We start from the raw sequence: 288358 nt of genomic DNA on the forward strand, positions 1-288358 counted from the left end.
CCACAATTAGATCTATATGGATTCAAGAGTCTACCTCCATAGACAATGGCAGGACCAAGGCCTATGTTTTTAAGGCTAGACTGTTTAGCTTTTTTAATAGCTCATCTTCTCCCATGTTTTTTCTTTGCATAAATATCCTGATGACTTACTGCAGCTGACCCTCTCTTTATCTATCAGCTCTTCCATTCTCTCTCTGTATCTCACACGCATTACCTATGAAGAGGTAACCTTTAGATATGGATAGGAATTCTTCCATCATCCTGAGCTGCTGAGACTCAGGCAAAATAACTGGCTAATAGCTTCTTTGCAGCCTCTTCACCCTCTTTAACTGCCCCTTCACTCAATATCCACCCAGCAGAGGCTCCATAATCCCTCCAGCACGGGAAAGGGAAGATGGGTCACAGGGGAACCAGGGCTCAGGAGTGAGCCAGAAGCTGCATGGGAGCAGCCTTGGAGTTGGCTGTGGAAAGCCAGCAGGGAAGGGCTGAGAGCCATTCTCGAAGGTGCTTGTTGCTAGGAGAGTGGTAGCGACAGCTGGTGAAGGGGATTGTGTGAACAGAGCTGACTGAGACCACAGTTACAGACAAAAGGATTGGACTCTGGCTAGTACATCTGCAGGCAATTGACTCCTGGAGGGACTAGCCTACACAGAGTCTCCCTGGGACTCAGGCCTGAGGAGCCCCAACTTTATATCCCTGGACTGCCCCTAGTAGCTGGACTGGGACCTGTTCTGTTTGTGCTCATCACCCTTATAATCCACTTGGCTGAGTTATTATAGGAACCTACCAAAGGGTGGAGTTTGAAGGGTGAAGACTTGGAACATCTACAGCACTTGCCTCCAATGGTGGGGTACATCAAGCACACTACTAACCCTCCTGGGAACAGGTGCACCACAGCACACGCAGTGACTCCTTACAGAGGGTTTGGTTATAATACTATACGTGTTAGCTGCCTCCAAGACTCACAGAAGCTAGGCACAGTTTATCTGAGACTGCTGCCCACCCCAGGAATCAACATTGTTTTGACACTGGTTTGAGAGTACTGATCATGCACAGGATATTGTTGGGGGGGATTGTAATGCATAAACAACATTTATACATCTGCCTAGGAAAATTATCATGTACTAGCCCAGGCAGAAAATCTACATGGCCTCTTGGCATGCTGACAGATATTAGTTCATGGGTGGGGGGGAGGGGGAGGAAGGAAGGAAGGAATGAGTGGAATTCTGCCAGTTTTTTATACTTGTCTGTGAGTTTTTCCTTTAAGTGTCACTCAGCCAACACCATAAATTAACATAGACCATTCATTCTTTGCTATTTGTCATCATAATGGGGATGCCAGGCTTCTACATGTTGCAACCTGCAATGCTGCGATTTTCCCTTTGACTCAATATTTCAGCTCCATGCACACACTGGTTGAGTTTCCTTTTCCTGACTTTATTCTCTCATTTCAGGTCTGATCTGGATTCCTTCAATTGCAATTAGTGATTTTCCTACAGTTGTAGAATGCATAGTGCAACGGCTTTCCTGTCTTTGTCTTTCTTCTGGCCAAAGGATATTTCACACCCACTGATTTACACATAGTCATTCCAAAAAAGGACAAAATCTTCCACTCTCCTCAGCACTTAGGCTTCAAATGGTGTACTGTGTCCAGTTCTAGGCACCACACTTTGGGAAAGATGTAGACAAACTGGAGAAAGTCCAGAAGAGAGCAACAAAAATGATTAAAGGGTCTAGAAAACATGACTTACAAGGAAAGATTGAAAAATATGTGTTCATTTAGTCTGGAAAAGACTAAGTGGGAGCATGATAACTGTCTTCAAATACTTAAGATTGTTATAAAAGAGGAGGGTGTTAAATTGTTCTCATCCACTGGGAACGGGACAAGAAGCAATGGGCTCCAGGCTTCAGCCACAGGGGAGGGGGGCTTCTGACCTGGAGGCCTGGAGGGGGGGCAGGAGCCCTGCAAGATAGCGGGGTTGGGGCTTCTGCCCCATGGTGTAGCTTCTATGAGGGCTCAGGGCTTCAGCTCCAAGGGCGCCTTCTGTTGGGTCTTGGAGCACCAGGGCTCTGGGCTTCAGGCCTGCAGAGCTGGGGGACTCTGGGTTTCAGCTCCATGGGGTTCCTGGGCTCAGGGCTTCTGTCCCAGGGGTGTCGGGGTTTGGGACTCTGAGCTTCAGCTGCCTGGTGCCAGGACTTGAGGCGCTGAGCAGTGCTGCTTGTTGGACCCCCTGAAATGGTTCATGGGCCCCCAATTGAGAACTGCTGGTGTAGATAACACTTGATCCTGCCTCTTTAGAGGGGACTGGACTAGATGGCCTAACAAGTTCCCTACCAGTCCTACTTTTCTATTGCTAGGGTTCTATGACGGCAAAAGACAGCAAGCTTGAGGATAGGCTTGGGGTCTGTGTTTGTTAAGGCCACATCCCACTGGTGGCAAAGCACATTAGCAGGACACACCTTCTAGAGCAGTCTGGTGTATCAAGTAGGTGTTCTGCCTGGCTCCTTGTCCTGAGAGGAGAGGCTCTGCACAACTTCTCTCCCTTCCTCCTTCTCAACCCAGTGCAGCAAATGGCAGGATTGAGCCCTAAATCCTTTATCTAAATACAAATTCTCACTGGCAAGATGGTTCTTAGAAATCATCTGAACACCATAATACTGTACTCACAATCTATACTGCAGGCTCTACTTTAGACAACAAGTAAGCTGGGGAAATAATCTACCTTGAAAAATGCTACAAACCCAGTGGGCTTCCCACCAGGATTCTCTGCTGCACATTTGCAGCTGTTTTCCAGCCTTTTTACACGAGCCAAATGGTGAAAGGCGCCATGACGCAGTTACAAAATCTGTTCTATTATCTCTAAAACCACCCTTCAAGCGCCAACACTGGGCCTCTCCCGTATGTCAGCGTTCATCTGAGACCTGCTCGTTCCTTTGTTTAGTGGTCATTTCTCCAGCCAGACTTTCACAATGCCCTTAAGTACTCCCAGCATAATAACCAGCCATTGTTAGGCAAACTCTATAAAAGCTATTCAGCAACAGTAACCAATTTATTACAACCCAGTGTTAAAGCCTTGCGACAAACAAGAACAAGAATGAGCTAGAAGAACTAGAGCTGGTTGGAACATGGAATTGCCATTCTATGGAAAATTCCAAATTTTCAACATTTGTTTTCATTACGAATCTAATCTGGAAACATCAGACCATTTCACTAAGGTAATGCTGAAATGTAAATTCTAAAGACACATGCAATACAGTACTATAAAATAAATTATTTTATATGTCTAAACAAAATGAATCAAGATGATAAAATTGAAACTACGTATTTTACCCTACCAAAATGTTTTGACATTATCAAAATGAAACATTGTCTTTCTCCTGTTGAACATTTAATAAAAACTGACACATTCCTACAAAACATTTTGATCCCAGTGAAACTGCATTTTCTCAGAGAAAACTATTCTATCAAAAATATTTCAACTAGTTCTAATGAGGACTATAATAGACAATACCACAGCCTACACCTCATTGCTAATGCATTATTCACTTGGAGAACTGTGTTCCCATACTCTGTCCAGATACTAATACTGATCTTAAACAGCAACTACTATTATAGATGGGTGAAATATTTGTAACAGAAATGTTGTTGAGAATGACATATAGTCAAACCCATAAAATGTTCACAAAATGGAAATAATTTTAATACAATGTCTAGATTTTTCTGAAAAATTTACCCTTGCTGATGCTGGGACAACGTGAGAATAGGGCACTGTAATTAGCTTTCTGAGAACACTTGCTTTATTCCATATAGAGAGTATTTTGATACGGAAGAGAATATGGCTCTCAGAGGTCTGATGATGAACCGCAAGCAATAAAATATACAAGAGAAAAACTAATATTACTGAGAGTCACAAGAAGCAACCATTATAAACAATGTTACGAGTTTTGTTTAACTTTACATATAGGTAGGGCCACAGCAAATTCACAGTCCATTTTGGTCAATTTCATGGTCATAGGATTTTTTAAACCATGAATTTCATTATTTTAGCTATTTAAATCTGAAATTTCATGGTTTTGTAATTGTAGGGGTCCTAACCCAAAAAGGAGTTGTGGGGGTTGCAAGATTATTGTAGGGGTGGTTGTGGTACTGCTACTCTTGCTTATGCGCTGCTGCTGCCAGGGGCGGCTCTAGCAATTTCGCTGCCCCAAGCACGGCGGCACGCCGCGGGGGGCACTCTGGTGGTCGCCGGTCCCGCGGCTCCGGTGGACCTCCTGCAGACGTGCCTGCGGAGGGTCCGCTGGTCCCGCGGCTCCGGTGGAGCATCCGCAGGCACGCCTGTGGGAGGTCCACCGGAGCCACCTGCCACCCTCCCGGCAACCAGCGGAGCGCCTCCCACGGCATGCCACCCCAAGCACGCGCTTGGCGTGCTGGGGCCTGGAGCCGGCCCTGGCTGCTGCTCAGGTACACATTCTGCCAATCCAAATTCCTCCTATGCGTGCAACTGATTACAGTTTCCTCTCAATACAATATTAAATAACTGCACATTCTACCCAAGCGGCTGAAGCACTTAATTGGCTAGACTGGAGACAAACTAAGATTCATAGTCTTAATGTTTTGTAGCTAGGAAATAGCCTTTTGATTCTGGATACCCTGTTGATTAGTTAATTAATGGCCCAGATCAATTTGTGAACCAAGTAATTTAAAAATATTCTGGAAAGGAAAGCATTTAGACCATCTAAATCCAGCCACAGACCCAGCTGATTAAGGAAGTGTAGTAGTGACAACTTCATCAGTGTGCAGATTTGTTATAAACTAACCCCTGGATTTAATGTAGAAATCAGAGACTACATCTCACAGGCTGTGGGTCAGAGGCAACAACTGTGATACAGCACCTCTGAGTACTGTTGCTTTCTTTGGAAGATTCAGCCTTTGTGAGTAGGTTCAAGGGAGACAGAGCTGAAGAGGCTTGCCTGAACAGTGTCATGCCCTTGTCAGCCTGCACTGATCAAACAGGATGGTGTGTTGACCAAAACAATCCATACCATCAGCCTCAAGACCAGAGCTGAAGAGGCTTCATTTCACAGCAGGCTAAGAATGGACAGCATGCTATGCTCTTGTGTTTATCTAGTATCCCCCTTGCCACAAAGACGCACAACCAATCCTATCATCTCCCTGATCTCCTCCTGACTGAGGAAAGCGGGCCTTTTTATATCCAACATGTTTTTGTTAGTAACCTATCGTTCCTATGGTTGCTGTACTACACGTCCCAGAATCCCTCTGTTTTGGCAGAAACTCCTTCACAGGAGCAAGCTAACCTGGACTCTCTTAAAGGTCCTAACCTACTCTGTGTCATGCACATTACTGGATGCACAATGAAGCATTTACAGCACCGAGGGATTTCACCCATCCAAGTGTTGTGGTAACATCCTCTTGTTGTGTCTATGAAATTAAATTATGAAATTAAAACCATTTGTTGTAACAATACTTTGCTCTTCGACAGCCCCTAACATCTATTTGGGGATCTCAAAGAGATTTCCAAACATTAATCCTTGTGTGTCAGGTAAGTATAACTATCCTCATTTCAAAGACCGGGAACGGTACAGAACATAATACTGAAAATATTATAATGCTATTATACAAACCTGTGGAACATGCTGGCTTGGAACATTGTGTTCGAATCTGATCACCTTATCTCAAACAAATAAAATAACAGTAATAGAATGTGCTCCAGAGACAGGCCACAAAAAAATGATGATAGGGATAAAGAGATTGAAATTATTGGGATTGTTTAGTTTAGAAAGGAGATAACAAAAAGAGGGGAACATGAACAGGGTTACACAATATAATGAACAGTATACAGAAGGTTTACTCCTCATATAATAGAAGAGCAAGGGGACATTCAATTAAACTGAAAAAAATTAACTTTAAAACTGATAAAAGGATTTTGAAGATATCCAGCACATAATTAATATGTAAAATGGTTTGCCATAACATAGCATTGAGGTCAAAAGCTTAGTTGGATTCAAACAATATTAGACATTTCTATGGATAATGAGAACTTTCACAGTTACATTGGTTGGGATTTTTAAAAGTTGTAAGGAACACAAATCTGCATACTTTGGGGAACAAGCCAACCACTGATTGGGAAAGAGGTGTGACTTTGTGGCAAAGGTCTTGTTTTCAAGCAGCCAGCACTCTGCTCAAAATGGCTTCCCTCCTGTGAGGACATCTCTGTAAGAAACAATGCAGAGTGAAGATTTTGCTGTGCAAGCAGGTACAGAGGGTTCTGCAGTGAGAAACAATACAGATGACAGCAGCAGAGCTGCAGGTCCTGCCTACCCAGCACCTTAATAAAGCTGAACCGCTACACTGGGCTAGGTGGTGGTGCCTTCAGGTGGGACCAGCAAGCAGCTCCCTGGCCACTGGAGATAGCCCTGCAAAGAGACACTTGGACTACTGCTACTCACTGATCCAAACAATAAGTGGAATTTGATGGATGGGTGAGATGGTGCAGTCAAACAGTCTCACCAGCAAGTGGAAAGGGAGTGAGACAGATGACTGTCAAAGTAACAGGAGGCAAAGGGTGACAGTTATTTTACCATTTATTTGTGTATTATTCTGTTGCTGTGTTCCCCTTTTCCTAATAAAGACTTACCTGTTTGTACATCGTCTCGGTGTGCCTGAAAGTGAGGAAGTTCTGCTTGTTAAGGGAGTTTTCCCAGTTTCTGGATTGGGGCTCGAGCCATTTTAGTTATTTGTCAAGAGGGACTCCAGATATATTGAACCCAATCCTTATTGTTGCCATTAATCACCTGGCAGAAGGCTTACCTGGGATTCTTATATCTGATATTCACCGTGGTTAAAGACAGGATACCAAATTAGATGGACCAGGCGTAAAATTCTATGCTCCAATGAAAAACTGAAGCAAATTGAGGTTAAATGATTTGCCCAAAGTCACATGGGAAGTCTATTGCGGAGACAGCAATAGAACCCAGATTTCTGTTTCATGAAGCAATGGCTTGACAATGCTCTTGAAAGGGTGTGTATACTTGGGTATGAGGAGGAGATGATTGACATGGCATCACTGACAGTCAGACATTTGCATCCATACACTTGACCCCAAAGAATGGAGAGGTGAGAACTTAAAGGAAAACTATCCTTTTTCACATTTTTGCTAGATAACAGGAGAAAATTATGCAATAACAAATTATGATTATTTATTATTATTTGTATTGTGGTAGCACATATGAGCCCTCGTCATGGACTCACTGTGCTAGGCACTGTACAAAGACAGAACAAAAAGACCAGCCCTGCCCCCAAAAAGCTTGCAATCTGTGTAAATGATTGTAAATGTCCAAATGATGTCCGTTAATTTCATAGACACAAGTGGGTGAGGTAATATCTTTTATTTTAATAATTTTAATAAAAGATATTACCTCACCCACCGTGTCTCTCTAATATCCTGGGATCGGCATGGCTACAACACTGCATACAGTTAATTTCATGACTGTTTTGCAAAATACAATCAAATTTGCTCCAACTAGAATACATGTCAATGCCCTTCAATGCATACAGTAGAAATCTGTGAAATGTTTTGATTGTGGCACCCGCTTTTGAGATGGTTATATCCAAATGGTCATCATATGCATGACCATGAAATAGTGAACTTTCCAAGACATGGGCATGAAATCCAAATCTCCACCTTGTAAGGAAAGAATGAGTTCTAGTAGGCACTGCAGCATCACATATGACATTCTCTACCTTTAACCAAGGCATGAAATGATTGCTTGCCATTGAAAGCAATACAGAATTTTGTTGTGCCTGGGGTTAAACCTTGCTGTAATGCATTGGGTATAATCGCTATACATTCGGGATGAATGTAAAGAAATGATTGAAGTAATAGCAATCTCCAAATCCAAAACACAGGCACATGTCTCTGCCCAAAACCAAAGCAAATGAATGGTTGTACGGAAATTTAACTACCTGGGTGGACGGTTTTGCTGGGGTGTGTGTGTGTGTGAGAGAGACAGAGAGAGGGAGAGAGAGAGAGGGAGCCCGGACAAACATGATGTTTGATCCTGAGAGGAGCTTAAAGTGTGCTGCTGGCTAAAGAGTCTTGGGGCTGTAAACAAAGAAGCTTGGTTGTTTGGTTCCTCTGGTGTCAGGGAAGCAGGACTTGGTATATTCTTTGTAAATAAACAAGACTGCACCAAAGAAAAAACATGAATTTATTATCAGTTTCTCCTCCTAACAAACAACCCACACACGCTGAATTTGGCTAGCCGTTTAGGTCAAAAGGGGGTAACAATATCAAAGAAGTTGCTTCCACTTTGATCCTTTCAACTGATACCCCTCAAAATCAGTTTAAACAAGTGGCAAACATATCAGCACACCTGGGAAATGGTTTTTGGAATATAAACTTTGATCCATAGAACTGAGTTATCATTACAAGCAGTAATCAGCAAAATCAAGTTCTTCTTACAATACTACAGCTTGCCACTGCAACCCAAATTTTTACAGAAGCTCCATTTCCTGTTGGTAAATCTAGCAGAATTTACAGGAATACATACAGATCTGGAATTGCTAGTGTACATACCCACTGACTGTATCACGGAGTGAAACCACAAAATATAAAAAAAAATGGCTGAGAATCATAAAAGCATTTGATAGTTATTGGAAAATGAGTTGGGTAATCTGTAGGAGTAACTTCCACCCACTTTCTAGTAAAAGCGGACTCTCCAGCCAGAGGGGGAAATCATTTTGGGCTACCCTAGCCAGGAAAACGAAAGTGAAGGAAATAAACATCACTGCACACGTTCCCAAGCCATGCAATGAGGCAAACTGTCCAAGTGCTGTTTTAACAACTTAAAGTAGTAAGAAGTTAACACATTCCACTTATGTAACAGAACATAATTTAGCTGTATGTAAATTAGGAGATATTTATGTATAATTTATAGCAGACGGTGGCCAAAATTAACAACTCAATTTTAGAGTAGGTTGATCATTTTTGAAATTGTCAACATTTTTCACCAACATTTTTATTTTTTATTTTTAAAAAGAGTCACAATTAATATGATTTTTAACTGTTTTTGGCCAGCTCTAGGCAACATTTCCCATCAAGTGACCACACAGCAGTATCTGAGACACAAGTTGTCCCCTGTGCTTAGAAAAAGATGTGTATGTGATGGTGCCTGGGGCAAATGTTGATTTTTAAAGTGGTGGTTGCTGTAAATGTCATACTTAGTCTTCTTATGAAAAAACATTATTGTATGATACATCAATAATGCAACTGTAACCCACACACTTCCTGGGTGTGATGTTCTGTTCCCTCCAATTGCACTGAGTCCACTTAGAGATTAATGAGTCTGATACAGCTTTAGCTAACAGCTAAATGGCTTTTAGTTTATGCAGTAGAGGCTCATGCATTTAGCTCCTGAAGTTCCCAGGTTAAATCCCACACACCGCCAATTGGGATTTGTCAGTATTACACAACTACTGTGTGGTAAAAGTATACGGTAATATTCATTTGCATAACTCCTATTAATATTAGCATCTATAAATATAAAGTGCCATGTACTATGAGCACAATTTATATAGTTATTTCAGGCTTCAGAGGTATTACGGATTCCAGCATTGTTCCCTATACTTAAACTGGGGAATTCCACTAGAACTGCTAATATCTCTAGACCTGGAATAAATGCTTGCGTTGGGATGACAGTATAGATATCAAAGTATATATTTTAATTTAAGTATCAGAAGCAGCAAAGAATCCTGTGGCACCTTATAGACTAACAGATGTTTTGCAGCATGAGCTTTCGTGGGTGAATACCCACTTCTTCAGATGCAAGCAGTGGAAATTTCCAGGGGCAGGTGTGTATATATAAGCAAGCAAGAAGCAGCTTATATATATTAATTTATACTTTTGGAGAGTGTTTTATCAAAGACTGTTGATTGCATCTCATGTTTTGGAGTGACGATATCTAGTCAGAATGAAAACAATCCAATGCACAGATACCAAATTCATCATCCTGGTGCACAGCCCAGATAAATGGAATATGTGCTGGAAAGAGAATCTTCTACTCCTACCCCCTCTTCAGATGGCTGTAACCAGTAGCTCAGCATGGATCTTCTTTTCTTGCCCCTAGTTCCTGAAATCTCTCTGCATGCTGCACCATACGTGTGCTGCTTGGTGTCCACAGCTCCCCGCCTGCTGCTGGCCACACAGGAGCAGAACTTTTGCACTGTGTTCAGCGCTTTCTGAAGCCATGGAGAATGGGGAGAAGTATTTGCAATGTATTTGCCTTTAAGTGAGACATTGTGATTAGTATCTTCTAAAACTGTGCAGAGAAAGATGGAGGATTTCGAAATTTCAAAATCCGGTGTCATTTTGATTAGAAACAAAAAATTCAAAATTCTCCACACAAAAAAAAGAATGGAGTGCTGGCTCCAAGCCATTACCCTGGTGGACTGCACTGGAAGCCTTGTGGTCATTGGTCCCAGGGCAATCTGTGTAGCTGACTCTTCTAGAGCCACAGATCATGTGGTTGCCGAGGAGCCAGGTGGACAAGGTGTCAGGAAACTGGGTAACCAAAGGAATCCTGCCTGACAGACAAGATTCTGTCAGGACTTTGGTGAAATCTGTCCATTGGCCCCAAAAATATTCCAATTTTGATGAATCTGCAAATTCAAATGAAAATGTTTTTGACCAGTTTTGTAATTTCCCCCCATTTTATCTCCATCAGTTTAGGTCATGCTGAACTTGCTCATAATCAAAACAGTGTACTGCAGGGTAGCAGAGATATCTCCACCATTGTCTGCTTCTTGTACTTTTGCCAGTAAACAATATGTAATATTTTCTTTTCCCTGTGTGCTTTTTCAGTAGGGTTATTACATAATGGGGTTGGATGAAACAATTTAAATACTAGTAAGAATGAAACTATATTTTCATCCCAAACTCAAAATTAACTAAAAAATCAGCAATTACTGCATATATTGTGAGATTCACAAATTTTCTGGTCACCCAATATTTTAGTACATTCAGGAATTTCAAATAACAGTTAAATAAACATTTTGGTTGATTATTGAACCTGAACTGAACCTCCAAACTTTTTCAGACTTTCTCATCACAAATGCAAGAGAAAGATTATTTGTGGCCTTACTCATTTAAGAGACAAGGACAGTGTTAGTAGCTTTAGCTATACATCCAGGAACAAAGAATGTAAGGCCATATTTACAAAATGGGGGACTCTATCCTGGAAACCAGTGACTCTGGGGGGGTCATGGTGGATAATCAGCTATAATCATGTGATCCTTGGATGTATCAAAGGGAATATTGAGTAGGAGTAGGGAAGTTATATACTACCTCTGTGTCTGGCACTGGTCAAACTGCCCCTGGAATAGGGTATCCAGTTCTAGTGTCCACAGTTCAAGAAGGATGTTGATAAATTGGAGGCTGTTCACAGAAGAACCACAAGAATGATTAAAGGATTGGAAAATGCACTTCATGGTGTAACAATAAAGAGCGTAATCTATTTATCTTAACAAGGAGAAAGTTAAGGGGTGACTTGATCGCAGTCTATAAATACCTACCTGGGGAACAAAAATTTAATAACGGGCTCTTCAACCTCGCAGACAAAGGTATAACAAGAGTCAATAGCTGGAAGCTGAAGCTAGACAAATTCAGACAGGAAATGAGGTGCATTTTTTAACTAATGGGAGTAGTTAACCCTTGGAACAATTTACCGAGGGTCATCGTGGATTCTCCATCAATGGCAATTTTCGGATCAGCACTGGATGTTTTTCTAAAAGATCTGCTCTAGTTCTAATAGGAACTAAAAGAAGTTTATGGTCTCTGTAATACAAGGTGTCAGATTAGATTATCACATTTTAGCCTTGTAATCTGTGATACCTTGTAATGAGTTCATTGATTTTATTTAAAAAAAAGTATTGAACTCTGAAAACAGAGTAGAAATAAAAAATGAATTAAGTCTTCCTTGAGGTAATGTTACATGTATGTTAATCTATTTTGTTTTATGACTTTTTCTGGAATGTTTTCAAGTTTATTTGAGAAAAAAATATTTTTAATAAAATATCAGAAAAACATCAGAGTATTATAATAATTATATTAGCAATTAGAGATGTTTCAGATCTTTTGCTTTCAAGGTTCTTTATAAAAAAGTTATGAATTACCACCTACTTCAATTAGTGTTGCATTATTATTTTCTCATGCTATTCAGAATTTTAAGTTTCTAATTCTAAAGTTTCGTGTTCATGTAAATGTTTGGCATAGGTTTTCGAAATCAGGTTTTGCAAAATCCCTTTGTAACTGTGGAATATTGATTAGGTTTCATTTTAACTATGATTAGGTTTCATTTTATCTTAAATAAAAAAAAATCAACCTGCTGATTGCTATTGCATGTCTAGACAGATCTCATTAGCTCAGGGATTTTTCTGCAAGATTGGGTAAAGAATGTGTCTTTCATAAACAGCTATCAAGTTCTAGGAATCCAGAAATATGCTTGTCCTTTTCCCTCACATCTGCCATCTCCTGCTTTCCATTCCTTTTGGATCTAACAGCAATGCCTAAGATAAACCTCACTATGCAATACCAAATGCAAGAGTGTACCATGTATAAAAACTGGAAAGTGTTGTTCAAATCAGTGTTCCAAACTGAATATAATCTTCTACAATTTCCAGGGTCTAGGGACCAAATTCTGCACTCAACGTACATTATCATTCACTCAACTTTCATTGAAATTAGCCAGAGTTTTATTAAGTAATCAATAGCTGAATTTAGCCCTAAACCTTAATGTATATCTTCAATCTTCCTATTCTGTTGAAATGCTACACTATCTATCTTTGGAGTTTGTTCTTTTATTTTTCATAATTCCATGGAGAATTTGATCTTACGGTTGTATACAGAACCTAGCTTTAATGTCAGAATCTTGAGATATGACCCTTTCCAAGTTCTTATAGAGTGAGCCTCTTGAAAACTGTCCAACCTCTGGTTAAAATTTTACTAATTATTTGTGTGTCCTAAAGTAAAGGGGGAACCTATCCAAAGCTGTCAGCGTCCCTGCCACTATGCACATAAGTAAATAAAATTTAAAAGACAGCAGAGCAGAAAACTCCCCCACCCCACAGATCTGACTGCCATCAAAACCCATCCTCCGCAGCAGCCCATGCAAATAGATGCTCCTTTCAGAGTGCCCTGACAATCAAAAGACTATGGAGAGAGAAGCTTGCTCCAAAGCTGAGGCCCACTCACAGAGAATGTGGGACTATCAATCCCTTCCCTTTTAAATCAAGAAAGATATGTTGGTTACGCTGAATAATAAGATCATACCTTTTCTTACCACTTTCATCCAGTCGAGACCCAGAGGGCGGATTCTGTGTAGTGGTTATGACTGATGTCTTAGGGCTAGATTCACAAAAGAATTTAGGCACTTAAAGTGTCAGTTAGGCAACTAAAATCCAACATCAGGCCACAATGGGATCCATAAAAGCCCTACTGAGCTGCTACCAAAACTGTAGGCACCTACATTTGCTCAGCACTTAATTTTTTGCAGTAAAATTTCCCTGTGCACCTATGGTTTTGCCTGTGCAACACATGTATTGCAGCCCTACTCCAAATGTCCTGATGCCTAAGCCCCATAGCAGGGCACGAAGCATGATGATAGCTGTACCTCTGCCTAATTCACTTATGAGGTCCATCCCTATGCATTCTCAGACCATCACCATACCTAAATTTCTTTGGGAATCCGGCTTTGGTGCTTAGAAACCAAATGTTGCTTTTATAGGGATATTATAAAAAGCCAACAGTGTATCACGTATTTTCACCACATACAAAATGATGACTCTCCTAAGGCACAAAAGACAGCTGGAACCAAAATATACTGTCCTTGAAACAGAACATTCGCCAGATGCATCTGCTTTGCTAACCCTCCCAGTGAAGTATATTTTTTATAGAATCTGAAGACCTAGTTCTGTAGTATGGACTCCAGGATTTGGAGCATTAAATTTTAATATGGAAAAGACTTATTTTATGTTATCTTGTCTACCACCTGCCAACACAGGATTTTTCTTGAAAGTAGTTAATAGCTACTCATATAGAGTGACCAGACAGCAAATGTGAAAAATCGGGACAGTGGGTGCAGGATAATAGGAGTCTATATAAGAAAAAGACCCCAAAATCGGGACTGTCCTATAAAATCAGGATATCTGGTCACCCTATACTCATATGCTAAATTGTATTAGTCATTTGCCTTGAACTTGTATGTTACCAATCCATGTATAAACATATTACTAGCATAATGCATAAAGTGAGCCAAATTCTGCTCTTGGCTGCACTAGTGTAACTGAGATCAGAATTAGACTCAGTTTTGTTTTGGACTTGATATTTGCTAAGATCGTTGTATCAGAATGGTGGCTAAGACTATTATCTCATGCTGGGAAGCTGTGTGGTTAGAACATTTATAGACAGATACCTGTTTGTTTCAAGTAAGGATAACCCAGCTAATTGCCAATTTCTGGTGTGACACCATGCTGAATTTTCTACATAAAGGAACAGACTGGATTAACTAAACTGAGATAATGACTCTGGCCCAGATCAGGGCCAAATTTTCTGCAGTAGCATATGGGGAGTAAGGCTTTCACCCCAACTTTTGCATGGACTCTCCAGAAAGCTGCTCTGGGTACTGGGGACAGAGCAGGCTCCATGGTCCATTTCTTGGGGATGGATCAAGATTCTGCCCTGTGACCGCATGAGCAAGTTGACAAGGATGGGCAGAATCTTGACCACACGCACACAGACCAAATGCACTGCACAATGAAGCTGAGTCAGTGTGGGAGACGTAATCTAAAACTGATAAGGGGCAACGGGATATTTATTTCCTTCTGGAGAAAGTGGGGAACAGGAAGGATTTAGAACTACACCAGGCTTTGCCTAAACACACAATCTGATTCTCAATGACCATAACAAGACACCACAGCAGGGAAAGAGTACCACAACTGGGTACACATCTGGCTCTGTTGATTTGTTTCCTTACTTCCTTGGGAGGTATTGTAGTTTTGAGAATGCTTGGGAATGCTTGAGAATCTTCACCAAGCATTCTCAAAACTACGATACCCACACGAGGAAATAAGGAAACAAATCATCACCTACAGTTCTCAGCTAAAACCTCTCCAACGCATCATCAGTGATCTACAACCCACCCTGGACAACAATCCCTCATTTTCACAGGCCTTGGGAGGCAGGCCAGTGTTTGCCCACAGACAACCCAGCAACCATAAGCATATTCTCGCCAGCACCCACACACCGCACCATAGTAACTCTAACTCAGGAACCAACCCATGCAACAAACCTCGATGCCAACTCTGCCCACATATTTACACCAGCGACACCATCACAGGACCTAACCAGATCAGCCACAACATCACCGGTTCATTCACCTGCACGTCCACCAATGTAATATAAGCCATCATGTGCCAGCAATGCCCCTCTGCACATCGGCCAAACTGGACAATCCCTACGTAAAAGGATAAATGGACAAAAGTCAGATATTAGGAACGGCAATATACAAAAACCTGTAGGAGAACACTTCAGTCTCCCTGGCCACACAATAGCAGATCTTAAGGTGGCCATCCTCCAGCAAAAAAACTTTAGGACCAGACTTCAAAGAGAAACTGCTGAGCTTCAGTTCATTTGCAAATTTGACACCATCAGCTCAGGATTAAACAAAGACTGTGGATGGCTTGCCAACTACAGAACCAGTTTCTCCTCCTTTGGTGTCCACACCTTAACTGCTAGAAGAGGGCCTCATCCTCCCTGATTGAACTAACCTCATCATCTCTAGACTCATTCTTGCCTGCATAGTTATACCCGCCTCTGGAAATTTCCACTACATGCGTCTGACGAAGTAGGTATTCACCCACAAAAGCTTATGCTCCAATACGTCTGTTAGTCTATAAGGTGCCACAGGATTCTTTGTTGCTTTTTACAGATCCAGACTAACATGGCTACCCCTGTGATACTTGAAAACAAATGAATGCTAATAGGGTTTACATTCATAAGTGTTGAAGATAAGTGTTAAGAAAAATTGTGAATAAATTTAATATAGTGGCCAAAACATTCAAAAGTGACTAGTAATTTTGGATGTCTCAATCTTTTGGTTGTATAAATTGAAACACCTCAAAAGGGCCTAATTTTTGGAGGCTGGATGCTCAGCATTTTCAAAAAATGTGTCTCTGCTTGGGCACCTAAAATCACTAGTCACTTTTGAAACTTTAGGCCAACATAAATAATTTGGTTTATATTTTCTGAACAGAGTGTGAAATTTCCACTTGAATCTGTAGGTGAAAATGTATTGCACAGGCTTCTGCTCTTGGCCAATTTCAGGTGTCCTTTTTGAGATTTCATTATCATTAAATTTACACATCAAGATCCCTTTGCTGCAAAGATTTCTGCTTATCTTTAAGCAAGTGAGTAGTCTGAATGTCCTCGGTAGGACTGCTCCTGTTTCTAAAGTTAAGTCTGTGCGTAGTTTTTGCAAGATTGAGGTCTAACCAAGAATATGACAATTCTTATAACCTGACACATTTTTTAATGTATTTAGGTTTGTAGTTTATGAATTCTTTCACAGTTGTTTTTGTAAGTAGAAAAAATTAGCAGCTTTAAAGATTTATGTGTGGGACTATTAAAATAATTAAAATAATTTAAAAATACCCTTAGAGCACTAGATTGTTAAAAAGGTGATGTAATCTAGAAAGTTTTTTAAACTAAATATGTGAAGTTGGATGTTTGCCTTACTGAGAGAGGTGTGCAGCTATGTAGGTGGGTAGAGGTATCCTGGGAAAGAGGCTCCAGTTTGAAGAACAGAAAGTAGTGAGTACAGAAAGACAATTTAAGGAAATGATACCAAAAGAAATAAGGGTTAAACATCTTCATACCTGCTTCAAATCCAGATTCAGGCATCTAGAGGCCCTGATTTTCAGAAGAATTGAGCACTCACAAATCTTATTTCAGTCAATGGGAGCTACATGTGCTCAACACCTTTGAAAAACAGACAACTTTTATTCAAGTGCCTACATGAGCACTTTATTCAAGTGTATTTATGAGCCTGACTTTAGGTTACCAGGTTTAAATATTTTGTCCTGGCCTAGTCCCATTTTCACTTAAGTCAAGAGAGAGATTTCCATTGATTTCACCAAGAGTTGGTGAAAATTTATGCTGTAGGAATTATTTTGGGGAAGTTCTGTCTGTGTTGTACAGAAGGTCAGACTAGATGATCACAATGATCCCTTTAGGCCTTGGAATCTATGAATCTATGAGTGGATTAGACCCTAAAATGGAATTTTAGGCCTAATTTTCAAATTAGTTGTGCCCACAACAGCCTAAATTTGTGCATGCAAATGGAATTATGACAAGGCTCCTGTTGAAATCAATGGCAAAACTCCCACTGACCCCTGGTGGACTAGGAATAGGCCCTTTGTACTTAAATGTCCATTTCCATGTACAAATGCTCAGGGGCGGCTCTACCTATTTGGCCGCCCCAAGCAGTCATGCGCGGGAGGTGCCCCAGAGCCCCGGGAGCAGCGGACCTCCCGCGGGCATGACTGCGGAGGGTCCGCTGGTCGCGCGGCTCAGCTGGACCTCCCGCAGCTGCGGATGGTTCACAGGTCCGGCGGCTCCGCTTGAGCTGCCACAGGCGTGCCTGCGGGAGGTCCAGCCGAGCCGTGCGACCAGCGAACCGTCCGCAGTCATGCCTGTGTGAGGTCCATTGGAGCCGCAGGACGAGCGCCCCCTCCGCAGTCATGCCCACGGCAGGTCCGGTCGTCCCGGGGCTCCGGTGGACCTCCCTCAGGCATGACTGCGGCAGGTCCGCCGGCCCAGCCTGCCACCCCCCCGGGAAAGGGCCGCCCCACGCGCGTGCTTGCCGCGCTGGGGTCTGGAGCCAGCCCTGCAAATGCTCGATTGCACATGCAAATGTGGATTTTGTAGATGACTAGTTACAACCTCTTCTGAAAATGCCAGACAGCCCTTTGAGCATTTTAATCAACTTCTAGTCTGTTTTTTTTTAAATGATTACTCACAAATATTATTAATCAAATATTTAATGCAAAGAAAAGCATCTGCACTTTATACAGTGAATGGTCTGATCTTGGTCTATGTAAAAATCTGATCTTGGTCTATGTAAAAATACACAGTGCTATTTGCTGCCAATTCATGTAATTTGGTATCCTATCTATTCCTTAAAAATTAAAAATCTGTTCAGTATACATAAGATTGAATCTTCTACTAACTTTCTACCTATCTCCAGTGTTCCTGAAGGAAGATAGGAGAACTAAAGCCCAGTTGTATGCAATGGGAAATCATTTGCAACAGTAACAGCTACAATATAACGCTTGTAAATATCAGCCCTATTTTTTATTCACTCAAATTGTGATGAACTACTAACAACATTCTCCTAATGAATCACCAGTATCACTTCCTGGATCATCTAAATGGTCCTTGAAAATCTTCCATCCAAGTATTCGACCATCCTGCCATGACCCTGAATACCTTATGAGTAAGGCTATGAGTTGGTCACAGAGGTCACGGATTCTGTGATTTTACATGACCCTGTGACTTCAGCTCCAGAAGGCAGGCCTCAAGCTGTCAGCCAGGTTCAGACTGTCAGCTCCAGCCCCACACTGCAGGGTTTGGGCTTCCCTGATTTATTGTTTATTGCCACAACCTGTCTGTGACTTTTATTAAAAATGGCCGTGACAAAATCTTAGCCTTAGCGATGAGATCTGATGAGGTAAGGCTGCAGGCCACATTACCACTGCATGAGTCACTGGCAAGGAACTAGTTATGCTGATGCTGCCAATTGGTGAGGCACCATATTCAAGACTTTGATGCATTCCCTAATGCTCTCTCTATTCCTTGGAACACAACCCAAAATTAACTGAGTCTGCTTGTTCATCTACAGTGAAATGTACCATATTTGATCAAGATAACCTCACTTACAACTGTGTCTGCAGGCAAAATAAGACATATGGAGCTAAAAATTCATCTTAATGACAGATCATTATTCATCATTAGCATCTTTTCCATTCACCTACTGTCTCCTTATATGCTTAACTTCTTGACTGAAGTAAAAATGTTAAACGAAGGATTATAACACAGATTTGAATCAAATGTCGCCAATTTAATAGCTATGTCTAAACAAACTATCTGAATTTCTCTCCCTAGCAGCATCAGTTGCTTACAGCTGTTCCAGACTAAAACATAAATATTCTTCTCATTCCCTAATAAATGTCACCAGGAGCTATGACTTATTGACAGGCCAAGCTAACCAGTGGAGACAGCAGGTATCAAGACAGCAATTTTTTTTATCATGCTGAGACTGTCTCTCTAGGGATGATTCAATTGGCCCAGCTAGGATAGGGATTGCTCCATTCTGAACCATCTCCAAGCTCTTGACTCAAACTATCTTGGAGTTTCTAAATCATTTGGTGAAGAAACCACTTGCCATACATGAGGGATGTTACAACAAGCTGCCTGTGACTTCCCACCATTTCCCTTGCCACCTTTCTTTGTGGCAGGTTTTATTGCAGGACAAGCGGGGGAAGCAGTCGTCATAAGATTACAGAAGTAGAATGCCCCTCTGCTGTAGCCCTTTATGCCTGGTATTCGTATTGGCTGCACTATTCACACATTCAGCAGCCCTGTCATGCATTTCACAGCCCTGAAAGAATGGAGGCAGGGAAACTGTCTTTTTTCCCCAGGTCTCATGCCCCCTGCTGGTTCGGAGTCAGGTGGCGCTGTTGGCAGTAAGGAGGAGAAAGCAGCAGCAGCAAGTCACTCGTGGGAGATCTCAGGGACTCGGACTCTAAGGGAGAGAGAGGGATGGGGCAGAGAAGTGCAGGCCACCCCAGGTTCCCTCACTCCATAGCTATACCTCAATAATTTTCCAAGTCTTCAGGCATCCACTGGCCCTCAGTAACCTCTCAGAGTGCCCAAAGATCTTCCCCCAGGTTCTCCTGCCTCTCTCTATAACATACCCTTAGGCCTCACACTCCTTCCTTCCATAAAAAAAACCCCTCTGTCAGGCTCCTTCAGGCTGCCCCAACTCTTTCCAATACCCTGGATCCCACTGGCTTTCCCTTCAGTCACCACTGGCTTACCTAGTCCACAACCCTATTATAGCTTTTCTTGACTCCTCCTTCTGAGGGGCAGAAGATGGGTAGAAACCTTCCCCACACACATTGCAAAGGGGCAGCTTGTTTCACATCAAGAAATATCACACATATTGCTGCACAAAATTTGGCAGCAGTGGGTAATTCCTTCTTAAAGTGTCATCGGGTACACTGGTGCTCTGAGGACTTTAAATGGATGTGGATGTACAGTTATGGGAAACACACACTCTCCAGTCCAGCCCTGAAGTTTTCCTGCTGAGCCTCATGGGAGAATACCATTAATATAAACCCAACCAGTCCCAGGACATCTCTAATCTTATTATTCTTTATTTGCAATATTGTAGTGCCTAGAGGCCTGAAAAGAGATCAGAAGTCCAATGTGTTAGGCACTCTACAGACACATAGAATAGATAGTCCTTTCCCCCAAAGATATTTAGATATTCCTATCTAAATAGACAAGTCAGACAAAGAGAGGAGAAAGGAAACATTTTTAACTCCCTCCCCTTTTACAGATGGGGAACTGAGGCACAGAGATATTAAGTGATCTATCCAAGACCGCACAAAAAGATTTGTGTTTGTTGATACCATTTTTTCCAAGATTCCCTTAAATATTTCTAGGACCTAATATATGACCTTGTGAGAATCCTCGGTACATCCAAAGTAGGAGTATCACATAAATATTTAGGATTTATAGCAATAGCAGCAGGTAATAGCTTTGTGACAATAAATCTTTTTTGGAGAAGTGAAAGTACTTTTTGGCAGCTGCAATGGCTAAGTCATTTACGTGAACAGGACTCCACCCATCAGCTGTTCTCAGCAGTGAGGTTTATACCTATGAATTCCAAAATCACCTATATGATGCTATATCCTGAGTAGCGAGGAGATTAGTTTCTTTCAGGTGTGGTTTGGGTTGGGTGAGTCAAGTACTACTCCCACCTTGTGGAAATGCTCCTGGTAAAAATACAATGCTTAGTATTTTGGGGAGGTATATTACAAAAAGAGAAAGGGAAACATTCTAGAATGAGAATAAAAATGACTTGAAGAAGTATGAAGTAATAAGCAAGAGCAACACAGCTACTTTGTGGGGTTGTTTTGAGGCATAAGTCATTAATATTCATATAGAATTTGAGAGCCTCAGTGTTGTGGATCTGTAGTTATTATTCAATAAGGCTGTGATTTCTTTCAAATTTGTTGGGAGTTGGACATATAACTCCTTTAAAACACCTTTGAAAATCCCAAAAGACAACCAAAAACCTGAAGTAATATTTTTTTGTAAATCTCTCTCTATATATACCCACATGTGAATATTTATATATGTTTGTGGTTGTATATAAAACACATACATATATACCAGTACCTATAAGAGGGTGTGTGTTTGTATATATATATCTATATGCGTGTGTGTGTATATTGTACATTATATGTGTCTATGTGCATTCATCTAACTGATAATTATATAGATATATATGTGTGTGTGTGTGTGTACGCAATGGACATATATAAAAAAAATTCCCTTTTTATTGGTAGAGACACTATTACCAGAGCAAATAGTGTTCCCCATTACAAATATAGAGAATACAGTGTCTGTTCAAACTGGTAAAAAACATATGTTTTAAGCTATGTCCTTTGTATATGGATATTTAAAAATCATTAATAGTTTACTTATTCAATTCCTGATGTAAAACCCAGTAGAAATGCACACTAATATATTTCAGTCCTATTGACTTTAGTAGTATACTTCTTTATATCTGTATTTAAATTAAAACTTACAACTCTAGCCTCTATCCCACCCACATATAAAATTTTTCTAGTACCTGGAAATAAGTGTACCTGAAAGAATGGGATATTGAAAGAAGGAACTGTTTCACTTTGCATCAGCAGATGAAAGAGGGCATGTCAGTGGTTTCCTAAGGTGAGCAAAGAACAGTTAAAAGGGACTCGGGATAGCTGGCAGAATGGTACTGCAGAAGCTGTCCAGAAGTGTCCTATCAGGAGCTGAATCTTATCCCCAAGGTAGGATGCTTTGATTATAATACTGGAGGATTTTTTGTTAAGGAGAAGAATTTATGTATACTTTTTCCTTTACTATAGTGATGCCTATTGATTACTATGGAAAATAATTCATATAAAATATATTCTTATATTGAAAGGGTCACCATCAACTTAAAATTCAATACTTTCTGACTTTTTTAAACACACTGATGTTACAAGTAGCAACTAGGATTACTGTAAAACAGATTAGGGAATAATATTCTCCATTTTCAGTTTGTTTACTTTGTTCAACTGTTGTTTCACTGTTTTCTCTGTCTAATCAGTTTCCTATATTATTTGTATGGGTCTTACACAGAAGGGCAGGGAGAGAGGTATGAACATTACTTTTAACTTTTTTTTTAACTGATAGTGTGTCTTTATACATATTTTTTCCAGTTTATATTTAGGGTAATGTAATTCAATATAACATTGGCTCTTATTACAAGTTTTCCCTTGTTCATTGCTGTAAATGTTTGTAATGAAACCTTGCAAATGCACCAGAATGACTATGAACATATTATAGCCTCATAACATTAAAAACATATACCAATATAACCTCAACAATCAACACCTCGCCATCCTGTTTTCATTTTACCTCGGGTAGCACAGATTCTATCTGGTATAACATACTAGGCCAGATCTTTAGCTTGTTTAAGCGAGTGCAGATACACTGACTTCATTGAAGCTGTGCTTATTTATACCCGAGGACATTGCTCACTGTCTTTACAGAGAGTAATACAGAATATGTAAGAGCAGGTGAGTTGAACAATAACTGTACACATTTTACAGAATTTTAAAACCATCTGAATTAGTTTTGCTCAGGAACATCCCATAAAAGTTGCGCCGAGTCTGAGGATTGAATCTTTGCTTTCCCCCATCCCCTCAGAACATGTACTACTTCAGGATCCTCCTATTCCTGATAACTGGCTGCCTGATTGCCAAGTCCCTTGGTGTTCATAGAAGTAGCAGTCAACGCTGCATGGAAAGCATCCAGTGGAATGAGATTTTGAAGGAGATTGAGAAACTGGTATGTGGCTTCAATTTTACCATTCAGATGTGTCTTTATATTTTGTTTCACAAGTTTATGGAATAAAGAACCTCTCAAAAGTGTGTCATGGTTGGGTAGTCAGTAGTTTTAGTGACACCCAAAAAAATGGATCATATTGCCCTTCTCACAAGAAAATGCCTTGGGAGGAGGGGCTAAAAAGTGGGGAAACAGCAGAAGGTTCACTTCCAGAACCCTTCTGCTGGACAGCTGGAGTTTGTGTGTCTCCCCCACCCCACAACCCATATGAGCAGTAGTCCAGCTTCAAGCTCTCCTCATAGCGATTGCATGGGGATTGGACAAGATGACCTTCTGAGGTCTCTTCCAACCCTAATCTTCTATGATTCTATGCCTTGGGGACCAACCATGGTGCTCAGTGGCCAATGCCAGGTGCTTCAGAAGGAATGAACAGAACAGGGCAATTATCGAGTGGTCCATCCCCTGTTGTTTAGTCCCAGGTTCAAGCAGTCAGAGACTAGGGACACTGTGAGAAGACAGGATACTGGACTAGATGGGCGATTAGTCTGACCCATTATGGCCTGCCCACTGCCCATCCTCACACCCACAGGGATTTACAAGCCTGATGGAGCATTCAGGGAGACAAGCAGAGGAGGCTGGGAAAATGTTGCTGTAGAAGCAGCTCTCTCCCCAATTCTGTGTAGGCATGGGGAAGTTTGTGCAGAATAGGTCCTGTACACATGCAATCAGGGGACATGTTCAAGCTCTACATTAACACAGTTGTTAGTATGCTCCAATGCACTCACATGGTCAATGGCATCACTAATAACTGATTTTCTAATGGATTGTTTTTGTGATAAACCTTTTTTAAAATGTGCATAATGTATTTACGCTTCATTTTCATTAAAGAACATGAGAAGCTTTCCTCTGGACTGCAAGGATATGGATAACAACGATTTGTGTGACCCAGAAAAGATGTTAAAAGCAGTAAGTTGCAAAAATATTTGCTAAGTTGTTATCATTGTTGCATTGTAACTCAGCTGCTTTGCATATTCTGTACATTTTGCAATAAGCATTTTATATCATAAGCGATAATATACTAAGCTACATATTTAATCAGAAAAATCAATTAAATATTGAATAATTAACCTTGTTACTGGAACTTTTAAAATTTTGGGCCTGCTTCCACTGAAGTCAATGGCAAAAGTTCAATTGATTTCAAAAGGAGTAGGATTTGGGGCAAAATTCACCCCTGTGCATAGGAGCTGCACAAGGCCTAAAAATTTTACTCCTGCTTTACATCACATTCAGTGTGATCTGACTGTGTAGCCCTAAAATTGCCTTAGGACAATTTTTTGCATGTAATATGCTTCTTTAAAAAAAAAAAGAGAGAGAGAGAGAGAGAAAGAGAATAAAGTTGCTAGTCCTTAATATTAGACTCCAACTGGTCTGTGCAATTCCTACCTCGCAAGGCAAGAGGGGCTGTGGAGGTAGAAAGGTGGAGAGAAAGGAAAGAGTTGACATCTGGCCTTTGCTTTTGTCATTGTTTGACTACAGATAATTTTGCTTCTGCCATTGTTTGATGGGAGATAGTTTGACTGGAGACCCTTATCAGTTTAAGTAAGGTGTTATGCCTGCACTTTCAGAATCGAAAATTTAAGTGCTTCTTTTTTAAAATGGAAGTTTAAAATTTCTTAAAAGTTGGTGAATTAGGCAATGACTTTGGAAAGAGCCTCCCTGCCTCAAAAAAAATAAAAAAATAGTAAAAATCACAACAAAGGCTATGTTTTCTCACAGCTGTGACTGTCTTTTTTTTCCTGATGTTGGGAGGCTATTTTTTAAGAGTTTTTGTGACATTTTGGGTTAATTTTTTTTTTTTAAATAAGGGTCTAGATTATGCAAGTAAAAACGTGTAATGGCAAATTGTGCATGTAATTCCTGAGGTGTGCACACAAATGCACATCCTGGTGCATAACTTCTGTATTTAATTTTAGTGGTTAGAAAAACAGAGGGCAATCATGAAGATGAGACAAAACTTTTATGTTGAATCTGGCAGCTTCAAAGTGCCCTGCTAATTCAGAAATCTAAAATCCAACATTTGAAAAAAATACCTAGGATTTCTTTTTTTCTGCTCCTTATAGGTTAAGCATGATAAAGCAGCCATTGTCCAAATAGTCCGTGAAATTATTGAGCTTTTTAAAACAGCCAAAGTTCCTGTTCCCCGTACAAACATTTTTCTAAAGGAAATGTATGCAACTCAGGAGCAGCTCAAGACTTGTGTAAGTATGGAAATTCATGCTCCAAGGTGTTCTTCAAGCTAAAGGCATGGACATTAGAGGAAAATGAAACTCATAATGTATAATAATGAAAATACACTAGAAAGCTTTAAAGATATAGAACTAAAATTTTAAACAATGGCACATATGATGCATCCATAACATGTGAATATGTAGAATGGGTAATGGTACAAACATATTAACATTAAAATACCCATTTTTGCACATGTATTTCCAAGTTTTAAACATACATTTTTAAGGCTTGATTCAGATGCAATGCCTTAAAATTCAGCCCAAACAGTTTTTAATTTTTGTTTGTTTACTAAGATACTGCTGAGTACACAATCAATTCTTTACTGCTCTTTCTCGCTCTCTGAACAGTGAAGTCTTTCTTTTTATTTTGATTCATTACACATTCTTCTTAAGCCTAAACAGTACTAACCACAGTAACTGCCAAATCCCAAACCCTGCACTAAGCAATATAGAATTTAAGCAAGTGATTAAATCTATCCCTAATCAGCAAAGCGCTTAAACACATGCTTAATTGTTTTGTTTAAATGGGATTGAAAGCTCAGGTCATCAGTAGCCTCTCTGGCAACTGCACCCTCCACCCCATGGGTGGGGTGGGCTGAAGTACCTTTGAAATTGCAGGCAGCCCAATGCACACATCTGTCCCAGCAATTCCCTCTTCATGCTGCGGTAGAGGGAAACCACAGAGCACAGCTCTTTACCGTCAAGAGATTGGGAATTCAATGGACCCTCATAACCTGTTCCAGCCCTATGCAGCAGAAACCCGGGGCATCTGATGGTTATCAGGTTTTCTGTACCGGCAAAGGCCGGGACAAGATTTGCCTCTAAGTGAACAATAATATCCAGTGCTCATCCAAGCATACTAAGTATTTCCATGGTTTTACTACGGTAACAATGTACCGCCATGATAGGTAGAATAATATACCTACTGAACCAAATGGTCTAAAAATGAAATAAAAAACCAAGCATTGTAAAACCATGTCACCTTGCTTGGATTCAAATTCTAGTGCACTTAATTTCCAAATCTCCATAGTTAACTAGAGACTCTTTGTATGTCTTATAAAAGCTATCAGTATAGTTTTGATTATTTAATATAGAAATTGTGATTTCATAGTGTACACATTTTCCAAAACTAACTCCCTCAGTGCAGTACTGCAATGTCCAGACCTGCATATGAGAAAGATGTTGCTATTAGTAGCCAGTTATGCTCTATAGTAGACTATCATAGAGCTAGAGGAGGGTATCATTTTCGTAGCATATATTCCAAGCCAAATGTATTTTTATTTCCAGGTGCTCAAGCTCATAATGATCATTTGCTTTTCCTTTTATTTTTAATTCAACAGCTACAGTCCAGTCTTTCTAATGTTATCCATGAATCCATAGTAAAAGACTGCTTCAAAAAGATGAGTGATTATTTGATCAACGTAAGTACTGTCTTTTCTTCATGCTCATGTTAGCAAATATTTAAGTCAAGGGAGTGCTTCTTTCTTACTCAAGTAGTCCCGGGTGTAATAAAAAAAAATTTAAATTATCTTTAAGAATCTGTGGATTGTGCTATATTACCAAATCCTATGTAAAAGCCCCAAAAAAGCATGTTTGTGTCCAAGGGCATTTTAAGCACAATGCACCATTTTATTCCAACTTCTGGAAATGGTATAACTTTTTTGCTTTAGAGTTGACAGTTGTTTATGGGATTAGTCACTCTCTGCTCAGGAGCACTCAACAGGAATCTGCCAATACCTATGTTTTAGTGAGAGCACTAATGACCACTATAGTTAAGGTTGAAATGCAGCTACTGCAGTTACTCAGGGCTTGTCTACACTTAAGATACTACAGCAGCACAGCTGCATCTGCACCACTGTAGTGCTTCAGTGTACAACTGCCTATGCTGACTGGAGGGGTTCTCCCATCGGTGTGGGTAATCTGCCTCCCCCCCCCAAGAGCCTGTAGCTCGGTTGACAGAAGAATTCTTCCATTGACCTAGCACCGTCTACCCTGGGATTTAGGTCAGCTAACAAGGCCACTCAGGGGCATGGATTTTTGACCCCCCGGGCTGATGTAGTTAAACTGACCTGATTTTCCAGTGTAGACCACGTCTCATACCTTTCTTAAACAAATTCCATTTTGATGGAAATTTTCCAAGCTTGCTGTCAGTTTGAGGACAGTTTCAGCAAAATCTCTTCAGCTATTTTTGAATTTCACATGCCTAAAAATTAAATTAAAAACATACAAGCCCAGGTCCTCAGCTGATGTAAACCGAAGTAGCTGATTTAATTTATTGAAATGGAGGTCTGGTAATTTACAGCAGCTGATGATATGGTCTGTACTACCTTCAGTCCTGACTTGTCATAATCTTGAATCTCGTTCTTTCAGTGCCAAGTACAATATCTAATAAACATTTCTTCGGTATTGCTTTCTTAAACAGTCAAACAGTCACTGCGCTTGGCAAGAGGTCCATGCACAATCAAGAGAGATTCTTCAACGAATTGAAAATTACACATTCAGGAGAAAAGGAGCACATTAGAGAACTCACATTTTACCTTAACTACTTTAAATAATTAGTGCCACATTGAGCTAAAGTAAAGAATTGTATTTGTACATAAATTAATAGCATAGCCTTTGAATAGATTTTTTAAAATGTTTTTACTACTTAATTTATTCATGTCATGATCTTTGTTTCTAAAACTAGTTGTAATAACGTTATTCTTAATAAAAAATATAAAGAGGCAAGTAACAGTGTTCCTACATATTTATTTCTTGTGTAAAGAAACAGAAATAGTCTTTAGAAAATAATTTACTGTGGCCCTGGTCCTGCAAACCCTTAAGCTCATGCTAAACATTAAGCATGTCAGCTGTCCCATTGTCGTCATAGAAAATTGTTGCTTTACACCAGGGGTTGGCAACCTTTCAGCAGTGCTGTGTCGAGTCTTCATTTATTCATTCTAATTTAAGGTTTCGCATGCCAGTAATACATTTTAATGTTTTTAGAAGGTCTCTTTCTATAAGTCTATAATATATAACTAAACTATTGTTGTATGTAAAGTAAATAAGGTTTTTAAAATGTTTAAGAAGCTTAATTTAAAACTAAATTAAAATGCAGAGCCCCCCGGACCAGTGGCCAGGACCCGGGCAGTGTGAGTGCCACTGAAAATCAGCTCGCGTGCTGCCTTCGGCACCCATGCTATAGGTTGCCTACCCCTGCTTTACACTGTGGTAATCTTCACCTGTACAAGTCAGGGTTTTCCTCCCATACACAGTGTCTATACTAGGGGGTTTGCACTGATGCATCTACATCAGTATAGTTACAGCAGTGGCTAAAAACCCTAGAGTAAAAAAGCCCGGTTTCCATAACACCTTCCAACCAGGTTTCTGGAAACACTTCCTACAACCTGCACAGATCATCTTCAGATTTCTTTGGGGTTTGATCATCCACATTCAATACTTACAGTCTGTACGCCACTGTTCTATTTATTACCTATAGACCTGATTCTATGAAGGGCTGAGTACCCTCAATCTCCCCCATCTTCCCCCAGACAAACATTGACTTCATTGGTGGCTGAGGGCACCCAGCATCTGGCAGGATCAGCCCTATATCTTTAAGCAGAATTTGAAGGCAAGTAAAATTGATAGGGTCTATGAAATGACTAAATAGCCCTGGGGGTGCTGTAAATGAATGATATTCCATAACATCATCTGAGTAACAATTTTTCTAAAACAAAATGTTCTTGAGCAATCCTTTAAGCTAGAGAGACAGTCAATGATGCTGATTTACATTCACTGACAGTCTGGCTCTGAAATCGGAGTTTGGCTCTGGATCCAAACCACTGCAATTCAACCTCAGGGTCCAGGGTGTTTGAAGTCATTTCCTAGGCTACATCTACACTGGCATCCACACTCAATACTTACCCATGTTTATGTGCTGGACCTGGGTTCAAGCTGTATACACATGTCCATTCTGCTGCTTTTTGGTATGCGCTTTTGGCAATAGGATTTCAAGGGTAGTATCCCAGGATTCTGTGTGTCACAGCAGACACTCCAGGAACTGCCTTGCAGTGTTTGTTGGTACTGTCTGCTGTCTTTGCACATTTGTTGATGGCAGTTCCTGGTTACCCCCTTTTCCTGCTCAATGTGGTGAAAGACATGGAGCAAATGACCAATGATATACTTCTGCTCCTGCTCCTACTTGCAAGACTAGTGTGTGTGTGTGTGTGTGTGTTACTATATGTGACTGGTGAGAATATTGGGTGAATGGACTCACACCTTTCTCATAAGTGAGAAACAGATGTCTAGGGTGGTGACTGATGCACTGTCACTCCATAACACAGAGATGCAGGAGACTGCCAGAGTTCTGACTAAATGTCCATGAGTGTACTGCTGCTTCTGGACCAGGAGAACCAGCATGGTGTGGGGTGATCAGATCATCCTGAAATCTTGAGATGACTAGTGGCTGCAGAAGTTCAGAATGAGGAAGTAGATATTCCTGGAACTCTGTGAAGAGCTGACCTCAACCCTACGGGATAGAACACTTCATTCCATAGACCCATACCAGTGCAGAAGTGGGTGGCTATTGTCCTCTGGAAGTTGGCAATGCTAGCTAAAGTTGGCTATCATCAATCAATTGCAAGCTACTTTGGGGGTGGAGAAGTCTATTGTTGGGTTTGTCGTGGCGCAAGTTTGCGAAGCTATCAATACTTTCATCTACCCATGGGTGTTTGCCCTCACCAAAGTTCTGGAAATGATAGCGGGGTTTCAGAGCATGGGGTTTCTGAAGTGCCTGTGGGACCTAAAGAACCAGCTGAATTTTCTGCTGGGCCAGAAACTTGTGGACATGCATTTATGAGACTAGAAGGCAGGTCGAAAGGCAATAGACAATATTCTGAAATAGCAAATGGTGCCTGCATGGAGGGGAAAAGTGAACCACTGCAAATGACCAGCTGTCCCCCAAGCCCACACCACCAGCATCAGGAAATCCAGCCTCTTCATCCATCAAAGAGCAGAAAAAGGAATGAGGAAAGAAAGAGTCAAACAGCAACTGTGCTTTGTTCCATGAACTTTCTGATCAAGACCACAAGCCACTCGCATTCCCCTCCCTCCCCTGCCCCCCCCAAAGGGATGCCACACTGTGTTTTTTGCAGCTGCTGGATTAGATATCTCACCCACCCACCCCCTTTTTCCTGACTTGTGCGGCATGGCTCTGAGAGGGGAAATCCTGGACACCAGCGACAGGAAATGCTTGAAAATCTTTATACTGTGACAGGTTTCAGAGTGGCAGCCATGTTAGTCTGTATCAGCAAAAAGAACGAGGAGCCCACAAAAGCTTATGCTCAAATAAATTTGTTAGTCTCTAAGGTTCCACAAGTACTCCTCATTCTTTATACTGTGACAGAAGACTGCTGCCACATTCCTTGGAGCAGCACAGGTTTCCCTCCTTCTTCCTGTACTAACTGGCCCTAAATCCACCCACCCCATCTGTGTATCTCCTGTTTGTCAGTGGGGGAAGAGAACTTACTGTAATGAAAGCTTGTAATCTTGAAAGGAACAGAAAACAACTGTTCAGAACCATTAATCTTCTACAAATGTCCTGTCCCCCAGCTGGACCTCCCCCACCACCCCGACCTCGCTGTCAGTCGGTTGGGCAACAAACTCACAGACCCAGAGGCAGTATGATAGTTCACTGAAAATCTGTTCTATGGCCTCTGCCAAAAGCTTTACAGTGGTCTGAGGTAATTGCATGTACAGTTGTGTCTTGGTCAGAGAAGATTTTTGGGGGGAGGGAAGCTTCCAGTCCTGAATGCAGCCCCAGAGAAAGAAGGAGGGGATGTTTGCAAGAAAGGTGGGGGGTTAATTTATCCAACTCAGGCTCCATTTCCAGCTGTGTCTCGGGGTCCTCCTCTGGCTCATCAGGAGGGGCTTGCAGAGCCAACTCCTCTGGGAAGAGGTGCAGAATAACTTGGTCCTCTTCCTTCAGGTCTTCTGGGGCTTCCTCCACCATGGTCCTGTCTCCTCATGCCCTCTTTCCACTGGCCCTCATCGGCACCCTGTTGGATGATGAGACCAGTGGGATTCAGGAGGGGGTCAAGAGCTACCTCAGGCTTGGTACTGGAGCCTGGGCAAGCACGGGGTCCCGCTGCTTGAATAAGGCATATGATGCAGTCTTGAAGTGACTGTTGGAGTCTCTACCCTTCCAGTACCAGAGCCTGAGATGTTTTATCCATTGCCAGCATTGAGCCGGATGAAACTCTGAAACTTCTTGGTAAAGGTCTTGGAGGGAATTCCAACATGCGCTTTGAGGTTCTGATCCACATCCCACTGCTGGCATTGGGAGACATTGACTGCAACGGCCTTTGGCTCAGGCAAAGGGACAGCTTCTTGAGGTAGATAAAGGTCCCCTGGAAATCATCTATTATTTCAAGGTGCATTAGCTTGTATGAGGCCTGGGTGCAGCTCTTTTCATTGTTAAAGGGGAGGAATTGTGTGGGTAAATAAAAATGGCAAACTGATAGCACAATACTATTAAAGACAGACAATAAGGTAAACAGGTGCTGCACTTCCCCCACACATCTCTGCAAATCCACCTCAGTCCTAACCAGCAACTTACATACAAGTGCCATCCTGAGTAGAACTGATTGAGAATTTTCTGACAAAATGTTTTTTTCCCCCCATAGGAAAAAGGCAATTTATCTAAACCAAAACTGTGCACAGGAAAGGGTCAGTTCTGCCTCTCTCTCTCTCGGATATTTTCACAATGAAAAATTCTGTTTTTCTGGTTCAAAAACAATTTTTTCCAAAGTTTGAACTACTTATAGTACAAAAAAGTTAAAAAAAACTAAAAAAACCCTGTTGAAATTAAAATAGAATCCTTCAATTGACCTCAATTGAGTTTTTTTTCCTTCAGATTCTCAGTTCACAAAAATATTTGAGATTTTGACATTTCATCCCAATTTAGGATGGGAATTTTTTTAGAAAATATTTTGGATGTTATTGTGGGACTGGAAAAAAAAAGTTTTCTGCCTAGCTGTAGTCCTGAGGCCACTTGAGCAAAAGCTATAAATAGTGCCTACATGGATAGTCACTGGGAAACAGATTGAGATTCCCTTCATTTCAACTGTGATCTAAACACTGAAAGGCTAGAATAGTCCAACAATAATACATTGCTGAGGGTAGCCCTCTAGGAATACAAAGTGATGTTTTCATTCGGTACCCCTGGAAACACAAATGTGAAGTCAGAAATCCCTTTTGTTTTCCCTGTTACAATCTCTTCCAGTGAAACTAGCCATGCATCTTCTACACAGCTGCCACAACCACTTTGATGTGCTGGCCTTAGACTTTAATAGAGCTAAAAGATGCAATTGTGGGCCCTAAACGTGTTTCTGATAAGAAGCTACGAGAGGCTAGCATATCAACTGATTCCTTGCTATGTTCAATCCTAAAAACCCCTTTCTACAAAAGAAATGCGTATACAAGCAGGCTACATGATTGTTCAGCTTACACTGAACTTTACAGTTCTACAATTACTGTAGAGTGTACTTCCATAGCACCTTCCATCTGAGAATCCCAATACACTATACAGATAAGTTAACGAGTTCAGCTGCACAATTGAGGTGAAGGGTTAATATCCCCTTTCTACACATGGGGGAACTGATGCACACAGAACGAGTGATTTGTCCAAAGTCATAAGGGAAAGATGTGTCAAAACTGGAAATAGAATGGTGGTATCCAGGCTCCCCATCCTGTGCTTTAACCACAACATCAGCTGCTTCCCCAGTGAGTGGAGAGTATGAGCGTCAATCCCACTGACCAATGTATATGGTCCATTTGAAAAATAATCCCAACAAAATACAAGCACACAATACGTAAATGCACTAGTAGGTATATTTGAATCTGCAAGTGGAAAGTGTGATTAGAATGTCCAGGTCTCTTCTTTTTTAGCAGGACATTGCGCATCTGCAGGTCTTATGAAGGAGGGCAGGAGAGGAAAGGAACTAATAGGAGGAGAGGGGAATCAGTGTTATAGGGTGAGAAGCTATATTAAAAAATAGGCTGTGCAATAACAAAATTATTAAAATAAAACTTCATGTATCATTTAGAATATGTGACAAAGTTCCTCCTCTACCTTGGTGGGTCCTGTGCTTATTGGCAGATTTGCTCACCTCAGTGATCTTCCCCTCTGGTGGAACGCACAGTCTGGGTCAACTCCTCCTGTGTCTGATCAGGAGTTGGGAGGTTTGGGGGGGACCCGGGCCCACCCTCTACTCCGGGTTCCAGCCCAGGGCCCTGTGGATTGCAGCTGTCTATAGTGCCTCCTGCAACAGTTGTATGTCAGCTACAACTCCCTGGGCTACACAGACTGTGCCTCCTCCAAACACCTTCTTTATTCTCACCAAGGACCTTCCTCCTGGTGTCTGATAATGCTTGTAGTCCTCAGTCCTCCAGCAGCACTCCTGCTCCTTGCACCTCTTCCTCCCAGCTCCTCACACACACACACACCTCACTGACTAACTGAGAGGCTTTTAACTAGTTCCAGCCAGCCCTTGATTGGCTTCAGGTATCCCAATCAATGTCGCTATCTCCATTGCCTTCTAGAAGGATCTTAATTGGCCCCAGGTATCTTGATTAACCTGGAGCAACTGCCATTTGATTACCATGGTACCAGGGATTTGTTTAGCCTGGGGCTAACATACCCGTTCCTCACTACTTTACTGTCGCCATCTGGCCTTGCCCCATCACAAATACTATCTTCCCTACAAACTGTATCTTGAAATGCTTTTGAGTATGAAATGAAATTATACAGAATGTCAGACAGTGTGTATTATAAAGCAGTATTTGTATTATATTAAATATTTATGGTATAAAACATGGCATTTTTAAACAAATACATATACTAGTGGCATTGAGTGAAGGAGAAAGTCTGGCATATTCCACTGTAATAGCTAACAGGAACTGACATGACAATAGGATTGCTTTTAGATTAATTATTTAGGATTCATTTGGGAGGATTACATAATACATACGAAGTGGTTTCACCTAAAACATTTTGTACAAAACCTTGTTCCTGCTTGGTGGCCTTGCACAATGAGACTGGAGGACAGCATGGATGTCTCCAGATCCAGTAAATGCTATATTTTAAGTGATTGATATTTTTCAAGTTACAAATACTGAGCCAGACGCTACAAGCTTCACTTACATTACATAGTATTTCCTTGTGGGAGAAGTCCTGCTAATGGGTCCTCCATTCCTACTGGAGTCTGGGGCACTAATAATAAGAGGCTCTGGAGGATAAATAGTGAAAGGTGAGCTATACTCTCTGTAGGTTGGGTCTATGATCATGGGTACTTTATAGTCATATCACTCAGCTCTGTTTTTTTGTTTTTTTGTTCCATGCTGACATTTCATTTGAATATGTGCAACATGATTTTAAGTTCTTGTTCATTCTGCATCATATAGAGTGTGGCCCCATTCTTCCATCCTTCTCTCTGAGCTGAATAATATAGCACATCACATCAGAGGGTTTTGTCACCCAGTTTCACAGAGTACTGAAGATCCACTTTATATGCAAAGAGATCTTATGGTGTCCTTGAACTAGTTATTTCCTAGGAGGAAGAGTACCTGGAGGCATATGAGACATATAAAAATAGAAGATTTCTGTGTAAAGGGAAAGGAGACTGAGGTCAACAGCACATGCAAAATAAAAAAAAATCCACTTATGCTCTACTTTTGGGACTCTCAAACATTTCTATTGTGTGGGCCATGTCTTAATAGAGATACTGTCTCATATCTCCCCTCCCAGTCATGTTTTCACAGGCTGCCTGTCCCCCATTTACTATTGTGGCAAGCTACAGTAATTGGTTAAATGGCTTCAGGAAAATATTAATGTATTGTCAACTTCTTTTAAGGGGATATTGCACCTGCCAACAAGGAGGAGGAGCCAGTGACAGCCAGTTCTCTGTAGAACACTAGAGATCTAATGATGATAGTTTTGGCACCATACTGGTAATAGCAGGTGCCTGGACTCGATAGCCCAGGAGCTCCCTTCCAGTCCTATGTTCCTATGTCCAAGAAGTATGGTCTGCACACAGGACTGGGTGACCGGAACTCCTGAGTGCTAGTCCTGACAGACCCTGACTTTTTAAGAGACCTCGGAAAATCACTTAGCCTACCTGTAAACTGGGGATAGAAATACCTGCCTAAGTTGCAGGGGTGTTGTGAGGCCAGGTTGTTTGCAAAGCCCTCTGGTGGGTTGAACAGATAGGGGGAGGGCCTATCAAGCCTAACAGTGGTGTTGGTTATATTTTCTCTTAACAGGTTCACTCAGTCTTATATATTACATGATCTTGTTGCTTCTGTTCAAACCTGGAGAACAGTGATAGTCTCGGTTTTCATCCCTGTTGTATATGCAAGCATAAAGAGAGAGAACCATGACAGTGTTACATTCAGGCTTTATTCCTCCCTCATGTACTCTGTGCTCTCATCAAGCACTTCCTGAAACAAAAGTTCTCTAAGTGCCCATACACAATATACCATAGCTTCCCTGTAGCCAGAACTATTTATCGTAGCCTCCCATATGTCACATTTGAAATAGCGAAATTAAACATGAATACTATATTCTTATATACTTACTCTATTATACTCTATATATGATAATATAGAGTTTATCATCAACTTTTTGTTTTAATTAACTAACTCAATTTGTTTCATGTCTAAGGCACTGGTTCTCAACCTTTTTTCATTTGCAGACCCCTAAAAAATTTCATATGGAGGTGCGGACCCCTTTGAAAAACTTTTGTCTGTTGATATAGTTGAATTCTGTTCATCCTGTTTTGTCTAAGTCTTTCATGGACCTCTTAGACATAGTTTGCAGACCCCCGGGGGTCCATGAACCACAGGTTGAGAACCACTGGTCTATTATCCTTTGTGTTTGGAAGAGTTGTTCTTTCATACCCTAGAATTGTATAAAGTCTTGTATATGCCTTGAGGGTGGTTTGATGTTGGAGCGTGAGTCTCTCTTGTGATGACAGAAGACTGCTATGAACTTGGTGGTGTGGTATTTTGACAGTCTGTTCCAATATCTATCAGTCAGTGCTCCTGTGAACCTTCTGTGTCCTGCTGAGCAAGTCTCAGTGGAGTGCATATTTCACTGTCTTCCCCATCTGCATTTTTGTCTTTTGTTTGTACTGTGTGAATGTATTTGTGGTTTCAGTGAAATATGTGCCCATCCACTGCCACATTATCTGAAAGAAAGTTTATCTGTTTGACACATGTACCTTCAAGAGTATGATTTGTCTTAAGGAAATAATTTGATCCTGACGGGATCTCCTGTTTGTAGTTCTGGGTGGTCTTTTGCTTATTGATTGTAGTAGGCTTTGGGTTTTGTGTATCCGCTTCCTTTTTGTCTGTTACTCCTTCCACTGCTCCTGGTTGTAGTAATGCTGAGGCTGTAACACCAAGATGTGTGGGTGATGGTTCCTGGGGTACCCAGGACTGTGAATCACCTTGTTAACCCCAGCCTCCCGCATGCAGGATACTTGTTTGTGCTTAACTGGATGTCAGCTCCCTGGCACCACCAGCCTGTTTCCCACACACAGGGCTTTGCCAGCCCTTACTTTGCCTTGCAGGATAACTGTAAGTGCACCCCAGTCTCCAAGCCCCTTTGAAGTGTTCCCGTTAGTGTCCAGCCCCCTATCCACTGAACACTCACATAAATACCAGCTCTGCTGTTCCCAAGGGAACAGTGCACATACCAGTTGGTATGATTCAACTCAGGATCATCCTCTTGCTTAATATAACAGCACTGAGCTGTATTTATAGTGAAAACAAGGATAAGTATATTACTGAAGATTTAAGATTAAGAGATGGTGAGTAAGGGTAATGAAAACAAAAGGTTACATCATGTAAAACAAAATCATAACACACTTTGTAGTAATTAAACTTAACTATTAGGTTAAACTTCATTAGGAGGTTATCTCACCCAACGCTTTACAATGTTTTCAACCACAGCTGGTTGTGATCCCATTTTTCATGAATGTAAACACACTTCCCATTTACTTCCTTGGTGCACGATAAGGGGATACCATCTTTTCCTTCTGCTTATTTCCTCAAAGTTCACTGTCTGTACTCAGACACACTACAACCACGTTATTTGTTTTTCCTGTTTGCTCATACCTGTTGACTTCATATGTCTCTGTTGACTTTGTACATAATTGTGCATCCATTGTCTTAGCTTATAATGTTTCATTTACCTGCTGACAGAGAGATGGGTGAATAAACATCTTGTGTCTGACAGGAAACTTGTTTCTGCCCGTGCTGTGATACAGAAGCTACAAACATATTTTCAGTCTACATACATAACTCTTCGTATAGTATTTCTCAACAATAACAGCAACCTGTATGACCCTGGCTTTCATTTGAGACCTCACATGACATTCTTTGGTGAATCAGAATGTACATACCATAATCAGGATACTCTTGCAATGCCCTTGCCAGTTGGCATTGAAGAGTTCTTGGGTCAAAAAATGTTCATCTTGACATCAAATATTGTACTGGACTGCTATTAATGCCTTCTGTGGGAGTGTTTCTCCATTCAAGAATGTCTTGCCATATAATCCCTTTGCTTTTTGCCACTTTCTTTAACAGAATCTTAGCAACTTTAACTTTCTATTCAGCTTTGTCAGTGACTAGCTGTGGTATGGCAACGATGTGATAGGACTGAATTCCCATTTCTGGATAAACTGCACAAACTTACTGTCAGAAGCCCAACAAGCCAGGGCCTAGGGCCAGAGCAGGAGCAAACCTGAGGCTAGGAGTAGCAGAGGAGTTCATAGTCAGGTCCAGGCTAGAGTCCATACCAAGGGTCAGAGTCCAAGTCAGGTTTCAGAGTCCAAGTCAGGAGGTGAAGTCCAAATCAAACCAAAGTCAAGCCAGGAATTCAAGAGCAAGGAGCAGAAATAGCCATGGCAGCTACGCTCTTACCTGAACACTTCCTAGAATGCCCCTTGAGTTTATATAGGGCAGGGAGCCAATCAGGAGCCATGGGATGCTGTCTGTCAAACTCTTGAGGCAGAACTTCCAGGGGTCTGTATCTAGAGTGTGTCAGGGGGAGTGATGTGCAAGCCAGTTACAGCCGCTGCTGGGGAGCAGCCTGGAGGGGCCAGCTGCCTGGTAGCTCTACTAGGCCTGGGTTCATCTAGACCCATGGGGCCTTACATTTGCTGCAAATCAGCTGGGGTCTATTGTCTGAAACTATACAGTATGGGATGCCATGCCTGCTGAAATGCTTCATTACTTTGTCTATAAGGATAACGGTCACTTCAATAGTGCTCGACAGTTCAGCTAGTTCCTAAGAGTCTAGCTAGTAATCTACAGTAATAAGGTAGTTTGTGATCAAAGAGTCCATTATCACTTTGCTCTGTTGGGAATGCTGTGCATTTCCATTGTCCTTTTTTTTTTTTTTTTTTTGCTGCTTGGCCTGCTTTTCCCCCACTTGCTTCATAATTGCTCACAGGTCTCAGTTGTCCTTGATCATGTTTGGCCAGTATATGGCATCTCTGTCTTTCTGGGTACATCATTCCACAATGGCAATAATGTATTCTTGAGAGAGTTTCAGTTCTCAATGATCTGAGTATTAGGATTCATCTGCTTTTCTATATCATGCTATTTTGTACATTCAGCTTGTCTTGATAACTCCTGTATTTATGAGCGGTATTGTCTTCCTTCCTGTCTTTTAAATGCTTCTTGGATGAAGCTGTTAAAAATAAAAGCATTTCATAATCACTAAACGAGACTAAAAATACATGGCTTTGCGCATATCTCCCAGTATTTTAACCACTTGCCAGCAGACTTTCTTTTGGGGTCTAGGCTCCATTTTGAGTAACTCTATGGATTTTCCAGTTGAGAGTGTTCAATGAATGCGAATGCTATGGCTACATTTTTCAGCTCCATTGATGAAAATGAGAACTTGCTCCAGATTTCTAGTAGATTTAAATTAAAATGGCTCAATTCTCACTGCTCCATTTACATTATTGGCAAAGTGCATAGGAACTTGTTTTAACCATCACTTCTTATTCTCAAGATTCCTTTTAAAATTTTAAAGACAGGCATTAATGGGGCTTAATGTGTTTCTTCCTGTTGAATCAGTATTCTGATCTCCAATGCACTGACATTGGGATTAATAATGAGGATACAGTTAGCACCACTTGGGCAGTATAATAAGAATTATATGGCTTCTGGCTCATATTTTTGGAGTTCTTGATTTCTGAAAGAGATCCCCCCAAATTCCAAGATTCCTCAGAAAATTTTGTCTCAAGCAATCCAAAGCCAATCTATATTTTTTGTTGTTTCCTGTTATTATTTATAGAAATCCACCTATTAAGTCTATTAAGTCCATTTACAGATGACTCCTCCAGTCTGTTCAAATTTAAAATATTCTTGCATAATTCATTTTATAGTACACAAACACATTGTAGAATAATAAATTATTACAGTAAACTTTGAGAGACATCACAAACCAAAAGCTTCCAAATAAAATAAGGGCAACTCTGGCAATACAGCATATTTAACATACTTTCTTTTCCCATTTCCATAGTTGCATACATGCTTCTAACAGAATAAGTATGCATTTATATTTTGGTAGCCTAATATTTCAATGCATTAAGTCCTTTAGTTGATGAGGAACTGGAGAAGGATAGGTTTCAGGAGGGAACTAGTTTGATGAGAGAGCAAAGGCTCAAGAATACAAGCTGGAGCCAGGCTGCCAATACATACGCATCAGCATGTAACACTGGCCTCTCATCATGCTCAATAAAGATCTCTTTCCTAAAACTCTGCTGGCCAGCTGCATCACGTGTTGCTAATGAAGCAAATCACACACGGGCTATTTGGAATAATCTTTAAACATGCATGTAAACAACTTATTTTCCAAGAATATTAAGATTGAACAGATAGCTGAATCATTTAAAAAATGTTTCTACGTTACACTTTATTTTTACTGAATTTTGGATGCAAAAGCAAACTTAAAATAAGTATGTTTTATTTAAAAAAAACCCCACCTACTCATCAGTTATAAAAAAAAATCCATACTCTAGTTACTGACCACTTTTTTTTAAAAAAGCATTTTATCCAGAACTCCATGACAGCAACAGTTCTGTAAAACCAAGCAGTCTTAGTTTTTTTCTGCCTGCAGAGGGAGCACTGGCCCCTGAAAACAGACTAGGATTTTGTAAAAAAGAAAACATATTTCTATTCATGAGACAAGGTGAGTGAAGTACTATCTTTTATTGCAGTGATTTTCAACCAGGGATCTGGAGCCCCCTGGGGGGCCGTTAACAGGTTTCAGGGGGTCCACCAAGCAGGGCCAGAACTATACTCACTGAGGCCCAAGGCAGAAAGCTGAAGCCTCACCACATGGGACTGAAGTCCAGGGCCCTGAGCCCTGTCACCTGGGGGTAAATCCGAAGCCTGAGCAATGTAGCTTTGCGGGGGGCCCTGGGGCATGGAGCCCAAAGCAACTGCCCTGCTTCACGGTGCTGCTGGTTTTTATATGCAGAAAACCAGTTATTGTGGCACAGGTGGGCTGTGGAGTTTTTATAGCATGTTGCGGGGAGGCCTCAGAAAGAAAAAGGTTGAGAACCCCTGTTTTATTGGACCAGATTCTGTTGGTGAAAGAGACAAGCTTTCAAGCTTACACAGAGCTCTTCCTCAGGTCTGGGAAAGGTACTCTGTGTGTCACAGCTAAATACAAGGTGGAACAGATCTTTCAGCATAAGGAGTTAACAGGTTGTAAGAGAGTATTCAAGGTGAAGTGGGCAGTTCACACCTCTGCAGTCATAGGACAGAGGAGGATGAGTGGGTTATACATTGTTATATTTCTAATACAATATGTAGTAAATGTTCCTTAATATGTATTCCAAATGAATTATGTTGAGTAGGTTTTGTTTTTGTTTTTTTGCATGGCTAATATACCATCTTTTACTGCAAAGGGCATTTTACGTTTACAAACATAGATACATTTGTGTGTGTGTCAGGCAGCGAACCAGTATAAGTTGTACTCCTTTTTAGCACCCACTAACGCATAATTTGAAAGCTGCACTGTCTGTAGGATACAAGACAGTGGTTGCAACTGTGGTTTGCAGAATGAGACTATGTGGGGAAGTTGACCAAAGAAAGATGATTGTGGTGACCAGTGAAATGTGGGACAACAGTGGGAGGACTACTTGTGCTAGCTTTGTTAAATCAGGAGAATGGAGAACCTATCTAACAAGAACCTACTAGACAAGGTTCGCTCGTTTAGCCTAGCAAAACAAAGGCTGAGAGGAGATATGATTGTTACCATGGAAGAAGAACAGCTTGAGAACTCAAATCATTAATAGAATATCTGCACCACTTATAGTGTGGGTAATAACATATACGAAAAAGCATACATACCATCAAATGTGATAATCAAGGAAAATCCATCACTGTAACTTCATTTCAACTCAGTACATTAGCACACTGTGGCGCTGCCTGCTTCACTCAAGTGCAGAACACAACATCAGGGTAAGTTTCCAGTCACACACAGTAGCAAGTTCTTGTCCCTATGACAGAAAACAGTTAGAGAGCTATTATTGTGAGCATTGAAAATTCTGCATCATTTCAGTTCATATATAAAGAACCTGTTTGTGATACATAACTGGAATACTCAAACTGGGGTAAAACCCTCTGTGACAGCAGAAGAACTGGTTTCCTCAGTGGGCTACTTGAGTGTAAATGACAGATGAATTTAGCCCTGCAATCGAAATTTAACTTATAATTCTGTTGATGGTATATCAGTCAGAGTGAAAACATATTTTTGCCACTAAAATAAGCAGATACTACTTTAAATAGCTACAGCAAGCAGATCTGTTCAGGTAGAAGTTGCCATTTTTGGATGCACACTTTCCAAACTAGAATTACTCTTTTATTCTGTTATTATGAAATATGAATGAATATATAAAACTTCCTTTCTCCCCCAGACTTTCAGCTATGCAGCTATGTTCTGAACAACAGAGAGAAGAGGGAATTGTTAAATGCAGCTTGGTTTGCAGTGAACTTTTCATCCATGGAATGCTGCAAATTACAAATTACAGGAGCATACATGCTTTCTCTGACTCATTATGTTTTTATTAGACATCTGGCTAGAGATTTTATCCCTCCTCAAACTAATTCAACATGGATTCTTGTTTCTACTGTTATTAATGTTAATTCTGTTTATGACTCAGTGAGGAAAATCACAGAAAAGGCTGGGTCTCCAGAGCTCCCACAGATGGCACTTCAAACTTAGTAAAGCAAAGCAACAATACATGCATATGATTCTGCAGACCTCAATGCTGCTTTTGTTTGAGCAAAGACTGCAGAAACACACTTCAGATTTCAATGTATGAGAGAGCAGGTAACACAAAGTTAAGATAAACACAATATAAATTGTTAAAATAAGCATGCATTAATATGTATATATATTTAAGGGTTAAATTTGACAGCAAAGTGTTAGAAAATACACTGTAGAAAGTGATCCTGTACTGTCAAGGGATAGACTGGATGGCCTAACAGATTTCATCTCTAACTTTTATGGCTTTAAGAATTTGACCTTTTTTTCTTTTTTTTTCAATACACCTTATCCTACATCAGCAACAAAAGTGTCTGCTTTCTTCAGCATTCAAATGAGGACTGAGTACTTAGCTTAGGTCAGTATAATTTATGTTACTCAGGAGTGTGAATAAGCCACCCCCACCCCCCAAGCAACATAAGTTATAACGACCTAGCACCAGTGTGGACAAAAATGTGTTGGTGGGAGAGCTTCTGCTGATATAGCTACTGCCGCTTGCGGAGGCTGGAGTAATTAAGTCAACAGCAGAGCTCTCTCCTACCAGCTTACAGCCTCTGCAGTGGCAGCACAGTCTGCATCAACCTGGAGTTTGTGCTTTGAATTATTAATACCCTGGCAGCTCTGACTGAAAGCTAATGTCCTCCATTCACACGACAGACTGTGCCATCCTATGATAAAATCCACAGGAGGCAGCCCAGAGAGAGAAACTCTTCAAGGTTCCTTCTTATAAAGTTTGCCCTGAATCCTTCTGTGAAGGGGATGGTTTTGCTGCCTTCAGACACTGCAGATCCTACAATTAGGGTTGCCAAGTATCTGGTTTTCGACTGGACTGCCCAATCAAAAAGGCACTTGGTGCTGACTGGTCTGTTAAAAGTCTGGTCAGCAGCACAGCTGGTCTAAGGCAGGCTCCCTGCCTGCCCTGCCTGCACGCAGCTCCTGGAACAGCTGGCATGTCCAGCTCCTAGATGCAGGGGTGGCCAAGGAGGCTCCGCGTGCTGCCCCCGCCCCAAGCACCAGCTGCGCAGCTCCCATTGGCCAAGAACCGCAGCCAATGAATGGGAGCTGTGGGGGTAGCACCTGTGGGCGAGGGCAGCGTGTGGAGCCCCATGGCCGCCCCTTCCCCTAGTGGCTGCGGGGACATACCAGACACCTCTGGGAGGTGACTGAGGTAAGTGCCGCCTGCAGTCTGCACCCCGAATGCCCTCCCACACCCCAACTCCCTGCCCCAGCCCTGAGCCCCGTCCTGCACCAAAACTCCCTCTCAGAGGCTGGAGCCTGCACCCCTCATCCCCTCCCATACCCCAAACCCCCTCCCCCATCCCTGAGCCCCCTCCCACACCCCAACTCCCTCCTGGAGCCTGCACCCCATACCCCTTCCTGCACCCCTACTCCTCCCAGAGCCTGCACCCCACACCCTCACCCTCTGCCACAGCCCTGACCCCCCTCCCACACCCAAACTCCCTTCCAGAGCCCACACCCCCTCCCACACTCTGAACCCCTCAGCTCCAGCTTGGAGCCCCCTCCTGCACCCTAAACCCTCAGCCCCACCCGAGCCTGCACTCCCAGCTGAAGCCTTCACTCCCCCCACACCACAACCTCCTGCCCCAGTCCTGAGCTCCTTCCCACACCCAAAACCTCTCATCCCCGGCCCCACCCCACAGCCCCCACCCGAAGTCAGACCCTCACCTCCTCCCGCACTGCAAAACCCTGCCCCAGCCTGGTGAAAATGAGCGACTGAGTGATGGTGGGGGAGTGTGATGGAGAGAGGGTGGATGTAGTGAGCGAGGGGTAAGGCTTCATAGAAGGGGCAGGGGTGGGGTCTCAGGAAAGGGGCCGGGCAGGGGTTTTCTGCAGTCAGAAAGTTGGCAGCCAAACCTACAATATCCAGGTCTCTGTACAGAGACTCCATGATTGCACAAGCTGTCACCCCATGCATGGTTTTCCCTGACTCCCCAGCAGTGCCATTGGGGCAGCACTGCACGATTCTTCCACCACATGGTACCTTCTCTCTGGATCGCCCCAAAATGGAACCCACTGTGCAGAGAGTGGGCTAGTACTTCTCCTGAGTTCTGGGTGGGGGGAGGGTTGAAACCTCTCTGCATGTGGAGCTAAAGGGGATAATGCAGCCATAGTGATGGAGAGAGCGGAAGAATGGCAGGTATTTCTATACATTGATTCTAAAGTTAATTTCCAATTACATTTTATATACATGGGCTCTGTTTCATGTACTGCACACCAAGTAATAACATAAAAGGGTTCTTTGCTTGTAAAACTAAACTGGTTCTTTATTAAGAGAACTATTTACAGAGCCATTGCTACTGCAGCTACTATGCTAGGCGTGTGCACACAGACTGATTTCCTGATGCCTCCTCCAAACACTTCCCTCCTGAAAGCTGTGCTCTTTCCTCCAAGTTTAATTCAGATTGTTATAGGTTTGATTACATCCCAAAGATCACTGCATGTGAGTCTCCCTGTTTACATGGAAAGAAGTAGGCCAATTGCCTTCCCAGCAGCATCCTGTCCTTCCCCTGGAACTCTGCGGGGACACACACACACACTCACACACACACTTCCTCCACTGGTCTACAGGAGATTTCCAAGGAAAGATAATACAACCGTAGGGCCATAACCCCCTCCATGGTGGAGGCTTCCAGGAAAAGAAGGTTGGCACAGAGGAACAGGCCATTCCACTGGATGGTTTCGGGTTATGGCCAGTGGGGAAAATCTTCCTCTCTATGGCAAAGAAAAAAAAATTGAGCCAATTTCCAAAGGTGCTGAGTATCCACAGTACTCATTGAAGTTAATGGGAGCCAAGGGTACTGAGTAGCTCTGAAAATCAAGCCCTGGGTAAATAATTCAGATATGATAAATAATCATTGCAATTTTTATTTAGACTTGTAAATTACTTTCTGGGACATCATTCTATAAAGCTGCTTTCTGTGCTAGCACTCAGCTACATCAGGGTTTTGTTCTTGTTCCAAAAAAGCAATTTCTGGGTGCTTTTAGTTACCAAAACAATCAATGGGAAAAAAATAATGCAAAAGGAAAGTTGCTCAGAAGCTTTAATCAACTGTATTTTTTTCAAAGACTATTAATAAAAGATTTGAGAAAACCTTCAACTTATAATGTGTGCTGGAGAAGCAATTATAGGACATTGCTACATCTTAAATGTTTAACAGAAACTTTGAGTGTAGCTCTTTAATTTCTGGAATCGTGATGGAATGCAAACTACAACCAGGATGAATTCTGTTTTCTTTTGGGAACATGTACAAGTTATCATATCACAGTCAATACATTTTACCTAGCAAGTATGTCTCTGTTCAGACATCCATACCTCTGTTTATCTTCTTTCCTACTCAGTCTTCCTCTTTCTGCTTTTTTTTACTCTTTCTTCCTACTGCTCTCTTACTTAACTCTCTGTAACACCCAAAGCAGGTCAGAATAGAGTCAATAATGTATCGTGTTAATTAAATAAAATATAATATAGGCACCAGATTCTTATGCAGCAGTTGTGCAGCAGCAGCTTTACTTCACTGAAGAAGAAGAAAGAGAGAAGAAGGGAAGAATCCAAAGCAAAGCTCATGCTGCAGAACGTCTGTTAGTCTATAAGGTGCCACAGGATTCTTTATTGCTTTTACAGATCCAGACTAACACGGCTACCCCTCTGATACTATTGTGTTAATGTCAGTTATTTTTTGAAAATATGTATAATATTCTTTATCCTACTTGTTACGAGAGGGATTTTTTTATGCTTACAATCAGCTATTATTAGTGCACCTGTTGTGTTAACTGGTTAGAATTAGGTTTTAAAAATAATGAAGAGCAAATTGCCACAGATCCACAGGATCAGTGCTACACCCCCCGCTTTGGCACAGTCTCTAGGAGAAACTCCTTTAGTGTGCCAGACCCCCAAGGGGTCTCACTCTTCCTATTCAGGGTAGGCCACACAGCCTCACCGCTTCCTTAGGCCTTGGCTACACTGGCACTATACAGCGCTGCAAGTTTCTCGCTCAGGGGTGTGAAAAAACACCCCCCTGAGCACAGCAAGTTACAGCGCTGTAAAGCATCAGTGTAAACAGTGTCCCAGCGCTGGAAGCGCGGCTCCCAGCGCTGTAAGCTAATCCCCACGGGGAGGTGGAGTACCTGCAGTGCTGGGAGAGCTCTCTCCCAGCGCTGGCGCGGCGACCACACTCGCACTTCAAAGCGCTGCTGCGGGAGCGCTCCCGCGGCAGCGCTGTACAGCTGCAAGTGTAGCCGTACCCTTAGATTAAACCTCTCGGGCTCCAGCAGTCCTGCTTCACATTATGAGCTCTGTTCAGCAAGTCCAACTGAGACAGACCCCTAGGAGAGACTTGTACACGCTTCAGGGATTAATGCACCTTCCCAAGCATTTGCAGTGACACTCAATCAGCATTGTGAAAACAGTAGTGTTTATTAGTCAACTGGAACACAGGATAGTAAGTCCATAGGTTAACATAGAGAATGAAAGGTTAAAGCATAGCCCAAGTCCATTCCGGTTAGCCACAGCCCAGCTAAGTTGTAGTGAATGCCGTTTTTCAAACTCTGTCTCCTTCATCAGATTCCAGGTCACAGCCCTAACTCCTTCCCAGCAGCCAATTCTTATTCCCCGCACCACACACCACCCCCAGTCTGTTTTTCTCGAGTTGGAAAATGTTGCTCAGTTTCCCTGCTGAGAGTTGGGGAAATGCATCTCCCTCTGGATCACTGGTTGCTAGGTATCAATGTCCCGGTGATTGGCTTTGTCATTGTCTTCACAGATCCTCCATTGATATGGGGTCAGCCTTAGCCGGTCTGTGACACTCCTACTGGCCGTCTTGGGGTTTAGCTCTGCCAGTGGGTGCACCCTCTTCTGATGGTGCCTCTCCTGCTGTTGTGTCCACTTGCAGACTCGTATCACTCCAAGAACTGTAGCATCCTCTTCATGACTCAGCCCTCTGGCTGGGTCACCATTTGTGTTTCCCCCTTCTGGAGGGTGGTCATCACTGTTCAATAATTAGGCCATTTCCCCGGTGCCGAATGCGGGGGAACCTGGGCCTGCCTGCTATGCCAGGCCCCAACCCAGGGACCCTGTAGATAGCAGACTCTTGCTGTGCCTCTTTAACTTCTGGCAATGCTGCTACAATTCCCTGGGCCACTTATTCATGACCCCAGCACCTTTTTCACCCTCATCTCACTCCCAGCAACTATCCATGAGCACCCCTTGCTCCTCCAGTCCCTGCCAGCAGCTAGCCTGTCCAAGGTACTCCAGCTCTCTCAGTCTGCCAGGGACATGATCCTCACTCCCTGAGCTCCCAGCCACCCAGTGACTGACTGGCCCTGCAGCTCCTTTTATGTGAGCCCGCTGGGCCCTGATTGGCTGCTCCTTGCAGCCTCTCTCCCATTGACTGTTTCCCTTGTAGCCTCCCTAGGCCTCGTGGAGGACTCACCTCCACTGCTCCACTCTAGGACAGGACATGGCCAATCCCCTGTACCACCTCTACTCAGTCCTTTTTTCAATAACCAATCCCAGCTCAGACAGTGAGGCAACAGTCATATCAATGTCTCTTAGCCTGCCCTGAAAGCAAATGTCCTCCCCCCAAGCCCGACTGAGTAACCATGCAAAACATAGGGGAAACGGAGGAACACCTAAGGGTCATAAAAATATTACAGAAAATTCCCACTTCATCACAGAAGTGTCTAGTATTTGCTTTCCTTTTCCAAAGACAGGAAAGAGTTTTGAATTTTTGTGTGATATGAGGCTGCAGTAGATCTTGGCATTAAATTAAAGAACTCATGCTGACCTTCAAAGGAGGAATTGTTGATTTCCTAGCACAATGAAGCCCTCCTGTGGTCCAGGCCTCTAGCTGCTACAACAATGTAAATGTTTATTGCAAATGTCTCATTAGGCATTGTCATAACTATAAAGGGAAGGGTAACAACCCTCCTGTATACAATACTATAAAATCCCTCCTGGCCAGAGGCACCAAAATCCTTTTACCTGTAAAGGATCAAGAAGCTCAGGTAACCTGGCTGACACCTGACCCAAAGGACCAATAAGGGGACAAGATACTTTCAAATCTGGGGGTGGGGTGGGGAGGGAGAAAGGCTTTTGTTTGTGCTCTTTGTTTTGGTGGTGTTCGCTCTTGGGACTAAGAGGGACCAGACATCAATCCATGTTCTCCAAATCTTTCTGAACAAGTCTCTCATATTTCAAACTTGTAAGTAACAGCCAGGCAAAGCGTATTAGTTTATCTTTGTTTTCTCAACTTGTGAATTTTACCTTTGCTAGAGGGAGGTTATCCCTGTTTTGTTGTAACTTTGAACTAAGGCAAGAGGGGGTTCCTCTGGGCTCTTTGAATCTGATTACCCTGTAAAGTTAGCTTCCATCCTGATTTTACAGAGATGATTTTTACATTTTCTTTTTAATAAAATCCTTCTTTTAAGAACCTGACTGATTTTTCCATAGTCCAAAGACCCAGGGGTTTGGGTCTTTGATCACTTTGTAACCAATTGGTTAGGAGATTATTTTCAAGCCTCCCCAGGAAAGGGGGTGTAAGGGCTTGGAGGGATATTTTGGGGGAAGAGGAACTCCAAGTGGTCCTTTCCCTGTTTCTTGTTAAATCACTTGGTGGTGGCAGCATACCAGGTTTTAACCTAAGCTGGCAGAAATAAGCTTACGGGGCTTTCATGCAGGTCCCCACATCTGTACCCTAGAGTTCAGAGTGAGGAAAGAACACTGACAGGGTTTGAAGTTCCACATATATTGGTCATTTGGATAGAATGATCAAAACGGGATTCCTCAAAGCTATCCTTTTAATAGGATTCCACTTGTCAGTATAAACACAGACTCTAGATTAAGTAAACATATTTGCACTGTAATTTTTGCACTTATGTCTATAAGGGTATGTCTACACTACTAGAGTAGTTCAATTTTACTTAACTCGAATTTGTGGAACCGACCTTACAAAGTCGAACGTGTGTATCCACACTAAGGACAGTAATTCGACTTTGAGAGTCCACACTAACGGGGCAAGCGTCGACATTGGAAGCGGTGCACTGTGGGCAGCTATCCCACAGTTCCCGCAGTCCCCACTGCCCATTGGAATTCTGGGTTGAGCCCCCAATGCCTGCTGGGGGAAAATATGTGTTGACTGTCATCATTCAACCGTCACTCCCACCCTCCCTCCATGAAAGCGCCGGCGGGAAATCTGTTCACGCACTTTTCTGGTCAGTGACAGCGCGGACGCCACAGCACTGCGAGCATGGAGCCCGCTGCAATCATCACTGCAGTTATGGCCGTTGTCAACTCCTCACACATTATCGTCCACCTTTTTCACAGTCAGATGCTGAGAAATCGGGCGAGGAGGCTCCGGCAGCACGGTGAGGACATGAAGTGTGAGAGTAGCACAGCCCTCTCACAAAGCATCGGACCCCGCGCCGTGGACATCATGGTGGCAATGGGTCATGTTCATGCTGTGGAACGGCGATTCTGGGCCCGGCAAACAAGCACGGACTGGTGGGACCGCATAGTGCTGCAGGTCTGGGATGAATCACAGTGGCTGCGAAACTTTAGGATGCGTAAGGGAACTTTCCTTGAACTGTGTGAGTTGCTGTCCCCTGCCCTGAAGCGCAAGGACACCTGGATGCGAGCAGCCCTGAGTGTGCAGAAGCGAGTGGCCATAGCCCTCTGGAAACTTGCAACGCCAGACAGCTACCGGTCAGTAGCGAACCACTTTGGCATGGGCAAATCTACCGTAGGGGTTGCTGTGATGCAAGTAGCCAACGCAATCGTTGAGCTACCGCTCTCAAAGGTAGTGACCCTGGGAAACGTTCAGGTCATCATAGATGGCTTCGCCGCGATGGGATTCCCAAACTGCGGTGGGGCTATAGATGGAACTCACATCCCTATCCTGGGACCGGACCACCAGGCCAGCCAGTATATTAACTGAAAGGGCTACTTTTCAATGGTGCTGCAAGCACTGGTGGACCATAGGGGACGTTTTACTAACATCAACGTCGGATGGCCGGGCAAGGTTCATGACGCACGTGTTTTCAGGAACTCTGGTCTGTTTAGACGCCTGCAGGAAGGTATTTTCTTCCCGGACCACAAAATAACTGTTGGGGATGTGGAGATGCCTACAGTGATCCTTGGGGACCCAGCCTACCCGCTAATGCCCTGGCTCATGAAGCCCTATACAGGCGCCCTGGATAGTGACAAAGAACTCTTCAACTACCGGCTGAGCAAGTGCAGAATGGTGGTGGAGTGTGCTTTCGGACGTCTCAAGGGGAGATGGAGAAGCTTACTGACTCGCTCTGATCTCAGCGAAACCAATATCCCCATTTTTATTGCAGCTTGCTGTGTGCTCCACAATCTCTGTGAGAGCAAGGGGGAGACCTTTATGGCGGGATGAGAGGTTGAGGCACATAGCCTGGCTGCTGATTACCCCCAGCCAGACAGCCATGCGATTAGAAGAGCCCAGAGGGAAGCGCTGTGCATCCGGGAGGCTTTGAAAGCTAGGTTCCTCAGGGAGCACGGTAACCTGTGACTATTAAGTTTGTTTACAGAGAAGCTGAACCTGCCCCCATTTCTTTACCCAGCTAATGTTGACTATCCTCTGCAGTTACATACCCCGTTCCCCCCGTTCCCCCCTTCCAACGCACGCTTAAAAATAAAATACATGGAACTTTGTTAATGAACACCGTTTTCTTTACTACTGATTTCGCGGTACAGGGTTGAAACTGGGACGCAGACTGTGCTGGGTAGGGTGTGGAGTGATGTAAAGACCGCTTCTAAACTCGAGGAATGACAGGCTCCTGCTCCTAGAGCGGTCCACAGTGGCGGACTGGTTGTTTCAACGGAGCCTGCCACCCCTCCTTTTCGGGACTCTGTGTGCGGGGGATATGTGACTTTGTGGTGGGGGAGGACGGTTACAGATCCCCTGCTGCATGGCTCTGTGATCCACGATAAGGACCGCTGCATAAGATCTCTAACCGCCCTCCCCCGCCACAAAGTCACATACCACCCCCCACCACAGAACATGAAAACTACCTCCCAGACTGACCAGGGTGCCTAGTGACTGCACTGTGTGTGTGACCTGCTGCCGAACCTGCCCCCGTGTCTGTACCCTGGTAAAGGTGACTGACCTGTCCAATTACCAACTCCCTTCCCCCCTTGAAACACAGTCTCCTCTAAAAGAACATGACAGAAACAGTAATTAACAGAAAAGTCTTTTTTATTATCACCTAGACAGTTAGGGCATGAAACTGGGATGGGGGCTTGGGTGAGGCAGGAAGGAAAGGACTTCTCAAAATTTAGGGAATGACAGCTTTTTGTTAATTGAGCACTCTGCAGGGGTGGAGTGACAGTTTTCACGGCCCCTGGCGCCCCTCCTTCTTGTTATTTTGGGTGAGTGGGGTATGGGACTTTGTGGCGGGGGAGGGCGGTTGCAGATACACTGCAGGGGGGCTCTGTTCTCCTGCCTGCGGTCCTGCAGAACATCCACAAGGCGCCGGAGCGTGTCCGTTTGCTCCCTCATTAGTCCAAGCAGCGTTTGAGTCGCCTGCTGGTCTTCCTGCCGCCACCTGTCCTCCCGTTCGCTGTGTGAACGCTGGTACTGAGACATGTTCTCCCTCCACTGGCTCTGCTGGGCCGCCTCAGCTCGGGAGCAGCCCATAAGTTCAGAGAACATCTCGTCCCGTGTCCTTTTCTTTCGCCGCCTAATCTGCGCCAGCCTCTGTGAGGGGGATGCCGGGGCAGGTTGGGAAACAGTCGCAGCTGTGTGATGGGAAAAAGGGAATGAATTCCTTACAAAGATACATTTTTGCGAACAATGAACATAGTCTAGTCTGTCTCTGTGAACAAGACCATGCACAGCACCTATCTCATGCGCACTCAGGACAAGTTCGAATTTTCGGCCTTCGCATTCATTGCCTGGGGTCTTGCACTGGAGATCAGACAAGCGGGGCAGGACAGCAGAATTCGTGGAGCAGGCACACATGGTAAGCCGTAGACTTTTGGCTGCTTAAAACTTAATGTATAGCAGTGCCCTCCTTTCACGCCCAAAGCAATGGTCATAGCGTTTGCAAGTTCCTGCTGCCGGCAATCCGGAAAGCATGAACTCTGCCCCTGTTCTACCCCCTCGCGGCTGTCCCCGGGAAAGATCCCTGTATGCTGCCCCCCTACCGCCTCCACCACGTGGCTGTAAACCGACGCTTATTGTTATGTAAAGGAACAGTCAAGCGTTCCCAAGACTAACATTCCCCTAATTCAAAGCAGGACGCCCTGAGCGAGATCACCCTGAGGAGGATCACTGACAGAGATAGAGACCGCATGCTGCGTGAAAGCCAGCACAAACCAGGGGCCTATGCCGCCATGCTCGTCTAGGCAATGCTCCCAGAGTACCTGCTGATAGCCTGGCGCGGAAAAGTGTCCTACCACAGAGGACCCAATAAGGCCGCTCTCCCCAGGAACCTCCTGCGGAGGCTTTTCAATTACCTCCAGGAGAGCTTCGTGGAGATCTCCCAAGAGGATTTCTGTTCTATCCCCATATACCTTCTTTTCACATAGTTAATATTCCTGCTCTGTTAAAAATAAATGTTTACATGTTTAAATCACGTACCGACTGATCCTTCCCCTGATTCAGGGTCCAGGTTAACGGCTGGGGAGGGTTGGTAGGGGATCTCAGTGAGGGTGATGAAGAGATCCTGGCTGTCAGGGAAATCAGCGTTGTAAGCACTGTTGACTGCCTCGTCCTCCTCATCTGCTTCCTCATCTGCCCCGTCCGCGAACATCTCCGAGGAACTGGCCGTTGACACTATCCCATCGTCAGAGTCCACGGTCAGTGGTGGGGTAGTGGTGGCGGCCGCACCGAGAATGGCATGCAGTACCTCGTAGAAGCGGCATGTCTGGGGCTGGGATCCGGAGCATCCGTTTGCCGCTTTGATCTTTTGGTAGCCTTGTCTCAGGTCCTTGATTTTCACGCGGCACTGCGTTGTATCCCGACTGTATCCTCTGTCTCTCATGGCTTTGGAGACCTTCTCGTAGGTCTTTGCATTCCGTTTTTTGGAGCGCAGCTCCGAAAGCACAGACTCATTGCCCCACACAGCGATCAGATCCAAGACTTCCCAGTCAGTCCATGCTGGGGCCCTCTTTCTATTCTGAGATTGCATGGACACCTCTGCTGGAGAGCTCTGCATCGCTGCCAGTGCTGCTGAGCTCACCACGATGTCCAAACAGGAAATGAGATTCAAACTGGCCAGACAGGAAAAGGAATTCAAATTTTCCCGGGGCATTTCCTGTGTGGCTGGTCAGAGCATCTGAGCTTGGACTGCTGTCCAGAGCGTCAACAGAGTGGTGCACTGTGGGATAGCTCCCGGAGCTATTAGCGTCAAATTCCATCCACACCTACCCTAATTCGACATGGCCATGTCGAATTTAGCGCTACTCCCCTCGTCGGGGAGGAGTACAGAAATCGAACTAAAGAGACCTGTATGTCGAACTAAATAGCTTCGTTGTGTGGATGGGTGCAGGGTTAATTCGATTTAATGCTGCTAAATTCGACATAACCTCCTAGTGTAGACCAGGCCTAAGATAAGAAAACATCAATTAAAATTAGGGCTGTCGATTAATCACAGTTAACTCACGTGATTAACTCAAAAAAATAATTCCAATTAAAAAAATCACAATTAATCACAGATTTAATTGCACTGCTAAACAATAGAATACCAATTTAAATTTATAAAATATTTTGGATGTTTTTCTACATTTTCAAATATATTGATTTCAGTTACAACACAGAATACAAAGTGTACAATGCTCACTTTATATTATTATTTTTTATTCCAAATATTTGCACTTTAAAAGTAATAAACTAAGGAAATGGTATTTTTCAATTTACCTCATACAAGTACTGTAGTGTGATCTCTTTATCGTGAAAGTGCAATTTACAAATATAGAATTTTTTTTTATTACATAACTGCACTCAAAAACAAAACCGTGCAAAACTTTAAAACCTACAATTACACTCAGTCCTACTTCTTGTTCAGCCAATCACTCAGACAAACAAATTTGTTTACATTTACGGGAGATAATGCTGCCCTCCTCTTGTTTAGTAGCAAGCATTGCAAGGTATTTACGTGCCAGATGTGCTAAACATTCATATGCCCCTTCATGCTTCAAACACCATTCCAGAGGACATGCTTCCATGCTGATGATGCTCGTTAACAAAATCATGCATTAATTAAATTTGTGATTGAACTCCTTGGGGGAGAATTGTATGTCTCCTGCTCTGTGTTTCCTGCATTTTGCCGTATATTACATGTTATAGCAGTCTCAGATGATGACTCGGCACATGTTGTTCATTTCAAGAACACTGTCACTGGTATCTTCTTTGCGTTTTGTCAAATCTGCAATGTGAGATTTCTAAAGATAGCTACAGCACTTGACCCAAGGTTTAAGAATCTGAAATGCCTTCCAAAATCTGAGGGACAAAATGTGGAGCATGCTTTCAGAAGCCTTAAAAGAGCAAAACTCTGATGCGGAAGCTACAAACCACCCAAAAAAAAAAAAAGTCAACCTTCTGTTGGTGGCATCTGACTCAGATGATGAAAATGAACATGTGCTGGTCCATCCTATCTTGGATCGTTGTTGAGCAGAACCCGTCACCAGTGTGGATGCATGTCCTCTGGAATGCAGTTGAAGCATGAAGGGGCATACGAATGTTTAGTGTAACTGGCACATAAATACTCTGCAATGCCTGCTAGAAAAGTGCCATGTGAACACCTGTTCTCACTTTCAGGTGACATTGTAAACAAGAAGAGGGCAGCATTATCTCCCGTAAATGTAAACAAATTTGTTTTTCTGAGTGACTGGCTGAACAAGAAGTAGGAGTGAGTGGACTTGTAGGCTCTAAAGTTTTGCATTGTTTTATTTTTGAGTGCAGTTATTTTTTGTACATAATTCTACATTTGTAAGTTCAACTTTTGTGACAAAGAGATTGTACTACAGTACTTGTATTGGGTGAATTGAAAAATACTATTTCTTTTGTTTTTTACAAAGCAAATATTTGTAATAAAAATAAATATAAAGTAAGCATTGTACACTTTGTATTCTGTGTTGTAATTGAAATCAATATATTTGAAAATGTAGAAAACATCCAAAAATATTTAAATAAATGGTATTCTATTATTATTTAACAGCACGATTAATTGCACGATTAATCACAATTAATTTTTTAATCATGTGATTAATCGCAATTAATGTTTTTAATCGCTTGACAGCCCTAATTAAAATTAAACATTCAAAACAAAAATGTGAGGAAACCAATCCTGAATGAATCTACTCTCACACACTGCATCCCATTAAGATGTATTTGCCAAATATCTTGACAAATCTGCCATTACCCTCACACACATAAGTACAATTTTTATTTACAGACAGTTGATAATTCTTTTTTGACATGATTCCTCTGTCAGGAAGTTACTTTTACTTCACTTTTCAATTGTGTCTGCCAAAATATTTTCTTAATGTAGGCCTTTTGGCATTTGGCCATCTTATTTTATTTATACTTCTCAGAGTTAGCTTAACGTGGGAGTCTGGACTATTTTTATGGGAAGACCTTGGATAAGACAGATGCAAAATATGATCAACTGTATGTGAGTACAAGCATCACCATCAGAAACCACTTTTTTAAAAAATGATTTAGCTTAGGTTTGAATTTCTTTACTTGAACATAGACCCACTGTGGAGTTTTCTTTGTTTTTCACAATCATGTGTCAAAATACATTTTGTGCTGCTTCCCTCAACAAGAGTGAAACCGACAATGTCATCCATGTTGGTATTCAACCTGGTTTCCTGCAAATGATGAACTGTATTGGCCATTAAACTCCAGTGCTCATTGCCAGAACTGAAAGCCCTCCTTGACTTTCTGTCACCAGTTACACTCTGATGCTTATGGTTCTATAGCACTGACCCTTGGAGCGGCCAAATAAGCAAGGGAAGCAGGCTGATGCCCATTTACAAAACATCTCTGGCTTCCACTTTCAACTTTCCTGCTCACAGTGATTTCACTAAAGTGAAAGACGGTGAACTTCTCCCTGACATTCAGGAAGGAGAGGCTAAGGAATGTTACCTCAGTGCTAGGCAGCTGAGGAAGAGGAAGAAGGTGGAGAAGAGAGACAGAAGTTGGACGGAAGTGGCAGACATGAAGGAGCTAGGGAAGAAAGGAGGGGGAAAGAAAAATAGCTGGGATAGCCCAGGGAGAAGAACAAGATTTGTTAAAAAGGACATAAAACAAATACTAACTTGCTCTGGGACAACAATAAAAGATGTGCGCTTTTCTTGGGGGAAGAGTCCTTGTTTCTATAGATTACCCATGACATACTACAATCTTGGGACCTATTTTTTGAGGAATCTCTTACTATTATTGCCCGTTATCACTGTTTTGAATAATACATAACATGAATATTATATATACTAATCCATTATATATACTAATAATCAATTGATTTTTTAAAAATAGTCTTGTAGTCTCTCTCTTCCCCTCTCTCTCTCTGTGTTCTTACCCTAGTTGCTAAAACACAAACACCAACCCTGTTTAACACCCACTCAGTTATTTTACTGCCAAACAGTCCTTTCCTAGACTCATGCATCATGTAAAAGGACAACTCTCTTTTGCTCTTAGTGCTCCTCCATAAATTATTTGCAGACTACAAAGACTTCCCATTTGTTAATTCTGAACATCATGCTCGGTAATTATTTTTTCCAACATTGGGTTATTTGTTTCCCTTCTGTTCAGAGCCGTGGGAAACTGAATCCTGCTACAATCCAGCAAATTGAGGTGTTTTCTATTTAACATATAGCATTAACATAGCCATCAAACATGTTCTGTATACTTTTTAAAACATTTAAATCATTTCTCTAAAGACGTGAGTATAGAAGGAGTATCAGAAACTCATGCCATATATTGCAGGTCTTCCATTTTACAAGCAGAGAGACAGATCCTGCAATTATTTATGTATTTGCTTAACTGCATTCAATATTTTCATGAATAAAATGGGGTGATCCATATGAGTAAAAATAAATACATGCTTAAATGTTTGCAGTGTGCTACCACAATATAAATGTTAAATAATATTTAAGGGTAGATAATGGTACACTCTTATGCCCCCACGTGTATAAGGATAATGATAAAATCCTTCAATGGATTAGGGCCATGGGGATTACAAGTAAAGGAATAATGTATTTTACACCATTGAATCTAGCCAAGGATTCCATGTTTTTAAGGTCTTACTGTTTCCTCAGTCTACAAACAGTTCTTCACTGATGGCACACTTTGAAACTTCTAAAATCCCTTAGTTGACCATTGAAACATCTTTGAGTTTCTATTGCCATATGATACTTAAAATTACCAAAGAAAAAAAGAATGCGCAGAATTGTTCGTGAAAAGATGTAAGATCCATATTCGGGGGATCCAGTGGTGAATTTTTATAATGTGTCAACCGTTCATTCACAGATTTTCCCACAACTTCATAACATGTATTAAGTCAGCATTTTCTTCATTACACTTTAAGATTTGTTTAACTCTGTTTCATCTTTTTAAAATCCATTACATCTATAATTGTATTCTAAGTCTAAGTAATAACTTCACCTGCATCAGGTACTTTTAGCTTAAGGAATATGATCCCATTAGTTAAGGGTGCATTGTTCAGATCTCTATGAGAAATGACCAATGCCAGATTTGTAGGTAATGATAAAAGCTTGTATGAGTAAGAGAAAATTGAGTCTACAGTTACTAAAAGGCTTTTAATCAGGGCCGGATTTAGGGGGCAGGCGACCCAGGAGAATGCCTGGGGTGCTGGGCTCAGGGAATGCCGAGATCAGGGTGCTGTTTTTCTTGTTAGCAACAAAAGGGAAAATAAAATGTTTGAAGTAAAATGTTTCAGGAATTCCATATATGGATTCATTTTTCACTAACCTCCTAGAATGTTCTGGACCTCTGTAGAATCTCTTGGACTCTTCCAGACTTTCTGAGAAATACATTTTCCTGGAACCTCCTAGAATATTTTCAGCCAGGCCCTCATGAGAATATAAGGGGCAGGGTGTTGCCCGTCAGCCAGTGAGATATAAGAACAAAGTGAAGTGAGAGCCCAGCTGCGATATTGTGAACCTTGTTTTATTGTGTAATTGTGAAAGTTGACTTGTGTTTTAAGACTTGAAGAGTGTAAGTAGTGACTAATAAAGGACATATTTAATGGTGTCATGCGTGAGGACCTATGTCAAGTAGTTCGTAAAGAAGCTATGGACAATTACTGCAGTAAAACAATTCAAAACAAATTGATTGACCTTATGGCAAGGAAAGTGCTTGATAACTTATTGAGGTAGGTCAGCAAACCGAAGTACTACACCATAATAATGAACTGTACTCCTGATGTTAGTCACAGTGAAAAGATGTAATTTACAGTAAGATTTGTTAACAATGAGGATGGCTGTATCCAAGTAAAGGAACACTTTATCCGTTTCTGGTCTATGGACAACTCTACTGGAAAAGGCCTAACAGAACTGTTTATGAATGTTTTGAATGAGAATAAAATAAAGCTTCAGGACTGCTATGACCAAGGCTATGACAACAGTGTGAACATGAAGGAAAGAAACAGTGGCATCCAGGCAAGATTTCTTGGTGCCTTGTGGTTGCCATTTCCTCAGCCTGGTTGTGCCAGATGCAGCAGAATCTTCTTTAGATTCATTATCTCTCTCCCAAGTACTGCAGCCTCAACTATCAGGTGGATGATTCTCATAGACAACTTTACAAATCTGACTGTGAAGTTGTTAAGTGACACTTTCTGGGAAAGCCACATTGACAGTGTAAGGCCAGTGAGGTACCAAGTGACTGAAATTTACGACGCCCTGATGGAACTGGCGCAGTCGAGTAAAGCCAAGGCCAGAATCCGATACGAGACACAAAGCCTGACAAACCAGATCACTGACTTGAAATTTCTGGTCTCATTTGTGGTTTGGCATGATATCTTTTTCCAAGGAAATGTTGTAAGGAAGGCATTACAAACTCAGTCAATGGACATTGCGACTGCTACTACTTTGATGAGAAGCTGCCTTGATTTCATTGTGGCCTACAGAGACAACTGATTTGAAGATGGCATCACTGCTACCAAAGAAATGGCAGAAAACTTAGGAGTTGAGCCTGTCTTCAAGGAAACTCATATTCATCAGAAGAAGAGACAGTTTGGTTATGAGGGCAGAGATGAGGTGTTAGGAAGCTTGGAAGAAAAATTCAAGAGGGAGCTTTTTTGCTCACTCGTTGACACTGCTTGAGTGTCCCCAAAGAAAGATTTGGACAAATGAAGCACCACAAAAAGTCCTGGAGGGGAGATTGTATGACCTTAGTAAGCTGCTGTTGGACAGGAAAACACTCTTGAACAATTGTATGGACCTTCACTGGATGCTGATACATGAAGAATGTTCAGATGTCAATGATAAATTGGACAACATAAGTCACATTTTGCAACACGGGATGCACTCTCCATGCCAAGTTCTCCAATTCATTCATGATGCAGAGCTGAAGGACACTTTTCCTAATGTGTGGATAGCTTTGAGGATTCTGCTCATGCTGCCAGTCACAGTCATGAGTGGTAAGTGCAGCTTTTCAAACCTCAGGCTCATTAAAACATATTTTTGATCAACGATGGCTGACGAGAGACTGACATCACTTGCTATTTTATCGCTAGAGAATGCCATTGGCCAGTCTTTGGATCTCTCTGACACTGTCCTTCAGTTTGTGATGGTAAAGGCCAGAAAAGCAACCTTTTGAACTAAAGAACTAGGGTTAACAATCTAAGGCTGTCACCTACTGTAACACTATTTAATACTGGTCCACTCAATGTTGGTGCACAGTTCAATTTTTGGTGTTAGTATATTTCAGTTATTCTTAAAATTAAAGTTTCTATAAGCTTGGAGGAGGAAACAATTTTTTTATTTGTTTATATAGTCATTTTGTATGACAGGGATAAATCATGCATGCAAATCGTGCATCAAAGTTGTGAAATGGGCTACAAATGCAATAAAAAATAAGATATTCAAGTTTAACAAATGGAGAGGGGGGCACCGAAGACACTTCTTGCCTGGGGCGCCATTTGGTCTAGGGTCAGCCCTGGATTTAATTATATTTGACCAGATTATTTTATCTCCAATACCTTCCATTTATTCAAATCTGAATTACAGGGCACATATTTTTAAGGTGAAGAATTTTTCTATAACTACAAGGCTCATAAATGTGGAAAGGGAGCTGCTTTCCTTTTAAGATGAGACTCAGAATACCAAAAATTAGCTCAAAGGAAGACTAAGATTTTGTAACTCTAAGAAAACAAAACAACTTTTTCTTTTAAATTAAATATCTCTCAAGAAACAAAAATTAAAGGGCCCTTTCTTTTAAAAAGCTCACCCCTCCACTCCTAGCTAATGCTGCTATACTGCCTTTTTATAGGAAAATTTTTTGAGCATGCCCTCTGAGTGGATGAGCTGAGCTCTTAAATTTGGCAAAGATCGTCAACTACAGACTAAGAACATCTATTTTATGACTACTGAATCTTCCTCTTTTCTAGTAGGTAAGTTTTTCTAACTTCTGTTATATTTTTCTTTAGGCTGCTTTGTTCTCTCTTCTTGCTTGGCTCTAAGGAAATGGGGCATAACTCCTAACTTGGTAGAAGAATGAGCTTGATATATGGGCATGATATGGAGAGGGGCAACAATGTATTTTCTTTCCATCCCTCATCCCATGCTTTTGACTGGCTAAGGTGGTAAGGAGCAGGCTAAGGCTGCTGCTTTGAGCAGCTGAGCTCAGTCAACTATCCTTCTCCCAAAGCTGGCCTCACAAGTTGTCTCACTTCAACCTCCTACTAATAGGGCATAGGAGGTGTGTGAGTCCTCTGCCTGGGGAGGCTCACACGCAAGCATCGGAAGGAACCTAGAGTGTGTGTAGTGGGGTACAGGTATGTGCATCTAGGGCATTTTCCCCCTGCATGGCCAGACTTTTCTGGGGAGGCTTAGCCTCCGCTCTGCTTATATGTGCTGCCATGCAATAGGGGCTACTCTACCCCTATGCTAGACAAGCAGGATGCTACTGTTCGACTCCCCTCACCACCACTTTGGATGGGAGAACTGAGCCACCTGACTAGAAGTTCCAGCTACCTGCCTCCCACCCAACCCCACTCCCTTCAGAGAAAGGTAGGGGGAATAAGAACCTTAGGGGAGGCATTTTTTGGTGTGAATGGACAGTAAAGGGAGACTTGAGTAAAACTGCGGCGGCGATGTGTGTGTGAGAGAGAAAGGGGCTAGGCAGGGAAGAAGAACAGGAGGAAGGACCCTTGGGGGGCATTGAGGGCTAGAGGGAAGGAATCTGATAGGAGAGAGGGGAATCTTGGAGAGGCAGGCACAGTGGCCAGCTTGGATTTTGAGGAGAATAGGGATGGGAAAGTTGCAGGGGGAGATGAGAGAGGGCTCATAAATGCAGGCAGAGACACAGGTAAAGAGGGGCCTTTGGGGAAGGAAGATCACACACAGGAAGAAATATTGTGTTGAGAGGCATCTCTGAGAGCTGGCGTAAATGCAAAAGGAGACCTTAGGGATGGGGACCCAGGATACGGATACAGAATCCAGAGGAGGGGGAATTAGGTACTCTGGGGAGATGATGTAGAGGGAGATGCTGAGACTTAGGCAATTTGGAGAGGGGGAGGCAGAGATGATGGAGATCTATAAGAAAGAGGCAGACAAGAGGGTTGAAGAAACGGGGATGGAGAATGGGAGCTGGATCTAAAAGAAGCAGAGAGAAGAGGGGTGAAGATGGGGGAATATTGGGGCTTGTGGAGAAGGAACATATATTGCTGGGAACGGCATGGAGATGAGGACCTATGATATTGCAGGGGAGGAGATTTGTCTTCTCTCCCTAATTCTGTAGGCAAAATTACTCCACCGGTTCACAACATGTTTATTTCAATGAGCACAAGATACATTCATTATCTGTTCCATGAGCATGAATCAGATATACTTGCAGTCTATACTGCTCTCACAGGCATTGGTCACCCAAACTCTATGGTATCCCAAGGTAAAAGCCTCCTAATATGGCCACATATTAGCAGGTCACATGAGGGGTCAAAGTTCTCTTGGAGATCTAAGACTCACTTATGTCTCTTGAGAGACCAAGTTGTGTGGGGAAGTGGAAGGAAATGCAGCACTCCAGCAGGACACTGAAAGGCATAATGTATATGAGGAAGTATACCTTGCACACCCTGTGTAATAGGTGTGGCCTGCCCGGCACTCCCTTTAGGGCAGGCTGTGGATGTAAAGCCCTGCTCATGTCCCACCCAGACATACATGTCTTGGGGCTGCTACTGATTCCAGCAGTGGAAGTTGACCTGTTAACACCCACTAATGGCTCACTATGGAAGTTCACTGGAAGAGGAAATAAAGGCTCCTTGTGTACTCCACCCCTAGTGCACTCAAACTAATTAGTGTCATTCATTAACTATATGATAAATGCAACATTTCCTCTTGTAAACTAGCTTGGGCAGCCTTATCTGTTCTAAAGCCTCTATGTAACTTGGTGCAATTGATGATAAATGTATGACTGTGATGGCTCTTTAATTCTAAGCCCTGTGTATCCAGCGGCTTATCTCTTTCTGCAAAAAAAAATACTCCTTGGTCTGGGATTTCTCTTGGCGGTTCTCAGCATAGTTATGAATTTGGGGGGAGGGGGGACATTTAGCCACTACTGGGCTATATAAGCTCGACAAGACTGTACTTTTCTATTTAAAAAAAAGTTTATTCCCTCCTGTGTTTTGTTTGTTTTGTGAGTGGTTGTCCCCAAAACAGTCAAATGACTCAGGTATGTTTTCCTTAATGTGATGTGTGCCCTGTGCTTAGAAATGTCATTTGTTAAGGTTAACAAAAGCTGACAAATAAACACATGAAATTAACATATTGTGTGCGTGCTGCATGTTTTTCTCACTGATTTGACAGTATTGAATACAGGTATCCAAATATACACATGAAAGTGTGCATATGAGTATGTCCAAATTAAAAGAAGTATAAGCCATAGATTCTCAAACGCTTTCATAATGTAAACAATTCTCTCAATGCAGAGATTGTCTCAGGGATCCCTGGTCTTCCCATTTAAGTTTGCATGGACCATCTATCCTCCCATTCATGCTTATATAACATCCCTGTAACAATTATAGTAGTTGTTCACATGAAAAACAAAGCTAGGAAAACATGTCTTGTATTTGTAAATGTCTCAGTGCAATTTAGCCCCTCAAAACAGCGGAAAGGAGACAGCACCATATAATAAGCCAGATGACCACAGTTAAGAAAACACTGGTAAGTCTTTTAAGATAAGACAGATACTCCTCTGCAATAGTAAGTTGACATACCTCTCAATCATACAAGCAGCATTAGGAGTTTTTTGCATTTAACTATTTATAGATTTCTTTATGCTAGATAAGTACTGTGTCAGGGTGTGAACCAGGCAAGAGCTGAAACAATCTTCCTGCTTATAAAATTACACAGTTTTCCTGCTAAGCCTACAGTGGCTGGGAATTCATTTACCAATTCCTTATTTTGGCTCAAGTTCAAACTTTTTTTAGAGGAAAAAAAAGCTTTTGGGGGGGGGGGGAAATAATGCATAGAACAAATATTGACCCATCCAGTGTTTTCTTCTTTTTATGTAAAATAATAGAAGTCAAGTAAACTTAAAGATTAAGTTCATTAAACAAATTATTTTTGGTTTTGGTGTCATATAAAACCTGATTCAACTCACATTGAAGTCTTTCCATTGACCTTAATGGGAATTGGGTTAAGTCCATAGAGAAGAGTTGGATAAATCCCCAAATAATGAACATGAACAAACAAATAGTAACTTAATGGGAATAAATTCATTATTGCTACAATCAGGATTCAAGAAGGAGTAATGACTGATGTTCAGTATCTGATTTTCCTTTTGTGGGGAATGAGCCTTCAGGGTGACCTTTTTACATCATCTTCTCTAGCTGAAAATAATATACTTTCTCATCTCTTTATAGTAGGCATTTATCCACCCTGACCACCATGCTGCTGACTGGGCAAGTATTTTAACCTTCTTATGCTATTAAGTACTATTGTCATCCATCTTTAAAATGAGGATATACTGGCCCAATGACATACTGGATACACTGAGTGATGATGCAAGTTCTGCTTCTATTTGTTAAAGACAGAAATGTCATTGCCATTGGAAATTAATTAAATCTTAATAGGGAAAAAATGACTTCTCTATGTCTGATATGAATATGGGGGAAGAATGTAGACTAATAGTTTGATTATTTAAAATAAAACTCTCTCTTCTTTTGCCTGTTTGGTTATGTATGCCTCTGTTGGGGGGTGGCAGGAAAATTTCTGTTCAAGGCTGTATTCATTGCTGGTCTCCTCTTAATAATGAGAACAAATACATTAGGAAATATTGTTTGGGTAATTAGTAAAAAGCTCTTCACTATTCTGAGCACAGGTCTGCCTTACTTCAGTCTCAGTATCAACTTCCTATCTTTTTCCACATAAAAATCAAGACTCTACTCCTCATTTTCACAGCATGCCATTCTTCTGGCTTTGCCTGCATCTCATCTCCTACAGCAAATTCCTCACCCTTATCTTATACACCCAGCAACACTCCTGGGCCCTGCACAAGCTTCTATCCATATTACATACTTGTATTAAGGTAATGCCTAGGAAGCCCAAGAAAATAGAGGTGCCATTGTGTTAGGTGACCTGCATGCCTGAGCAATATTTTTATACTCCTCCCTGGTCATTTGTCCAAGCTTCCAATTCTTGTAAGCTTCTTTTTTGTGTTTAAGATCAGCAAGGATTTCACTGTTAAGCCAAGGTGGTCACCTACCATATTTACTATTCTTTCTACACATTGGGATGGTTTGTTTCTGCAACCTCAATAAGGATTCTTTAAAATACAGCCAGATCTCCTGGACTCCTCTCCCTTCCTATTCTCCCAGGGATCCTGCACATCAGTTCCCTGAGGGAGTCAAAGTCTGCTTTTCTGACGTCCAGGATCCATATTCTGCTGCTCTACTTTCTTCCTTGTGTCAGGATCCTGAACTCAACCATCTCATGGTCACGGCCTCCCAGGTTCCCATTCACTTTTGCTTCCCCTACTAATTCTTCCCTGTTTGTGAGCGGCAGGTTAAGAAGAACTCTGCCCCTAGTTGGTTCCTCCAGCACTTGCACCAAGAAATTGTCCCCTACACTTTCCAAAAACTTCCTGAATTTTCTGTGAACTGCAATATTGCTCTCCCAGCAGATATCGGGGTGATTGTCATCCCTCATGAGAACCAGGGCCTGTGCTCTAGTAACTTCTGTTAGTTGCCTGAAGGAAGCCTCATCCACCTCATCCCCCTGGTCTGGTGGTCGATAGCAGACTCCCACCATGACATCACCCTTGTTGTCACACTTCTAAATTTAATCCACAGACTCTCAGGTTTTTCTGCAGTTTCATACTGGAGCTCTGAGCAGTCATACTGCACTCTTACATACAATGCAACTCCCCCACCTTTTCTTCCCTGCCTGTCCTTCCTGAACAGTTTATACCCATCCATGACAGTACTCCAGTCATATGAGTTATCCCACCAAGTCTCTGTTATTCCAATCACATCATAATGCCTTGACTGTGCCAGGACTTCCAGTTCTCCCTGCTTGTTTCCCAGGCTTCTTGCATTTGTGTATAGGCACTTAAGATAACTCGCTGCAACTCATTAGTTTGACAAACAGATTTATTTCAGTAACAGCACTGAACGGGTTTATAGAAAAAGTAGAACAAGTTTATTAAACAAAAAGTCATAGGTTTAAGTGATACCAAGTATAAGGAATAAGGATAGAAAGGGTTACAAGTAAACAAAAGTGAAAATATGCTTCTAAGACTAAAACTTAATTTCAACAAATTACATTCTTTGCCTAAGAAAGTTTCTTGCCTAAATTATTCTCAGAGACTTCAGTCCCTTGGTTGGAGGACCCAACATTCTGTAATTTCAAGAGTTACAGTCCCTTGAATCTCCCAAGTGATGGACCACTGTGGGGTCCTCTCCTCTTTCTTTTTTATAGTCCAATAAACCTTTAAAATATGTTCTTTGAAAGGTAAGCCCAGACACAGAGCTTCTCTCTCCTGCGGGGATATAGATGCCATGCTGTATTTCCCAAGTTCATCAACCCTGCTTCAAGATGCAGGTAGTCTTCCTGGGGGTGCAGTCTTCATCCTCATGCTGATTTGTATGTAAATGGCGTTTCCATTGTTTTGATTCTACACTGGTTAATTTACATTGGAGACTGGTAGATAGCTGCCTTCCCTCCTATCTGGGAGAAAACCTGTTTCTCCCTTTGCTTGGTCACAGACATTAAAGCATAGTATCTGTGAGTATCCACAATTCATCATGGTGTTAACGCATACAATTCACAATGATATTAGTCACCAGGGTGTCCCAGACTTTCCTAAAAGACCTTACTCAATACACTTTTGTAATACAGTAATATTGCATACAATCCATTGATTCAATTGCATATCATTTGAGGTTCAGGCCCTCTGTCTTTTTAGTTAAGAGGCTATCTCCCCCACTTCCTAGTTTGATGTTGTTATTTACCTTTTATGTAAATGTCCCTTCATTGTCGCTGCTTGCTGACTAGGCTGGTCAGACAAGCAAACACACATTCCTCTGTGCAAGGCAGACTGTACTGATGCAGCACTTGCCAAACACATTTTAATAACATAATTCTAGCACATTTATAACTCTTGATACACACCCTGTACATACATCACACAAGCATATTAATGGTCAGTGAGTTACTAGTTTTCCATTTATATATTACATGCCATCTTTTGGGTATATATCCTTACAACAGTATTTTAGGTGTAGTGAGTATGTCAGGCCTGACAAGAGTTGCTGACACAGCGGAGTGAATCACCAATAGTCTCCAAACCGTAGTGGTTTTTGTTTGTTAATGGAAATAGATAAGGAGATCTCCAAGGGTAGTCTTGTTTCACCAGCTGCCTTGCAATTATATCCAGATTGCTCCTTTTCTTGCCTGTGCTCATGCCCTCTTTCATGCTGATCCATACACCTGAACAGCCTCATAACTACCCTCTCATCATTTTTTTAAACCCCTCTCTTCTGTGATTCAGTCCATCTCATACACCATTCTCTGCTTGTCCTGGTTTCTTATTGCACTGTACTTCAGTGGCTTTTTCTTTCCATAGCAGAAACTTTGTTTTGGTAGAGAACTTCATATTGTAAAGTACTGTGGATATCTATGGCACAATACACATAATAATGAACTACTGTTCCTGTAGTTGGAGGAGAGCGTGTTTAAGTGTGAGTTGTACAGTAAACTGAGGATTGGCCAGGATACAAAACATTTTCTATTACAGTAAGGATCAGTTTAGAATCCTTAAGTACTGCAAGTACTTTGATGAGGAACAATTGTAAGACCTAGTGAATTAGCTGATTTAAGAGCCATGTGAGAGAGTTCCTTTTTTGCTTCACGGAATCCCTTTACAGTTATGAGCTTACAGATCACAAAAAGGGTATCTTTTCTCAGTGTGAACGTATGAATATTACGTATTATGCATGTGTATCCCGATCCACTGAGATAATATCCCTTAAAGTTAAACAAGATAGCCATCTTCAATATTATGTCAGGAATAAAGAGAGATTACTGGTGACTGAGTTTCTTGAAAGTCTGAAAGTGTGTCAAGGCAGCCTCGGGCACAAACAGTACCACATCCTTAATTTACTTATTATCACTAGTCAACTTTGTTTTAATGTCCTGATACTAACAACCAAGTAAAATGCTTCCCTAATGAGAAGTTAAAGACAAAGAATAACAATAACAAATAATGAAACCAATGAGATGAGCAGCTGTTTCTGAATTTAAGAGAAGACAAAAAAATCCTACCACCTGTTAGGAGATAAATTCTATTATGTACCTTACAGGACAATCTGAAAAACCACTGCTTTCTGGGAAACAACCACCTCTGATTACTAAGTGTATACAGGATTTATGATGAAGGTAGACAGAAATCTATTTTCAGCCTCATAGTTTGCAAGACTTACCTAAAAATGCCCTAAATAAAACAGGAAACACAAACAAACATTAGGCACCTAATCCAAAGGCACTGGAGTCAGTGGAAAGATTCATAGGGGAAGCTCCCCAGCTGGTGTAAACTGTCATAATGCCACTAATTTCAATGGAACTATGACGGTTTATACCAGCTGAGGATACTGGGTGTTGGATCAGGCCCATTAGGACAATATACACAAAATATCTGGATTGCAAGCCTTTGAATTACTTAACTCCAAGGCCCTCAATCCAATTATTTGTAAACAGAATTAATTATTGTGTAACTACTTACATAGGTAAGGGTTTGTGGAACTGGGCCTGTTAGCTCTTTGGTGCAGAGAAGTGTATTCACTTTCACACATGATTAATTTTGCACAAGTTTCCTAGTTAAAGTGCATCAGTATTTCTAGGATTAGAATACTTACAAACACTAGTAATTCTACTCATGTGAATAGTTTCATTGAATTTATTGGGACTACCTACTTGAGTATAGCTACTCATATATGTAAAAGTCTGTAGGATCAGGGCCTGTGTTTATAAAGCACCAAATTTAGGATGTGTCTAAATGTTGAATAAAAACAATAATTCTAATAGTGATTAAAGCATAGGATTGAGAGTTAGCATTTGAATTCTGTTTCTGACATGCTGCATAATTTTGTTGAGTCACTCAGGCCCTCATCCTGCAAACACTCTCACAGAGAGAGCTTGAACAAAAAAACCAACCAACCAACAAAAAAAAAAAAAAAAAAAGATACAAAACTGAAGCCTCTAAAGAGGGAGATTGCCCCTCATTACCCATCTCTAATGGAATGACAGGCAATGATTGCTTGCTTATAGAGATCAGCAGCTTTTAGGATTGCAGGGAATGGCTTGGGTGTAACCAGAGCAGGACAGAGCTAGGTCGAAGAGGGACAATGGTATTATGTGCCACCTAGCTGCTAGCCTGCTTTCAGGGGTACTGCCCCTGGGTGCTGGAACTAGGGGTGCTGGGGTGCTGCCACATCCTCTGGCTTGAAGTGGTTTCCATCGTACACAGGGTTTGGTTCAATGGCTCTCACCACCCCCACTATACAAATTGTTCCTGTATTGCCCACCCTTTTATTGCCAGACCATGCAGGGCGACGACAGGGAGCAGCTACCCCAGTCTACTTTCCTCCAGCACCTGCAGGCAGAGATCTGAGTGCCGCTCAGGGCTGGTCTCCAGCAGGGAGAGCTGGGAGGGAGGAACCTCACTGCGCGGGGGGGAGGAACCTCCTCCTGCGGCTCTGCCAGGAAAAACAGCCGCTTCCTCTAGGAAAGGAGGGGGCCGCCTTTGCACCCCTTCCCCCTTTTCCCACCCATTCGAGCCTCTCCCACCCTCCCCACCTGCCGCCGTCCTCGCCCCTTACCCAGGCTGCAGCATCCCAGCGCGCTCCCCCGCCCGCGGCCGGCAGCCGAGCGCCCTGGGCGGCGCACTTGCTCTCATTGGCTTCTCGCCCTGCCCCTCAGAGGGTGGAGCCGCCGCAGCCGCGCCGCGGAGAGAGGGGCCGCTGGGTTGCTGTGGGCAGAGCCGCGCCGGGTGGGGAAGGCCGGAGCGGAGGAAGCTGGAGCTGCAGTAGTAGCAGCAGCAGCGGCGGCGGGTGGGGTGGGGTGTGCGGGCTGCGCGTCTCGTGCTTCCCCCCCGGGTTTTATGCCGTAGCGTTTCTGTTCCGGGTTCCGTCCCCAGCGCTGCCAGGGACTCCCTCCGGCGCCGCCCAGGGACCTCGCTCGCTGCCTCCACCCCGCAGCCGGGCAGGGGAGCCGCGCAGCCGGCCGGCAGCTCGCTCCCTCCCCTCCCAGCACCATGGCGGAGCAGCCGGCGGATAAGAAGTTCTTCGAGAATCTCTCGGGCGCCGGGAAAGCCATCGGGGTGCTGACCAGCGGCGGGGATGCGCAAGGTGATGCAGCTGTGGGGGAGGAAGGGGGCTGTGGGATGTATTGGGCACCATGGCTATGTGGGAGGGCGTGCACATTGGGGGGGTGGAAGGGGGGAATACGGATGAGGGGTGCAGCGGGCAGGGGTAGTTTGGAGACGGGCAGGAGGCTCGTGTGGCGGTGCAGTGGGCATGGGCGGGAGGTGCATGGACACTGGGGGCAGTGGGTGGCTGGTGGCTGGGCAGGCAGCATGCACACTAGGGCAGGGGCAGGGACACGCTGGGTCGGGGCACAGCGGGCATTGAGGTAGGGGCAGATGGGGCACTGGACGTGGGCTAAAGGGGGCTGGCTTGCGATCAGGGTGGGCCGGCAGAACTGTTTCCCTGCAGTTCCACGGATCTCGGACTGCTTTGACATCAGCGTAAAAAAAATCTTCCTTTTGCCTCATCTCCGTGTCTGGGCTGCAAACGTGCCTAGACAGGCAGGGCGGCAACAAGCAGCCTCCATTCATCCTCCCTCCCTTCTTCATCACATTTTCAAACGTGTGACGACTTCTGAGCCTGCCTTCTGGAGGGCAGGAAACCGAAAGCTCCAGTAACTTTATCCCCGAGACGTCTTTCCCTTTCAGGGGATGGCAGGGAGAAGGGGGGATGGAGAAAGGGCTAGTTAGTGCCCAGAATGTGAGGCGTGGTGGTGGGCTTGCTGCATTGCACATGGGAGCAGGGGAACTGTCTGCCGCTGGGGCAGTGGCAGCCCTCACCCCATCCGCCTTTCACTTCGTTCTTTGGCACGACTCACGAGGAGTAGTTTCGCATTCGTGACAACGGTTTAGGTAGCTCACACCGGCGCAAGATTAATAAATTGCAGACCTCCTTAGCCCCCTTCGATCGCTAGACCTACACGGAATCCTTCCAAAGGAAGAGTAGCAGGGGTTTAATGTTGGGGCTTAGAGACCAAGGACCTACAGAAATGGAATCAAAGGGCGACCAGGGAACAGGAGAATTGATTGAAATTTACTAACCTGGTCATGAGATCCCTTCTCAGGCCCCCTCCCCCTTGTCTCCCCGAATTAATTTGAGCCTGTTATGAACAGTTCTATCTTGGGCTGCTCAAGGCGCAGATTCTAGATGGGTAATGCGGGGCAGTATTTAACAACAAAGGCTCTCGATCCCCTTAGCCAGAGGGAGAAGTATCTTGTTAATATATGCAGCGCTGCCATCATTCCCCGTAGCCTTCTCCTCGGCGGTGACATTAGTTTTCCCGCAGCTCCGGGAGTGCGTTGGGAAGAAGGGTAATGCAGTAGCTGCCAGTTTCGCTGCAGATTGGGAGTATTTCAGCAGCGTGGGGCGCGGGGCAGGGATGATCTGTGTTGTTTTTTGCATTGGGGATGGGGACCGGGCCTCCCCGCCAGTCTTTCACGTGCGTGGGGGTGAAGAGAGAAGTATGGCTCCTGCAAATGTGCTTGTGGGTGGAGGGAGTTGTGAGAAGAGAGACCCCTCTGAGTGCGTCAGGGTTTGGAGGAGCGAGGACTAGTTCCCCCCCCCCCACTTCCCTCAATGAATGTGTCAGGAGAAAGCCTCACTCCCCTTCCCCTTGATAGGTGTGTGTTTGGGATGCGGGGGACCTGTCTCCCCCTCCACCCGTCTCTGCCCCCTCCTTTCCCTAGTGCGCATGAGAATGCTACTTTGCATGGACCACTTTCTCCTCGCTCGGTGCCCGCCTCCAGTGTGTACGTGATCCGCGGCCAGTCGTTGCGAATTTCTCTGTGCGTCATATCTCTGCTGAAGAAGCATCCTTCCTCCCTCCCCCAGGAGTAGTGGGGTGCCCTGGGGTTTTACCTGGGATTAGCTAAACCCCTCCCCATGGGGACAGAAGGGATCTGCCACTGCAGAGAACGAGGCAAGCAAGCTGCTTCCCTTGACAATCAGCGGCTGGCTTGGCTCCTCTTGCAGTCGTCCGCCCCATGACGGTGTTACCAGTTGTGCTGAAATCGTTCCAGGAGAGCTCGGGATCCGGGCACCTGAGCCCTTACATCGCCATTTTCCTTTGAAACAGTGACAGCGTATTGCCCGGAGCAGCAGAGCAGCAAACCCAGGCTGAGCGCTGCCGCTCGCTTCCGCATGGCTGCGGATTACATAACGCTGGAGCAGCGGTTCTAGCTCCTTTTCTTAAAAAAAAAAAAAAAGTATTACATCGACGTCGCCACCGGGCGCTATAGTGCAACATTTAAACATCGTCCCAAAGTCAATCGATCGGCCCTAGATTTGATTATCTGCAAAGTGTAGCAAAAAAAAAAAAAAAGGGAGGAGCGTTTGGGGAGCGCTGCCCAAGCGCCGTGACTGTTTTGCGGACTATGAGCGGAGGACACGATGTTGTCCAGGATGTTTTGTAGGCAACATCGTTTCATTTCTTTCATGAGAAAACAGACTAAACCCAACCTTAGGGCTCGAGTGTCTCCACGGAGTCATTTACATAACTGGGTTGGGATTTGGGAACAGTAAGAAGACTGAAGTATGCAACCTCCATTCTGCATCACATCCTGGGAGGGGAACAGAATACGGAGGACTCTGAGTCATGACCTTTCAAGGTCATTTGTACTGCATGGGGCGAGAGTAATTTAAAGAGGATATTGAGGTCTGTAGTTGAGAGTTTATATAAAAACAAGCCGATTAGCAGTTTTGGAAGAACTATGTTGTGCAAAGTAATCCTGTTCTAAATTGGGAGGGTTTTCTATTCTTTAACTGATTTTCCATCCCCCATTTGCTTTAACTTCTTGAATATTTACAACAGAAATCTGTTTCTACAGGAATAGATATCATTACAGTGGCACCTGTTAGTGCTGCACTATATGATGGCTTCTAAGCTTTTCCCCACTCTTAACCTGTATGTTCACTGACGCAGCAGGCACATGCCTGCACTGTTCCAGGCAGATGCTTGACATATAAAATCTCAGCCCAAGAGTTTACTATGTGGGGTGTTTTTCTTACTTTTTAATCATTTACAAGTGGCCTTTTTTAAAATAAAAATTACATGTCTTTTCTACTTAAAGTGGCTGTTACTGTTCAAAATGTGGCATCTTCAGATTTACAGTTGTTAATCTCCTTAAAGGTTTTTTAGTGTGTATATAGTATTATGGATCCAAGATGTTTAAATCTGTATTAATATGCATTCACAGCACATACTATAGCAGCTCCCTTGAAACAATCAGGAGTTAATCACTGTATTTACAGTGTAGACGTACTTTCCACCATTTTGTGTGGTGGATTTAAGCAGTGTATTGGGGATTTAGTGAAGTGAAAATGTTACAAATAATATGTGCTTGTAAAGTGTAGTCTATACTTGCTGTGTCAGCACTACAATTTTGGCCACCCAGCTGTTAAATTGGGAAACAAATCCAGTATCTGGTATTCAGTTTCTTGATGTATATTCTGATTGAACATTGACAGCTGATTCTCAAGAATCTATCAGCATGATGTGCCAGAGTCTGGACTGCATCCAAGTGCTGTTGGAGCAGTTTTGGAGGGAGCGGCATGAGAAGGGGGGTCTTTAAGCAGCTCTTATGCCCTCAGATCCTGGGGTTTGTCCTGTCATGGGTTGGTCCTTGGCACAATGTAGAACAGCCTCAGGGCTACTTTATGTCGGCTGTCAATGACCTCCAAGGCCATTCTGGCAGGAACAGATCACTGAGGGATGAAGAGTGTCCCCTAGGAAAATTGCCGATGCTGGAACCATGATGAGGGTGGTAGAGGAGCAGCAATTACAGTGGTCCAGGATCCCTTATATAGAGGGAATTCTGTACCATCTAGGGCTGACAGATTGGTGGGCCAATGTAAAGTGGCCAGGGAATGGCTGAGACTCTGGACTGGTGTTCTTTAAAACTCCAGTGTAACCTTAACCACAAAACAGAATGTTCAGGTAACTTCAAGGCTTGAATGCTGTGGAAGATAATCTGAGTGAGGGGCCTGAGATTGTGAATTGCATGTGCAGGTGCATTGGGCTGTTGGTCCTGCTGTGTTGGGCCTGGACGTGTTAATGTTGACACTGGTGGGTGAATTTATACACCAGCCACTGGCTCCTGAGATGTGGATCCTCTTTCAATAGAATGTCATCCTCCCCTTATTCTCTGTAACACACAGGAAGCGAGTTGTTCTATGTATTTTAGAACATAAATTTATGGAACCCTCACAATGAGCAAAAATCTAAATGACAGTCATGTAAACTTATTTACTTGCCTCAGCTCTTCCTCACCCCATCCCTTCATTTGCTTGTTACTCTTACTCTTTGGTTTTGAGCTCTTCAAATTAAGAGTTATGTCATGTTTTTTTATTTGCATGGCAAAACACTTTTGGGCATTAATGAAATAGTCATAGCCTTCTGGGTTACACAGCCCAGAGCGCAGATCATGGCTCTGTAATAGGCAGACCTGTGCAACAGTTTCATCACCTACTGGTTAAGAGTCTTATATTGTCCCAGTCCATTACATGTCCCCCCCGCCCCAAAAAAACAAACCCCTTTCTGTCTCCAAAAGTGTAGAATTTATATGTATATTGCATAATGGTTGCTATGTGTGTTATGTATATACATAATTTGAAGACAGCTCCATGGATTTGTTTTAAATTTTGTAAATAAAATTTGAAGAATAATTTATTTGCTAAAAAAGTTAACATGTCATGTTTCAACATACATTTTACAGATAGGAAATGAACATTCTATAGTTAATGGTAATTTGTACAGACTTTTTCAGCATTCATTGTATCTGGTGTTTTGGAGACGTTACTTCTAAAATTAAAAAAGTGACTTGTGTCACAAATTAATTCCTAAGTGACTGGTGCTAATTTTCTTTTTTTTCTTTTTTTTTTTTTTTGGAAGAGGCAAAGAAGGCATTTTGAATGGAAACAAGCCTAAAATGCCCAAGATATATGTGTGTGTGTGTGTGTGTGTGTGTGTATTGTTCTTGTTTTGCAAATATAATTGAACAGACAGTATCCAGATATAGGATACTAGCTTCTCCTTGATGCATCTGTTTCAGCCATCATCTCAGGGCTTCCCAGAGGATTCAGGGGGCCTGGGGCAAAGCAATTTCAGGGGCCCCTTCCATAAAAAAAAGTTACAACAGTATAAAATACTATATTCTTCCCACTTGCCGCTCCCTCCCCCCACTCCCCCCAACCTACCCCCCCCCCACAACCTACCCCCGGCAGCCCTGGGAAAAATAAACATTTTAAAACCTTCCTCATCTCGGCACAAACCCAGTTTTTAGACAACTTCTTTTCAAGTCACCTTTACAAGGTATCACTGGTTCTCAGCATCAGCTAGTGCTAAAAGGCACTAAAGCTCATTAAAAGGGTTGGACAAATATTTTCTGTCAAAACTTTTTTTGGATTGAAAACTAGGGGGTTTTAAAAAGCAGAAAAAATCACGGACAGTGTCTGCTTTCCTTCAAAATTTGTTGGTTTTTGTAATTGAAAAGCTGAAATTAGTCTGCCAAAACCTGAACATGGTTTGGGGTTTCAGAAGTGTGTGGCCAAATATTTGCTGCTTGCTGTGTTTGATTGTTTAAAGAAACAATAAAAAATTCTGCTTAAAAAAAATTCAAAACTTTGAACCACCTCAGCTTGTGACCAAACGCCTGAGCCCATCCAGTCAGAGATTTTTCCAGGTTTCTGATACTCTGCTGGCTTCCTTGACTTATATCTGTCTCCATAACTTTAGGTTCATTTAGGTTAGAACATAAGAACATAAGAATGGCCATACTGGGTCAGACCAAAGGTCCATCCAGCCCAGTATCCTGTCTACCGACAGTGGCCAATGCCAAGTGCCCCAGAGGGAGTGAACCTAACAGGTAATGATCAAGTGATCTCTGTCCTGCCATCCATCTCCACCCTCTGACAAACAGAGGCTAGGGACACCATTCTTACCCATCCTGGCTAATAGCCATTAATGGACTTAACCTCCATGAATTTATCTAGTATCAGAGGGGTAGCCGTGCTAGTCTGGATCTATAAAAAGCAACAAAGAGTCCTGCAGCACCTTATAGACTAACGGACGTATTGGAGCATGAGCTTTCGTGGGTGAATACCCACTTCGTCACCCACGAAAGCTTATGCTCCAATACGTCTGTTAGTCTATAAGGTGCCACAGGACTCTTTGTTGCTTTTTACATGAATTTATCTGTTTCCTAGAGACTGACTCCAATGGTGTCCCTCACAAACTGGAGACGGTTACTGTGGGTTTGTCTTTAGTATAGCTTATGTACATACTCCACGAACTGAGCATTTGAGCTTATTCCAGAATGTGGAATGAACCTATGTTGTGAAAACTGAAATGCTCAAAATAGCACATGCCTGTGAATGGACACAGGGTGCTAAAATTAAACTAACTCAGGGGATCTCAGACTGGGGGTCAGGACCTCTCAGGAGGTCACGAGGTTACTGGGGGTCGCGAGCTGTCAGCCTCCACCTCAAACCCTGCTTTGCCTCCAGCATTTATAATAGTGTTAAATATATAAACAAGTGTTTTTAATTTGTGGGGCGGGGGTCACACTCAGAGGTTTGCTATGTGAAAGGGGTCACCAGTACAAAAGTTTGTGAACCACTGAATTAACCCCTCTGAAGCCTCGGGGAATGCAGGGGAGAGGGGTCTCCCTTGGTAGGGTTGGGAAGGATGTAGGTGATGTAGGATATTGCTCTTCTCATGTGATCCCTCCCCCCTGGCTCTCTTGGCTCTATCACTGTTAATCTAAAGTGGCTAATTTTAAATGAAGCTACCCTCCCCTGACATGAATCTCCCTATGGCACTGAAATTAAATATAGACTATAATTTGGCATTTGAGAAGTGAAAGGGATGGTAGCCCTAAGGGAAAAGATAACAGCTTGGCTCTTTGTGTTAAATAACTGTCTGCAAGCCTCAAACTGCTGAATGAGCTTTAGGGTAGGGAAGGCTGTGCCTCCCCAAACAGCCTGGCCCTGCCCCCTATCTGACCCCCACCCAATTCCTGCCCCCCGACTGCTCCCTCAGAATCCCTGACCCATCCTGCTACTTGTCCCTTGCCTGCCCCCCTAAGACCTTTCCAACCACCACCCCGGGACCCCACCCCCAACAAACTCCCCCTGTTCCCTGTCCCCTGACTTCCCCCATCCCTATACACACACCCCCGAGTCCTGACAGACCCCCAGAACGCCCACAATCCAACTCCCTGTTCCCTGACTGCCCCCCTCCGAACCTCTGCCCCCTTCCTGTCCCCTGACTGTCCCTGGGACTCCCTGCCCCTTATCCAACGCCCCTGCCCCCCTTACCATACCGCTTACCCCTGTCTCTCCACTCTCCCAGAGCCTCAGCACACCACGTCCAGGAGCAGCCCTGAAGAGCGCTGCAGTGGCATGGCTCCGTCAGGGCCTGAGCTCCCGCTGGTCAGCCTGGAACTTGCAGCCCCGCCCCCTTACCACGCAGCTCTGAACGGGAGGAGCTCAGGCCCCGCCCAAGCCACACCGCTGCAGCGCTGTCCAGGGCCGCTGCTGGACGTGGTGCGCTGAGGCGCCGGGGGATAGGGGAGGCGGGGTGGAGAGCCTCCAACATTCTCGTGGGGGCCCCTGCAGGGCCCGGGACCTGGGACAAATTGCCCCACTTGCTCCCTCCTCTGGGCGGCCCTGCATCATCTAATGCCATCCAGCTAGGTTATTCAATCTTCAGTTGGGCCAAAAAGTGCCAGATAAATCTTAGCACCTATCAAAGGTCTGATGAAAAAGAAAATGGTAATTCAGAAGAATTTTAGATTATGTTGCCATATTTTAAATGGCTATTTTAGCCACAGTTTAGTCTCTAAGCCACTGTTCAAATCCTCTGTGTGTATCAACGCTGTACTGAGTATCGAGGACCAAGTCTCATGACTACTGAGTACATCCATTTTCCAGTAGTAATTATATAATTACATTTCATAGATACTCTCATGGAAATGCTGGTTGTAAGAAGCCAAAGATAATTAAATAAGACATTGTTTGCCAGTGTTTTATTAGTCAAGTTCATGCTCTCCTCTGTAGATACCTTTATATATTTGAATATACTCTGGTCAAAATATTCAGATGTAAGTACCCAATGGTAGGTATTTAAAGTCAAATTTAGGTTTATTGGGACATTGCTAGATTATTCAGTACTGAACAGCAACAGATTCTTCAGTGTGAGCTCTTAAGTATTCAGCACTTCTGAAAATTGGCTAGGTGCTTGCCTTTAAGCGCCCAAGTCTGAAAATATTGCTGTCTCTGCACAGAGGCAAACAGATTCCAAGGCGTGAAGGGACCATTGTGATCATCTTGTCTAACCTGCATAACACGGGCCACAGAAGTTGTCCAAAAAAATTCCTACAGCAGATCTGTTAGAAAAAAATAAACATTCAGTCTTGATTTTAAAATTGAGAGTGATGGAGTACAAAATAGTCACACAGTGTCAAGCAGTGATAACACGTGTATATTAAATAGCCAAGTTATAAACTTTCAGTGAGGGTATACAGAATGGCCTGAGGCAAGGGTTCTCTTCTTTTCCAGACTGACAACCCATGTTGCAATAGACACAAGTTTTGGGATCCATCCACCTCCTATTTAGGCTACATATACAGTATGAGCTAAGGGTGTGACTCACATGAGCTGTCATCAAGCTATTGGGTGTATAAATAGCAGCGTAACTGCTGTAGCACGAGTAGCAGTAGCAGAGGCATGGTTTAGCTGTGCCACATACAGCTTGCCTGAAGCTCATGGGTATGTACTCGGCATGGCTCAACCATGCCTCCACTGCTGCTACCCATGCTACTGTGGCTACATACTATTTATACTCACTCTACTCAATGCGAGCTAGCCTGAGTATGTGTACAAGAATAGGAGAATCACAGTCCTACCTCATAGTGTAGACGTAGCTTTAGACAGAAGGGAGTGAGTAATTGTAGCCTCTTGAAATCTGGTTACAACCTCCATGTGGGGAATCTCTAGCCTAAGTGTTACTCACATATCAGCCTTTTGAGCCATTTCCTCCGACATGGCTTTCATACGTTGAGACTTACATAATTGTATCAATAGGAAAACACACATGAGTTTGGGGTCATCTTCCTAAAATGTTGTGTAGAAGTAATTTAAGTGATTAGATGGATACACAGGTTGTTTATTCAAGAAAACTGTATGCATAGAGTACTCTGTGGGACAATTGCACTGTAAATCTTCTGAGGAACTGAACTGGAACTGTTGCTTTATGAATAATAATGATCAATCTCTGAACTGGAACTGTTGCTTTACAAATAATAATGATCAGTCTAAGTGCTTGGTAAAAGTTGTGAAATTCTCACTGGTGACTGGAGGTTGTGTGAATGCCTTATTATTTATATTAACCCAAGCTGATATTCCTGGACTAGAAACCTTCCCATCTTTATCAAATAGACATGGAAAATGTAAATGTGTGGAAACAACCCTGGATTTTCATGTACGTTTTTAGCTTTGCATAGGCATCCTGTTTCAAAAGTAAAATTCTCAATATACTAAAAGCACCAGTAAGTTCTTAAAATAGAAACAGAAAAGAGAAGTTGGTTTAAAATTAATAAGTATGGAACCAGCGGAATAATGCTGCTTAAACTGAGAAGGAAATGAATAATTTAACATTAGGAAAAGTTTAGTACTAAAGCAAATGACATTTTCTGAGCCTTTTAGTCATGTAACTTTTTTAGTGAATTTGTTACTCGTCTTCTGAAATGGTACATCTATTGTAACTCTGATTTTTTTGGTGGAGTTGAGTTCCTCAACATTAGTGAAACCGCTCAAAATGAATATATGTAAAATCATATAAAGAGACAAGAAAAAAATATGTTTGAACTGAAAAAAAAAGTCTTACATACAAATAGGGTTAAAACACACATGTAAGAAACCAAACAGTAACTAAAGTGTACTGCATCAGTAAAGACCCTCTACCTTATTAAAAAGATGAGCAAAATATTGTGTTCAAAAACATTTTCCTTTCCCTCACACTTTTAATGAAGAAACAGTTATAAAGGTTAATAGTCCAAGGGAAAAAAAATCCTATGTAATATGAGGATACCTGAATCAATGGGATTTAGGAGCCTCTTAGCAAATCATTGGGTATGAGATGGCTATAGCTGTCAACTCTAAAGGGTCAGAGAAATCAGTATTTTATGCTTAATTTATTTTTTATTGATTTATAAGTTGTCTTTCACCAAAGCAATTAGGTGCTTACTTGCATCGAGCAGCCAGCAATGGGTACTAATAATGAATCACCGCTGCCATCTCCTGAAATGTTAACATATACACTGGCACCAAGTCAGAAAGTTGGGAAAAAAACAACAATTCAGACAAAGGTTAAACAAGTTTCTAATAACATGTTCTAATAGTGACCACATTTGGATTTTGTTCAATCATCAACAATGAGGGAAAGAAGATGAGAAGTCACCTTACCATTATTATTTGTATTCCCAATCATGCCACTATTGAGCTAGGTGTTGTACAAAGACAAAACAAAAAGATGGCCCCTCCTCCAAAGAGTTGACAATCAAAGTCACTGTCAGGTTCAGCCCCAGATAGCTGACAAGAAAGTGCTTCCCTCCCCGGCCTTAAATGATGTGATGCAGTTAATGTGTCCTTGACATTTCAGGGTTTTAAAGATTATCACCAGCACCTTGAATTGATCCCAGGAGTTGGACAGAGAAACAATACAAAGACTTGAACATGAGTGTTGTGTTCACAGGTCTGTTCTGGTTGGGCAGAAGACAGTTATATTTTGCTCTAGCTGAAGCTTCAAGGTGGGCTTAGAGGTTAGGCCTAAGTACGGGTTATTACCATAGTGTGGTCTGGAGGCAAAGGTGTTACTGGCGGGGAAGAATTCTGCATTAGAAGGGGGTGATCAGACTCCTCACAAGTCACAGATGATTAAAATAAATATGTGCTGCAGCTGTAACCTGAAAAACCAGGATCAGTGACTGATCCATTAGGATCTTAATTTAGAAAACATTGACAAAAAGCAGGCATGCATCATTGACAAAAGGCAGACATGCGTCATCAGCAGATGATGCAGGTGATGCCTTTGCCCAGTCCATTAAATGCTTCTTCATGCTCACAAGAATCTCTTCTGTTTTAGCTGGTCCAAGTCACATCCATTCTGAATCTTAGCCTGTCCATTTTCCTTCCAGTCAATCGCACATTTGGGCTAATGAGACCGTTAGTCGGTGAAAGACAGACACAGAACTTTGTTTTGGTCAGTATTTATTATATCCGCAAAACATCTTGCAGTCACCTCATACATGTTGAACAGGAAAGGTGATAAGGTGGAACCCTGAAGGATGCAGCAGGTGAGAGCTTTCCGGAAGGATGAAAGTGGGGAAGGAGAAAACCCAATGAATGGCCATTCTGAACATTGTCTGTAAGACCCTATAGACAAAACAATGGTACCAGCCGATCTATAGGGATGTAATTAACCATCAGTATCTATAGAGACTTGGTTTAGAGAAACAGTATTCTGCATAAAAATATTAGTATGCTAAGCAACACTTGCATCTCTTCTTGCTTTTGGGTTGGCAGAGACTGCAAATGCCATAGAGAACACGGACAGATTTTGGAGGTGAAAAGTGCCTTGTGCCACACTCTACAGCAATTACTGCACCCTCCCTGGCCCTAGTCGATACTTGAAAGGCCAGATCTTCAGCCAGTGGAAATTGATGTAGCTGCATTGACTTAAAAAACCTGACTCAAAGTGTGTGTGGTTTCTGGAAGGAGAATTGAATGGATATTTGCTACTACCTTGCTCTCCCTAGCTGACAGAATTGTTTTCCTGACTGGGTATGTCTACACTTGGAGCTGGGGGTGTGATTCCCAGCCCATGTAGTCATACTTGCACTGGCTTTCATCAAACTGGCATGCTAAAAATAGTAGTATAGCTTCTCCCGTTGACATAGCTACTGCCGTTCGCTGGGGGTGGTTTAATATCAACAGGGGAGCGCTCTCTCATCAGCATAGAGTGGCTACACGAGAGATCTTACAGCAGCACAGCTGCATTGGTACAGGTCTCTGGTGTAGAATAGCCTTAATGTTCAGTTCTTGCACAATGAAAGACTTCTGTTTAATAACAGTGACTTGTCTTGTGTTCCTAAGTAATAGGCACTTGAGGTAACCTCAGGGTCACTGAGACCTTCACACTAATCAATTTCAACATTCACAGAGAGGTTAGTTCAGTGGGTCTTTAAATACTTCCCTGGAAGTGATAGTATCTAGGCTCCCTGCATACAGGCCATATGCATGACTTTGTTTGTGGATATGGAGATTCAGGTCGACTCCATTGTGTGGTTTAATCACCTTATGTGTTTCAAATCAGGGATTATTTTGCACCTATATCATCAGCAGAGCTGATCTATTTCTTTGCTATTTCCAGTAACTAATGAATCCTATTGATCTGGGTGACTGTAGATACTATACTATATTTTGTGCTGTGGCATATCTATAAGTCCAACGAGAGTGCTGATCCGCTATTAGAGAAGTCTCTCAGCTTCCTTGCCCCTCTCTTGTAGCTCTGTTTTTGCTTCTTGTGCCTGGAGTCTGTTGGTAATTCTCCATGTCTTTTGTCATTAGTAATATTTCCCATGGTAGATGGAGAGCGCCATTACAATAGACACCACTTTCTTTTTGACTCTTTGGATTTACACCCATTGCGTTTGCTATAAAATGGTTCTGTGAAACATATTTGCTGCTTAATAAATTGAAGTATTAATACTGATATATACAAGTGTGACATCCTTCAGCCAAGTGTTTCAATTTGTCAAGCTTCTATGAAAAGAGTACTAAGGGCTCCATTGTGAGCTGCAGGACATGCCTGCACAGGGTAGTAAGATACCATAAGGCACTCCCTTACCCATGCTATCCACATCACAAGTGTGTACTCAAGGGGAGAGTAGCTGGCACTGGCTTGCTTCCCCCCCCCCTTCCCCTTCAAGTGGCTCTGCTCTTCCACAGCACACCATCTGTGCAGCTGAGCTGGTTTGGAAGAAAGTAAGCTGGACCAGGAAAAAATGCTGGCACAGCTTACTTTCCCCTCTAGCGTAAGGGGAGGCAGGCACTGAATTGTGCCTGCAAGTCTTGCAAATTGCAAGGTGCCAAATTACTAGCCTTATGTCAGTTAGCAGTCACCACTTTCTAATTACTGTTTATTCTAATAATATTTTGATAATTTCATCAAGTTCCCCTGTTTAATGTCCATATAATTATGGTGCTAAAACAAATAACTCCGCCTCCTTCAACTTCTAGAGTTGGCTGCGTTGTCAGTATGTACATTTCTGTTATAGTAAAAGCTTTTTTTCCTGTTTAGAAACAAATTATAGCTTCCAATTAATTCCTTCATTATTGTTGTTGTTGGATTTTGTTTTTGACAAAGGTATTTCAAGTTAATATTAGAAAATTGAGATAACCTTGCATAATTTTGTAATAAATGAATTCACTTTCTCTTCTCAGGTATGAATGCTGCAGTACGTGCAGTAGTGCGTATGGGAATCTACGTAGAAGCTAAAGTGTATTTTATCTATGAGGTTAGTTTTCCTGTTGTATTCATTCTGTATTTGATTTTTGAATGCGTTTGGACCTTATTCTTGTGGAAATTTCACATGGACTTTAATGGTGTAAGACTCAAAATATTACATATGGTGTTCCTTGTGATCACACCAAAAGCCTTTTTTACCCATGAAAGGTAATTTACCTGGTAATGACCAAGAGATGATATTCTAATTAAAACAGAAGTTTGATTTCTGGTTCCAGACCTTTTCTCCATACAACAGCAAGGGGTTGGGAATATTGAGAAGACTTAGCTGTGGTAGTTGATGGAATCAGGCCTTGCATTACGCAGCAGTGACCTGTCTGTCTATACCTGAATACCTTCTGCAAGGTATTCATCTAGCGCTCCCCTACTCTCGCTTACTATAGTATGAGCACTTACAACTTTTGAGGTATTTATTCTGACAGCACCCCTGTGAGGCAGGAAAGTAGTATTATTCCCAGTTTACAGATGGGGAACTGAGGCACAGAAAGATTACATGACAAGAGTAGTCTGCAGCTGGTTCTATAGCCACTGGACAATTTTTCCCTTTCTACAAACTAAGGGGAGCAGTTGACAGGCTGGCTACAAGATGAAGTCCTATCCACTTCTTTCCAAACATCAGAAATATTGTGTCTGGGATTGATGTATATGTATGTGAAGTTATATTCAAACTGCATGGGATATGGAAATTTGAAAGACATATACATGTACATCAGAAGGAGAAAACTATTTATGTAAATGTTACAGGGAAAATGTCAATATTGTACTTCAATTTAATAAAGAGATATATTTTACCTTTAAAATATGTGAATATTGGAATACAGTAAACATTTTAAACAAACAAATGGCCCATTTGTATTGAATGTTGGAATTATATCAGTTCTCCTTTAGAAGCCTTTAGTTTTTAAAAGTAAAGCAATCATGGCATAACATGGAAGGTCCTTTCATGGATCAGTAACTGGTTAAAAGACAGAAAACAAAGGGTAGAAAGAAATGGTCAGTTTTCAGAATGGAGGCAGGTAAACAGTTGTGTGTCTCAGGGATCTATACTGGGATCAGTGTTGTTTAACTTATTCATAAGTGATCTGGAAAAAAGAGTAAACAGTGAGGTAGCAAAATTTGCAGATGTACAAAATTATTTAAGATAGTTAAGTCCAAAGCAGACTACGAAGAGTCACAGACTCACAGAACTGGGTGACTGGGCAACAAAATAGCAGATGAAATTCAGTGTTGATAAATGCAAAGTAATGAACACTGGAAAGCATAATCCTAACTATATATACAACATGATGGGGTTTAAATTAGTTGTTACCACTCAGGAAAGGGATCTAGGAGTCATTGTGGATAGTTATCTGAAAACATCTACTGAATGTGCTGCAAGAGTTAAAAAAGCGAACAGAATGTTAAAAACTGTTAGGAAAAGGATAGATCAGTGGTTTTCAACCTTTTTCATTTGTGGACCCCTAAAAAATTTCAAATGCAGGTGTGGAAATCTAGTGTCTGTATATATAGTTGAATTCTGTTCAGTCTAAGTCTTCCACGGACCCCTTAGACATAGTCCATGAACCCCCTAGGGAGGTCCATGAACCACAGGTTGAAAACCACTGGGGTAGATAAAAAGACAGACAATATCATAACACTTCCATATAAATCCATGGTTTGCCCATACCTTGAATACTGCGTGCAGTTCTGGTCACTCTGTCTCAAAAACACATATATTAGAATTGGAAAAGGTACAGAGAAGGACAACAAAATGAATAAGGGTATGGAACAGCTGCCATATGATGAGAGGTTAAAAAAGACTGGGACTTTTCAGCTGGGAAAAGAGACGACTAAGAGGGGATATGATAGAGGTCTATAAAATGGTGACTGGTGTGGAGAAAGTAAATAAGCATCTGTTATTTACTCCTTCACATAAAACAAGAACCAGGGGTCACCCAATGAAATGAATAGATAGCAGATTTAAAACAAACAAAAGAAAGTACTTACTCACACAACAAACAACCCGTGGAACTCATTGGTAAGGGGAGTTGTGAAGGCCCAAACTATAACAGGGTTAAAAAACAAACTAGATAAATTCATGGAGATTAGGTCCATCAATGGCTATTAGCTAAGATGGTCAGGTATGCAGTCCTATGCACTGGCTGTTCCAAGCCTCTGAGTGCCAGAAACTGGGAGTGGATGATAGGGAATAGATCACTCAATGATTGCCTGTTATGGTCATTCTCTCCGGAGCACCTGGCACTGGCCACTGTCAGAAGACAAGATACTGGGCTAGATGGATCATTGGTCTGACCTAGAATGGCCGTTCTTATGTTTTAGAAGTTTATATGCCAAAATAAACATTTTATCTAGGCTAAAATGTGGGATGCAATTTTGCTAATTAAAGGTGATTTTAATATGTCATATAAACCAAATTTAATTATAGAAGTGCTAGAAAATACAGCATTTGCTAGTTTGTATTTACTTAACACACTGTTTATATTTTTAAACTTGATTATTTATTCATTTTTGTCCATATCTGTTTATACTCAGAGTGCAGCCACTAGAGCTATAAAACACATTTGTAAAGGAGGCTTTTTGTTTGTTTTTTAATTAAGCTATTCCTAATGCTGGGCACGTTAAGCTGTAAAAGTTACTTGGCATAACAAGTATCAGAGGGGTAGCCGTGTTAGTCTGGTTCTGTAGAAGCAGCAAAGAATCCTGTGGCACTGTGGCAAAATACCTGCCCCTCTGCTTGTTAGCTCAGTCCGTCCTAGCTTCAGAGGCACAGGCTAGGCACAAGGGAAAAAAAACCCTTCTCAATCTCCCAAGGCCGGGCTGATTCCTTCTCAGCCAGCCTCCTAGTTCTAGTTTCTTTTCCTCCCCTGGGGAGAATGCCCTCCGTCCTGCAGCGAGTCTCAGAGTTCAGCTGTCCCTCCTTGCTGGCAGCTGCCCTGCTTCTCTCGTCCTCCTTCCCCCCCTGGCTTCCTTGTCAGGGAGGGTTTAAAAAGGTCTCTAGCAACTGGGGCCAGCTGAACCTGATTAGTTTCTTTCCAACCCCTGCCCCAGCTGAACCTTATTTTGCTGGCTAAGCCTTCCTGGCTAATTGTTACCCCTCTCCAGGTAGTTAATTGGCCTGAATTTGCCACATATCCCCTGCTCAACACTTGGGTCGGAAAACAATGTACTGTCCTTGTTCTGGTGCATCCATTGCAACGGGCATGGTCCGTGACTAGGCAAATCTCCGCCCCAGTAAATAATGCCCACTTTACCGCCAGACATTCCTTCTCCACGATGGCAGGCAGGAGCTACTGAGGTAGAGGACGGGGTGTTCGTCATCTCTCCCATTTGGGAAAGCACTGCCCCAGGCCTACTTCTGAGGCGTCCGTCTGTAGGATGAACTCCTGCCCCAGTCTGGGGCTAGACAGGGTCCGTGCAGAGGCATGCCCTGGTGGCAAAGTGGGACCCCGCAACGACGGACTCTGCTTTTCGCCGCAGTCCGTGGCACTTTCGCTTCAATATAGCGCTTTGGGAGAGGGGGGGCCTCGCCACGCCCCGCCCCCTACCCCCCCAGGTATTTGGCTTCAGCTAACCCGATCGAATGGAGGAGGTTCGCGGGTCGCGCCAGCCCTTCTCAGGGTATCTAACTGCCCTCTACCCTACCGAGATGTCCTCCCAGTCGGGCTATATATGAATGACATCATCAAGATAGGCAGCATCCATCAGCCGCTGGAAGGCGGGGGGGCCCATGTAATCCAAAGGAAGAACGGTGTATTGATATAGTCCTTCCGCCAGGGGGATCTGCCAAGCCCCTTGGTAAGGTCAGGGTAGACATGAACGGGCCTTTCCTAATCTGTCGATCAGTCGAAAATCATACTGCCCTGCTGGGGCTTTGGCACCAGAACCGGACTGGACCACTGGCTATGAGACTCTTCAATAAACCCTAGGGCCAGCATCTTCCTGACCTCTCTCTGTGAAGATGTGATGGTGAACTACCAGGCTGACCGCCTCGGATCGTTGTTCTGGGATCCTGCCAGGGTTTCAGCAGATTTATGTGATAGATCTGCTCCAGCCCATCTGGCCAGGAGCTTGCTCTCGCGTGGGTAGGAGCACCATCACCCGGTCCCCACCTGGAACTTCGGGCCTTTGCTTGACGGTTGTAGTAGGTCGGGGTGACCTGGCGATCCGGTCTCTCATTTGTAGCACATGTTCCACAATGTTTCTCCCGGGTTTGGCTGCTCTTCCCAGTCTTCTTTAGCCAGGTCCAGTATGCAGGCCTGAGGTACTTCGGGACGGCAAACAGCACGTATGGTAGCAGGGTGTCCCAGTCTTTTCCATCGCAGCTGATCACCTTCGCAACATGTTTTTTTTCGCCTTGTTAAAAAAGCAAACGAGCCCATCGGTCTGGGGGTGGTAGACCCGACAAGTCCTTCATCAGCTTGGAAACAAAGGGGGTCCCTTGGTCTGTCAGGATCTCCTAGGTATCCCTACTCTGGAGAATATCGGCTATGGACTTGGACAAGGTATCATAATCCAATACTACTAGGATGTACCGATGGCCCCGGCTGACTTTTCTAGTGGCCCCACTATGTCCACAGCTATATCTCAATGATTGGTAGAGCATGGTCGGGGCATGTTGTTGGCACGGACAGGAGGGAACAATACTGCCGAACCAACGGCTGCATAAATGCCAGGCCAAAATCTTATCCATCGATGCTTCGGGGACCAGAGTGTTTCGATGACTCGCCCTTGGACCCGGACTACTCTATACAGCAAATCCTTTTAATCATGTAATACGGTCCTGGTCTAGCTCTTCCTCTCCTCACGGACCCCGTTCACCTCTACTACTTCTTTAAAAGGCCCCCATTTCGGAGGGTCCTCTTTCCCTCTCCCTCAGAAACAAATGGGCTGGGCGGCGGGCCTGGCCAGCCTGTCAGCTGCGCCCCTCTCCCCCCTCCCCCCCAGGCCAGTAGGGGTCCAGGGATCTCCTCCCCCCCTCCTCCGGCCCTCCCTCTCCTCTCTCCTCTCCGAGGTTTCTTGGGGGGTGGGAGCACACCTCCTGGCCCTCATGGAAAGGAGGGGAGCCCCCCATCTGGGCCGCCCCTGCCCCCCAGGGTTCTCCACCCCCCTCCTCCTTTCCCGGGAGAGGCCCATCAATCCGGGAAGTCCGTCCGATAAGGATGGGATTGGCCCGGCTTGACCAGCTTCCCAGAGACCAGCGCGCACGCTGCCTGAGAGTAATGCGGTGGTCCCTATCCCGCTCAGCTTAACGGGGGCCGAATGTATCTATGAGGGGACCACCATCGTCCAGACACTGATTAGCCCACCACGGTCCCCCCCCCCCCCCCTTTCGCACTGCATAGGGCCCCCAAGGTTAGGGCATTGGGCAGCAATGTGCCTAGTTCACCACAGGCATAACACATATCCCCCCCCTTGGGCCCCCCCCATTTTTCGGGCTGCCGGACGCATTCCCGAGCCCTCTTCCCCAGTCCTCCAGTCTTTCCGGGCCTGCGGTGGTTCCTTCACCTCCTGCCTCAGGCTGGCCTCTGATATTGGCGCCTCCTCCCGGGGTCTGAGATAGTTCTAATACCAGTAGTTCTAATACCTTCTCCGACATGCCCGGGGGGAGAGCCACCCGAGCAAGGTGTATCAGATCGAATAACTGGGACCTCGGGTTTTGTCTCCCGGTACTTCCACTCGATCTCCGCTCAGCCGAGAGTATCCCATGCTGCTGCCGCGGGCATGTCAAAGCAGGCTTTCTGGGCCTCCCGCATAGAAATGGATCATCTTCTGCAAGTAGTTGCTTGGCGGTCGCGCGGTCCCCCCCCCCCCCGTCGTCGTGTGGTCAGGGGCCTTCAACTGATCACTACCTCGGTCAGGTTTGCTCGATCTTGGGCTGCCTGGCTCATCAACAGCTGGTTGGTCTCGCTGGGCAGCCACCTGCACTCGGGTGGCCTCTTGTTGGGCCGCAGTGGCCTGCATCAGTGCCTTCAGCACATCCTCCATTTTAGAAGAAGAAAATTTTTTTTTTTTTTGCCCAGTTACGGCTTGCCATGAGCCTCACTCACTGGGGGCGATCACCTCCACACCACACCACAAAAAAAAACCTGCCCCTCTGCTGCTAGCTCAGTCAGTCCTAGCTTCAGAGGCACAGGCTAGGCACAAGGGAAAAAAACCCTTCTCAATCTCCCAAGGCCGGGCTGATTCCTTCTCAGCCAGCCTCCTAGTTCTTTCTTTTTTTCCCCTGGGGGAGAATGCCCTCCGTCCTGCAGCGAGTCTCAGAGTTCAGCTGTCCCTCCTGCTGGCAGCTGCCCCTGCTTCTCTCCTCTCCTTCCCCTGGCTTCCCTGTCAGGGAGGTTTAAAAAGGTCTCTATGCCCCAGCTGAACCTTATTTTGCTGGCTAAGCCTTCCTGGCTAATTGTTACCCCTCTCCAGGTAGTTAATTGGCCTGAATTTGCCACAGGCACCTTATAGACTAACAGACGTTTTGCAGCATGAGCTTTCGTGGGTGAATACCCACTTCTTCGGATGGCATAACAAGGCATTCACTGAAGTTTGTATGGTAAAATAAGCAACATATACATTTATATGTGCTTCAGAATAATGTGTACATATGGTTAATCCAATAGTCTGTGGCAGTTTGAAAATGGACATGAGTTTGGACTCAAAAGAAAAATAGTAACAGCTATTTGAAAAATAACCATCAAGCAAATTTTGTTATATTGGACACTTTAAAGTTTTGTTTCAAAATGCTGAAATTAATTCAACTATGTTATGAAATATGATGAAGGTTATTCTGAGGCTAAATATGGTAAAAGCTTTCCACAATTTTAGCTTGCAAGAAAGACAGCCAAATAACTTCTTACCCTGCACCCTTCTCCTTCCCCCTGCCCCTCCATCTCATCCCTTGTAAGAAGGGATACAAATTGGCTGTGAGTTGAAAGGAAATTCTAGGAATTGGCAAGCTAACGAGCACACCAAATATTCAGAAGCTGGTTGTTGTGGCAGCACAGCACAAAAGATTTCTGGAGCACAGTGCTCTGCTTATTTGCATACCAATTCTGTTTTTGTAGTAGGAAAATATTAATTCTACCCTTCATTCCCTGTCCCTCCCATGGTTCGAAATTAATATGTCTGCAATCTGCATGGTTTGCTACCCCTATTGTATGACTTAATGGACGATTGGCAGTGAAGTACTGGACTGGGTCCTGCATCATGATGATGGGGGAGCCGAGAGTGGACAGATCCCTGGGTGCAGCCAAAATACACAGAGTGCAAGTCAAGAAGCAGTATGCAAAGATAGCTTAACGCTCCCGTGTTACTGTCCTGCCCTGGTGCGTCTGTGTACATGGACTATATGGCTGTTCTCTTTACCCTGTGGTAGAGCAGTGTGAAGGGTTCTCTTATTCAAGCTAGGCTACAGTGGTCATAAGAGGTCCAAAATACATCTGAGGATCAGTGTGAAGTATGGATGTTGAGCTGCACACTCTTTTCCTTGCTGCAGGGAGTATAACAGTAAGGGCCTGTCACGTAAGACCCCCCCATAATGTGTCTGTGCTGCTGGAGGATCATCCTCACGCTGGGAAGTAAAAAATTTACCCTATTCCTGACTTTATGTACCTCAAAATTAATAAGATAAGTGCTCAGTTCAAGCCTTCTCAGTCTTGGCTCTTCTGGGGTTATTAGGAGACTGCTCACATTCATTCCCTTTCCATGCCTTTCCAAGGCTGACCTGTTCTCAGGGCCGGTGCAAGGAAGTTTCGCACCCTAGGTGAAACTTCCACCTTGTGCCCCCACCCTGCTAACCCCGCCCCCCGTGGCAGCTAACCAAGCCCCCCACTGGGGAGCCCGCCACTCCCCTGCCCAGGGAGCCCCCCCCACATCAGTTACCCCCCTCTGCAGCTAACCCTGCCCGGGGAGACCCCCCCGCCATGACAGCTAACCTCATCTGGGGAGCCCCACACCGCGGTAGCTAACCCCGCCTAGAGACCCCGCCCCCGCGGCAGCTAACCCCGCCTGGGGAGACTCCCCCCTAGCTCCCCACGGAAGCTAACCCCGCCCGAGGAGCCCCCCCGCAGCAGCTAACCCCGCCTGGGGAGACTCCCCCCGCCCCCACCGCGGCAGCTAACCCTGCCTGGGAGCCCGTCGCAGCTCTCCTCCGCTGAGCACGCCGGCGCCGCTCTAATTCTCCTCCCGCCGCCTAGTTTGCCTAAATGGTTGCACCGGCCCTGCCTGTTCTTAAATTTACCAAAAATGTAGAAATATTTCTTTATATGACATTCTGGGGTGCAATCCAGACCAGTGAGGGGTTATGTCACCCTTGCCCTGCAGCTTGGGGTGCCTCACAGTGCTTTGCTGCTGTAGCTCCCAACCTGGACATCTCACAAACAGTATGCAGGTTACACAGCCCTGGTCCAGCAACCCTGGCCCCAGCAGCTTGTCAGCAAACACCAGCTACTCTCGGTCTTCCAGCAGCCTGGGGTTCCACTTGCAGGTGACCCCAACACATGCCCAGTCCCAAATTTCCCCCAAAAAACATGTATTCTGAACTGTCCAGCCCTCTTCCGGACAGTCCAGGTATATTAGGTCCATTGCCCATCTAAAGGGAATAGTAAACAACAGTTTGCTACCCTAAATGGCGTTACCCACACAATTCAGTTTATACCCAACACTGGATTAGTTTGGATTAATGAATAAAACAAGCTTATTTAACTTCAAGGAGATATGTTTTAAGCGAGTACAAGTATAATGCATTAAAGTTAGAAATGTTTACAGGAGAAATTAAGATCAAACGCTTCCTAAACTTAACAAACAAGACTTGGTTCAAGGTGAAGTTCTTACCATATGCTTCCAGCAACAGGGCTGACCAAACTTCAGGCCAGAATCTCACCCCAAAGTCAAATGGGCGGGTTTCTTGTGCCTTCTTCCATGAAAGAGTGAGAGATGGATAGGAAGAGATAACTTGGAGCGGTTTTGCCCCTTACTTTTATAGTTTAGTCACCCTTTGAAATGCATTTTTCTGATGGCAACCCCTAATTAAAATTCATTCAAACAGTAAAGGAGGGCGGTGAAAGATTTCCCTCTGTTTGCTGAAATGCAGATTTTTCTTGTCTCCTGTCTTCCCCTCTTGCTGTCTGAGGACACTGTTTACAACGTATATGTAAATTGAGGTAACCGCTCATTTCTTTGTTTAAGACCTGTTTGACCAGTTCTGCCTAATCACCTGGGTTTGAACATGTGCTACTAACATTAGTTAGGGGGAATTCATAACTTTACGTATAATGTTGCTACCCACATTTCATTATGGTATTATTGACGAGCGAGTTAATAGTTTTCCAATTTTACCTCACAAGGCGTATTTTATACAAAAATTATTACAGTGGCATGTAGGGTGTGAATGCCGGAATGCATTCTGTCATACTTTAGTAGACCACTTAATACACTCAAATGTGTAACTGCTGATATTCTGCAATTTTTAGCTTTCTTAATGCCTTCCAGGATAAGGCAAATTGGGGATAATCGCAGATTAATTACTGTAGTTTGAAGACATGAATCTGTAGAAGTTATGTGAGGTGAATATTGATGTACAGTGTAGTTACTGTAGCAGAGCAGGGATTCCAACAGAGAGTAACATTCCATCTTGTTTACACTTGTGTAGGTCTGGAATACAGGAGCATATGATTTGTTGTGAGTAGGGGACATGCCTATGAGAGAGGACTCTGCTTGTAGTTCAACTCTTTCAACATTACACTGTAGGGGTGGGCAAACTTTTTGGCCCGAGGGCCACAGTGGGGTTGCAAAACTGTATGAGGCTGTGCCTCTCCACACAGCCTGGCCCTCACCCCGTATCCGCCCCCTCCCACTTCCCACCCTCCTCAGAACCCCCAACCCATTCAACCCCCCTTCTCCTTGTCCCCTGACCACTGCCTCCTGGGAACCCCGCCCCTAACTGCCCCCCTGGGATTCCACCCCCTATCCAACCCCCCCTGCTCCCTGTCCCCTGACTGCCTTGACCCCTATCCACACATCCGCCCCCTGACGGGCCCCCCAGGACTCCCACGCTTATCCAAGCCCCCCTGGCCCCTGACTGCCCCCCCGGATCCTCCACCCCATCCAACCACCCCCTGCTCCCTGGCCCCTGACTGATCCCCCGGGACCTCCCGCCCCTTATCCAGGCCCCTGGTCCTGGCCCTTTACCATGCCACTCAAAGCAGCATGTCTGGCAGCCGCGCCTCCTGGCCAGAGCTAGACACGCTGCCGCTCTGCTCGGCAGGAGCGCACCTCCTAGAGCGCTCCCCGCATGATGTCGTGGCTGCGGGGGAGCAGGGACAGCAGGAGAGGAGCCGGGGGCTAGCCTCCCTGGCCAGGAGTTCAAGGGCCGGACTGGATGGTCCCGTGGGCCGTAGTTTGCCCACCTCTGCTGTAGGCAGTCACCAGGATGTTGATTCTTATTCTTCTTTGATTGTGTGTTGATTAATCATGCAGTCATTTTTCTTTCATGGGTGAATACAAATGCCTTAGAAGTATGCTGTTTGGAAAAGATTTCTTTCAGGGTATGATCCATATCAAGTAAGGGTTATAATTGCTTGATGATACCCTGTGTGGATTCCAGTTTGAGGAGTGTGATCAGTGGTTTTTTGTTTGTTTGTTTTTGTATTGAACAGGGTGGATAAAAATGATTTAAAAAATGATTATTTTATTTAAATCAGTTTTTTTTATAAAATGCTTTTTGAGGAAAAAACCTATCTAAAGATAGTTTTAATTAAGATACATTATAGCTCAAAGATATCTCATCATGTGCATGCCATTCATCTTAGTGGAGGGTTAACTCAGCAATCCAGTGATGAACATTTAATTGTCAGTATTATTAACTTTTTCATCCTTTATGTACAAAAATGAGAGGGAGGATCACAGATCTGCACAGTTTATTGAGAGCAGTGACTCATGTCAGTGCCACAAATAGTGGCTTGTGGGAGATGCCGTCGTTTACCTTCAAATCAAGAAGAAGCCAAGCCTCATGAGCCAACAGGTCCCATAGGTGCATTCAAGTACCTTAAGAAGCCCATTAGAGCCAAGTGGCACATATCATCATATTGTGAACATCAACACAATTTACTGTGAATAATAGTGTATAATTTTTGTTGTTCATGTAAATGGGGCTAAAGTTGTGGGTGGAGTTTGGAAGAGTACTACTGTCTAAAATATATGCATATATAGACAGATATAGATATAAATGTACAACATGACCATCACCCAGTAGTAATATTATGTAGAATGACATGTCAGGTTTCTAAAATATGTTTCTCTTGTCTCAGGGTTACCAAGGTATGGTTGATGGAGGTGACAACATTGTTGAAGTGTCATGGGAAAGTGTTTCAAGCATCTTGCAAGTGGTAAGTACTGTAAACAACAGAAAACAAAGCAAAGCCCAGAATTTTTAACCTTGAAGATCAAGGCCAAGAATTTCAAAAGTAGTCAGTGATGTTGACTGGCTCCATTTTTGGGCATCCAAGTTCAAACACCTGTTGATAGGGCCTGATTTCCAGATAACTGATGCACAGCACCTTCCAAAAATCAGACCTCTATGTGGTACTGTATATCATGCCGGGCACCTAGAAATAGTAACCCCTTTTGAAAATGTAGGTCTTAGATTTTCAAAATTGGGTGCCCAAAGTTAGGCTCCTAAATGCATGTTTAGGCATACACATTAATCAGGAGTGGCAGAATTGTGCCCCAGAAGTTTAAAACAATGTCATATTAGTACTGTATTAGGGAAATGCTGTGTTTTATGTGATGCCAGGAAGCTGTTCATCAATAAAAGTAAACATTTACATTTTTTAAATTTATATGCAAAACAATTGCTAAAAAATGAAACCATTATATGTGGAGGCTAGTGCACATACCTGGTGGGCTTCTTTAACCAGATCATTGTGCAAAACAAAATTGTGCTGTAGTGACCTCTCTGCAGTATTTCTTCTTCATAAAATAGCTCTCATTTTCACTAACACATAAAAGAAAGAAAGATGTTGCTTGCTGGCCTTTCTGTTCTTTTCTATCCTATTCTAATTTTATTTTGCAAAAATAAGTATTTTGAGGGAGTGGATAATTTTTTTTCTACTTGGTTCATAATTTTGTTTCTGAATAGAGGCACCCACTGTTAGCAGCAAATGGGTCACATACTTCTTTCACTTAGCACAGACTCTTGTCTATTATCATTTCTGATGTTTCTGATGTGAGTCATTTTACTCATTGTTTCCATCATGACTGGTTACTTTTAGAACCACTTCAAGTCTGTGTTTGTGCTGCACTCTCATTCATGGAGACAGGTTTCCCAGCTATCTTCTTCCTCACTTTCATCTTACCATTATCAGCTTGTTATGACTTTCAACACGTATGGGCAATGCCAAGAAATGGTTTGGAACAGGAAGTACTCGGTGGTGAGGCAGTCTGTTTCAGATGACAATACAAACTGTACAAATTCCAAGCTCAAATTTGGGTTGGGCCTGGCTCAGATTTCTTGTTTTTACTCCACGTAGGAAATGATTATGAAACACTGAGGTAATAATCTTCACATCTTCTGCTAGGAAAAAAGAAAATCTTCTGCATTATGTTAATGTTACTTTCTAGAATGCATTAGAAATGCAGCAAAACTATAATCAAGGACAATAAGCTTGTATAAATGACAAAAAAGATATACTGATGATTATATATTTTCTGTAAAGCTTGCTGACAGATTCTAAACAGATTTTAGACAGCTAACAAAATCATCCAAAAGACAGGACTTGATGTTCAACTACCCAGACATCTGTTGGGAAAATAATACAGCAGGGCACAGATTATCCAATAAGTTCTTGGAATGCATTGGAGACACATTTTATTACAGAAGGTGGAGAAAATGACTAGGGGAGAGTCTATTCTAGATTTGATTCAGACGAACAGGGAGGAACTGATTTAGAATTTGAAGGTGGAAGGCAGCTTGAGTAAAAGTGTCCATGAAATGATAGCATTCGTGATTCTAAAGAATAGTAAGAGGGAAAATAGCACAATAAAGATAATGGAATTTCAAGAAGGCAGATGTTAGCAAACTTAGAGAATTGGTAGGTAATATCCCATGGGAATGAAGTCTAAGGGAAAAAAGAATTCTGGAGAGTTGGCAGTTTTTTAAAGAGACATTATTAAGGCTACAAGAGCAAATTATCCCAATGCATACGAAAGAGGAAGTATGGTAAGAGACCACCCTGGCTTAACCAGTAGATCTTTAATGACCTGATCCTCCAAAAAGAGTCATATAAAAAGTAGAAGTGTGGAGGATGAGAGAGATTCCAGAGGACTAGGAAAGGGCAAGTATAGTACCTATTTATTAAAACGGGAATAAGGACAACCCAGGGAATTATAGATCAGTTATCTTAATAAAATAAAGTGATAAGTAACAGACAATACAGATTTGTCAAGAATAAATCATGTCAGACCAACCTAATAGTCTTTTTTGACAGGGTAACAAGCCTTGTGGATTGAGGGGAAGCAATAGATATGATATAACTCGACTTTAGTAAGGCTTTTGATACAGATGCATATGCCTTCTCATAAACACAGTAGAGAAATATAGCCTAGATGAACCTACTGTAAGGTGGGCACACAGTAGGTTGGAAAAGTGTACTCAGAGAGTAGTTATTAATGCTTCACAATCAGACTGGAAGGGCATATCAAGTGGGTCCCTCAGGGATCTGTCCTGGGTCCAGTTCTATTCAAAATGATATGGCTAATACACTTATGAAGTTTGTGGATGATACCATGCTGAGAGGGATTGCAAGCACTGTAAAGGACAAATCTTGACAAACTGGATAAATTGTCTGAAATACATAGGATGTTATTCAATAAGGACACATTCACTTTGGAAGTCACAATCACTTGCACCAATACAAAATGGGAAAGGACTGCCTAGTAGGGAGTACTGCAGAAAAGGATCTGGGGGTCATAATGGCTTACAAACTAAATATGAGTCAACAATGTAACACTGTTGTAAAACAAAGCAAACATTCTGGAATGTATTAGCAGGAGTGTTGTAAGCAAGACATGAGAAGTAATTCTTTCACTGCTCTCAGCACTGATTAGACGGAGTATTGTGTCTAGTTCTGGGCACCGCATTTCAGGAAAGATGTGGACGAATTGGAGAAAGTCCAGAGGAGAGCAACAAAAAATGATTAAGGGTCTAGAAAACATGACCTGCAAGGAAAGATTGAAAAAAAAGGGTTTGTTTAGTCTGGAGAAGAGAAGACTGAAGGGAGACAGGATAACAGTCTTCAAGTATATAAAAGGTTTTCTTATCTACCATGCTTGTTTCCTGCCTCATTGCCTGATATGCATGTACCATAGTTTTTAGAATGTAATTTTCCTAGAGATTTGGATAACTCTGTTATTTTCTAGTGTACTCCCATACTCTTTTTTGTTAATATTTTCTTAATTAACAAATCAACATAAAAATTATTAGCAATTTACATAACATATGACAAAGATAAATTTGAAATGATTTATTTCCTTTTTCCAGGGAGGGACAGTTATTGGTAGTGCACGCTGCAAAGAATTTCGTACCCGGGAAGGCCGTTTGAAGGCAGCTTGCAACTTGATTCAGCGTGGAATCACTAACCTTTGTGTGATTGGTGGTGATGGTAGTTTAACAGGTGCTAATCTCTTTCGTGAAGAATGGAGTGGACTTCTAGAGGAACTGGCACAAAGTGGTAAGTTTGCATCTCTGTGAACATGTAAAGCTCTTAATCCTTCTTCAACTGTTGAAAGAAAATTATATGTTGTTATTATACACAGAAAAGTTACATTCAAAGAATGTTATTTAGGTTGCAAAGTCAACCACGTGAAAATTAGGAAATGCTAGATTTATGATTGTGTGCACATAACTTTCCAGTCCCCTTGTGCATCCATCCTGTGCTCTGAATAAGCCAGAGTTCCTGTGGAGGAAAAATAGCACAGGATCATGTAATTAAAGATTATCATAATGCATACACAAAGGGGACCAAATTAAAGTTGCATAGTGTCACAGTGTGGCTTGCCCCGTGGGCTGGAGAACCTGGGTCTAAGCCATCTCTGCTTGCAGATTGAGCCACACCTTACTCCTGAGGGCGTTCTGTGCCAAAAAATTAAAAACGCTGCACCAAAAAATAAAAAATTCTGTGCAGGGTATTTTAAACTTCTGCAAAATTCTTGAAAATTTTATTTTTCAAATAAATATGGAGGCTCCAGCATGGCACTGGGGAGTATGGGCCACTGGCTGCATGGAGGTGGGAGATCACTGTGCAGCTCCCTTCCCGGACACGGACTCAGCAGTGAGGCTGCACCCAACTCCTGACACAGCGCAAGTCCCAGAAACACCCCAGGGCCCTGCCCCTTCGCGCCAGGTGCACCAGGTCTGGGCAGGCAGGCTCAGCAAGGCAGGATCTAAGTGTGGAGGGGCTTAGTGTGGGGGGATCCATGTCTGGGTTGAGAGGGTTCTGTGTGGAGTCTGGGTGCGGGTGGCTCAGTGGGGAATCTGGATGCACAGGAGCTTGTTGTGGGGTTCTGGGTGCAATAGTAATGGGACTCTTCAGGGGCAGTCCAGGTGAAGGTTGGGGCTCAGTGAGTGGGGTTTGGGTGTGGAGGGGATAGGGCTTTGCAGGGATGTCTGGCTGTGTGGAACTCAGTGGGGGGCTCCAGATGCTGGGGGAGTGGGGCTCAGTGGGGTGGGGAACTAAGTTCAGCTGGTTGGGGCTCGTTAGGGTGGGGATCTGGGTGCGGGTAGCTCGTTGGGGTGGTCCAGGTGCAGGGAGAGTGGCGCTTATCAGGAGAGGTTCTGGGTGCGGAAGGAATGAGGCTCGGCAGGAGGGTCTGTGTATGAGGGGGTCTGGATGCACAGGCGTTGTGTGTATGGAGGAGCAGCTCCCTGTACAGTGATTCCTCCCCCTGCAGCTGAGGAGCAATGGGTGCAGGAAGCACAAAGGGGGCAGTTTGCAGAGCTTCCTACAGCTGGGGGAGAAATCTGGGGGTGGATCTGACAGAGCCCCAGATGCTGTGCAGCTGAGCCTAGTGCAGGGTAGGAGCCACCAGCTGGGTCTTCCCCAGTCCTGTCCCCTGCCCCACAGTGATTTACATCTCTGCCGGCTTCCCTGAGCGACCGAAATATACTGCTGGGGAGGGTCGTATGACCACTCTTGTGGCTTCCTTTTGCTTCCCTGTCAGAAAGTCATTTTTCTGCACAGAAGCAAAGAAATCTGCGAGGGACATACATTCTGCACATGTGTAGTGGCGCAGTATTCCCCCAGGAGAAACACCTGAGGGAATCAGACAATTCACTACAAATAGCAGAAGATGGCTTCAATATGTTGGGAAGCCCAGGGAGTTGCAGCTATGCTCATGGACATTGCAGGGAGAAAAAGGGCTTCTGCTGGACCATGACAGCCGGGAGCTTGGAGGGTAGAGTCCAGTGAGAAGGAGGTTCCTTAGGGTCAAGAGACTCTAACTGCGTTTGGGACTGGACGTCAGAGCCCCAGCAAAGGAGAGATGGGAGGACTGCCTGGGAGAGGTCAGATTGGTATGGAAGAAAAGTTCTTGGAATGAGAGAAAACATCAGATTGAATGAATGGATGCTTTCTTTGTGTTGTTGTAATGGATTTTAGTTTGGGGCTCTGAGTTGCTGTTAACTGATCCTTGTATTAAACTAGCCCCAGCCAGGGATACTGTTAACCAGAGAATGCCTCTGTGAGTTCTTAAAGGGCCCAGTAGAGAGCAAAAAAAGAGGTGGGGAGCTGCAGAGACATCGCTGGCCACAAGGGGTGCTCAATAACACAGCAATCCTGTTACACACAAATAAATGGACACAAATCATAACATTCAAAAACCAGTAGGAGAACACTTTAACCTGTCTGGTCACTCAATAACAGACCTGAGGGTGGCAATTTTGCAACAGAAAAGATTCAAAAACAGACTCCAATGAGATACTGCTGAACTTGAATTGATATGCAAACTAGATACAATCATCTTAGGCTTGATTAGAGACTGGGAATGGCTGAGCCATTACAAACATTCAATCTATCTCCCCATGTAAGTATTCTCACACTTCTTATCAAACTGTCTGTACTGGGCTATCTTGATTATCACTTCAAAAGTTTTTTCTCTTACTTAATTGGCCTCTCAGAATTGGTAAGACAACTCCCACCATTTCATGCTCTCTGTATGTGTATATATATCTCCTCACTATATGTTCCATTCTATGAATCCGAAGAAGTGGGCTGTAGCCCATGGAAGCTTATGCTCAAATACATTTGTTAGTCTCTAAGGTTCCACAAGTCCTCCTGTTCTGTTACACACAGGAAACCATAAATCTGGCATTTCCTAAGTTTTAAGTGCTTGATTTTGCAGCCTAACTTTCTTTAATGTAGTCTTTATGTGTGTAATATTCTAGAGTTTTAATTAAATGAAAAAAAGGTAAAACCAAGTTTTATTATGTACAGCTCTCCATCATGAATCAACAGCAGGGTCTGAACCCTGAACCTCCAGCACTGCTACTTCTTGAAATACCAGATTAACAACAGTGGCTGGCACCCAGAGAAGGCTGTTTTCTCTGAGAAGGTGGTGGGTTTTTGGATCGATGGGCTGGTTGGGGGGAAGCCCAGTCTGGCCTGGAGTTCTCTCCCACTCCCCCGCAGAAGTCAGGGGTGCCCCTGTCCCATGTGTTACCCCAGAGGGATGATTGGCTTCTGGTACCATGTGGTCAATCTGTAGGTGGTTGGCCTCTCTCTCTCTCTCTTCCCCTTGCCCCCAGCCTGGGAATTGGAAGAGCTCCTGCCTCATGTGATTCCCCAGTTGAGGTGGGGAGTGATAAATAGGCAAATGGTTTATAAACAGAGAAGCCTGGTTCAGCTCAGCTCTTTCCTCCCCACCTCCGCTTACACATCTGTCAGCTTATTGGTGCAATGTGTGATGGTGCTGCTGGTTTGGTGCTAGCATGACCTTGGGCCGGGGAATGGTCAGTGAGTTTTTTGGCAGGCTGCCAAAATTTCCTGCAGTTATATCTTTACTGCATGAGTTTGGGTGAGAGGTTTTCATGTGTGGATAGGGTAGGGGGTAGGTGCAACAACCAATAAGAGCCAGAGTTATCTCTGCAGTGAAGACATATCCTGAGGAACATGTAAGAGAGGGCAATGGTGATTTTTAACACTTAATATCTCAGCCAAATCTGAATGGAATTTCATGGGACAAAAAAGGCATGCTGTATCCCAAGGAGAAACCCCTACCCAATATCCAGGCTTGCTACAAACGGTAGAGGTGTGAGAACTTTTCAAAGAAAAGTTTTATAAGAAACCTTTTTAATGGATAGTAGTAAGCAACCTTTATATAGACATTGCTACCACCTTCCTCTGTAATAATAAAAAATGTCCCAACTATTGTATGTTGCTCAGTTGCACCAAAATGGTGCAGTGGACATGGTTGCAGTGAGGTTGTCTCCTTGATGCTATAAATTGCAACTTATGCTTGTGTTGGCTCCAGTTCCCATTGCTTTAATTCACTTCCTCTACTTTATCCTTCTATTTTTCTAAAAATAATTAATCTGAGATTGGAATTTAGTCTTAAACACATATACTAATAATATACTGATGTAAGTCTTCCAACTGAAGTCACCAGGAATACTCATGTGAGTGAAGCTACGTATTTGTTTTCAGACTCAGCCCCCAGTGTATTGGGCTGTCACATCTTTTAATCGCTGAGCAACGTCTCAAAAAGATTCCCAGGAACTGAATGAAATATGCATTGTATAATATATTAGCAATGTCACATTTGTGCCCCCTTTGGGAGCTGTATTTTGGCCCTAAAATATTAGACTCTAAAAAAAACCAAGTTTGGCTCTGGTAAAATTCTGTAGCTTTCCTGCAAGTAGAAATCTAAATGACTGACCCAGTATTTTTTCACTGTAGTTTGAGAGAGACATGCTTAGATTTAGAATGCAGCTTCTCCATTCCCATTCATTCATCAGTCATGAAACATTGTACTGGAGTCTTTCAGTCACACAGAAAGGGTTTCACCCAGCATTTCATGCTGATGACCATATATTTTCCCTTGTTTTAGAATTTTCTGTCCACTGGAACATGCTCCATCACATCCATAATTCAGTTTGCACCCCTCTACTTCTTCACTTCGTCCCATACATTGAGCGTGTAATCTGAATGATGTTTTTTGGTTTTAGAGAGTGACAACCTCAAGACTAGTTCTAAACTCCCTGAACAAATGGCCTAGCAAATCACTCGGTGGGATGAAGTGCTTTTGGTTTGTTCCAAAAGACCCTTGATATTAAAGAAAAGCTGTCCTCTTGCTGCAAGAAGTTTTATTCAGCTTTTTAGCTTTGGCTATCCTTTTCCCCATGGAAATATGTTTTTTTATTTTAGAAATTTTAACTCTTACCAAAAAAAACAAACAAACCCTAAATTGATACATTGCAGCTACAATCTGATTTTGCTTCATCTCATGTGGCTGGCTATTGTTAATAGACAATTTTACGGCTATTTCTCTGCAGGCAAGATTGAAGAAGAAGCTGTGAAGAAATATGTTTACCTCAACATTGTGGGGATGGTTGGATCCATAGATAATGACTTCTGTGGCACGGATATGACCATTGGTACTGACTCAGCCTTGCACAGAATCATTGAAGTTGTGGATGCCATCATGACCACTGCTCAAAGGTAACAGGATGCATGTGGGAATACACAAGAGTTTAAAATATTAAGTTTTTCCCAGTGGTAAAATCAGGCATGTTTATCATTTAGTTGTCATAGAATACTTCATATATATGAACTAATGTGATGTAAGGTTCTTAGACTGCATAGACCCAGAATTACATTGCGAGCAAAAGTTAACCTCTTACCTCTTGAATTGGTTTGTGTGTTGTGGGAGGGAATTGAGGTGAGGATGGTCTGAGAAATGGATCAAACGTGGACGGGGAGCATTTTTATGTGTGTTTTGTGTTTGTAAATTTAATCCATTTATTTTGCTAACCAGATTGAATTGTGCAAATATACTTTCTGTTTTCATTTGTAACTTTCTAATTAAAATATGAATGATGATGAAAAAAGAGGCTTATAACTTTGGGGAGAATACAATGTAATCTGGGCAATGATTGTGCAGTGGGAACCTCCATCCTAAAATGCAGCAATACCTTATTTCAGTCCTGGGTCTTTCATGATCACAGGATACAGTCAGGCTGCACTCTGTTCCAAAATCTGGGGTGCCTTTGAGATATGAACTAACGTCCATAAGGGAAAACAATGAGAGTGCACATCGGAGCAAGAGTTAAACTCAGATCTCCAGAGGCAAAAAGTTGATCTGTTAATCCAATTTCCATTTGTCCATCACCTTACTATATTCAGCATCACAAAACTTTTTAAGAGTGAAATTCACTCCTGTACAGAGCAGCACAAGGCCCTGTGCACTAATTAAATCCCTCTTCGGCACAGAGTCCTGGTGGTGGTTCTCTGCACAGGGATCACCCTAAGGAAACTGGAGCTCTGGAAAAGACTTTTCTGAACTGGTGAGAAAAGATACATAGTTACAGCTCAGCTATGTTGTCACTTTGACTGATATTTCTCACTTTGTCAGACAAGTAGGCAAGAATATACAGAAGGCAAAAGTATACTAACTTTAGCCAAAGGGGCAGGTGCACTAAAGCTTGGCTTTCTTTTTTAGTATCTCCTACTTATGCATTGGTATTCCGTGCTACAGAAATACATTTGAAAAAACATAGATACTTGATTCAGTTTCACTCTTGACAAATAAAGCAATGACCATGCTGGTTTTACAGTTAGCCTGGTAATCAATGGAATTATTAAAAGCCAAATGGTTACAATCCCTGAAGTGACACTACTGTGATCGATGGATTAAATATTCTTTCACCCTTTATTTATTTTTATTTTTTATGCAAAGTTTTGGTCTCTTACAAAAATAAATCAATATATTTTAGAGCAACACTACAATAAAAAAACTGGTTTGCGTGTACAGTGGCTGAAAAATAATTAAAGAAATATTTATTGCATTGCGCTGAAACCTTAGCCCCCTCCCCCTCTCCTGTTGCTCCTTGTAGTCACTAGTCATTCTGTATATTCCTTACTGAGCACAGCTTGTATCTGGATAATATCTGGGTGTGAAAAGTTTTAAAAAGGGTACAGTATTGAGCACTCAAGGACTAATTCCTCCCTCCCCCCATCAGGCAAGTGATTATACTTTTATACTTATACTGTGTTATTCTTGGTGTAAGGGACTGATCCCAGCTCCCATTGACTTCAGTGGGATTTGGATTGGGTCTTTCAATTGCAATGATGTTGTTGATCTCTCTTGTCATTTTATAGCCATCAGAGGACCTTTGTCCTAGAAGTTATGGGAAGACACTGTGGGTATGTACTGTTCTCACAAGTTTGTGTCTAGTAAAATTTAGTTATAAATAAAACCTAAGTTTTGAAGGTTAATTGTCTTTTTAATTGTGTTTTTCTTAATGTGTGCTTACTAGGTATCTAGCTCTTGTTAGTGCATTAGCTTGTGGTGCGGATTGGGTATTTATTCCGGAATACCCCCCAGAAGAAGGATGGGAGGATCAGATGTGTGTTAAACTTTCTGAGGTAATCTGTAACTGCATCATGAACATTGTGTATGCCATGTGACACTCACATCTGAAAAGTGGTGCCTAGCAACACAAATGATATGGACCAAATCCTGTCCAGTAGGATTCAATCAAATTTTTGCTATTGATTTCAGTGGTAGAACTATTTAGTCCTAAATGCCTCTATTCCTGCATTCTCCAGCTGTTTGAAGCACAGTTAGATTCCCTCTAGGGCTGCCATACGTCCCACAAACATAGCCAGGGGCGGCTCTAGACACCAGCGCGCCAAGCAGGCGCTTGGGGCGGCCGTTTCCCGGGGGGCGGCATTTGGCTCCGGTGGAGCTCCCGCCGGCATGCCTGCGGCAGGTCCACCGGAGCCCGGGACGAGCGGACCTGCCGCAGGCATGACTGCGGCGGGTCCCGTCTTCCCGCGGCTCCGGTTGAGCTCCCGCAGGCATGACTGCGGCAGGTCCGCCGCCCCGGGCTCCGTGGACCTGCCGCAGGCATGCCGGCAGGAGCTCAACCGGAGCCGCGGGAAGAGGGGACCCGCCGCGGGACCGGGGAAGGGCGGCGCAGCGCTCCGCGCTGCTTGGGGCAGCCCGATTTCTAGAGCCGCCCCTGAACATAGCCATAGTGGATCTGTTTTCTGGTTTGTCATTTTGCCCCGGAAACTTTTCTACATGTGTATTATTTCAAAGAGCATTGACATAATCTAGTATAAAAGCGGAATTATGTGAGCGCTTTCAGACATATAGTAGAGCATTAGCATATGGACAGCATACACTACAAAACTTAACAAAACTAGGATAGTATTCCTCTCTCTTTGAAATCACCAGTTTAGCCAGTAGAGCATTTTTAAAGGGAAGAAATTTCCAGCAATTAACTGTTTTCTTTGCTGGTATTAGAAGCATATAAAGCAGATTAACTCTGAAATCTTGAAAGGAAAATAAAACCACTTCTTCTACAAGGCTTGTAAAAGTAAGAATGAAAAATACCAGATTAAGTATATTTGTAGTAGTAAGAATCTAAACTGATGCATTCCTCTTGGTCTCCCAGTGTGTTTTCTTTTTGTGTGAGTCTCCGGGAGTGAAAGATCTCCAGGATATGGAGCAGTGTTGAAATGTATGTCCTGTACAGCACAGCACATTTTGACAACACTAAGTTAATAACCAGGCAAATAAAGTAGAACCTCAGAGTTACAAACTGACCAGTCAACCACACACCTCATTTGGAACTGAAGTACACACTCAGGCAGCAGCAGAACAAAAAAACAAAAAGCAAATACAGTACAGTACTGTGTAAAATGTAAACTACTAAAAAATAAAGGGAAAGTTTAACAAAGTTTGACAAGGTAAAGAAACTGTTTCTGTGCTTGTTTCATTTAGATGGTTTAAAAGCAGTATTTTTCTTCTGCATAGTAAAGTTTCAAAGCGGTATTAAGTCAATGTTCAGTTGTAAACTTTTGAAAGAACAATCATAATGTTTTGTTCAGAATTATGAACTTCCATTCCTGAGGTGTTTGTAACTCTGAGGTTCTACTGTATACAAATGTCTCTCTCTCCTTTTCGATTGGTTTAGTTGAGCTACAAATATCTTTGGTAAATTATCCAAAGGAAAAGATTCTAGTCACTGGAGTTTAATATACAGTAGTTTGCTTTCAAAACTCTTTTTTAATGGCATATCTTGTTTCAGGCCTTTTTTCAATATCCAACGTTTTTCTTCTCATAGAACCGTGCACGAAAGAAAAGGCTGAATATCATAATTGTGGCAGAAGGTGCCATTGATTCTCACAACAAACCTATAACTTCGGAAAAGGTTAAGGATGTAAGTATCGAACCTCTTTGTAATGCAGTTTCTGCTGTGGCTATAATTTAGTGTAGTTCCCTTTCCACTGCTAAAACTAGAATTTCCACAGGTGTTCTGGTAAAACAGCCTTTTACAGTACTTGCCAGTTGCATTTTTATGCTTCTGCTTTGTGGACTTAATCCAGAGCTCATTGAGGTAAAGGGGAATCTTTCAATTAGTTTCAATGAATTTTGGATTGGGACCTATTTTTTTGTTAAATTAGAGGGCAGTCAGTGAAGTGATATTTTTAGAGACTTGATCTCTAGGAGATCTGCTTAAATTTGTCTCAGATCATTAATTATTATATGATGGTATCTGGTGGTCCTTGGGGAAATTAAGTGATGGTCTGTCAAGTTCCTGCTGGACTAATGATGTCCTTATCGTCACAATTTACCAGTAAAGGAAACATTTGGGGAAAATCTCACCAAGGCCAAGGATTAAATAGGCACTGAGAGTGGAATTACCCTCTCATGCTTGGAAATGGTCCTTTTTGGAAACGAGTTTTGAAACACATTCATTGACAGAATGGTGCCGGGGAAACTTGAGCTGACACTGCTCGTGCTTCACCTGTTCTGTGATTACAGCACTTTGTTCTCCATAGCTATCAGTCTGGCACTTTTCAGGAGCACTAAAATAATGAAGTAGTCGTTGACTTATCAATATAGAATTGTACTCCATTTAAAAAACTACAAATTAGTTGCACCGATTAAAGTTTTTAAGTAAAAGTGTGCAAAATAGTTGTTACTCATCTTGTCATTTACAGAGGAAAACACTACTTGCTTGTTACACAGACTCCAGTCTGTTAAAATGCCTAGGAAGCTGTAAATAACAGGAATGTAACTCTTTGGGAGAGAGAGTAAGGTGTTTAGACATCTCCTTGCTGGCCTTGTAGGAGAGGGGAAAGTATGCAGTACTTATTTCTGTTTGCTTACATCCTAACCTTGTTCTGTAACAGAGGAGATTTTGATGAATGTTCCTATTTTAGTGATCCTGGACTTGTACTTTACTTATGAATAAATAGACTGAAAAGAAAATGTAGCTGGAGACAGTAAATAACTGCATATGTTTTTCTTTTGTGCCTCTTTGTGCACTTTTTTCAGTATAAAATTATTTCATTCGCTATGATTTTTCCTAATAAAAACATCAGGCTATTAAACTGGACAAATTTTACTGTTACTGAAAGGGATAAAACCAACATTTTTAATTTGGGGGAGCCCAAAATTTCTGGAACAAATCATTACACCTCCTTTTGTTCATGGACATCAGCCAAAGGCAGTGAATCAGAAAATCTGTATAAGGCTAAATGCCTTCACTGGGGCTTTAATTGCACAATTACTCCAAGATATTTAGTATTGTATATTTATAAGATGGTTATAAAGAAACCCTATTGCAGTAGATTATTTTTTCCAGACTCCTAATTGTGATGTTTAAACCTTTTTTATAAGGTTAAGGACTGTTTTCCTAAGTGCTCATTTATTATTAAATAAATGACATCAGTATGTCTCTCTCTACTTAAAGCATTGTAGCCAAAACAACTTCTTTACCATTATAAAACTGAACATTCCTTCCTTCACAGTAGGAGTCTGGAGATTAGTTTTCCTAACCTAGACGCAAAGAGACTTACGTAAATTCCTTAGTTGTGTCACCATTGTTGACGTGTGAACTTTTATATTATATACAGTATAATATTACAGTATTCCCAATATGTGCACACTATATAACTGCCCTAGTAACGCTGGTATTTTATATTTCTCATTTACGCTTTGAAATTCTTTGTAGCTTGTGGTTCAGCAGCTGGGATTTGACACTCGTGTGACTATCCTGGGTCATGTTCAAAGAGGTGGTACTCCTTCAGCTTTTGATAGAATTTTGGTGAGTGAACCTCTGGTGATAACGTGTGTCTGTCTGCAAACCTGGAAGAGTGCACGTTGCAACAGTATTAGCAATGTGCTTCCACTTAGGCATATATTTTCATTCTAGAATTTTGAATCATTTATAAAAATCAATTAATACCCTCAATACTTTCGTGAAGTAGCCAAATATAATTATTGTCCCCAACTCAAGCAACAGAATAGTAATGCGGTTTGCCCCAGGCAACATACAGAGACTGTGGCAGAGCCAGGTTTAGCACTCAGTAACTACTGGCTCCTAACTCCTTGTTGATTCCATTGCTGCCTCTCTATAGGAGGGCAATTTAATCTACAATTGGAGAATCACATCAAATCCAAATCAGTCCACTGAAATCGATACTTATGCGCGTAATTTTTTTCTGGTTAGGGGCCACCTTCTATTCTGCTATTTTAGGCATCGCCCTAAATGGACAAAAGAACTGGGAGTTACACAAAAATATGGATTATGTACAGTAAAACCCTATACACATGCATATTAATCGCCTAGAATTGGGGTGACAAAGTGTAAGACCTTGTCTCCACTAGGGACTGTTTGCTGGTATAGCTATAGCAGTATAGCCATATGGACAAACTCTCCTAGCATAGACACAGCTTATATGGTAAAAAAAAGTGCCCTTGCAAGTATAGTTTATACTAGTTCCCCCAAATGAAATAAGCATTGCTGGTTAAAGAGTATTTTTGCCAGTACAACTACAACTACACTAGGGGTAGTGCTGGTATATAAATGTTATAAAAATAATCACACTACACAGAAGCATTACTATACTGGCAAAAGTTTCTAGTGTACACCTGGCTTTAGACTGCCTTGCACATCCTTGCAGTGCTGCATATCAAATCACCAACTTAAAGTAATGAAAGATATAGTTTGTGGATTTGCGGAGAGCATGTTATACATGCTCAGTTACTACTGATAGGTGCTGTATGTGCTGTATATGGGGGCCATATAAGTAGGTGGGGAGATTTAAAAAAGAATGACCTTGACTATAATGTATTTATTAATAATCATATTTACTAGTAATCCTATTTCCTTTAGAAGAGCTCTGATCAAAACCTGACTGTGCAGTGGGCTTGACAAGCCAGCCATGAGAGCAGTCTTACTTGTCTTGTGGGTCACAGTACACTAAACATAACCAGCTGTGATCACAGTTATCAAAGAGTGATTGTTTTAACGATGTAAAGAGAAATCTCGGGTACTTCCCTGTTTCTGTGGTGGGAGCCAACTAATTTACTCCTTTTAATACTGAGTGCATCCCCAAATACAGAGACATCTCTCTATATATTTTATTTTCAGGCAAGCCGTATGGGCGTGGAAGCTGTCCTGGCCCTTCTAGAGGCTACACCAGATACCCCTGCTTGTGTTGTGTCCCTGTCTGGGAACCAAGCTGTCCGTCTGCCTTTAATGGAGTGTGTGCAGATGGTGAGTTCCGGGAGAAGAGCCAGTTTAAACTTATTCATTAACTATAACAAAGTGCTCTAACAATCAATGGTCTGTTATTAGTTATAACACATGAATGGAACACTTAACTTGGTAATAATGATCTATTCTTCTGTCTTTGCTGTGTGTAATTACTATGCAGTTGTTTTAGGATAATCACTGATAAATGCTGTCCAACAAAGAAACATTGCTGCTTTTTTTCAGATTTGGAAACCGGTATTGTTTTTCAGTTTCATCTGAATCTTTCATTTTGCACCTTGTCTCTTTGATTACAAAATCTCCATCCATTATAGCTCATTTGCATTAATCTGGTTTCCTCCTCCAAAATTATTCAGTGTTCATCCCAATTTAAATTAAAAAATTCTCCTTCTGTGGCTCTTTTAGGTGCCAATCTTCTCTCTCCCACCCTCAAACCTGGTTGTCCTCTATAGAAATGGTAAGAAAAATATAAAAATGCCAGTGTGATGCAGGTCACAACAGACAACAAATCAAACAACAGATTGTCCTTCCAGGATTCCAAATAGCAGTGCTGTTTCAGAACAGATCCATTTACAGTACAGTCCTTAGTTTACTAACCTTTTATTCTATTCTTTTCATTAATTTTTAAGACTCAAGAAGTACAGAAAGCAATGGATGAAAGAAAGTTTTGTGAGGCTGTGAGACTTCGTGGAAGGTACAACACATCAAATCACACCCATCTATCTGCTTTAGTAGATACTGAACTGTTTTGCCTTCCCGTTAATGTTCCGGGGCCTGGGGATGCTCATGCATTATTCTGCATAACTATCCACTCCCCTTCCTCCTGCACCTCAGCTTAATGCTTTGCTGAAATATAGGCAAGAGTTCAGTCTTTACAGGATTTTTCAGAAAGCATTACACAGAGTTAAACCTCAGGACTATTGTATGCAAGACTCTGCTAAATAGATGGTAATATTCCCCAATCAATTTCAAAGAGAGCACCACACTTTCTTAGTTAAGCAAACATTTAATGCGCACAAAACACACTTGAAATAGGATAAAATGTGATAAATAGTATTTGGAATACTATGAATAACTTTTAAGCAAAATCTCTAGGACAGTAAATTTGCTGGCGTTCCTTATACAGACCTTCCCCCTTTTGTTTCTGTTACAAACATTCAAATATAAGGTTTCAGCATAACATTTTCTGTTCGTTCGCACACACATCAAAACACATTCTGCTCTGATCTTCTCTCAGAGATGATTTTCCAGTCTTTATGGTGTGACTATGGTATGTTGTGTGTGTCACCTGGACTCTGCAGAGCATGAGAAATAGCAGCATCTCAGTCCTTTAAAACACTTCTGAACCCTGTCAGCAAACAAACGGTCCGTGGATCTCCACAGCTAGCAGGAGTGCAGCCCTCAGGTTAGCAGCTGACCAGTCCTCTCAGTCGTTGGTGAAACAGTATCTTGTATCCAAAGTGGCACAGGGATTGGGACTCAGTCCACATGGCAGATGCATCACTTGGTCCTGTGTCAATCAGCCACTGAGTCCACAGCGCGTCTTTAACTCCTAAGTCCAGAGGGTGACTAGAGTATGACCTGCCCAGTTGGTTGCCCACAATGAGAACTTCCTACAGAGCCTCAGAACCAGCTACTGAGCATGTTAGTTTAACTCCCACACCCTGGTCTACAGTTTCTATGCCCTTCTAGCTGAATTGCCCTGTCCTGCTCTCTGCATGTGTGCAGAGACAGAATATCCAGCTAAGATCTAGGTCTCTTCTCCACTGCTTTTCTTCCCCTCCTAAGAGAAACAAAGTCAAATGCTGCAGTACCAGGCATGTGGGTTACAATAACACTGGCTATTTTATTTTAAACAATGTAGTTAATTATATTTCCAGTAACAGTGGTAGAGGAGGTTTCAGAGGTTTCCTAGAAAGGACAGTAATAAAAGTTGATATTCCTATAATTTTCAAAGACAGGAAACAATAATTAACTGCAGGTTGCTTTAAGACTTTAACATAGACTTTGATCCTGATGTAAGTCTACAGTTCAAGCAGGAATGAGTCAACAGGATTGTTTGTCTGAGGTGACTGATAATGCTAATGACTGAATGCATAAAATTTGGAACCAAGTACATAGTGTATTAGTGTGGGCAGGCCTACTAAAGGTGGCCGTTTTATAAGCACTGCATTAGATCACTGTGAAAACAGTGAAACTCTATTAAGTATTTGTGAAAGTTAGTATGAGAGAAACAAATCAATTATTGCTTCAAGTTGTTTAATGACAAAACACATTCTTCCCTATCTGTAATACTACTTTGCCTGTTAAATTTTAGAGGGATTTTAGTGAGATTCTCACTGTTATTTTAAATACTTTACATTATTTTCAGAGTTCTAGATTTTTCATCTTTCCAGTTTTTAAAATGTTTTGCATCTGTGATTTAACGTTACAAACAAACAAACAAACAAACAAACAATGTGATTCCTGTTAAGTGTCTGAATTTAGAAACTCACTGTGATTTTGGTTAAAGTGGGTGAATGCTACCTGATCAAAATGTGTTTCCTTATGTAACTCAGTATATTCTCTTGTAAATTTATATATAATGAAGATAAGCACTTTAGAGAGTAAGATATAGTCATTATCATCTTTAATACTTGTTGATAGTTTTTGTAAATAAATAGTATTACCACAGTATACTCCCTAGGCGTTCCCCATATTAAGTCATATTAACTTCTGGTAGTTGCAAAGATAATGTTGTAAAGTTTTTAAGGTCAGCAACTGTAACTTGAGTTGCTGTCTTTGGTATTATTTACTCTTTAGTTTTAATAATGTTGCCCTTTTGATCTGAGCAGCTAGTCAGTTTGGGGCCTGTGGATGTTCCAGCTGGGAATAGAATTCATGGTAGAAAGGTATTACTTTGATGTAGTTTTGGTTATTTACAAAGAACCTACAAGATCCTGTGTCTTTGAATGCAAAAGGAATCAGATAGCCAAAAACAGCTTCTTTTGCTCACAGCACGAAGAGCATGTTAGTCAGCCTGCATCCCTGACCCCAAACCTTCTCCTCAGATTTCTTCCAGGGTTGGGGACAGTGCTTTCAGCTGCTCCGTTAGGCTGTATCTCTCTGAAAGCAATACTCAGAAAAAGCTCTTGGGCAGGTTCAGACACTCCTTTTGTCTTAGTTGGGGCTTATGTTTACAGTTATGTTTACTGAAGGGTGAGTTCATACCTATCAGTCTCAATCCCATAACAAAATTTCACCCAGCTCAGAAGAATAACTTCTGCTGAAGAATGTGCATCTCCTAAACTAAAATCCTTAGTTTCCTTTTCTCTTCCGCAGACTAGAAATGGTCATTGCCTAGTCAATGGCACTTCCTGAACCAGCTTAATTGCTGTAAGTTTGAATCTTGCCATTCAGTTTTTGTGAGGCAACCTTGCACCCTCATTCATGTCAGTTAGGGGTAAAAGTGAAGCTTCCTGTTGCCACTTTCTTGTAGAAAATGTAATAGTGTTTGGGGTTAAATTTTCTCCTCTCTGGTATGACAGTTAAGTCTGGCTATCCTGCTGCTTTCCATACTTGCATATTCAGGGCTAAAAGTGAATAGCAATAGGAGAATGATCCTCCTTCCATCACTAAAAGGATCACTTCTGATTGTAAAAAAATTATGACCCTGTATGTGCTTTTAGCAGGGACCTTGTCCGATACCAGCAGGTAATGAGAACAATATTAACAGCCCCTTTCATCTTTCTAAATCATCTCTGTAAAATCAGAACTCTGGTTTTTGGGGTCTATAATGTGTGTGGCTTCTATTTGGGATGCAAAGTGCCAAATTTAGCAACTTGTCAAACCACATAGGTAAAGAGATCCTTATTAGTTACAAAAACACATATTTTCTTTCAAAACATTTAAAAACTACATAATGAAAACATTATTTTTCCTTCTTTAGGAGCTTTGAAAACAACCTTAACACCTACAAATTATTGTCTCACAGAAAACCAGATACAGAACTTCCAAAGGTAAGTTATACGGAATGAATAATTAAATGAGCCATTCTGTTTTTCTGTCTAGTGCACAGAATAATTTTTGTCTGGAATATTTTAACAAAGAAATCTTAAAACAATATTTTCAGTTTGGAATTTAACAACTGTTTCTCTAAAAATAATCTTGTACTGTATTTGATATAATTAAAATAAAAACTTTAGTGAAAGATAGAGGCTTGGTAGGAGACACTTTGATTCTCATCATAAAATTGGTATAGAGTAATAGTCTTCTAAAGCCAAGTAATATTCTTCCTAGGAAATTCCTTTCTAAGGGTATGTCTACACTATGGGATTATTCCGATTTTACAGAAGCCAGTTTTTTAAAACAGATTGTATAAAGTCGAGTGCACGTGGCCACACTAAGAACATTAATTCGGCGGTGTACGTCCATGTACCGAGGCTAGCGTCGATTTCCGGAGCGTTGCACTGTGGGTAGCTATCCCATAGCTATCCCATAGTTCCCGCAGTCTCCCCCACCCATTGGAATTCTGGGTTGAGATCCCAATGCATGATGGGGCAAAAACAGTGTCGCGGGTGATTCTGGGTAAATGTCGTCACTCAATCCTTCCTCCGTGAAAGCAACGGCAGACAATCATTTTGCGCCCTTTTTCACCTGGATTGCCCTGGCAGACGCCATAGCATGGCAACCATGGAGCTTGTTTTGCCTTTTGTCACTGTCACCGTATGTGTACTGGATGCTGCTGACAGAGGCGGTACTGCAGTGCTACACAGCAGCATTCATTTGCCTTTGCAAGGTAGCAGAGACGATTACCATCCCTATTGCACCGTCTGCCATTGTAAATTGGCGATGAGATGATGGTTATCAGTCATTTTGCACCGTTTGCATTTGGAAATTGGCGATGACGGTTATCAATCCTTTTGTACGTCTGCTGCTGTCATGGGTGCTCCTGGCTGGCCTCGCTGAGGTCGGCCGGGGGCGCATGGACAAAAATGGGAATGACTCCCTGGGTCATTCCCTTCTTTATGTTTTGTCTAAAAATAGAGTCAGTCCTGCCTAGAATATGAGGCAAGTGTACTAGAGAACCAGAGAGCACAGCCGCTCCGTGTCGCAGCCCCAGAGATCCCGCAGAAATGATGAGCTGCATGCCATTCTAGGGGGTGCCCCTGCAACAACCCCACCCGTTGCTTCCCTCCTTCCCCAACCCTCCTGGGCTACCGTGGCAGTGTCCCCCCATTTGTGTGATGAAGTAATAAAGAATGCAGGAATAAGAAACACTGACTTTTAGTGAGATAAAATGTGGGGAAGGCAGCCTCCAGCTGCTATGATAGTCCAGGCAGGACATTAAAGGGTGGGGGGGAGAGGAGCGCAGCCTCCCGCTGCTATGATAGTCCAGGCAGTACAGAATCTTTTCTTTAGACATGAAAGGGAGGGAGCTGATGGAGCTCAGCCTCCAGCTGCTATGATGAGGACAGTTACCAAGCCTTTTGTACCATCTGCCAGGAATGACCGGGAGTCATTCCCATTTTTACCCAGGCGCCCCCGGCCAACCTCACTGAGGCCAGCCAGGAGCACTCACAGGCTGATGATGACAATGGATACCAGTCATTTTGCACCGTCTGCCACCAGGAAGGGGATGCTGGTGTTCAGCGCTGCAGCACCTCATCTACCAGCGGCATGCAGTAGACATAGGGTGACATTGAAAAAAGGCGAGAAACGATTTTTTCCCCTTTTCTTTCGGGGTGGGGGAAGGGTGTAAATTGACGACATACACCCTGAAACACCTGGGAAAATGTTTTTGACCCTTCAGGCATTTGGCGCTCAGCCAAGAATGCAAATGCTTTTTGGAGACTGCGGGGACTGTGGGATAGCTGGAGTCCTCAGTACCCCCTCCCTCCCTCCATGAGCGTCCATTTGATTCTTTGGCTTTCCGTTACGCTTCTCACGCAGCACTGTGCTGAATCCCTGCTGTGGCCTCTGTCTATCATAGCCTGGAGATTTTTCCAAATGCTTTGTCATTTCGTCTTCTGTAATGGAGCTCTGATAGAACAGATTTGTCTCCCCATACAGCGATCAGATCCAGTATCTCCCGTACGGTCCATGCTGGAGCTCTTTTTGGCTTTGGGACTGCATTGCCACCCGTGCTGATCAGAGCTCCATGCTGGGCAAACAGGAAATGAAATTCAGAAGTTCGCGGGGCTTTTCCTGTCTACCTGGCCAGTGCATCCGAGTTCAGATGGCTTTCCAGAGCGGTCACAATGATGCACTGTGGGATACCGCCCGAAAGCCAATACCGTCGATTTGCGGCCACACTAACCCTAATCCGACATGGCAATACCGATTTCAGCGCTACTCCTCTCGTCGGGGAGGAGTACAGAAATCGGTTTAAAGAGCCCTTTATATTGATATAAAGGGCCTCGTGTGGACGGGTGCAGGGTTAAATCGGTTTAACGGTGCTAAATTCGGTTTAAAACGCGTAGTGTAGACCAGGCCTAAGGAACTTATCTATCATGGGTTTATCTATGGTGCCTGTTGCTGTATATCTATGTGATAGTGCTTCGCATTATGCTACCCTATGCGGCATGGCATGGAAGGATGCAAAAGCAAAGTACTCAGACTTGAAAGAGCCTGAAAGTCTTGGTGGAAGGGGAGAGGACACTGGGTAGGAGGATTCCTCACCTCAGCATCCAACGGGCAAAACACTTGGTGAGACCTCAGTGTGGTTAGAAGGTAGAGTTGGGTCAGCAGCTGTGTATGCCACATGGGACTGATCTAACCATTCATTGTGCATAGATTAGTGGCAAAATAACCCTGATTCTCCTCTAGTTTGTGAATTGTTCATAAACCACTGTTGATTCCTACCAGTATATTCATTATTAGGAGGCTTTCACCAAACAGTTTATGTAAACAAATTTCAGCCTGTGGGCTAGTCACAGTTTGTTCATTTTGACTATTCCGTTTTCATTATTCGTGATCTGTGGTGTAGGATAAATCACCTAAATTGCCTGTTGTTTTTCCTTCTTCCTGATTGGATGAGTTATATTTTTTATGGAAGAACAATGTGAATATGACATTTTGAAAAAAAAAATCAGGTTAAACTTAGGGAACGTTCACATGCATACCAGGTGGCCACCCAGAAATGTTGTGAACAGCTAATATCATGACCTCCACATGTAGTGCAAACCAAACATGCCATTTTAGTTTGCAAAAATATTCCCATACCACATTATTGAGTGTGGTGCTCTGTTCCCCTGTAGTGGTAGCAGGGCCAAAGAGGTTGTGTCTTATACAGCCGAAGGTAACAGAAGTGAGACTTTTTGCTCAGGCAGTAGAGGCTCTATGCATTTAGAGCCAGAGGTCCCAGGTTCAAACCCCATTGCTGAGGACCCACCCCCGAGGTGTGGTGTTACAAATGCAGTTGCAGACTGCCAAACAGTGGCATCGCGTCCACAGACCAAGAAAAGTATTCTGCGTAGATGCCTTGAGATCCCCAGAATGTGAGCCAGGATTCTCCATGAATTCTTGAGCTCTGTATCATTAGCTGGCCATGCCTTCTCTGTAATGTTTACTAACCCTTCCTCCACTTAGTTTTTCTGTCATATATGTTCTGCAGTCTCAGAGCTTTGGAAACATTACATCTAGTTTTCTCTCTGCATGAAATGTGTGATTAGGCTCTTGAACCCTTAATGCTGCTAGATTTGTAGTTGTGCTTCCTTTCTTTCCCTCTTCCACTGAATTGGGTTTAGTTAGCCTGTTAGGTTTTTCTTCTGAGAAAGCTATGGATTTTATATTTTTAAGTTTGATCACAGGTCTCTTTATTTTACAAAAGGAAAATTCCAAACTTTCCATAGTCTTTGGAAAAATGGAATTGCTAGAGTATAAACTTTCTGTCTTAGATTTATTGCCATGTTCAACTACTGGCTAAGAGTTTAAACATGAATACAGAAAATATTGATTTTATATACATATATAGCAACTGAGAAAGTATGGCAACATGCAGATAGATAAAACCAGGAAGAAGTTATGCTTTAAAGGAAATCAGGCAATGAAGGAAACAAGAAATATCAAGTAGAGACCATTTTAAAACTAGAAATAAAATTGCAGGGGAAAAAAACAGGGCAGAGGAATCTTTAGGCATAAAGGCCAAGATTGTCAAAAATAGGAGCCTAAATCAGGTTCCAAAATGCATATTTAGATGCCTAAATCAGTGGTCTGATTTTCAGGAGTGCCAAGCACTTAGTAGAATCTGTTGATTATAATGAAAGCTGATGGATGATCAGCACAGCAGCTTTGAAAAAATAGGCCATTTATTTAGTACCTAAACATAGGAGTTTAGCTTTAGGCTAATATATATATATATATATATATATATATAAAATTTGGCTATAGTCTTGCTCTATATGGCATTAGTGGGCATTGTAGGTTGGCCTGTAATTGTTAGTAACTGTTAGGATTTGATCAAACAAATGTTTTTGGTTTTGTTTTGTAAGTGTTAAGAGGTTTTAGATTTAAACTGTTCAGGTGCTTGGCAGTTTAAAAATATCCAGAAAACTGCTTTTCACTAAAGAGAAAACGTGTAAATGAACTGTTGATATACTGTGTCACAGGAGTTTATATAATTATCGTTGTCTAAAAGCAAACACACATAGAAAACTAGTCAAACTTACTGAGGGAAAAAGACAAGAACAGGGTGGAATGGAAGAAGCAAGAGTAGAAAAGCCAAGAATATAATAATGTAGTGACCTATTACAGAAAGAAAAATAACTTAAAAAATCTATGGTAAGATAAAAATCCTCAGCTGGTATAAATCAGCATTGCTCCGTATACTAGGTAAGGGAATCACCCATAGTATTCTAGTGCAAAATAAATAAACAAACATTTTTCAGTGTCTAAGTTTCTTGATGAAGATTTTGTTTCTTGAGTAATTTATCAAGTTTTGAGTATTAATCCATTTGTACGGCGAACTCTTGCACTGTAGGATTGTCATTACTATCTCGTTACAATCGGTAGGTTGTTAATTAGCAGAAAATGTCTGTAGGAGTAGCCTGTTACTTTAAAATCTTTCTGTTCTCTTTTACAGGACGATCTCTCATGTAGTGTACGTAATTACTTGCATAGTGATTAACCTTAGACAGCTCAGTAACCTTTGTAGGTTTTGAGAGTATGTTTTAGTTTTGCATGGTAATGAGATTTTATTTGGCTTTTTTTTTTTTTTTTAATTATTTTACACTTGTGCTCAACAGCTGGATGGTAGAATTTTCAGGACCTGTGCTTCAGTTTTGCCACAGATTTATTTATATCAAGCCTTTTTCACCCAAAACTCCCTGAATTTTAGAATTTGTGTAATAACTCTAAAATGAAACTTAAATTGATTTCTGTAAAATGAAGATTTCATAATGTACTGATAACCATTTTCTCAGTAGAAATTTTTAATGCTTATCCTATTGTGGCATGTTTATCCCAAGCCATACCATGTGTATTGACAGAGGGTTATAAAAGGCAGGGGGCCCAATCCTGCAAACTCAAGTAGACTACTTGCATGAGTTAAGGGCCCAATGCTGAAAATTGTAATATTGGTATAAAATACTAATGAAGAACAAAGAGGTCAATGGAGAATAAAAGCAAAGAGCATGAGATCTGTAGATGTCTGAATTACCATAGTGTTATCATAGTTTAATAACTTAATGACAGTGGACTCTGAGCCCTGGGAGCAAATAAGTGTCCACCATCTAGTTCCATAGTCTAGGGTTGAGTAATGGTAAGATGATTTCTCCAGTCTATTCATTATTAGATGAATATTGAGGTGATGTCCAAGAAAAATGATCTTTTCTTTGCTATCCAAGAAGGTCAGATAATAAATTCCTCTACTAGCTATTCCAGTCTTTATCTATTAGGATGCAAAATTCTGGCAATGGGGCAACAGAAGTATCCAAATGTTACTCACCATCAGCCATATGTAAGCAAAAAGATTTAATGACCACAGCCATTCCATTTTTAGTAGCCACAATATTATGTAAGATTTACCAATACCATGTGTGAAGGCTTAGTCATCAGGCAAATTAAACGTCTCCTTGAAGGCAGAAGAAGAAAATTAATATCAATTTGCAGTACAAAACTTTTCATAAATTACTTAGCATAAAATCCTTTAGGACAGACAGTTGATACTATGTTCTTTTAAATTTGACTTGCATATAAATTAACAGCCCAAACTTAATATTTTGTTATAGATTCTTAATAAATAAAAGCATACACATGCATTCTACATACTGTATATAATAAGGCCCTGATCCAGCAAAGTCATGCCTATTTCTTGCAGAGTAAAAGTCATAGAAAGTCAGCTGTAGTACTTCAGTGCTTTGCTGGCTATGATCCCAAGTGTGCAGCAGCATAGTGTTCCTTCAGATACTGGAAAATTAGGCTCTTCACTACAGGCCAACACAGGCTGACATGCACTGTCACACTCTATGGCACAATGGCCAGGAAATAACACTGCCCAGGCAGTATTTGCATGAATACCATGATTTTTGTTCTCAACTGTTTGATTTTTAAACTCTGTAATCTTTAGAGGAAAAAACAAAAATGTTTGTTCTCTTTTGGGATTGAAAATGGAAGAATTTCCTCCTAAGTTAGGCCATTGCTATGCCAAAATCCGTGCAGAGCATTTTAATGCATGTCATTTTAATGTGGAGATGCTGCTGAATGTGATTAACAAATCGCTTAAAGCTCAATGAGTGCTGCCACACAAGCTCAGACTATTTTGCATTTTGCTTCTGCTGTTCACTAGCACTTGAATGCTTCACTCTTTCTAAATGTAAAATAACATAGTTTAACTTCTCCAGAAGGTAAGCCATGCAAAGTTTTAGTTCTATCATTATTAAGATTTTTTTGGCAGTATTAATTTCAACTGTGGAAATATGAAATCAAATTCTGTGTATTATGAATATAGACTTACTTCTTTCATTTAAAAGTAATGGGTCATATTCTTAACTGATGTAAATCAGCATGGCTTCATAGAAGTCAATGGAGCTGCACTGATTTACACTGTCTGAGGATCTGGCCCAATGTCTAATACACCTCTACCTCAATATAACGCCACCCGATATAACACAAATTTGGATATAACGCGGTAAAGCAGTGCTCCGGGGAGGTGGGGCTGTGCACGCCAGTGGATCAAAGCAAGTTCAATATAACATGGTTTCACCTATAACGCGGTAAGATTTTTTGGTTCCAAGGACAGCGTTATATCGAGGTAGAGGTGTAGTTATAGTTTAAAGATTTATTTTTTTTAGTACAACTTTCAAGGAAAATAACCAGTGATTAATTTGTAAAGAACACTTCTCCATTTCAGGTGTTGCTTGTTGTAGAGAAGGCGTGAGTTTAGTAGAGTTCTATGAACCATGGTTAAAATTAGTCTGAAAGATGTTTTGCTAATTTTTTACTCAATAACTTGACTTTTTTTACCCTCACAAACTCATTTAGACTTGTCATTACCTTTAGCACTTACAATAGAAATCAAAGCATAGAGCTGTTTCTTTAGGAAAGAATCCGTGGTCTCAGTTACACCAGGGTGAAGTAGGAGTAACTCCTTTGCAGAAAAGAATATTTGCTGTTCTAAAACTGATGTGAGGTCAGAATCGGACCCTGTCTATCTGACCTATAAATAAAAGGAACATCTTATGACAAGATTGTGTGTATTTGGTTACCTGAGGAGTACTGAATGTGCTCTCCTGTAAATCCACCTACAAACAATTGTTTTGACATATCCAAGGTAAATTCATAATTAAGCAAAGAGAGACTTTGACACTGATAAAAGCATGTGTACAAAACACAAATTACCTGATAATATTCTGTTTCCCTTCATTATTGCAGATCTTGTTTTATTAAGCACTTTTCTCTTTACAGCCCAGCTTGTTCTCTGCTCTGATCTTTAGTAAAGTCACAAACCTCTATCTGATGTTGTAGCCTTATCTGCAAAATCACTGCAATACACATGTTCATTATCCTGACTTCACTGTAGAATTAAATAGAGAGACATTCTGAATTCTGAAAGAACTCAAAACCTTTACCTAAATACTTTTAATTCCAGTCAATAGCAAACATTACTTACCCCAAAGTAGTTTGTGTTGTCTAAATCTGATCTCTGAACCATAATCCCACAGTGAAAGTCTCTTTAAGTGACTGTTGTTATGGTATCTTGCCCGCATAAGGATTTGGCAGGCATTTTAATTTGAAGCTGATGTCTTTTCTGCTCCATGAGTCAGCTGATGACACATGTTTAGTGGTTATGCCACTGGACCAAAACATGTCCCTTCCCACTCTTTGCCTTGCCTACTTTGGGTGTTTTTTGTTGCAAATTTCTGCACTGATATTCTGACACCAAGTGGATAACTGAGGTTTTTTCTGTCATTTTTTTTTACCCTGTTAGAACGAAAATACAAGATCCTGAGTGATTTGATCTTCAAGTCAAATAGCTCTTGGTCAAAACTGTTTTAAAAAAAATTAGAAAAGCTAGATTTTTTTGTTCCTTTACTGATTGTTTCTATATGGCTTTTTAAAATTTGAAGATAATGTGCTGAAACCTTTTCACCCACTTAAATCTAGAACAGTTTTTTTAAACTTTTGAAAACTGCTGTAGATCTTTTTACTGTACAGTTGCTATGTAAAATTAGAATATCTATCAGTCACTTCACTGTTGTACATTCTGTGTAACAATTGTTTTCTCTTTCTTTTGCAGACTAATTTTAATGTGGCAGTTTTAAATGTAGGTGCCCCTGCTGCTGGTATGAATGCTGCTGTCCGATCTGCAATAAGAGTTGGCATAACTGAAGGTCACAACATGTTCGCTGTCATCGATGGATTTGAAGGATTTGCTAATGGCCAGGTTAGTACAAAATGACTTCATTTAAAGTATTGTCAATTGTTTTTTTATTTTTTTTACCTTTTTGTCATATTTCTAATGGAAATACAGAAATGATTGTGATATCATTCAGTGAACTGACTCCACAAGAGGTTTTAAATTTACCTGCTTATCTATAGAAACACCTAGTTAATTCAGATTGGAGCTGTATACTTTATTACCAACAAAAATTTATAAATACATAGATCATGTCACCTTTCCTATTGCTAAGCACTTGCTATAGAGACTAAGGATGTCTTGATGCAATATAGAGGTGCTAAATACCAGCAGCGGGATTCCCTTACAGCCCAGAACCAGTTAAGCTATGCATTAATACTCAGTTTGAGATTATTTGTTAAATTGTTAAACACCAATAATGTGTGTAGTGCTATACTGAACAGAAAAATAGTCTCTTTCCTGAGCTGGTGCTATTTCAGAAGAGTGGCTCTCTTGTTTGAGGGGGCAAGATTTATGCCAGCCATTGAAATGTGGCACAAATCTGAATAGTTGTACCTCTGTCTCACTGCAGGCACAGTCCAAGTAGGCAGAGGCTCAGCCTACTTAATTTTGTGCCTGCAGTTATTTTTTCACTCAGACACTTTTGCAGATGTAGTACGTGTCTGCAAACAAGCAGCCCTGTATAAAATGTACCTCTAAGAGCATCCTGTCTTAGGTTAACCCGGTCTGAATTCTTTCTCCTCCTGGATATCTTGGATGAGAAATTCTCTGTATAAGAGGTTCATTGCTTCTGCACAGAGGACAGCTTTAATGTGACCTTGGCAGGATGTTGAGTGTTTGGCAGACTGCCTACATTGTAGTGGCCATTGGAGTGTGAAGCATCTGGAGATAAGTGCATAGGCTAGATAACAGTGAGATAACAGACAAATCACTGAATCTGTTGTCATGTTTGTGCCTTATTGTCAGATATACCCCTTCAGTGGAATATGCTACACTATGCAGCAACCAAGTCCTGAGATTTGTGACATGCTGTATTTTTGAAACGCTGAAGGATTTCTCTTTAGGGCAGACACAGGTTGGTTGCTTTTTCAGAAAGTGGGGCTAGGTCTATCATGATACTTCCCTTCCTCCATGTCAAAGGCAACCCATCAGCTAACCTGGTCTCCCAAAAAGAAGATGGATACATAGTTTGTCATATTCCACTTCTTAGATCGGCCAGAGGATTGGGGGTGTGGGTTAGGTCACCGCAGAGTTATTGTTCCTTCTCTTGAATGAGTGAAGGACCAAGCTTGGGACCTGGTTTTGGATTCTTACTTTATACTGTCACTAAAGGTAAGGGGAGGAGATGAGATGGAGAAGGGACAAAAGAGAAGAGTAGAGGAAAAAGTTGGAGGCAGGATTCATAGAGGAAGAAAAAACAAATAGAGGGGAGCTAAGGATGGGGATAGAGAGAAGGGTAAAATTTAAAGGGAGATTAAATTAACCTCTTGAAACTGAGCTGTGGGATTTTTTGCCGGTCTCATTTGTGGCAGCTCCCACAGTGCTAAACATCTGTGCCAAAAGCTTTACATTAAACTGCATCTGTTGCATGACCAAAGAAGTAGCATTTGGAAAATTACTTAAAGGAACTTCCTCTTTTTAACTTTCTTTGTAGATAAAGGAAATCAGCTGGGGAGATGTTGGAGGTTGGACTGGCCAAGGAGGGTCGCTTCTTGGCACAAAACGGTAATATCATAATTTTGGCTGCGGTCACTTTACCCGAGTAGAAGGAACAGTGGCCAAAACATACCTTTTAGTGAGCTCAGAGGTGGATTAGGGGTTTGTGAGGCCCTGGCCCAGAGCAAGTGAAGAGCCCCTCCCCACCCCTTCCGCCTCCAGTCCCCCCACCCTTGGTGCTCCTGCTGAGGAAATGAAATTGGGGCACAGGTTAGGGTTAGGGGTTGCCCTGGCCCCTGCCTGGCACTCCTGCCGGGGAGTGGGGTTGGGGACACAGGGGTTCCCTTGCTCCCCGACAGCAGCGCCGGGCAGATAGATGGAGCAAGCCCTATGCTGCAACCCCACTCCCCGGCAGAAGCATCAGGTAGGTGGGAGGAGCAGGGCAAGCCCCCATGCCCTGAGCCTGCTCCCTGGCAGATGCGCCAGGTAGGCGGAATGGGGAAAGCCCCCATGCCCCGACCCTTCTGCCTGGAAGGAGTGCCCCCATTTTTCTGGGTGCCCCCCAATTGGCTGGGGCCGCTGAGCACATGCCCCATTGTCCCAGTGGCTAATCCACCACTGAGTGAGCTGCATGTGCAGTCTTTACTGTACATTTATGTATTGAAGTATTGATTTTTGAGAATTTACCTGACATCTGTTCTCTTTTACGTTCAGGATGTAAATATTCAGCATTTTGTGGTATTAATGTGTTTCCTTCAATAGAGACAGAATTAAAATAGTCCCTTGTTGTGTATCATTCCTTTAAGACAGTTAAGGCTATTGCTGCAGAGTATTATTGTAGGTAGTTACAAGAAGCATGGTTACTTGGTACACTACAGTCTTGCGATATACAACTTGTGAATGGAATGCTGTGTCCATGCAGAACCATGTTATGTCTATCTGCATGGAGCAACCTGCAGAATCATGGCTTTCTCTTGTGACTAACACATTCTTTCAACCCATTTACCAAAGAACTTAATGTTAGATTTCACAGATCTGATTACCCTATTTAAATTAATCCCCTCAGTAAAGTTTAGGACTGTTGGCAATAGGGAAACCTTAAGTAAAAACTATTTGTTCCTCATGGTTTAAAAGAACAGAGGGAGAAGACCTACTAAAGATATAATAGACTGAGTTTATCTAATTTTTGGAGTGGATTTCCACAAAAGTCCTTTCCTGGCTTCCTTTGTCACTGGCTGCAATTGTATTGTGTAATCATCTCAATATAGGTGATAGCCAGAAAATAAAATCTTTCTATGGATAAGGCTACGTCTATACTACAAGTGAGGGGTGTGATTCCCCTGGTCAAATACACATACTGGGCTAGCTCTCATCGAGCTAGAGTATAAATAGCAGTAATACCAGGGAGGGAGTAGGGCAGGAGAGGCATGGCTTAGGTGTGCCAAATACAAACCTATCTGAAACTGGTGGGTACGTACTTGGCATGGCGAACCTGTGCCTCTACTGCCACTGCTCATACTACCAAGGCTACACTGCTATTTATACTCACACTAGGTTGATGAAAGCAAGTGTGAGTGTGGGTACACGAGCAGGGGAATCACCCTGCCCTGCCAGCTCAGAGTGCAGACATAGCCTAAGTGTGTAAAATATAGAACTTTTCACTGTACTGATAATTTAACAACCCATCCTACCAAAACAAACGGGTATTGTCAGCAATATCCTTAGATATTTGACCTCTGTTCTCCTTTTGATTTAACTATTTTTAGTACCCTCCCTGCAAAGTATTTGGAGAAGATTGCTGACCAGATGCGCATTAATAACATCAACGCCCTTATGGTTATTGGTGGATTTGAGGTACATTACCTAGTTGTTCTGTTAACTTGTTAGCTGGAATGGAATTGAAACATGCTACACTCATTTTTAAGCATCAGAATATTTTCTTTTGTCCATAACTAAAATTTTGCTTATGATGAATTTTGACATATGGAACAAGCAAGAGCTTTTGAGATAAGAAATTTTGGAGATGATCCATGTCTCTTGAGCTTTGGAATCCAGAATAGTTAATAATAAGTTGAAAACAAAATACATTTTTTTCCTCAATCAAAGGTAAGACAGCAGGGTAGAACAGATTTTCAAAAGAGCCAAAGTGACTTAGGAACACAAGTTCCAAGGGGACTTGTGTTCCTGAGAAATGAGAGCATCTTTGAAAATCCCCATAGTAATCTTTAAATTATAATAAAAACTGCACCCTGGCTTCTTGTTTAAGCCACTCCAGTTCACATGTTCATTTCATTCTGATATATTTTAATTTCCGGGTCAATAATCTAGAAATATATTTTTATTTTTGGAGACAAGTTTTTAAGTCTTTTAACCAAAATAACTTTTACTTAATGTAGGCCCTGATTCAGGAAAGCATTCCTTTTCAGGAAAGTGCGTAAGAATATGTTTAAAATTAAGCACTTCCCTAAGTGCCTTCCTGAATGTGGATGGATTTATGTGCCTGCATAAGTATTTTGCTGAATCAGGTCCATAGCAATGAGATTAAGGGAATTTAAATGAAAATAACTATGATATTAAAATGTATGGGAATCAGTAACATTTTTCTATTATATAGAGTAGGGATCAGCAACCTTTGGCATTTGGCCCGTCAGGGAAATCTGCTGGTGAGCTGGGACGGTTTGTTTACCTGCAGAGTCCACAGGTTCGGCCAATCGCAGCTCTCATGGGCAACGGTTCACCGTTCCAGGCCAATGGGGGCTGCGGGAAGTGGTGCGGGTCGAGGGATGTGCTGGCCGCTGCTTCCCACAGCCCCCATTGGCCCGGAATAGCAAACCACAGCCAGTGGGAGCCGCGATCGGCCGAACCTGCGGATGCTGCAGGTAAACAAACCGTCCTGGCCTGCCAGCGGATTTCCCTGACAGGCCGCGTGCCAAAGGTTGCCAATTTCTGATGTAGAGCATTGGGTATGTATAAAGTATATAGCTCATTGAGAGTGAAAGGTGTACTTATTGTTTGTCTTAGATTTTAAATGTATATATATATATATTTAATTTTTATGTATTTTTTATTAGATTTTAGTGGTTCCTTATTAACCCAATGTGTGATGTGTGCTGTGGTAAAAATGGCTCTCCCTGTGGCCTCATCCATGTTATATTTCCACCCTTGTCCTCTTTTTATCCCTTCTGATTGTTCACATCATGCCTGTGCCCAACAGGCCTACCTGGGACTTTTGGAATTATCAGCTGCCCGTGAGAAATATGACGAGTTCTGTGTTCCAATGGTTATGGTTCCTGCAACTGTATCCAACAATGTACCGGGTTCAGATTTCAGCATTGGTGCAGATACTGCTCTGAACACTATAACTGATGTAAGTCTGTTCAAGTGTGCGTGCTTACTAACAGAGCTTTCAAGTTAATGCTGATTGAATTGGCTAGAAGTGGATATTTTATAGACCAGAACATTGGAAACATAATCTGAAAAATGGCTTGGTGACTGCATGCAAGTGATACTTACTGAACTGAAAAATCCTGGTACACTTGGCTTTCTCCTTCTTCCAGAAGTTCCAACCATTTTTCGCATGCACTGTATCGAAATACTCCATTTTTATTTTATATATTTTTTTAACTTTTGGATTTTGGAAAGTAATAGAATGAGGCTGCCACACACACACAAGTGAGAGAGACAAAGCAGGTGAGGTAATATATTTTATTGAACTAGGACTTGAAGAAGAGCTGGTCGCTCACACCAACAGAAGTTGGTGCAATACAAGGTATAGCCTCACCTACCCTTGTCTCTCTAATATCCTGGGCACGACATGGCTACAACAACACTGTATACACACAAATGGTCTTTCCTGCATACATATACAGGGGAGGGGGGAGAAAAAAAGGAAAAAGCACCACCACCAAGCCCAAAGTCAAAAACTAGTGACAATTTATAGCAGTGTAGGAGAGGAAATCCCTTCTCTACATCAAACACTAGAGTACCCAGTTAAAATAAACAGTTACAGGGTGTCCTTATATATTACAAAGATTAGGTTTTATTTCTCAGATGTTTCTTCAATAAGTAGGTATTCTACTAATGCTCTACTTTGCATCGGTTTTCACTGCAAAAGACGAGAGGGAGATTCCCACACCTGAGCAGCTCTTTTTAAGTGACAAATCTGAGGAACTCTAATAAAGAATAGAATTATCAGACACATAGATGAACACAATATTTCAGGTAAGAACCACCAGTCTTTTGGAATTATTTGAGGGGGTCAACAACCATATGGCGAAGAGTGATGCAGGATATAGTGTACTTGGGCTTTCAGAAAGCTTTTGACAAGGTCCATCACCAAAGGCCCTTAGGCAAAGTAAGCAATCATGGGATAAGAGGGAAGGTCTTCTTAATGGATCAGTAACTTGTTGAAAGATAGGAAACACAGGGTAGGAATAAATAGTAAGTTTTCACAGTGGGGAGCGGTAAATAGCAGAAAAAGATCTTGGCGTCATTGTGGATAGTTCTCTGGAAACATCTGCTCAGTGTGCAGCGGCAGTCAAAAAAGCTAACAGGATGTTAGGAACCATTAGGGAAGGGATAGATAATAAGACAGAAAGTATCATAATGCCATTCTATAAATCTATGCTACTCCCATACCTTGAATACTGTGTGCAGTTCTGGTTGCCCCATCTCAAAAAAGATATACACCTCTACCCCAATATAACGCGAATTCGGATATAACGCGGTAAAGCAGTGCACTGGGTGGGTGTGGCTGCACACTCTGGCGGATCAAAGCAAGTTTGATATAACACGGTTAGATTTTTTGGCTCCCCAGGACAGCGTTATAGCGAGGTAGAGGTGTATTAGAATATAGAAAAAGTACAGAGAAGGGCAACACAAATTATTAGGGGTATGGAACAGCTTCTAGAGGAGGAGAGATTAAAAAGAGTAGGACTGTTCAGCTTAGAAAAGAGACAACTAAAGTGGGATATGATAGAGGTCTATAAAATGGTGACTGGTGTGGAGAAAATGAATAAGGAAGTGTTATTTACCCCTTCACATAACACAAGAACAAGGGGTCACCCAATGAAATTAATAGGGAGCAGGTTTAAAACAAAGAAGTACTTCTTCACACAGCGCCAAGTCAACCTGTGGAACTCATGGGTCAGGGGATGTTGTGAAGGCCAAAAGTATAATTGTGTTGAAAACAAGAACTAGATAAGTTTATGGAGGATAGGTCTATGAATGGCTGTTAGCCAAGATGGTCAGGGATGCAACCCCATGCTCTGGGTGTCCCTAAACCTCTGACTGCCAGAAGCTGGGACTGGATGACAGGGATGGATCACTCAATAAATTGCCCTGTTTTGTTCATTCCCCCTGAAGCATCTCATACCGGCCACTTTCAGAAGACAGGATATTGGGCTGGATGGATCATTGGTCTGGCCCAGTATGGCCGTTCTTATGTTCTTAATAAAAAAAAAAGCAACATTTTCACTAAATAATCATTCAGAAATGCATTGCAATAGCTCTTCTTGATCCTGATGGAAGGGGTAGCTACTCAGAATTTAGGAACTTTATTGTATTATCATAAACTAAAAAGATGTACCTGTTACTATCCAAAATAACTAATCTTGACTGGACAGAAAATAGAGACACTTATTAAAACAAAGACTTATTTTGTTGTCAAAAACGTAAATTTACATCTCATCGGAGCCATTTTGGAAATGTCAGGAAAAACAAATCTATCGTTTTTACTCCAAATATAGCTATTTTCTTTTTATACATTCTGAACCAGGATTCTGTTTCTCATTGGATAAAAACTAACAGCGAATTGAAAACTGTTTTGAAAAGAGAAAATCATATTTGGGAAAAAAGCATGTTTAATCTGTACAGACAGTCCACGTTTAAAATCTAAGATTTGCATAAACTGCAGACTACGAAGGAGGATCTTTCTTAAGGCCAAAGTGCCACACCTTTTTTATTCTGGATTTATTTTGAAGGAATTCTAGCTCTCCTTCATAGCATACTTACTTAATTAGTGTACCTTGAAGTGTCACTTTCCAGCTTTTGTTCCCTGTTTTATAAGATTGTGGCCTTAACCTCATCCAAGGCTACAGCTATAGGGAGAAATGTTCAACAGCTCTTTAGGCTCAGTTCCAAAAGTGTAAGTGTAAAGTCACATAAGTCCCACTGACTTTCAGTGACAGATGGTGACTTTCAAATCACTTTTGAAAATGGGACTTCAGCTCCTAAGTCACTTAGGATAGGTCTGTATTATAATAAAACACCTGCGTCTGGCCCACATCACTGACTTGGGCTCAGGGGGCTCTGCCTGAGAGGCTGTAAAATACACATTCAGGCTGGAGCCTGAGCCCGAACATCAAGACGGCAATTTTAGAGCCCCACAGCCTGAGCCCCACAAGCCCAAGTCAGCTGATATAGGCCAGCTGTGGGTGTGTCATTGCAGCATACACATACCCTTAGGTACTGTTGAATATTTTAGTCCTTATCTGACATTTTTGAGAGGTTTGAAGGATTTCTCAAGTTCCTTATTCCAAGAGCATTAACATCATTTTTTTTACATCTATATATTTATTAACTTACCTGTATATAAAAGTCAACTTTTCATTTTATTTACTTTTAGCAAAATTAGACCCTCGTACATTATTAGATGTTTATTTTCCCTTATAATATTGCCCTTGTCCAGACTGTAAACAACTGATCAAAATTTAGTTCTCAATTATTCTTTACACATGGTTCATGTTACATCTAAGTTGGCCTTGTTTCCAGTTCTGGTAAATAAAATTCTCCATTCCAAAAAGATTGACAGCAAATCAAGGTAAGTAAAATAATGCTATAATGCATGATGCCTGCTTTTCTTTTCTTCATAGGCTTTCTGTATTTACCTAACTATCATCTTTATAGAGCTTGTAGACAGTTTCACACAGAGCAGGACACACCACAATATTTTGCAATACACTGGGAAAGATTTTAGATTTCAGGTAACATCACTAGATATCAGACAGAGCGTATTCCCATGATGTTAATATAATCATTTTATCTATCTGGAAGCTGATACATTTTACTAATAAAAGGCTAGAATTTTGTCCAGTTCTTGTGTTTTATTTCTTCCTAGATTGTGTTTTGAGATGTATATAAAATGTAATGGTTCAGGAAGCCATAGATTCAATTCAGCTGTGAAGAAAACTAACCTTTTATTTTAAAAAAAGTCTTTTGTTAAAAAAAAAAAAGGACTTTTTTTCTTTTACAAAAGTTCATAAGCTGTGTAAGCCTTTTGCCCTCTGAGCATCTGAACTGAAGCTATGGTGGGCCACTCAGAGAACTGGTAATGGAACATAGATTGGCCCATCAGGGTAATCCGCTGGCGGGCCGCGAGACAGGGTTTACATTGACCGTCCACAGGTCTGGCTGCCCGCAGCACCCAGTGGCCGGGAACGGTGAATGGTGGCCACTGGGAACTGCGGGTAGCCATGCTTGTGGACAGTCAGTGTAAACACAGCCTTGTGACCTGCCAGCGGATTACCCTGACAGGCTGCATGCAGCCTGCAGGCCACGGGTTGCCCACCACTGACATAGAACCTTTCACTTTAAGGTCATCCAAATCATACTGAGTAGTGACATTACCCTCTGTAATGGCCAATTGGCTTGTTAAATATGAATAGGCAGTCTCCTTCCAGTTTGTGCGAGTGAGAATAGTGAGCAGAGATATTGCACGGGCATGAAGAATGAACTCCTCCTATAGATGATTGCTCTAGCACAGTATTAAAGCACATTAGTAATGAAGTTAATGGTCCTTCTACTCCTGATGTCCCTGTTCTGTGGATAAGTGTATGACATAGTTTCCAATGCTATCAGTCTGGCATCTTTCACGAGCACTAAAGTGACCTGAAACTTAGTTGTAGGGATTCAAAGCAACTGTTTTATTGCTCCTCTTCTCACTTAAATGTCAATCTTTGTCAATTTTCTCAGTTTGCAATGAGGTAAGTATGTGGTCTGCTAGTGGGTAATGAGGCCTCTAGTATCGAAAGCTCATGCTAAAATAAATTTGTTAGTCTTTAAGGTGCCACAAGTACTCCTGTTTTTTTTGCGGATACAGACTAACACGGCTGCTACTCTGAAACCTGAAAAAGTTTAGTGTGGCTGGTTACTTTAGCTGTCTGTGTTAGAATGTCTGAAAAGTACTCAGGCATGTAAGCAATATCTTAAATGCCATTATAGGATACTGACTTCCTATTTTTCATAATCAGATAAATTGTCCTCTGTACATACAAGAAGTGTAATTTTTGGTTAGTTGTTGCATTGTATGCCTTGTGTTGCCCAAGATGTGTTTGTATATAAAATCTGTTCAAGGATGATACTTATTGTTATGAAGCCTGTAAGGAAAAAGTAAAATATCTCTCCTAACCACAACTAAATCCCAAAGTAATCAAACTCCAAAATTAAATTATGGGTACTTCAGGGTATTTCTCGCCATACAACTGATAATCATCCAGTGGTGCTTTGGCATATTTTAAAGTACATAGTTATTTCCCATTCATTGGAATCAGGAAAAGTATTATAGAGTTAATAGGTAGCAACTAATGTACATACAGGAATTCTGAATTAGAGAGGGTTCATGAGAGCACTGAATAGAACAGGGATCGATAACCTTTGGCACACGTCCCATCAGGGAAATCCGCTGGCGTGCCGGGATGGTTTGTTTATTGGCAGCATCCGCAGGTTCGACCGATTGCAGCTCCCACTGGCTGCAGTTCGCCATTCCAGGCCAATGGGGGCTGCAGGAAGTGGCACGGGCTCAGGGATGTGCTGGCCTCCACTACCCACAGCTTCCCATTGGCCTGGAATGGTGAACCACGGCCAGTGTGAGCTGCGATCGGCCGAACCTGCGGATGCTGCAGGTAAACACACTGTCCCGGCCCGCCAGCGGATTTCCCTGATGGGCTGCATGCCAAAGGTTGCCGATCTCCGGAATAGAAGATGAACTATGAAAAAATAGGACTTCTCGCTCTGAAGAATTTACAACCTAAAGAAAAGAGTGGTTAGGTTCCAGTAAAGGCCTGTGCACTCCTTAGCAATGGGACCTAAATTGTGTAGCAAGATTCTTGGATTCTGAGGCTCTTTAGCACAGCACCCTGGAAATTTTGTGACAGTTTCACTTGCATTTTAGAATGCAGGGTTTTTATCAATCACATATTTAAAAAGTGAATCTTATGCTCGGTACAATTTGTCCTGTGTTGTTCATTTTGATACTACATTGAATTAATTTTCTGCTGTCCCTATATTTCATTTTTGATATGCCAAAGATTTTTGTAGTGACATTGTGTAACTGCGTTGCCGAGATAATCTGGGGCAAACTTGTGGAGGTTTGTTTGCTGACTAGGTCGCATTTGGCACTTTTGCACCTAGCTGGGCATAGGAGACATTTGAGGATTGTGAGATAAGCATGTTAGCTGGTAGTTTCTGCAAAAAAAAAAAATCATCAGTTAGATCGTTAACATAGTGATGATATTTAAATTAAAATGTTTAGTGTTAACGATCTATGAAAGTGAATGAGACAGCCCTTTCAAGGCTATTGTTTCAGGCTGTCTGCAAACTTAGGAGGACAGAACTCAGGAAGTGTACACTGGTCAATGTTTTCGAATTGTTTTCTTTATAACACCAAAGGCTAGATTTTTAAATGAAAGCTTAGATTCTGCAGCACAAATCTCTCTAGCCAGGGGAGGATTTCAGAGAAAATTCTGCACCATGATTTTACAGAAGGCAGGGAGCTCTGCATTTGATTGAACAAAGTGAAACTAATTTACAGCCCCCTTCACAGCTAACAGAGCTTGGTAAGAGGATGGGGAAACATAATTGGAAACGACATAAACCACGATGGGCTTTGGAGGGGTTAAGAGAAAGAAATAAAGAGCTGATCAGGAGACAGGAAGACGTCTTGAGTTCACGATACGTCTGCACAGCAAAAGCTGTGCACAGGTTAGCCTACCTGAGCTAGTGTGAGTCCAGCTAGTGCAGGTAACAGTAGCAGTGAAGATAGCACAGTGCAGGCTTCAGAGCGGGCTGGTGAGCCAAGTTCGGACCCAAAAGCTGTACTGTTCTTGAACTGCCCGTGCTGCACTTCCTTTGCTGCTGTGGTTATCCACACTGTCCACAGTTTTGCTGCACAGGCATAGCCCTAGGGAGTCAGAGTAAAAGGGGGAAGGAAAGATGCCAACCACATGGAGAATGGAAAAGCTGGAGAGGAGCAGCCTAGCACCAGCCATGTGTGAGGGAGGAGAAACAGCCTGTCAGGAAAGCAGCACAGGTAAGGGGTGAACCATCTAACCGAGTTGGGGAAGGAACCAGAAACAGCAGCAAACGGGGGCTGGGTAGAGGAGGAATGATGCTGAGTTATTGTATGTTCTTATACAGTATCTTTGGTCACATTTTATGTTAAGGGTATATTTATAAAGGGTTGGAACTGATTCATAGATGTTATAAGCATGTTACAGACATGAGCAATCAGTGTTCTAGGCTAGATGGTTATACAATCTATAACACTTTTAACCATTTATTAAACCATCTGTTAATTATTTAACCCTTTATAGACTGTGTAAAATATACCCTTCGTATAAAGTGACTGTTTGGGGTTTTTTTGCAACAGTGATGCTGGGTTGTTGCATGTCTTCAGACAGTAGCGGTCCTGGGTTACTGCACAGTGTTCGCGCATGTGTTTGCTAAAAACGCATCAAATGAAACGACGCAGTATTTAATGCAAGTAAAATGTATCTTTCATTGCAGACTAACTAAATGGTTGTGCCAGTAATTGTTCCAGTTCTCCCTCTAACTGAACCACTTTCCCAAAGCCTCTGGCTAAAACTGCAGCTGTGCTCGTAAGTGCTTTGCAGATGTCCAAGCTGCTTTGAGGCTTCACTAAACAAAACCAGTTCCCAAATCAGTATATCTTTTTCTGGTGTAAGGAAAAACTCAAAGAAGCCTGGCTGGGCTGGGGTAGTGACTGTTCTGTGAAGTTCCCCCACCAAGGCTTCCCAATGGCTGACCTTGAAAGACAAATGCCATTCCCCTCTTTCCTGCCTGTGGCACTTCTCAGCACTGCAACGATAACTGGGCAACATTTTAGTCCAGAAGTAACACTGGGATCAGTCAAATCCCAGTTTTAGCTGTAAGTGAAAGTAAAATTTCCAAAATACAGAGGGATGGAGCGTTGGAGGTGAGATTTTCACTGCGGTCTCCTGCCACCACGTCATACCTCCAAGTCATGTGGACCCTCCACATGGACTCCAATCCCCCGTCTTCCGTCCTGGAAATGTCCCAGGTAGATCACCTCTTCCCTTCCCATTTCCTACCTACAATCCACCACTACACAGACATCTGATGGATTTTAGTGGGGCAGGCTGATTGGCCTGCAGAGCTCTCCTCTCATGTAGCAATAGGGTGTTTTATACCCATTCCCACCCCACGGTGCACCCCTCTCCCCACTGGGAAAGTGAGACTGGTGAAAAGAAAAAGTACTACAGGATTTGGATTTCCTTTGGAGATTCATTAAATAGGTGGGGATTTTTCACATTCTCTCTACACAATGGGTGTTCAGGATTATTGCACATTGAGGAAGAATGGGACTAGTGCATTCACTAAGTCAGAACAGCTGCACATTCCATAGTCCTTCGCTACAGAGAAGAGTACTAGGAACTCCGGAGCCTGTGAGAACACACAGACTACCTGACACACTATACATTTACCTCCTGACCATATAGGACATGAAATCCCCAAAAGATCGCTCAAAAAGCCTCTAAAATGTTCCTGCAAAATATATGGTCTTGTGCAATATCCCTGTATTTTTATGCACAATTATCCAAGTTGCATGCATAAAAACAGGTATCTCCTGATGTACATGCTTCTTGCAGACACTTGGAAAACACAGGCCATATTTTCATGATTTTTTCTTTCAGTGACAGAGGTGTGTCTTCACCTTCTAGGACAAAGCAGTAGTTAAAAAAAGCAGCATCTATAATAGCAGTGTATCCACAAGCATTTTCTTCTGAGTGTAGGTGTTTTTCTAGTTACCTTTCCTTAAAAGATTTAGTATATAGAATAGTGTTTGTTCATTTCACTTATTTTGAGGTGACATTTCTAGTACACTCATGCTGCCTACGTTTCTGCTTAGCTGCTTCAGATCTCTGCACTATCCACATTTCATTTTCACTCTGTACTAACTCACATTAACCTCCTTCTGCGCTTTCTTCAGAAGAGCATTGTGCCAATGCGACCCCAGTGCACTGTTGTGGTATTCAGAGGAAACTTTTTTTGTCCCTCCTTAATATCACCAATTTTATTTTGTTGTGCCAATGGAAAGCCAAACCGCCCATCACACGCAAGGAGCCACTAGCTGAATGCATAATAATTTGCTATCCATTTGCAAGGGTGTATTGCTAATAATACTTGTACCGCTGCTTCAGGCCTATGAAAGTTGTCTGCAATTAGCTGAGGCACGTGCTCGCTTTGAGGAGTTTTGCATTCCTATCTGTGTGTTGCCAGCTACTATTAGCAACAATGTGCCAGGCACCGACCTTAGCATTGGTGCTGACACTGCCCTGAATGCTATTGTGGAGGTAAGACTGCATATCCTTTGAAAATTAAACTGTACAATGTCTGTCTTTGTTGTGATACAAGCAAGACCTTGAAACATTTAGTTTTCTAAAATATTCTAGTTTAAAATATTAAGCTCCTGTGATCAGAAGGTAATCAATATTTTCCAGATTGATTGAAGATTAATCTAATTAAAATTAAATCAATTATGTTGGCTATTATTTAGATTGTGTTTTGGTGTTTTAGGTAGTGGCATTTGGGTAACTATTTCAATGCATTTTTAGAACCTTTGTATGTTTGCAATAAGAATAAATCAAATTATTTTGTTGTTTAAAATAACTTGCTTAGGACTACTTTGCTGTACTTAAATGAAAGAATAAAAACCCATGCACCTTAAAAAAAAGTGAATGACCCAAGGAATGGATCAATGATGGAATAAGATCCCAGTTCAGCAAACCACATAAGCCCAGGCTTAAAGCATGAAGCACTTCACTGGGACTGGTCGTATGCTAAATGTTAAGCACATGCTTAAGTGCTGTGCTGAATTGAGGCCTAATGACTGCAAGACTTACTTTCTCATTATACAGAACTTTAAATTTTACAAGTTGGATACATCAAAGCTTGGCTTACAGTGATGTCACTTCCTTTTGTAGTCAAACAGCATTGAGATACCACTGCTGATTGCTATTGTGCATGTTTCCATTTAAATTGCCAACAATTTGATTTCAAATGGGCTGTATGACCAAAATAATGCACTTTGCACATTATGGGCCTGCTCCAGCTCCCCTTGAAGTCAGTGGTTCACAGGGATGACTTTGGGTCCTTAGTTGCCTGTAATCCTTGTTCTTATTAGATAAAACACATGTGTGCTCTGCCATTAGACAATGTGCAGAATCCTTTTATTCTCCAATTCTGGCTCCTCAGCATCACTTTAAAAATAGAACATTTTTAGTGTGTCATTTGGTGTCTGAAGATTTTGTCACAAATTTCAATTAGACCAGGATTTGTCCCTTAGTTCTTGCTTACCATGGCATTTGTTGTATTGGCACCAGCGGTGGCAGCACTAACAGAATCTAAATGCATACAGCAGGTAACATGGCTGATATCAGTGGGGTCAAAGTCTTCACTAGTGATTCACCTGGCAAAGACTGAAAACGTGAGAAGTACCAACAATAAAAGTTATAAATGGTAGATGGCCACAGACAAGGTAGAAAATACCGACAGTTGTTGCTTCTATCCCACTGCCTTTTATTGTAGGCCGCACAGCTTTCAGTAATGCTTCATCCGTGTTATTGCTCTCAGTAAAAACTAAATGAGGAATTTTGCGCAGGCTTGCAAAAGTTATTTACTTGTTCCCATAATATAAGAACTAGGGGCCACCAAATGAAATTAATGGGCAGCAGGTTTAAACAAATAAAAGGAAGTTCTTCTTCACACAGCACACAGTCAACTTGGGGAACTCCTTGCCTGAGGAGGTTGTGAAGGCTAGGACTATAACAGCATTTAAAAGAGAACTGGATAAATTCATGGAGGTTAAGTCCATTAATGGCTATTAACCAGGATGGGTAAGGAATGGTGTCCCTAGCCTCTGTTTGTCAGAGGGTGGAGATGGATAGCAGGAGAGAGATCACTTGATCATTACCTGTTAGGTTCACTCCCTCTGGGGCACGTAGCATTGGCCACTGTTGGAAGACAGGATACTAGGCTGGATGGACCTTTGGTCTGACCCAGTACGTCCATTCTTATGCTCACATGTAATCCTCTTGAGTTCCGTGGGTTTGCACCATTGTCTTGGAGCCAGTGTCTTTGGTTGAGATTGACAGTAGCGTACTGTTGCTCTTTGCGTCTTCTTTGAATACCAGAATTCTTAGGAGAGGCAGTGTGCTTCACGCTGTGGTAAAAGATTATCAGAATTTGGTCCCTGAGTTATAACTCTGTTCTAACTCTGCTTCAGACACTGACATTGTATTTGCCTTTGGGCAAGTCACTTACCCTGTCTGATATGTCCCCCTCAGCAATAAACGAGGAATAGTAATATTCTCGTAAAACACTTTGCCAGAGTCTCAGCTGACAATTTATGCCAGCTGAGGATCTGCCTCTCTGAAAATATCATATAAGCATTATTAACTAGTATACTACGATAGAAGTGCTTCTTCCCTAAATAATGTCCTATATACCAAGGGAGAACTCAGTCCTGAAAATACTTATGCTTATCAGTAACTACTTTTACTCACAAGTACAGTTATTAATGTGTGTAAGTGCTTGCAAACTCAGGACTTTTATATGTTGGAAGAAGTCCTGTAATAGGAAAGTAGGAGGAATAAAACCTTTCCCCAGCTTCCCAGATGCATGTGCAATCATGCAGTTAAAAGAGCAGCTTAAGCAAACAGACATTGTTATTCTTTACTTCACATTCTTCAAAAGCTTCATGCGGGAATTTTAACTCCTTAGTGCTGATGGTTCATCACAGCCAGCAGAAATTGTTCTGTGAAACACTGACTCTGGTGTGAAAGGATTAAAAATAGGGTTGTTGAATAGTCGCAGTTAACTCATGCAATTAACTCAAAAAAAATAACCGGGATTTAAAGCATTTATCACGATTAATCGCAGTTTTAATCGTACTGTTAAACAATAGAATACCAATTGAAATTTATTAAACATTTTGGATGTTTTTCTACATTTTCATATATATTATATTCTGTGTTGTAATTAAAATCAAAGTATATATTATTTTTACTACAAATATTTGCATTGTAAAAATGATAAAAGAAATAGTATTTTTCAATTCACCTCATACAAGTACTGTAGTACAATCTCTTTGTCATAAAAGTGCAACTTACAAATGTAGACTTTTTTTGTTACATGACTGCACTCAAAACAACGTAAAACTTCAGAGCCTACAAGTCCACTCAGTCCTACTTCTTGTTCAGCCAATCGCTCAGACAAACCAGTTTGTTTACATTTGCAGGAGATAATGCTGCCCACTTCTTGTTTACAATCTCACCTGAAAGTGAGAACAGGCATTTTCATGGCACTCATGTAGCTGGCATTGCAAGGTTTTTACGTGCCAGATATGCTAAACATTTGAATGCCTCTTCATGCTTTGGCCACCATTCCAGAGGACATGCTTCCATGCTGATGACGCTCATTAAAAAAATAATGCATTATTAAAATTTGTTACTGAACTCCTTGCAGAACTCCTCGAGCAGAACCCGTCATCAGCATGGACACATATCCCCTGGGATGGTGGGACATATGAATCTTTAGCGCATCTGGCATGTAAATATCTTGCAACGCCAGCTACAACAGTGCCATGAGAATGCCTATTCTCACTTTCAGGTGACATTGTAAATAGGATGTGGGTAGCATTATCTCCTACAAATGTAAACAAACTTGTTTGTCTGAGCAATTGGCTGAACAAGACATAGAGCTGAGTGGACTTGCAATTTTACATTGTTTTATTTTTTAATGCAGTTTTTTTGTACATAATTCTACATTTGTATGTTCAACTTTCATGATAAAGAGATTGCAGTACACTACTTGTATTAGGTGAATTGAAAAATACTATTTCTTTTGTTTTTACAGTGCAAATATTTGTAATAAAAATAAATATAAAGTGAGCACTGTACACTTTATGTCCTGTATTGTAATTGAAATCAATATATTTGAAAATGTAGAAAACATCCAAACATATTTAAATAAATGGTATTCTATTACTATTTAACTGCAATTAACTGCAATTAATTTTTTTAATTGCTTGACAGCCCTAATTAAAAACTGACCGATCCAGCCAGTTAATGGGACAAGATAACTTAGTATAAGTACAAGAGACTTAGCGGATGGAAATCCAGACATCAGCACAGTAAAAACATTCAAAATGCTTTGCTACAAGATTTGACCTATTTTTCCATGTTTAGTGCCTCATACTGCAGTTTGCTGTAAAGTTCAGATTAATTATTTTTAGTATTTAGACAGGTAGATACTAGATAACATAGCACCTAAATACTTCTCAGGATGGTATTCTACAACACTCGATAGATCCAAAGTCTATCCCTGCTAGAACCTTGGGAAACTTAATAATTATTTGTGGGGAAAAAAACTATTTGTGGATTGTAAAGCCAGAAAGGACCATCATGACCATCTAATAAGACCTCCTGCATAACACAAGCCATAGAACCTCACCCTTTTGTTTCTTTGTCAAGCTTCTGATTGAATAGTAAGAGTCCCTGTGTTGCAACCACCATCCGACTGGACGAGCCTCCCTTTAGAGTCTGGCAATGGTATTTTGCAGGTGGGCAGTCACCGTTCAGTGACAGATCCAGGATGAAGCAGTTTATCATGCCCTAGTTATCTCAAGAGTGAAAGAATGGGAAATGAGCCCAGAGCATGATCACCAGATCATAGAATCATAGAATATCAGGGTTGGAAGGGACCTCAGGAGGTCATCTAGTCCAACCCCCTGCTCAAAGCAGATCAATCCCCAACTAAATCATCCCAGCCAGGGCTTTGTCAAGCCAGGCCTTAAAAACCTCTAAGGAAGGAGATTCCACCACCTCCCTAGATAACCCATTCCAGTGCTTCACCACCCTCCTAGTGAAAATGTTTTTCCTAATATCCAACCTAAATCTCCCCCACTGCAACTTGAGACCATTACTCCTTGTTCTGTCATCTGGTACCCTATGATAAAAATAAAATAACCAGTGTTTATAAAAATAAGGCCATGATTATCAAACCCAATTAGTGATTTGTGGTCCCTGCAGTATTAGATGTTCAATTTGAGATGCCGAGAGGGGAGGTGGGGGGCAGGGCAGATTTTCAGAAAATGTTCAGCTCCCACCTTCTGAATACCCCTTTTGAGATATCTCAAGTTTGGCGGCCAAGTCATTTTTGGACAGCCTGGCCTATTGTTTACTTCCCCAGCGCCTAAAAGCCAGGATTTCCTTAGTGATGTCATAATGTATACACTTACTCCCTATGAACTCCCAAGCATTGTGTCCAGGGAGTTAGAACTGGTGTGATCATAAGCCTGCCATTGGTGAAAGCAGCAAGGGTTGCTACAAGTATGCTGTTGTTTATTGTACATTGAGAGCTTACACTGAGCTGTACACAGTGAGGAAAGACTGGAGACCACAGTAAGGGCACAGTATGGGAACCAAGATAGATAGAAAGGGGTTGCCAGTGTAACAAACTGATGAAGTGCATGATCTGAACTAATATGTGCTATATTTTGTTCTGGAGCTGCTGCTTGTTTTTTTAAAAGAATATGGGATAGCATGTTTAGATCTATCTGTTAGATCATTTGTGGATATATATATGTTATAGCTCTGGTAGTTGAACTAAGGTTACATAAATATATAATATCGTTATTCGTGCGCTAAATGCTGTAATTTATGATAATGTTAAATGCTTATGACTTTTTAATTTTTTAGGCTTTCCCATTTACCAGTTTATACTTTATTTGTTTTGTGCTCTGGTAAGTAGGTATTTAATGCAAATATCAGGCTCAGAACCTATCTTTAGATATCAAAAAATAAATGATACTAAGGCTGTATTTGGAAAAATTAATCCACAAGCAGAATGGAAGAACATCAGATGTAGAACTGCATCCATAATTACTCACCAGAGGTCTGAGGGCTGTTTTTATGTTTCCTTCTAAATAAGTTGTTAATAAAGGGCAAGAACTTCATGCTCTTGAATTTGCCAGATCCTTGTGCTCATCTGCTTCCTCTTAATTCAGCTGGGCCCACAAACCACATTTGCAAAATTCTGTTTGCACTGAAGGAAAGGTTTTTTGAGTTTAGGGCAATTATTTTTCAAATACTCTTCGACTTGATCTGCTGCTATTTTGGGCTTTTCTCTTTAGTCCTCTGATCAGAGCTGTCAGCTTTTTGAAATTTATTTTTGTGGAGGCTTGTTTAAGCTACTCACAGGCAGCTCTGATAGAATTTGCTGTAAATCATCATCCCCTATGCTTCATGTAAGCCAGCAGATTTCCTCATAGTGAGCAGCTTTTCTTATCTACGAATGGGTAAGATGTGATTTGAGGTCAGTCTCCCATAATCAGCATGTGTTTATGGACATGAAGTAGGAGAAATTGGCTCTGTTGCTGCCAAGTCATGGAAATTTGCATGACTAGCCCTCTGGATAAGCAAATTGTGGATCAGTAGAAACCTAGGACTTCAGCCTCGTAAATTCAAATTGTAAAGAAGGACGTGTACTTAAAACCCCTCAGTATCACAGGTGATTTCTTCAGTCATGTGCACAGTAAAAGTAGAGACTGGCTAAATTTGGATATACGCCCAGATCAGAAAGCAAACTCCATTTTTATATCTCTATAAAAGTCCAATATAACTACTCCAAAGCTTTAAGAATAAGAATGTGCCATGAGATTAATTTATCCTTTAACATTTTCAGAAAGCAGCCAGATGGAAGGATAACACAAGCAAACATGACATTACCAAAACACCTGATTTTGAATATAGGGTCCAAGATGTGACCTGGAAGAAATATTTTCTTCCAGAATTAACAATTGACATGAGAGTGTGTATGTGCATATAATATGTATTACTATTAATATATAGAGAGTAATACAGTTCAGTAATTGTGATAAAGAATCACATAACATATGGTAAATATCACAGTTGAGAGCCTGTTCATGTTTGCGTAAGTCACTAATGTTCTGTGCTTTGGTTAGACATGCGATCGCATCAAACAGTCAGCCAGTGGGACCAAGCGTCGTGTGTTCATCATTGAGACAATGGGTGGCTACTGTGGTTACCTGGCCAATATGGGGGGCCTTGCTGCAGGGGCGGATGCTGCTTATATCTTTGAAGAGAAGTTTGATATTCGAGAACTCCAGGTATGCAGCTCAATCTTACTGAAATAACGTCTATCTCGTTTTTATATAGACTTTCAAAGTGTTGTATGTGTATATAGCGTTTAATATGTACATTGTGTTGGTGTAGTTGGTTGGATACTGTTCCAAAAGAGTATCTTAGCCTGCAGCAATAAGTGGCTACTTTTAAATGCGTACGTGACACCTTCACCCCAGAGAATTGGAATATTATGTCAGTGTTAATATATTTTGTAGTAGAACTTGTAGCCAGACACTCCTCATTCATGGCATCAAGCACTGACTGCTGATGGCCAAAAACTGAAACATCAAGTCACCACAGCACCATTAGGTGTAACAATTACATATTTATTCTTTTACAATCTGATTATTAGTACATAGTAATTGGATGGAACTGGAGCAAAATGAAAAGGCAAATAAAAAAAGGATAAAAGGAAATACTTTTTCACATAATGTGTACTTAAACTGTGGAACTCCTGGCCACGGGGAGTTGTTGACGCCAAGAATTTAATAAGATTTAAAAAAAAATTGGGTATCAAGACTATCCAGCATTGTTAGTATTAATGATGACAGATTTTGGAAGGGATATAAGCCTTCATGCTCCAGTTCCAATCTCTTAACTATCAGAGACCAGGATGAGCCCCAGTGGGAGGGGCAGAGTATCCCACATCTGCCTATTGCTGAGTTCTTACGCATTCTTCTGATGCATCTGGTGCTGGCCTTTGTTACAGGTGGGACACTAGATGGGATGGATCTGGGGCCTGATCCAGTCTGGCAATTCCTGTGTTGCTGTGTAAATAAAGTTCAGTAGGTGCTGTATCAGTGACATGCAAGTGAACTAAACAGCCTGTTGAAATAACACTGTTGTCTAGAGACATGAAGAAGCTAAAAGTTGTTGGTGGGTGTGGGGAAAAGAGGTTAATTTTAAACCAGGACCAGTAACTTTTAACTCACCCATTAGAATTTGTCCTGGAAGCCAAAGAAATTATTGGTCAGTTGGATTTTCACATTACAGAAGGGATTTCTTAAGTATTGCTGTGAACCTGGAATCCTTTATAGAAATTCTCTTGGTGGAGGAGGCAATGATCATCACATTTGTTTTAGGATGCTTTGTGTGACTCTGTTTCTAGGCTAATGTGGAGCATTTGACCGAAAAGATGAAAACCAGCATCCAGCGTGGTCTAGTGCTGAGGTGAGCAAAGGTCATTTAATTAAACTGCACCATCAAAATGAGTAACGTTTTGCAACTCTCACTGCTATTTAAAACCCATGAACAGGCTCTATTTAGTTAGTTATAGAAGAAGGGATTCTCAGTGGAAGAAAAAGCAGCTCTTAGAAGCAGATATAAAATCTGTTAAAATCAGAGGTCCCACATCCATTCCCATTTTAACTCTTCACATCCTGTTAATGATTTGGGTTCTTCCAAGTGCTGCACAAAGTGCTATAAGGAGGCTGCACAAAAGTCTCATCATTTATTTTACTAAGGGTGAAATTCCCCTCTGTGCACAGGGCCAGCACAAGACCTATGCAGCTCTGAAGTGCTATTTAGCCCTCAGAATACATATAAAGTGGAACACAGGTCCCATGATGGGTGAATTCCATCCTCGTTCCTTAGACTACATGTTGTATTGGAGACCATAGCAAGCTAAGCCACGCAACTGAATAAAAGTTTCCTGTGTCAATTACAAGTTGACTAGCATTCGCCCTGCTTTAATCTTAGTGCCCTGTGACAATGTTTTTGAACCGTTTGTTTGCCCCTTAGGGAGGATTCTGGTCTGTCTTTTGCAAAAGTGGCCAACGGGATGTTAGCAGCAGCTCTGTCTGCCTTGTGCTGCCGACAAGCTGGATACTTTAATTTTTTTATGATGCTGCGGCTTGATTTATAGAAAGGTTTCAACATATCTTTACTGGTCCAGACATCATCTCCCTCTGTACCCTCCTATGTGACACCAAAACTTAGTCTCCATTCATTTTATCAATCCATTTTTCAAAACCCTCAACCTCCTCAATCTCAGGCAGAGGCCATGCTCTGTAAGTAGAAGTTCAAGAAGGTTCAGTTACTGTCTTGCAGGTTAACCCTTTGGAACTCTTCCACAAGTGAACACAACCGATCATAGTTCTAAAGTTGCAAGGAAAGCCTGTCTCATGAGACATGTAGTTATCAAGTACTGGACATTTTCCAACAAAAGGGTTCTAGAGTTTCTCAGGCAATTGCTGATCAGCATGGCAGATGATGGGAACAAGTGAGAATTTATAAAATCTACTAATCTGAAATCCAGAGTGTCCATCATTTCTTCTGTAACTATTATTGGTTAAGGTCTGATACTGGAGCAAATGCCCTCTTTAGCCCAGCAGTTTGGCCTTATCTTGCCTAGGAAAAACAGGGTGTTTTAAAACATGTTCACTAATATCACATGTCAAAATCCTAGTGTAGATAAGACTAACAAGCGTTAACATTCAAAATTGCCTTGTCTACACAAGGGATCTCACGTTACTTAACGTGTTTAAAAATCACATCTTTCTTCCTAGTGTGCCCAGCCTTTGTCAGTCTGTGACCTCCACCTCTTTCATGGGCATCGCTTCTCAGCCTCTGTGGTGATAATCAGTTATAAGAGGAAATCACCAAATGCATTCACCTACCCCCTTCACTTAGTTCAGATATGCTCAGACGTTAAAAAGAACAGGTGAAGGGGTGGGGACCTCAAGTTTGCATAGCCTAGGGCATCGGCTGTGTTGGAGAACAGGTTACAGTTCAGAAGCTGCTCAGATCCCTGTAGTAATGCAGGAAGCTCAGACATTCAAAGTATTGGTTTGTGGCAGAGCAAAGACACAACCGTGTGTAAAACAAACCTGTGGGAGAGTTGGAGAGGGAGGAGGAACGTGAAAATACACACGACTTGCCACTCATTGAGGGCAAGAGGATAACAGAGTGTCAGGGGTGCGACATGTCCCCTCCATCAGTGACTGTGCCTCTGTAAAGAGGTCTGGTAGTTAATAATGTGGTTTTTAACTGGCCTGACAGTGTTGTTGTGGGGTTATTTTTGTCTTGTTATAGGAATGAGAACAGCAATGAGAATTACACAACTGACTTTATCTACCAGCTATATTCTGAGGAAGGAAAAGGCGTTTTCGATTGCAGGAAGAACGTATTGGGCCACATGCAGCAGGTAAATAAAGTTACGAACTTCCCTCTGTCTACAGCAGCAGGATTAATCTAGTGTGTGTGAACTGCCGTCACCATTCCAGGATTACACACAAGTTGTCCTTCTTGCATCCACTCTTTCCCCTTTAGACCAGCGGTGAGCAGTCTGCAGCCCATGCGCTGCATGTGGCCCATCAGGGTAAGCTGCTGGCAGATCGCAAGGCTGTTTGTTTCCGTTTGCATGGCCGCCTGCAGCTCCCAGTGGCCGTGGTTCACCGTTCCTGGCCAATTGGAGCCGCATGTTGCCCACCACTGCTTTAGACAAAATGAATGGTACTGAGGGTTTCCTCCATTGTCACTACCAACTCCCAACCCATTTTGGGCGGTTGGAAGGGGGGTAATTTAGTTTTGCAGAAGGAAATTGCAGCAGATTCCCTCTTTTATTGTCACCTTTTTTGTTCCCCCCCCATCCCTATTTTAAAAACAGGTGCTGCTGTTTTCTAGTAGCCCACTCATGGCCTCTTACAAGACCTCCCTGCAGCTGCCAGTTCAGGAGCATCTCACCCCGGAAGAGAAATTTGGTTCCTAGAGAACATTTGTGCTCACTGTTCACTTTTTCCTTTTGGAGGAAAGGGGAAATAGTGAAGATTAATAGGGTGGCTATGATTGGCTCTGCCCTATACAGCACTCCTAGCTAGTGCATCCCATGCACCCAGATAGGGCACCAGTCAGCCAACAGCAGTATGAGAGTGCATAATGGCACAAGGATAAGCGACTAGGGAATTTACAGTGGGAAGCAGGGCAGGTCTAGGGGAAAGGGTGTTTAATGAGAGACCTTGGCTCCCTCTCTAGCAGTGACTGAATATCTACTGGTTCACATGAACCATCAAGTTTTAATTCCAGCTTTAAAGCTTCGTATTTTGTTTGAAGTCCTAACCCAGTGCCAAAATTATACAACAGCTTCCCTGCCTTGTATCTAAGTACGTTATATATCTGATATGCTAACACTGTTCCCACTTGCCTTTAGTGTATTTAGAACTAAATGCTAAGAATTTCAGTAAATGCACCCAAAACAGGTTATACATAGAAATAACAGTAGAATCTGCTTTCACATGAGGAGCATACAGTTAGAGCCAGTTAAGAGCCCTGTTTTGACAGCTGGAATAAAGGCAAATATCTGTACCTTTTGTATTTTGTCAAGTTCTATGTTCCCATAGACCAGGGATCAGCAACCTTTGGCATGTGGCCCGTCAGGGCAATCTGCTGGCCGGCCGGGATGGTTTGTTTACCTGCAGCGTCCGCAGGTTCAGCCAATCACAGCTCCCACTGGCTGCAATTCGCCATTCCAGGCCAATGGGGGCTGCAGAAAGCGGCACAGGCCAAGGGATGTGCTGGCCGACGCTTCTTGCAGCCCCCATTGGCCTGGAACGGCAAACCGTGGCCAGTGGGAGCCGCGATCGGCCGAACCTGCGGATGCAGCAGGTAAACAAACCGTCCCAGCCCACCAGTGGATTTCCCTGACAGGCCGTGGGCCAAAGGCTGCCGATCCCTGCCATAGACGATCTAAAGCCCCTAGTGTCTGCTTGGTAACAGCGTTATAAATGCACCCACGTGGTAGCGGCTGGATGATACAGGCTAGAGGTCTCTTGATTACAGCCTCCGCCCTGTGATGCAACAGTGCCAGCGCCCCTGAAGCAGTGGCCTGACCTGGCCTGTTTGCTCACTCCCTCGCCCGTTCTTTATTCTGCCCTTTATTTGCTTCTCTCCTTGTGTGTATATATTGCTTTTCCAGCTCTCTCTCTACTGGTGGAAGTTGTATTGTGCCATGTTACTCCAATAGTGAACATCCTTCAGGCAGTGCTCTACAGCAGCACCTCACAACAGTGAGGTAGAAAGTACATGCACATAAGTACGCTGCTGAAGGGGAGAAGTGGGGGGTTAACTAAGTCCCATTGACTTTAATGGGAATTAAGCATGTCTTTATGCACGGATTGTGGAATTGGGGCCAGTATCTCAAACTGTCCAGGCAAAGTCCCCTCAAGACTCCCACGTTGGGAATTCAGGGGCTAAGGTAAAGCACTGGTGTGTGTTTAAAAAAATGAGGGGAAGGGAGGAAGGAAAGAGGCACAGTAGCCATAGAACAGAGATGATTGGTGGAATGGAAAAACAAGAATAATGCTTCTGGTTGGTGCAAAATTGCAACTAATCTCTAATTACATTTTAAACTTTGACAGGGTGGAGCACCTTCCCCATTTGACAGGAACTTTGGGACAAAAATCTCTGCAAAAGCTGTACAGTGGATCTCAAAGAAACTGAGAGAAACATACCGAAGAGGTGCAGAAATATTTATGGCTATTTACCATCTTTCTCTTCCTTTTGTGTTAACTCCAGAAAAGCCAGCCTCTCTAGCCCATCAACACGTTTGTGGAGTCTTTAAATACAGTAATGGAATAATGTAGTTCTTCCGGTCTTACCAACTTAGCCAGGCTTTGTCATCAAATATTGTTAATGTTTCTAGGTAGCAGTGACAAGAAAATGGTCCTGAAGAGAGTTTGATACCTTAAGCAAGGGTTGGCCTGTATTTGTCTTTCTATAATTTGCTACCCTAACTAGTTTTTTTTATGCATATAGAAATTGATAGTTTTATAGTTACACATATTCTTCCTTTGTTTTATTTCTTGGTGGCTGCATGGGACACAGATGAAGGTAATATGACTTCTTTAGGATTTATTTCATCAGCTTCATGAAGTAATATTGACTATAATAAATCTAATTGGAAATTAAGGCTGCATCACTTATTTGATTATTAGTTAAGTACATTGCATCTTTACTGCTTAATCATTAAAACTAATAAACCACACCACGTGGAGGTTTCCCTAACACTGTTAAACTAATGCAGATGCTGCTATCATTTATTTTAAGACTTCAATAACTCAACAAAATTAAGACTCTTACCAGAACCTCACTCCTACACCCATTTGTTTATTACAAGAAAAGGGATAATTCTCCCCCAAAGAAAATAACAGTGCATTTTTATTGTTTATAGGAAAAGTGTTTGCCAACACCGAGGACTCCGTTTGCTTGCTAGGTATGCGCAGACGCAATCTTCTTTTCCAACCTGTGGTTGAGCTTAAGGATCAAGCAGATTTTGTGTAAGTGAAGGCGGCTCTGTGGGACCAGATGAGTACAACTTCCAATCCTCCTTTTTCATCCCTCCTGCCCTGCTCCATGTCAGGCACTAACTTCACCAGATAGCCCCAACCTACCTTTCAACATTGCCTCCTGCTGGTGCTAGGTCTATGATCACCCCTCATCTACTTTTCCCACAAGCGACTGCATGCTTTCTCCAGGCTGCCCCTTTTGCTTGAGAAGAGCTCCCCGTGAGAATTCAAAGCTACTTAAATCCCTCCTCACAACCTGTTTTTGCTTCAATGTCTGCAAATCACTGTCTGGTATTGTTTAGGGTGGCAACCCCTTGTGACTAGTGCAACCAGTGTTACAACTAATTTATGCATACTCAGCCACCTGTTGGATTTTGTTTAATTGTTAGCCTGAGTTCTCTGGGACAGGGATTATCTTCGCACAGGGCCTAGTGTAATGAGGTCCTTATGTCTTGCTGCAATAGAAATAATAAGTTGCTTAGAGCTTGCTGAGATAGGAGGGTTAGGTAGCAAAATAGCAAGATGGGGAGGAGATGGAATTCATGCATGTTCTAAGGCTAGCTGGAGATGTACATGGAGGTGAAGATAATCACTTACTATCTGCCACAACCTCTCTCCAAAAAATGGTTAAACTAAAAAGCAAATGCATCCAACTAGTAAATTTTCTACGTTCCCGTCAATGAGCATAGATGGCAGCATTACACACACAAAAATGAACCTAAGAATCATTGAATGCAGCAGAGTTGGTCATTAATATATGCTGATAAGAACTGCCCTTATAAAACTGCTTAGAATTTGAATGAAGCCAGTTTTAATAGTGAATTTGGTTCTTAAGGATAACATTAATGGGATCATTTACACAGACTAGCTTTGACTTTTTTTTTCCCCTCCCCATCTTCTGCACAGGCACAGAATTCCTAAGGAACAGTGGTGGCTGAAACTTCGACCTCTGATGAAAATTCTGGCCAAATACAAGACTAGCTATGATGTTTCCGATTCAGGTCAACTAGAGCATGTAGCTAGGCACAGCCCAAAAGAAGCAGAAACTGTAGCCATCTAAGAAGAGACGATTGTTTTAGATAAAGTTGTAATAGACCTACGTTGTGCGTAACAATGCTTTAGAATACTGATTACAGCTTTGTAACATTTAAATTATTGTACCAGCACTTTATGTGAATTCAGAAATACAAACGTCACACAGGTTCCTTGCCCAGTATTATCCTAGGTTTAAAGCAAACCCTGGCATCTAACTTACAAAATACCAATTACCAGCCTGATCCTTAAGTTTAACACAATTCTATGCACTCAGTGTGATAAGTCATTCATCTAGCGCACTTTATCTCAGAGATAGAGTCTATATTCAGAATATATGTAGAAGGCTAGTTTTGTGTCAAGTTACAGAGTGAATTTATGTATCCAAAGTGGAATAAAAGTATTGTTGCAAACCACCTGTGTGACTTCAAGTTGTCTAAAAACTAACAAATTACAACTGACAGGAGAACACCACTGTAAAAAGTAGGAGCAACTTTTATTTGCATTCTAAAAGGAGGCAAATAACTGCTTTCTCCACTTGTAAAACAGGGGGAGGGATTAAGAGCAGGGCATCTGCAGATTTTTCTGTACCACATCTGCACAATGAAGCTGCATTAATTTGAACTACCCCACACACCTCCCCCAAGAGAGGAAGTAACACTAAAACACTATTAAAGGCAATACTAAAGCTGTTAACCCTGTGAAGATGGCTGTTAACCTAAAGGACACACAGAGGAGGTTATGTCTACATGGCAGATGGGAGATGCAATTCCCAGCTCCTGCTAGCTTGGCTCCAGCTAGTGTGCTAAAAATAGCAGTGTGGCCATTGTGAAATGGCTGGTGGCTCTACCTACCCACCCAAGTAGGATTCTGCCTGACTCTGGGTATGTACTCAGGCAGCTAGCCTGAACCACCATGGCCACACTGCCTTTATTAGGTGCTAGAGCCAACCTAGTGCATGTAAGTTTAACTGAGCTGGGAATTACACCTTTCAAGCTGCTGCATAGATACACCCTTAGGGTAAGACGATACTGCAGCAGGAAGCATGTCTCCCAGCATGGAGAGAGACAGACTCACATTAACTTCACAAGATCTAGCACACTAAAAATAGTGTGGATGTAGCTGTTCTGGCAGAGGCTCAGGCTAGCCACCTGAGTCCAAAACTGGCTGGCTAGGCTGAGCTGCAATGTCCGCGCTCTTATGTTTAGCATGCTAGCTCAAGTGAAACACGCTGAGAGGCTCACTCCAAGCTGCAGTGTAGACATACCCAGAGAGGTCGTGCTAACTAACCTCAGCTTCTCTCAGACAACAGGAAAACCCTCAATCACACCCAGGACCAAGGACTGTTTTCTGTCATCAGCTGAAACATTTGAGACCAGGTTATAACCATGATGGTTGACACAGCAGTTTTTTCTCCACAACACAATCGTGGTTGTCTCACAACATTGAGCTGTGGAACCTTAGCGGAAAGGTAAACAAAGGACAAAAACAGCACCCTGAGAATTCCATTCACTACTGGGAGGAAGAACAACTGGCCCAAGGTCACACAGGTAGGAGCTCCATTAAAATAGCCCTGTTATGAATAAAACCACCTTTTCCCCTTCCTGTAGCTATCAGTTATTAGCCATGAGTTGTAGAGAGGACATGTTTTGATCCAGGGTATAGACAGAATACAACGTAACAAGAATAGTTATGGAGAAGCTGAGCTTTGCACAACTTAATTATGGAAAACTCAACACACTTGGAAAGACTTACGAAGTACCCATCTAGGTGTAACAAATCTGTTTATGCCCAACAGTGGAGGTTTAAAAATACAGATATTTTAAGAAAACATGATTTAAGCTAAACACATTTTAAAATTCAAGTCTTAGCTTGGTTTTTTAAAAATTATTTGTATATTTAGAAGTTATTAAAATCCATATTTTTGTGCCACCGCAGTTAATACTTATGGAGGAACTGAAGAGTTGTGCTTTAGCCATAGATGAACAAATAGTTTTCATTCTTAAATACAATGCAGTTGTAGAGATGAACCTTCTTTGGCAGAGTTAATTTCTTTGAGGAAAGACATCTGAGTGGCTTGCTGCATGTAGAATGCAGAAGTTGTAATGACCTTTCACTAGGACCTTAGCAGGAAAATTAAAAATTCTAATGTGCCTTAGTCACTTATGAATTGGCTTGTTTTATTTCTTTTAAGCCATTTTCAGTAACAAACGTTATCAATGATGATAAATATTATCGTTTGACCCAGGATGGATCTTTGGCAATGTGCGGATTCTCTGGGCCTAGTACAGCCAGTCCTCGGGTGCTCTTCCCACCTGCAAGGTATCTGCAAGAGAGAGACAAATTATGAAAAGCCACCACATAACTGTTGACGTGTAAGTCACATTATACTCAGTCTGAAAGCAGCCTGACACGTTCAGATGAAACCTTTCACCTATACAGACAGTACCTTCACACAACCAATGTCAAATACTCTTATTAGGGCTACCCTGTACCAATATGCTAGTTTTAAAGCTGATCGGTTTGAGCCAGTCAACGTTTGTTTTGAAGTATCTGAAAAAAAAAAATTAGGTGTTTGTTTCTCCTTTCCCCCACAGTTAGTGCAGGTCCTCATACTTTTCAGCTCTGTGCTGAACCTAAGCAACAGAAAAAAGGGCACAAAGATGGGCAAAGTAGGTTTTACTTAACATACTCCACCACCTCTTTTGCCCATGTGAGTGGATCTCGCCATTTCTCCCACACTGAACTCTAGCTCACTTTTCCCAAGACAAAGAATAATCGGTTACTTACTGTAACTGTGGTTCTTCGAGACCCTATGCCCTTTCATCTGTATGTTTCTCCCCAACCTCACTTGGGCAACTAACTTAATATGATGGGACTGGTGAGAACAATACCAAAAAAAAAAAAAAGAGGTGCGCACTTGGTAGCAGAGCAAAGGGCTACTCCAAAGAGCACACAAGGGCAGGATGTCACTTTCTTAAAAGGAAATAACATTCTAGCCCATTAACAGCATGAACACTAGTGAAACTGGTGAAGATGATTTACGCTTCCCTGCGTAAGAGGCACTGGGCACAGCAGTCCCTTGAAATTCAACATCCCTCAGTTGTAAACAAAGAACATTTAACCTTTTAAAGGGACTGTGTTTCTATGAATAAGAATGAGACTGGCAGTTAAACTGCATGGGATAAAAGTTGCAGAGAGGGAGTGAGTAAGACACTAATTACACAATAGTAGGAAGAAAATTCCCTGTGATACACACTTCCCCAGCAGGTATTCAGAGAAAGGTGCAAACATCTGATACCTATTGGAGACAAGATCCCAGTCCAGGTGGCCCATTCACCTGATGTAATATATAGTTCAGTATGGTTTAGTATACAATTTTATACCAGTGATTCTCAACCAGAGGTACATGTAGCCCTTGAGGTACGCAGAGCCCTTCCAGGGGGTACATCAACTCATCTAGATATTTGCCTAGTTTTACAACAGGCTACATAGAAAGCACTAACAAAGTCAGTACAAACTAAAATTTCATACAACTTGTCTAGCTGCTCTATAGGCTATACACTGATATCTAAGTAAAATATTTATATTCCAAATAATTTTATAATTTATATAGTAAAAATTAGAAAGCAATTTTTCAGTAATAGTGCGCTGTGACACACTTGTATTTTTATGTCTGATTTTATAAGCAAGTAGTTGTTAAGTGAGGCATAACTTGGGGGTATGCAAGACAAAGACTCCTGAAAGGGGTGTAGGAGTCTGGAAAGGTTTTGAACCACTGATTTAGACACTTATAAGCAGGCAAAAAATGGTAGAACTGAGTCTAGAAAAGCAAATTCATCTTCATAGAAAAAGGACTAAATCTGGAACTATCTTGTTTGAGCTCAAAAAATAAACGAACCGTTTCTGATCCAGTCAGAAGCAGAACAGCAATCTCAGCAAATTAAGAACTTCAACAGAGTACACAAACAATTCAAATGTTAACTAAAACGCTAACTGGAAAATGGCAATATTCCTTTCATAGGCACAGTGATGATATGAATGCAGGTACAGAAAAAAAATTACTTTACATTGGTCAGAGGCCACGAGAAATGTAATAATTCACACCTTTACCAGCTATTTTACATCACACAGATTTTAATCTGACAAACTCTTACAAGGGATCGGGGTTTACTTGCATTTCTAAAATGAGCACAGACTCACTTGTTTGCCACATCAATAAGGTGATCACTGCTGACAGCAAAAAGCTGCTCCCTGTGTCTCTGCTTCATCTCATCGGAGATGCCATTCAAGAAATGATTCATCCCTTAAAGTAAAAATGTGACTTGGTAAGTCTCAGGCATCGAATGATAAAAATCAGATACATGCACAGAGTACCCCAAAGCAGGATCGGCTGGGAGAGGAATGAATACAGTCTGCAGCCAGTTAATAGCACCACAATTCTAGGCTCATCATAAAAAGTACAGTACAAACTTTCAATTGTTAACCAGTGTCAAGGCTAGAGCTGGGCAGAGAATGGACGTTCCATTTTGTGGAGAATTTAAAAAAAAAAAGTTTTGACAAATTCAAAACGTTTTGTTTTGAACTTATACAATACAAAATGCAAAAAAATTAACCAAAAAGCCATTTGGAAGGAGAAAAAAATCTAAATTTATTCCAAAAGTGTCAAAATGGGACATTTTGACATTGTCAGAACTTTTTCCCTTTTTTCTCCGAATAGACTTTTGGTGAACTCAGAATGATTTCATGAAGGTTTTGATTTTAGCAACCGCGTTATCCAATGGAAAGCTATTCTGTCTAAATTTTGCAGCCATCTTTAGTCAATGCTGCTAAGACAAAGATCTGACCACCTTATTTTCTATATACGATCTACATAATTCTGCAAACAAATGCTTCTATATACTTACAAGAAATATTGTAACAAGAATCACTTCAGTGATCAAAGAGGTTAAAAATAATCACAGATGGACTACTTGACACTGCAACTTATGACCCAATAAGGGGAACATTAAGCAATCACCATACATTTACGGCTCTACAGCTCAATTCAACTGTCTCTTCTCTCCCCTTCTAGCTACTGGGGGGGATTTTAAGGGTGTTCTCTTTCCTCTCCTCTAAACTCCATCTCACTGGAAGAGCTAGGAGGCAGCCTCGTTCATTTCCTCACTCCTTCTGAACACTGCTATTTTCAGTACTTCACTAACTCTGGCTGATACCAGTTAAGAGTGTGAGCAGCTCCAGACTAACCTGTGCATTGCATAGACGTGCCAGGCAGATCAAGCACCAAAGGATGAGAATCATTACCCTTTGACAAGCCACCAGCATGTGACATTAAAGCATTTTGCTCACATATGAGCACCTGAAAATTGACGGTGCCTAGCCTGTTTCATTGTTCACGCTAACAGGAAGCAAAAGCCCACAAATGGTGGAAAAGTAAAAAATGTTTTAAGTTTTTTTTTTAATTCAATAACTTAAGTACACTTGTTTGTGTTAACACTTTATGAATATATATTGATTTTGAATCTTAGTGTTCCTTTATTTATAGTTAAGGGGTGGAGTAGGTGCCTTAACTAAGTTTGGGTTGGATTTAGCAGCAGGGGAGGAGCTGTTCTCTCAAACTACAAACTATTTTGAGCTGTGTTTAAAAAGAGTTCTAAAAAGAAAAGAAGCTATCATCCAAACATGCAGCTAATTTTACTACTTACACGTAGTACTTTTCATTAAATATCTCCAAAGCATCAAACAACTTTATGCTTTCCCCATCTCTAAAAATAGGTAAACTGAAGCAGAGAGGTTAAGCAAATTCAGGATCAGTGTACACATCTGGCTAAAAAGGTATATAATCCATACACTTTTCCAAATATTCCATTTAACCAATAGACCTATATGGTTTTCCTATGTGCTAGAACAGGTGCAATTTGTTTAGGCTGAGAAAGACAGGTTAAAGAGTGAGTTATTTCTTTAAGTTCCCCCTATTCTCCCATGACAATATTATGATCACAAGCTGCAATAAGAACATTTCAGCGGAAAGATATCACACGTGTGATCTTTAAGGTGAGCAGTAGCATCTTGCTGTTTTATAGAAACAAATCTTTATGTTAAATCCACTGAGGCCAAACATGAGTTTATGAAAGGGATCAGATGAGCAGAATAGGAATCATTCACTTCCTTCTAAGCCTAGCTAGAACACTGGATTCCCATGCCAGGGAACGAAGAACATAGAACATACCTTTGTCTGAAGGAGCTATAGGAGCATCTACAGCTGCAAACACCGCAAGCTTGGCTTCGTCAATGTCTTGCTGTGCAAATTCCCCAGACTGAGCCCATTCAGCTGCTTTTTCAAAAGTTGAAAAGGTGGATATAGAATTTGGATCCCTAACAAATTGGAAGGCATTACTTTTGTATTACAGACCACAACCTAAGTCTGTACAACTTGTAATTCGTTTGTTTTTAAACTCACTGCCTTTCATTCAAAGATTGCTAATCACTCACCAAAAATTCTAAAAACTGGACCACACACATGCACACAAATCATACCAAATGAAGGCAGCTGCGGTCATACAGCACGTAGAAACACTATACAATAGTTCGAGATAAGGAGTATTTTATTCAACAGAAGTTATAGCAGAATGTAGGTAGAGACAGTGGGCCAAATTCAGTAGTGATGTAAATAGTTTCTATGCTGATCATGAAAAAGGTACAATTAAATGCAAGTGCTAAATCAGCGTAACTTGCACAGATTTGGCATTCAGCAGGTGTGCAAAACAAAGTCTACAGCGATATATTATTTGGGGACCAAATTTAGTGCCTGGCATAAGCAGGTGCAACTCTCATTAGTATCAACATCAGTTATGCTTGCTTATTCCAAGGATGAATTTGGTCCATGAGTTCTGGAGATGGTGTAGCATAAGGTGGGGTGGGCAGAGGTTACACCTGCCCGTAAAATTGCTTTTCCTGCTATTCCCACTTTCTGTCCCTCAGCCTGTTACACCCATTTTGCAAACCTACTGAGGTACAAATTGGTGAAAATTACTCTATGTCGTAACTCACACCTGCTGTGTGGCTGACACACATGCTTACAACACCACTCAATTTAGCCCAGGGCCTTCTGTGGGAGCTGTGCTTGGCTGCATGCAACCCCTTATAATTATTTAAGTAGGCTAGGACAGTGGGCATATACCCCATCTCTGGTGAAGAGTCATGAAGTTAGTTACCACCTGGTTAGGATCTCGGTTTCAAGTCTAAGATGAACAGCAGAAGCTTCAGTAATAATGTGTCTCTGAAGACCAGACAGGAACAATTGTTCAGGGCTGATTAAATAGATTACACATTTTCCTCATGTCACCAGCACCTCTTTCTGCTGTAATCAAGTCTTCCTTGGAGGTGTACAGCCCAATCACCCCACATGGTGTCATGTCTGGTTCTGCTAGGTAGGGGAGAGGCCAGGGCTTTGGGGAGAAGCCAGTTTAGATCTACATGCCAGGAACCTCACTACCTCCCCCAGCTACTGTTCTTAAAATGCCTAAGTTCCCTCTCTTCTGCCAGGACCCACCCCTACTCCCAGGACAGGAAGAAACATGCTGAAGCTGGCATATAGTTGAGGCTGGTGGTAAAATTGGCACACTAGTCACCATACACTGAGTAAGGAGGCAACAGGGTATAACAGCTACCACCAAGCTTGGATGAAGTGAAGCCTAGGATGTGAGAGGGGTTTTACTGAATCCTGGGAGGAGCAGGGAGAAGGGGAGGAAGCCAGAAGCCTAGTGACATATCTCAGTGGTAAGCCATTCTTTCCTCATCTCTAGCTCAGGCTTCATTTTATTGTCCTATTCAATTCACTTACAGTCCTGGCAGGTAAAGTTAAATTGAGCCTGAAATGATGGCTGCATATACAGAGACAATGGCTACATTTTATAGACAGACTCTACAGAGGACACACAGTGTTACCTGTAAGAATAGAAAGTGAATATGCCACTATGACTGAGTGTAGCACCCCCTCCATAAGCACCTCCTTTCTCTCTGATTTCCCTATGCAAGAATTTAGCTGTCATCAACCGTGCAAGGATCCGAAGGCTGAAACAAAAGATTAAAGTATAGGTGTTAAATCTGCCCTCTGGCGTTTGATATCAAATCTATCACCTCTCCTCTTGACCAGAGTTTTTCAAAGATCTAAGTTATACAAATGAAGTATTCCTAATTGCACCCTACAACAACAATGATGATGGCACCATTTAAAATTCTTCAATTTTGTGCTTACATCTTCAATACAAAGTCTCTTGACTTCTGCATACTAGAATAGCACTACCATGATACTCCCTAACTTTCCTAAATTCTTTAAATTTCATCCCCTTCCATGAAATGTAAAGTTCTCTAAGCCTCTTATTTTGTCACATACCATGTCATCATATACACAAAGAAACAGGATCAGAGTGTTTAGGATCCTCCTTCAATTTGGGAGTTATAATTAAGTTGCCTTTGGTACCCAAATTCTAACAACGGGGCAAATTCTGTCCTTGGAAAAAGACTTCAGCAGGAGTCATGAGCAGAACCAGGGTAGATTTTGACCCAATGACTCCACCCTCCCTTACAGAACTTGTTAGAACACAAGCAAGTGATATTTTTAGGCAATTATTTAAACACAATTAGATCAACAGCTGTGCAAAGACTGCCCTCTAGAGGATTTCTCATGAGTGTGCTTCAAAAATATATAAAGATTACTGACCTATAACTGCAAGTTCTTTGAGATAGGTGATCCCTATGTGTATTCCACAAGTTGGTGTGCATGCAAGCCATGCACCCAACTCTGGAAATTCTAACAAGCAGCGTCCACTGGCCCGCACATGCGCAGTAGCTCATCTCATGCTCCAGACCGAGGACATAATAGGCGGTGCAGGCCAATGGCTCTCCAGTTCTTCTTCTTACGAATCCAAAAAGATCCGAAGGGACATTGAGGGTGGCTACTGGAATATAGATTGGGTCCACATACCTCAAAGAACTTCCAGTTGCAGGTAAGTATCTCCATTTCATCTTCAAGTGCTGGTCCCTGTGTGGTTGACTGACAAGCAGCATTCAGACTGGAGGGGGCGTGCAAGGATGCTGGCAAGAAAGATACTTGAACTACTGCAGTCCCCACTGCTGTGCCTGTGCAGGCTTGAACTAGTGTGCAATGTTTAACTCTGGACATATGCAGGGTAGCTAGCTAGAGATGGTACTCTGTGCAGTGATGCTGCAGAGGCAGCTTGTGCTCTGGTGGAAAGTGCCCTTACCCTGTCAGGTGGAGGGATGTGCGCCAATTGGTAGCACACAATGATGCACACACAAACCCATTTAGAGATCCTTTTAGAAGATATAGTTTGTCCTTGTGAACTCTTTGTAAGAAAGAGCCTGGGAGACTTCCTGATAGATTTGATCCTCTGCAGATAGAATGCTAAGGTGTGTCTGATGTCAAGGGACTGAAGCTTCTTTAACAGAGGTATGGTGTTTTGGGATAGCTTAGTTGCCATGAAATTCCAAAATAACCTTGGGGAGAAATTAAGGATTCAATCAAAGAAAGACCTTTCCCTTGTGAAAAAAAAGTAGTCAGTTGGTCTGCCATGAGGGCTCCCATCTTGCCCACCATCTGAGGTGATAGCCACTAATAAATAATATGACAGGAGGAACATGGTTCCAAAGGTTCAAATGGCAGCCCAGTGAGTGCTGACAGTACAAGATTGAGGGCCCACTGAGTGTAGGTTTGATGATTAGCAGAAAGGTTCTAATTAGACCTTTCATAAGCCTCACTGTTGTAGGATGAATAAAGATAGAATGTCCATCTACTGCAGAAAGACAGACACTGGGTTGTTCAGGTTAACACCCCAACCCATAAGGGAGGAGTCTGTTACAATGGTGACTCTGGTAGAGGTGGGAGTGACAAAGGGGAAGCCCACTCTCACTCAGAGACGACCCGTACCTGCTGATAGTGCAGGGGTTACAATTTAAATGTATGGCCACCCCAGAACCCCGTCCCAGGCAAGTCTCCCGCCTTAACCTGTCTCCCTACCTGGAAAGCAGCAGGCCCCTCCCTGCAGCTCCCAGCTGTTGCTCCTACCTCTCCCGATGGGGCGCGGCTCACAGCTTGCTGGCTCTGGCAGATGCCACACAGAGACCAGGCCTGGCCACATCATGTGACCAAGTGGGACTGAAAGCTTGGGAGAAATCTTGGGGGGCACGTGATCTGCGTACCGTCCCATACGTCGCCTCTGCTCTCACTTGATCTGGGTTCGACCACCAAGTAAGAGAAACGATGACTCCGGTGGGAATAGTTACCCTGGTGTTAATGTGATCCTTTTCTGATGAGTACACTGAACAGAGCCAGGCTTGTAAGCAGCATTATGAAACCTGGGGAATGAGTCACATAACTGCATGAGGCCATGTGGCCTAGGAGAAAAAGGCACATCCTGAGTGTAATTCTTGGTCTGTGAGTAATCTGTGCTATCAAATGACTCATTAGCTGAAATATTTCCATGGGGAGAAAAGCTCTTGCTGTAGTGGAGTCCAGTGTCGCTCTGATAAAGCTTATCGTCTGTGTGGGTGTTAAAATGGACTTTTCTTTGTTTACACAGACTCCTACTGCTGCTAACAGCTGCAGCGGGAACAAAGTTGCCAAACAGACCTCTGGGCCAGATCCACCTACCAGGACCCAGGCACTGAGATACGGGAAAACCCGTATGTAACCCTGTCTCAATTGGGCTGCCACCATAGAGAAGACCTCTATGAATACTTTGGGCACTGTCATCAGTCCAAAGGGGGAGGACTCTGAACTGGAAATGCTCTTGCGCCACTAGAAATGAAGGAACTTTTTGTGGGACAGTTGAATATCTACATGGAAATAAGGATTCTTCATGTCAAGAGCCACGAACAACATTCTCTCCTGTCCTGAACTTTGACTTTTGAATAAAACTGTTCAGCTGTTGAAGGTCCAGAATGGGTCTCCACTTTTTGCCTTTTCTGGGGACTTAGAAGTACCCACTTTCCTTGACAATGAGGTGGTACTGCTCTATATTGTCCCTCATAGGAGGGAGGGATGCCTGGCAAAGAATCACCTTGTAAAAGTGATCCTTGAAGGGAGACTGGGAAGGAGGGTTGCGTGGAGGGAGGAAGGGCAAAACTCTATGGAGTATCCTTGATGTATAATTTCTAGGCCACAACTGTCTGTCATGATGGAATCCTAATTGTGGGAGAAAAGTGTGAAGTGGCCCACAAAGATCATGGGGGTTGAAGTGACTGGCATCAATAATGGTAGATGGATCTCAGCTGTGCATCAAAAGTAGCCCATGGCAAGTGGCTGAGAATGGGCAGGGGTCATGGTAGTAGAGGTGGCTGAAAATCAAAGTCTCTGAATCCTGTCATTTACAGGAAGGCTAAGCATTGACTGTTGAGGGGGTGGCCTTGGTCTTTATCCCTCCCTTTGTTGCATTCTCCACGGGGCTGAGGTGTAAAGCTCCAGGGAGTGTAGAGTCATCCCTGAGTCTTTCAACAAGTGCAGGGACTTGTCCATTTTCTCAATGAACAAACTCAGCTCATCAAAAGGCAGGTCCTGTTTGGTGTTCTGGACCCCCCTGGGAAACTGTGAGTAGTGAAGCTAAGACTCATGCCTTATGACTATGCCAGTGGATAAGTCTCTGGATGCAGTGTCAGCTGCATCTACCGCAGCTTGAAAGGAAGCCTTAGCTACTAATTTGCCCTCCTCTAGAGAGACTGAAACTGGGCTCTGCCATCAGAGGGAAAGTTGTCCTTAAAATCCTATTTCACTAATGAGGCCTGATAGTTAGCGATACAGAATTCTAAGCTCATAGAAGAGAAGCCCGTTTTCCCCCTAAGGTCCAATGTCTTTGAGCCCTTGTCAGCCAGGGTGGTCTTGAGATGCTGTGGCCTTGCTCTCTCCATGGCTGCATTGGAGTTGTGCGCTGGGTGGGAGAAGAAAAATTTAGCCCCTCTGGGAGGGACATAATAGCATCTCTCAGCCCTCTTAGATGCGGTGGTGTATGAGTCTGGAGTGTGCCAGACTATTCTGGCTGGCTCCATGATTGCTTTGTTAATCAGGAGCGCCACCTTGCTTTGACCAGATGCGGAATCCTGGACCTCCTCCAGTGGTGTCTGGAGGTCACCAGCAATTGTATGAAATAGCTCCTGGTATTGCCTATAGTCATTCGGTGAAGATAGTGAGAATTGAGTGACGGCTTCATCTGAAGACAAAAATGAGTTTCCTGTCAATACCAGCAGATCCAGGACAGGGATGCCAGGGCCCTCAATAAGGCCAAAAAGGCAGGATCGACTGAATGTGATGTGCAGCCCATGACACTGTGCACTAGGGATCCCTAGGGAAGTCAGATCTGGGAGGATGATGCTCAAATCTCCTTGACAGCCTATCATGGCTCAGCTCTCTACAAGGAGATGACGGAACAGCAAGAGCATCCTATCCAAGTCTGACAATTGCTCTCACACTTCACTGGTGGGACCAACAATACCGGAGGGTTGGACAAGGGATGGCTCCAGTGACAACAAAACACAGCTTTGTCCTCTACTGTGGCAACGTCCCTCACAAGCACCAGGCCAGAGAAGAAAAAAGACTGAGCATAAGGGAGGAATATATCCTCCAGTGTAGTATAAAAGCATCCATAAGACTCAGTGCTTGAGGCATTCCAACAGTCAGGACTGATGATTCCGACTCATCCCAGGGATCTGTAACCAGGTGGTCCTTAGGAGGATGGGACAGTACTGAGGAAGAATCAGGCCCAGCACTTCTGGATTGAGCCAGTGGGTGTCAGTCCTTGTGTTTTGGAGCCGGAGCTACCAATGGCTCCTTTTTGCATACGTTACCCTCCAACTTGGGGTTCTTTGGTGGTCCAGGACCCATCAGATTTGCACACAAATGCTCACCCAGCTTGGATGGGCTCGGGGAAGGTTCCTTTCCTTCACAGACAGATCCAGAAGGCCATCTTGCCTTACGAGCATCAGAGAGTGTTCCTTAGTCTCATGGGAAACTCAGGAAGAGGAGTTTTTGTACATTCCGCTCCTAAGCTCGTGGTCAGAGGGGTGCTACTCATCTGATGGGGCAAATGTACAGGGGGCGGAGGGAGAGGGTCTCCCTAGCCTTCTCCATAAGATGTTTTCTTAATCGAAGTTCACAAGCTTTGCAAGTTCGCAGCAGAAAAGTGTGACAGATGCTGCACTTTACAGCAATGTGTCTCACCCAAACAATAGAGACAGGGTTGGTGATTGTCCTTCATGGAAAAGGAGCAAGGGCAGGGGAGATGGTTCTTGAAACCTAGGACTTTAAAACACAGTCCCAGACCACAGGAAGGGAGTCCCCAGTATGGGGGGAAATACCTTACCTATGCTAATATAAACTATACCCTATTTAGAAATGTATTTACAAAGTATAAGGATAAAAGCTGGAGAAATATATGGACACAGGGATTCCAACTCAGGCCATGCGGCAGTAAGAAGGAACTGGAGAGGTGTTGACCCACACTACTCTTATGTCCTGGATCTGGTGCACAAGGTGAACTATTGCGCATGTGTGGGCCAACGGACTCGGCCTGTTAGAATTTCTGGACTCGGGAGCTTGGCACACATACACGGAGACCAGCACCTACAGAAGAATTTCTGCATAAATCCTGGTTAATGGTTTTCATTATAAAACTAGGTCCATTTTATTTTTATGTGCTGTGTTACACTGCTGATCCTTTCTATTCCCTACCTTGCATAGTCCGGAGCTGTGTAGGGAACAGTTCGAATGCATTCTCCAACATAATTCACTGGGAAGGGAAGTAGAAAATGGGTCTTCATCTGACATGGTTTGAAGGTAGGCTCCTGAGAGAAAATTGCATCTGGGTTGATTAACTGGGCAGTTAGACATTTTAAGTAGGTACAGCAGTCCATTCATTTGAGAATATTAGTACCATTGCATACTTCTTAATAAGAGCCTGACACACTCAAACACCAGCACCCAAGCATTCAACCTAGCACTGGTTATTTTGTTAAAAAATGATGAAACTCTGCACATGCCCCCTTGTAATACTATCAGACATGCTGAAATTGTCTTGGTCTACTACAGCACAGGGATGTTGTACAAATACTGCCTCATCATCACACTACACATTCTCAGTTATGCAATCCCTGTACCTTACTGGACTAGGAGTTCTGATCTGCATAACCCTCTCCTCTCTGCAATGCCTTCAGAACTAACCATTCATCCCACCTAATATCAGATATTCAAATACCACAAAAACAAAATGAATTATTCTCAGTAAACGGGGGTGGGGTGGGATGTCTGTGTGAAACAAAGCCATCGGGGCCAAGTAGAGCCAAAAGGAGAACTAGTAAGAAGCCTAAGCTGAGGCAGCATGTCAGGGTGAGGCGAGGGTCAGATTTCATGGCCACAGGCCTTGGAAGTTCCAAGGACAGTATCCAATGACAGTGCAGGATGAGAAGGCACCCCATATTTCAGGCAAGCATGAATAACTGGAGAGTACTGTTCACTGCAATAACCATAAAAAGGGCCAATTAGATCAGTAATATGATTAACTAAAGTAAAAAACTGTACTTACAGTAATTAGTTTCCTTGTGATTTGTGAACAATTAAGCCCTTCCCTTCCAACAGGCACAGGCTCTGGAGACTTCTATAAATATAGGACTTTGTATTAGAGTTTTCAAAAGTCAGGATAAGGAATATTACAAAAACTCCCCTGTTTTTCCCTCTAGGGTCATGCATCACCTTTTGCCCTCCTTCCCCTACAAACATCAAGGTACTCCGATTACTTGTTTTTCCTTGCATTTATGAGGAAACATCAAAAAGGACTTCATCTCATGGGTAACCTGGCAAAAAGCTGTGTCATATAACCACCTGAAATTCTTAAGGGCTGTATTGCCAGGCTTTAGACAATGACTGTGGGCTTCTCAATCCCTTCTATCTTGCAGTAGACCAAGAGATTTACACAAGTTACTCCTGTCTTGGACGCAGTCCTTAAAGCTTATTTCAGTTGTCTTATATGGTCCATGATCATAGATTAGAATTTGCTCCACCTGAGTGTGAACACCACTGAGCACGTATAATACTTTGCTAGATGTCCTAGCCCAGGAAGGAGTTATTCTACAGCTGAATGACTGTTTGGAGGAGCTGCATGGCACGAGATATTTCTCTCTGGAATACATCTTAAATGGAGCTCAGCTAGAGAGACGTGACAGGACCCACGTGATGGGAGGGAAAAAAAATCCCTCCTCCCCAACACCTGAAACAGCAATCAGGGTGTGGAGTACAAGTCCCAATAGTTGAAATCAGTTCAATGAAGTTCAACCCCCACCTAATCAATCAAGAGGAGTCCTTCCACTGAAACCACAAAGAGGTTTATACATTCTCCTAGAGATGTGCCCAAAAGAGAAAGCTGTGATGTTCAGGGGCAGAAGGAAGCACATTTTTCATTAGCTGTGTGAGAAGCTACTGTTTTAGATTTTTCCTAAAATGTCCATCCACCCCTTAAATAGATAAATAGTTTGTGGCCCAGCAGATTGATATTCTACCCAGAAAATATTTACACTAGATGGCATTATAAACTGTTTTCATCATCACGGAGTTGAATAACTAAACAGTAAAAAGTGCACATTAGCTAGGCAGTTTGAAGGTCACATTGCATCCCAAAGGAACTGATTTCTTTTTGAGAAGTCACAAGCCTCTTTGTATGGACAGGATGTGTATAAGTTCACCACACCTTTTGCCTTCCATTCGTATGCTACACAGCATTAGTCTGTCTACTATTAATCTTATTCAGTATATTAACTCAAAAATAGTGGCTAACGACAAATTTTACTCACAAATCAGATCTTTCTGCATACCTCAATCACATGGGGGCGGACAGGTTTTCTCTCTTTTTTGCTTCTAGTGATGCCTTTTAAAAAGTTTTCTACTTCTTTAGATGCTTGTGACATCTGTTGAGGTGTAGCATTCACTGAACATCTGTTTAAAAAACAAAACCCTTACACATAGTAACATGTTTCTTGTAGTTTTACAACCTTTTAGATTTCATCTATTTCCTGTCCTTGTACACTTTTTTTTTAAAGCATCATCCAAATCTCAGAAAATCTCTGTGCCAGTGACTCTGATAAAGACAAATTACAGCTGTAAATAAGGAAAGCATTGACAATTCTGACTGCAATATACCACCAGTGCACTGTCATGAGAAACTCCCATTGGATTCTCATTGCTTTTCCCAAGACAGTGAATCAAAACTTTTCCAACAGCATCAGATTTATCACTCTGTTGACAACCTGGCATTCCTGCCCTGAAGAGACAGCTAAACTATGTTTAAGCTTTAAAAGGCAATCTCTCCACACCACTATTACCAATTCTTTCTTTACAACTAAATCTTTACCACAGATTCTTGCATTTAATAAAGAAAAACTACACCTAGGTCATTTCCCTGCCCCCAAATTAAGGTACAATATCCTGCAAATTAACAAATTCAGAACAAGTTTAGTACTTCAATAGTAACTTTTGAAATTACTGTGCCTGAGTGTAAGCATTTTGACTTTAGCATTTCACTCATCTTTCTCAATATTTAAATATGAAGTGGATTCCAAGACCTCAGTATTTCTCCTTAGAAGCAGATATGCCAAAGCCACTAAAAAAACCCCCAAAACACAGAACTTGGGCTTGGTTTTGGCTTAATTGGCTTGTGAGTTGCTTGTTGGCTAGTTTTTGGCTTGTAGCTAGTTTGGCTCATAGCAGCTTGCTTCTTTTTTTTGATCAGCTCCCAGCAAGCAGGGGCTAGAATCAGGGGTGCACAGCAGGTCCACCACAGTCCCAGACTCTCCGCCAGGGGATCTAGTCACAGAGTGTTGGGGTTCTTAGGGATTGGTTTATTTTAGCCTTGTTTTGAAATGGGTTTAGCTTGACTTTCGGCTTATCGTGAAAGTCAGGGTGCTTATTTACGGCATGAAAGTTGGCAATTGTGCTTAGAAGCAGGAACTTCTCCAACCTAATTACATGAGTTTAGGAACATTAAGATTTTTCGTTGACTATTAACAGAAAAGGAACATTAACAGGTTCTCACCTCATGTTATCACTGTTTAATAAATATTTCTTAATGCGTGGTAGTTTGCGTAGTACTGGTTTAATATCAGACATTTCTGCAATTCGCTTAATCAGTTTCACCTGAAAAGGAGGGAAGAAATAATCAGCAAATGTGTAGGTAGTGTATACATCAGCATTAATAAGCACAGCATTATATAAGAGTTTGACATCAGTTAAATGAACCACCTCCCCTTTACCTGATCCATGCCATTAAACATTTCTTGTAACTCTCCGGCAGGTGTAAGGGTTTTGCTAGCTCGAACAGATGCATATAAATGCCCAGAATCAGGAATTCCATTTGACAGTTCTTGCGCAGTCATCTTAACCAGTACTCTAAAATGCTCCTCTTCTTCAAAGTGTGGGCTGTATCGGAAAGGGAGAAAACAACAGTCACTTGCTACAATAGTACAATTTCATTAAAAGAAAAAAAGAAAAACCCAGACAAAGGAACAATGGAGAAAAAACACAAGAATTCTCCAGATCTCATGCAGAAATGTTCTAGTCTGCTTTAAAATATTAAATGGTTCCTTGTGATAAGTTCTAAAACTAGCATTTACCCATTCAGCTGATTAATGCATAATATGGTTTGTATAGAGAGCAGAATATTTTGATTTAGAGCATGTTAAAATTAAGCTATGCAAAAATCAGAATTGCCCCAGAAAAAGAAAGTAGGAATTTTTTTTTGGAGAGAGAGAGGGGAAGGTAGAAGAGGGCCCAAAAACACACAAAAAGCCAATACACTACTTGTTAAAGATTTCACTCCATAAGTGCATCATGTCTGGCAGATTTCTATCCAGGCACAGAGAAGAAAAGAGCACACCCTATAGGAAAAATGAAGATACTTCACACACAGGATAAACCAACAGAAGACAACTGAAATAAAGGCTGGAGAAACATGTGGTAGCATTTTATGAAAGTGATTCCACAGTGTCTACAGTCCTAATGGCCTACATCACAAAACAACCACCAGATTTACACTTAATTCAAGAGAGTCCCGCTGCTAAAACTGCAGAGCAGACAAGAGGTGTAGTTACATAGCTCTACATGAACGGTACCTTCCCTACTATAGGGTAAACCCTCCCCCATGTGACAGTAAGAGCCAGCTTCTGTGCCTCTATGTCAGCCCATCACATCCAGATGGTAGTTAAATGTGGTGTAGAAGAAAGGCAGTGGGACTCTGGATCAAAAAAAAGCTATTCAGGCGATAGAAAGCTCCTACAAATGAGTCCCTAATCTAATCCCCTAAAGAACCTTTCAGGTATACTGGTTCCCCTCTCTCCATACACTGTGGGCAGTAACTACTGCAAAGCAGTTACAGCAGGAGAAGAGGATCACAACAGGTCAACATTAAGAAAAAATAAGAGTCTTAATTGAGTTAAGTGGGGAAGTCCTAAGAAGTCAGACACCATATGAATTTGAATATGAATACTCAATGTTGAATATTTCTTAACTATACATTCCTAGTGCACTACATATGTAGGTTTGGCAGCATTCTATTTTTTTTATTATTTTATAATATCTGTCAATATCAATGTCTATCTTTAAAGCATTTTCAAAATTATATTCATTTAAACTGGGGGAGATCAGACTATTGAGAAGGTCAGACAATTTTTTAATGACAGTAAATGTTGAGAATCAAATTGTTAAAACTTTAACCATCATAACACAAATTATCAACATCACATGTCAAAATATAAAGTAAATAGCCTTACATCAAACTAATAAATTTTCAAGCAACTTTTTTCTTACTTTGCCTATCTGTAAATTTCCATTATCATTGATGGAAATATATTTTGGTCTGTGTGTGTACAGTGAAATCAATGCTTTCTGACAAAAATCTAAACCTTCCAAGTTTATATATATATTAAAAAGTCCTACACTTATTATGCCATGCCCCTTTGTCATGGAAGAATTGAAACAGGAAAACATCTTTTGTTGCTTAGCTTCTTTTATGCTACTTGGATACTGTGGTAAGAAAGGTTATAAAAAAAACCAATGTGAAGATAAATAGTCATGTTAAACGTTACCTTTGGGATAAAGGTAAGTTACTGTGATGGTGAAATGTATATGTTCCCTAAGTCAACAAAAGCCCACTTCTACACCAATTTTCAGCCCAACATGTTTTGAAATCACTGAAGTGTTCAACATTAAGTGCCTACTTTATGGAGAAATTTTGCTCCACCCTTAACTACAGTGCAGTCCGTGTAACACAACCGCATATGTTTTGTTATGATTTACCTGTTCATACGCATCCAGATGTGAATCATCTGGAATGATGTGTGGGCTGACAGACATGCCACCTGTTTTTAGCTCCATTTGCTGGGCTTGCTCTCTGTAACCAAGGGCTCCACAGCCCATTCTGTAAAAAAAAGTAGTGTTTTATTTCCACCAAGTTCAATCATATAGTAAAACCAGCAACAATCCAAGTTGTCCAATACAAATACACAATGTAACTCAGAAGGGTAAGTTTAAGTAATCTGAGGCATTATCAAATACATGGGGGGTTTTCATTAATAAAGACACTAGTTTTTGTTTTCTTTTTAAATGTCAGCAGATACTCAATATATGCTATTAAACAAAGAAAATAATTAAAAAACAAAAGAGTGTATTAAAAATGTATTTGATAAATCAAGTGGTTTACAAACTTACTGGCTAACTGTCTCAGACCCTCCCCCATAATCAAAATTATTTGCACTATTGAAGCATCACTGAAATTACAGACAACAGAGGTAAGATTGTGAACAATTCCTAGAACGATTGCTTTCTATCAATATCATTTCCATGTATTGTAACACATCATAGCATCCTCACAGCTTCAAATATGCTAAATCATCTTACTTAGTAATGACACTGCAGAAGAGTGGCACATATGGTTTGAGTTCCTCTGGAAGTGTGTTCAAGCTGGAAACAGCTCTGAAATAAACCATCCCATTGGTAGGCTGAGCACAGTACTGGACAGGGATTTCATCAGCTATAAACAAGAGAAAAACATTGCAGTCTGCATCCCTCACTTTGAGCACATCATAACTATGACATTTGCCAAAAGGACTTTATACTAGAGTTATTTTTGACACTGCAAAGGTAATAGGAAGCCACTTCTTGTTTTAATTGAAGGTATTGTTATGAGTCCTGGACTGAATCACGAGTTTTCTAGGCCAGTATATAGTTATACTCAGTAGGAATTACCTTCCAAATTATCAGATTGAGAAAGATCATTAAATATTTAAACTTTAGAGTCAGAGAAGGACAAAGTAGGTATGGTAATATATATAATTTTGGACCAATAAACTACTGTTGGTGAGAGACAGCCTTTTGAGTTACACAGAGCTCTTCTTCAGGTCTGTGTAACTTGAAAGCTTGTCTCTCTCACCGAACAGAAGTTGGTCCTATAAAATATATTACCTCACCCACCTTGTCTCTCTAATATCCTGGGACTGACACAGCTAGAACACCACTGCATACAAGAATAAGAGAAAGCAGTCAAACAACTGAAAGACAAACTGTTTTTGAAAACTGCACTAAGGAAACCTTTGCCCCTTTTCCCCTGGACCCCATCATCTCCAAAGAATAGCTGTGATGTTTTCATTGTAAATAAGTGGAAAACCCAAATATATTGTAGTTATTGATGTGGAGACAACAGTCTTGCTGACCTGTGGGAAAGAAAGGAGGGTATTGTTTGGAGTAGTACAGGAGAAGAGGGGGGAGGAGAAAAAGAAGGAAACAATCATTTAAAAAAACCCTAGATAAAGCAATTTTCAGCCCCATTTTCTTTGCTTTATTTTCCTCCTCCCCCATTTTAAGTAAATTGGAGGGAGGGGTTGCTTGTGCTGAAATGAGAGAGAAACTGAGGTGGCACAGAGTTGACAATAGAGAGATTCATAGATTCTAGGACTGGAAGTGACCTCGAGAGGTCACTGAGTCCAGTCCCCTGCTCTCATGGCAGGACCAAATACTGTCTAGACCATCCCTGATAAACATTTATCTAACCTACTCTTAAATATCTCCAGAGATGGAGATTCCACAACCTCCCTAGGCAATTTATTCCAGGTGGTTAACCACCTGGACAGTAGGGAACTTTTTCCTAATGTCTAACCTAAACCTCCCTTGCTGCAGTTTAAGCCCATTGCTTCTTGTTCTATCCTTAGAGGCTAAGGTGAACAAGTTTTCTCCCTCCTCCTTATGACACCCTTTTAGATACCTGAAAACCGCTATCATGTCCCCTCTCACTCTTCTCTTTTCCAAACTAAACAAATCCAATTCTTTCAGCCTTCCTTCATAGGTCATGTTCTCTAGGCCTTTAATCATTCTTGTGGAGAAATTGAAGAGGGTCCAGAGAAGAGCAACATCTTTCTTGAAATTTAGTGCCCAGAACTGGACACAATACTCCAGTTGAGGCCTAACCAGGGCAGAGTAGAGCGGAAGAATGACTTCTCGTGTCTTGCTCACAACACACCTGTTAATGCATCCCAGAATCACGTTTGCTTTTTTTGCAACATGAGTCAACAGTGTGATGCTATTTAGCTTGTGGTCCACTATAACCCCTAGATCCCTTTCTGCCGTACTCCTTCCTAGACAGTCTCTTCCCATTCTGTATGTGTGAAACTGATTTTTCCTTCCTAAGTGGAGCACTTTGCATTTGTCTTTGTTAAACTTCATCCGGTTTACCTCAGACCATATCTCCAATTTGTCCAGATCATTTTGAATTATGACTCTGTCCTCCAAAGCAGTTGCAATCCCTCTGTCATAAACAGTTAGTTAAGGGTTAAGGTTTTTTTCTACCTGTAAAGGGTTAACAAGCAGTACCTGTGGACACCTGACCAGAGGACCAATCAGGGACAAGATATTTTCAAATCCCAGAAGTTTTTTTCTGTTCTTTGTTATACCTCTCTCTCTCTTGGGAGAGCAGAGACATCTTACATCTTAATCAAGTCCTCCCAGGTTCTTCCAATTCTTATTCTTCTTTTCTATCTAGTAGTATTACTAATATACTAGTATTCTTATTTTTTTATTTCTGTATTTGCAATTCTGTGTTTTGCTATTAATTTTTTTTAGTTCTTTACTGTTTTACTTTTACTGAGAAAGAAAGAGAGAGAAAGGAGATTTAGACCCAGTGAGATGTGTCATCTTGGTGTGTATTGTTTAGTTAGTTTCTTTCTTTTCTTTCTTTTTTCTTTCTTTTCTCTTTTAACTTTGATCTTGATCTTTCCTTCTTTCCAGGGAAAGGGGGAGGGAAGGGGAGGAGAGGGAGCTCTGCATGTATCTCTCCTCTCTCTCAGGAGAGGGGGGGGAGGGGGGGGGGGTTTATTTCTTCTAGGTGTACTAACTTACTCCCTGGGATTTGGGGCTTTGGGATCCCCCAGGGATTTGGGGGACTGTGTCCCAATACATATACCATTATTGGGTGGTGGCAGCTTTACAGGATCTAAACTGGATTTTTTTTTTTTTTTAGAAATGCAGGTCCCCATTTGGGAACCAAACCAACTAAAGTGGGGGGGTGGACTGACACACCCTCCAGTCCAGTATCATATCATCTCGTAATAAAGCGTTTTTTCTATGCCAAGATCTAAGTCGTTGATGAAGATATTGAACAGAGCCGGTCCCAAAACAGACCCCTGCAGAACCCCATTTGTTATACCTTTCCAGCAGGATTGGGAACCATTAATAACTACTCTGTGAGTATGGTTATCCAGCCAGTTATGCACCCACCTTATAGTGAATTATATTTGCCTAGTTTATTGATAAGAATATCATGCGAGACCATATCAAATGCCTTACTAAAGTCTAGGTATACCGCTTCTCCCTTATCCACAAGATTCGTGTGCTTACTAAGTATGCTTACTAAGGAACACTGTATAGCATGATTGCATAAGTCAATATCTATCAAAACTCAGGGAACAACATGACTGAGACAAACCCAAACATTTCTGAACTCTGATTGCCTGAAGTAACTCAATTTTTGTATCAAATGACCCTACTGCCTTTAATAGTCAGCAGCTCTCACATGATCCTCTGGGACCAGAATTTGATCCTTCAACATTTCCTTAGAGGCAGAGGTGTTTTAGTTCATTACAATTAATTATGCTGCTCCTGCTATAAAAGTGTTTTCTAATTAGTATAATGTGTTACCACAACAATGTAGGTTGACTAAATTATGCATTGGTCTCAATTATGACATTTAAATTTTGAAAGAAATACCTTTCTATTTCTCACCAGAGAAACAGGTACATTTTGGAATTCTGCCCAGTGGTGATATTTAGTGGATGGCCAATGTAATTTTTCATTCTGTACAGGTTCCTGTAATAACTGGGAGATTATATTCACTTGCTAGCAATTGGCAACAAAAGAACAACTATTCAGTATGCACCTGTTTAAATTGAATAGAGGAAAAAACAATGATTTCAGTCTGATGGATAATGTTTCTTACCACTTTTAGTTGCCAAAGCAGCAGATTCTGTTCTATAGCCTCCGCTAACAGATGACAAAACCAGACAATTTGGGAATCTGAGACACGTACTTCTAGTCCATTTCGACTGCTGCTGTCAAAAGCTGCTGTTTTGCAGAAAGGCTCCCACTGAAAATTTTGTGCAACCCAATATCACTTTCAGGATTTTGCTACAATTAATCTATTTATAATTAATAAAAGTAATCTACAATTACTCATTCTCGTCAATTAACAGAACAGCTCCTGGACCAGATAGGAAGAGTTACGCTATTTATTGTATTTCAAGTGTTGCAACCACCTTAGAGCAACCTGGATTTGGGGATATGCAATAAAAGCCTAAGTCTGAACCAATATATTGCCAAATATATGAAGCCTTTTGATTTCCCATTCATTCTACTTCTCAAAGTAAAATGCAAATTAAACTGTTCCTTCATTTTATAAAAAGATTTAAGTATACTAACCTGCAAATGCCATCTCCAGCTCAGTGAATGGCATTGTAGGCGCAATGTCAGATACTTTTAGAGCCGGGAGACAGGAGGTATCCTGAGGTTTGCTTTGAAGAGCCATTAATTCCAAACCTAATAAAGCAGAATATTAAGATTAATGCTTAAAGGTTGCCAATAAAAGCTATCAAAACCCAGTGAAATTAGGTAGCTAAGGGGGGGAAAAAACATTTCTGTGGCAGATAAGAGTGATATTTCCCATTCCCAACAGCTCTTATAAACTATTATAGTCATTGTATTTTACTGAAATGCAAATCAGAGGGCATCATACAAAATCCATCACCATCCTAACAGAATAAAGTGTTTCTAGCTCCACCCTTTTTTATGATAGCTCATGATCCAGAGCTCGAAATATTTACCAGACACCTACCAGCCAGATGTCAAAGACCTCAAGCTAATAGCAACACAGCTTTCAGGTGAAAAGCTCAGTATCCACCTGGAATTCTCACCAGAATTCTCTCTCTGGACCTTGCTACATGTTGTGTGGCTAAATCTGTTAGTCTGTTTGAAAAACCTCAACCTCTATCTTTTATATCCACCTCTGGCTAGTGGTTGCTTAAAAAACCCTCAAGTTCACCTTATAATGTCGGCAACCTCACGTAGTTGCTAGCAAGCTGCTCTCCCTTTCCCAAGCCCAGAACCTCCAGACTACTCTGAAGCAGCTTCTCTACTCCTCTAGACTTTGTTTCCCTTTTCCTTGGTGAATACTTTATAGCCTGCCCTACTTCTGATGTTTATAGCTTTCCCAAGTACCAAGAGTGTAACTAACATGATGTTTGTATGTTTCACAGTTGCACACAGATTCCAAGTCCTGCTAATTTCACTTGGGAGCTGCTTGAGTAAACTACAATGTTAGAGAGACTACAATCTGGAGCCTGAAAAAGACATCATTGTATCAGTTCACATTCTGAAAGTTATCTTTGTAAGCAAAAGAAGCTGGAAACAATAAAGAAAGCTCAAACTCTTCAGAAGTGTTATACAGGTCTTCTCACTTGCTCATACAAACAACAGTGATGGAACTGATGATATATCTGCTGTCCTGAGAGCAAGTTCATTATATGTTTCTAGTATTAGCAGATTAATATTAAAAAGAACATTGCCTTCCCCCTCTCCAAGGCTCTGATCAATTTCTTCCTTTAAGTGAAGAGTACTCTAGATAGTGGAATATATTGGTGATGTCTTTAACCATACATTTGTCTTTTGCATGCACATTTGAGCACACAGAGATTATTAAAAAAAAATCAATAGTAAAGTCTTCCCCCTCTCCAAGGCTCTGATCAATTTCTTCCTTTAAGTGAAGAGTACTCTAGATAGTGGAATATATTGGTGATGTCTTTAACCATACATTTGTCTTTTGCATGCACATTCGAGCACACAGAGATTATTAAAAAAAAAATCAATAGTAAAGTCTTCCACTTTCAAAACAAATACTGATTGACTTCTGGTATATATCAAAGAATTGTAAATACTCTACAAGTGACAAAATAACTGGTTGTCGTTTTTTTAAACCGTTATCAGAACTAAAAAAGAGTTACAAGATGCTAACCTTTTTCATACGTTTGTTTCTTCTCTTCTTCAGAAAGAGCATTAACCTTTTGTTTCAGTTTTTCTGCTTCCAATTTTGCTTGTTTTTCATAGTAGCTTTCATCTGGACTCATCGACAGAGTCAATCTATGTGGATTATCCTGTACAAATACATTCCCATAACAAAATATTAAGTTTAAGGACTGTTTCTTCCTCCCTTTCATCTTCAGATCCCTAGATTATTGCCATCACCAAGCAGATATTCACTGCATGCATATTATTTTGCTTGCATATCATCTGCAGCCACTTAAGGTCTCATCATTTCTTTCAGGCAAAATCCTGCCCTTTGATGCATTAATAAATAAGGGGTAGAAAAGGATGCACACAGCCACAAAAATGAGCACAAGCAACCTTCTGCAACATTTGAGCAGCCATCATCCCTCAATGACATATTGGTCACTGGTCTAATTAAATCAATATAAAATACACCAGTGTAACTTTCTCATAGACAAGGCCACAGACACGAATGTCCTAGAAAATACACCTAACTAATGTGCTAGGATAGGTAGAACAGACTAATTAGATCCTTTCCCAAGGCACGTCCCACTGTTTACCTAAGAGCAAGAGCTCAGATTCCACATGAAATGGAGCTCCAAGCCACAAAGAGGGTAGACATATCCTATACAGCCACCTGAAATCCAGCTTCAGAGGTGCAATGAATAACGACAGTTCTCCTGCTAGGGAGCCCACCTGTATTGTGCAAATTTCACAATTGCTATTAAATACTTTGTTTTCTACTCTGAAGCAGAGAGCTGATATATTTACTGTGAATTTTAATCATACAACTCAAATAGTTTCCATTTTATATAATATTGGGGAGGCTATTAAAAGGACATAGTGAACATGAAAACTGTCCATTTAAAATATTAGTTTAAAAAAGATCAAGATACACTTGCTTCTGAGACCCACTATCAATACTTGGGGCACTTTCCTATTTTAGGAGTTTCTCTCCCCTCTTGAGTGAAAGGTCCACATGAACAAGGAAACGTGACTGATTATACAGGGCAACAGTGAAACTTACTATTAGGAAAGTGTTTCAGAGAGGTAGCCATGTGAGTCTGTATCAGCAAAAAGAACAAGGAGTACTTGTGGCACCTTAGAGACTAACAAATTTATTTGAGCATAATAAATTTGTTAGTCTTTAAGGTGCCACAAGTACTCGTTCTTTTTATTAAGGAAGCGTTGTCAAATGTATAGAGTGAAAAGACTTCCCTCACCTCTAATTGTTCAGCTATAGTTATATTAGGGTATTTCTTGTAACAACAAATAAAAATCTTCAGATATAAGAACACCTCTGAGTATTACCATCACTTTCTATTTTGAGGGATGGGGCGGGTGGGTTCTCTTTTAAACTTCTCGTCAGAATTTATAGTATAAAGGACATTCTCAGAAACCCCGTACTGCATTCCTTTGCTATGTATGTCAAAACATTAAATCACTAAAACGACTCAAGTATTTTCGAACTGCCCTTCAGAAAGCAGCTTTCAGCTCACACTTTTCTTTCATGCTGTCCAAGACTATAACAGGAACTACTCTCTCCCTCATGAAATTTAGTTGGCAGTGACCTACTATAATTCTACCCTTCAAAAACGGAAGTCATTTGAAAAGAAAGGGAGGAAGACTAAGTTATCATTAATCAACCCACCACTGGATACTATTTGTGGTTAGAGCTGGGTGAACTTATTCAGACAATTCCCCCCCCCCACTGAAAAATGCATTCAAGGCTACCAAAACATTTCATTTCATGAACTGGCTTCAAATTGCCAATTGTGTCAACGGAAAAATATTCTAAAAAGTTGACGCCTTTCTTCTCAACAATGCTGAAACAAAACGTTTTGATTATGATTCAAATTTTACTTCAATTAATTTTTTTTAACAATAGAAAACCTGAAAACAAGATGAAAAACATTTAATCCAACCCAAAATAAGGTCCCCTTCCCCATTTCTATCTTTTGGTACAGCCACCCAACCAAAAAAAAATCAGTTATTCACACAATTCTATTTGTGGTTTACTGGCATCAGAATTTATACAGTGGTTCAAAGTAGCTCAGTGGATTAAAAGGAAAAAGAAAGGCTCAGATGTTTAAGGCTGTTCTTCCCCATCACAGTACTTAATTTAAAAAAATAAAAAATAGAAAAGATTAAACTAAAAGGACAGGAAAATAAAAAGGAAGACATAGAACTAAGTTATAGTGTTTAACCGCCATAGCAAATTCAAACAGAAACTCTGTAAGAACAGCAAGACTCTAAAGGGATCTCATTATCAACCTTATTAGAACATTCAAAAGGGAAGAAAGTCCTTTGATAATTACAAAAAAATTGCTAGCAACAGGAACTGAAAATGCTGATGTGACAGACTGGACCCCTATGTTCACCACTTTTATAAGACTAGGATAAATTTTGTACAAAGTATGCCTCATGAGGTATCATTTCAAAATTCATAATTCACTAATCAGTATTGTCCTAGTAAAATATTATTCATATTCAACTTATTCATAAATGATCTGGAGAAAGGGGTAAACAGTGAGGTGGCAAAGTTTGCAAACGATACTAAACTGCTCAAGATAGTTAAGACCAAAGCAGACCAAAGAACTTCAAAAAGATCTCACAAAACTAAGGGTATGTCTACACTACCCGCCGGATCGGCGGGCAGTGATCGATCCAGCGGGGATCAATTTATCGCATCTAGTTTACACGCGATAAATCGACCCCGGAGTCCTCACCTGTCGATTCCTGTACTCCAGCGCAAGAGCGGCAGGCAGAGTCGACAGGGGAGAGGCAGTAGTCGACTCACCGCAGTGAAGACACCATGGTAAGTCGATCTAAGTACGTTGACTTCAGCTATGTTATTCATGTAGCTGAAGTTACGTAACTTAGATCGATACCCCCCCTCCAGTGTAGACCAGGGCTAAGTGATTGGACAACAAAATGGCAAATGAAATTTCATGTGGATAAATGTAAAGTAATGCACATGGGAAAAAATAACCCCAACTATACATATAATAGGATGGGTGCTAATTTAGCTACAACTAATCAGGAAAGAGATCTTGGAGTCATCATGGATAGTTCTCTGAAGACGTCCATGCAGTGTGCAGTGACAGTCAAAAAAGCAAACAGGATGTTAGGAATCATTAAAAAAGGGACAGAGAATAAGACAGAGAATATCTTATTGCCCTTGTATAAATCCATGGTACACCCACATCTTGAACACTATGTACAGATGTGGTCTCCTCATCTCAAAAAAGATGTACTGGCATTAGAAAAGGTTCAGAGAAGAGCAACTAAAACAATTAGGGGTTTGGAATGGGTCCCATATGAGGAGAGATTAAAAAGGCTAGGACTTTTCAGCTTGGAAAAGAGGAGACTAAGGGGGGATATGATAGAGGTGCATAAAATCATGAGTGGTGTGGAGAAAGTGAATAAGGAAAGGTTATTTACTTGTTCCTATAATATAAGAACTAGGAACCACCAAATGAAATTAATGGGCAGCAGGTTTAAAACAAATAAAAGGAAGTTCTTCTTCACACAGCGCACAGTCTACCTGTGGAACTCCTTGCCTGGGGAGGTTGTGAAGGCTAGGACTAGAATAGGGTTTAAAAAGAGAACTAGATAAATTCATGGAGGTTAAGTCCATTAATGTCTATTAGCCAGGATAGGTAAGGAATGGTGTCCCTAGCCTCTGTTTGTCAGAGGATGGCGATGGATGGCAGGAGAGAGATCACTTGATCATTACCTGTTAGGTTCACTCCCTCTGGGGCACGTAGCATTGGCCACTGTCAGCAGACAGGATACTGGGCTGGATGGACCTTTGGTCTGATCAGTATGGCCATTCTTATGTTCTTAATATGTGTGGCACCATTATATATAACGTTAGATGATTCTACTGTAGGATGTTACTAAGGCATATTCCAAATCTAGGGAAGCAGCCCAAACCATTTCCTCAGAGATAAAAGTCAAACTGACATCTCAGCTAGACATCAACAAAATCAAATGGACTATCACCTTAAGCCTCATCTCTACTCATGGCATCATCAATGTTTGAAAGACAAAAGAACCATCACTGAACTGGGGGAAAATCCAGCCAGACTGCTGTAAACATATGGTGAGAGCCTGATTTTTACCTTTTATTTCTTTGTAACTAATTCTGACTTTTATGCATCATTACTTGTAATCATTTAAAATCTATCTTTCTGTAGTTAATAAACTTGTTTCTTTTATCTAAACCACTGTGTGTTTGGATTGAAGTGTTTGAGAAACTTCATTTGAGACAACAAGATTTGTGCATATCATTTTCTACTAATGAAATGACAGATTTTCTGTGAGCTTGCACTACACAGAAGGAAAGAGCTGGGCAGTACAAGATGCACATTTCTGGGGAGAAGTATGGGTCTGGGAATTTGCTAGTGTCATTCTGCAATACCATTAAGGAGAGGCTGGCTAGGAGCACTCATATAACTCAGCTGGGAATAATTCACATGCTAGAGGCTTTGTGTGAGCAAGGCCAGGAGTGACTGCTCTCACAGTGAAGCAGTGTAAAAGGCACCCCAGGACACAGCTGTTCAGCAGGCTGATTGTACCCTGGGTAATTTCATATTTGCATTTTGCCCAGAATTCATGTACACACTTTAGTTGGACATTTCAAAACGAAGCTAACGCCTATTTTTGCCAAAGGTTTACAGTGTATATGATGAATAGACTCCATCTGTAAATGCTGACATTTAAGCTACTTATAATAATGGGTTCTATAATTATGAAAAAAATCAAGAGGCCTGAAGCTACTACTACTGTCACAGGCTCAAACAGTGTGATACAGAAATTAGTATTAAAAGAGCTTTTCCTTTCTTACCTTAAAATACTGTTTTACTTTTTCTTGAAGAAATGTTGGGTTTTCCTTCAGGTGCTGCCTGAACTGAGTCACTTTGTCTGCAATCTTCAAAAGTTCCACAGGGTCTCCTTCATGAATCCAGCAGGAGGCTATGTACTTGATTGACAAGAAATTAGATAAACATGACATTTAACTGCACACAGAGGCATTTCATGGATTGGCTTGCTTATTCCAGAACACACACATTACTAGTCTTGTTTATATATTTATAGCAGACAAGCAACTTGCAACACTTCAGTTATACTGCCATTTGATATGTACATCAAGACACTATTGTTTATTAAAGGGACATCGGGGTTATTTCCCTCCCTCACACTCCTCAAAAAAAAAAAAAAAAAAGTTACCTTGGCAGGCTCCCAATTTCCCAAGTTTTCACCTTAAGGAGTCTTTTGTCACAGTCTTCCCCCATAGCCTAGATCTCACCCATCCCCTTACTTTTTAGAATAAGCAAATATTCAATCCAACTGAGAGGAAGGGCATGGAAAAAGTAAAATTGAACCAAAACTGCCAAGAGATCAGATTCTACAGTCAACTACACATTTGTAGGAGTTTTTCAGCCTAAAGAGAAGACTGTGTTTTTTACATAACTCAGTTATGCATTTAAATGGGACCACTGTTAAAGTAGATAAGATATTATAAGCAGAAATCTGCTAAGTCTTTTTGTTTTGGAGGTTTTGTTTTCGTTGTTAGGACTTATGTGGGAGGAGTTATTAATTTTAAAATTTGTGAAACTACTATTGAGAGTTGACCACACTATTGAAGAATCAGAACTGAAGAGATTGATAGTTTCTGTTCAGCAGAAGAAACACATGGGGGAGGAGGGGACTTGAAATAAAGTACACTACAAAGAAAATGTTAAATAAATGAAGAAAAATTGTGCTTGAACTTCATTTATCAAAATTACGTTTCCTACAGTTCTCCATTCTCATTTTCTTAAAAAAGAAAAATACTAGTAGGTGTCCTAAGCGTATAAATGACTGCTTCTTGGAGCAGCTGGTACAGGAACCCACAAGGGTACAAGCAATTCTCGATTTAGTCCTGAGTGGAGTGCAGGATCTGGACCAAGAGATAACTATAATAGGACTGCTTGGAAATAGTGACCATAGTATAACAACATTTTAACATTCCTCTGGTGGGAAGAACATCTCAACAGCCCAACACTGTGGCATTTAATTTCAGAAAGGGGAACTATGCAAAAATGAGGAGGTTAGTTAAACAGAAATTAAAAAAAGTACAGTGACTAGAGTGAAATCCCTGCAAGCTGCATGGACACTTTTCAAAGCCACCATAAGAGAGGTCCAACTTAAATGTATACCCCAAATTAAAAGAACACAGTAAAAGAACTAAAAAAGAGCCACCATGGCTTAATGACCATGTAAAAGAAGCAGTGAGAGACAAAAAGGCATCTTTTAAATAGTGGAAGTCAAATCCTAGTGAGGTAAATAGAAAGGAGCATAAACACTGCCAAATTTAGTGTAAACATGTAATAAGAAAAACCTAAAAGGAGTTTGAAGAACAGCTAGCCAAAAACTCAAAAGGTAATAACAAAATGTTTTTTAAATACATCAGAAGCAGGAAGCCTGCTAAATAACCAGTGGGGCCCCTGGACGATCGAGATACAAAAGCAGCACTTAAAGACGATAAAGTCATTGCGGAGAAACTAAATTAATTCTTTGCTTCAGACTTCAGAGATGAGGATGTTAGGGAGATTCCCAAACCTGAGCCGTCCTTTGTAGGTGACAAATCTGAGGAATTATCACAGACTGAAGTGTCATTAGAGGAGGTTTTGGAATTGGTTACTGTTAAATTTATCAACACGTCACCAGGGACTAGATGGCATTCACCCAAGAGTTCTGAAAGAACTCAAATGTGAAATTGCAAAACTATTAACTATGGTTTGTAACCTTTAAATCGGCTTCTGTACCCAATGACTGGAAGATAGCTAATGTAACAACAATATTTAAAAAAGGCTCCAGAGGTGATCCCGGCAATTACAGACCGGTAAGTCTAGCGTCAGTACCGGGCAAATTAGTTGAAACAACAGTAAAGAATAAAATTGTCAGACACATAGAAGAACATAAATTGTTGAGCAAAAGTCAACATGGTTTCTGTAAAGGGAAATCATGTCATACTAATCTATTAGAGTTCTTTGAAGGGGTCAACAATCACGTGGACAAGGGGAACCCAGTGGACATAGTGTACTTAGATTCCCAGAAAGCCTTTGACAAGGTTCCTCACCAAAGGCTCTTACGTAAATTAAGCTGTCATGGGATAAGAGGGAAGATCCTTTCATGGATTGAGAACTGGTTAAAAGACAGGGAACAAAAGGGTAGGAATAAATAGTAAATTCTCAGAATGGAGAGGGGTAACTAGTGGTGTTCCCCAATGGTCAGTCCTAGGACCAATCCTATTCAACTTATTCATAAATGATCTGGAGAAAGGGGTAAACAGTGAAGTGACAAAGTCTGCAGACGATACTAAACTGTTCAAGGTAGCTAAGACTAAAGCAGACTGTGAAGAACTTCAAAAAGATCTCGCAAAACTAAGTGGCAAACAAAATTTAATGTGGATAAATGTAAAGTAATGCACATTGGAAAAAATAACCCCAACTATACATACAATATGGTGGGGGCTAATTTAGCTACAACTAATCAGGAAAGAGATCTTGGAGTCATCATGGATAGTTCTCTGAAGACATCCATGCAGTGTGCAGCGCCAGTCAAAAAAGCAAACAGGATGTTAGGAATCATTAAAAAAAAGGATAGAGAATAAGACAGAGAATATCTTATTGCCCTTATATAAATCCATGGTACGCTCACATCTTGAATGCTGTATACCGATGCGGTCTCCCCATCTCAAAAAAGATATAATGGCCTTAGAAAAGGTTCAGAGAAGGGGTTTTGAATGGGTCCCATATGAGGAGAGATTGAAGAAGCTAAGACTTTTCAGCTTGGAAAAGAGGAGACTAAGGCGGGGATATGATAGAGGTATATAAAATCATGAGTGGGGTGGAGAAAGTGAATAAGGAAAAGTTATTTATTTGTTCCCATAATATGAGAACTAGGGGGCACCAAATGAAATTAATAGGCAGCAGGTTTAAAACAAATAAAAGGAAGTTCTTCTTCACATAGCGCACAGTCAACCTGTGGAGGTTGTGAAGGTTAGGACTATAACAGGGTTTAAAAAGAGAACTAGATAAATTCATGGAGGTTAAGTCCATTAATGGCTATTAGCCAGAATGGGTAAGGAATGGTGTCCCTAGCCTCTGTTTGTCAGAGGGTGGAGATGGATGGCAGGAGAGAGATCACTTGATCGTTGCCTGTTAGTTTCACTCCCTCTGGGGCACCTGGCATTGGCCACTGTCGGCAGACAGGATACTGGGCTGGATGGACCCTTAGTCTGACCCACTATGGCCATTCTTTATCTGTCAAAATTCTAAAAAATATTTAAGAATACCATGGGAACTTTCTGTTTCAAAGAACATTATTCTTTCCCATATACTCACAGTAATTATTGTGGAGTGATGATAAGCACTCCATAGTTAAGGTTGCAACTGGGCTTCCATTATAAGACCAATGCGAGTTCCTCACCAAAATCTTCAAGCAAAAGAAATATCTTTTGAAAAATGGGTAGGTTAGGTCTTCGGCAGAGGTAAATTTTTCTACAAAATTTTACTACAAACTGTTATTGTTCCAAAGAATACTTCAAGATTTGGAAGAATTTAACATTACTCACTCATTAACTTTGATCATTCTAGCAATAATTCATTTGACAGTTTCAATGTGTCTCTACAAATGCTGTAAAAAAAAAAATAGACAAATTCCTGTATGATTTCACTCTAAAATTAAGGTGTTCCAAGTTCAACAAATCTAACTTTTGCTTTTTTGTCACTGTTGAAATTAACAAAAGAAAAGAGAGAACTCAGTTACTGTACTGAACTTCCACAAAGATCTAGTGTTTTTAAACAATCATCCCTAGAAAACTTGAAGTTATTTCCATTTTTATTATTAATAGAAATATGGAGAGATTAAAATGGGATGTTACTGCTGGAGACTTAAGCAGATTCTTTTTCTTTTAAATAAAGTACGTTTCTAGAGTATTTTCTTGCAGAGATAGTCCTCAAACTTCACATTAATTGCTTGCAAGTCTTACCAATTAAAAAGAGGGGGTTTTGCAGCAGAATTTAATCAGACAAGCTGAAGACATTTTAAAAAATGGTGATCACCGTAGTGAGAAATTTATAAAGCTCTTTTTGCCAGATCCTAACTTGAAAAGAACAGGGAGATATTTTCAATTAAGTTTGATTTGATTATTCTATGTAATGCATTCCCTTGCTGCTGTCCCCTCCCCAACTCTCCTAGTAACCCCACTATGCCACTCTAGAAGGCCTCCTAAAATGTTCACTTCCTTTGGATCTTAGTTAGGGAGGTCCACAGGTGGAATTTGCAGGCTGGAGAAAGCATGGAACTTGGATTACATAGTGGACAACAGGATATAGAGAGTCCTAGCAAAGTGGGAGAGGGCACAGTGGTGAAGACAAGAAGGGTGGCAGCAGAGTGAGGGATAGTGGACAAGTGGAACACAGGGTGTAGCAGAATAGGAGACAGCAGAGGAGTTGATCACTGGGAAAGGCAGAATGTGAAATATTCCACCTCTCCTGCAGATCCTCACAGAGCCCCCCACTTTACAAAGCTTAGAAGGCTTCTCAGGGTTCTTCAGAGCCACCCACATTTTCTAGGGGGCTCATCTCTACAATTGCTTCTATGGGGAAATTTTAGGTAAACATTCAAGCCAAGGCATATTTTCATGTTTAGACTATGAATTTTAATTACAGCAGCAAAACTAAGTACAGGGGACCAAGTATTCAGTTATTATTTATATAGCACTATGGGGTGCACGAGGCCTTAGAGTCTCCATGCCCTGAGTTTACAAACCCAGGAGAAATCGCTATCCAAGCAAGCAATTCCAGTGGACCTAATCGTGTAAACATTAGGGGACTGAGCCCTAAATTAGACAATTAATATAGTAACGCCTCGTTAAAGTTGTAGTTATGTTCCTGAAAAATGTGACAAACAATTTAATACTGTACACAGCGATGATGATTGTGAAGCTTGGTTGAGGTGGTGAAGTCAGAGGGTGAGATATTTCCCAGGGTATGCCTTACTGCTAAATAATGAACTAGCTTTTGGCTGAGCCCTCAAGGGTTAACTCATTTTTGTTAATGTAGCCTCACACTCTACAAGGAGGCACGAGTGGAGGGAGGGGAGACTATGGCAGACAGAGACACATACCCTGTGTGAGAGAGAAATGTGCATTGCCCCTTTAAGTAGGCTGACCCCACCCTAATTGATCAGCAACGTAACAACAAAACAATGTTAACCAAAACGACTCTAAGTGAGGAGTTCCTGTACAAAGTTTAATGATGACAGACCTTTGTTAATATTGAGGGGAAGGAAGGAAGGAAGGGAGACAAAAGATATTTCAGTAGAAGGTCTGCATGAGAAAGAATTCTGCGTCAGATTTTGCAAGGCCTAAGACACGTTGAAAACTGACATTTTTCCTACTCAGAAAAAGGAGCACTTACTGATGTCAGGGCAAGTCCAAAACTTGTAGACTGATGCTTCATCTGGATTTCAATTTTGTGAAGTAGAGCTTCAATTCTCTCTTCCTCAAATCCTTTGCTTTGGGGAAAGATGTTTTTTTTATATATAGATGTTTTGTGTGCACGTGCACACGCGCCCCCCCCCAAAAGAAGCACACATGCACCAATATGCTACTAATCATAAATAAAGACATGAAAATGAATTACAGTTTTGACACATTGGTACTTAATATGTACCATACAGAATAAAACTGATATGAAGTAAGATCATAGTGTGTCATTTAACGAAACAGCACTATTAACTCCTAAATATTATGGTGAGGGGCACACTATAGGACAAGTATTTAAGGAAGCAGGGGGGAGAGGCAAGAAATAAGATTAGTTCTTAAAAGTACTGAACCATTGAAAATTGCTACTTTAGTGTAGTTTTCATACATTTTTAAATAATAGATATTTTAAAAATATACTTCTAGAAATAGATTTTGCTAAAAGAATACTTCAAGAATTTTAACATTACTCACTCAATAACTTCATCTATTGTTCTAGCAATAATTTGTTTGACAGTTTCAATGTCTTTCTCAGCAATTCCTTGTAGGCCTACACTGAAGTAAGCCTCTCTCGTGCAGCCATTAAACCTACAATAAAAAACATTTATTCCAGCGGTAGGTACTGAAACTTTTACACAGAACCACAGAAAGGTAATAACTAGTTAATGAATGCAAAAAATAATAATAAAGTTAGAATTTACAAGATCTGGATTAAGGTGGAAAAGAAAAAAAATCTAACAAAAAGGCAAGGACCCAAAATCTTCAGCTATTTATTTTTCAATTACAGAAGGAATGTTACACTGTTTTAAAAATTTTCAGCCATAGTTCAAACTAAAGAATGAAATACAGCTAGAGAACCAAAACTAAATTAGGAAGGACAGCAAAATCTTGGAATTAATTTGTATTAGTGTTTTCAAATATAGAAGATTTTTCTGTATTTATATAATTTTATTTAGATGGCAGACATCAAGAGGAAAGGTCTTTTTAAAGCAACATGTACATTTTACTTATGACAGTAAGTAGACCGCGTCTACAATTTAGTCTTCATATAGCAGTCTTTGAAAATTGAGTACAGAGATGATATTTTGGGGGTTCCATGTTTATGTCTCAGTGACTCAATACATTTAGGGAAACTGAGATAAAGAAATTGTAGTCCAAGTTTTCACAAGTGACTAACTTTAGGGCTCAACTCTAGAAACCTAAGGTCCCATTTTCAGAAGTCCTGAACTTCCTACAATTCCAACAGAAGCCAATGTAATAGGAGCTGTAGGAGATCGGCACTGCTGAAAATCAACTCCCCTGCACTTAATATTCAGCATGCCCTTCCCAGCAGTATGTTTCGGGGCCCAGGGCAGCCAGCAGAGAGGTAAATCACTGTGGTGCAGGAAGCTGGACAGGGAAGACCCAGCTGGTGGCTCCTACCCTACACCGGGCTCAGCTGCTAGTCCCAGCTGGGCTGGGGAGCAGAGCCGGGTCCAGGGGTTTTGCCGCCCCAAGCAGGAAAAAAAAAAAAAAAGCCGCGATCGCAATCTCCGGCAATTCAGCAGGAGGTCTTCGTTCCGAGTGGGAGTGAGGGACCCTCCGCCGAATTGCCACCAAATACTTTAAAGTGCCGCCCCGCTCCGGAGTTGCTGCCCCAAGCACCTGCTTGATAAGCTGGTGCCTGGAGCCGGCCCTGCTGGGGAGGACAGGACTTCCTCTTCCCCTGCACGGCATGCAGGGGCGGGTCAGACACACCTCCAGATTTCTCGCCCGGCTGTGGAAATCTCTGCAAAATCCATCTTCCCACTCCCATCCCACTTCCTGTGCCCATCACTCCTCAGCTGCAGGGGGAGGGATTCCTGTACAGGGAGCTGCTTCCCCCATCTGCCCAACCCCCAAGCATCCAGACCCCCTTATACCCAGACCCTTCCGCTCCGCCTCACTCCCCACACTCAGAATCCCCCCCTGCAGAGCCTCACTCCCCCTGCACCTGGACCAAGCTGACGAGCCATCCGCACCCGGATCCCCACCCCACCGAGCCCCAACCAGCTGCACTTGGATCCTGACCCCACTGAGCCCCACTCCCCTAGCATCTGGACGGACACACACACACACCCCATGAGCTCGCACACACCCAGAACCCCTCCTGCTGAGCCCCCACCTCCTTCATCAGACCCCCACTACAAACCGCTGCGCATCCAGATCCCCCACTGAGCCGCCTGCATCCAGATTGTCGCACACAGAACCCTCTCAACCCACATCTGGTAAGCCCCTCCACATTTGGATCCTGCCTTGCTGAGCCTGCCTGTCCACACCTGGTGCACCTGGCACAGATGGGCAAGGCCCTGTAGTGTTTCTGGGGAAGGCCTGGTCGTTACGCTGTGTCAGGGTTGGGTGCAGCCTCATTGCTGAGTCCGTGTCCCAGGGGGAACTGCACAGTGGCCTGCCGTCTCTGTACAGCCAGTGGCCTCTCTACCCAATGCCATGCTGGAGCCTCCTCATTTATTTGCAGAAGTTTAAAATACTGTGCGCAGAATTTTTAGGCGCAGAATGCTGTCAGGAGTAGACTATGCTGCTTCTTAATGTTGCACTGATAAATACATACAAGATAAACTGAAAGTTACCAATAAATTTCTTGCCAAGAGGTTGCACATTAACCTAGTAGGTACTAAATACTGTCATTTTAATTGGAATGAAGTGTAATTATTTAAAACATTAAGTACTTAGGAAATGATCCTACCAACAGTTATACACATGGGTATCTTTACTCAGAGAGAGTCCCATTCTTCTGTTCAACATATACCTCTACCCTGATAGAACGAGACCCCATGTAACACAAATTCGGATATAACGAGGTAAAGCAGCGGGGGGGCCCCAGTCCTTTAAAGTGCCACCCAAGCTCCGCTCCTTTACCGTGTTATATCCGAATTCGTGTGGAGCCCCAGACCCTTTAAATCACCTCCCGAACCTGGCTGCCAGATTTAAAGGGCCTGGGGCTACCCACAGCAGCTGGAGCACCGGTAAAGAAATTTATTGGTAACTTTCAATTTATCTTGTATGTATTTATTTTAAACAATCGTTTAAACATTGTATGCAAGTAATCGGTAACAGCAAAATAGCAACATGGATTGTGAATTATGGGCCTTATTCTGATCTCCATTACATCAATGTAAGTCAGGAATAGAACTATTTATCTATCTTGCAAGGTCATAATTTACACTTGAAGATACTTCACTGTTCCACTATGGAAAAGAGTAAAATACACCAGAAGATTCTTGTATAAAAATGGCATGAAAATTATAATAAGAGTTAGCTTTCTCCCAACCTATCCTTCGATGTATTTTTCAAAAAAAGAAGTAATTTTATAACAAGAGCAGTATTAATGTTACAGAAGTTATAGTCATTAAAAGGTGATGTAAAGTAAATTGTGACACTTACCCAACATCAGGAGAAAAGTCTGTACCAAGATTGGCCTCAAGTAAGGCTTTGTAGAAGGGGGAATTAGGTCCACCAACCAACAGGGAAGACAACAGGTTAAGCGTGAAAGTTTCAAAAGTATCTGTAATGCTAAGGAAAAAAAGGAAGTTACAGCATGGTGCTCTTTAAAATGGCATTGTGGGGTACTATGTATTATATTTAAGTTATTGTTGGTATCAAACTACAAGGGGTGGGCTGGGAAGTGGGGGGGGAAGGAAAAGGTTTTTGTTTTGTTTTGTTTTGTTTTTTAAAGTCACTGACAGTTGTGCATGTGCAGCTTGGGCTCCTAGAGCCAAACTGGGTTCTTTCCACTTGCTGCATTATTGCCAGTCAAAGGTTTTACTGGTTTAATTAGGCCCTGAGGTACATCTGGGCAACCCCATTACATTTAATACGTTTGCATAGATGTAACCAATTCGAATACAGTGAACCACTGGTCGACAGAATACATGGTATTGGCTCTTTATTTCCACACAGGGCCACGCAGTCATGATGGGATGCGAGGTGACCCATACTTTGAAACAAATTTGAGAGTCCTTGTAGTAAACAATTCTGCTGATTATGCTCATGGTGAAATAAACTCTTAGTAAGATCCTGATTTAAAGGAATAAGCATGATTCTTCTGTTGTAATTTCATTTTCAATACACTTACTCTGTCAACAGGAAGCTGACACTAATAGTTGTCTGCTTTGTAGGGTCTGCAGCAAATGAATCTGAGCCACATTTCACATGATGCTCTCTCTGTCAAGTATAATAAATAAGTAACTAGAGGCAGTAAAATAATTTAAAACATTAAAGTCGAAAAGTTAATAAAGGATAATTTGTGTTTCTATAGCATCTTCCTTCCACGGATTTTAATGCACTTTACACATGTTAATGAGTTAACTTGTAAATTCATGAATACATCATCCTTGCTTGTTATCATCCACCAGAGGTAGGTAGTATCTCCATTACAAGTGGGAAATTGACAAATCCTACCCTAACTTCCATCCCATTTAACTCTGGGTGCAAATTAAAGCAGGAACTAATCCAGAGAACAGAGCAAGCCTCTGGCAGAGCTAGGAATGAAGCCCACATCTCCTATCTCATAGAACTGGAAGGGACCCTGAAAGGTCATTGAGTCCAGCCCCCTGCCTTCACTAGCAGGACCAAGTATTGACTTTTTTTTTTTTTGCCCCAGATTCCTAAGTGGTCCCCTCAAGGATTGAACTCACAACCCTGGGTTCACCAGGCCAATGCTCAAACCACTGAGCTATCCCTCCCTGGTATCCCTGCATTTTCTCCTAACTCCCAACACTCTGTGTCAGTTGCTAGATGGATAATTCTCTAATAAGTGAATACAATGTGGCAATATTCAAACACTGAGAGATCGTTTAGACCCTAACATAACAGTATACAGAACCTAGAAGTCAATCATTTAAAATTTATGATAAGGCCCAAAGACAGTTAACGCTTTTATAACCAAACAAAATGTCTGAGTGTTCTATAAAAACAAACAACAATAAGTTGAATAGCATTGCGGACCAGAATCAATATTTAACGTACTGCAATACAAAGGCAGTTTGTATATTTATCTTTACTTACAGGCTTATCCCAGAGTTGCTGTACTGGGATGGCAGTATTTGGTTCAATTCTATGAAACTTAGTCAGCGCTTCTTCATGAATTTGTTTCAAATGCTGCTCCAATGGAAAGTTACCATAAGTGAAGAACCTGCATTTTAAAATGTAAGATTAGGATTTAATTTTTTTTTAGTCTGCATGCATAATACAGTAGCAATGAAGTCTGAATTTCATGCATCTTTTAGTGAGTTAGTTTTACGCAGAAATGAATGTGTCTTCATGGCCCACAATACTGTCAAAAATGCCACCAAAAATTCTGCTGCAGAAATAAAACTAACACCCACTAATCAGAAAGTTATTCAGAGCTGAAGAGCCCATGCCATTTTCCAGTCAGTTTCATGCACTGAAGTCAAGAGCACTAAAAGCCAGCAGCTAGTTTGTAGGACAATCATATAGTACTCTTGGGGGAAAAAAAGTTGTATGTCCAAAACAACCTAATCCCAACAGCCAAATTCCCAAAACCCTATTTTTCTAGAAGAGAAGCAAGGTTATTTAGCTGCTAGCAATATGGATAAGATCTCACAATCCTTGCCTCAATGAGGTTACAAATTTTGACCTAATCCTGCAATTGGCTCCACTGAAGCGGATCCTTGCTATTGATTTACAGGGGCTCCACACAAGCTCTAGGAGCTGCCCATGAAGAACATATTGGATTATCAAGATCAATATTCAGACATGTTAGAAATAGCAGATTGAAGAGAAAAACAAAAAACAGTGGGCTGGGAGGTCAGCATCGCAATAGCTGAATTAATATCCCAGGAAAGATGCTGGATTGACAGCCCTCTAAACTGAATTTCTATTTATGCACAGAAATGGTTCAGAAAAGGCAGAAGCAATACAAGCTTCCCCACTAATACCCCTCAATTCTATCTGAAGGAATCACCTTTAAGTCTCCATGTCAAGTCAATTATTAGCTTCTATGCAGGCCTTGTCAAATATACCAACAGTTAATGGCTGAGCAATGTCAACACCTACCAGTAGGAATCTGATACCATTACCTCATGTCACACAAGCCACTGAAGAGCCATCAGATTATAACATCTTTCTGTGACTTCCAATATGGGCTTGATTTGAATGAGTGACAAAAATTTAACAAAAACCATACCCATTTATCCATTCTTGGGGCCATAAAATTTTGCCCCACGCCTTACATACTAATATAAAGTAAATACCTGCATTATTGTGAGAGAGACAAGTAAACACACACATGGCTAAACCAGTATATCACCTAAGAAGTCAGCAACAACAATTTAAAGTACCTAGCATTGCTTGGATGATAATGAGTGGCATGGAAATGTTTAAGCTGTTCCCATGTAAGGTCAGGAATACTTAATGGGTCTCCACCAGATATTACAGCATAAGTGTGATCAGGAAGGAGTTTATTCTGTAGGTGTTGTGAGAATAACCTCTCATTGTCTGTCTTAAAAGGGAAAAAAAATAAAATTTTAGCAAGCCATCAGAGGAAATTTTAAGATTAAAAATATTTAAACAGTAAGACCTGATCTTATATGCCTTACTCATAAAAGTAATTCTTACACAAGTATGTAGTCCACCAGTTCCATTGACTTTAATACAACAATTAAAAAGTTGTTGTCACTGTTTAATCAGATGACTAATGACCTATTGCTGCAACATTGTAATTCCAACCTTTGCTCAAAAGATAGGAGAACAGCAAAATTCACTACTTAAATACTACATTTATATAAATAATAAGCTTTTCAACAGACTATCCTTCAAAACAAATCCTATTCAATCTATCTTCAGTATTACTATTGAGTGCAGGAGGTTAATACTGGGGAGAATGGAGCTATTCAAACTCAATGAAACTATGGAATTGTTAATCTGCAATTTAAACTATTTTAAATATTCACAATGTACCTTTATAAATAGTGTTTATAATAAAAGCCAGAACTTACAAATGCCCCTTTCATTTCATTAAAAACAATTCCTTTAAAGACTAGTGGTGTCTGAGGATCAGTCGGATTCTCGTGTTCTAACCTCCAACCTTCTTGCCTGTAAAAGTTTTAAAATTATAAGCAAGTCTTTGATTTTTAATGTTTATACACCCAATTGTACAAGTCTTACCAGAAATCTAGTTGTCGCAAACATGGGAAAAAAGCAGCATCCAAATACACGGACAGGAGATTCTGAAAATCCTTTGGATTTTGTGTTGAAAATGGGTAGAGTGTGTAATCACTGGCTGTTTACAAACAAAGTCAAGTATTAATGACCAAAGTATTTTAGGAAGTTTGCAGTGCATTTCACTCCCTATTTTTATTTTAAGTTCTATTGTCCACGTAATTAACTGGAACAGAGTAGAACCTCACTAATTTGCGCACCCAATAACGTCTATAGATGTGATGGTTTCTCTCCACTCCTCAGCAAAGATCTAATATTGTAGTAAGGATCTCATCGCTAAGATGGCTGTTTTGTAAAAGTGATGCTAACAGAACATTTACTTATATTACTATGATGTATCACCTAACCTATACTTGTCAAATGAACAAAATACATTTTGTAAATCAGCACTGTCTTGCTTGTTTGCTTGCTAGTTTATAAAATTCAATATTTTGCAATGGATCTCCCAGTCAATGTAATTAGAAAGGCTCAACAATACTTACAAATAATTATAGCAAAACAAATACAAATAAACACTGAATTTAGGAAGTAAGTCATAATCATAAAGTAAAGGATAATTAACAATATTATATATACCAGGAGTTCTCAAACTTCATTGCACCGCGACCCCCTTCTGACAACAAAGATTACTACACAACTCCAGGAGGAGGGAGCGAAGCCTGAGCCTGCCAGAGCCCCGCCACCCCAAGTGGGACGGGAAAGGGGGAAGAAAGCCAAACACTGAGCCCCATTGCCCTGGGCAGAGGGGGTGAGGTGCGGGCAAAGCCGAAGCCCTTGGGCTTTGGCCCCAGGTGATGGGACTCAGGCTTCAGCCCCAGCAAGTCTAAACTAGCCCTGGCGACCCCATTAAAATAGAGTCGCGACCCATTTTTGGGGTCCCAACCCACAGATTGAGAACCGCTGAATTATATGCTCTTAGTTATCTTGAACTCACCTGTAAATGCATTCATGAAAGTGGACAGTGATCTGTTTAACATTTTAAAAAAAGGATCTCTGCAAGGGTACTTCTGAGAACCACAAAGCACAGTGTGTTCAAGGATATGTGGAACACCAGTACTGTCCAACGGGGTGGTACGAAATTGTACACTATAAAAGAATGCAACACAATGGTTTGAGAACAAAAGACAGCACATCCATTACTTGTTTTGTAGTTTAGCCTTATGTGAAAGGCAGCATGGTTTAGTAACTAAACTAGTCTTCCAATATTGGTGCAGCTGGGATGCAGGAATATCATTTATTTCAACCACCAAGCTCACAATTAGAGGACTTTTGGGGGTTTGCCAGGAGAATGTATACCTTTTGGATGAGATACAGTGTTTTTCCAGTGCATGATATGCAGTTCAGCAGACAAACTAAGTACAGTAACTAAGGTTGTCGATAAAATAGCTACAGTAGCTAACACCAATATTGTAAATGTACGTCCTCTTTTGACAGTGACTATAGCAATATTTGTTACTAACCTTACAGGTAAATTGTGTGAATTAAGCCCCGACTACATATGAAAGTTGCACCACTTTAAGTTAAAAACAGCACAACCCCCTTGTGTAGAAGCTCTTAAATCCATTTAAGAGGGTATTACACCAACTTAGTTTACAAAGATAAGCAATCAACATAAGAGAAATTTATAACGCATTCTGAAATGGATTTGATAGTATGAATTTTTCCTTACCAAAAAATAAACTCATTTCACTAACTGAAAGGCAGAAGAGAAATTAAGTTTTACAACAGTTTTGGTAAAGTAGGATTTTTTTAAGTCTTGCAACTATGAGCTCCTTAAATGGAAAGTATTAGTAATGTTCGAGTATTATGAAGCTGTATTAGTGTTTGCAGGTCTCAGGTTGAATACCTAAATAGATTATTGGAGTCCTCACGTGCCACATGTAAATATTTGGCTCCTGTGTTCTCATGACTAAGCTTCACTGCAGTTAGGAATAGCTCAGGAACAGCTGTTACCTAAATTGGAAGAAAACCTCCATGTTAGTATTTAGATAAATTCTAGGTAAAATAATTTGTGAACACTATGAAAAGAACCAGCTAGCCTCTGCTGCACATCAAACACAATTAGAACTAAACTAGAAGAAATTAAGGTTATGATGGAAAGCAAAAACAAAGAATTTCATAGGGAAGATTATACCACCATATAATTCATTATATTAAAGTCAGGCACATTCAAAGGATTTACAGTCATCCCACTATATTTTACATGCAAGTATGCTTTACCTTCCTTGTCTTCGTTGTTTTATGTTGCAACTCTTTGATATATTTTTTGCAACTCTTTGCAAAAAAAAGTCACCATTATTTTTAAGAAACAAAGTATTAAGGAGTAATTTTTAAATATTTTTGGTCTATGTAGAACAGCCTAGGATTTTATTGTGTTCCCATTTTCTCAAAGGTGCACTGTTACGTACACTGTCACTGACAGATACTTCCACGTGATATAAATGATTTTGCAAGACCATTTGGTACTTATGTACCATGTTTCGGAGAGCCAGATCAAATACTTATACCCCCATCCTGTGGCTGGACTTATGCATTGATCCTGACCCTCACACCCAAATGGAGTCTGATTAATTTCAGTGGAACCCAAAAGAAGCCACTAAATTGCACCAATTTCAGGATCAGAGCCTTAGGTTGTAAATAAAACTTAGCTGGTGAATAAAACATAAGTGGTGCAAGTCTATTTTTAGCAGATACTGTAGTTTTCATAGCATGTTGAATTAGAGGTGAATAAATACAAGAAAAATAAATTAAATAACACAATTACCTGAAGGGCAGAAATTATAGTTGTATCTGCACTAGAACCAACAATACTTATCTGGTATAGGAAACAATCTTTGAACAATTTGGCCACTTGTATAAATTGTAAGGAGCATGAGATTCAGAAGATAGGGCACTGCACTAAAGATCTGGTTTCTATTACTCGCTTTAGCAGAGCTCACTGATTTTGGCCAACTTACTTCCAAGTCTGTGTGCTAAAGTTTTCCCCTCTATAATATGGAGATAATGATACTGACTTCCTTTAAAAGAATATCAGATGAAAAGAGCTCTATAAATATTGCTAGTTCCACTACAATAAATAGTAGACCTAAGAAGAGCTCATATTTTTGTAATAACTTACAGAAACAAATAAAGAACACGCAGTGAAATACAAGTACTCACAGATGACTGAATGTTTAATATAGTTTTCAATGGCTTGAGTTTCTTCTCCAAAGTTTGCAGACAAGTCACTGTGTTTTGCTCGTCAGAAATTCTAGCAGAATTAGTGTCTTATTTTAAAGCAGGCATTTTGTGTTAGCATTGCCTAAAGATTTTTGTCCACAAGAATATTTTATCTGCTTCTAAGCATGTATGTAAAAATTTACCCTGCAACCCTAACTCTTGGTTTCAACTTCTGCAGGGAAACATCTTACACTAAGTTCTTTGTCCAGTTATAAAGTGCTTTCACAGTGAGAGATGGAGAAAAAGACAATACTGTACCTGGTTTACAGTGAACCCATGGATTCGTTCTCCTATCTTGTATTGTAGTGCTCTTTCATTTACAGACCCACTCTTGAACCTCCATGACTTTTGATTCAAAGTCCTGAAATAAATTTTCTTTTTGAAAAAAGATGCAACCACGCGAGCAAGTTTCTCTTTACCCCATCCCCTTCCCGTGCTTAATTTTGGGGGTGGAGAAAAGGGTGTATTATTATGAATATTGCATCGTATAGACCAGTGATTCTCAACCTATTTGCCGTTGTGGGCCGCATGTGTGTTATGTGGGCTGCATCCAATGCTACCTGCATGGCCCTGAGAATGTCACCTGGGCCACAGCTGAGTGCTGACTGCTTTGCAAGCAGCCCATGGGCCACAGGTTAAGAACCACTGCTATAGACAAATGCCAAGTTCCTACCTAGAAGAGTTTACAAGATAAAGTTGAGCTTATTGCAAGATTGGAGCCTCATATGAACAACACCACCTTCCCCCGCTCACACAAAATTTCACTGACTTCAATGGGCATCTGCCTATATTGAGCTCATTTCAGGATTGGGGCCTAAAACAAAAGAGGCAAACATTGGTTAGGGTAGGTGTCAACTTTGGGGTCTTGTCTGTATTGGGAAAATTACAAAACAAAAACAACATTCCCACTAGTTCAGCAAAGCCCTAGTGCAATCAATACTCCAGAGGCCAGACCTATTTTACCTCTGTGTTAATTATGTCTGTTTTTCTTGCTGAACTGGTAGGAATTTTTGTGGATGTTTTTCCAGTGTAGACATGGCCCAGAATTATGCAATATTTTAAGGGAGCAAGGTGAGGATTGGGGAGAGCAATCAGCATCATTGATCAGAGTTCTAGGAGGTAGAAGACTTCAAGTGAAGTAACAGTTTTGCTGGGATAATATCAGGGAACTGAACAAGTTCTGGATAATAGGATGGGGGAGGTTGTGTGTCAGGGCAATATTAGAAATGTAGCTGGGAAGGACAGTTAGAAGGAGGGACCCTAGAAGGATTAAGATCTATGGAGTGTGAAGGAGGGATTTCTATGAGGCAGCGTCAGATGGATTATGACCTGACATGGGGAGGTGTTTCTGTAGCAGATTAACAGCAGGGGTGAAATTGTGCATGTTGGTATAAGGACCGTGTAACGGCAGGCAGGAGGGAGTGTTATCAGAAGTAGGGACTGTGAGGGGGTCATATTACAGAAGGTCAGGATGATATGTTAGGGTGTGTATGGACAAGGGGGATGTAGAATTTATAGGGGATAACAGGAACTTTGGTACTGTAAGCACACAAACTGAGTGGAGGGGCAATTTCCAGAAGGATTACAGGGAGACAAATACTGTGGGGTGGGGGGGAGGATACTGGGGTGGGAGTGTCTGGGGGAAGGAGAAAAGTCTAGGGAGACGAATGTTGTGGGGTAGGATACAAGGGTGGGAGGGGCTGGGGAAGTCTAGGGAGATGAATGGTGTGGGGGAGGATACAGGGGTGGGAAGGTCTGGGGCGGGGAAGTCTAGGGAGACGAATGCTGTGAGGTGTGGGGGAGGATACAGGGGGATGTCTAGGGACACGAAAGCTGTAGGGTGTAGGGGAGGATACAGGGGATGTCTAGGGAGACGAACAATGGGGTGTGGAGGAGAATACAGGAGGAAGCCTGGAGGAAGGGGGATGTCTAGGGACACGAAAGCTGTGAGGACTGGGGAGGACACATGGGGTGGGGGCTGGGGGATGTCTAGGGACACAAATGCTGTGAGGACTGGGGAGGACACATGGGTGGGGGCTGGGGGAAGGGAGATGTCTAGGGAGACGAATGATGGGGTGCAGGGGAGGATACAGGGGTGGGGATGTGTAGGGACATGAATGCTGTGGGGTGGGGGAGGATATGGGGGCTGGGGGAAGAGGGATGTCTAGGGACATGAATGAAGGGGGTGTGGGGGAGGATGAAGGGGATGTCTAGGGACACAAATGCTGTGGGGTAGGACACAGGGTATGGGGGGCTGGGGGTGTCTAGGCAGACGAATGAAGGGGGTGCGGGGGAGGATGAAGGGGCTGTCTAGGGACACGAATGCTGTGGGGTAGGACACAGGGGGCTGGGGGTGTCTAGGCAGACGAATGAAGGGGTGCGGGGGAGGATACAGGGGGTGGGGGCTGGGGGAAGGGGGATGTCTAGGGACACGAATGCTGTGGGGTAGGACACAGGGGGCTGGGGGGTGTCTAGGCAGACGAATGAAGGGGGTGCGGGGGAGGATACAGGGGGTGGGGGCTGGGGGAAGGGGGCTGTCTAGGGACACGAATGCTGTGGGGTAGGACACAGGGGTCTGGGGGGTGTCTAGGCAGACGAATGAAGGGGTGCGGGGGAGGATACGGGGGGAGCCCGGGGGGTTCTGCGAGGAAGATGCTGGGGGCGGGCGAGGCGGGTGAGCCGGTGGATGGGGTGATCGGGCCCAGGACCGCCGCCGCCCCCGCCGCACAGCGCCCGCCGCTCGGCCCCTCCTCACCGGCTGAGGCTCAGCAGCCGCCGCGCCGCCAGGTAGCGGCCCCACATGGCTCGGCTCGGCCCGTCCCCCGGCGCAGGATCCCGACCGAAGCGCCAGGCCGGGCCGCGTCGGAGCCTGTCGCTGCCTGCGGCCTGCGGCCTGCGCCGGGGGCGGGCCCGAGACTGCCTGCGCCGGGCCCTCATTGGCGCGGCTGCCCCGGGCCGCCCATGGCCCCGCCTCCCGCCGGCGGAGAGCGACGCCTCCGGCCTGGCCTGGCCTGGCGGGCGGGTCCTGGGCCAGCGCTCCACGGCTGATCGTGGCCCGCCCTGCAGCGCCGGCCGCCCCGGGGCGCGGGCTCGGCCTGCTCGGGCTCACCCTTGTGTCAGGCTCGGATCGGGGGACTCCTAACATGGTCGCGTCGCACCCCCTCTGGGGGCCTCCCGGGCATTTCCCCCGCGAGCCTGGGCTCGGGGGAGCCGGGCTGGGCTGGGCTCCTTGTATCATCCAGTTTGAACCGGCCACCCTTTGGGGGCGGTTTGTTCCCCACCTGATACTGGCAGATCTGAACATGGCTTTGCCCAATATCTGATGGGGAGGGAGGAACGCACATTGTAAGAGTAGGGTGACCTGACAGCAAGTGTGAAACATTGGGACAGAGGGTGAGAGGTAATAGGAGCCTGTATTATAAAAAGACCCAAGAATTGGGACTGTCCCTATAAAATCAGGACATCTGGTTACCCTATTTTAAGAGTGCACCACTCAGGCACAGCATAACATGCACTGTGCACATGAGGGTCATGGCAGTCAGTGCAGGTGTGCTCTTAAAAATGGTGTCCTTCCTGCTCCCCTTCTGCAGCATGACTTCAAACGTGTTTTCTACAAAGCTGAAAAATGTAATACCTAACTTGAAAGTATTGGTACCATGGGAAAGTAGGCCAGTTAGTTTTGATCTCTAAATGCAAGTTGGCAAATTTCTGTTTCCAAGGTGGAAAAGTTCAGAAATTTACAAGTGACTCAGAATAGTGGTCCAGAACAAAAAGGGTTATGCTGCCTTAAAGGGAGGAGGGATAGCTTAGTGGTATGAGCATTGGCCTGCTAAACCCAGTGTTGTGAGTTCAAGCTTTGAGGAGGCAATTTGGGGATTGGTCCTGCTTTGAGCAGGGGGTTAGACTAGATGATCACCTGAGGTCCCTTTCAACCCTATGATTCTATGACAAGCAAGCCCAAAAACCTGCTCAGTTTTTAAAAAAAAATAAGTTAAAGTTATTTTCACATCCCACACCTGTTACTGATGGCTCTCAGATCCTCCTAACTTGTGGTTTTACAATCACATCTCCTTAGTTTTTAAATGTTTTTATTTATTTATTTATTTATTTATTTCCTGTTGCGTGAAGGACAGACACAAACAACGGGGGAAACTAATCAAGCCCTGCAATTGGATTCATGTGTGCAAATACTTGTACCAAAGCACAGCCCTATAGATACAGGAGTAACATATTTTGAACAGAGACCTGATAGAAGTGTATGTAGACTGGGCAAGTGCATCTCTGATGTCATTTGGTTGACCTCAGTGGAGATTCACTAGAGATCAGTTTCACTCTGTGTGCCCACTGAAGAATCTATTGCACTTCAATCTTAGATTCTTGTTCCGGTCTTTACTGGCAGATGGCTTGATATTTGATTTAGTTTATAAATTGAAATAATACATTTTTTGGTACTAATACAGGCATTGATGTCTCATCTTCATTGTATGGGCTCTAATACATATACCAAAAGAGACCAAGAATCTGGGGAATTAGGTATGTCCCCAAAATGTTCAAACCCGTGTTTCTAAATGTAGGTTCCTAAATTCATATTTAGACACCTAGATATAAGCGGCTGGATTTTCGGAAGTGCTGAGAAACTTGTGAATCCATTTTAAGTCAACAGGAGAAGCAGGTGCTCAGGTCCTTTGAAAATCTGACCATTTTTATCTATGTACCAACATTTTAGACACCAAAATTTCAAAATTTCGGCTATGGCATTTTCTGAAAGCTTTGAAATCTTATGTGGTCTAGCAATTTCCATTAAAATATTTTACTAAATCAACATATTCTACATCTTTCTGACTCCAAACACAAAGACAGATTTTAAAAAAAGACACACTGCCAACAGTTCAGCCACTTTAATTCCCGCCTCTACACAGCACAGCATCCTCTGATCTTTACTTCCCTTTTCATCACTGTATGGCACAACTCTCCTCTCTCCCCCACTACATTGTGTACCCCCTTTATTCCTTTCTTCTTCGTTACATGATTCAGCTCCCTCATCTCTCTCCTCTCTCTTTTCCTCTACTACAGGGTGCAGCTCCACCAAAACACACTGGAGATATTACTCCCTTATCTCTGTTCACCAGCTACAATATTGCAGCTTATCCTTAGCTTCTTTCGACCTCTCCCACTTTCCCTCTCAGTTTAAGTGTTTTTCACTTGAGTTTTCTGTTATCTTTTGTTTTACTTTTAAATTTAACATCAGGAGCCAAATTCATTCCTGGTGTGACTCTGATGTAGTTAAAGAAGGTTTTGGAAGATGTGCATTAACTAGGGTGACCAGATGTCCCGATTTTATAGGGCGACATTCCTGATATTTGGGGCTTTATCTTATATAGGGTATTACCTCCCACCCCCACCCCAATTTTCACACTTCCTATCTGGTCACCCTAGCATTAACTCACCTACCTGCCTTTCCTCCCCTCTCCCCTACCTTTCCCACATTTCACTTCTTTTGTTTCTTATTTCATTTGTTGAATCCTGGTTCAACTGAGATTGTAAGTTCTTGGGGGCGAGGGCTGTTTTTACTGTGTGTGTACAGGACCTAGCTTTGGGGTGCTACCACAGTGATAGTAGTGGTAGTAGTAATAACAATAAGTAATATAATACCATAATTACACCAGGAATTAATTAGATTGCCTCATAATTTTTAAAATATAATACATTATGTTCTTGAAACAATAGATATATAAAAAGGGGTCGTTTCTGGAACTCCAAAGAAATGAGTTTACTCTTCATAGTGTTATTAAAATTACATTTTGAAATATTTGCTACTTATTTTCTCACACTAACACCGCAATGTTAGCGCTTGACACCAGGGAGCAATTTTTACTTTAAGAACATTACGTTGACCTTCTTCTTTCCTATTTAGTTATGTTACTTATTTTCTAAGGTTTAGTATGAAGCATTTCCCTAATTTGACCATGAACTACCATATCTTATTACATATTTCTTTCTCATTGTTCCTTTGTTTGCCTGCTGTAAGTTGTGACTGTAATTATGGCAGAGTTTTCTATTGCCATCTTTTATTTTTCATTTGGGGTGCTTTTATTGGTATGAAGGCTCATTGTCTGTCTGTATTCATACCAGTGCATTTGGCAAGCAGCATGTATTTTCAAACTCAGACAGTCTGCAGCAGTTTTTTATTCCTAAATGTAGGGATTAATTAAAAAAATAGTTTTTTTCTTATAACACCCTTTTAGATAGCTTTAAATCATTTTTCTCTATTGATCTTACCCTTGACTATATCTCATACATTAATATTTTTTCTCTTTCTGAAAGGGAACTGAAATTCATGTGACTATTTTGCTTCATTTCCTAATTGTGCTAGTTTACCCCTGCAAAAGTAACATAAGAGTGAAAATATAGTTTGTGGATACATATTGTTTAAAATTTCTTTGAAATGGAGTGATGAATTTAAGACAAAAAGGAGAATTCAAAGGAATCTCTACACCAAATTAAAAGAATGTATAATAGGTCTAAAATGAGCATAATCTTAGTTCTGCACAACATCATATAAAGAATTTTGAGTTGTCATGGCCAAAGTCTACTCTCAGTTATTTTAATGTAAATTCAGATTAACTGCACTGACTTCAGTGGACTTTTTCATTGATGAAGAGTAAGAGTGGAATTTGGTCCTTCGTGTTTTACTGAGCCTTTATTTAATAGAAATTATAGATTCATAGATTCCAGGGCCAGAAGGGACTATTGTGGTAATGTAGTTTGACCTCCTGTATAACACTAAAATAATTCCTAAAGCATACTGGTGACACTAAGCACTCCTGTATTCATACCAAACATGCTATTGTAATAATCTTTGTACAAAATATGCTTTGTGAGATACCATTTGAAAGCTAATAACTCATTGATCATTTATATTGTTGCATGATGTATGTATGTTATGTGTATTAAGAGTTATGAATATATTCTGAAATTATGACTGAAGTATATATAAACCAGGTATGTTGGATAGTTGCTAAACAGATTTATCTGAGAAAAAGGACTATTTATTTGATTATCTGACCAGCCCTGTCATAAACATACAGCTAAGGGTAGCATAAAATCCCTCCTTTACCTGTAAAGGGTTAAGAAGCTCAGATAACCTGATTGGCACCTGACCAAAAGGACCAATAAGGGGATAAGATACTTTCAAATCTGTGGGGGAAGGTTTTTGTTTTCTGTTCCTTTGTTCTCTCCGGTCAGTGAGGAATCAGGGCAGGGAAAATACATCTCCTAAAGCCATACCTGAACTAAGCATCTAAGATTACAAATTGTAAGTAATAAGAAGGAAATGTGTTAGATTATCTTTTGTTTTAGCTTGTGAATTTTCCCTGTGCTAAGAGGGAGGGTTATCCCTGTTTTTGTAACTTTAAAGTTTTGCCTAGAGGGGAGAAAGCCTCTGTGTTTTGAATCTGATTACCCTGTAAATTACCTTCCGTCCTGATTTTACAGAGGTGCTTCTTTTACTTTTTCTTTATAATAAAGTTCTGTTTTTAAGAATCTGATTGGGGTTTTTACTGTTCTAGTGGTCTGTGCTCACCTTGGTTACTCTCAAGGCTCCCCAGGAAAGGGGGTGATGGGGCTTGGGGGGTGGGATATTTTGGGGAAACAGGAACTCCAAGTGGTCCTTTTCCTAAATCTTTGTCTAACTCACTTGGTGGTGGCAGCATACCTTCCAAGGGCAAGGAAGAATTTGTGCCTTGGGGAAGTTTTTAACCTAAGCTGGTAGAAATAAGATTAGGGGGTCTTTCATGCGGGTCCCCACATCTGTACCCCAGAGTTCAGAGTTCATTGAACTTTGGAAAATATAAACAAGACAGAAGCTATCTTTGGCATTCATCTGTACCCCAGAGTTCAGAGTGGGGAGGGAACTCAGACAAGCCCCATATTTGGGCAAAGACAATGAAGATCCATATTTACATATCAGCAGAAACAGGACCATCAAGACATCAGGGTGAGGAGATGGCAAGAAACAGAACAATTTCATTTCAGAAGAAAAAGCATGGGGCTTTCTTCACAACCAGACTCCATGTTGTCTTCTTCACAGCTTGAATAAACTTTGAGGGTTAACCCTCAGAAGAATCCATTTCAAAAAAGTTTGCTTGTCTATAAAGAACCTCAGGTGATAAGCATTGAATCAATTCATTGCATGCAATACTACTGTATTATACAAATGTATAGAGTAAGGCCTTTTCTGAAAGCTAATGAGACACTGGTGATTAACATCACTGTAAAATGTATGTATTAAAATTATGTAAGGAATTATGGATTCTCATTGATATTAGGCTGTACAATCTTCCCATACAGCTATCTACCAGTCTCCTGTGTAAATTAAACATCGTGGAATTAGAACCAATGGAGGCCCCATTTTCATAGAAATAATACAGGGGGGTAGGAAGCCCACAGGAGGAGAAGGACAGCATGAGGTTATCCTGTCATTCACTGAACTTTGGAAGATATAAACAAGGACAGAAGCTATCTTTGGCATTCATCACTAGACAGACACAAGAGGCCAGAGCTCTTGCAAGCTGAGAACAATGGGTCTTTCAACCAAGGGGACAGAGAGACTTGAAAGATCTGGAATTGAATATGAGAAGCCTGTGTAAGCAAAGATCTTTCACTTAGGAAGACAAGGGAAACCAGCCGCTTGTGCTTTCTTTGAAGGTCCTGACTGAAAGTCAGCCATGGCTGGGAAGAAGAATGATTGTGAGAGAAACCATCTTGAACAAAGCTGGTATCTTGTTAGATTGAGTTTTAGATTTTTAGATGTGTGTTTTTACTTGTATTTGCTTGTAACCCTTTCTAACTTCATTCCTTTTTATCTAGCATCACATAACCTATGTTTTGTTGTTAATACATTTGTTTTATTTTACTATAAACCAACTTAGTGAGGTGTTTAAAGAAAAGGGTATATTCAGCCCAGTAAACTTAACAAGCTGTGTTGTGTCTTTGTGTCTTTAGAGGAACAAACAACTCATTATTTCTCTGAACTGTTCAGGAGAGGGCTAGACTTACAGAGCACATGGTTTTGTGGAAATTCAGGAGTGGGAGCATGTTTGTTCACCCTGCAAGTAGTAATCAAGGCTGTTGGAAGCTGCTGTGGGGCTGTAGACAGGCTGCTGGGGTCAGAGCTGCTGAACCAGGGCTGTTTAGCACACAGATGCTCAGGGTGTGACCTGCATGCTGGTAGGCTGGTTGGGAGCAGCCCAGGTTGGGAGCTACAGCAGCAAAGCTTTGTGAGGTGCCCAAGGTTACAGGGCAGGTAGCATTACCAGAGGTTTTCACTTGTTTGAATCCTGTATAGATTACAGCACCCCGGATAGGGATACTGACAGCCGAGGATGGGGAGGGGAGTGAGAAACATCATGAACAATTCACCTCTCCCAATTAACATTACAAAGGTAGTGATAGCATTAGAAGGCTTTAATTTGTAGGGGACAATAGTTTTAGACCTTGTCTACACTGCTACTTACAGCACTGAAAAAACACACCCCTGCATGATGCAAGTTTCAGTGCTGTAAAGGTCAACCAATCAGAGGAGACCAGAAACTGAATATAAGAAGTCAGCTGGCAAGCTGTGTGTGGTGGATGAGAGAAGGAGAGAGAATGGAGAAGATCGGGAGGAGAGCAAAAGATCAGGAGAAGGCAACCGGACAGCAGCCCGGAGTTGAGAGCGGAGATTGAAGGGAAAGAACAGAGCAGAGACTGACAGAGCAGAAAGAACCCTGGCGATCAGAGCGATTGGCAAAGGAGTGTAAACCTGATTTTTTATTTATTTTAAAGAGATTGCTTGTGTGTGTCTGTCAGTAAAGCTGGATGTCTGTTTCTGAATGTGATCTGCCCCATCCCATCTTCTGAGTGGTCGGCCACTGCTCACAGAATGGTAAATGTTAATTGTTCAGTGTTTCTTTAATGCTATGTTGTAGCACTGTTTTATGCAGCGGGTACTTGTTGTTACATTGTAATAAGTTCAAAGCTATTATATTTGGGGCCTTATGCATAGGTATGAAAAGTTCAGTGTGTACCAACTCACAACATTGTATTGGGCTCCTAGTCTGTTTAGTCTTCTGAGTCAATTGAATGTATAATCTTTAAAAGTAATCCAAGTGTGCCTTATTAGCTATGACACATTGTGATTTTTTTCCTTTTCTTGCTTATTTTACCAAATAGTATACATTGCAACCTTTTTCATTTCCATTCTTTCTTTACTAAATATATTGTCATCACCTAATTTTCTCTAAATAAATAAGACTTTTGAAGTATTACTGATTGTGTGCCTATTCTTGATCAGAAGGCTGTATCCGTGTCCTTTCAAGGGTTAGCGGGACTAGCCTGCCCTGGGGAGTCCTCTGCAGATCAGAGACAAACCCCCTGACAATACCCTGGCAATTCCTTAGGGAGGATCATCACTTTTCTCCCCAGTTGGATAGGCAGGCCAGTATTGGGATACCTTAATTCCAAATAGTGAGGTAACAGTAGTGACATCACCCCTTACTTTCTGGATTTGCACGTCTGAAGGCACGTCTACATTACCTGCTGGATCGATGGGCAGCGATCGATCCAGTGGGGGTCGATTTATCGTGTTTAGTCTAGATGTGATAATTTGACCACCGAGGGCTCTTCTGTCAACTCCAGTATTCCACCGGAGCAAGAGGCGCAAGCGGAGTCGATGGGGGAGCATCTGCTGTCGACTCACCACAGTGAAGACACCACGGTAAGTAGATCTAAGTACGTCGACTTAGCTGAAGTTGCATAACTTAGATCGATACTCCCCAGCCCTCAGTGTAGACCAGGCCTGAGTGTCACAATGCCTTTCCATTAATTCTATCATTCCCCAACTAATAAGTGCTTGACTTTGGAACTTGAACATTCTTTCAATATAGGATTTTGTGTGAGAGATGGTTTGTTTTATATATATATCCCTCTGAGTACTCTGGATTTTTTACAGTGGTGGTTTATGGTCAAAACTTTATCTATGGTATCACATTTGCAGGAGGGGAAAGTTGCTTAGTATTTCAGTTTCTCAGAGGTTCACCAGAACTCCATATAGAACTTACTCTGTGCTGCATCCAGGTTGCAGTTTAAAAATGTATTCAAATATTGCACAAAGTAGTATTCACAGCAAAAGTTGAAGAACTGCAAATCTCCCAGATAATACAGAGCAGAAATGATTTAGAAAACTGACAGCATTTTTTTTGCAAAGGCTACAGTTATCCTGCTCATGAAACGAACTACTGGGAGACAGGGTATGCATTTGATTTACCCAGTGTTGGTTTCTTGTAACACTACTTGGCATTTTGCCTGGAGGAATTACCTTCCTTTGTTGTTCGCTTAAGTCACTCAGAAATATTTCTGACATACCTCTTCATTCATCCTGTTTTATTTTGGTTATCTTCCACCTTAGCTCTGCATTAGTATTTATTTGCTGTGGGAAGATAGTATTACTATTATCCAGTTCTTGCCAAAAGAACAGAAAACTGCTTTAGCCTCAACTAATAAACTACTTTCTTACCACTCTAACCTTTTTGTCAGCTGATGTCTGCAGCAACAAGGACCAGGTTCTATATCTAGGGTTCCACTTAACAATATAGAACAGAACCAGCTCGAGCCCCCACCCAGAAATCTAGAAAAACTAAATACCACCCCTGGCACATCTAAGAGGCAATACTTCCTCATTGGCAAGCACCAAATCTGGGTCTAACAAAAGAATTTTTTTTATTAAAAGAGAAAGGGAGCTCAGCATTAATTTGGGAAAACCCCTCAACAATGATTCAAAAGGATGCAAACCATAAGTAAACACCCACCCCACGGTATCTTGGGCTGTGTCCTTTGCTTCAGTTTCCCACCTTCTGGTGTGAAAGTCCAACAAATGAATGTTCCTTTATCACACCACTCTCCTTTCCCTCTGCTGTACTCCACTCACTGTTGGTTGCCCAAAGTCAATGAAGTTCCATAATTTAGGGGTGCATTCCCATGGGTTCCTGTCCTACCCCTGAAGGGTGTGTGTGTGTGTTGAAGAATGCTTCTGCCTCTTGCTACGATGCTGTGTTCTGAGGTTCCACCACTTAGCCCAGTTATTAGTGATTTCAGCTCTTAGTGAGTTCACTGGGTAGCGGGGAACCTCACTGCTGCTGCATCCTCTGTGTTGTCTATCACTGCAACACTGTCCCCACATCAGGTATAAAGTTCAACTCTAGACCTGCTCATCAGTAAGATTTTGTCACAGATATTTTTAGTAAAAGTCAGGGACATGTCACAGGTAATAAAGAAAAATTCATGGAAGCCGTGATTTGTCCATCACTTTTACTAAAAATATCTGTGACAATATGGGGATCTGCAGGTCCCCACACTGCCTTCAGTGGGGCAGCTGCATGGAGGCTGAGAGCTCCAGGCAGGGCCAACGAGAGGCGGGGGGGAAACCAGTACAAATTACCGGGGCCTAGTGGTCCGGAAGGGGGCCCGGCTTTCTTGGCCCTGTTTAGCCGCTTCGCCCTTGCTGGGGGGCCTGAAAATTTTTTTCACCAGGGCCTGAACCCGCTCTCGGTGGCCCTGGGCCTCCAGGGACTCCAACCACAGGTTGGGTGTCAGAGCTCCAGGGTTCCCCGCTGCCCATGGCTGGGACCTTCAGGGCTCTCACTGCCTGCAGCAGCTGGGAGCTGAGGGATACCACTGCCACCTACAGCTCTGGGGGCCCGCAGTGGCTGGGAGAATGGGGGTGCCCCCATTGCCCATGGTAGCCAAGAGCTGCAGGGTGCCCCCACCGCCCGCATTGGCCAGAAGCTGCGAGGTGCCTCTACTGCCCATGGCATCTGGGAGCTGCAGGGTTCCCTGCAGCCCGTGGTGGCAGGGAGCTGGGGGATTCTGGCATCTCCCGGCCACCACAGGTTGAAGTCGTGGAGGTCTCTGGAAGTCACAGATTCTGTGACTTCTGCAACTTCCAGACTAAATTGTAGCCTTACTCATCAGCAATGGCAGCTCTAGTAATTACTTAGAACCATAGACTCTAAACTGAGTCTGATCAGGAGAAGGAGGGTGAACTGGTATCTAGAAATCTTTAAACAGAGCCCACACCAGGTCAGAATACCTGTCCCTACTCCCTCTGACTTCAGCTTAGATTTGGCATCACTAGCGTCCCCTGCTTAGTGAGTGAGGTTAAGTTAGGGTGACACTCTCTGTTAAGTCACGTTAAGTACAGTTCTACTGTCCTTTAGTCATGCAATAAAAATAACATTTTATTGCCCTGAGTTAAAGATTAAAGTTCATTTCAACCCAAAACAGACAAAATTGATCACTGGAAAAGTAGGTCTGCTGATCACGTTGGCAAAGTAGTTATGGCTATGCAAATACCATCTGCCCTTGAGGTCTTTTCCGCAGTTCATTAATAGATAGCCGGGAAAGCTAATTCAGACCCTGGTTTATACCACCATTTCAAAAACTGTACAATCTTCAGGACTGGAAAAGGGATTAAAAAGTGGAGAATGCTATCATGTGCTGTGTTCTTGATATTGCTCAGTGATTCCCATCTTATTAAACATATTTTTGCCTTTTTTATATTTCATTTTGTTTTCTTTCCAAACTTTCTAAGTCCGTTTAATGGGACTAATTGTGCTGGGATGAGACAAGCATCATGTAGATAAATTCTGTGCAAACAGTTCTTGCGCTACTCTGACAAAGTACCTCAATCCTTGTATTCCAGAGCTGTTAAAAAGAATGTCTACTCAGCCTTCAGGAGTGTACGTCATCTACACAGCTGCACATTGGGCAGGTCTGCTCTGAGAAGTGGACAGAATGCTGCACAAAGTGGAGGTGGGGAAAAATGTCTGCATCCAGGGGTTGTGGAGCTTATATGGAGTTGAAGAGTTCATGTAAATGAGCTCACTGCCTCTCCAGAACAGAGGGCTGGATCCTGTAGGGCTACAGTACCAATCTAAGGGAAGAGGATGGAACATATCGGTGAATGTGGGGTTTTTTTAGTACAAGAGAGAAACAACATACAGTAAAAGCTTTGGTATCCGGCACACTGGGGAAACAGGGGATGCTGGTAAGTAAAAAAAAATTCTGGTTAACTAAGAGGGAGGGAGTTTGGGTGTGGGAGGGGACTCAGGGCTAGGTCTTGGGGCAGGGGAGTGGGTGCAGGGTGCCAGATTCGGGCAGCGCTCACCTCGGGCGGCTCCCCGCGAGCGGCGACATGTCCCTGCTGCTCCTAGGCAGAGGTGCGTTTAGGCCAATGGGAGCTGTGGAGTCAGTGCTCATGGCAGGGGCAGCACACAGAGCTGCCTAGCCACGCCTCTGCCTAGGAGCAGCAGGGACATGTCATCACTTGTGGGGTGCCACCTGAGATGAGCGCCACCTGGATCTGGCACCCCGCACCATTTCCCATGCCCCAACTCCCTACCCCAAGCCCCCTCCCACACCCAAACTCCCTCCCAGAGCCCATGTCCCAAACCCTCTCTCACACCCCAACCCCCAGCCCCGCACCTTCTCCCACACTCTGAACCCCTTGTGGCCATTCCTCTGCCTAGGAGCAGCAGGGACATGTCACTGCTTGCAGGGAGCCGCCCAAGGTGAGCGCTGCCCGAAGCCAGCACCCCGCATCCCTGCCCATGCCCCGAACCCCCTCCCACACCCAAACTCCCTCCCAGAGCCAGTGTCCTGCACCCCCTCCCGCACCCCAACCCAGAGCCCTGCACTCCGAACCCCTCCATTCCTCCTTCTCTCTGGCCATTCCTCCACCTAGGAGCAGCAGGGACATGTCGCTGCTTCCAGGGAGCCACACAGAGCCAGGTAAGGAGCCTGCCGACCCCACGCCAACCAGACTATAAACTGAACTTTCAATGAAGATCAAAATGCTGGTTTAAAGAGCTCTTTGGTTGGTAAAGTGTCGGATAATACAGCTTTTACTGTATTTCGAATAGAGGCAAGACTTTGCAAGCCCCTGCAGTTGTCCTGATTAGACTTGAGGTCCTCATCCACACATACTGATGTTGAAGGGGGCTTCTGGTCCCCAGATGCCAGATGGAGTAGGGCTTTCACATATACTCAAAGTTCTGGCTCTCTCTCCCTTTTGGGGGAAGAAATCTTCAGTTCAGTGGATTTCTTGCATCTCTCTGTCTGAGCTACCTTATGCTGTCAGCAAAGGAAATTTCTTTTTGAGTCCTTTGATCCCTTTTAAATGGTTTGTCCTGGTTGACTGATACAAATTAGCCAGGGAAAACTCCTTTTCTTCTGGGCAGTAGAGACATAGTGATCATGCCTGGCTTCTCTCCTGATACTTTGGCTGGCACAGGTAAGCATGTAAAGTCAAAGTTGGCTTATGTGTCTATACCCCACGGGATATGTCCTGTAGTAGCTAGAAAGTCAAATTTCCACTAGTCCTGGACCTTCTTTTTGTGGACACAACACATGCTTTCTGATATGCACAAATGGAGTTATTTTGATAAATTCAAGTAGCAATTAGAGTGAACATACCTTGTTTTCATTTATAACCTAATTTGGGATTCAAACTCCAGTTTTCAGATATGAAGAGCTAAATGTCTAGAAAAAATGTACAATTTAGACAAAGTTATATCATCCAGAAAAGTCACCTATTTACACATTGCTTAAAAAAAGCAAAACAATTATATATATTTTAGTGACTCATAGAAATTGTTTAAAAAGCAGCACTAAACACACTTAGATTTATGCTTCATTACTACAAAACAATTGTGAAGCAGAAACTCTGTTCATTCCACTGTTAACATCCGTATGCCACTGCACAATTGTCCAGCTCATAATCATATTCTAGACAGAGTATGATTGCAAGACTTGTTAAATATTTGCATTTTGTGCCATCATCTCATTTCATCAAAGTAAAACGAAATGCAGGTCATCTGTCTTGATGATACAAGTAAAAACATCAGTGATGCTGAAGACAGTGCGTGAATTTTCATTGCTGGATAACCTGTTCTCAGTTAATCATTAAATACTATAGGCCAAAAACTTTTGCACTATTTTACATCTTGCGCAGTCCCATCAAAGTAAATGGGGTTGCATGACATGCATTTCAGAGCAGATTTGCCTCATAGCCTTGCTACTTCCAGATCTTACCAATCATTAGCCTGAATGATCACTGGCTTGAAGGGAAGGGTCACAAGCACTTTTAATATCACTGTGCACTGACAGAAATGAAAGGATCAAATATGCAATATTTCATGCAAAGATCAGACCTTGTTAAAGACAATGACGTCTTATGTGATCCTTGCACTTTTGCAAGGACATGCCACAGCTGTACCAATGACTTTTAGCTATTTGTTAATGGCACATTTATCTGAGAGAGGATTTCATAACTGAGCCAAAAATTTTAGCCTACAGATGTTTAGCCCAGTTTTCAAGATGTGTAGGTCTTAAGCCCTTGAATAATCCATTTGAGTCTTCAAATAGGTAATGTGACCTGATCTTCATAATGATCATAGGCTGTGTCAGATGTAAAATATTATCCAAAGTGAATGAAATGAGATGGATTGAAGCTTTGAAAGAATGTCTCCAGAATGTCTGGACATATTTGTTTCATCTTCAACATGTAATGCAAATGAAGAGCACATTATGATATACTCCACATAGAATATAGTTCATTATGATCAGCAACATGTCTTTTCCATCTTATATTAAAGCAAAATATTCTTTTTCATCTTTGTTCCTAATGAAGACCTGCCACTTCTCTGCTTAATAATTTAAGGCAAACTACCATAGAAATTTCCTGTCGGACGGTTGCCTGCACATGAAAAAGAATCGAGTTATTATTTCTGATAGTTCTTGTAGTTATTAAAACGGGATTGGACATCATGATTCCAGGAATCTGTTTGTAGGTTTGCTACCGACTTCTAGAGTGAAATCATGGTCCTATTGAAGTCAATGGCAAAACTTCATTTCCATGGAGCCAGATTTTATCCATAATTTCTATAATTCCAAAAGGTGCTAAAACCATTAAGCCTCACAAAACTCTCATAGAGTAAGATTGATAGTATTACTTCCATTTTAGGAAAACTGAAGCACAGTGACTTGGCCAATGTCACACGGTGAGTCAATGACAGAGCTAGAAATAGAACCTAGAAGTCTGGACTTAGTGGCTCCTGGTCTAACTACTAAACAAGATTATTTTTCTTAGTGGAATCTCTTAGCCACTCTGGGCCAGATCCTGCCCTGATATGTGGCTGCAACTCCCACTGAAGTCACTATAGAGTTCGGCCATGTGAGCCTCCATCTGTAAAAAAATACTTAATATTTTTAACAAAACACAAAACTACTCGAAATTCAGAGATGTTCTTTTCTGAAACCTCCATTATGAACTTGGAAACTTGAAATCCTTGCATAAATGGATTTTTTTTTTAGAGCGAATTGCATCTGATGTTGAGCAAAGATTGCTTTTTGGCAAAAATGTGCTCAGCTGTGTGGTTCGGCAAGCTTTACCTTTTTACTGAAAATTTGTGTAAAACAAGGTTTGGTGGTTTTGCAAGCTCACCCAGTAGTGAAAACTGCTACCAAAGTCAAAGTCTTTGGATTTCTCATGTGACCCAGGGTTCTTTCAGCCCAAAGCTCTTGGTAACTTTACTCTCTGCGAGGTGGTGTCAGGAAATAAATCAATGGAGACACGGCCATCCAACTGATAGATGGCTGGCACAAACAGGACAACACAAGTGCTTTCACTTAAACCTATACTTAGTCTCAAGCACATACACATGTCCCCAACGGGTTAGTAAAACACCCCAACCCTCAATTACCAAAGTTGGGTGTGGCTCTCGAATGGCACAGCAGCAGTCAATGTCCAATCTTCGGTCTGCCAATGGGGACCCCGCCATGTGTCCTGAAGGAGAGTCCCTGAAGAGTCCAACTACTCCACAGTTTTCTTCCCTTATTTATTCATTAGTATTACAATAACACGTCAGTCAAAGAAAACTTGTTAAGCAGGCAGTTTCAAAGGTTAAGCAAGAGGTTTCCCTCTGATCATCAATTAGCCAGATGTGGCTTTTTCAGAGTTCACATGCCTTGAGGCCCTGACAAACACATTCCTGAGGGCACATATAGATAAGCTTCCAGTTTTTTTTAAAATGCATACCTCAGCAATTTCAACAGAGATCTCATCAAGAAGGACGTGGGGTCAAGCTGCCCTTTTTGTGGTCGCCCAAACCTCCTCCCCTCCTGACACGGTCATGCTAAGGCTGCTGCATAGGCCCACTTAAACCTGCTGGCAAGGCTATTTTTAGCAATAAGCAGCAGTGGTTTGGGCACTTTACTGGTCTGCCAAGATCTCCCCGTACACTCACACTACCTAGCATTACCATTTCTAAAGAGACAAGACCTACATTAAATACTAGGAAGAAAGGTTCCTTGATAATTGTCACCAAAACTGTAGAGAAAAAATGTAAAGACAATTTTTCTGACAGACTTTATATCTTCAGTTTCTGGCAATATGTAAAAAACACCCCCCACCCCCCGTTTTTTTGCAGTTAAGTTTATATCTAAGTTTATGGGAAATCTGTATCTGTCTGACACTTACTTTTTATGGCTGTTCAAGGGATGTGTCTTTCAAATTTTAAGGAGTCCAAAAACCTAAAATATGGATATGAAATTGACTGATTTAACATAATGTAAAAAAGTATGGGCCCAGTTGTGCAAGATTCTGAGTGTCTTTATCTCCCTTTGATTTAGATGGGAGTAGGGGCATTCAGCAACACATTGTATCAAGGACTAAGCTGCATAAATATACAAACATAAAATCAGAAAAGCTTCTAAAATCACGAGTCCCATTGTATGTACATTCAGTGGTTGTATGACAGGGGTCGCCACATATACCTATCTTTAGGAATTTAAGAGCTGGGGTGTGTCTGCCAGGGCTTAGGGCTTCTGCCCTGTAGGATGCACCTGCTGGGGCTTGGGGCATCCGCCCCGCAGGAGGCACTTACTGGGACATGGGGCTTCCACCCCACGGGAGATGTCTTCCGGGGCTCGGGGCTTCCACCTCACTTCTGCTAAGCCCCGAGCCCCAGCAGGTCTGCCCCGCCAGGCAGAAGCTCCAAGACCCCATGATCTGCTGGCAGAAGGCCCCACCCCACTGTAAGAGGTCCTGAGCTCTCCCCAGCCCAGTCTGGTAGGTGGAGAATGTGGAGTGGTGTGGGGTAACAGTAAAAAAGCTGCATGTGGCTTGTGAGCCACAGTTTGGCCACCCCTGTTCTATGAAGAATGAGGATGGAAGAGAAATTGAATGACTCTTTCATAGGAAGCTTGTCTCTATAGATGTTGGAAACTTGAAGGTTCAGGCTGGATCCATGGCTTAGGGTCAAGAATATATACATATTGTTCACCCATTCCCCTTTCAGTGCATTTTATTCTCCTTGTGCAGCTAACAAGGTTGCAAAGATGCACACTAATTCCTGTGTGGCAGATGTTAGTATGTAGGTCTGTTTGTTAGCCTGGGATAGTATTTTGGGTTTAACTTTTTGATACTCTTATACTAAAAGGTGTAAACAAGGGAAAAAGACACTGTGATGTTGCTTCTGCCTAGTCAGCTGGATTTGCTAGTAGAATGGGAACAGATAAGAGCAGTTAAAGTGTTACTGGGAGCACACGTTAAGATCTTAAGATCGCCTCAACCCTTATCTCAAGGCAAAGTCAAGCAACCAGTTGGAGGGGCAAAGGGGCTTTGGGGTGGGGGAGGTATAAAACACTAAAAGACCAAGCAGCGCAACTTCACTCCTTGCCCATCCCATGGGGTACAAAAGGGGCGGGATGAAGACCCCAGACCCAAAATGGAACATGACCCTAAATTGCGAGGGGTTGGACTGTGGGCCTGCATTGCAGGAGTATTTGGGCTTGCTAAGAAGGAGGCGGTGGGAATAGGGTAAATGGAAAATGGGGAATGGGAAATGAGAATGGGGAATAGAGACACAGTCAAGGCTCTGTGGCATCAGAGCTGGGAAGGGGGAAATGGGGTAAATGCTCTGTGGTGTCAGAGCTGGGAACGGACCGCTGGGAAACAGACTCTGCTGGTGTGTAGAGCTATGGATATGCTCAGGGCCGTCCCTACCCATACGCAAAGTATGCAGCTGCGTAGGGCACCAGGAAATCTGGGGCACCAAATTTCCTGGTGCCCTGCGCAGCTGCGTGCTGCTCCAGCCCCTGCCCTGCCTCTTCCCCGTGCCCTCCACCCCTCCTTTGCCCCAGCCCCACCTCTTCCGACCCCTGCTCTGCCCCAGCCCTGCCTCGCCCCCACTCTACCCTTTCCCCAAAGCCCCTGCCCTGTTCTGTGGCCCCCAGCCCTGCCTCTTCCCACCTCTGCTCTGCCCCAGCCCCGCCCCAACTCCCCTGAGCTCTGCAGCAGGGCCAGGCCTGCACTCACTGGCAGCGGGAAGTGCAGTGACCCGGCCCCAGCCATGCCGCTGTCGAGTGTGTGTGTGGGGGGGAGGGGGCTGTGTAGGGCCCCAGAATAGCTAGGGATGGCCCTGGAGATGCTTGTTTGGAACTAACCCCAATAAACATCGAATTGTCTGCACTTCAGACTTCTGCTCTTTTGCTGCTTGCAGTCTGCATGACAAGAACCAGGGAAGCGAGAGGGTGAAGGGAAAGCCTTCTAATAGCAGAATACCGTTTTCCATCTCTCCCATAACATGGATACATTACACAAAATCAGAGCTATGTAACATGCAAGGGACAGAAGAATGTCCCTGCAGCAACAGCTGAGCATAAAAATGAACATGATAATAACTTTGGCTTATTTAGCTGTTAAACATAGCATTAGCTGGAGGGTGCAACTGCATTGAGACTAAACAATCACTAACCTTGGCAAAAGGTCCCAAAGTGCAGCTATTGGCTAAAACCATTGTCTTCTTTCAGTCCTGCTTCTACTATTGCTATAAGTCAGGGGTCGGCAACCTTTTAGAAGTGGTGTGCCGAGTCTTCATTTATTCACTCTGATTTAAGGTTTTGCGTGCCAGTAATACATTTTAACCTTTTTAGAAGGTCGCTTTCTATAAGTCTATAATATATAACTAAACTATTGTTGTTTGTAAAGTAAATAAGGTTTTTAAAATGCTTAAAAAGCTTCATTTAAAATTAAATTAAAATGCAGAGCCCCCCAAGACCGGTGGCCAGGACCTGGGCAGTGTGAGTGCCACTGAAAATCAGCTCACGTGCCGCCTTCGGCACCCGTGCCATAGGTTGCCTACCCCTGCTATAAGTTGTGGTAATTCAAGCATATGTGGTGGTAATTCAAGCAAAATTCTAAATGAATTAGAAAAGCTTTACAACAAACTGAGTAATGTATATTGTAAATGATAAAATAACTTACAAATACTAGAAATCTGTGCAATATTCACTATATTAATGTTAAGAACCTATTCAGATATCACTTGTGGATTCCCATGTGTATCCGTGCAATGTGGTGGACACACACCGTCCATCCCTTGCACTGAGGCAGGACAAAATATATTTAGACCATCCCTAAGTGATGTTTGTCTAAGTTCTTAAAAACTTCCAATGATACAACCTCTCTTGGTCACCTGTTCCTTTGATGAATGTGGGTTTTCCAAATGTACCTAAAGCATCATTCAAAATTGAAGAGGTTAACTCCGGCTGGGAATTCAAATGAATACATAATTTAATTTTGTTTTAAGTTTTATCTAAACTACCAATTTTGCACAAAAAAGCTGTGAATAATCTCTCATGGGAGAGCTGGTTTAGAGAAGATTAATAGGAGAATTGGATAATGAGTTTAGTAAGAGATTAAAATTCAATTGATCTTAAAAATTTGGGCCTTAGGGAGCCTCAGCCAAATTTAGGCATATTTTAAACATAAAAAATGGGGAGGGAATTACCAAACCCCCATTTGCAGCGATGCACTATTAAAAATATTTTCTTTCTATTGTTTCTGATAGCCAGACGCTTTTTCTTTCATTGTTCCCATTGTAATGTCCTGGGGATACTTCTCTAGATTCCTGACTGAAACTTTGAAACTATCAAAGAAGAGTCTGCTCCTAGACAGCCAATCCTAGGTTTTACTGAGCCCAGTGCATGCTGGGACAGGACTGTGGGAGACAAGTTGCTTCCGTGTGAGTACTCATACAGGTCAAATTCTACCCTCTCCTCCACAGGGGTGGACTGTCCTCTTGTACAGAAACCAATACTACTAGGGCAGAGTTTCAAGAGGCTGCACAAATGGTAGAGTCTGGATTGATAGAGGTGGCACAGGGTGTATACATTCTGCATGTCCCAGAGCCCAGCTCCCTAGTGGCTTCCTGGGTAGTTGTGAATGGGATGTGTGGCTCCTCCACACTGCAAAGCCACTGTTCTTTTTACCTGTGGAGGGGACCTTTACGTTGAAGTGCTGCAGCAGAGAAGCTCTGCGCTAGGTCTGTGTGAAGAGCATTTCTTCTCTGTCCTTCCCTCTGTGGAGTTCCAAACTGCCATCTGAGATACTCAGCTGGGCAATGGGGAAAGGATATATGCTTAGTACAGACTAGATCAGTAAGGCTCCCAGTCATGTATCACTCTCAAATCTCCATGCATTGATTCAAGGAGGTACATTGCCATAGAGCACATGCCTCTTTTGTTAAAGTCCATACATTCTGCGCTTGTCGCACTGATAATGTATTTAGTTATAAATCATATTTTCGGCTCTTGAGACATAATTTTGTTTCTGGCAGCTTTGGGAGAGCTAAAACTATTTAGCCATATATTGCTCTGATTTCTACATAGTTCCAGTGCTACTTTCACTTATGCTCCATTAAATTCAGCGGCGTCACAGAGGGTGTAAGTCAGGAAAAATGAGGTCAGCTGATAGTATTTCAACACAGTGAACAATTCACCCACATTTACAAGATACAACAAACCATCAGTTTTAATTTATAAATGCAACACTGGTTTGTTATTCCACTAACCCTGTAGAGGGCACGTGTTCCATATTGTGGCATAAAGAATTATCACAGAAACAGCTTTCCTTGCAATATAGCTATATTGCTTCCATGTATACTGTATCTTCCCCATCTCATTTAAAATTGCTGTTATCACCCTCTCTCGTGACAAACCCTCTTCCTTCAGCATGCTGTGCCTGTTGTACCAAACGCTGACTTCTATCCAGAAAATCTTCATTTTCCTTGATGCAACGCAGGGTTGAGACTTGGGTCTCTAGTTCTTTAACTTTCTCTTCTAGTATGGAGACCAGTTTGCACTTTGTACAGATGAAGTCGCTTCTAATCCTCTGGGAGAAAGACAAACATGATCCATCCTGTGCTAGTCACAACAGCTGATTGTTCACTATCCATAATGTCTTCCTTCTAAGAGCCTCTTCAGATGTTATATTTACTGCTCACAGAAGCCTGGAAGGCAAAAACAAAAAAACAAAAAACACCCTCTGTGGGACACCCCCGCCCCCCCGCCGAACTCCCAGGCTAACTCCCTCTGTTCGCCTGTCCTCTGTTCGCCGCTTGCGGGGGAGTATATAACCCCTGCTTGATCAGAGTGATGCTCCGTCACCCACTAGTGGTGGCTAGGCCCGCTAGAGAATGATGAGCCTGCTACAACATTGGCTAACACACAGGTGTCTTTTAGCTCAGGCAGCAGAGGCTCATGTAGTAAGCTCAAGAGGGCTTGATCCCTGCTGCTGATGCCTTTGTGTGGGTTGATGTTACCCATTAAAAAGCCACATGCTGTGGTCAGTACAGATATGGGGAGAGCCACAAACCAGGAAGAATTTGAAAGCTTTGGTGTCAGCTTCACATGGAGGAAAACCTTGATTATACCCACAAAACCCATTCCCATGTGGAAAGGCATCAGTGTGGTAGGGATGCCAATTTATTTCAATGAATGGACTATACTCTACTGTTTACAAATTCATTCTGGGAGAAGCGGAATAGTGTGGTTGAATGGAAAGAACTTTTGCCGTAAGGGCTTTCCAGGCATTTTAAAAAAGGCAGAAATCCAGCTTTGTCCTGTGGGGAAATGTCCAGCACCATTTTTTCCTTATCCAATAAAGCATACCTATAGCTGCATAATTAGATGTGCATGGAATAAAAAAATAGAGAGGGACAGCAGAAGGTACAGAATTAGACAATATTATTTATGAGAAGAAATTTTATTTAGTTATTTGTATTGCAGTAGTGCCCAGAGTACATAATCAAGGATCAGAGTCCCATTGTGCCAGGTGCTGCACACACACATAATGAAAAAGATAGTCCTTGTCCCCAAAGAGTTTGCAGTCTAAGAAAAATTCCATTAAAATGATTACACATCTTTAATTGTAAATAGGAATAAACAGCACTGGTATATTTATCCATCATTGCCATTTGTGAATTTATAATAAAATCAGATTGCAATCTTCCAGAAAATATCTATTTGACAAAATATCTTGTAATTGTGCCTGGTAGATGTGGGAAGTCAATATTAATTTGCATTTCATGTGATGAAAAACATTAACATTTTTTACACTGAGACACATACTGGTATCTGAAACCAGATTCCGTCAGTGCAGTCATATGTACGTTCAGTTCATTGGAATGGATGTCAGGTGGAAAACAACCATTATTACATGTGCATTTTCCCATACCAATGACCCTTGTTAATGGGGCAGTGAATTAACTCATCCTGAACAGTCACAGAAAATATGCCATTTGTAAAGAGTTGAAATTACCAGGCCTTCAGATAGCTGAATGACACAGGGTGGCAGCAGAGATCAACAAGACTGGCTGCTGTCCAGGAAAGGGGTAATAAAACTTCAGTGAAACTCATTGCATAGAATTGCCCTGCAATTTTTACAGTGGTCTCCGTAGTCCAACTATTATTGTCAAAGTCTTAGCCTGAAGTGGTTTGCCTTAAATGGACTGAAGTCAAATGCTTATCTCCTATGGTGTGATTTTGTCCCTATTGAAATCATTAGTGGGAGCAAGAGAAACCCCCTTACACAGACAATTTTCAGACCCAAATGCCTAAAGTTAGACATCTAGCATAAAATCCTGGTGTTATCAAAATCAAATGGAGGTTTTGCCATTGATTTCTGTGGGGCCAGGATTTCACGGTCATGAATTTTCAAAGGGATCCAAAAAATTAAGAGGGAGGGCCAATGGGATTAAGTCACTTAGATGTGTCTGGAAATATTACTAGGGTGCCTACCTCCTTTAGGCATACTTGAAAATCCCAGCCCTAAATCTATATTTAGTTAGCTGAACAAGTGGCCTGATTTTCAGGCATGCTGAGTAGCTGACAGTGGGAGCAGTGTGTGCATATCTGAAAGGCTACCTCTTAACTTTTGACTTTTTAACCTAAATGTCCTTTAGGTTAAAATCTAATGTGTTTTTTTTGTGTGTGTGTAATAATATATTAGGTACAAAAACAAAGTTAAGGCTTCTATAGAAAAAACCTACATAAATAATATTTTTAAGATCCATAGTAAAGTTCTCTATCTTGAGTCACCTATTATGCCTATTTCCCATCCTGTAAAAGCTTATGCACATTCTTAACTTTAAGTATGTAAGTAGTTCCATCATAGTCAGTGGGACCTCTTCCATGCTTTAAAGTGCATGTTTGCAGGATCTAAAGTATTAAGCACTTAACAGTACAAAGATCATGTGTGTTTCTTAAACTTCTATGACATGTTGAGATACACCAAATGAATAGGAATTCCCTAACTTGGAATTGCATGTCACAGTCTCAATATTACTTGAACATTCATTATGTTTAATCTTTCATGGATTCTTAATAGGCATCAACAGAAATGCACTTCAGAAATAGCCTTGGAAAGGAAAAGAGAGAAAAGATGAACTTGTTCCTTTTTTTTTAACATCTGAAATTTACCTCTAGTCCCCCTTGGAAGCCTTTACAGTGAGTGGACAAATAATGACATTATGCCATTGCAAGAGAAAAGAGACTGAAATCTAAGCAAATGAAAAGAGAATTGATTTTTAGCCACTATTTTCAATTGTTTTTTGCCTGTTTTTGTTGACATCTATTTAACTCCAGAGCCTACTGAACACTTAGTAGAAATGATTTATCAAAGATTCAGTCCCCTCTGCCTGCCCTTTGGTTAAGTGTGAAAACCTTCTAGCAAATTCAGGGAAAAACAGATAGATTTGACCTTTCTGATATTTTTAAAGCAGAAAACAAATAGATTTCCCCCCCTTTTATTTCTTAAACCTTTCAGCCTTTCGTCTCATATCCTAGTGAAGAAAAAAAAGACACAAAAATCGTATGCAGCTCACATTTATAAAGTTTCTTTTTAATGCACCCAATAATATTATTAAAGTCTTTTCTGCTTTGCTTCTAGGCACCTCTGTTCACTCCCTGATGCCATTCACTGAGGCCGTCATGAGAATGCATATAGATGCACATTTTGGTGCAAGATGCATGCATGTTGCACCTTCACATAGTTGGATGCAGCAAAGATAAATAGACTGAAAAGTAGTCGGCTATAAGCATGAAGAATTCTGTGCAGGGTTGAGACTAATTGTGTCAATATCATAACAGGGTATGCAGTGATTGGGTCAGAAGAAAGAAGGACATTTGCAGTGTTCATTATGCAGCTCTAAACAGTTTTTGAATATTAATTCTGAATACGTATTTCTTATAGGTTGAGACTGGATTTTTAGCTTTGATTTTTAAGGACTCAATCCTGCACGGTGCTGCATTGCCTTAATTCCTATGGATGCCAATATGGGGCAGGGTGAGGGGAGATATCCTTAGCTGATGTAATTTGTCATAATAGCGCCATTGAATTCAATCCATTCCCATCACTGGAGCTATGACAATTTACACCAGCTCAGGTCAACCCCTGGGAGATGAAGGTACTCAGCACCTCCAAGAGTTGCTCAGCACCTTACAGGATCAGGCCCTAAAGGTGTCAACAACACCATAGTATATTCACTCAGTGAATATATGCGTTCTGTGTTAGGTAAGAATTATGGTGGTAATAAGTAAAGTCCCACCATTCTAAAAGCAGGGGGAAAGGGACTTGCAGTAACTGCTTTACTAATAGTCACAATATGTCATTTTAATATTTAAAGGGCTGATTCTGCCATATGCTGAGAGCTCTCAGATTCTAGTACTCAAAGAGAATGGGGACACCCAGCACTCTGCAAGATTGGACTGTAAACGAATGTTAAAAATAAACAATGGGGCTAAGGATAATTATGACCAAATTGCCTTCAGTTTTGTTTTTTTTAAAAAAAGAATAGTTAGCATTAACAAAACAAAACAAAAAAACCCAAACAGGCTCAAGAGTTTTATCTCACCTCCTCCTAAAAATACCAAAATGATTGTAACGGTATATCTGAGTGCTGAGCATTCTTATGGAGATGTGATCTATAATGGATATCCCGACAATTGCAACTATTATGGTTTGATCAGCACCACTAAAATATCTCATTGCCTTCTGGAAAGTAACAGTATGTTTTAGAATAGCCCAGACTCAATTCATATTGATCCACATAAAGAACAATGACCAACCACAGTGTTTCAGTGGAATTAATCCAGTCTCTCTCTTTCTTTCCCCACCCCTGTGTTGAACCCTCAAGAGAGCATTATAGATTTCTTTTACTGTTATGCTCATTCATTTGCTACGTGACAATGATCTGCTTTCTGTCTAACATTGTGAATGAGACTTTGAATGTAAGCATGTACTGCATTAGGCTTATAAATATTTTTTCAGAAGGTTTGAGATAGAATCTGACATCCAGTGACACTTTGATCTTGAAAGGCGTGTAAAGAAATGGTACTTGTGTGCATCCAAACACTTTCAGGCAATTGCAGGTAATCCAAATGTGGAATCAAAGATTCAGGGGTCTGTAGAATTGAGTCACATTCCAAACGTTATAGATAAACTGCAGCCCTAGTTTCCATTCTTGGAGAAGTGCTGGCACTGAACTTACAGGAATCTACAAAAACAGCTCTCACACCTTTTTCCCTAGATTTCCCTGACCCTCCTCACCTTAGCCACTGCAGGAGAAATGGTAACTTATAAGGGATTGGGATACTTATTCCTCCCTTAAGAAGCAACCTTTACTTCGGATCAGGAGGGAGATGTTGGCAAAGGTTACCATAAAAGCAAATGTTTCATTTCAAATAATAAAATCTTGCATTTGTACTATGAAAAATATGTCAGAGAATCAGACAAGCGTGAAAACTAGAATTTTGAGGCAAAATGCATGTATCTGCATGTGATTTTGCTTGCACACCAGAAATACATATTGGGTTTCATTCATCACTATATTAGCATGAGATTGGAGTAATGCTGCTACGAATCAGTCCCATTGTGTGCCACCCTCAGGTCTGAGTTACTACAGAGGATGCAATCTGCATGTCAAAGCCTCAGTGATAGTATATTTGCATTTATCCTAGAACAAATTCTATAGTCTAGATGTTCACCTGCTAGTATCTCCATCATTCACTTGAACTCAGTGGGAGTTGGGAACATGGATCAGGCCCACCGCAAGAGAGTTTTCCATTTCAGCTGGTTGAAAATATGTTTTATTCCCTCCCCATCACCCCCAAAAATGTCAGTGAAAACGAAGAATATTCAGTGAATTTATTTTTTTGTCAGAACATTTGTCAAACTATGGGGGGTTCACAAAAATGTCAAATTATTGGTTTTCTCTGTGACAAAAACTGTCAACAATTGACAAAAATGGAAGTTATCTTATGAAAAATAGGAAATTTCATCAAAACGCGGATACATTTAGCTATTTTTTGACATGTGGGAAAAAAGGCTTATGAAATTATTTTTTACAATTTAGAAAATGTTTTCTCTCCTTAAAATTTGAAAATGATTAAACAATGTTTGCTCACACCGCAAAAGTTAATTAGCACTTTCTATAATATTCCTTTTATTTACTGGGAGACAATGTGTATATATGAGTATGTTGTAAATCCCTTTGCATCTTCCCAATCTCTGTGTTGTAAATGAGAATTGTTATATCTGTATTGCCAATGTTCAAAGTCACAGAGAAATGTATTTCACATAAAGACGTTTAATCCTGCAATAATTAGGTTTTTCTTTCATCTTTGCTCACAAGATGACCCCACTCCCCCCATAAAAATATACAATCAGGGAATAACTATTTCCATGATGGCTGTAAGTGAAGAAATAGACCACAAACTTCTGGAACAGTCACAAAAATCCTTTCATGTGGTCCGGCTCTCAGAAATCATGGCTGAAAATATGTCATTTCTGAAATAAAGGAATAAAGTCAAAACTAAGACTACTACACTCCAGTAGCTTGCTTGACAGTGCTTTTTAAGATGATTGAATATAATCAGTAGGAAAGACCAGTGTGTTCAGGGAGATGATACAAGTTGGCCTCACCAAGGTATGTAATTTTCCTTTTATTATACTGATTAAAGAAAATTGCATTCAGTAATCCAAAATGAGAATTTATATAGGTTCAATTTAACTAATGTTCCATGGATGCATAAAGCAATCCATGGAGGAAAAGAAAAGCTATTCTGGCTAGTGTTTATGGAGACTAATTTAAGAAAGTCTCCAAAAAGAAGGGCAGTTTTCTGCAGTTTCTGCTTCATGCTGCATAGTGGATTTTCTACTCTCTTCCTAATTTTACAAGACAACAAATACTGTCTCCTTTGAGAAATCTGGCTTGAAGGAGCCAATCCTGCCAGGTACTGAGTGTTACATTTTTCTATATACAACGTGCAACCCTATATTTTCAGTCAGAATTATTTTATTTCATATCAAGAGAACAACAAGCGAGAATAAAACTAAGGTCTCTCATGAGCTTGATCCATAGCCCTGGAAGTCAATGGAAATTTTTCTACTGACTTCAATAGTCTGTGGATCAGGACACACATGACTTGATTTTCATTTACACTCGGTTACCTTTACACTGCCTTAAGATGGGTGCAAATATAATATGTGCCCACTTTAAGGCCCATATACACTGGTAGGGTCATATAAAGGGGCCGTAGTGCAAATGACAGACTCACTATGTCTCTTCTGTAGCAGACCATTGAAATCTGACTCTTATTACAATTGCTGCCAGTAACCTGGCAAATTCTATTGATACCTTGGCAACTGTGGATTTATTAACAATGGCAACCATGATATTACTGCTATGTCTTAATTGCAAACTCTTCAGGGACTGGCCATCTCTTTGTTATAGTCTTGTACATTGCATAGCACCATGAGTAGAGTTGACAGATGCCCAGTTTTTGACGGGTAGTCCTTTCGAAAAGGGGACCTGGCAGTGTCCGGTCAGATATACTGACTGGACACGAAAAGTCCAGTTACTGTGGGTGAGGTGCGGGGGTGGAGGAGGCACTGGGTCATCAATCTGTGCCAGCCCCTGCTCAGCCAGGGCTGCTTCCTACCTGCATCTTGTGAGCAGGCAGGCAGGCAGGCTGCAGCTCCGGAGGAAGGGTGGGGAATGGAGGGAAGGAGGTGGCGAGGATCAAACTCAGAGGAAGGGTGCGGGGGAAGATCAGTGAGCGATGGGGGGATGGGATGAGAAGGGAGAGTGGGGGGCAGGCCTGGAAGAAGAGGCAGAGCAGGGGGAGGGGCTTTGGGGGAAGAGGTGGGGCAAGGGTGGGGCAGGGGCGTCCAGTTGTCAGCAATTAGAAACTTGGCAACCCTAACCATGAGGCTGGGGCTTTTAGCCACTACTGTAAATCAGCTACTAAATTTAATAATAAATAATGTTGCTATAGTTGTGAAAAATGCTAGGTTGACTGCTTAGGAAAGTTAAAGGCCTCCTTCTGGGTGGGAACCAAAGCTCATTGGAGCCAGTGGAAAGACTCCCTCTGACTTCAACCACCTTTGGATTGGGTCCATTATCCACAGACGAGGCAGTATTAGTAAAAGCTCTCCCACCCTTCTCTGTCAGTTTCCTCTACCTCAACCTGGAGTGATTGTCTGCTAGGGTGAGAAAGCAGTTCAGCTTCCACACCTGTTCAGTCCTGAATCTCTCTGTTGTGAGACTGCCAACAAGTCTGCCAATGAGTGCCAGTTATAACAGTGGATTTCCTGTCCACCATGAAGTGGCCAAGGCCATTCATTAATTTCACAATCAGGTGGCAACAATTTGATTGGGTTTGAACCTATAATCTAGATGGAAAGGTTCTGTGTCCTACTACTAGTCTCCTAAATCACAGAAGCTCCCACCCCTCAGAAGTGTATTCGGTGTAAAATAATCAACTTATATTTAAGGTGAGTGCACACTTAGAAACCTTATTTTAAAATAATGTGGAAGTAGGAGGAATTAATTAATTTATTCTATAGTCTTAGCAGAGAGATGAGACTGCACAAAGTACAATATTTCAGTTTCCCTGGCTGGACATCCCTTGGTGAAGGCTATGTTTTTACATAGTGTAGCCTTTAAATAATGGTTCTAAACTCCAGTCAGCTGTTACCCTCAGCTCTGGTTCATTCATCTGATCTGAGAGGTGCCCAGTTTTCAGCTAAATATTTTGCTTCTTGGAAGTATGTTGGTCTCACCCTTTGAGAGCTGATCAGTTTCCTGGACTGTGGTTCAAACTCTGCCTGTCTGGTTTTTAAGCACTAGCTCTCTGTTTATATGACCATAATATCTAATCACCTCAACCATTAATTAATTTTACACTCACAACAGAGCTGTGAGGGAAGTAGTGTCCCCATTTTGCAGCTGAGGAATTGAGCCACAAGGAAGGTTATACAGGAATCTGTGGCTGACCCAGGAACTGAACCAAGATCTCTTGAGTTTCAGTTATTATATGCCAGAGCCATTAGATTCAGGGCCATATAATACTGCAAAGAGGGCAGGAAAGAAGTGAGACCATAGCTCTGTCCACCTTTATGCATCAGCCACTAGCAATTAGGAGAGCGTAAGCTGAACCCTATAAAGGGATGTAATAGCAAGAACACAACTTCTGCATGCCTGTGAATGCCAGGAGGCAGGCCCTAAGGCATAATGACAACAGCTTGCTCTCTCTCGGGCTATGCATGCTCCACAAGCCCAATGGTTTTCACTGGGACTATAACCGTGTCAACATTCCCTTACTATGAGTTAAAGGAACCCTGGGAGAAAGACCTGGCCAAAAATTACAACCTGAGCTTTTCAGCTAATAGCACTGTAGTGTAAGTACTGCCTGGGATTGATCCTGTTCCTTATGTAGGATGTTGTGCATATTGAAAATGTGCCTTGGAAAATCAGCTCTTCTGTGTGGGGGTGGAAAAAGCTGATGTGGAAAATTGAAGGCAAGGAAGTAAAGCCCTCTTTGAGGTCATCTTGTAATGAGAAGAGAAAAATGATCTCATATTGACTTTTTCAAGTGTAACTTTACCAGTATAACAATGATTCTCTCAGAAGGTTTCCATCTAGTCTTTTGAAAAATGCCAAAATCTATTTCCTAGATTTCTCATGAGATTACCTGTTCTTCCCCTTCTCTTCACTAAAAAGTGGTTCTGGTGGATACAAAAAAGACCTAAAGGATACCAAAAAGAGGGAAAACCCCTGTAATCTTTAGTGAGATGGTTGAAATTAATTATTCAGCAGCTCTGTACGTACATGATTTTGAGTTCTAACAGCCAGCAATTAGTTTAAATAGTAGTACTACAAAGGGAAGCATAACTGAGTTAACATTTATATTTAAATGAGATCATTTAGAAAAATCTAATGCAGAGTAATCTGTTATTTTTATATAACAGTTCATAGATTTTTTCCCTAATAGGTATTTGTGATGCTCTGTACCTTGGGGGAACACCCTGCACTCCTATGTTTATCCTTATAATAGCAGCAAAGAATCCTGTGGCACCTTATAGACTAACAGACGTTTTGCAGCATGAGCTTTCGTGGGTGAATACCCACTTCTTCGGTGCATTCTTCACTTGCATCCGATGAAGTGGGTATTCACCCACGAAAGCTCATGCTGCAAAACGTCTGTTAGTCTATAAGGTGCCACAGGATTCTTTGCTGCTTTTACAGAACCATCTATACCATCCTGATACCATCCTTATAATATGATTGTGTGGTATCCAATACAAAGTTTGTTATTGGATGCCTTCGGAAGGCTCATGATGCACTGAGCATTGTTTTTATAGTAATGTTATAGCTTGTAATTTCATGTATATAGTTATGAGGCTGAAAATGTGTCCTCGTGGCTTAAAACAAGCCCAGGCAAAAGCTCTCCAGTAGCAGAGGCTCAGGCAAAACTCTCCAGGAGCAGAGGGGCAGTTCACACCTTATCAGGGCATGTATAGGACAAACCCAGCCCAGCCTCACAGGAACAAAGGACACTGGCCTAGGCACCAACAAAAGATCTGTTGGACTCTCAGGTGAGTCACCCCCTTCTCTTGGTCAGTTTGGGACTACAATGAGGTAATGCTCACCTGACTCAGGGGGGAGGGGCAAGGCCAAGAGGGAAGAAAGAACATGATAAAAGGGAGAGACGTTTGCCATGCTGCTCTCTCTTCCACCTCCATCTACAGACACCACCACCAAGCGACTGAAGCCCTGACCAAAGGGGAGAGCCTGGCTGAAGGGCAACCAGCCAGCCTGAGAAGCATGTAAGTTTGTAAGGGCACTGAAAGTGTTATGATCAGCTTAGAATGCGTTTTGCTTTTATTTCATTTGACCAAATCTGACTTGTTGTGCTTTGATTTATAATCACTTAAAATCTATCTTTTGTAGTTAATAAATTTTTTTTTTATTCTACTTGAAGCAGTGTGTTTGGTTTGAAGCATGTCAGAGACTCCCCTTGGGATAACAATCCTGGTACATATAAATTTCTTTGTTAATTTGACGAACTCATATAAGCTTGCAGTGTCCAGCAGGCATAACTGGACACTGCAAGATGGAGGTTCCTAGGGTTGTGTCTGGGCCCAGAGATATTGGCTACTGTCATTCAGTTGTGCAATCCAAGCAGAGGCTGGCCAAAAGTGCCCACTCCTGTAGCAGGGAACAGCTTATATGCTAGATGCTGTGCATGAACAGCTCAGGAATGGGGGTTCTCACAGTGCAGGGTAAGGCTGGCTCCCAGAGTCAAGGATTGGAGTGACCTAACAGATCACCAGTCCAGATAACACCAGGGGGATGTCAGAGTATTCCTCACAATATAGTTTTATTACTCACTGGTCTCAAATTGTCCACACACATTTGATGTGTTGTACTTTTAACTAGTACGAAAAAAATGGATTATTTTCCATTTATTCATAAACACTCTAATATGGGAAAAACATTCCTGTTCAAGGATGAACATAGGCGTGCATAGTGTTCCCTCCAGGGCCACATAATTCCCTAAAAGGAGCAGGGAGGAGGTGAGGGCATAGCTCTGGTCACATCTATACACAAGTTAAGTATGTGCTTCAGTGCCATCTTGAAGAGGAATGAACTTAACAGTGTGCTTAAGTACTTTCCTGAATTGAGGATCTATTTGAATTTGTGTGTCAGAGGTTTTATTCTATGGTAATGAGTAAAACAACAACAACAAAACCAATCTGCATGACTCCATATTATGCCTTTGCAATAACACTGTTGCCAGCTCTTGGAGATTTTATCATGAGTTTTGTAATTAGAGCTGATTGAAAATTGGAATTTCCACCCCGTGGCATGCTCCAATATTTCAAAGTTTGTTTTGTCCTCAGTTGGGACAAAAAGTTGAAATACTGAAATTTATCATGGAATGAGAAGTTTCAAAAAATGTTGACTTAAAAATGTTGACATTCCTGAATCAAAACATTTCACTTCTCTTTGTTGAACAAAATCAAAACATTTTGTTGTGTGTTAGTTTGGCACAAAACTACATTTGCCTGTGGTGTGGGTGCCTCATGGGAGCAGTAGTTTGGGTGCCTTTTGCCACCATTATTTCTTTATGATTGGGCTTCTTGGCAGGACTTCATCTCCCATGATGCACGCACAGAAATGTGACTCCCATGAGACAGCATGTGGCACAATCAGAGGCGAAACTATGGTGCATCATGAGAGATGTAGTCCAGGGAAGAGTGAGGGTATGAGACATTTGAACTACAACTCCCATGAAGCACCAGAGAGTCTTGAACATAATTATTTCAGGCCAACAACTAAAATGTTTCAGTTTGAGTGGAACTGACCCAAAATGAAATATTTCATCACAATTTTCTATCAGGAAAATTGAAAAAAATGAGCAAAATCAAAATTTTCCATTTTCCTTTGAAAAAAATCATTGGAGACTATGATAAGTGAAGGGGGATGGGGGTGGCGGCTCCCTTTTATGGACACCAACTGGCCAGTTAGCTATAAAACACCTGTTAGGAGCTGTTCTCTACTTGCTTTACCTGTAAAGGGTTAAAAAAGCCCATAGGTAAAAGGAAGGGAGTAGACACCTGACCAAAAGAGCCAATGGGAGGGCTAGAGCTTTTTAAAATTGGGAAAAAACTTCCCTTTGTCTGTGTGTTCTGGTTCTCTGGGAAAGAGGGGAACAGGGAGCAGTTATACTGTGAGAAGCTGAAAGCCAGGTATGAAAAACCATCAGATCATACCTAAAGATTGCTTATCTGAAACCCCAAATATGTAAGTAAATTAGGGAATGTCTAGAAAGACACAATTAGACTTATTTCTTTTATTTTGTAAGGCTTGTGGACAACTCTGTGCTAACCCCAAATGCTTTTTTTCTTCTTGTAACCTTTAAGCTGGACCTCAAGATGATTATTCTTGATGTTTAAATTTTGTAAGTGGGTTTTTTAAATCTAGCAAAAGCCTAAGTTCCAGATTTTCTTTCTTTTTGTTTTTAATAAAATTTACCTCTTTTAAGAACAGGACTGGATTTCTGATTTCTTAAGAAGTTTGTGCATATGTTGTTTAATTAGCTGGTGGCAACAGCTGATTTCCTTTGTTTTTCTTTCTCAGCTGTTCCCCTGGGGGCGTGAAAGGGCTTAAGGGTACCCTACAGGAAGGAATTCCTAAGTGAGCCTTTCTGGCTTCAAAGGGTTGGGGTTTTATTTTTTTGTTTGTGGTTTTTTTTTGCATTTGGGTGGTGGCAGCATCTACCCATCCAAGGTCATAGAAAAACTGTAACCTGGGGAGTTTAATACAAGCCTAGAATGGCCAATACTAATTTTTAGAATCCTTGCAGGCCCCCACCATCTGCACTCAAAGTGCCAGAGTGGAGAATCAGCCTTGACATGCTTCTAGACAGAATAAACCAGTAGAAAGAACAAACAATCCATCACCAGGTCGATTGCTGCAGGGACAGTCTTTTTCGTTCTGTTTTTGTACAGTGCCGAGCGCACTGGGGTTGGGGTCCATGATTAGGTTCAGAGATGCTATGGTAATACAAATAATAACAATAAGAATTATTTCCTAGGTCTTTCTACCAAGGTCTTACAATCAGCGAGGTAGGGGGAAGAAAGACCAGGTTATGGAATGTCTTTCAATTATTACTACCCTGCACTAAATTCAAATCAGTAACCTAGAGGTGAAAAGCTCTATATCCCATTAATTACTTTGAATCGTCCATTTTCCAGTAACAATTCCCCTCTGGTTTTAGTTCCTATTATTTTAAAACATTTTCTGGCAACTTTATTTTTCTTGTTATTGTTGATTTTTTTATTTTTCTTCCTTCTAGTTTTACTGGCTCACTACAACTTTTTTTTGGACATAGAGAAATTGCATCCTCTGGCTAAGAGCTAAATTTTTGCTCTCCTCCACTAGACAATGCTACTAAAACCTCTCTTGAAAACAATGAGCTAAACCTATTGTGAGATGGTCAGCTGGAAAGAAACCAAGCAGAGCTGTGCCAGAGAAAAGTTGAAAAAATAACCGTGAATGGCTGAGGGCAAAAAGTGATGTAAATTAATGAAAGGTTGGTCACCCTGAAACTGAAGCCCAGACTCATCATTCATTCCAGATCAGTGCTGCAAGCTCCAATGTAATAAAACATGGTTTTAAACAGTCTAGTTTTGACATGTTTATGCATTTGTGATGCCTTGTTGTCTCTGTGTTTGAAAGTGACCCTCTGGCAACATCAGCAGACAGTGAGACCAGGAATGAAATAGGCATGGAGGCCACGGCTCTGGTGATCAGAAGTGAGGAACATAGGTGGGTCAGTCTAGAAAGCATGAACTGCTGCTGCCAATACTATGCTGTTACTTTAGTCTCCAGGGCTGTGAAGCTTGCAACTTACAAAAATATTCACTGTTAAAAACATCCCTCTGGGGCATTTAAAACCAGACACTGATGTTCATGGTGACATCACCCGTTGAATTCAGTGTCTTCTTTTAATTACCAAGTCAGTCTGTGTTGCAACCTGTTAAACATGTGCTTGCAATGTTATTTTTCTTAGTCCTTAGATCCATAAAATCATAACTTTTCTCTCTCTTTAGCACAGTCAGGGTGACATCTTGTCAGTTTTTACTGTAACACCATTACCAATATTTTTAGCTCTGAGTGTGAGAGGTTTAGAGGAAACCTGCATTTGAGTAATGTCCCACGCTGAAGCATTTTCTTTAGACAGGACAGGCATATTATTAAACCAGGCAGCCAGCCTGAGTGGAATGATGCATGATAAATATTTGGCTACACATCTTGATTAGCTGATGACAACTGAGCAAATTCCTGAACATGAATGTGAGGCTGGATAGATGGTTCATGCTGATTTGGGGACTGAAGGCCTGATCCACTGACTTCAGTGGGCTGTGGATCAGATCCTGTGCTTCCGGAAGAGATTCATATAGCCCTTTGTCTGAGCATCTGTGGAAGGGAAGAGGAAAATGGAACTTGAGTTTATTCCCTTGTGTACTGGGGACCAGGTTGTAATGCCTCTTGAAATCTGTCCTCCTAAGAAAAACGCAAAATCACCTGAAATTATTGTGGACAAACTCCCTCCTTTGGGAGTACAGCAGTTCTTGTGTCATTTGTACAGTATGGCCAAATTGGCATCCTGCTTCCCAAATTGGCAGGGGACTGGCCCGGGGGTCTGCACACAGTTTGAGTCCATTGGCCCCAAATCTGCATGGGAGGATGCAGTGGGCCACACCTGCAACTGGTCTCATGACTAGAAGCGTTGGCCTCAGACTGGCTATATGGGAGCATCAGGTCCTATTGCAGCAATGGGGGAAGATTCTCTTCCCTTGAACAGAATTCTTGTACTTGGATTTTCATACAGGAGCCAATATTTAGCCCCATAACAGTAATGGAAGAGTGGCATTCCATTGCTGGCTAGACTTAAACAAACCACCATGAATCCACTTCAGTCAAAACTGACTAATGTTTCAAGATCCTTTTGAAAATCAACCACATCACACTGTGATTCAAATGTTTCCCCATAGTTAACTTACAAGCAATAAGAGGAAGCAGCTCATTTCATAGATCTTCTTGTGTAGTGATGGACAATTCAATGCAGTGCATGACACCAGGCATCAGTGAGAGAATGGTGTGTTGTGGAGATGATCTGCAGTAATCTGGGGGCAGAGAGGTGCCAGTTCTGCATTTTCCTTTGCCAGTAGAGCTAAGAAACTGGCATTAGCCCTAAATAAATCACATTTGTGTTTTCCTGACCAAAGATATTGTGCCATGATATTGCCAATGTATCTCTATGAGTGTGTTCAATGGATACTATGTGGCCAAATTGTTCCTGGCCTTACCACAATGTGTGGAATGGGGGATAAAAAAACCTTCCCTCCTCCTTGGGCAAGGGACAATTGCAGTGTCTGAGCTCAGCAGAATGGAGGGATTATTTCCCCATGTACATCCTGGGGGCTCAAATTGTCTCCAAAAGGGCTGGGAGGAGCCTGGGGCCGGGGCTTACCTTGTCTGCATTAACTGGTGGAACCAGTCTGCGGCAGAGCGGGAACAGGTAGCACCATTTTGAATGCAGCCTGTGCTCTCATTCTGTGTATTAGGACACTCTGGAAAGAGATGGTACAGCCTGAGATCTCTGTGGGGGCAGTGCCTCCCAAACCCTCCTCAGAGAGGTGGCTAAATGCCACCCTCTAACCCATGTTCTGTACTTGTTTTACATCCTTCTTAAAGACTTTAGTCCCTGAGTAAATTTCCGCTTCAGCAAACAAGATTTTGGTAGAATTCAGTAGATTTTCTGACGCTGCCAAATGGTAATTGAAGTTGAGATTAACTCACGTAGGAGTATGGCTTTTATGCCTTCTGGCTCTGCTTCCATCGGTTCCCAGTGTAAAATATAAAGGACATGTTATTAAAAAGCAGCAGCAAATACAACTACCTCTTAGAGTCTGGCTATCGCTTACTGTTTACATTGATAAAGTATATAGAGACTGGGATCTGCTTGTGATTAGATTGAAGCTGTAATTTGGTCAAGGATTTTGCTTTCAGTGTGAGACATATTATAACCCACACTTTTGTATGGAGGCTGAGAGTCAAGATTGAATTACAGCTTTACTATCCAATTACGTTGCATGTATTGTCATTTATAATGAAAAAGGACAGCTCTGAAGTAAAATAAAATAAGATAAAATGGCATCACTTGCGGAGAACCAGAATATTTATCTGTCATCTCAGAAATGCTTTTTTCGTTAGCCTCTGGCTTCAGAGGAAAACTACTTCAATGTGAAAGCTGAAGCAAGAATTGATGAAAGAATTGAGAAGACAAGAGACCAAATCCTGCAAAGTTACTCACACGTATAAGTATGTGCAAGACTGGGCCCAAGGTTTGTTATAAGGGCTTCCCTGGATTTCATTGGGAACTGGACTGGTTTATGGCACCATACTGACAGTCTTTTAATATTACAAAAATATTACATAATTAAAACACCTACACCTATAAGTTCTTGGAATGTATTGGTGGAAATGTTTTGTTTCGGAAGGTGGAGGAAGTAACCAGGGGCAGCCATTGTGGTATTGCTTCTGCTTAACAGGGAGGAATTGGTAGCAAATCTGAAGGTTAAAGGCAATTTAGCTGAAATGACAGACTTCATGAGTCTAAGGAAAGGAAGGAGTGAGAGGAGATCAATAAGGACAATTCTCCAGAAAAGCAGACTGGTAAATAAGGTCCCATAGGAAGAAAATCTAATGGAAAAAAGGAGTTCTGGAAAATTGGCAGTTTCTCAAAGGGGCAATAGAAAAGGTGCAACAGCAAACAATCCAGATGCAAAGGAAAGACAGGCCAATATAGCTCCATCCGAAGCTATTTAATTACCTGAAAATCAAAGAGGAGTCCTACGAAAAGTGGAAATGGGCAAATTGCTGAGGCTGATTTCAAAAGAACAGCACAAGTAGGGACTAAATCAGAAAGGCTAAGGCCCAAAACAAGTTACACCTAGCAAGGGACATAAAAGACAATAAAAGAAGTTTATAAATACATTAGGAGCAAGAGGAAGAGGAAGAAAAATATAAATCCTCTATTTACCAGGGCAGGAGAACAAAAGGCTGAGGTGTTTAATACCTATTTTGTTTCAGTCTTCACTAAAAAAGGTAAACTGTGGCAAGACACTTAACACAATTAATATTAATATCAAGGGGGAAGGAATGCAGAAAGAACAGGTTAAACAATATTTAGGTAATTTAGATGTATTTAAGTCGGCAGGGCCTGATAAAATTCATTCTAGGATACTCAAGGAACTAGCTGATGCAATCTTGGAAATGTTCATGATTATCTTTGGGAACTCCCAGAGGACGGGTGAGGTCCCAGAGGACTGGAGAAGGGCAAACAGAAAGGACCTGGAATATTAGACCAGTCCGCCTAACTTCAATACCTGGAAAGATACTGGAACAAATTATTAAACAATCAATTTGTAGTGGATTATAGGGATATAAGTAATAGCCAACATGGATTTGTCAAGAACAAATCATGCCAAACCAACTTAATTTCCTTATTTTACCTAATGGATAGGAGGGAAGTGGTATATTTTCATTTTAGCAAGGCTTTTGACACAGTCCCACATGACAATCTCATAAGCAAACTAAGGAAATGTGATCCAGAAGAAACTACTATAGGGCAGGTGCAAAACTGGCTGAAAGACCATATTCAAAGAGTAGTTATCAAGGGTTCACTCAAACTAGGGGAATGTATTTAGTGGGGTCCTACAGGTTTTGGTCCTAGTTCTGGTATTATTCAGTATTTTCAATGATGACTTGAAGAATGGAATGGAGAGTAAGCTTATAACATTTGCAGATGACAAACTTGCAAGAATTGCAAGCACTTTGGAGGACAGGATCAGAATCCAAAATGACTTTGAAAAATTGGAGAATTTGTCTGAAATCAACAAGATGAAATTCAATAAAGGCAAGTACAAAGTACAAGGAAGAAAAAAAATCAAATGCCACAATTACAAAATGGGGACTAACTGGCTAGAGAGTGCTACCGCGAAACAGGATTTGGGAGATACAGTGGCTGACAAACTGAATGAGAGTCAACAATATGATACGGTTGTAAACAACGCTAATATCATTCTGGGATGTATTAACAAGAATGCTGTATGTCAGACTCTGGAGATAATTGTACTTGGCACTGGTAAGGCTTCTGCTGGAGTACTGCGTCCAGTTCTGGGCACCATACTTTAAGAACTATGTGGACAGATTAGAGAGAGTCCAGAGGAGAGAAACAAAAATGGCTAAAGGTTTGTAAAATCTGACCTATGAGGAAGGTTAAAAAAAAACTGTTTAGTCTTGAGCAAAGAAGACTGAGGGGGGACCCAATGACAGTCTTCAAATATATTATGGACTGTTATAAAGAGGACAGTGATCAATTGTTCTCCACATACATTGAAGGTATGGCAAGAAGGAATGGGCTTCATCTGTAGGAAGGGAGATTAGGTTAGATATTAGGAAAAACTTTCAAATTATAAGGATAGTTAATCACTGGAATAGGCTTCCAAGGGAGATTGTTGAATCCGCGTAATCAGAGGTTTTTAAGAACATGTTAGACAAACACATGTCTGGGATGATTGGCCCTGCCTCTGCGCAGGGGGCTGGACTAGATGAACTATCAAGGTCTCTTCCAGCCCTATGTTTCTATGATTCCAGGAATAATGTAGTTTTCTATCACATTAATATACATTCCATTAAAATAGTGTGACAAATTAATTTTAGATTCCAGGACAGCTGAGATACCAGCATGAATTATCAAATCTGTGTATCTAAAATACTTCCAGTAATTGATGTAACTTGATGTTTCATTCAGGTAACTTGCTGTTTCATTGACCTATGGACACAGAACACAGTATACACCTGAAGAAGTCTAATCTAACACACACACACACATTTGTGTATGTGTGTGTAGGTGTACTTTATATGTTAAAGTGGTTGCAACTATAATATTTTTAAGTTTTAGTTGCAATTCTCATTCTATTTAGTTATTCCAGTTACTCATAGCTTTCTCAAACAAACTACTTTTCTAATAAAATATTTCATGCTTAGTCTCAGTGCAGAGGTAATATTTGTATAAGCTCCAGATATTTTATCTGATTCAACCATTTTAAAAATTACTTCATTTTTCATGAGAGAGACAAGGTGGGTGAGGTAATATTTTTATTGGACCTACTTCTAAGTTTCATCTTCATTTTCATAAAATGATTAGAGAATGGAGAAAAACTTTCATATGAAGAGAGATTGAAAAGATTGAGATTGTTTACCTTAGAAAGAAGATGAATAAAAGAAGACATGATAATATATATATAAAATAATGAATGGTATAGATAAAGTAGATTGGGTGCTTCTCCCAGTATCATAATACAAGAACAAGGGGACATTCAATGAAATTAAAAGGTTATAAATTCAAAACTGATAAAAGGAAATACTTTTTAACATGATGGGTAATTGGACTGTGAAACTCATTGCCGCAGGAAGCTGTTGAGACCAAAAAATTAGTGAGATTAATAAAAGAACTGGGCATTTATATTAACCTGGGGTCAGTGCTAACTGGCATAGCTCCAATGACTTCAGTGGAGTCATGCCAATGTATACCAGCTGAAGATCTAGCTCAGAGACATAAAAGTAGCCCCAGTTCAGCACGTGTCCTAAAAAAACCTAAAACCCAACAGCATGACTCCTACAATCAAGCCAAACCATTGACTATGTAGAAAATCCTTGAAGCTTTAAAGTGCGTGTGAAGCTGTGGCATGATTTCTTTTCCCACAGCATCAGCAACCTGAATGATCAAGGAAGTATTAAAGGAAGTATTAAAACTGGAATTCAATGCTAAATCAAAGGCCTGGCCACCCTGGAAAAATGTACCATATTAGAAACTGTGTTAACAGGTTTAAACTAAAATGACATTAACCATGATTTCACCCTTATTGTGTGGACGTGTTTTGGAGTGGTAGCCGTGTTAGTCTGTATCAGCAAAAACAATGAGGAGTACTTGTGGCACCTTAGAGACTAACAAATTTATTTGGGCATAAGCTTTCATGGGCTAAAACCCACTTCATCAGATACATGGAGTGGAAAATACAGTAGGAAGATAGATAGATAGATATATATACACACATAGTACATGAAAAGATGGGGGTTGCCTTACCAATTCTAATGAGACAATTCAATTAAAGTGGGCTATTATCAGCAGGAGGAAAAATCACTTTAGCAGTGGACATGGACAGTCATAGCTGGTCATGGTTAACCCTAGATAGAGCCCTACAGTCAACCAAAACCAGCTAACATGTTTTAAAACACAAATTGTCCCTGTCTTCACTAGGTGGTAAGTCATGTTTAACAGCATGTTAGTTAAAAGGTGTTAGTTAGCACGTTTTCTATCATGAAACATTTTCTCACACAGTGTAAATATAGCCAAAATTGTGGGATTGCTGCTCACAGGGCTTCTCAGTGGATGGATTCACCATTTTTCCAGATCCAGAAATTACATGGATGGTGGTGACTTTAACAGTACATGAATCTATAGGAAGTTAACATTTTAATACAATAGGACCTATCCTTCCTATTCATGCCATTCAGCTCAGAAAGTCATCAATGAAATGTTCAAGTTCAAACGCTATATCTACACTCTGCGGTAGTGAGGTTGATTTTGGTCATTAACATGCAACACTGGTGTTGTAAATGATAACAGATGTGCTAAAATGATAACTCTGTGCTATAATAAATACTGGAATTGCCCTAATGAATATTTAAAAATAATCAGGGGATGAACTAACATTTTGGATGACATTCAGACCAAATCAAAGGACCTTAAGAATAGGGCCAAACAGTGTACACAGCGAAGGATTAAAGAGAGCCTTTGCCATTGATCTAAAGGCTCATTAACCTGTTAGAGGCAATACTCCTTCCCTTTAGTAGCAATGTAAAAAATGTGCTTGATTTGATTTTAAATACACACACATGTTTATGTGTTTAAAATAAAATCCAACCTGTTTTAAACATTGCTACTAAAGGGAAGAGTTATGGAATTACATGTATATACATACGTAAAGCCAACCACCCTACTCGACAACAGCAGGAATAAAACCTGTGACCTATAGAGTTTAAAGTATGAACTTTTACCACTTGAGCTAAAAAGCACCTTTCTCTCAGGCAAGGCTGTAGCTGGCTCATCAATTTCTAGCTCACCTAGCCACCACTAGAGGGGGGGAGAGTGCCACACGGAACAGGCAGGGGTTACATACATACATATGAATACTGATTCTGTCATATTTCTATCTAAGGTGATGTTTTCCTACCAAAAGGAAAGGTGTTTCAGTGCTTAGTCAGCTGTTAAGAGTTTTGTTGAAGCTGTGGTAGTTTCAGACATTGACTGCTGGAATAATACATAGCTGAAAAGCTTCAAGTCTGAGAAAACCAGTACCAGAAGGCAGGCAGAGCTCATGTCTGACCAAATATGACAAATCTTCAAAGAGATATTTGAAAACTGATACTTGTAAAGCCCAGTCATACTACGTCTTTTCCCCCATATGATGACTTGTAATGATGACAGTGTATCACTAGATAAATCCCTCCTAAACTAAGATTCTAAAGTCTGGAAGGTTGAGCAAAAACTGTGTGTACTTTGGCAAGACACATCAATTTTATGGCTCAGTTTTCCCATCTGTAAAATGGGGACAATAATGATAGCAAAAATTCTACCCTGCAAAGATCTTGCGAGGATTGTTTGACTAATGTTTTCACAATGCTTTGAACACGTAAAGTACTTTATAAACATTATTTATTAATTGAAATCTATGATTGCTTGAAGTAGTGTGTCATTCCTGCCTTCTGTGTCATTAGTATGAGTCTCAATTTTTGTTTGTTTGTAAATGTAAACTTGATAAAAGAGAGCAATCTTGTACATTCTTACATCATTTTCTTGTTATAGTCAACTGTGTTTCTGTATCCATCCACCATGAAATCCCATGCTCGTTGGATATAGAAAATGCAAAAATATTTGCTTAATGATTTATAATAAATCAATCATTCATGTTACTTCATATTTTAGGGGTTTTTTTCTGTATTTCCAAGGGTTTTACGAGATTTCTGGGCCAGCTCCTCAGCTGGTTTAAACTGGCATACCTCCACTGACATCAGAGACAAGGTTAATTGAATTAGACAGCAGGACCTAAACCTGGCCCACTGAAGCTCAAATTAAGTTCTCATAGTTTATATCATTCTCTGTGAAAGCTAAATGTGAGGTAGGTCATATTCGTGACATGGTGCATGGAAGCCAATGGAGCTGCACCAATTTACACCAGCAGAGGATCTGGCTTTCTTTTGGTCCAAACCCCTCAATAACAAGTTTGTAAAATATGTTTGATATTGTCAGGTAAGGAAATGTAGAAACCCAAGTATTCTGGATTTGGTCTAGCAGTCACACAGGGGAGTGGAAGTAAAGAAAGACTCCAGGGTTTTAGTTCTGATGCTGCCACTGATTTATTGTGTGATCTTGTGCTGTCTGAGTCTTGCACATCTGTAATACTACTCAGTTACCTCACAAGACTGTCTTAATTATTATATCTAACATGTTTTAAGACCACTGGATGAAACACAATCTCTGAGTTCAAAGTATTATTATTTTCTAGGCCCAGAAACGTGTAGGACGCTACTCTTCTGATCTCAGTGAAATTGCACAAACCCACATTTTCCATTACAATGATTCGCTATAAGAATTCAATGGCAATGGTGTGTGAGATTAATCAATTGTTATTCTCACTCCAACTCCATGCTATTAATCATCCCTTCCGTCTACATCACCTATAGATTTAGCTGGAGTACCTACAGGCTTACAACCTACCTGCTTCCTTATTGCATAAGTTAAGGTTCTGATCCAACTCCCATTGAAGTCCAAAGAAAGACTCCCATTGACTGCAGTGGGAGTTGGATCAGACCTTCAAAGAGTATCTTAGGGATAGCAGCTGTCAGAGGAAATGCTTATAGCCAAGGAGCATGTTCCACCACAGAACAGAGATACATACATACAAATCATCATAATTAATGATGTTCCATTTTTAATGACCATTTAAAGGTGTCCTGTGTGGAAAGGCTAAAGGCAGAACGAAGTAAAATACAATGATCTAAACTATGTCATGACTAAGAGCTACTCTCACATTTAGTTTTCACATCGACTGATGTATAATATGAGTGCACGACTCAACGGGCTACAGTTGGCCCCCTTCAGGTGCTGATGTCTAACTGGATTTGTTGCAGTGAGCCACTCTGAGGTGGTGAATGCCCAGTTCATTTTCTTAGATGAAGTACAGCATTCTACAAACTGCCACGGTCAGATTTTAACTGCAGACAGCGATTACATACTTAGCAACATAGTCTTGATTAGTTTGGAGGAAATCATCTGTAGTGAACAAATTATTTAACTAATTTAACTTCTTTTTCTATTTGCAGAATATTTGCAAGCGGATGGGTGATTTCCTCAAATGTATGTGATTTAGTTCATCTGGTGAATCTCTTTTCCATTTTTTGTATGGTCCTAGAATATGGGGAGCAAAAATGTGGCTTAAAGCCCCCACCCCAGCCAGTACCTGCCATAAGTAACCGAGAATAAGACCTAAGATACATGGAGTCAGATCTTCAACTAGTGTATAACAGACTAGTTCCACGGACTTCAGTGGAGTTATGCTAATTCTGAAGGATTGGTCCATAATACGATAGTCTGATTCTTGCTAAGGATTTATTAAAGCAGAGGTTATTTCAGGCAAATCCATCTTGTAATCCTAGATCTGTCAGAAGGCTACTATCGGTAAGAAGCAGAGGCTAAAAGTAAGTCTAGAGAAAACTACTGGTAGGAGTATCATCCCTTTTAATATCAGATTATAAAACAGGTACACACTATATTTAACTAATGTAAAAGCTAATGGAATCAAATGAAATATAGGATGAAAGCAAAAGATATTACATTGCTGCTGTCCTATATACAATTGAAAAATGTATGAAAAGTAGAAATAGTCAGTATTTTATCAAGTTAAACTTTATACAGTGTCCACCAGCAGTGGATCTTTGTTTCAAGATCTAGTGATATTCTCTTATCTGTGCATGCACAAAACTCTCATTATTAGTGCTGGGAGTTCACATGACCATCTGAATATGCCCCCTACTGAACGGTATACACAGATGGTGCTTTCAGGGTTTTAAAGATAATCACAGGAACCAGATAGTCTTGAAAATTTAGATGCATTTATTCTGTGTTTTGCTGGGTATACAAAAATGATCAAAGCATTCTACTAGTACAAGCAATGGGCAGACTGTACAATTCATAGCATTTCATACAGTAAATCTTTATACAATTGTATTCCACCAGGTGTCAGTGTGCTCCTCAGAAACGATGCTATATCCTGTAAAATCATGGTTTGTATTGAACCTTGTTAGAAGTATAATCATTGTTGGAAGAAATATGTCCTTTAGAAGAATAACCAGGAAACCTGCATACACATTGTCTTTTCAGGAGAACCCCCCCCCCCCCATGATTCTAAAATACACTGAAAATAGAACTTTTACTCATATAGGAAATGTGCCTGTTTTTGTTAACTAAGGCTAGGAACTGAATTTAGATTAGAAAATACTATTTAAAGAAAGTATGACTCCTCTTGATTTTTTAAAGTGGTAATATGATCAATTCTGTACATACCCCCAGTGGACAAAACAGAGGAGAAAGAAAACCAAAGCCAAGTGAAAATAAAAATACATCGCTGAGTAGAGGAGGGCTCCATGGGGAACTGCCTTCAGCTCTTGTCCTAAAAAAATGGGTCAACCAGATATGTGGCCTGGTAAAGGATAATGGACCATTTCAGGATTTCAGAGGTTTTCCACAAACAAGTATGTGGTTCTGGGACTAACATTCCACTCACTGAAAAAAGCATAATTATCTAATAATGTTCACATTTGTTGCAAATCCAAAAGGGAACACAGATTCAAAATGAATAAGCTGAAAGTGCAACCCATTTGGAGGGAACAGCATGATGTGTTTGAAGGACAATGCAGAGCAAAATGAAGTGGTCAGACTCCAAATCAGCAAGATACTTATGCACGCTCATTTTAAACACACAAGTCGTCCCTTTGATTTCAGTGGGACTGCACCTATACTTAAAAGTTACATGCATACATAAATACCTTGCTGAATCAGGTCTAGCAACAAATGTCAGGGCTCCGGACTGAGAGGATTGGAAGGAGTATTCTGTTTGAGATCACTTGGAATATGTACATTATTGAGCTAAAAGAGCATCTGGAAACTGTACATCATGTGAGCTCAAAAGCCCAGTGAGATGAAAATAGCCTTTTCTTTGCTTTTTGCCTCCAGAATCATTTCTCATTAAGCCGGTTATAGCCATTTTGTACCATACTGTGGATTCACCAGAATCCGTGGTTTACCATTGATACATTTAATCATTTAATCACAATAGATTTTTTTCCCTGCAAAGATTATGATTCGGAGTATGGGTAAGATATTTTGGAAGTTGTGTGTGTGCAGTGTAATTGCTGATATTGAGTATGATTCCCAAAAGCACCAGATGTGGTTCTGAGTCAAGTCTGAGCCGCCATGCTCTGGGAAGTGGCTCATATCACAAAGCCCCAGATAGGTTTTATAGAAGGGGACTGCCAAATGGCACACATTCAATTCGCTTCTCTAAGTGGCATATTTAGGACAATTATGGGAGACTTGTGGAGTCATTTGTTCATGTTGGTAGGTGTACAGAGAGCTAAATGTGCCCCCACCCATTTCTTCAGAAATTTCATATGGTTGACTCTAGCTAACAGTGGCACCACATTCTTAAGAATCAAAGCCATAGCATAATTAGGAGAGGTGTTATTTTGCGTTTAGTAGAGCACTAAATTGATGATATATAGTTATGATTCTGCTGGTGCACATCCCTGTTACTATGGCAACAATATTATGTCATGTTAGCCTGTCCTTGGTGTTACTTAGAGCAGCAAGGTCTCAGCAAGCTTCTAATTTACTTTAGAGACCTAAGTAGACTATTTGCTATGTGTGTGGAATGAAATCAGATTTATTATGGCTACAAATGCTATATATGCCATGAATTTCTTCTTTTATATTAGGATGTCAATTACTCTACTTAAATGAAGCATTAGCATTAAAATAAAACAGATAATTAGTGAACTGCAAATGACTAATGTGCTCATATTGTACAAATTCCCCTTTTCATATTCAAAGCACTAGCATGTGCTCCAAGTTCTCCAACCTCAGCCATTAACCTTAAGGGTTTGCAGACCAAAAAAGGAGATGGAGTCAGTCCAAGAGGAAACATGTCCACTTCCAGAAGCACTATCTGCTGATTCCCAAAGAAAGAATTTCATAAATTCAACCTCTCTCCTCTCCCCCCACTCTATTCCCTCTTCCCCTAGACTCTAAATAAAAGGCAGAAAATTAGGTTTGCAAAACTCTCCTGCTAGGAGCACCCAGCATCAGATTCATGGTGCTTTTCAGCATATAAACCCAAGTTTATATGATCAGGATCATTAAGACTAGAATAAGCCTGACAACAAATCAGATTGTGAATAGATGATGTCCAGATCAGGTTTTGGTCATTTTGATTTTTTTGTTTTTCCCATATGTCCTTTGATTTGCAATACTAACTACTGAAGTGTCTGATACAGTGTAATACAGAGCACACTTCTCTCAGGTTAATGCAATTTCCTTGGCTAATGTAATTATTCTGCAGAGCATCAACCAGCAGATGGCAGCCCGGCTGTTACTGTTTCAGCCAAAGTATTTTTTATAAAATATTTGAAAGTAAACCAAAGGTACATACTGCGTGTGTGTGTGTGTGAGAGAGAGAGAGAGAGATTCACAAATAACAGATTAAACAGAGAAAGCAAAGCTTTTTATTTTTTGTGCACAGTAGAAGAATTAACCACATTTGATAAGGTATCTTTTCCATTTTCACACAAAGTGATGATAAGTACTGGTTAAAACAAGGTGAAAACTCACAGCTTTGGCTACTTTGCAGAAATACTGTGTCCTCAGAGTAACAGCTGGTCAGTCAATTTATCTTGATCCTTACAGCTTGGAAGTGCATCTATTAATAGGATATGCATAATGTACAAAAAGATAATTAATGATAACCATATATCAGTGAACATACTGTAAGTAACACCATTACCTTCCCCCTAAGAAAACAGAATAGAGCTACAACATAAGAACGACAATGCAGAATTTAGTTTGATCCACAGTTTGTTAATTCCTGGAAATATAAGGCAATATTCTTAACTGGTAGAAGTTAGGGTTGCTCCAATGAAAACAATAGAAGGCATTGCCTTCAGTGGAGCTAGGGTGATTTACACTAGCACAAGATTTGACCCACAGTATTATCTCCAGTCTTCCTTTACAGTTAAACCAGTCCCATTGGGTTGCCCTGCTCTCCAATCTCTGGTCTCTAGTAGTTGTAGCAGGACCCTTTGGTGGACTGGATCCTAAAAGATAAAAAGAAGAGCTGGAGAGAAAGAGAAAGAGAGCTCTCAAAACATATCCAAGTGTAATCTATGCTGTCTTTGAGAGAATCACATGATCCACTCTCCTTTTCCCAGTCTGGCTGGTTGCATAAAGTCAATGTCTTCCACAAACAGAGAGCTCTTTTTATACACCAAAGCTGTCCTTGCTCACGAGGAAACAGAGAAAATCAATAGAAACAAAAAAATGTTTATAGATTTTCATCAACATAAAGGCAATTTTCATTTTATCACTGCTTTTTCATTATATTGGACCCAGATACAATAAGGATGGGCACTATAAACATGCATATATAATAACAAGTAATCAAATACTTCTGATACCTTTTAACATCACTGCTCCCCATCTTATGCTCATTGAAGTCAGTGGTAAACCTTCCATTGACTTAATCGTGGAAGATCAGGACCTGAAAGCATGATTTCCTGCCAGCACCCTTCCTTTCACCCTGCTGCAACTGTGGCAGCATGAGGTAATAGCCCACAAGAGTTCTTCTTTGGTGTTGCTCCACACCAGGCATCCCTGCCTATGTAAACACTATACAGGGCACCTGAGAGTTTATACCGAGGTAGGCCATTTCTTCAGTGACTGCAAAAAAACATTCTGCGCAATGTGACATCAAGAGGTTGCATGGTGCAGAATATTGCCCCACTGCCTCTGAATGTGCCATTATTTCACATAGTTCTCCTCCCTGGCTTGTTGCCCCCTACCCCTTGCTAACCATGCCATGGTCTAGTCTACACACAGTTTTTATATCAATACAGCTATTTGAGTTACTGATATGATTTTTTTATTGACATTGTTATATCAGTTCAGTTCCTAGTGTGGACACAGTTATACTCGCATAAAGGAGCCTTATACTGGTATAGTTTATCTCCCTTCCTGTATAGTAATAGCTATACGGATATAAAGTGCTTTTATACAGGGATACCTGTGTCCACACTGGGCCAGGTCTACATGATAAACTTTTGCTGGTATAGCTATGGTGGTTGGAGGTGTGAAGAGGTGTGATTTGTGTATAACATAGCATGCCAGGAAAAATCCCCTAGCATAGATGCAGTTATCCCAGCAAAACTGCACTTTTGCTGGCATAGCTTGTTCAGTGGTGCCTGGAAGAAGCTTAAGTGCAGTTTTGTCAATATAAATTGCATCCATACTAGGACTGCTTTGCTGGTAGGTATAGTATGCTTGCACAACAATACTGGCAAAGCCTTCCATGTGTAGAGCTGGCCTGTGGAGTTGTACTGCTTCGTTAGTGTTAAATCAGCACAGCTTCTGTATGTAGGACAAGCCTTTCTCCTTTTACTATGAGGACCCTCCTGCCCTTATTGTGGAAACACTTTCTTTCCATCAGATAAAAATCTCCTCTTATGTTATTTGGCGGTGGCTATCTCTCCATACGTGGATGATGTCTGCCGGGGGGAAAGGTCATTGATAAGACTTAAGATGGCTGAGCAGTACAATCTGTGCTCTACAGGGTTTTCTACATATGTGACAGGTGGTTGCTTGGAGAGAACACAACTGCTGGCTGGGATGCTGTACACTTTCCTTTCTCCTCTGCCGTTTCTTAGCCTCTTCAGCAAGGTGTTTCTCTTCAAAATGGGCTGAAGCTTGATGTATGATGTGACACCATCACAATCTGTTGCCAGCCAGCTCTTCCCAATTCATGAGGTCAATGCCTGTCCCTTCCTATGATATACTTTCAGGGTGTCCCTGTAGCATTTTCTCTGTCCCCGGTGACTCCTCTTACCACAACTAAGTTGAAAAAAGAGAACTTGCTTCAGAAGATGAGTATTAGCCATCCACATACGATGGCCAGCCCAGCGACACTGATGTTTCATAATCTTCACCTCAGCACTGGTGGTGTTAGCTGCAGAGAGAATGCTGGCATTGGTGATTTTCCCATCTGGAGAAACTTCCTAAGGCAGTGCAGTTGGTACCACTCCAGATGCTTAAGATGGCTTTGTTATGTCACACATTTCTCACAGTCATAAAGAATACATTATTATTATACTGCTTGCTATCATTGTATAACAGTATGCAACCTGGATCCTGTAACCTATACTCAGACAAGTAGGCCCACTGACTTCAACTGGGCTGCTCAAGAAAGTAAGCTTTGGCAGGATCCAGCTTTCCAATACGACAGTGATAAGGACTGTGACCACAAGCTAATATATCTATGCGTCCCCACATCATTTGACAAAAGACTTTTTTTAACAGCTAATAATCAGTCATTAACAACTGTGCCTCACTTGCTTTTTACTGAATGAGCACTTTGAGATATGCACATATTTTCCCTTTCTCTGCTTCACTACACCCATTAAGCAAAGGTATACATTACAGTATCGAGTTAGGTCGTTACCTGCCAGCAACCGTAGGTTAGATGATTATTACTTTCCTTATGTAGGTTTGTTATTGCTGCTTAGTTGTTACTGACAGTTTCATCATTACCACAGGGCACACGTTCATTGGAAGGTTGCTTATTCAGTAGATTTTATTAATGGTCTTAACCTGCTGTAATGTCAGTTGATGCATTCTCCAATTGGTGTAATACATGACGACCGGATCTCACAGTGAATATAAAGAGTGAGTTAGAGAGTATATGTGTGAGAGAAAAAAAAAAAGATTGTGTGGGTGAGTGCATGCACTGAAATATTAGGACAACCCTGTAAAGTGTTCATCACAGTGAGGAGTCTATCTGTCTAGACTGCCGTGGCTCTTATCACATAGTATTTCAGCACCCCACAAACATTCAGTGATTTAAAATTCTCATCACCTTGTGAGGTCAGGAAACATTATTAGCTTCACTTTACACAGAAACTAGGACACAAAAAAGCCTGATCCAGCAAAGCATGTAAGCACTTGCCGAATCAGGGCTGGAGAGAAAGAGATTAGGTGACTTAGAAACCACCACTGAGGAAGTCTATGGAAGTTGCAGGATTTGAACCTGCATCTCTTGGATGCAATTTAGCAGCAGGGATGCAAGACCATCTCTTTTTGTACTTTACTTTTAAATACATCATACATTGTAGCTTGTTAAAAGGAAAAATATCCAACCAGTTATGTTGCTATCTTTGGACCAAATCCTGCTTGCTATACCCAAGTGATTAGTCCTACTGACTTCAAGATCTCCAAGCCTGATGCTAGAAGAACTACTTGTTTGCATAGAGCTGGCAGGAATTGGCCTCTTGGTAATTTTAGAAAACTTTCCTCTGTCACACAAAGGTTGTTGGCTACAGATCAGTGAACTTATTTTCCTGTACTAGAGAACCTTATTTTTATTCAAGAGAATGTGCCAATTTCTTTTATTTAAGAAAAGACGTTGGCACCATACATAATAATATGTAATAAAATAATACCATGGGTGGTTGCCATTTTGTGGTGAGGATGCAAACATGGTGCTAATATTGTAAATGATTATGGTTTGTTAGTACATGTTACATCAATTGCTGTTGACAAAGATGGGAAGTAATAATAGACAAACCAAGATGTGACTGTGGTCATGTGTTCCTCTCCACTGTCCAGTGCAGAGGGAAGCAAAATAGTGGATATTACATGCAAATGAAGTAATAAGGGCCACACAGAGGGAAAAAGTTGCTGAGTGGTAGCACTCCTCCCTGCCCCCTCTGGCTTAGCCAGCTGCAGTCCCCTTACACCAATAATGCATAGCAAGCGGGGGAGTGTTTGGCAGTGGGGGCAGGGCTGGCTCATGAAAACTCAGAAATATGTTGCTTTTTCTGGCATGTTCCCTTGAGAAAGTAAAACAATGTGTTCTGGATAAACTGTTGTAAGTACATGGGCATTGCTGAGGGCATCACTGCCAGGGAATGGCGAAAGCATGTTAGCTTGGCTACTGTACTGCTTCTTCTTGGGGTCTGGAGAAGCTTGAGGCCAACAGGGAACCCGATGTATTACATGATATTGAGAGACTTCATTGCTCTTTCCCATAGCTCACTCCCCTATGTGAGATATCCCCACTGACAGGCCAGTCTCAAGGAATGTTGCAGGAAACTGATGAGTCATCCAGTCATAGGCAGCACTGACCATTATGAGAAGGAAACACCAGTTTTCCAAACAGCCTCCATGGATTTCCCTCAGCTGTTCCTGTGTTTGAGGGAACAGCTACCTTTGGTGCAGTCCATCATTTAGGACTTGGGTCTGACAAACAGGAAATTATGTTTGAAATTTTATAATCACAGAAAACAGTGTGTTTTGTTTTAAAATGGTTCATTGTTGGTATTTTTTTATGGTGAATTTAGAACTGGTATAAGGGCTGACAGGAGAGCCCAGGAGACTGAAGGCCTCTGTTTATCCACAGAACAAATAAATTTGGAGTGGCTAATGCACGTCACCTCCGACTAGAGACCATCTTTAGTAACAACTATAGATGGGTCTGGACTGCAAAATTTGGAACTGGGTTGCGGTTTAGTTCAGCCCATTGCTGAAATGGAGGCTATCCACAAAAATCAGAGCCATATTCTGATCTCCTTGAAAGTCTGAGTGTTTTGAATTGAGTTTTGGTTTAGTTATCTCGAGTAAGGGGGATGGCAGTTCATTCTTCATACCTATTCAGTCCTTGGCCTCTACTGAGACTTCAAACCAAGGATGCTATACAGCAGCAATTATGGTGCAGAAATATGGAGATCTGTTCTGTAGGAACTGAAACGGGGCCACCAAATTTATTTCAGGCAGGCCACTGAACAAACATCCCCCCAGAACCAAACAAACACACTAGACTTATTACCCAGAGCCATCCAAACCTGTGATATTTTGCTGTTATTCACAAGTAATTAAATGCCATTGGTTTTGAGTCCTTATTGTTTCTTTGTCAGAAACTATCTCTGGCACTTCTGCCAAAGACTCCAGAGGATTCTGGACTGCTGTACAGTAGGCATGACAAAAGGTTAATAATTAAAAAACACCCCCACCACCATCACCTTGACAAAATGACAGACTGAATGAACGTTTCTGCCTGGATCTACAGATTTGCCAAGTAACCTGGCAAGGAACCAAAGTGAATGGTTACAATTGGTGTTAGTGTTTCTCGAAGAAGATAGCACAGATGAAGATTCTGAGCCTGATGAAGAGGCACTCAGGATTTACATCTTATTTCAAAATGGAAACAGATTTCATGGAGATAAATAAAATTAGCAAAGTGATTCTGGAACAGCATTGGGGTTATCAAGTCCTGTCTCCTTAACACCATAGGCTTTGCACATTTTTCATTGCTAAATTAGATTGGCCTCTACCAGCTTGTGAAAAGGTCTGATTGTTTTCTCATTTACACTGGTGCTAGTTAGGAGGTACTCCACTTAGTTACCTCAGTGTAAATCTAGTGTAAGTGATGTCAGAAATAGGCCCTGAGTCCCTCAGCTCTCTAAAGTTTACCACTACTCATGCTTTACATTGAGCCTTTCTTTTAATTAAAAGCCCGACAGTGACTACTCACAACAAACAATTAGTCAGAAAAAAAAATGCTGAAATGACAGCTCCCTTGAAGATCAATTTTGTCTGGTGGAATCAGAGTATATCTGACACCAAGAGAGAGGCTTCTGAGAACTCAAAAGTAAATGAGCATTTTTACAGCAAATGCTGTGTTTGCTGGATATTTCTCTGCTAATTTTCATTAAGCTCACCTACACTTTTGTGCCTTTTTCAAAGTTATCATTTAAAAAAATTTCTCACCAATACTTCCCTATTATCTTTTATCCTCTACTTGGTATTGTGTACCACTCTGGCTTCTGCCTGCTTTCTGCTATCAGTGACATGAATATGAAAAAATAAAGTAGCTGACCTCTGGTCCCAGACAACTACAAACCCAGAAATCATACACAAAGGGTGAGATTCTGACACAGCACATAGAGAGAGCTTCGGTGGTTTTAAGCAGAATTGGTTGGAAATTTCCTGATGGAAAAATGTTCAGTTGGAAAATGCTGATTTGTCAAAATCAACACATTTCCCAATAATATGTCAATTTAGTTTAATCTTCTGATGGAAACAAAGCAGGTTTTTAACGGAAATCTGCCTGATTTCCTCCAGCTTGCCCATTTGGCCACTTGCTGCAGTACTGGGACCCTAGAAGCCCTGAGAGCCCTGCCTAAAGTCAGAATCCTGGATTCTTAGCAGCCCACCAGGTGGGCAGTGGAAGCAATGGGCAACTCGGGGACCCTCATCAATTTCCTTTTAAAAGAGTCAAAACAGAAAGTTGTTTTGGTTTTTCAAAACAAAAATGTCCCCCCTCCCACTTCCAGGGGAAATTTCATAACTGCAAGTTTTTGTTCCAACATTGAATAATTTTTTTTAATGTTTTGGAATTTCCATGGAATTTCAGGTTCTGACTAGCACTAATTTTAAGCCACCTTTGCACCTTCTTGATCCAGGAACTAGAGAGGCCCTGAGCATAATTTAAGCCGCCCTATGTGCAAGTTTAAGTTACAACAGACCTGCAGCATTATTTATGGACTACAGTGCTGTCCAGAATCTCAACATCCCTGACACACACCCTGCGCCAGGGACTTTTTAGAGGGTAGCCTTACAGAGAGTCTCCGTGGGGGCGGGGGAATCCTCTCCTGGTTGCCTATGTGTCTTTCAGAGCCCCTTTACAATGTTCCAGCTCTTTTACATGGTGCAAAGAGGCTGGGGCAATGGTAAGGTCCAATTCTATATCAACTTTCATCCCAATTTATTCATCCCATAAATAAAACCAATGAGTCTGTTTCTCCACCAGTTTTACACTGATGTGATTCCATTGATTTTGACCAGAGATTTAGTCAGATAAAGAAACAGAATTTGGCACAGAGGCATCACATGGATGTAAGTCAGCAAAGAACTTAACCCCATGGACTCAGCGTTATTGTGACAATGATCAGCTTTATTAAACAAATCCACTCTGTCAATGCACACAAGGGTTGGTGAGCTTAATGCACAGTTCTAAGTAATACACTCAAAGTGCTCTCACAGCTTGCATTGGGTTTTCTATACTTCTGTGATAGATTACTCAGAACCTGTCTCTACCTTAGGTGTCCAAAGTTATGCTCAGGAACATAGGGGTGGGTGGGATGGTTCTTTCTAGGGCAGGTCAGTTTCCACTTTCTCCCATGTAGACAATGTTATATGGATTCAGAGAATAACATAAGAGGTGGTGTGGAAAAGTTATAGTTCACTCCCCTCCCAGAGTTACTAATCGAAAATGATGATCATATGCTTATGTTGTTTTTTTAATTCACTTTTATGGCATGATGTGAATGCCTCCTAAATGAGGCTGTTCTTTATTATAAAAATAATGCTATTTTAAACTCACAAAATTGTTTACTTTCTTTCTTTCAAATTTGACCTGTTCCATTAGGCAATGTGCTCTATTTTTATATCAATGACACTATTCACTAAGCTTGTTTCATGGTTTAACACATGCCCCATGCTTATGAGTCTAAATTCCTTTTAAGGAAAACTTACTTCTTGTCTGAACATCTGTCTTTCTCTTATTAGTATTATTTGGATTACAGCAGCACCTTGAGTGCCCAAACAAGATCAGTGCCCTATTGTTCTTGGCACTGTGTGAACATGTAATAAGAGACAACCCCTGCCTCAAGCACAGTCTAAACAGTCACAACAAGCAAAGATGGGGAGGGGGACGGGGAGATGACAGTATTACTGTCCTTGTACATGTGGGGAATAGAGGAACAGAAAGATTAGTAACTCGTCCAACATCACAGAGACAGAGCTGGGAAATAAACCCACACTTCCTGAGTCCCAGGCCAGTACATTAAGCACAAAACCAGCCTTCCTTTCGTATGGTGGTTGTCATCTAGCACAAGCAGAAACTGCTATTTCAGCATTAATGATTGGTAGGTTGGGCCTCTTGGCCCTTAATAACATGCTGAAGGCCTGAGATGTAGCTGAGGATATGTCTGCATTGCGATACAACATCTGTGGCTGGCCCATGTCCACTGACATGGATTTTGGGGCTTGGGCTGCAGAGCTATAAAATTGCTGCATAGATATTCAGATTCAGGCTGGAGCCTGGGCTCTGGGACCCTCCCCCATGTGGGGTCCCAGACCCCAGGCTTCAGCCCGAGCCTGAATGTCTACACTACAGTTTTATAGCCCCACAGCCTGAGCCCCGCAAGCCCAAATCAGCTGACATGGGCCGGACAAGGGTGTTTTACTGCAGAAAAGAAAAACCCGCAGCTGGTGCATGTCTGGGGCCCAGGCTGCAGGGCTGTTTCATTGCTGTGTAGACTTCCAGGCTTGGGCTGGAGCCCAAGATCTGGGACCCTTCCACCTCGCCGGGTCTTAGAGACGGGACTCCAGCCAGAGCCCAGACGTCTACACTGCATTGAAACAGCCCCACAGTCCAAGCCCCATGAGCCTGAGTCAGCTGGCACGGGGAAGCCGCTGGTGTCTAGTTGCTCTGTAGACATACCCTGCTGGTCCTTACTCCAGAAAGTCATTAATTGCGGGAAGATGATCAACTTGGAGGTCATGATTGCTATTATGAATTGTGAAACCATTGAAAGAAAACGATAAAATAATTGGCCTGAATTCCATTCTCTGGTCCATAATGGCAACAGGGTTGCATGGATAGGACTAAGAGCAGAATTTGGTGCCGTATCTTTTCTTTTAATTTGGTGAATAGCTGATAGTTGAATTGCTCATTGCTATGGCTGCAGGAGTGGTTTTGTGATTCAGGAGTGTAAGGGCCAAATTCCTCCCTGCTGAAACTCCATTGAATGCGGCCTTTAGCAGCTAAAGACTAGTACAGCAACCAGCAGGAAGGCAAGATTCCATCCTCAAGGTCCCCAGCAGCCTTTATTTTGACTCAAGCAACCCTCTGCAAGTCTTTTCTCTCTTTATATACATAAACATCATAGTTATTTCATGATGTATTTGCTTGATTTGAGCCTGTAATTAGTGCAGTTCATAGAGACTTGTTCTCTTTGCTCTTTACTTTTGGTAGGGAAAGCAGTAATCTGGTGTGTGGCTAAGGCAGGCTGTGATTCATATTGTCTTTTGCTGTGGCTTGAACAACGTGCTCTGTTTGTTTTCAGAGTAGCCAAGGAGAGGATTGGAAGAAGTGAGTAGGACTGTAGGTGCGGTCCTTGCATGCAAACCACAGTGACACTGGTCTGCTTTAAGGGCTACATGGAGAGTAGATTGAACTGAAAACATTATACAGACATTTCACAGATTTATTTTTAAGTATAATACTGTTGGCTTAGATTTTTTTATAGCACTGTACGAATGCTAACTAAGACAAAAACATACATTAAAACATAGGCACACAACAGTTTATCTGATAACTACTCAGATTACAAGGTATTTTCTTAATGCAATTTATTTGTATTAGAGGTAGAAATTGGGCCTGATTCTCTGCTGTATTGTGTTAGTTTTAGGCTGGTGCATTAATTACAGTGGAATTGCACCTGCCTAAAAGTACTCTACCAGTGGAGTACTTGGCACGGTGCTCTCAATACAAAGTGCTTTGGAGTGAGGGGTGATTTAGGCTACATCTACACTAGAAGCTAGGGGTATGATTCCCCAGCTCATGTACACATACTTTTGCTAGCTCTCATTGAGTCAACACAAGTATAGATAGCAGCGTAGTCATAGTAGCACAGGTAGCGGGAACACGGGTGAGCCATGCCAAATACTAACCTGCCTGATGCCAGTGGTATGGACTTGGCATGGCTAAGCCATGCCTCCACTGCCACTACCCACGCTACCATGGCTGCACTGCTATGAGCTAGTGCAAGTGGGGAATCACACCCCTACCTGGTAGTGTAGATATAGTCACAGATGGAGGGCCAGACTCTCAGTCCTACTGTAGTCTCTCTGTATTATACTGGCCTGGAAAAGGGCTTGTAAACTGGATTCTCCCAGTGCAGGTGTTCCCAGGGAAGGGAGTATGGCCAAAGTACCACTGGGTAAGTATGATGGGTTAGATCACAGAACCCCCCTTGGAAGCTGCCACCTGATTTGCCAAGACTACTACTGCCCTTGCTTTCCTGCCCTATCAGCTTAGGACTTCAGTGCCCTGCCTGGTTTGAGCCAGACTCGCTAGCCTGCTGCAAACCCAGACCCAGGTTTGAATCACGTCTCCTAACAGCTGTAGGCTTACCTGAAAGCAGCTAACAGAGGTGTTCTTGTCTTTAACACTCAGCTGCCCAACTCCCAATGGGGTCTAAACCCAAATAAATCTGTTTTACCCTGTATAAAGCTTTTGCAGGGTAAACTCATAAATAGTTCGCCCTCTATAACACTGCTGGAGAGAGATGCACAGCTGTTTGCCCACCTAGGTATTAACACATACTCTGAGTTAATTAACAAGTAAAAAGTGATTTTATTAAATACAGAAAGTAGGATTTAAGTGGTTCTAAGTAGTAACAGACAGAACAAAGTAAGTTACCAAGCAAAATAAAATAAAACAAGCAAATCTATGTCTAATCGAACTGCATACAGATAATCTCACCCTTAGAGATGCTTCAGTAAGTTTTTTTCCTCAGACTGGACACCTTCCAGGCCTGGGCACAATTCTTTCCCCTGGTACAGCTCTTGTTCCAGCTCAGGTGGTAGCTAGAGGATTCCTCACGAGGGCTCCTCTCCTTCCTTTGTTCTGTTCCACCCCTTTATATCTCTTTTGCACAAGGCGTGAATCCTTTGTTCCCACCCCCTCCTTCTCAATGGAAAGACACCAGGTTAAAGATGGATTCCAGCTCAGGTGACATGATCACATGTCACTGCAAGACTTCAAGCCTTCATTCCTCCCAGCCTGACTCACAGGAAGGCTGCCTGCAAACAGAGCCATCCACAGTCAGTTGTCTTGGTTGATGGGAGCCATCAAGATTCCAAACCACCTTTAATTGCCCACACTTGGCATAATTACAATAGGCCCTCAGAGTTATATTTCATATTTCTAGTTTCAGATACAAGAGTGATACATTTATACAAATAGGATGACCTCACTCAGTAGATTATAAGCTTTGTAATGATACCTTACAGGAGACCTTTTGCATGAAGCATATTCCAGTTACATTATATTCACATCCTGCAAAAAAAACTTTTCCAGAAAAAAAGAGAAACTCTGCTGAAGAGTTCATCTGCTGCTTTGACCACATCATGCTCAGGATTAAACAAAGACTGTGAATGTGGCTTGCCAATTACAGAACAGCCAATTACAGAACCAGTTTCTCCTCCTTTTTTCACACCTCAACTGCTAGAATAACCTCTTTATCTCTAGCTTGCTTGCTGCTTGCATATATGCCCTGCCCTTTGAAATTTCCACCCTTGCGAAGAAGAAGTTGGTCACCCACCACAGCTCATGCAAAAAAACGTTTAGTCTATAAGGTGTGCCACAGTTCTTTTTTTTTTTTTTAGATCCAGACTAACACGGCTACCCCTCTGATACATTATATTCACTCATTAGCATATATTTATAAAATCATATAGAGTGCAACATCACAGAAAGGTCTCTCCTTGGGACCAAAGGATCCAGGCATGTATTAGAGCTGTCTTTACTGGCCTGTGGCCACCCCATGGATCTAGAAGCTACAAAGGTGATGCAAAGCCATTGTTGCTATTCCCTTCTGGTCCTGTGTGGAGTGCATTTTGGCTGGACCAGAGATTTCCAGCCATAGAGTTGAATTCATCACTAGTGTAAGAAGGTCCAACTCAGTGGCATGCCATGACATTTTTAGTATGACATGCACTTGCTGCAAGGAGTGACCTCACACATACGATGCATGTGAGGTCATGCTGTGTGGAGGAAGCCATTTTGTTCTACATGTGCCTTTGGGGGCTGGATAGAATTGCCCCACAGGCACAGGCAGTTTTGGGGCATGCAATGCATGCATTGCATACCTAGAGGGCATGCCACTGGTCCAGCTCCACTGAAGGCACCAGAGAGGTGATGAGAGTGTGTGCTGAGAGATGAGGAGCCCCCTCAACTCCCACAGTCTTCACCCTCTTGTAGCACCTCAGCACTGGATCAAATCTCATAACACTTGAAGAAGTTGGACACAGTGTCTTGCATACAAAAGGGAAGTTTACTTATTTACAGTGCATTACTGAGCTACTGTGTCAGTACACCTGAGACAACCAAAATGAAAGAAAACATCATTACACACTAGGCTGACCATATAGCAAGTGTGAAAAATCGGGACACAGGGTGGGGGGTAATAGGAGCCTATATAAGAAAAAGCCCCAAGTATCGGGACGGTCCTTATAAAATCGGGACATCTGGTCACCCTATTACACATTGATGTTAGTTGCACACTGACGAGTTCGTGGTGACACCGCCAGGAATAAAGAATCTAAATCTGGTTTCCTTGAAGGATGGTTGAACATGTTTGTGTGTAAAAGAGCCAACTCTTTTTCTCAGTGGGTATGCTGGTGTAGAAGTCCTACAGTCCAAGGAAAAGGGTACAAAGGGAGCCTAAACTGTTGATGGATGAAGTGTATGAAATATTTTATGAAGGATGTAAGGCCCCAATCTTGCAGTGATCTCTGTATGGATACAAGGCCCTGAGTGAGAATTTAGCCATTTTCTCAGGTATTTGGACTAGAATCTTTTGGCGTTTAGAATGTTTCCATCTTAATATTCCAAAGCAGCAAAGATTTTCCCCCAGGTCAGATTGGCAGTGACCTTGGGTTTTTTTCACCTTCCTCAGTAGCACGTAATTGTGGGTCACTTGCTGGGATCATCTCCCATTTCAGAGGCCTCGAGCTCTGGCGCATGTGAGTTCCTCTTATTCTCTGCCTGTGGCATAGTATAGACTAATCTTCCATGGGTCTCATGTACTTTGGTCTTATTTCACGTTTAGTGTGCAAGTGCTGGGTGGTGTCGGTGGCCTGTGATATGCAGGAGGTCAGATTAGATGATCTAATGGTCCCTTCTGGCCTCTCTTACTCTATGAACGTTCCTTATATAATTTTTTTCAGATGTCACAATCCCTCTTAGCACTCCACAGGACAGTCCCCATATTCTCTCTCTCTTCTGCTCCACTGTGCAATGTTTCCTGACTTCATTGGCATGAAGGGCTCTTGACTTAGGAATTTGCTTCCATGCCCTTGACTCAAAATAGCCTAGATGTATTGACTTCCAGGATAGGTTTATTTGTTTTCACTGGTTTAGAGGGCAATTGAGAAGCATGGGGTAGCTGGGGCTTTTAGGGAGGTTAGGATTTTCATTTCATAGCTGATTGCCTGATGGGTTGATTTGTTGTGTTATATGGCTCAGATGTTCTCAGGCTAGACTTGTTACTTTCATTTAAGGGTTGTGTAAATTAAAAGAATTAAAGTGACATACAAGAAAGCTGAAACAGCATGGGAAAAGTACATATCCAGCAAAACCGGTGAAAGGCAAATTAGATATTTAAAATTATCTCCAGTTTAATAGTTTTTTATATTAGTAGTAATATGGGTAACGTAATCTGTTCTTAACAATGTATAAATTGTAACTTGAAAGCTTCTATGTAGTGGAATTTGAAGATCCTTAGTTTTAACACTATACCTTGTCTCAAATGTAGTTTTGATATTATACAACCACTCAAATTCCTAAGCCATCACAATCTGTAACTCAATTCCCATTTATACCTAAGAAGCTGCTGACAACTGATTAAACACCAATATCTCCACAAATACATAGACATTTCACTCCTGCTGGGTATCAAGTGAAAGAATCTAAAGTTTAAAATGACTCTAAGTTTGACATGCATAGTCTTGATATGCATGCCTGCTCCCTGCTGGTGTTTGAATGGAATTTTTCTTCAATATTTCCTGTGATGTTTCCTGTTTTGGCCTTAGATTCTTATTTCCTGTTTCCTTAGATTTTTATTTTCTGTTTTGTCAGTGGTCTTAGATTCTGAATGCGATTTTTCAAATTTACATAAAATGTGTGATTGAATATTAAGGTAATTTGATGAAACTTTTCATCCTGGTTCCATGTAGTTTGTCACCTCCGGCACTTGAACTTCTGTTTTGAGCAATTCATTAGTTCATAACGCGTTTGACCAGACAGCATAGCAGCAAGGTGGAAGACCAGAACCCTGAGACTAATAACTGGATTTATTCTATTAAATTTTACAAATACAGCACCTCTGTATGCAGGGTTGGCTCCAGGGGTTTTGCCGCCCCAAGCAGCCAAAAAAAAAAAAAAAAGCCGCGATCACAATCGCGATCTGCAGCAATTCAGCAGGAGGTCCTTCACTCCGACCTGAAGTGAGGGACCCTCCGCCGAATTGCCGCCGAATAGCTGGACCTGCCGCCCTTCTCCGGAGTGGCCGCCCCAAGCAACTGCTTGCTAAGCTGGTGCCTGGAGCCGGCCCTGTTTGTATGCTCATGAGGACAGGCACCCTGTCTCTGTATTTCTTTGTACAATATCTAGCACAAATAGGGCCTCTGAGCAAGACCACAATAGAAATAAATAAAAAAATAAATAAATAGGTAAATAACGTATGTACAAAATCTAAATATATAATAATTGCACAATTGCTTATGTGGCATTGTCTGTGCGTGTATTATTAACTACTGGCTGGATGATGTACCTGGATTATTATTAACCCAGGATATCTGCTTTAGTATGAGTCAAGAAATGGTTAGAGTGGTGTTTTTGCGTCAGAACATAAAGATAGGAAGTCTCCCATTCTAAAGTAAGATTTGTATTAGGGTAAACACTTCATATATGAGTTCTGGGCTAGAATAAAATTGGAGTTCTGGAGGTATACAAGCCACCCCAGGCTTGCCACCCCGGGATGCATTTGTTACATTCTGGCCTGAGGTTGGAGTCACTAAAGAATATTGTCCTTCAGCATTTATGCAGACAATGACTCTGGTACAGTAGGTTGAGTCAAGAATTTACATCTTATATTTACTTCAGATGGTGCCTGAACATATATTCAAAACATATTGATGGCTCTTATTTTTGGCATGGAGTTGGCAGTTTGGTGGTAAGGAGTATGTCAGAATTATTATACCCTTGTCATGGTCTGACCATTACTTCATTCAAGCTGATCTTAAGGCACATCTTTGGGATTAATGAACCCAGCTGGGTTTTAGTGCTCTCTGACAACTAGTGAGCAGCAATTTGTGTTCCGTGGGACGTTATCATCATCATTACTCCACAAATATTGCTATGGTGCCTCTGAAATGCCCCCTCTATTTATACCATGTTCACTAATCACCTTGATATCCAGAGATGACATCATGCCCTAATTCTGTTTGAACACCACACAGATTGTCTGAAATATTATGCTGTGACGGAGGCAAAGAAAATGTCTCCACTTCCACCAAAATATTTGCCAAGTCCTGTCAGCCTGCTGAACTCAGTTTTCCTTTGTCAGAAACAGAGTAAAATGTTTCTCACTGTGAGGAGTTTTTCATCTACTTCACAAATGTGACACACTGAATTTAGTCAAGGTTGCTTGCCTCTGGGCAGATCTACACTTAAAAGCCTGCATTCACGCAGCTGCACAGCTTCAGCTGTGCTGCTTTAGCACTTTATTGAAGACATTCTACGTTGACCAGCGAGAGCTCTCCCATCTATGTAGTCAATGCACCTCCATGAGAGGCAGTAGCTGTGTTGGGGGGAGAAGCTTGTTTCTTCTATGTCAGGGGTGGGCAAACTTTTTGGCCTGAGGGCCGCATCTGGGTATGGAAATTGTATAGTGGGTCATGAATGCTCAGTGGGGGAGTGGGACTGTATGGTGTGTAGCATGGGGGGCTTTATAAGGAATGTTACCGAGGTGGGAGGAGGGGGCCTCTACAGGGGCGGTACCGGGGACTCCTAGGGGCCCTCCCAGCAGTGACACCAAGGCAGCCATATCAGGCACTGCCATGGGCGGAGGCACCCCAGTTGGGATGGGTGTGGTCCCTGGGTTGTTTCGAGGCTCTCGAGGGTAGGGCTGTAGAGACTGGGAGGGGATTGGGCGTGCTGCTGCATGGGGGGGCCCCTGCTGCATAGGGGCGGGATTCCAATCCCGGAAACAGTGCAGTGAAGTCTCACCTGTGCAGTGTGGCTCTGCATGCCAGAAGATGGTGCTCATCAAGGGAACTGTGAGTCGGAGGCTGGGGAGCACCAGGCGGGTGGAGCATGGCAAGCCCTGACCTCACTCCTTGGCTGGAGCGCCAGAGTGAGGCAAGCCCCCAACCCTGCTCCCTGGCAGGAGCTAGAGGGCAGGATAAAAACGTCTGATGGGCCGGAAGTGGCCCGTGGGCCGTAGATTGACCACCTGTGTTCTATGTGATCATTGGAATATCCCTGACAATGAGGTGTACCTTTAAAAAAACATGGCTGAATTCTTCCTGTACTTGGGATATGACATCCCAGTTGTGAGGTTTTAGAGGCACCTACCTCACACGACCTTATAATAAATTCAAACTGTTCCTAAAGCAAACTAACTGCATGAGTCAGAAAAATTTAGGTTATTGTTCATTATTTTTCTGTAACCTGAACTAGCAAAGTGTATATCATTGTTTCTCTCTAGTGGCTAGTCCACATAAGAGGATAAGAAGCTACTTTGGCCAACAGCTAGAGGTAAAATTGTTCCTTTCACTTAGGTAGTAGTGGTTTATACTTGTAGCTGTGAAGATCCTGTGTTCAAAACACAGCCCCTTATCACCCTCTCTCCTCTCGTTACATTTCATTTTTGTGAGCCTCAGCCACAATGGAGATGTCAAAGTACCTTAATACAGCCTCTCTTCATCACAGTATTCTGAATCCAACCAGAATCAGGAAAGCCTGTTCTCTGAGATTTTCAGTGCAAGTTGGAAGAGCCAGAATTGTGGGCTACTTTGAAAGCCATTGGAATCTTTGCTAATCCGGACCAAACTAAGGCTCAAAACTGTTTCAGGATCATACATTAACTATTCTAAGATCTGCTGTTGGCAAAACTCTATGCTCATAATCAGGCACATTCTATGAATAAAATCAAATGGAAATATGGGGAAGTGAAGAACCAAGACATTACCTGAAAATTAGTTAAACATTATCTCTCCTGTCTTTAAGTCAATCTGGGACTTCGAGAATTCCATTTCAGTTTATGCTTCACTAACTTCTCTGAACTATTCCCATCAAACCCCTGCTTAATCAAGATTCTTATTTTTGCTGATTCTTTTTCAGTGTTCTCAGAGTTGAATCCTATAATCAGTATTCTATAGCTTCAATTATAGCTGTCTCTCTAAAAACCTGAAATACAACCTTTCATTTCCCTGTGGGATCCTTCATGTTCTTGATGGAGTCATGAGGATCTCATAATTTTGTGATAATAAAAAGGTTTTTATCTGAAGGTGGAATGAATAGATTTGGACCATCCTGGGTACCCTGGGAGACCCCCTGCACATTAGAATTTGCTCTTTTTTCGGGGTCAATAATAAATAAATGCAGGGCAACATGAAAGCTACTGTGTATTGCCTACTCAATGTGTCTTCAGACTGGTGGGTATAAGAATCACATCCTATCCTTTTAAAATTGATTTTTAAACACTTTTTAAAAGTACATTTAGTGCTTGTGAAAAGTGCTGGCATGGTTGAAGCAGAGATTGAAATCTGTATCTATCTACCTACCAAGCACAAGCATGGGCAGCGGGACTGCAAACCTATTCACACTGCACTGTCAGTACACTTCAACACTGACCTAAAGGGGCCACTATGACAATCATGGAGCTGCTATGTATCATTCTATGAATAATAATGTGCAATAATGGTATGAATTTGTACTGCTCAGTGAGGTAAAGCTACTCTGTAACTATGGAAGATTATTAGAATTTCCTGTATGGATCACAGACCATTTTGCTGGTTTCAAAACCATCTTCGATGTACTCAGTTAGATTTACAACTTGGCTACAGCATGGATGTCATGGTCAGACACTATCTTGGTCATCAGTCATCTGCCCTTCCAATATTGGTGCTATTTTACCTGCTCATATAGCTTGTAAATTGAGGAGTTTAAGAATACTGGGTGTAGTAGAGCAAAAGAGCCTGGAGCACTGGGGCTGGTGCAAGACCTGAGGCCTAAACCAAAGGCTGTGAACCAGAGTAGGCCCAGCCTTGCCAAAATAATAACACACTAAATTCTTAAGTAAATACATTTTAAAAGCTAATAGAAATACACCCCAATCTAGTACAAGAGAAGATGGTTTGACAAAATAATGAATAGGGATGTTTTGTCCACAATATCAGGAATAAGAGGCGGTAACAAACAGATGTCATAAAACACGTAAAATGGTATGCAAGTTGTTTGTCCCAGTTGTTTGTTTCAGTCTATAAATGTCAGGGTACCTCACCTTATCCGTTTGTGTGGTCTCTGGGACAGCAGAGACACCATGGAGCCAGGGTGCTAGGACTGTGCTTTGAGGGCAATAAACCTGGTTGAGGGCCTTTGTCACTGAACTGTGCCAGTAGTCTTTCTTTATGAGTAACATCGACGTCTGCTGAATTAGCAGGCTGCACCATCTGCTAGTGCTGATAACACTGAAGCTCCAAGAACAGAATCACTGAGCAGCCTGACCAGTGTTACCAAGCAAACAGCATCACAGCCTTGTAGGTCTTTATCTCTGTCTGAGGGATTGGAGCAAATGCGGTTGTATCTTAGAGCTTGGCTGTAATCTGACATCAGGAATCATAACATTAAAAAACCAGTGGGAGAACACTTCAACCTCCCTAACCACTCAGTGACAGACTTGAAGGTGGCAATTTTGCAACAAAAAAACTTCAAAAACAGACTCCAAAGAGAGATCGCTGAACTTGAATTAATATGCAAATTAGATACAATTAACGTAGGTTTAAACAGAGACTGGGAATGGTTGGGTCATTACACTAATTGAATCTATTTCCCCATGTTAAGTTCTCCTCACACCTTCTATGGGTCATCTCGATTATCATGTCAAAGGTTTTTTTTCTCCTGCTGATGATAGCTCATCTCAGTTGATTGGCCTCTTACAGTTGGCATGGCTACTTCCACCTTTTCATGTTCTCTGTATGTATAAATATCTTCTTTCTCTGTGTTCCATTCTATGCATCCGAAGAAGTGAGCTGTAACCCACGAAAGCTTATGCTCAAATAAATTTGTAGTCTCTTTAAGGTGTCACAAGTACTCCTGTTTTTCTTGAAACCAAATAGGCATTAAACACCTCGGCCTTCTTGACATCATCAGCTATTAGTTCTCCTTCCCTGCTAAGTAGAATACCTATACTTCATCCTTCATCTTTATATTGCTCCTACTGTATTTATAGATCCTCTTTTTATTGCCTTTTATGTCCTTTACTATTGTAACTTAATTTGTGCCTTAGCCTTTCTGATTTTCTCCTTGCATGCTTGCGCTATTCTTTTGTTCTGATCCTTAGCAATTTATCTTTTTTTTTTTACTTTTTGTAGGATTCTTTTTAGAATTTTGAGGTAATTAAAGAGATCCTGACGCAGTCATATTGTCCTCTGCCTACTCATACTATCTTTCCTTTGCATTAGGATAGTTTGCTGTTGTGCCTTTAAAACCGTCTCTTTGAGAAACTGCCAGTTCTCCTGAACTCCTTTTTCCCTTAGATTTTCCTTCCCGTGGGACTTTACCTACCAGCTCTGAGTTTGTTAAAGTCTCCTTATTCTGCTTGTCTGACTCCTTCTTTCCTTATAATTATGAAATCTATCATTTCATGATCATTTTCACCCAAATTACCTTCAACCGTCAGATTTGCAATGAATTCCTCACTGTTAACCAGAAGCAATACCACAATGGCTGCCCCAGGTTACTTCCTCCACCTTCCGAAACAAAAAATTTCCACCAATACATTCCAAGAACTTATCGGTGTATGTGTTTTAATTATGTAATATTTTTATAATATTAAAAGATTGTCAGTATGGTGCCATAAACCAGTCCAGTTCCCAGAGAAATCCAGGGAATCCCTTATAACAAACCTTGGGCCCAGTCTTGCACATACTTATACATGTGAGTAACTTTGCAGGATTTGGTCTCTTGTCTTCTTGTCAAGGCTGAAAAGGCTGCCCCATTGCTACTTCTTCTACCTTCTGAAACTAAAAGTTTTCTGCAATACATTCCAGGAACTTATTTTACATTTTGTGTTTTACTTCAGCAGATGTCTGTATGGCTAAAGTTTACCCTTTCCAGGACTTGTGCTTTTGATATTTCTGTTATTTGTTTTAGAAATGCCTCATACACCGCCGCCTCCTGATGTGGAGGTCTACGGTAGACCCCTAACATGACACTGCTCCTGTTTTTCCCCTTTTATCTTCACCCAAAGACTTTCAGCTGCTCACCTCAGAACACCTGCATGTATTCTTGATGTATAATGCAACACTTCCTCCCTTTTCCCCTTTCTGTTTTTCCTGAACAAGCTGAACCTACATACCAATATTCCAGTCATGAGATTTATCCCACCAAGTCACTCTGATGCCTATTAAGTCATAATTTAGCAGATTCCTCCACTGTAATCCTTTTTGTTGCTCCTATTCTCCCTTCCCCATATGCTTCCTCTAACATTTAGCCTTCTGATAAAATTACCTTTTTTTATATCAACCTGTCTTCTGCCTCCTTTGAACCTAATTTGAAGACCTCCTCAGTAGGTTGGTGAGTAGGTGAATGTATCTAAGTAAATAGAAGGCTGTGGGAGGAGCTAATAGGGCAGTCAGGCAACAGATCTAGATAAGGACACCTCAATACACACCTGAAAGACAATGAGTTATGCTGTTAGCCTTAAGATTCTGTCTCTGATCTTTAATAGGGTGCAATCCTTATGTTTTTCAAAGCTGGGAGGCTAGAGAGCAACAGAACACGAAAGAGTTAAAAACTTTTCTCAAGGGGGCATAGGAAATTCAATTGTCAGGCTCTGTCTATAGAGACAGGCTGTCTCAGATAGCGAATCTGCAGAGGGAGTGTAAGGAGTCGGGCCTTCTCTGATTCATGGAATGGTCAGCCTTGGAAAAATCTAGATACTTGTACAGTCTGTTTTATTGTTTTTGAGATATGTTTTCTCTGAAATGCTTTTGTTCTAAATAAATAATACTTTGCTTTGTGGAAGATGTTTGGTCACTGATTACCACTGCCATTGCCCTGGAGGGAACATAATTGCAGGGTTTGGACATAAGTCAGATCTGCTTAAGTAAATCATACTTGATGCACAGGGAGCTGCAACTATGGCCTGGACTGAACAGAGAAAATCATGTGATTTCATCACAAGAGACAGGTCACAGGTCAAGACCTGAGACTTAAAGGCGGTGCACTCAGGAAGACTGGGAGAAGTCAGAGGTGCAGTTTGCCTCTTAAATGTGACAACCACCTTTATGGGTAAGAAGGTAGTTCAGTCCCAGGCCTATTTAGTACTTTGATTCTCTGCTAAGATTTCTTACTAGGGTACTAATCAGTGCCATACATGGTGGTACTGTAGTATTTATGATGTGTCTACTAGCACCATACACTTTTTACATTGGCTACCCAACAACTATCAGATAATGACATGGGCCATATTAAGGATATTCCTTCGGCTATCCCTTGATGTGAGGATGATGTCTGCCAAGGGAGCTCATTGGTGGATTTTTAGGTGGCTAAGGAGCCCAATTCGTGCCCTGCAGATTTTCCCACAGAAGTGACAGGTGTAATCTTGGAGGCAACATAGTTGTTGACTGGAGTGTTGTGCCCTTTCTTTCTTCCTTTGTCACCTCTCTGTCTTATGATCACGTCTGTTCTCAAAGTAATCTGTGGCTTAGTGTATGGTGTGGCGTCACTGTGTTCTATTCCGTGCCAAGTCCTCCCAGCTGGTCGGGTTGATGCCTCCCTTTTTAAGGTGAACTTTCTATATGTCTTTGAAGCGCTTCTGCTGCCCTCCGCAAGCCCTTCTTCCATTACTTAACTGAGGAGCCTGCCCTGAAAAAAAAAAAATGTGTGTGTTTTGTTTTTAGGTGTTTGTCATTCGTCAACGTCTCCCCCCTCCCCTCCCTCCCTGCCCTGCGGAATCTGTTCGCTGTTTTTTGGTTTGGTCACAGCGCGACGACGCAGCACCAGCAGAGCATGGGAGCCGCTGTGATCATCGCTGCACTTATGGCCATTGTCAACTCCTTGAGGACATGAAGTGTCAGAGTGGCACAGACCTCTCACAAAGCGGGAGCAGGTCTGGGATGAATCACAGTATCCTGGGACCAGCCCACCAGGCCAGTCAGTATATTAACAACTCTTGTCTGTTTAGACACCTGCAGGGAAGGTAGTTCTTCCCGGACCACAAAATAACTGTTGGGGATGTGGAGATGCCTACAGTGATCCACAGTGACAAAGAACTCTCAACTACCGGCTGAGCAAGTGCAGAATGATGGTGAGTCACTGCTGGTCTTCCCTGCCGCCACCTGTCTTCCGTTCAGCATCCGTGTAGCAGCCAGGCATGGTAATGAAAGAAAAGCAGCATTCCCAAATAGTAAACATTACTAATTCCCTAATTATATGCAGCAGAGATCACCCTCACTAAGACAGAGAGAGAGCGCGCTGCGCGTGAAACCCTGCACACAACCAGGGCCCTATGCTGCCCCATGCTCGGAGGCAATGCTCCCACAGTACCTGAGAACTCTCAAGAAAGGATTTTTCTTCTATCCCCATATGCATTGACCTTCTTTTCATATAGTTTTTATTCTGTTTTTAAAAATAAATGTTTACACATTTTATAGCACTTATCGACTGATCTCCCCTGATTCTATCCCTCAGTCCACGGTCGGTCACTGGTGGGTGGTGGCAGGCAGACCCAAAAAAATGGCATGCAGTGCTCGTAGAAGCGGCATGTCTGGGGGCCCTCTTTCTCTCTCTGCATGCTGAGACCCTCTGCCTCGCTCTGCATCGTTGCGGTGCTGCTGCTGCTGAGATGTCCATGTCCAATTGAGATTGATTCAAACTGGCCAGACAAGGAAATTCAAATTTTTTTCGGGCTTTTTTCCTGTGGCTGGTCAGAACATCTGAGCTCGGACTGCTGTCAGAGGCGTCAACACAGTGGTGCACTATAAACTCCTAGTGTAGACCAGGCCTGAGAGAAGAGAACTTGCTTCGGGAGGCAAGTGTCAGGCACATGTACGCAGTGCCAGCGCAGCGGAGTTGGTGTTTCATGACCTGCGCTTCTACACTGCTGATGTTGGCTGCAGAGAGAGTGCTGATGTAAGTGCATCGATCTTCCCAGCTGATCCTGAGAATCCTTCTGAGGCAGCACTGCTCCAGCTGCTTGAGATGTCATTTGTAGGTTACCAAGGTCTCACACCCATAGAGAAGGGTGGGAATGACAACTGCCTTGTAAACCAAGATCTTGGTGCCTGTTTGCAGATCCCTATCATTGAAGACTCGTTTGAGTACTCTTCCAAAGGATGTGCTGGCACAGCAGATCTCATATTCAATTTCTGGCTGTTTGGGAGAGATGGCTGCCAAGGTATGGCTGCCAAGGTTCACATTTCCAGGGGTTCTCCACCAATGGTGATTTGTGGAGTATGAAGAGTAGTTTGTCCAGATGAGGGCTGATAGAGAACCTCAGTTTTCCTGATGTTGAAAGAGAAACCCAAACAGTGATAGGCATTTGCAAAAAGATGTAGGGTGCTTTGCAGGTTGGCCTCTATGTGTGCGAGGATGACACAGTCATCTGCATACTGAAGGTCAATGATGCCAGTTCTCATGATCTTAGATTTTGTTTGGAGACATCGGAGACTGAGGAGCAGGCCATCCTTATGATGCTTAATCCCGATTCCATCAGGAAGGTGATCACAGATGAGAATCAGGATCACAACAAGGTAAATGGAAAAGAGTGTTGGAGCAATGACACAGCTCTGCTTGACACCAGTGCGAATGATGAATGGTTCGGTCTCTGAGCCATTGCACAGAATGGTGGCAGACATCCCATTATGGAGTAGTCTGATGATGGAAATGAATTTCTGTGGACAACCAAATCTACACAGCACCTTCCATAGGGCATCATGATTGATAGAACACCAATATTGTTACAATATTCAAGGAAGGGGACAAATCTTTGTGCAGGAACTACAGAGACATTGCCCTCCTCTCCATTGCAAGGAAGATCCTTGCCTGGATCCTATTAAATCATCTCCTCCCCCTTGCCGAGAACTCCTCCCTGAATCATAGTGTGGCTTCAGGCCACCCTGAGGCACAACCAACATGATCTTCATGGCATAACAAGTTCAGGAGAAGTGCAGAGAGCAACACTAGGAGCTGTTCATGGCATTCATTAAGGATATACAACATAAATGAATGTGTGATCTAGAAGTGAAAAGCTCCATGGGTAAAGTTTTGAAAATATCTATGTCCCATTGAAAATCCCTTTACTAATCCCCTGCTATTCATTACACTCCTCCCAATTCCTTTCTTAATGCAGATATTTTTGGAATTACAAATATCAAAATGATACTTCCTGAAATAGTATATTGCCTAAAAATGTGGTGACTAAGTGACAGATGCTATGGCATCATTCCTTCAGAGATTTATCAACCACCTCTTCTTTTTCTTGATATGATGTAAAACCATGTTGATCCTAGCTTGTGATAGAGTGTCATTCTAGTTTTATACTTTTCTGAGGCCTTTTTAGAATTGCTTTTAAATTATAAATGCTTATTTTCCAACCAGATTTCCTCTAGACCTCTGTTTTTATCTAGCTTAGAGCAGGCCCAGCTATCCAGTTTCCACATTTTCTGATGTAGAAAAGTAGCAGAACATTCTTGCAAATAATTGTATGAACAAAAATAGCAGGTGCAACTATTTAGAGATACATTTTTAAGAAAAATCTGGGCTTCTTTGTTAATTTTGCTTTTAAAAATGTATAGTATGTATTTGACCATCATTACTGAAGGTGTTTACTGTCCTGAAAGAGACGAAAGAAATTTTCCTGCATTTTAAGGAAAAGTTCAGTTTCTTTTCTGTTTTAATAATATAGCACTTTTAGTTTATTGCTTCCCTTCCAGTTTCACAGCCTTTGTCTAAAGTTAACGCTACAGGGAACAAAGCACCAAATTTTAAATGGTACTTAGGCACCTAAAAATGCAGATAAGGGCCTAGTGGAAGTTTCATAAGAGCCAGGTGTCTAACTCGCATTGAACTCATCCCATCTGCATCTTTAGGCATAGGTGCTGGAACTAAGGTTTCTAGGGGTGCTGCCACACCCTCTGGCTTGAAGTAGTAATAACAAACACCATCTAGATGGTGTGATGTTGCACTCTATATGATTTTATAAATATGTGCTAATGAGTGAATATAATGTAACTGGAATATGCTTCATGCAAAAGGTCTCTTGAAAGGTATCATTACAAAGTTTATAATCTACTGAGTCTGTTCAAACTATTTGTATGAATGTATCATTCTTGTATCTGAAGCTAGAAGTATGAAGTATTACTCTGAAGTCCTATTGTAATTATGCCAAGTGTGGGCCATTAATGTTGTCTTGGAAACTTGATGGCTCTCATTAACCAGGACAATTGACTGTAGATGGCTCTGTTTTACTTGTAAGTCTTCCTGTATACCTCCCATTGACTAGGACAATTGGTTGTGAATGGGTCTATTTACCTGCAAGCCTTCCTGTGTATGTGAGGTGGGTAATGAAGAGGTTTTACAGTCACATGTGACCATGTCAGATGATGCTGGAATCCATCTTAAACCTGGTGCTTTTCCATTTAGAAGGAGGGGTGGGGACCAAGAGAGACAAAAGATTCCCGCCTTGGGCCAAAGCTATAAAAAGGGGTGGAACAGAACAAAGGAGGCTGCCAGTCATGAGAAATCCCCTGGTTACCACCTGAGCTGGAACTAACAAGAACTGTACCAGGGCAAAGGATTGGGCCCAGACTAGGAAGGAGTCTAGTCTGTGAAAGAAGCTTATTGGAACATCTCTGAGGGTGAGGTATTACCTGTATCAGTTTCTTAATGTATTAGGCTTAGACTTATGTGTTTTTGCTTTATTTTACTTGATGACTTACTTTGTTCTGTCTGTTATTACTTGAAACCACTTAAACACTACTTTTTATACTTAATAAAATCACTTTTATTTATTAATTAACCCAAAGTAAGTGATTAATACCTGGGGGAGAAACAGCTGTGCATATATCGCTATCAGTGTTATAGAGGGTGGACAATTTATGAGTTTACCCTACATAAGCTTTATACGGAGTAAAACAGATTTTTGGGGGGTTTGGATTCCATTGGGAGCTGGGTGTCTGAGATAGGTGACTTGCTGAGCAGTTTTTGGCTAAAGTCTGCAGCTCTGGGGGCATGGCCCAGACCCTGAGTCTGTGTTGCAGCAGGCTAGCATGTCTGGCTCAACAAGGTAGGGTTCTGGAGTCCAAGCTGGCAGTGGAAAATGGGCTCAGAGGTTATTCCAGCATGTGACAGCCTCAAATTGGTCTCTGTGACCGAACCCGTCTCAGATGGTTTACACCATCAGCACTCCCACTATAAAAATTGTTCCAGCACCACCGTCTTTAGGTGCCTAAATACTTTTAAAAATCTGTCCCTACATTCTTCTGTTGCAAGATAGAGGAATATTTAAAGTATCTGTTCCCCATACCTTTATCAGACATGCATTGTGGGACAGATTATGTAGAATAGTTTTTGATTCTATGACTACAGGATACAGGAAAAAGTTCAGATCAAAGATAGCCCTATAATACAGAGATAACAATTACCAAGAAATAAAACTGTTTCACAATCCCATGAGCTGCTCATTTGCCTCAGGACCCAGGTTTAAACTGCCCTTTTTTGTAATGTTTAACAAGCATTTGGGAGTCCAGGGAGAAGGCAGAGCACTTTTTATTAAATGTATGAGTACTTACCTGAGGCCATGTCTACACTACAGCAACACAGCGACAGAGCTGCAGCTATGCTGCTGTAGCATAGACACTTCCTATATCAATGGGGAAGGAGATTTTCCTCAATGTAAGTATCTACCTCTCCGAGAGGCAGTAGCTAGATTGACAGAAGAATTCTTCCGTTGACCTAGCTTCATCTACAGTTGGAGTTAAGTCAACCTAACTATATCTTATAGGGCGTGACAATTTTCTCAGCTCTGAGTGATGTCATTAGGTTAGATCTAATTTTTAGGTGTAGACCAGGATTGAGTCCAAGTGTGCTTGGGTTTCTGGAAATATCTAGCTTGCACTGGGCATGCTTGGATGCTCAACACAAGCCTTAGGATAGTCACGCACATACTAATGATTTGTATAGCCTTCCTTCAACTTATCACATGGGCCTGATCCTTCTACTTTCCTCTTCTTCCTCCACTCATCAAGTTCTGGTCTCCACTCTGTCCTCCATATAACCTTATCACACTTGATGCAAGTTTCTGCTCTGTCCCTAATACTATCTGGAATAGACTTTCTGTATATTTCCACCTCATTTACTTCAAATCTTCTCTGAAAATACCTTTTTTTCTCCAAGTATATGATTACTGATTGGACTACTGACAATCAGTGATCCTCCTCCCACTCACATGAGTTATATACCAGTGTAGTTTCGTTAATGTTAGTGGAATTATTCCTGATTTACACCAGTATAATTGAGATAAGGAGAAGGTGAGTGCTCTGAACTCTCTGAAATCAAGCCCCTCAGCCCTCTCCTCAGCGCTGCAAGCGCGCGTGTGAAGCTCAAGTCAGTCAAAGCCCCAGCGCTGGGGCGCAGCGCTCCCGCAGTGTCCACAGGGAGGTGGAGGAGGGGACAGCGCTGGGAGGGGGCTCTCTCTCTCAGCGCTGGCGCTTACACTTGGCGCTCAGCGCCTGCGGCCGCGCTACGCATGACGCGCAGCGCTTTGAAGTGCAAAGTGTAGCCACAGCCTAAGATGGGTACCCAAAGTCACTAGTCACTTAAAAATCTTGACCCTTTGTGTCTAATCTTGTTGTAAAATCATGGTTGAATAATGAATGTTTTTTAAAAAACAATCACAGATAATTTATTTGACAAACATTTAGAACATTTGTTCACTAAATTATTCCTAATGAATTATTTAGCCAGCTCCAATTGTGATGAAAAGTTGATTCCCTGCAACTGAAAGGTATGTAGAATTAGGAGAGAACTGGAAGGTAAGGCTGTTGCTTAGCAACCTATCACAATTCAGGTAGAGAATTTTATTGGGTAGAGAACTGAAAAAGAAAGGTGAAACAAATGGTTCTAAAAAGCTCCTCACAACAAAAATCTGACCAGGGAGTTCAGTTGAAAGCTGCACATAACTTATTTTAGTAAAAGACACTGGATAAATATAATACCATAATCCAAAGCAATGAAGTAAACAAAGTTTATAACAGTGTCACTTAACAAGCCATTGTTCATTATACACTCCAGTAATGTTCCCATTGATTTATCACCTAGTCACCCCAAAAGTGTGTTATTCTATTAAATACTTAAACAAAAGTAACCATCTGATCTTAGTACAGCAACCCTTGTCCTATCTGTTATTTTCTATAGCATTTTCTATAGCCATTTATAGTCCTTTTTTTGTATCCCTTCCTATTGTATGTTACTCTTATTTGATGAATCATGTGAAAGTAACAAATAATAGGAAGGCATGGGATAAGGACTATGTGACTGCCTCTTTATTTGCTCTGTGAAGTATATAACTTATTTTACAGCACTCTGCAAATATGAGGGGGTCACCCCTCAATCACATCTAACACAAAGGAATCATAACTTCACAAGAATTTCATAATGCTTCTGCAAAGAAACAAATGAGAAATGGAAAGGTTTCACTGAGCCAAAAAGTCACATGAAGCTTATTTATCTATGTGAGTCAGAGAAGCACAAAACCTATTATGTTTCCAACATTCACAGCCTTTCTGAGATTTGGCTTTTAAAAACATATCCGCCTCTATATGTAAATAATAATCTTTCCAAGAATAATATTGAATTCTTACTTTAAATATTTCACCTTTGAAAGAGACTTGACTTAATCATTTAAAGAAATATTGAACTGAGAATCCATGAACCTCAGTCTTTACATGGTCTTCACAATTTTTCTTACTCTAACTGCTTCTCCAATTGTAGTGTACATTGTTTTCATTGTAACTTATTTTACTTTGCTTAGAAATTAGGAGCCAGATAATATTTTCTAAATGGACCTATAAAAGGTAATTAGTGGATCTTAAATGTAATGAAACACTTGAAAAAAATCAAACAAATGAATGTGAATACTCTGTGAACCTGGAAGCATGAACATTGTTCGAATAGCCATAATTTGGTACTTGAGGTGTTTTGCTTGAACTTATATATCTGTGTTTATCTGTTACCTGACTGGATGGCTGTGTTTCTTAAAACCAGGTCTACAGTATGCATCTCTTATGAATATGAATTTACTATTTACTTTCCACGAATATTCTGCAATATTTACTTAAAATTCACTGTCTCATGCCTGCTACTAAACTTGATTGCTAAAATAGACATAGAAATTGAACTGAAGATGCACAGATGCAGTAAAAATTAATTTGTTTAAAAATTAGATTAGATATTTCCATATAATTTTTTACACTCTCCTCCCAGCTCTAACACCAAAAGGCACTCAGAATCCTATCACAGCAATTGTTATAAATGCCCATCAATTAAATATTCAACCTTTGGTGAAAAAATTGGCACTGAAGAGCCAGCATAGAGGTATAGGGAATCAAGTTTTACCGAAAGACCACGCTAAATGGGATAAACAAATCCCCATTGGGAATCAAATCAGTATTTAGGGCCGCAATACTGCAACAAGCTTTGCATGGAGCTGATTGCAGGACTGGGGTCTAGGTGCACCAAATGGGTATTTATGTGCATCAGTGTTAATTGGCGCATCCAAATGCATGACTTGGAGCTCTTATGAGATGCTCAATTTAAAAAAATAAAATGGTCTTTGCACCTTATGTACAATATAAGAACCTAGAAGTCATAGTAAAATAGGTCTTATGCTTTATAGGGGTTTGGAAGCTGTATCTTCAAAAGGCCTCTGCTTATGTGACAATTTTGTGACAGGTAGAAATTAAACCCATGCTACTGAAGAGCCAGCTGAGAGTACAGGCATTTAAAGGACCTCTAGTATATTGGTGAGAGAGCTAAATGTTCTCATGCAATCGTTTATGCTTCCTTAGAAGTAGACCATAATATTCTAGGTACTCAATGTACATAATAGCTGATCAACTTGATATCAGAGGGAATAAAGGACTGAAGTGCTATAAAATGAAAAGGGCTTATAAAACACGCAAGAAATTGGAGAAAAATAGGATGTACAGCCAGCTACAGCACAAATTCCTGTGCATGACACTGAGAAAATCAGCTGTTTTTTTCCAGTGGCAGTGGCAGTAAATAAAGAACGGCAGCTAACAAAAACAATGTGAGGGAGCCTGGGTTGCGTAAGTTGCCCTTTGGTTCAGGAAACCTATGGAACAGCATATATATGCATTCGTCATGTTATTGTTAACTTAGTTTTGTGTATTGTTCCCTGTCCACCCAAGTGACAGCACAGTATGTGCTATATATTTCCTGTTGCTGAGCACAGGCAATGATCAAAGCTAAACTATCTCTGGTGTGGGCCAAAATGGAAAATAAAAGCAGCAGCCTGTTCTTAGAAGGAAAAAAAAAAAAGAATGAGAGGGACATGTTTTAAAGTAAAGAGACGTTCATTTCACATCATGGGAAAGATTAAGAGTATGTACCACATCAGTAAAGAAAAGGAATATGGGATGTAGCCTATCACAAGCATTTAATGTAGTCTCTAGTGATTTGCCGTGCTTACATTATGCATTATGTTCCTTGGCTGAGTTACTGTAAATGACTGAACATCAGAATACATTCTTATTCCTTGTGCTATAGTACTCCTCTATAGTGTATTCCTGTTAAAGAGCACTAAGATGTACTGCCAATTACCAGTGGTGAAATGGCTAATATCAATAGCAAGGTTAGAAGTGCTGAGACATACAGTAGGCAGCCAATTTAGTCTGTCATATCTGTGTGGGATAGATGGACTATTAGTACATTATCAACACTTTTCACTCAAGGAGCAAGATGGTAGCTGGCAGACAAGACTGGAACACCTTTCGATCCTTTTAGTCTCTTAAGATGTCAATACCATAAGGGCTTTAAGAGTGCCAGAGCATCATGCAGCCCAGTGTTTTCACATCAGTTCCAGCACAAACAGTCCATCCAGCCTGTATCTACTGCTAATAAATCCTAGATCATTTACTATATGCCCTAATTCTCCAACTTGCCCAATTGTTTCAGATCAAATCCTCCTTTCCCAAACTGCAGCTATGAGGTCTCAGTTGCCACAAATTCCTGTGCCACTTGGTCACCAACATTTACCTTCTCAGTCAGTTTTGTTCCAACAGTTGGATATTGCCACACATATTTGGAAATGCTTTGAGGGAGGAAGATTTGCCAAAGTGTCCTTGGAACTCTGGGTCCACGAGTTGTTTTCTTCAGGACAGTGTGGGAACCATGTTTTTCACGTGAGCAGAGATTTTCAAAGGAGCCTAATGAACAGAGCTGCCCACACACCCCTGAAATTCAATAGCAGTTGAATATCTAACAGCCTGGATGATCCTTTGGAAAACTGCAGCTCAGTTAGTAACTAAGGGAAGAGACAAGGTTACATATAAGAGGCCCAATTCTAATATCACATTGAATAGTACCTTACTCCAATAGGGCCTGCCCAATGGGTCTGATTCTGGCCTCACAGAAAACACCACTTTGATTTTTAAAGAGCAGGTGATTCTGTTTGTTTGATAGGAATAATGATACATCGTTGATCTATATGTGGATTATCACCAGTCATCAAGTCAGAGCTAACACAAGCCCTTTGCACCAAGCAGTCATGATTCCTGTCCTTTAGAAATAGGCCTGACATAATAGTCTCAACTGATTTTGGACTAGGCATAAGAACTAAAATAAAAGCAAGGCAGTTTTGAAAACCCAATAGGTTTTGTTAGGATGATGTATAGGACTTGGGCTGGCCCCCTGCACAGAGGGGGTTTCACCCTAAATGAATTTGTGTTCCCCGGACAGCTAAAATTTGCATCCATTCAGATTTTTCTTTAATGAGGGTTCACTGGTATTTTTAAGAAGAGCCAATTATAGAGGCATCATTTATATAGCCAGAAGGACCATTCTAATAATCTAGCCTTACTTTCTGCATAACACAGTTTGAACCAAAAGATTCATAGATTCCAAGGCCAGAAGGGGCCATTGTGATCATCTAGTCTGGCCTCCTGTATAGCACAGGCCATAAAATAATTCCTAGAGCAGATCTTTTGGAAAAACATCCTTGATTGAAAAATGATCAGTGATGGAGAATCCACCACTACCCTTGGTAAATTATTCCAATGATTAATTACTCTCACCATCAAAAATTGATGCTTTATTTCCAATCTGAATTTGTCTAGCTTCAACTTCCAGCCATTGGATTGTGTTATATCTTTCTCTGCTAGACTGAAGAGTCCATTGTTAAATATTTGTTCCCCATATAGGTACTTATGGACTGTAATCAAGTCACCACTTAACCCTTTTGTTACACTAAATAGACTGAGCTTCTTGAGTGCATCACTATAAGGCATGTTTTCCAACTCTTTAATCATTCTTATGGCTCTTCTCTGAATCCTCTCCAATTTATAAACATCCTTGTTGAATTGTGGGCACCACAACTGGACACAGTATTCCAGCAGTGGCTGCAGTAAATTACAGTATTTTGCAGTGTTTTTGTAGCTGTGTTGGCTCCAGGATATTAGAATGACAAGGTGGGTGAAGTATCTTTTTTTGGACTAACTTCTGTGGGTGAGAGACAGAAGCTTTTGAGCTACATATGGCTTGTCATCAAGTCTGGGAGATGTATTTTGCAAAATATTATATTCTAAAAGTCATATTTTGGCCTCAGAGGTTTGTCCAGTGAGACAGCTCTGACTAGCATGTGAAATTCCCTGGTTCTGTTGACTCCAGGGAACAGAGAAGCCAGTGCTGAGGGACGGGATTTGATAGAGACATACACTTTCCATCAGCCACTTTATTGGTCAAATGAGAGTCAAGGATTAGAGGCTAAGTCCCTGAAGTAAATTTTATTTCCTAACTTTGATTTTGGCCACAAAACAAAGTCCCTATAAACTCTGTTGTAGGATTTATTGGTTGCATTTTTTCTCAACTTGAAAGCATTTGAACACTTTATCTGAAATCCTGCATTTTGCATGTCTAGATGAGATTATCAGAAAGTCCTTCACTGCAGAGTCATGCCTCTGCTTCTCTTGCATTTAGATCACTGTCCCCAGCTGTCCCAGTACAGGCAATTCTATCAGGATTGGACTGTGAGGGGAAAGGCTGGATGGAAAATGAAGTAGAATAGGATCTGGCCAATTTCTTTTTATTTATGGCCAAATTGTTCATCAGTTCTGACCTGATTCCCCTAGTTTGATGTCATAAGACACTCTGTGACTGTTCATGACTCCCGTGCCCATTATACATTTGTAGTGTGCACTGCTGAGATCTTTCCAGATTGAGTAGCTCTCATTTGTGGATGCTACTAGGGCCTCTGACCAATCCCTTGAACCTCTGGGAATAAGAGAAGAAGGCACTTCATTCTATCTTTGAGGCATCTGTCTCCTGCATTCGGAGGAGTTGCCCAACGAGGGCTACCAAGTATCCAGTAGAGGCTGAGAGGGTATCTTAGCTTTGTTGGAGGGACACTCAGGTAAGATTGTCTGATCTGTTGGAGTGGACTGATCTGCAGGAGTAGTGGCCTGACAGGGTGAATCAAAAGAAGTACTCAAAATGAAGCCAATCTCTCAAGCCTAAAACAATGAGGCAGCACAAGGAAACCTCTGGATGTGTAATGCCCTCACCATCTTTCTGGGGTTGGACTCCTGCTTCAGAATATGGAGTTAGGAAGAGAGCAAATAAGGAGATGGTGAAAGGCAGCATCAAGAAAGAAAATAGTGTTAAAGAGGAAAGGAAGGATGGAAGAAGGATGAGACATTTGAGGAAAATATAAAGTGAAGCATTTTGAAAAGGATTGAACTCTAGAAGAAGTAGAAAGTGTGGAGTGAAGGAAGAGCAAAAACAAGGCAGGCAGAGGAAGGGGATGCTTTTTGTTTTACTGTATAGAAATATTTATCTTTTATTGTTTTATCTTAAATTGGATGCAAAATTGATATATAATAAAGGTTTACTCCAGAGTCCAGTGTGTGCCCAACAGATACAGGCACAGGAAGCACAATCTCACCTGGAACCTTGTTCTCAGGTCAGCCTCGTTGGCTGGTTTGGGGAATATTAGGTCCAAGATCCTATCTGTCATGGTAGTAAGCACTCCAGGGGAGCTAGGCGGGAGCATGCGGGCTTTCTTCTACGTGCAGAGACTGCATTTGTGCCTGTCCTTGTGCAGGGGGATGCAAGGAGATCATGGGCAGGCTCATTGCATCCTCTCAGAACTTGTGCATCTATGCAAAGTCTATTATATAAATGCCTGATTGATTCTCTGTTGTCCACACTTGCTGTAGTCATTTATACTAGTGCAAAGCAAGTGTAAAAATGGGGTTCATGACTACCTAAGCCATAGGCAATGCAGAATTAGGGCCCACGATATTTGAATTATACACATACACAAATACTCGTATATATTTGGTTCTGGGCAGCAAAGTAAGGAAACTTGAGGGATTCTTGTGAAGTGCAAGAAAGTATAATTTTGAAGATCAGAAATCTAGAGAAATTTTACTTTGTTACTTTGTTGCTTGCGTCCAGAATGTAGATGAGCATCAGCTATCCCTTACTCCCAGCTCTGCTGGAACTCTATACACGCACTTTTGAATTTTCACTTTTATTTGTAAAACATGTAGCATTTCTAACATGAAGGATCCACTAGTGACCGCTACTTTGTGTGGGCTGGTTAATTGACAGCCTTGCTTAGAAAAAACAAAAGGGACGTAATAGTATCTCAGTATAGGCAATATAACCTCTGCACTGGCTCCCACCAACATATGGAAAGAAGCATTTAAAACATCACAAGGAATTTATTCAAATAGAGGAGTGGAGTGCAGTTGAATCAATGAATAGAAGAAAGGGCTAGAAACCCTACACTACTCTTAGGGAAAATCCCAAGTGCTCTTCATGACTGCCCAGAAAAAATATATTATTGTGCACCAGAGGAGAACATGCTTGCATAGTTAGTGAAGTTTTTAATGTAGCACTGACTCCAGAGGAATGCCAGAGGCCCTCTGGCATGTCCCATAGCATCCAGTACAGACTGTACTACTAACTAGAAATGTCAGGATTGCAGTTTTAACCACTTTACAGCAAAGCTTGGGAATGGCAGTGAAACCCACAGTTGCCTTGACCTAAAGAAATGCTGAATAGTTTGGCTGAACATATTGTAGATACTTCCATATTTGGAAGTATTTTCTGATCCCCGAGTTACATATTTAAACAGCGCTATTCTTTTTTAGAGAAATTTCATGATTTTCAGGATTTTTTTAAAAATAGGAAATCAGAAATTATCAAGCGCAATGGATTAGAGTCCATTGGTTTGGTTTGGTTTGGTTTTAAATTGGTCACTCAGGATATCACATAATATTGATGTGTGTGGAAGTAAAAGAAAGAGAAAGATGACAATCACATTTCTCATCTGGCTAGAAAGGCTAATTTTTGGTGCGGTTTATTTTGTATGTTCCCCTACACCAAAAGAGAAGTAATCAGATTTGACAACCCAAATATTTCTGAGGTGTTAGCAGAATGGTACAGAATTGAAAGGAAACTCGACTCCACATATTACTCACTAATTATCCCACAAATCCATGGACACTTATATGTGTGCCAGCCCAGTCTCCATAGCAAGGACTTTATTTCAACATCTACAGGACTTCTAGAAATAACCCAACAGAACTATAATTACAATACATTGCACCTTGCTGTACATTCAAGGATCTCAAATCACACAGCAGTCCTGTAAGGTAGGTGAGAGTTGTATAGGGATTACTTTATCCAGCAATACTACACAATACCAGTTAGATATCTCTAGCACAGGAATTCCAGGACATCCACTGGTAAGTGTCCAATCCTGTGAGGGGCTCAACACTTGCAGAAACCGGCATTATCTTGGCAATGAAAAACATAATTTGGATGCAAGGAAAAAAAGCACTTGTTTAGCAGTACCTTTTGGAGCCCAGTAGTTACAGCTTAGCATTGGCACCAGGTAAGAGAGATTGGATGTTTATTTAAATTGTGCTCATTATCCCGAGATGAAGACTAAGAACAACATCATGTTAACAGGTGAGATAATGTGGGTCACTAGATGGAGCACAGGATGGGGACCAGGGAGTCCTGGGTTTTATTCCCAGTTCTTGGTGTTTGTTGTCCTGGGAAAGTTACTTTGCCTGTCTGTGCTTCTCTTTAGATTGTAAGTTCATCAGGGCAAGGGCTGTGTTTATATATTAGGGCCACTAGGTGTTACTGTAACACAAATAATTATAAGAGACTGAAGTGACAGAAGCAGATCTAGGGCCACATTTACAAAGATATTTAAGTGCCTGAAGATGCAGGAAGGTGCCAAGTGGGATCTATAAAAGTGCATAAGCAGGATAGGTGCCTGACTTCAACAGAGAGTCTTAGAGGCACAGCACAGAATCTCACCTCTTGAATGTTGGTGATCTCCTACAGAATGGTCCATGGGCCAGTGATTGAAAATGATCCGCGATGCCACATCCACATTTAAACAGCACTGTTATCTCCCAGACCCAAACACTACTCTGACTTGACAGGTCTGTAAGAGATAGACAGGAGCTGGCAAATAGAAATTATGTGAAATTTGATGGTTCACAAAGGGAAATCTTCCTGCAAATATAAAAGAGGTGAAAAAAATGCACATGGAAAGGAGAGTCATCAACATTTGATTAATAAAAAGGGTGAAATGAACTTTGGAATTAATGAAATCCTAAGAATTCTTGGAAAGAAAAATTATTGCTCTTCCCTGACATACTCTGTATTTCATTCATAGACAATGTTCTTCGATCCTCCAGCTGAAGTTTTGTTGAACAGTGAATTGGAATGTCTGTTGATTTAAAACTTTTCAGATTGCCACTGTTCTGTGATACAGGAGGGTCACACGTGAATTGCATCCACATGAGTGCTTTTTCTTACCAGTGTTTTTGGGTTTCCTTAGATGCTGTTATTAAATAGCAGATTGTGGGAAAGGAGACAATTGCATTGATTTACAACGCAAGGGGAAGCCGCATTTTCAAAGATGTGCACACACATTTGCATGCTCCTAATTTATGAGCACAAATATCCAACCTGTGTGAATACATTGGGTATTTTGCAAGTGCATCTAGCCAATAAGGCACCTAAGTGGCCATACATGCACATAAATTAGCTGCGTGCAATTATATGCAAATGCATACCTTTGACACTATGACCCAGTGGGTGCAATTGGTCTGACCTTATCAATAATTCATTTCTCTATTTGATACACTCAGGTGGGGTTTTTTGCATCAAGGGCATTCATTTTTCTTTACATAACATACAGGTGCAAGTAGACTTGGATGAACTATTCTTAACAAGCAATTTATTCACAAATGATTTGCCAAAAGTAAAAAGGGCTACATTTGTTGAACAAACTTCAATTTTTATCAATCTGGGAGTCAATTTGTACTCACTGTTGAATGAGGGTGGCCAGATTAGGCATTTGTATCCCATGGATTTCTTGCAATCTGTGCGCTGTCACAACTGTGTTTGTTGTTTCCATTAGTGGTAATTCACTTTCATGCAATGCGACTGATCACCTAAATTATGTAGTTTTGTTCCGGCTTCCTGACTGGATGACTCCAGAACTTACAAACTTATTTCAAGATTATCATGTGAAAATGGCCACTCGGAAACACGTGTGCAAAAACATATTTGCATGAATATTTGGGACATATTTTCTTTCCACAATAATTTCTTACCAACAAGATTTCTCTTTCATGAAAGTTTATGGAAACTGTAACAAATGGGTCATTGAGCTCAATGCAGGGTTAACGGGATGAAATTCTATGACCTGTCAAGTACAGTCTTTGAGTATGTCTATATTGCATCTGGGAGCAAGCCTGACAGTCCAGGTGTCATAAGTAGTTAGTTAAGGGTTAAGGTCTACCTGTAAAGGGTTAACACAGACCTGGTGAAACACCTGACCAAAGGACCAATCAGGGAAGAGAATTTGAAAATCCCAGAGAGCGGGAACTTGGGTCTCTGTGTTCTTTGTTCTGAGTTCTACCTACACCAGACCAGACGCTTAACCAAGTCTGCTCATCTTTCTGAACTAATTTCTCCTATTCAAGCTAGTGAGTATTAGAAGAACTGGGTAATTGCATATAAGAATCCTGTGTCTGCAATTCTGTGTGTTTGCATTGATTATTCGTAATTTTGCCTGTATTGTTTGTACTGAGGAAAAGGGAGAAATTTCTCCAGGGATTAATAAGATTAGACCCTATGAATGTCTATCTTGGATTCAT

The 288358-nt window shown here is 41.7% G+C and overlaps 2 protein-coding genes and 1 long non-coding RNA gene across 11 annotated transcripts; 1 reads left to right on the forward strand and 2 right to left on the reverse strand.

Moving 5' to 3' along the window:
- Nucleotides 1-38490: 38490 nt before the first annotated feature.
- On the reverse strand, nucleotides 38491-70510 carry LOC120398733. The gene is made up of 3 exons (XR_005594666.1): nucleotides 70391-70510; nucleotides 41938-42086; nucleotides 38491-39259 (listed from the first exon to the last, which is right to left on the reverse strand). It is a non-coding gene; the product is annotated as an uncharacterized LOC120398733 (long non-coding RNA).
- A 147-nt stretch (nucleotides 70511-70657) lies between these two features.
- On the forward strand, nucleotides 70658-152914 carry LOC120398732 (phosphofructokinase, platelet). Of its 9 annotated transcripts, none has more exons than XM_039526312.1 (24): nucleotides 70658-70918; nucleotides 84377-84450; nucleotides 95753-95830; nucleotides 98983-99172; nucleotides 103990-104155; nucleotides 105815-105859; nucleotides 105973-106081; nucleotides 107791-107886; nucleotides 109687-109779; nucleotides 111109-111234; nucleotides 111861-111925; nucleotides 115160-115229; nucleotides 120293-120310; nucleotides 123947-124093; nucleotides 125721-125791; nucleotides 127489-127576; nucleotides 128937-129089; nucleotides 145005-145169; nucleotides 146294-146355; nucleotides 148219-148330; nucleotides 150540-150639; nucleotides 151006-151011; nucleotides 151352-151457; nucleotides 152373-152914. In XM_039526312.1, the coding sequence occupies exons 1-24, from the start codon at nucleotides 70825-70827 to the stop codon at nucleotides 152524-152526; spliced, it is 2388 nt and encodes a 795-aa protein (XP_039382246.1). In that variant the 5' UTR covers nucleotides 70658-70824; the 3' UTR covers nucleotides 152527-152914. The 9 variants fall into 9 exon arrangements, with proteins under 9 accessions (XP_039382246.1, XP_039382245.1, XP_039382248.1 ...); XM_039526311.1 differs by lacking the exon at nucleotides 128937-129089 and adding an exon at nucleotides 138181-138333; XM_039526314.1 differs by lacking the exon at nucleotides 151006-151011.
- PITRM1 (pitrilysin metallopeptidase 1) lies at nucleotides 152373-201996 on the reverse strand. Its single transcript, XM_039526310.1, has 27 exons — nucleotides 201864-201996; nucleotides 199367-199469; nucleotides 197736-197842; nucleotides 196824-196975; nucleotides 195836-195950; nucleotides 195667-195763; nucleotides 195010-195170; nucleotides 193715-193841; nucleotides 192783-192871; nucleotides 192092-192220; nucleotides 189146-189259; nucleotides 188607-188703; nucleotides 182984-183118; nucleotides 178100-178238; nucleotides 176512-176628; nucleotides 172447-172579; nucleotides 171847-171967; nucleotides 170353-170429; nucleotides 169806-169971; nucleotides 169589-169689; nucleotides 168372-168492; nucleotides 167090-167161; nucleotides 166240-166352; nucleotides 160446-160571; nucleotides 158728-158873; nucleotides 156702-156804; nucleotides 152373-154824 (listed from the first exon to the last, which is right to left on the reverse strand). The coding sequence occupies exons 1-27, from the start codon at nucleotides 201908-201910 to the stop codon at nucleotides 154731-154733; spliced, it is 3102 nt and encodes a 1033-aa protein (XP_039382244.1). The 5' UTR covers nucleotides 201911-201996; the 3' UTR covers nucleotides 152373-154730.
- Nucleotides 201997-288358: the final 86362 nt, after the last annotated feature.

This window comes from Mauremys reevesii, linkage group 2, assembly GCF_016161935.1.
Source record: "Mauremys reevesii isolate NIE-2019 linkage group 2, ASM1616193v1, whole genome shotgun sequence".
In the NCBI taxonomy this organism is placed as follows: domain Eukaryota; kingdom Metazoa; phylum Chordata; order Testudines; family Geoemydidae; genus Mauremys; species Mauremys reevesii.

What these genes read in the sequence shown, in the direction of transcription:
- LOC120398732 (XM_039526320.1), top strand. Translation starts at nt 70,825, where the DNA reads ATGGCGGAGCAGCCGGCGGATAAGAAGTTCTTCGAGAATCTCTCGGGC. An exon ending in AAGGATTTGCTAATGGCCAG is followed by an intron (nt 124,094 to 125,720) that starts GTTAGTACAAAA and finishes CTTTCTTTGTAG; the next exon opens with ATAAAGGAAATCAGCTGGGG. An exon ending in TTGATATTCGAGAACTCCAG is followed by an intron (nt 145,170 to 146,293) that starts GTATGCAGCTCA and finishes CTCTGTTTCTAG; the next exon opens with GCTAATGTGGAGCATTTGAC.
- PITRM1 (XM_039526310.1), bottom strand. Translation starts at nt 201,910, where the DNA reads ATGTGGGGCCGCTACCTGGCGGCGCGGCGGCTGCTGAGCCTCAGCCG. An exon ending in GACTCCAATAATCTATTTAG is followed by an intron (nt 196,976 to 197,735) that starts GTATTCAACCTG and finishes ATTCTTTTATAG; the next exon opens with TGTACAATTTCGTACCACCC. An exon ending in TTAAACAGTGATAACATGAG is followed by an intron (nt 168,493 to 169,588) that starts GTGAGAACCTGT and finishes TTTTTTAAACAG; the next exon opens with ATGTTCAGTGAATGCTACAC.